This window comes from Myotis daubentonii, chromosome 4 (assembly GCF_963259705.1).
Source record: "Myotis daubentonii chromosome 4, mMyoDau2.1, whole genome shotgun sequence".
Lineage (NCBI taxonomy): Eukaryota > Metazoa > Chordata > Mammalia > Chiroptera > Vespertilionidae > Myotis > Myotis daubentonii.
This window is the reverse complement of record NC_081843.1, coordinates 115,245,537-115,526,075: the sequence shown is the minus strand read 5'-3', so window position 1 is coordinate 115,526,075 and position 280,539 is coordinate 115,245,537. Positions and strand designations below refer to the sequence as shown.

At 57.1% G+C, this 280,539-nt stretch overlaps 3 protein-coding genes across 8 annotated transcripts in view; 1 reads left to right on the top strand and 2 right to left on the bottom strand.

The window, feature by feature from the left end:
* The window catches only part of SNX18 (sorting nexin 18), a 15,917-nt gene extending 6,523 nt beyond the window's left edge, over positions 1–9,394 (bottom strand). Inside the window, exons 1-2 of one of the 2 annotated variants that reach the window (XM_059695019.1) lie at positions 9,048–9,394; positions 7,741–9,011 (exon numbers count right to left, since the gene is read on the bottom strand). In XM_059695019.1, the coding sequence (XP_059551002.1) occupies positions 7,741–9,011; positions 9,048–9,394 (1,618 nt within the window). Of the gene's footprint in view, positions 1–7,740 lie in introns of both variants that reach the window. The other variant, XM_059695018.1, reaches the window with a different exon arrangement.
* A 13,309-nt stretch (positions 9,395–22,703) lies between these two features.
* On the bottom strand, positions 22,704–23,855 carry HSPB3 (heat shock protein family B (small) member 3). Its single transcript, XM_059695016.1, has one exon. It carries the CDS (start codon positions 23,644–23,646, stop codon positions 23,194–23,196), a length of 453 nt encoding a protein of 150 aa, XP_059550999.1. The 5' UTR covers positions 23,647–23,855; the 3' UTR covers positions 22,704–23,193.
* A 31,367-nt stretch (positions 23,856–55,222) lies between these two features.
* On the top strand, positions 55,223–266,788 carry ARL15 (ADP ribosylation factor like GTPase 15). 5 transcript variants are annotated; one of them, XM_059695021.1, is made up of 6 exons: positions 55,224–55,399; positions 70,502–70,558; positions 117,472–117,616; positions 130,497–130,556; positions 144,086–144,294; positions 203,368–204,176. In XM_059695021.1, exons 1-6 carry the CDS (start codon positions 55,388–55,390, stop codon positions 203,467–203,469), a joined length of 585 nt encoding a protein of 194 aa, XP_059551004.1. In that variant the 5' UTR covers positions 55,224–55,387; the 3' UTR covers positions 203,470–204,176. The 5 variants fall into 5 exon arrangements, with proteins under 5 accessions (XP_059551007.1, XP_059551004.1, XP_059551008.1 ...); XM_059695025.1 differs by lacking the exon at positions 203,368–204,176 and adding an exon at positions 148,545–148,649; XM_059695020.1 differs by lacking the exon at positions 203,368–204,176 and adding an exon at positions 265,106–266,788 and having other exon boundaries at positions 55,228–55,399.
* The last annotated feature ends 13,751 nt before the right edge of the window (positions 266,789–280,539 follow it).

The window sequence follows — 280,539 nt, the reverse complement described above, 5'->3', positions numbered from 1 at the left end:
AGCTCCTTCATATCATAATCTCCACGGGCTCAGGCTCCAAGAGACTCACTTTATAGGTCCAGGACGTCGGCACCCTTTTCGAAAGCGTCACAGCCTGCGGCAGATCACCTCCCAGCAGGCCTCCCCGGAAGCAGGCCCAGGTCATTGTTGCTCTAAGATGAGTGGGCAGAGCGTGGTGTCACGTGGCCCATCGGCACCTGTAGGACCCCACCACCGGCCGACAGCAAACAGTCACCGACATTAACTGAGCTGTGTCCCTCCTCCTGATTGGCAGAGAAATCAATTTCCTGGGAACTTCTGCCCCAGCAAAATGTACTGCCCCGGGCATCCAGGCACTGAGCCACCCAGGCATCCAGGCACTGAGCCGCCCGGGGAACCCAGGCACTGAGCCGCCCGGGCATCCAGGCACTGAGCCGCTCGGGGAACCCAGGCACTGAGCCGCCCGGGCATCCAGGCACTGAGCCGCTCGGGGAACCCAGGCACTGAGCCGCCCGGGGAACCCAGGCACTGAGCCGCCCGGGCATCTAAAAGTCAGTTGAAGCTGACAGACCTCCCTTCAGGCCCCCTCTGTGCCCTCTCTTCCCGCTGCTCAGGACCCCAAGGGCTGGCTAGCTGCTCCAAACGCTCCAAGTCCCACCAGGCCTGGTTTCTGCTCCTGAACGTGTGTCCTCTCCTCAAGCAAATCTCGTGTTCCGGTGAGTCCTGTCCTCCTAGGACCAGCGACGCAAAGGCCCCGTCGCTAGGCAACAGGGATCCAAAGCTACATTTTCCCCTTAAAGATGACGTTTTCAGAAAAGCAAGCACCTGACTGAATTTTGAAATCATGAATGTGCCAACAGTATGCACTGGATTTCCTGTCTGCCCAGGGCCTTGCCCCAGAAACCCAGCCGGTGCGACGGGGGCAGGAGGCAGGCTGAGGGGAGCCGCCAAGACCGGACCAGGCGCTTCTTCTCACTCGCTGGCACATGGACATGTCGAAAGAAAATGCTAATGTGGCCCAGTGGCCTACTTCGCTCTCCTTCACCAGGGCCGCAGCCCGAGTCCGCTCACACCCACCACTGCGCCCTCCCTCCCTCCCCACCCACCCGCCCAGTCCTTACTCTCCCGTCTCTGCTCCAATAGTTACTTTCATTCTTTTTTGAGAAAACATCTCAAAAGCCTTAGTTTCTTTTTTCTAGGAAGAGAAAGAACGACCGAAGCTGAAATAAGTCCGTGAGAAGCCGCCCAACAGCGAGCTCCTCCCCAGGGGCAGGAGGGGGCAGGAGGGAGCGAAGGGACTCTCTGCTTGGAGGGAGGGAGCTGAGACCGCCACGCCCAGGGGGAGCGGACGGAGCTGCCTCTCAGAGCGCAGTCACAAGGACACTTTCAAAGGACACGTCGCTGGCTCTCAAGTTCTCTTCCCAGAGGATGTCCGTCTTTACCAGTAGAACTGTAGCTGCAGGCCCCTGCTTGCAAACTGCTGCATAAGCAATGCTGGCGCTAACCGCTGGGCAGCACGGCCTGTTAACTCCTGCACCCACGGTGCCCTCTGTGCCTGGCACTTCCCATGGCTTCATGATCGCTACGCTGTGGGGACAATCTCTCCGTGAGCTGTTTACCCTGAGGGGCACCCTGACCCTGGGCTCCCCTGGAGTTCCAGGACCTTGGCCTTCCCGTACCCACTGGAGACGAAGCGCCCAGAAACACAGGTCTGAAGACAGACAGGAGACAGCCTCCAACAGGAGCACGCCCACCCCACGCTGCCACGAGCGGGCCAAGGCGCCTCTGCGGGCAGCAGGCGGCTTTCCCGAAGGTCCAAGGTGGCCAACCCAACATAACTACGGGCAGGAAGTGGGTCTCTAAGCTCCTCCAGGCCCAGGCCTGACCTTGCCCACCATCCCCAGCCTCTCCGAACCCGCCTTCTCCCTGCAGGCCTCACTCCTGCCCCCCACGGAGCCCCAAAGGGAACTCTAGACCCGGAGAGCCAGGCCCTCAGCCGGCCCCCCGGACACGTGTCTGCGTCCACCTGCCCTTCCCAGGCCGCCTGGTGCCCGGTCACCGGGACAGCCCCTCCTGTCTGTGCTCGGCCGACAGGAGCTTCCGGGAGCCTGGGCCAGGCTGCCCGTGAGGGATGCCTCGGGGCTCAGTCACTTTCTGGGGTTCACCTCCTGCCTGCAAGTCGGGAAAGTGAGAGGATTTACCTCCAAGCCCCCAATATCTATCCATCTCCCTCCCTCCCTTCCTCACTCACTGAAACCAAAAGAAAAAAACATTTTTTTAAGTGAAAGCCATCCTCAGCTCGGCGCTGTGAACAGCCCGCCCTGCTCCCTCTCCAAGCACCTCCGCTGGTGGCTCCACGGCCCCGGTCCGGTCCGCAGGTCCTTTCTGCCCCTCCTGTAGGCACAGCCCCTCTGCCTCCCCTCCCACCCCCACAGACACCCCGTCGGTTTAGGATTTCATCATGTCTTGCCTCACCCCACCCGAGCCACCCTTTACTCTGCCACCAGGACCTGTCCCTCAAAGGTGTGGCCCACCCGGTCACTCCCTGCCTGGCCACTCCCTGCCTGGCCGGTGAGGCGCCCTCCCTCCCCTCTCCCCAGCTGACCGCAGATCACCTGAGGGCTTTTCTAAGGGCCCCAGGCCTGCACTGACTCAGCAGAGCCAGGCGGCCAGCCTATTGCCGTGGCCACTCCCAGGCTGCCCAGGCTGCTCCAGGGGCCACATCTGGCCTGGCCACATCTCCCCTTCCTCCCCGCCACCCCTGGCCCTGAGGAAAGCCTGTCCACTCTACTCCGCTGATGTCCAGAGTGGCCTCTCCCCTCTCTGCTGCGCCTCCCCGGTCCCTGGCCCAGCCTCCAGGTCTCTCGCCTGGATCAGTGGGCAGCTTCCTGCTGGCTCCCTGCTCCCGCCTGTGGCACCTGCCCCTCCCCACTCGATCCTCACACAGCAGCCACAGGAAGCCTGGGTCGGACCAGCTGTCCATCAGGCCGCGGCTCCATCCCTGCTCCGGCCCCATCTCACCCGGCTTTCCTGCAAATCCGACCACGACCCACAGCCCTGCAGCTCGGCCTCCCGGGCCCTCAGCCCCCACCGAATCCTCTTAGGGGGTCACCTGGCCTCCTCGCCGCCTCAGCCTGCCCAGCACTCGGCCCTGCCAGCGCCCTGGCTCCCGGGACCCCTGGTGGCTCACTCCTTTAAACTTCCTTCTGCCTCCCGAGGCTCACTTCCTGCCCCATTCTATGTTCCCCGCACGCCCCACTCCAGCGCACGTTACATTAGCATGTGTCACTGCGTGTGCTTTTCATGTTTCTCCATCTGCTAGCCTGCACCCTCCACAGGGGCAGGCATCTCTGCTTTGGTCACTGAGACAACCCTAGCATCTTTTCTCAAAATATTTTTTATTGATTTTTAGAGCGAGAGGAAGGGAGAGGGAGAGAGAGAAAGAAACATCAATATGAGAGCAAAACATCAATGGGCTGCCTTCTGCACACACCCCACTGGGCATGTGCCCTGGCCAGGAATCAAACAGCAACCTTTCCGTACCCGGGGCAACGCCCACCCACTGACCCACACAGGCAGGCACAGCCCTAGCACTAGCAGTGCCTGGTCCGCGGTGGGCACTGAGCTAGCTGCTGAATAAACCAGGGTTCTCTCCCAGAGGCTCTGAATAAACCCAACGACTGAGCAGCTCCCCCCTTAGCCACCGTCTTCCCACCTGCTAAGTAACAAACCTCTCTCGGGAGAGGAAAGGCAAGTCCCGGGGCGATGGAGGGCTCTAAGGCACAGGAATCCTCCTTCACGGGGAGTTCAGCCTGGGCCCACCGGGAAGGCTGGCCGCCTCCCACAGGCGCGTGGGCTGGCAGTGGGGGCAGATGAGTGACTCAGTTTCTACCCAGACCTTCAAGCAGAGGCGGAGTGTGAGAGCCTCTGAGACCTTCTCCCTGGCTCCGCCCCAGGACTATTTTTAGCTCAGGAGGCCGAAGACAGGGAAGGTAGCCGAAGACAGGGAAGGTAGCCGGCCTCACCCCACGTGTCCTGAGGGCCTGGCCATCTTTAATTCATGTGGGAGGGAGCCCTCCCTGCACGTGGGGAGGGAGCACAATGGCGAAACTCTAGACCGGAGGGCGGGGCCAGGGCGGGGTGCCACTCCCGGCCACTTGGGTGGAACAGAAGGCCGCATGGGGAGCGCTCAGAGGGCCCCATTCAAGAGCACAGACCCTGGAGGCCTGTGTCCTCGTCACACCCTCAGACGGACAAGCCGCCCGGCGGGCCTCACACCTTCCTCGGGATGAAGAATGACCCCTGGAGGGCCCGCCAGCTCCCGGCCCACACGCAGGAGCAGAGGTAAAACCCCGCTTCTCATCACCAAAGGCTCAGTCTTCCCTCCGGCAGCGTTCCCCTGGAGGTGAGCCTGCAGCCTGCAGCCTTCAGCCGTGACTCACGGCCATGCACTGAGCGTTATTATCTACGAGAGATTAGTCATATCTTTGGAAATAGAATGAAATAAGCTAAGAAACTCTCTGCTGTACCTCAAACTCACCAACGTCTGCATCCCTGTGGGCAGGGATGGCCTCCTCGCAGGAATCAGTGAGCAGAGAACTAAAGGGACTCCTCTTTTTTTAAATGTTTTTATTAATTTTAGAGAGAGGAGGGGATAGAGAGATAAACATCCATGATGAGAGAGGACCATGGATCGGCTGCCTCCTGCACGCCCCACACTGGGGATCGAGCCCACAACCCGGGCCTGTGCCCTGACCGTGACCTCCTGGTTCATAGGTCGGTGCTCAACCACTGAGCCACACCAGCTGGGTGGGACTCCTCCAAAGACAAAGCAAATAGTGAGTAAAATCGCAGCAGATTCTGAATTTCCATCCACTGCCCTGCAGGCTGGAAGCTGCCCCCCTCACTCAGCCCATTCACCGGGCAGGTCTGTTTGCCCGAGCCTCCATTAGCTGATGAAAAAAAATCGCCACCCTAGAATGCTCCCTCAGCTAGAGGAGCCATATGGCGCTCTTCAGCTCTGCAGGAAGCACGCACATGAAACGGTTACGTGTCAGCCCGGCCTCGGCACTGAGCACGGGCAGCAGGGCCAGCCCACGCGTGAGGCGCCGCGCGTCCCAGCTCATCAGACGCCCCTCCTGAGGCGGCCGTGTTCTGAATGGGCTGCGAGGCGGCTGCCGAGCACATGGGCGTCCCCACGTGCAGACACCTTCCCCACGGGAAGAGCGTCCACCGGCCTCTTCCCCTGCGAGTCTCCTCCTGAGCCCACGGGGCGGGAGGGGCGGCTGGGAGGGGCCAAGTGAGCAGGAAGCCCGTGGGAAGACCACTCGAGGCCGGAGAGGCCCGACAGGGACAGCTGTCCAGCACGGGCTGGGTCAGCCTTCAGCGGAGGGAAGGGCCAGCGACATCCCTGCGTCCCATGTGGTGGCCACCTGCTACAAAGCACTTAAGGGTACCGAGTGTGGCTGAGAACCGAGTCGTTCCGTTTTATTTCACTTTAATTAAATGTAAAGAGCCACACGTGGCTCACACAGCCAGCACAGAGCAGCCCTGGCCCAACACAGAAAAGCAGTCTCCTGGGCCAGAGATGAGTTCAGAGGGCCAAGTGGTCCTACCCTGTCCCCCAGAAGGGGGGGGGGGGCACCTCATTAACGGCGTCGCCACGGCATTCGTCATTAAGAAGCACTTTCCAATCACCTATCAGAACAGTACAAGGCAGGAGTGAAGCGGTTTGTCTTGCTGTAAGAACAAGAACTTAAGAGATGAAGTAACGCTTCTGAATTGGTAACATTCTCCCTGAGTTGAAACAAACTTGTTACATGAATAAACAGCCAGGAGCTGCCGATGGCCGGGGCACATTCCCTGTGCGTCACCTGGTGTGACGCTCTCTCACCTGCACCCGAGCCGCCCTGGTCACCAGCCTGGCAGCCCGTGCCCTGGCCTGCGCGCTGCAGCCTCAGGTGGCAGCACATCCTAAACACATCACCTAGAGACCCGGTCCCCGTGCGACACACGGAGGCTGCGACACACACGGAGGCTGCGACACACACGACCGTCGTTCTTTCCCAGGCGCCTGGAGGTTATGGTCGGTGCCCCTGACTGTTTAAACGACGTCAAACGGTACTGGTGTTAATAAAGGAAGTTTCTCAAATCCCAAGTCATAGGAGACAATTTTAGCTTTAGGATTAAAAAATAAACAAGCCCCATGGTTCACTAGACTCCACAAGCACGGCTGTAAACGCCCAACAGCTCTGAGCGCACAGGACACACGCCCTTTCTCACAAGCAGCTCCCAGAGCAGGCGCTTGGTGGAGCGTGGTCCGAGCGACCCGAGACCCAGACCGAGACGGGGCGGGCAGGACCAGTCACCGGGCAGGACCAGTCACCTGGGTCAAGGCCACAGGTGTGGGCACTTGGCCCCACCCTCCCAACTACTCACCAGCAATCTGCATAAGTTACATGAATAAACAAAGAGGCAGCCAGCCTGGGTCCCCATGGGTGTAACACAAGTGGAATTTCAATGTCAGGTCCTGCACTCAAGGCCCAAGCGTGAGACCCACCAGGACCAGCCGGGGTCAAGGATTCAAACCAATTTACGCAAAAAGAGGCGCAGGGGTGGAGGGCAGGCTGGCAGGGCCGGCAGGGCTGTGGCTGCCTTCACAGCACCCTGCGAGGTCCGGCCTCCACGGCACCAGCACACCCAGGTGTCTGCAGGCGCCACCCCGTGAGTCAGGACTGGCACTGGAGGGGGAGGAGGGAGACTGCGGCCTCGGGTCTGAGGGCTGACATGGAGGAGGGGCCGACAGGTTTTGTGTGGCTCTCGGGAGCAGAACAGGGACCAAGAGGCAGATTTTAGTTCAATGCAAGTCAGACCGTGTCCAAGGCCGGGGGTGTCCTGCTCGGGCTTGGCCCCTGGAAAGGCCGCGACCCCTCACTGCGGAAGGCCAGGCTGTTACCCAGGAGGTTTCCCGGGAGGGGTTAGACGGCGCCCCCCTCCTCCCCACCCCACCCTCTCGGAGGACACTCACAGGGAGCCCTCCCCAGCCCTCCCCCAGGCACAGCCGGGATGCGCACGGGGAGGGCTGTCTCCAGAGGCCACACTGCCCTCATTTACGCTGGGAAGGAACAAAGGGCCCGTTTAGCTTCACCGAGTGTCAGGCAGCCACTATCACTAGTAAACCCTGGGCGGCCGGCAGTTCCTGGTTCTCGCTGAGATGCCAGGACGGGCCCTCAGACCGACGGCCAGACTCCACACATTCCACGGCGTCCCACGCCCTGGTCTGAAGACCGCTCTTCACTTCAGTCTCACGGGCTCCACAATCACAAGGACTGGGCTGAAACAGATTTCTCAAAACTTCCTCAAAGTCTACCAAGGCCGCAAGCCAGAGGCCGGCAGGAAGCGGAGGGCTTCCGCTGCCCCGCCAGGCCCTGGGAGCACTGACCCCAACTCCTCCACCGGGGCGGGGCGGGGCGGGGGGCGGGGAGCGAGGGCAGACTCACCTGCGACTGCAGGCAGGCCTCCCCGGGACCTCTAAGCCTCCTGACCCCCAGCCCTAAGCCACCCCGGGTGCTCACAGAGGCCTATGATGTTTGCGTCCCCTTCCGAGGGGGCCCGGACACAGGTCCCAGCAGCGCCTGGCCCAACGTTCAAATTCCGGAAGGATGCCTGGACACCCCCAGGCCCAGGGGAGAGCAGCCTGTCTGTCCAGGCCGCCCCCACCCCCTCCCAGCCCACCCCACCCGCCCCTGCCCCCGGCCTCACCTTTCTGCACGTGGATGATGTCGGGGAAGTTGGCCAGGTGGCCCTGGTACAGCGCCAGCAGGTCCATGACCGGGTCCAGGTCCTGCCGGGGCTGCTCGGCGAAGAGCTCGCCGATGGCGTCGTAGGCGTCCCCGGTGAAGGCGATGGCCTGGTTGAGGCCGGCCGAGAAGGCCTGCTGGTCCAGCTCGAAGGCCTGGCTGAGGCCGCGCAGGGACTGGCCCACCTTCTGGTACTCCTTGCGGAAGCCCGTCACCTGCTTGCGCGCGAACTCCGTGGCCGTGTGGTTGAGCTGCAGCGCGCTGTCGTCCATCTTCTTGGTGAAGCTCTTGAAGCCGTCGATGCGGCTCTCCACCTCCTGCAGGTCCAGCGCGGCGGCGGGCGGCGTGCTGAGCGTCAGGAAGAAGTTGGCGCCCACCATCTCGTCGCGCTCGGCCTTGCGCTTGCCCTGCTTCCAGGCTTTCTCGTCCGTGCCGCTGGGGCAGGTGAGGAAGTGCTGGAAGACGTCGCACTGCGCCAGCACCGGGTGGCTGGCCATGTGGTTCATCCACCAGACCAGGCCCTTGCGGCGCTTGGAGATGAAGTCCTCCTCGAAGCGGCCCGTGGCCTGCTTCTCGGGCAGGTGCGGCACCGAGATGACCGGGAACTTCTCGGCCAGGCGCGCGTACAGCCAGTCGAAGTGCTTGTAGCGCCGGTACACGGGCGCGCGCGTGTGCGTGGGCACCAGCTTGTAGGAGATGTAGCTCTTCATGCCCTTGAACTTGGTCTGCTTGGTGGGGTCGTCGATGGTGCACTGGAACGGGTAGGGGTTCTCCTGCCACTCGGGGCCGTGCGGGCCCAGCACCACGCACAGCTTGTCGCCGTCCTTGACGAAGCCCGCCGCCTCGCCCAGCACGAAGGCCTCGCCGCCCGACTTGACGAAGGTGGAGAAGCGGTTCAGGTTGCGGCTCACCGTGGCCGAGCTCTTGGCGCCCGACGGCGGGTGCGGCGCGGGCAGCGGGCCGCCCCGGGGGCCCAGCGACGGGTCGCCGCGCGTGGACAGGCGGTAGCGGCCGGGGCCCCCCGCGGAGGCGCCGTCCAGGTCCGGGTACGCGCCGCCGCCCAGCGCGCCCGGCTCGTCCGCCACCGTGGAGCTGTCGTCCCACTCGTCATCCCAGTCGTCGTCGCTGCCCTGGCTCGCCTGGTAGCCGCCGCCGCCGCCGTAGAGCTGCTGGGGCGACGGCTGCAGGGCGCCCCCGGCGTACGGGGGCTGGAAGGCGCCTGGCGGCTGGAAGGTGCCCTGCGGCTGGAAGCTGCTCGGCTGCTGGAAGGTGCTCGGCGGCTGGAAGGTGCTTGAAGGCTGGAAGGTGCTCGGCGGCTGGAAGGCAGCGGGCGGCGGGGCGGGCAGGGGCTCCAGGCCGCCGGGAGGCAGGTTGGCGTAGCGGGCCGGGCCGCCGGGGCCGGGGCCGGCGTCGGGCGCGGGGCCGGGCTCGGGCGCGCGGATCACCTGCACGTAGGACGCCGGGAAGAGGCCGCGGTCGCCGCGGCTGTTGACGCCCTCCAGCCAGCCCTCGATGTCCTGCTCGCTGCACAGGCTCAGCACCTCGTGCTCGCGCAGCGAGATCTCGCCCGGGTTCTCCGACCTGAAGTCGTACAGCGCGCGGGCGCGCAGCGCCATGGTCCCCGCCGAGCCCGCGGCCGCCGAGGGCCGCGGAGGAGCCCACGCCGCGCGCCGCGCCCCGCGCCCCGCCCGCCGGTCGCGCCCTCCGCCCGCGCCGCGCGCCGCCGACTGAGCCGAGCCGCCGCCGGGGGGCGGGGCCGCGGCGCCCACGTCCCCAGCCGCGCGCGTCGAGCGCCGAGCGCCGAGGGCCGAGGGCCAGGCCGGAGCAAGCGACGCCCGAGCCGCCGAGCGCCGAGCCCGCGCCGCCGCTGCCCCCTGGTGGCCGGCGCGTGCAGCCGCCGCCGCAGCGCCCGGCAGGTGGAGGTGGTTGTGCAGGCTGGTCGGCGCGATGTCCTCAGGCTTTTAAGTGAGAAAAGGTGCCCGAGAGTCCGTCCGCGCAGCGTTTGCGTCCCGGATACACGCTGTGCCTGTGCCGAGCTGCGGCCTGCGGGCCTCGAGGGGCGCGGAGGGCAGGAGCAAAGCCCGGGGCGCTGTGTGTGACCGTGCGTGACAGCCCGGGCTGCGGAGCAGGGCTGGGCTCCATCCACCTTCTGACCACACCCCCTGCCTGACCGTGAGTGCGTCCCCTAGCGCCCCTGCCTCCTGGGCAGTGCGGTGTACCCCATTTTACCGATGAGGCCACGAAACAGGGGCGTTGACACATGGCCGTCTGCGTGGTGCGCCCGGTTCAGGTGCTGGCTGCCACTGTTGCTGCTGTGACTGCTCTTTGGACAGCAAACACCCTGTCCCCTCCTGAGGAACAGCTGGGTCCCCAAGCCCAGCCAGGCGGTGCACAGGGCGGTCGGAGCTCGCCCCTGCCCCTGGCTGAGGTCAGTGGCCCCAGCTCTCTCTGTCGCTGTCATTTTAAGCGAGGAGACAGCGGGCACGTCCTGCCATGCTGAGCGGCTCCCATGGCTGCAGCTGCGGCGCCACGTCTCCCCCCCTCAGGGTGGCCCGGGCCCGAGGCCCTTCCTTCTCGCTCTCTTCGCCTGTTCAGTCGCCTCATTGTCCCTGTGCAGACGCCTCTCTTTGGGGTTCAGCCCGTCCCCCACCCCTGTCCAGCCAACCGGGGAAGCAGGCCAGAGAGCACGGTGCTGGGCATGGCCCTGGCATTCCGAGCATCCGCAAGGCCACGCCCACCGGCCAGGACTGCCCACCGCGTGCGTTCACATCCCGACACCTGAGTTCCACTCCGTGAGCACGTTCCAGGTGACAGCGTTTCAGGGAGCATTCCGGGTGGGGACTCTTCTCGGAGCCCCCACCGAGGTCACCCACCGAGGTCACCCACCGAGGTCAGCGCGTCTCGGGGCAGCGGCGTGTGTGGGCGGAAGCAGGCAGCCGGCTTTCACACACATGGAGGAGACACTGTGTTATTGACCCTAGAGCAGCGGTTCTCAACCTGTGGGTCCGACCCCTTTGGCGGTCGAACGACCCTTTCACAGGGGTCACCTAAGACCATCCTGCATATCAGATATTTACATGACGATTCATAACAGTAGCAACATGACAGTTATGAAGTAGCCACGATAATAATTTTATGGTTGGGTCCCAACATGAGGAACCGTATTTAAAGGGCCAGAAGGTTGAGAACCACTGCCCTAGAGCCGTGGTCGGCAAACTGCGGCTCGCGAGCCACACGCGGCTCTTTGGCCCCTGAGTGTGGCTCTTCCTAAGCCTTAGGAGTACCCCGATTAAGTTAATAACAATGTACCTGCCTATATAGTTTAAGTTTAAAAAATGTGGCTCTCAAAAGAAATTTCCATCGTTGTCCTGTTGGTATTTGGCTCTGTTGACTGATGAGTTTGCCGACCACTGGCTAGAGGCGAAGATGTTTCGGATAAATGCATGTAGACTCAGCCTGGCTTCTCCTGACTTCTTAGGTGAAAGGGCTACGGGAACCTAAAATGCACAACATGTGGGCTTTGAAACAAGGAGCCCCCACATCTGCTCCAGGGGCCAGCACCCCGCAGCCAGAGGCGACGCATTCACGGACGGCTGGCTGCTCCGCAGAAGCAGGAGCAGGTGCTAGTGGGTGACGGGCCGGGGTCGGCTCTGCCGCCTGGTAGGAGGCCCAGCGCCGGCTCCGTGATGGGAGGGGCAGGCGGTCGCAGGCACCTGGCCCTGCGGCACCACGTGCAGGGAAACCTCACCCCGTCGGGATTTGTACCTGGTATATCTATGCCATGTCTTCCCGTTAGAAGCTGACCGCTATCCACTCAGGGCGTAGATACAGTCAAACGTTGTTAAAGTTTTCTCTAGAAAACGGAGCGTATTATTCACTTAGAAGATGACGCAGTCGCCATTATAACGGCTCGCTCTTTCTATTTGTGGCGCTTTTGTGAAAACGAGTCTTCAGGAGACACTCAATGGCCCCCAAATATCAGCACCTTCCCCCCTCGTCCCTCTGCCTGGAGGCGTCCGGCCTCTGCCCCTCGCCTCCACTCGGAGAAACCCGCCGGTCTCGTGCTGCCCTGGAGCGAGCCGAGCGCGTCTGCCCGGCCGTGGATTCCTTTTTAATAAGCTGTTTTTAAAGAGAAGTTTTAGGTTCTCAGCAAAATCGAGGCGAAGGTACCGAGATGTTCACACACACCTGCCCCTAAGCACACAGGCCTCCTGCGCCACCAGCGTTCCCGCAGCGCGTGCCGCGAGTGACGATGGCCACACGGGCACGGCACCCAGAGGCGGCATTCGGCCCCGCTGTGTGTGGGAGCCCGTGCGTTGGGACAGATGTATCGCGACAAGCACCCATCCTGATAGTGTCACACAGCGCGTGGTCAGTCCCTCGGGGTTCTCCTGTCCGCCCCTCCCCACCCCCAGCCTCTGGCCACCCCTGACCTTTTCACTGGCTCCATAGTTTTGCCTTTTCCAGAAAGTCATGGAGCTGGAAACCTCCAGGAGGCAGCCCTCTCGGCTTGGCTTCCTTCTCTCAGTCATACGCATTTAAGGTTCCTCCTGGCTTGTTAGCTCACTGCTATTTAGCACCGAGTAGTATTCCATTGGCTGGCTATTCCACCGTTTACCCCTGGCCCACGGAAGGACCTCTTGGTCACTTCCGTGTCTTGGTGGTTACAAATAGCAACATCCGCCTGCGGGTTTTTCAGCTCTTTTGAGTAAATACCGAGGAGGCAGTGACTGGGTAGGAGCAGTGCATGGTGAGGTTGGTAAGAAGCTGCCAACCGTCCGCCTCAGTGGCTGCCCCGCCTTGCGCTCCCGCCAGCGATGAATGCGCGCCCCTGTCGCTCCACACCCCCACCCGCATGCGGTGGGCAGTGGCCCCGATGGAGGCCGGGCGTGCGGGGGCGCCTGGCTGTCCTTTAGCTTGCATTTCCCTGATGACAGAGGGTGAGGGCATCTTCCCATGGGCGCGTTTGCCGTCTACGTATCTTCTGTGCTGCGGTCTCTGCCAAGGTCCTTGGCTCATTTTGAACTGGGTTCTTTGTTCTCTTACTGACTTTTGTGATATTTTGTATATTTCGGACAGATGTGTCATTTGCAAATATCACTCCCAGCCCGGGGCCTGTCCTCGCATCCTTTTGACGCTGTCTTTCCCAGAGCAGAAGTTTGTTTGTTTCTTTGCTTGTTTTAATACATCTTTATTGATCTCAGAGAGGAAAGGAGAGGAAGAGAGAGACAGAAACATCAATGCTGAGAGAGACCCATTGATCGGCTGCCTCCTGCACGGCCCACACTGGGGGTTGAGCCCACAACCAGGGCATGTGCCCTTGACTGGAATCAAACCCAGGACCCTCAGCCCACAGGCCGACGCTCAATCCACTGAGCCAAACCAGCTAGAGCTGTTTGTTTGTTTGTTTGTTTGAGGCGTTGGAGCCGTATTTATTTATTTTTGATAATCCTCACCTGAGGATATTTTTTCATTGATTTTTAGAGAGGGTGCAAGGGAGGGGGAGAGACAGAGAGAGAAACATCAGTGTGAGAGAGACACAGCGACTGGTTGCCTTCTGCACTCGCCCGACCAGGGCTGAGGGTCGAGCTTGCAACCAAGGCACGTGTCCTTGACAGGAATCAAACCCAGGACCCTTGTGTCTATGGGCTGACGCTCCAACCACTGAGCCAAACCGGCCAGGGCAAGAAGTTTTTAATTGTAACCAAGTCCAACTTATCAGTTAGATCTTCCATGGATACTGTCTTTGGAATTGTATCTAAAAAGTCATTGCCATACCCCAGGTCATGTAGGTTTTCTCCTATGCTATCTTCTAGGAGTTTTTTTTATAGTTTTATATTTTACATTTAGGTCTCTGATCCATTTTGAGTTCATGTCTGTGGTCCATCTTTCCATGGATCCAGTTGTTAAGGTCTGTGTCTAGAATCATTTTTTTTTTTTTCTCGCATGTCCGGGGTTCCAGCACCATTTGTCAAGGGGATTCCTTCGTCAAAGACCAGTTGGCTATTTTATGTAAATCTACTTCTGGGCTCTCTGTTCTTCCACCAATACCACCCTGTCTTGATGGCTACAGCTTGAGATCGAGGCTTGGCGTTGAGTAGGGTCAGCCCTCGAACTTTGTTTTTCTCCTTCGAAGTTGTGTCGGCCATCCTAGGTCTTTGCCAACTTCAGAACCAGTGTGTGAACACCGACAGCATCACTTCCTGGGGTTTCTACTGGGTTTGCGTGGAATCTCCAGATCACGTTGAGGAGAACGGACATCTGGGCAGTATTGAGCCTTCCCGTCCATGAACACGAACCACCTTTCCACGGATGCAGTTGTTCACTCAGTCCTCTCACCCGGGTGTTGTCGATCTCGCACAGATGTTGTTAGCTTTAAGCTTAAGTATTTAATTTGGAGGCCGGGCTCACCAGCGTGAGTGATGTTGTGCTTTTCACTTCAGTTCCATCTGTTCATCGCTCATGTGCACGGGAGAGCAGCGGCTTTTGTGAGCCAACCTTGCCTCCCCCAGCCTTGTTTTATTTTTATTATTTTTTTTTCGAGGATATTTTTCCCAATGATCTTTTTTTAAAAAAATATTTTTATTGATTTCAGAGAGGGAGAGATAGAAACATCAATGATGAGAGTCATAGATAAGCTGTACTGCATGCCCCCTACTGGGGATCGAGCCCAAACCCCAGCATATGCCCTTGACTGGAATCGAACCCGGGACACCCCCCCAGTCTGCAGGCCAACGCTCTGTCCACTGAGCCAGGGCCCATTGATCTTTTAGAACGGTGGTTCTCAACCTGTGGGTCGCGACCCCTTTGGGGGTCGAACGACCCTTTCACAGAGGTCGCCTAAGACCATCGGAAAACACATATATAATTACATATTGTTTTTGTGATTCATCACTATGCTTTAATTATGTTCGATTTGTAACAAAGAAAATACATCCTGCATATCAGATATTTACATGACGATTCATCACAGTAGCAAAATTACAGTTATGAAGTAGCAACGGAAATAATTTTATGGTTGGGGGTCATCACAACATGAGGAACTGTATTAAAGGGTCGTGGCATCAGGAAGGTTGAGAACCACTGTAGAAAGTGGAAGAGATAGGGAAAGACAGAGGGAAATATTGATGTCCCCCAGCCTTGTTTTAATCTCCACTTCCAGGAATGCCGGGGTCCAGCCCCAGCGGTCCAGGGGTTCCCAAAGGTGTGGATGGCGTTGGCCAAGAATGAAGAACATGGAGACAGCGTTCAGATCATCAGCATAGTTGGGTTCTATTTTTTTTTGTCCTGTTACAGCTGTATTTATACTACTTGATTCTATAAGCATGCCTCTATATCATGGTATGTTTTGGGTCCTCCCTTGACCTTCTACAGTTCCTTGTTTTATGTTTATAGTTTCTTATCTGATCTTTGCTAAAAATCTTATCTCTATCTAGCTCTGTTGATTTTAATCCTATCCATTCTATTCCAAAGGTTAGGGCTAGCTTGTTATCTCCATTCCAAGGTCACTACTCTACTGCTCTATTGTTAAGCTACAAGGAAGTAACTGAAGGAGATTTTCCTATTCTGTGGCCCAAGTAAAGGTTATGTCCCTTTAGCCTTGCTGGTGGTCTTCCTTGGGACGGCCCTGCGTCGGCGGGTTTTCAGGGGCATAGGCTTTGGTACTTTCTCTGGTGGGTAGACCCCTGGGGATGTGGGCCTAGCAAGTCCCAAATTTATTGCCAACAGTCTTAGTCTAAGTTCTTCATAAGTAGTACATGGTATTTCTGTAACACTAGGGGGTTTTACTGATTTATTCCCTTCCTTAGTCCCGTTAATCCCTAACTCCAGGGAAACATCCCCACCGGGGGAAACAACCTTTCTCTGGGAGGTGGCCCTGGTTAGAACACATAGCGCTAAGAAGGGGAGCAAACATATGAAGAACAGTATGTCATACGCCAGGTCCCTTGGAACATATGCTGTGCGGATGTTTCTTCCCTGCAGCGACTGTGTCAGCAGCAAGGACGGACCGGCTGCCGGCACAGGAAGGTTGTGTTTGCTTGCTTGTTTGTTTTGTTGTTGATTCTTTTGCGTTTTCTACATGGACAATCATGTCCTCTACAAACAAAAACAGTTTTCTTTCTTTCTTTCTCTTTCTTTCTCTTTCTTTCCCTCCCTCTCTTTCTTTCTTTCTTTCTTTCTTTCTTTCTTTCTTTCTTTCTTTCTTTCTTTCTTTCTTTCTTCTTTCTTTCTTTCTTTCTTTCTTTCTTTCTTTCTTTCTTTCTTTCTTTCTTTCTTTCTTTCTTTCTTTCTTTCTTTCTTTCCAATCTGTGTGCCTGTTATTTCTTCTTCTTTATTGTAGCAGCTGTCTGGTTTGGGGCTTAGGATAATGCTCACCTGACAGGATGAGGTAGGACGTATTTCCTCTGCGTCTATCTTCTGGCCTCAAAAAATTAGAAACGGGACTACCAGGTGACCCAGCCATTCCTGTTCTGGGTATTTACCCAAAGAAATCCAAAACGCTATTTTGAAAAGGTACATGCAGCCCTACGTCCGTTGCAGCAGTATTGACAATAGCGAAGCTATAGAAACAGCCCCCGTGTTCCCTGACGGACAAATGGATAAAGAAGAGGTGGTGCATATATACAATGGAATGTTACTCAGCCATAAAAAATGAAATCTTGTCATTTGTAACAATAATGTGGACGGACCTAGAGGGCATTATGCCACATGAAATAAGTCAGACAGAGAGAGCTAAGTGCTGTATGATGCCACTTATATGTGGAAGCTAAAAAAATAACCCTTCCCGTCCCTTCCCTTCACTCCCCATCCAACCTGCTGGGCCTGGATTCTTAAACCTCCCTCGACCGGCCCCACCTACCTCTCCGCCTCCTGGTGCCGCCTCTGGAGGCCACGCCCTCGCTGGGGCCAGGCTGGTCTCTCCGCTAACCCTGCACGAGAGAAGACCCCTCGGCTCAGAGGTCACAGAGCAGAATGACGTGCGAGGGTGGGGTCCACTTGTCCCTTGTGCCAACGTCGGACGAACCCCCACTCTCTGGGCTCTGGACCCTCGGGGTGCCACGGCGGCAGTGGTAACATCCGTGTCCCGGGGCTGGTGCCGGGGGCCCGTGACTGAGATGTGCAAGGGGCTTAGAAGGTGCCCGGCCGCAGCACAGGTGTGGAAACGCGGGCGGTGAGGACCACGCCACCTGTCTCCGCGGAGCTTGGCTGGGTCGCTCTGTAGCCCCCAAACGGGAAATGACTGTAAGTTTAACCCAACCGCTTGTGCTTATTCTGGTTGGGGGGGCAGTGCGAGCTGCTGTGAGTCTTGGGGGGCAAGTGCTCTGCCTACAGAGGGATCTTTCTCTCCTCCCACGGTGATGGCACAGGGACAAGGCCCGGAGCGGTCTGCCTCGGGGCGGCCGGCAGCGTGTGAGGTTCTGACTGTGCGGGAAAGCGCTCACAGCGCGGGTCCAGGCGATCCTGAGAGCGCGTTCATTAGGGTCCAGGCGATCCTGAGAGCGGTTAATGAAGGCTGGGGACAGAGGGGCGAGGAAGGGCTCGGGGCAGAAGAACCAGGAGAGCCCAGCGGGGCTGTTTGGCTGCATAGAAATGTGATAGGAGAGCGGTGAGCCAGGGAGGCTGCGTGAATTCACTGAGACGTGGAACTCACTGCAAAGTCGGAGGAAAGGGGCCTTGGAGACAGGATGAGCTGCCACTGCCCGCTGCTCCCTGGCTGCAGGTCTCGTGGGGACCCTGGAGTTTAGGAGTTTAGGAGCTCCGGCCTGAGGGGAGGCGGGGGGTGGACCAGAGAGAACCAGGGAGAGGCCTGGGGCGGCCTCCTTAGAAGCTCAGCAGCTTCCAGGCTGTGCCCTTTCATGTGCTGCTGGACCACCGGGTGCGGAGCGGGCCGGGCCGCTTGCTGGCCGGCTTTGGGTCTCCTTGGATTTGTCCGGCTCTGACTGGGGGTTCTTGTTGTTTATTCCCTGACTTCATCCATCGGGGTTCGTCCTGCACTGAGGCACTGGCTGGTCTCTGTCATCTCTCTCCCTGGCCAGGGGATTTAAGCTCTTTACTCTCTGGTTGGGGGCAGAGGGGTAAACCGTTTGCTCTCACGTGACCTGGGTTAGGGGAGATGAGGGCTTGTGACTTACTGGCCGGCTGTAAATTGCTGGACTTGTTTGGCCCTATCTTCTAACCACCTGCCTCAGTTTCCCTTTTCCCACTCCTCAGAAATTCTCCTAACATCGAACTGTCCTGCCTCCCCACCATCCAGATTCCGTCCCATCTTCGGAGCCAGCGTGAGCCCCACTCCCAGGCACCCCCTCCCGCTGCCTCGGCCGCACCTGCTCTCCTTCCTGGAAACCTCGCGGGGCAGGGTCACACCCGCACGTGGGCCCCGAGTGGTGTCTGTGGGCAGCGTGTTCTGTTGGGGTCTGCGGGGTCCCCTCAGTAAGCACTTCCTGCTCCGCAGGCTGAGCTCTGAGCAGGGAGAACACCACCCAGGGGTTGGCAGGCGGGAGCCCAGGTACCAGGTTGAGTGCTGACCTGCTAACCCAGTGGTTCTCAACCTTCCTAACGCTGCGACCCTTTAATGCAGTTCCTCATGTTGTGGGGACCCCCAACCATAAAATTATCTTCGTTGCTACTTCATCACTGTAATGTTGCTACTGTGATGAATCGTCATGTAAATATCTGATATGCAGGATGTATTTTCATTGTTACAAACTGAACATAATTAAAGCATAGTGATGAATCACAAAAACAATATGTAATTATATATGTGTTTTCCGGTGGTCTTAGGCGACCCCTGGGAAAGGGTCGTTCGGCCCCCAAAGGGGTCGCGACCCACAGGTTGAGAACCGCTGTGCTAACTGGTAGGAGGTGCTGCAGAGCGAGGGGAGGGTCACATGAGCCTGGAGCTGCACTGGGAGGATCGTCCCAGCCGCTCTGCTCCGCGCCAGCCTCCCCTTCTCCTGGCGGAAGGAGAATAGACACAGAGCCAGGGGCGTGTCTAAGGAAAAGCCCTCCCCCTGCAAACCCGCAGTGGGGTCCACGCGAGATCTCCGGGGGGGGGGGGGGGGGAGGGGGCTCTCCGGTAAGCTCCGGGCGCGCTCTGTAATCCCGGAAGGGTGGGCACGGGCCAGCTGCTCATCATGCCCTTTCCAGCACAACGCGGCTCAAAGCTGCAGAACGTTAGGTGTCAGCGTCTTTATTCTGCTCACGGACACTGCGGAGAAATTGTTCTTCGTCGCTGCTCAGCAAAACCATATATGCTCCACGCTTAAGCACCACTTGTATTCTTTCCTTTTCCTTTTTCCAGTTTCCTTGCCTTATTATAGTGTCTGTCACTGGTTTTTAAGAGCTCCTTTATGACTAAAGATGTGAACCATTTCTCATGCATTGCAAATGAAATACCATGTTTTTTGTTACTATTTTACTCTGGTGTTTTCCTTTTTGGTTGTATCAAACTTGTGTATTAAATATAATCATGGCCCTGGCCGGTGCGGCTCAGTGGATAGAGCGTTGGCCTGTGGACCAAAGGGTCCCGGGTTCGATTCCGGTCAAGGGCTCATGCCCAGGTCACGGGCTCGATCCCCACTAGGGGGCATGCAGGAGGTGGCCGATCCACGATTCTCTCTCATCGATGATGTTTCTAGCTCTCTCCCTTCCTCTCTGAAATCAATAAAAATATATTAAAAAAAAGAAGTATGTGTCTATCATTAAAAATAAATAAATAAATAAATAAAATCATGTTCTGTTTAAAAAACAACAACAACAACACCCTTCCCAGGCTCTCCTGTAATCACTGTCCGCGTGTGAGCTTCACCCGTCCTGGTCACACACCCACGAAGCAGCTGGTGTCCACGCCGCTGCTCCACCGACGGGGCACAAAGCCCCCGTGGCCAGTGAGTGGTGGCCTGAGGGTTAAGCCCTCTGGGCCACGGCCCTGGCGGAACCTGAAGGACGGGCGTGTCGGTCAGAGGGAGGTTGTGAGGGCCCGGAGCTGGCGGGGCCAGCCCTGTCAGTGTCCAGTCCATGGGGGCTCTGTGTGTGGCAGCTCAGGCTTCGAGAAAACCTCTGGGGAAGGTTCGCTTCCTTTTTTCTGAAACCAGAAACCCCGTGAATGGTCAGACCTGCCGGCTCCGAACCCGGAGGGAGGCCTGTCCGTCCACCCCACGGGGCTGCTGACGTCGCTTCCTGACCTAGTGCTGGTCACGAGGGCAGCAGGGAGGCAAAGTGACTCACATTTGAGTGAAAAAGAAGTGGTTTCTGGCTCGGATTATCTTGTTGCTCACATGATTGCACTGCAATTTGTTTTATGATCGGCAGGGACGTTTTCCTTTATTTTGCGGCTTTACAAGATGGCGCGAAAGTTAAGATCCTGTGTGATTATTACTGAATGTTTCACCCCTATAGCTTTGCACTGTATTTCTGTGATAATTTCAGTCTGAATCCTAAATCAAAGAAAAAAGACAAAAAGGCTTCCAGGCGCTTTGCCCGTTTACCACTAGGGGGCACTCTCTAGTCTTGTATCTGCTCAAAGCCCTGTGCTGTTAGAGCAGCGATTTTCAACCCTTTTTGTCTTAAATTACTAACATTCTGACAAAACGTAGGTCTAATTCGCTCGCCCCGGACGGGCCTTGCTGTGCGGGCTGTTGTCATGTGTTAACGTGACATGGAAGGGACAGAGGTCCGTGCCCCGACTAGCAGTCAGGTGCACAGGCGCGTAGTTTCAATGCGGCCTGGTCCAGTTTGCTGCGCCCTGTCCACCTGGATGTGGCCGGTGGGGCCGGTGAGGGGCGGGTGCCACAGGCTGTGTGTTTCGGGCGGGAGCCTGCTTCTGCCTGGACGGGTGGCCTTCATTCCTCCTCTCCTGGGAGACCGGGTGTCAGGGTGCGTGCCCAGGAAAGCAGCGCCGTTACACGCCAGGCCTATGGGTCCTGACAGTAAGTTTCTGGTGTGGAATTGGGCTATGACAGTGATGGCAAACCTATGACACGCATGTCAGACGTGACACGCGAACTCATTTTTTTGGTTAATTTTTCTTTGTTAAATGGTATTTAAATATATAAAATAAATATCAAAAACATAAATCTTTGTTTTACTATGGTTGCAAATATCAAAAAACTTCTATATGTGACACGGCACCAGAGTTAAGTTAGGGTTTTTCAAAATGCTGACACGCCAAGCCCAAAAGGTTCGCCATCACTGGGCTATGATAACCCCCTCTTTCCACACGCGTGCCTGCAGTCGGCAGTGATGAGCACCAGGTTACCGCACGTGCTCGGTAACGCCGCCTTTGGCATGTGCCCTGACCGGGAATCGAACCGTGACCGATGGGAGTAGGGATGGCGGGATGCGCAGTGAATGCGTGTCAGCCAGCGCTGCCTGGAGCTGAGCCGTTCGCTGAGACGTGGAGAGCTGACGGCCGTTCACTGTGACGCCCCGTAGTCCCACCCGGGGCTGTGCGATGCTGCTTCCGTGATGTCCGCATGGGAGACGGGAACCAGCATTTCAGTGCTGACTGTGCCCACGATGCGGAGAAAAGGACCGGGTTCGCCCTGGGCAAGCACACCGGCCCCGCGATGAGACTGCCAAACCGTCATCTCCCCGTGTGACCGAGACCGCAGGCGGCACGCGGGACGTCGGCGTTCTCTGTTCTGTAACCGCCGCAAAGAAACGACTGCACCCTTTTCCCAAAATGTCGCAGGGTGACCCCGGGGCAAGTCGTTTCTTTGTCTGTGAAATACATAGTCACAGAGCTGGCCCGGCCGGCGTGGCTCAGCGGCTGGGCATCCACCTAGGAACCAGGAGGTCACGGTTCGATTCCCGGTCAGGGCACAGGCCCGGGTTGTGGGCTGGATCCCCAGTGCGGGGCGTGCAGTAGGCAGCCCATCAGGGATTCTCCTCATCATCGATGTTTCTCTCTCTCCCTTCCTCCCTGAAGTATATATTTAAACGTGACGCTCCAAGACAGAAAAGGGAAAACCGAACGATCGATAGTGAAGTCGGCGCGGCAGGCAGTGCAGGCGCTGGGGTGGGGCCCGGAGACTTGGCCTCACGCCCCTTCCCGTGGCTCCGGGGCCAGCGCCGCGTTGGACACAAGGCCCGTGGACCTTCTCGCCACCTCCTTTGTCCTGGGGACGTCCCTGCTCCCCAGACTGTGCGGCCTTGGCCAGAGCCTTCACTCTGTCTCCCATGTCTCCCAGTGGGAGCCCGAGCCCGCCCTCCTCACCCCAGTGAGCCCCCCACCCCCCCGCCTGGCGCCCTCCCCCAGTGCCCTGCTCCCCCTCCCCCCCGCGCGGAGGCCTGGATGAAATGTCACACCAGGCACCTGGTTTGCTGAGCAGCCGCGCGGGTTGGATGACACATCACAGAACAGGAGCGTGTTCTGTGCCAGCTGGGCCTGGTGGTGGGGAGGGAACTCGGCAGCGGCTGGCAGGCCGGTCCCCTCCCCCTCCCCCCACGGCTCTGAGATCTGCTTCCTTCCGAAGGCGCCAGCAGCACCCAGCACGGTGGGCGGTGCCACACGGGTGGGGCCTTAGGAATGTCACTGACCAGCTGTCCAGGCCAGCATTCCCGAAGCGGATCCCTCACCCCACCTCCCACCTGCCTGGGGCGTTGCCTGGGGCCGGAGCAGGGAGAGAAGCAGCCCGAGCCCCCGGCCCTGCACCCAGCGCCTGGCGTCCTCGCCGCGGCCGCTAAAGCCCCGTGTGCAGGGCAGTGCCGGCCGTTGGCCCTGGAGCCTGGGCTGCTCACGGGCATCTGAAGGCCAGAGTGAAGCTCTTTGACTCGTGACTGTGCTTTAAGAGTGGCTTCCGACGCTTAATATTAGCTCAGAGAGCGTGACTCAGCATCTCTTATCAACAGCTCGAAAGCACCCACAGAACAGTCGCTGTGAAAATCAGGTCGCTTCAGTGTGAAGAGGAACAAGGCACATACTTGGGACATTTAAAAGGAAGATTTATATCTTAGATGCCACAGGAGAGTCAGGAGTGACAGGCGCAGCGAATCAGACGTACATCCCAGCCCGTCTCCCAGCCCGTGTCCTCCCCGTCGGCCCGCGCCGCCCTGAAGCCAACACGCACGGCGAGAACGGCCGGCCAGGCGCGGGCCCGCTCCACCATGCAGTGTCCTCGCGGGACGCGCACTCCCGCGTCCGGGGGCTCTGGCGCCCACGCTGCCGGCTGCGGGGAGAGGAAGTCAGTCCCAGTCCCTCCGGGACCAACTCGGCTCCAAAGCCTCAGCTCTCGCTGTGAGCAGAGCGTCGCCTTCAGCCACGGGAACACGCGTGACGGCACCTCTCTGCGTGAGAGCAGACACGCCACCGACCAGCGCCACGTCACATCCACACGTTCGATCTGCACCCCAACCGCTGCCCACGGAGTCCCGCACCCACTCCTGCGCCGGGATCCCCCGCGTGGCGCGGACCTCACTGGGCCCCGGCCCCACGCCTCGCCTCCACCACGAGGATGCCGTCGTGGCCGAGCGCGGCCGACAGGTCCCCGGCGCCCAGGCCGTGCGGCAGGCGGTACTGGCGGGTGAAGCTGCGGGAGACGAAGCCGTGCTCGTCCATGCGGGCGCCGTGCCGCGCCCCGACCAGCAGCCAGCCCTCGCAGGTCTGGATGAGTATGTCCTCCGGCAGGAACTGCACCACGTCCAGCAGCACCTGGAAGCGCGCCGGGCCTTCGGGGGGTGGCGTCTCCGCCGCGGGGTCCCCGGGAGGCGCGCGGGCCGCCCCGGCTCGGCCCAGGTCCACGGTGGTCGGCCCGGGCAGCGCATACAGAGCGTGGTCCAGCCGGCAGTCCTCCAGCCCCCGCGCCTCGAACTGCTCCTGGTAGCGCACCGGCGTGTGGATGGGGTGCCTCAGGATGACCTGCGCCATCGTGGGCGGGGACGGCTGGGCAGTGTCCCCTCCGGGCCCCTCGCTGGCCAGGCCCCTCACTGCCCAGGCCCCTTGCTGCCCAGGCCCCTCGCTGTCCAGCCTGCAGCCGCTTCTGCCGGATGAGCAGGGGCCGCTCTTTGCTATGACCTGCGCAGACACCCCCACCGCCGCCTGCCCGTCACAGCTGAGGGCGAGCGCTATTTATAGGGCTGCTGGGCCTGCCCTGTCCCAGAGGCTGCCCCTCCTCCGCTGTCCCGGGCAGCCTGTCGGCCTGGCTTATCTCAGGACAAAAAGAGACTTAGCATCAGAAGCGGCATTTGAGAAATGTCAGGACACGGCCCTTGTGAGGGACAGCGGCCGGGGCCACTGTGACTCCTTAGAGCAGCTGGGGAGGCGGGCTCAGCTCTGTGAGCGAAGCTGCAGGGCCCCCGCTGACCGTGACGAGGAGTTAAGACACACACAGCCCGGCGGCCTGGCTCCGCCGCTGAGCATTGACCTATGAACCAGGAGGTCACGGTTTGATTCCTGGTCAGGCCACAGGCCCGGGTTGTGGGCTCGATCCCCAGGGAGGGGTGTGCAGGAGGCAGCTGATCAATGGTTTTCTCTTATCATTGATGTTTCTATCTCCCCCTCTCCCTTCCTCTCTGAAATCAAAAAAATACATATTTTAAAACACACACACACACACTCAAATCCCAGGTTTGTCCCTACGCAACATCCGAGCCACGTCATCCGGGGTTGCTCCGTTGGGATCAGGTGAGCTTGGGAGGAGTCGAACCTCCGGGCTGGAGGGCACGGAACGGGGAACCTTGGTTATGGAAGCAGAGCCTCCGGGGACAGGAGAGGTGAAAGCTTAGGACCGTTTGCATCCAAAGCCCAGAAACCTGGGGCCTCTGTTCGCTCACGGGGACCATACACGCACCCCCTTTCCCAGCTGCAGCGTCCTCGGGAGGAGGCCAGTCTGCATCAGGGCTGTGGGCGGGACTCCCAGACACACTCAGTCCAAGTCGAGCCCCGCCACAGGCGGTGCTGTCTGTCCTCTGGTACAGGAGGTATTTGCTGTATAAATAGAATCTCCCGAAAGCACTGCCTGGGAACGCAGTGCCGGGGGGTGGGGTGGGGTGGGGTGGGGGCGCGCACAGGTGATGGGGGCAGGGGCTGGAGGGGGACTGGTACGTGTGCTTTCCATGCTACAGTGTGCGTGCGGGCAGCACAGGACACACGGGAGGCCACGGAGAGAAAGCCTCCTTGTCCTGGGCCGGTAGATGAGGGGAGGCAGGAACACAGTCCCTGGATGAACATCCGCATTTTCTCAGAATGAACAAATGCCTATAAAATACTCAGCACCCGGAAAACCGGGGACCAGCTCCCTTAGCGCCTTCCCGAGCCCTGAGACCTCACGGACATGTCGGCCCATGACTCAGAACACACTGCTCGCGCTCAGTGCGCGGCCTGCACTTTGCAGGGTGGTGGCCTTCGGGGGAATGTTCACTTCTTCATGTTTCAATGTCTCCTGGCCCAGGAAATACTGCGAGGGCCTCCTGGGTGCCGCTCTGAGTCGATAGAGCTCACTGCCCGCAGCACAGCAAGAATTTGATTTTAAAACTAGAGCCCTAACCGGTTTGGCTCAGTGGATAGAGCGTCAGCCTGCGGACTGAAAGGTCCCGGGTTCGATTCCGGTCAAGGGCATGTACCTGGGTTGGCCACATCCCCAGTAGGAGGTGTGCAGGAGGCAGCTGATCGATGTTTCAGAATGGTTGAGATGACAAAGAATGCCTGGACCCTTTTCCCCAGGCCCAGAATCTTCAATCCTGACTGGCTTTGGCTTGCTAGTTCCAGAAAGAACCTTTTCCTCTCTCATGTTTCCGGATGCCCTCACGTGATCACAGTACATTCCCAGTGTTGCCTGGCTCCTCTCTCAGTGGTGACCTTACTGCCACTTACATCTCTCTCCTCTAACACCCACAAAAGTGGGGGACAACAAGAGTCTAACTGCTGCCGAAACCGGTTTGGCTCAGTGGATGGAGCATCAGCCTGTGGACTGAGGGGTCCCGGGTTCGATTCCGGTCAAGGGCATGTACCTGGGTTGGCCACATCCCCAGGAGGAGGTGTGCAGGAGGCAGCTGATCGATGTTTCTCTCTCATCGATGTTTCTGACTCTATCCCTCTCCCTTCCTCTCTGTAAAAAATCAATAAAATATATTTCAAAAAAACAAAAAAAACTAGAGGCCAATGCACGAAATTCACACAAGGGGCTCAGCCCTCCCAGCCACAGTGGCTTCGTCTGGGCGGTTGTCCAGAAGGTCGTCTGGTCTAATTAGCATATTATGCTTTTATTATCCTACCTAATAATAGATGAACATGGTAATTGACTGTACCTTCGCTATGCCTCCCATTGGCTAATCAGTGTGATATGCAAATTAACTGCCAACAAAGATGGCAGCTGATTTGCATACTGCAGGCAGGGCGGGCCAGCACGAGCCACCATCCGGGCCCCCGTGTGCCGCCTAAGCCCCGCCACCAGCTGGGAGCCCCGTGTGCAGCCCTGGGCAGTGGGCCTTGGTGGTGTGATCGACCCGAGGAAGCCCTATTCTTGCACCCCAACCCCCTGATCGGCCCTGCCCTGTGTGCAACCCGGGGAGGCAGGGCAGGCACCTAGGGATCGGGCCTGCCATCTGCCACCTGGGGAGCGGGCCTAAGCCAGCAGGTGGTTATCTCCCGAGGGGTCCCAGACTGTGAGAGGGCACAAGTGGGGCTGAGGGACACCCCCCTCCCACCCTGGCCAGTGCACAAATTTTTGTGCACCGGGCCTCTAGTTATAGATAGTAGAAAAAGTCACAGCAAAATTGAGGGGAGATACGGGGATTTCCCATCTCCTCCTGCCCCATGCGTGCACACCTCCCCCACTGTCAACCCCCCCACCCCCACCCAGAGGTGCACCTGCTACAACTGAGACCCTTCACTGACACGTCCTCGCCACCCAGAGGCCAGAGCGGACATCAGGCTCACTCTGTGCTGACCACTCTGTGGGTTTGTCCTGAGCGTCCGTGTGTCCCACACATCCCCCCCTCCTGACTCCCAGCCCTGTTCTAAACCTGCTCTAGAGAACTACAACCACAGCTGCCCTAGAAGATAAACTGATTAAAGTGAGCGACACTGTTAGGGGCAGAGGAGGGGCCAGGGTGAGTCCTGCGGCTCCTGCCTCCAGGACCCGCCGAGGAGGGCACAGATGATGGCATGAGTCGTGGGGGTTAAACATGAGCCTCCACGTCTGCCATGTAAAACCCAGAACGTCCACTTCTGCCCGTTTCCTGCGGACATGGACCCTCGGCTGCCCTGCCCCTCCTCCTCAGCACCTGGGCCTGTCCTTGTGGGGACACCACCCGGCTTCCAGCCGGTCTCCTGCCCGCCCCCCACCCCTGCCCTGCTACCCATCCCCCACATAACCCAGTGGCTATGGCCAGGGTTAGGGTTAGGGTTAGGGCTAGGGTTAGGGCTAGGGCTAGGGTTAGGGTTATGGTTAGGGTGAGGGTGAGGGTGAGGGTTAGGGTGAGGGTTAGGGTTAGGGTTAGGGCTAGGGCTAGGGTTAGGGTTATGGTTAGGGTGAGGGTGAGGGTTAGGGTTAGGGTTATGATAAGGGTTAGGGTTAGGCTTATGATAAGGTTTAGGGTTAGGGTTATGGTTAAGGCAGTGATGGCGAAACTATGACACGCGTGTCTGAGGTGACACGGGAACTCATTTTTTTGGTTGATTTTTCTTTGTTAAATGGCATTTAAATATATAAAATAAATATTAAAAATATAAGTCTTTGTTTTACTGTGGTTGCAAATATCAAAAATTTCTCTATGTGACACGGCGCCAGAGTTAAGATAGGGTTTTTCAAAATGCTGACATGCCGAGCTCGAAAGGTTCGCCATCACTGGGTTTGGGTGAAGGTTAGGGTTAGGGTTAGGGCTAGGGCTAGGGTTAGGGTTATGATAAGGGTTAGGGTGAATGACGGTCGGTATCCACTGCTCAGCAGGGATGCTCTTTGCCTTATGGGGCCTGCAGTGCAATGGGTTGGGCAGCCAGGTACCTTTTACCTGCCCCTCCTCATCTCCCTTTTCCCTACCCTGATTTCCTGACCCCGGAGACCTCCCTCCTGAGCCTGCCCAGTGTGTGTACCTGGGCCCTGCTCATCGCCAAGCAACCCACCACCTCCTGGTGAAGGACGGGGGCAAGGGTGCGACCTTTGACCTGCTTCTTCGCCTGTGTTTCACCCTCTCCATCTCTAAAACGGGTGTAATAACAGAGCAGACCTCCCAGGCACGCTGGGAAGTGGGCCTTGGTTCTGGCTGGAAACACTGTCTCTGCAATCATCGTGTGACGCGATCGATGGCTATGCGCTCGATACACAGCCGCGCGCCTGCTGGGCTCTGCGTTGACACCGGCTGGGCACTGGAAAACGACTCGCTGTCATCCGCATCTCCAACCCTTTTCTCAGCCAATCATGCGATTCCTCACGACAGCAAACAGCCTCATTTCCTGGGGCCATCCGGGCGCCGCAGCCCAGGGGGCATGTAAACGGAATAAGTTATAAAATGCTGGACACGGGAGAGGGTTCGGCACAAGGTTTCTGCCTCCGAACCAGGACCAGCACACGCCTGTCTTTGGCCACGTTAACCCTCCCTCCGAAGAGATGGTGTGCAAGACGTCACAGCTGCTCTCAGTGACCAGGCAGCAAGGCACAGCGTGACGTATTCGTCTTGGGCTTAAAAGACGCCGAGATCTCCTCCGGGTCTGCCCTGAGCTGTATGTAACACTAACGCCAGATGTGACAGGATGCGGGGTTCTGAAAGCCAAGCCAGGAGGCGGTTCATATTTTCCTGTGAGACTGCCCCCTGGTGGGAGAGCCTGGAATTACACCGATAACAGACTACTAAATTCTAAGTGAGCAATTCTTATTCCTCTTGCCTTTTATCTATTTTATTTAATTGGGGCGGGGGGAGGGACATCGATGTGAGAGAGGAACATGGATCAGCTGCCTCCTGTGTGCACACTGAGTGGGTATCGAACCCACAACCTCGATGTGTGTCCTGACCAAGAATTGAACCCGTCACCCAGTGCATGGGAGGACGCTCCCACCAACGGAGCCGCCCAGCCTGGCCCTCTTGCCTTTTGACTTCATCTCCAAAGGAAGGCCTCCCACCCTGAGCCCCTCTCACTAGTTGGTCCAGACACCCTGCAGCTCCAGGGCCCCGTGTGGGAGTGGGCGGGGCAGCGGGTGGGCGGGGAACTTTTGAAGAATAAACTTTGCACCCTTGCATCTGAGTGGAAACTCCCAAGAACAAACTATGATGGTTCTACGTAAACAGACCTGACCAGCACCCTCGGGTGTGAGTCGGGGAAGCACCTGGGGAAAGACCGAAGTCTGAGTCCTCAGCCTGCCCTTCGCTGTCTGCCCGACCCAGGACAATGGCAACCTCAGGCGGCGTTTCTTTCTCGCCAGGAAAAGGGGGAAAGGCATGCAGCGCGTAGGGTTGGGTGGAGGATGGGAGAAAGGGATGAAACACTGAGAACAGGATCTGGCACGTGGGAGGTGCTTGTAAACGCTAGATTCTGTCATTGGCAACAGACGCAGCACTGAGGTTCTGTGGGGAAGAGGCGGCCCACTGTGTCCTGGTGGCCGTCCTCAGAAGACCGGCCTGTCGCATCGCCCGTTTCCTTAAGGGGGAACCGAGGCCTCGGCGACTGGAGACGCGCTGGGAACGGTACCAGCACTGACTTCGGCTGTGACCGAGCGGTGGTTGCTGTCTGTCCCCACGTTTCCCAGGCCCGGGGCGGCAGGAACAGTACGTTTCCGTGGCTGAGCGGGGAGCTTGAGGAAGTCACAATGCTTCTGTGACCCGAGGGCAATTCCAAGGAAACGCTGACCGCAGCCGCTCGGGACTGGTCCCTCCTGCTTCCTTCTCCACGACCTTGTGTGGCTACAAGGTCAGGCAAGACCAAAAAGGCCAAGAAAACTAGGGTTGGAGCTGGGGGAAGGGGAGGGACTTTAAGATTGCCCCCCCATCTTTACAACTTCACTGCCTACTTGCCCCTTCCCTGCAAACACACACGTACACACACACGCACACGCATGCACACGCATGCACACACGTGCACACACACGCACGCACACCCCTTGGCCGTGGCCGCTGACCCTCCTCCCCTGGCGCCAGGGCCGCCCGCACTGCACCGCGTGTGGATCTGCAGGTGCGGGAGGAGCCGCAGGGGAGAGGAGTGGAGGGGAGAGGAAAGCCACAGAGGGGAGGCGGGCGGGAGGAGGGGCTGATGACACCCCAGGAGGGGCTTTGCTGGGCATCCCGCTGAGGGAGCCGCCCTCCCTGGAGGAGGAGGAGGAGTGCCCACCCGAGGGCGGGCAGCGCGGGTCGCCGGGGAGGCCGGGGGAGCCCCCAGCGGGGGCCAGGGCTGGGCTCTTGATGCGGCTCCTTAGGGCCCACAGCACGGCACTCCCGCAGGTGTGCTCCTCGCGGGGAGGAGCCGGAGGGGAGGAGTCAGGGGGGAGGTGCCCGAGGGGAGGGGTCCGAGGGGATGAGCCCGAGGGGAGGAGTCAGGGGGGAGGAATCAGAGCGGAGGAGCCCGAGGGGAGGAGTCGGGGGGAGGAGTCAGAGGGGAGGAGTCAGGGGGGAGGAGTCAGAGAGGAGGAGTCGGGGGGAGGAGTCAGAGGGGAGGAGTCAGGGGGAGGAGTCAGAGAGGAGGAGCCCGAGGGGAGGAGTCGGGGGGAGGAGCCCGAGGGGAGGAGTCGGGGGGAGGAGTCAGAGAGGAGGAGTTGGGGGGAGGAGTCAGAGGGGAGGAGTCAGGGGGAGGAGTCAGAGAGGAGGAGCCCGAGGGGAGGAGTCGGGGGGAGGAGCCCGAGGGGAGGAGTCGGGGGGAGGAGTCAGAGAGGAGGAGTCGGGGGGAGGAGTCAGAGGGGAGGAGTCAGGGGGAGGAGTCAGAGAGGAGGAGCCCGAGGGGAGGAGTCGGGGGGAGGAGTCAGAGGGGAGGAGTCAGGGGGAGGAGCCCGAGGGGAGGAGTTAGGGGGGAGGAGTCAGAGGGGATGAGCTGAGGGGAGGAGTCAGAGGGGAGGACTCAGAGGGGATGAGCTGAGGGGAGGAGTCAGAGGGGAGGACTCAGAGGGGATGAGCTGAGGGGAGGAGTCGGGGGGAGGAGTCAGAGGGGAGGAGTCAGGGGGAGGAGTCAGGGGGGAGGAACGTGGGACGGTGTTTCCGGGCACGGAGAGGCCTGGGCTCCGTGTGCACCTGGTGCCCGGCCAGGGCCACGGCCGCGTGACCTCCCGGGGACAGCGGTGGCCCATGTGCTCTGGCCGGACGGGCCGCTTCCCACGCAGCCTGGACGGCCCTGCGGCCGGAAGCTCCGCGCCGGGCAGGAGGTGGGACCATCTGGGAGCCGCAGTGAGAGGGCGGGAGCCGCCCTGCGACCCCATCGACCCGTGAACAGAAGTGACTCCTAAGGAGATGCCCGCGGGGGAGGCTGCGTCCAGGCCCGTCCAGGCCCGTCCAGGCCCGTCCAGTCTGGGGCTGTGGCTCCGTGTCTGCGGGCCTCTGTGGGAGCAGGTGAGGGACCAGGTGCTTCCGGGGCTCAAACCACACGGCAGTAACAGTAATAGTAGCTGCAGTGCCTGCTGGGCGGAAGTTCATTAGCATTCATTAACATCTCATTAGCATCTCATTCCGTCTTCACCACCCCAAGGCCCAGGGCCAGGCAAGCCCATTGCCCAGCCTAGAAAACTGAGGAACCCGCACCTCCTGTGCGAGGAGAAGACTCGCCTGGAGGTGAGGAGCCTGGGGGTGCCCGCGGGGAGGGCCCACGGTCAGCAGGAGGTCGGGAGCTAACGGGCGGGATGGGTTCAGACGCTCACCCAGAGCTGAGGGACCCTAACAAGGGCCGGTTCAGTCTTACAGAGAGCCCGCGGCCAGGTCCCCGGCCCAGCAGGTGAGGGGGGGGGGGAGGGGGGCGGGGGGGGGGGAGCCAAGCTGATGCACGTACTAGAACCCTCCTCCTCTGTACCCGCGTCCAGGTGCAGGTTGTGTCGTGAACAAGATGCAATGACACCGCAGAGTGTAGCCACAGCGGGAGCGCTGAGCAGGGGATTACAGCGTGACCCACGGAGCACTGGACCGGGAGCAGCAGGTGGGAGTGCTTGAGGCTGTGGCCTGGCTGAGGGGCAGGGAACCTGTCAAAACCTAGAGCAGTGATGGCGAACCTATGACACGCGTGTCAGAGGTGACACGCGAACTCATTTTTTGGTTGATTTTTCTTTGTTAAATGGCATTTAAATATATAAAATAAATATCAAAAATAGAAGTCTTTGTTTTACTTTGGTTGCAAAGATCAAAAAAATTTCTCTATGTGACACGGCACCAGAGTTAAGTGAGGGTTTTTCAAAATGCTGACACGCCGAGCTCAAAAGGTTCACCATCACTGACCTAGTGTGACCGGGTTTCTCAGTTCTCCTTTGTGAATCTCAGAGAAAATAGTGAAAAGGATAAAAATAAACGAATGGAAGGTGATTGGTACATAAGTACAGACGGCCCCACGCGTGGCTGTGCGAGTGACACACATCTTCAAGGCAGCGCTGCTGTCTCCCGGCACTGAGGGTGGAACCAGCATTTCCCCTCCGTGGGCTGTGGCGGTGGGAGGAGGGCGTGGGTGCTGCCCGGGTCCCCATCACTGTCCTGAAACCCAGCCCAGCCTCTGACTCGTCTCCCTCCTGCCCCTCCTCTGTCCTCCCTCCTGCCTCAGCCCCACCCCCGCTGGAAGGGGGCAATTAACCTATTAAAACCTAAAGATTGCATTTTACTCATTTTGAATAGAGACTGAAGAACTTCTCTAATAAATGATTTATAAAGAACTAGAACCCGGCCGGCGTGGCTCAGTGGTTGAGCGTCAACCTATGAACCAGGTGGTCAGGGTTCGATTCCGGTCAAGGGCACAGGCCCGGGCTGCAGGCTCGATCCCCAGTGTGGGGCGTGCAGGAGGCAGCTGATCCATGATTCGCTTTCCTCATTGATGTTCCTCTCTCTCCCTCTCCCTTCCTCTCTGAAATGAAAGGAAGAAAGAAAGAGAAAGAAAGAAAGAAAGAGAAAATGGAGTCACTTATCTTTAAAAACAATCAGGGACAACAGCTGTGGTGGAGGCATTCCCGACCATTTGAAAGTGAAAGGCCTGTTCACAAGAGCATTGCCACTGAAAAGGAAATGTGGTTGTTTCTCTGGCCTGCGAGATAAAGAGAGTAAAGCCATTTCAAAGACGTTTTAGGTAAAATATAGATAAGGACAACGATTAGCCGATTTTCAAAGTCAGTGCACGTTTCATCTCATTCATAAAAATGGATACACATCATTTGTACATGCAGTACTGTGAGACAGTGTGTGCATGATATGCCATGTGTATGGCAAACGTTTACTAAGACTTGACCGAGACTATCGAGTAAAGGGAGCCAGGAAGGGTGGGGTAAGTCCGAAGCGTCTATGCTTTAATAAATCTTCATAGGTTAAGCCCAGTATGCATCCCAATGAAAAAACACCGGGCAGCAAGCCGCTAGCTTCAAAGGAAAGAAGTACGGGTGTGGCCGAGTTTTTAATAATAAATGAAATTATAGCTGATAACCCTACAATGCTGTTGACTAATAATGTCAGAAAGAGAGCCGCCTCAACTCTAACAAACATAGAAACCTCATCAGAACGATTTCCTCTGATTGGTTTTCCCTGAGGTTCAGACATATTATTGAAAATGAGGGCATGGACGTATCTCCCAAGACTTCCCATGAAGTACATAATTTCTAAAGTATTATATCGGTAACAGTTTACCTAAAATTTAAACACAAGTTAAATTTAAACACAAATTTAACAGAATTAACCTATTTAAAAAGAAAAGTGATTTTTTTTCACTCGAGGAGATGAATAATTAATACGAGTAAAAAGCCACTCACTCCGGAATTGCTCATAATTGCTTAATGGTAAAAACAAGATCCAGTGCACCCTTTGTTACTGTGTTGGAAAATAGATAGAAAATTACCTTCAATGCAGGAAAAAGCAGCTCCGCCTTAGACGAGGGCGCTGGGCTGCCGCTAGAGGGCACTGCACGCGGACCCTGCGGAGCAGCCCAGCGCCTCCTGCCCAGGCACCTTTTGCCTTCAGTCTCAAGCCCTTAGTGACAAAGTAGGAAGGTCTCTCTCTCCCCCTCTCTCCCACCCCTCTCTCCCACCCCTCTCTCCCTCTCTCTCCCCCTCTATCCCCCTCTCTCTCCCTCTCTCCCACCTCTCTCTCTCTCCCCCTCTCTCTCCCTCTCTCCCACCTCTCTCTCTCTCTCCCTCTCTCTCTCTCTCCACTTTGCAGTTCGCCGGCAACATCCCTTTGTATTGGCCTCAGGTGCACACTCACAGAAGGGGTGAGTGTCCAGCTTCCCGGGGGTTCTTTGGGGACGCCTTCCCAGGGGTGGAGGTGCTGGAAGTCACATTAAAAGGTCCTCTTGTCCAGTGTTAAGCTGGACCCTTCGCCTCAGAAGTCACTTACTTGAGTCGCTTCTTAAATACTTTATTCTGCACCGTCAGATTGAGGATGAAGGCACACGCATGCTCTCTCCGGTGGGAAGGGAGGTCTGGGACCTGCTCCACGTAACCCACAGCCGTTCCCGGGAGCTGGGCCCTCCCTGAGCCTCTCCTGTGGCTCCCTCCCCGTATTCACAGTCCCGGACTCACTGCCGTCCCCGAGTGGGTACCTGTCCGTCCGCCCTGTGTGCGCAGGGACATCGGACACAGGGAGTCCCACTCCCGTCACCTCCAGTGCCGGGCCTGAGGCACAGCCCTGCCTCTGCCTGGACCGTCCTTTAGCCCTGACGCCTCCTGGGTTGGAAAATAGGGTTTCCTCTCCTTCCCGCTCCGCACTCTCACCCGCAGCGGCTGTAGCCACGGACCTCGGCCCTCCCGTCGGACCCTCCGGTCCAGCCTCTCGGGCCTACAGGGCTGTCTCCCCATCACTGCCCATCACCGGCCTCTGAGTGTGGGGTGGGAGGGGCAGGGCCGGCATCAGCTCAGTCTGTCCGGCTGGAAGCCCACAGGTCACCTCCCACTTGCCTTCCTGCCAGCATCCAGGCCCGCGGCACTGCCCAGCTCAGGGCTCCCCGATAATGCGTGGAACCAGCCAACGTGCCCCAGGATCTTCTCCCTCTGTTTCCCACCATCGCGTGTGCCCTGGGCTAGGCACGGCCCTCCCACTGGCCCCCCTCCTGCGTCCATGGCCACACCTGGTGTCTGATTAAACCACCTGCCTCCTGCTGCAGCTCTGAGGACTAAACCCTACCCCACAGCTGCCCGTGACCCCGTGCTCCTGAGAGCCTCCGGGAGGGTGACTCCTGGTTGGAAAATCGGGTGTTTGCTGGCTCTTTTACGTAAGTGGCAGCGCGATCGCCTTTATTCAGTTGAATTCCGCCTCGGGACACCTGGGTGACAAAACGCAGAGCGGAGATCGGCTGAGCTGGTTCGCAGGTTTCTGATGAGGGCGGTGCCCTCCTCGCTGGCATTTCAGCTCGAGAAGGTGCGCCTGGGGCACAGGAGCCACGCGGAGGGCAGTGTGGTGTGTCAGCACAGAAGGTGGACAGGGAGTGCTTGCACCGAGAAAGGGACAAATGGGCCAGAACCCCCTGTGCCTCCTCCCAGGTCCCAGGTCCTGGGGCAGGAGGGAAAGGAGAAGGGCTGTCTCTTCAGCTGGGCACTTGGTCCCTGTCAGCTGGCTTCCATGTTTGCTTCAATATCTGTTCTTTCTGTCTGCCTGCCTACCTGTCTATCATCTATCTATCTATCTATCTATCTATCTATCTATCTATCTATCATCTATCCATCTATCCATCCACCCATCTATCCATCTATATTGCTGAACTATTTCAAAATAAATGAGACATCATGACATTTCATCCTTTACTACTTCAAACAAAAAATGAGGACCTTCTTTGACATAATCAGCTCCATGATCACATGATCCCATGACATAACCAGCTCCATGACCACCCCTGACGGTGAGCAAGCATTCTTTTTAATACACACACACACACACACACACACACTCTGGAGGCTTGGTGCACAAAATTCGTGCATTCCGGGGGGGTCCCTCAGCCTGGTCTGCACCCTCTTGCAGTCTGGGAGCCCTCAGGGGATGTCTGACTGACGGCTTTGGGAGCGGGCCTAAGCCAGAGGCTCCCACCACCCCTGCTGTGTTCACCAGCCATGAGCCTGGCTTCTGGCTGAGCGGTGCTCTCCCTGTGAGAGCGCACTGACCACCAGGGAGCAGCTCCTGCATTGAGTGTCTGCCCCCTGGTGGCCAATGCACATCATAGCGACCAGTCATTCTGCCATTCGGTAGATTTGCATATTAGCCTTTTATTATATAGGATATATACAATATATATACATATGTGTGTGTGTGTGTGTGTGTGTATGTGTATATATATATACATAATATATATAATTGATTTCAGAGAGAATAAGGGAGAGGGAGAGAGAGTTAGAAACATCAATGATGAGAGAGAATCATTAGTAGTTGCCTCCTGCACACCCCCTACTGGGGATCGAGCAGGCAACCCAGGCATGTACCCTTTACTGGAATCAAACCCAGGACCCTTCAGTCCACAGGCCGACACTCTACCCACTGAGCCAACCCAGCCAGGGCTGAGCGAGCATTCTTGACTCAACTCTCCCACCCCCTGGGGCAGGAGCCCACCCGCTTCCACAGTGCCTCACTCACTGTCACAGGAGTTGCCACGGGGCCGCTGTCGGGTTATTGATCTGCTTTTCCCACTAGAGCCCGAGCTCCCGGTGGGCAGGGATCAAAGCTGACTCACTGTCGTCTCTCATCGGGACGCACAGTAGGTCACTGGTGTTTCATCCGTCACTCCACAGTATCACAAGCTGCCAAGTGCAATCCTGTTCCTACACTCTTCCCCCTCCCTTCCCGGGCAGCCTGGGAGGGGAGCACCTGGAGCCGGGGTCACACTGGGCACCATCGGGGTGGTTTCCAGGCCTCCCGCCCCCCGCCCCCTGGACCCCACCTCCAATTCCACTGTAGCCGGAGGGGAAAGCTCTGTTGCTAGTCGTCCTGTGAGGGCTCGGCTTACACAGTGACTCTCACTTCCAGCGCTGGGCCTGCCTCCAGGTCTAGTTCAGGAGGTGAAGGGGCGGCAGGAATCTGCCTTTCAAACAGGCCCCTGGTGATGCGACGTGATGCAGAAGCTGCCGCCTGGGGACCATGTTCTGAGCATCCCAGGCTGAGAAGCTCCGCCACTGGGGCCCACACCAGATCTTTGAAGACAGCCCCACTTTGTTTTTAATTGTCTAAAGTTTCACATAGGTCTCCTTTTCCCCGCTTGACCCCCACTCCCCAGCCATTCCCACCCCGGGCAACCCCCACCGCCCCAGTGTCTGTGTCCATGGGTTATGCTGATATGTATGCAAGTCCTTTGGTTGCTCTCTAAACCCCCCCTCCCCTGCCATTTATCTCTGGGTCTATTCTTGTTCATCAGATTATGTTGATCCTTATACCCCACATATGAGTGAGATCATGTGGTATTTACCTTTCTCTGACTGGCTTATTTCGCTTAGCATAATGCTCTCCAGCTCCATCCATGCTGTTGCAAATGATAAAAGTTCCTTCTTTTTTATAGCGGCATAGTATTCCATTGTGTAGATCAGGGGTCCTCAAACTACGGCCCGCGGGCCACATGCAAATACAAATATTGTATTTGTTCCCGTTTTGTTTTTTTACTTCAAAATAAGATATGTGCCATGTGCATAGGACTTTGTTCATATTTTTTTTTTAAACTATAGTCCGGCCTTCCAACGGTCTGAGAGACAGTGAACTGGCCCCCCGTTTAAAAAGTTTGAGGACCCCTGGTGTAGATGTACCACAGTTTTCTAATCCATTCATCTGCTGATGGGCACTTAGGCTGTTTCCAGATCTTAGCTATGGTGAATTGTGCTGCTATGAACATAGGGGTGCATATATCCTTTCTAATTGGTGTTTCTGGTTTCTTGGGATATATTCCTAGAAGTGGGATCACAGGGTCAAATGGGAGTTCCATTTTCAGTTTTTTAAGGAAACTCCATACTGTCTTCCATAGTGGCTGCACCAGTCTGCATTCCCACCAGCAGTGCAGGAGGGTTCCTTTTTCTCCACATCCTCTCCAGCACTTGTCGTTTGTTGATTTGTTGATGATAGCCATTCTGACAGGTGTGAGATGGTACCTCATTGTCGTTTTAATTTGCATCTCTCGGATGATTAGTGACTTTGAGCATGTTTTCATATGTCTCTTGGCCTTCTGGATGTCCTCTTTTGAAAAGTGTCTGTGTAGGTCCTTTGCCCATTTTTTGATTGGATTGTTTATCTTTCTTTTGTTAAGTTGTATGAGTTCTCTGTAAATTTTGGAGATTAAACCCTTATCTGAAATAGCACTGGCAAACATGTTCTCCCATGCAGGGGGCTCTCTTGTTGTTTCGTGGATGGTTCCTTGCTGATGTGGTCCCATTGGTTTATTTTCTCCTTAGTCTCCATTGCCCTGGGATCTGTGTCTGTAAAGATATTGCTACAACATATGTCTGCAATTTTGCTGCCTGTGTAGTCTTGTACGGTTTTTATGGTTTCCCGTCTTACATTTAAGTCCTTTAGCCATTTTGGGTTTGTTTTTGTATATGGTGAAGTTGGTGATTAGTTTTATTTTATTTTTGCATGTATCTGACCAAATTTTCCAGCACAGCCCCACTTTTAAATTTAAGAAATGTGCCCCATGTTGTAAGAGAGTCAGAGCTACCAGCACACAGGTGAGAGGGCACATGACCCACAGGCACACGGGTGAGAGGGCACATGTGACCCACAGGCAGGCGGGTGAGAGGGCACGTGACCCACAGGCAGGTGGGTGAGAGGGCACGTGACCCACAGGCAGGCGGGTGAGAGGGCACGTGTGACCCACAGGCACGCGGGTGAGAGGGCACATGACCCACAGGCACACGGGTGAGAGGGCACGTGTGACCCCACAGGCAGGCGGGTGAGAGGGTACGTGTGACCCCACAGGCAGGCGGGTGAGAGGGCACGTGACCCACAGGCAGGCGGGTGAGAGGGCACGTGTGACCCACAGGCAGGTGGGTGAGAGGGCACGTGTGACCCACAGGCAGGCGGGTGAGAGGGCACGTGTGACCCACAGGCACGTGGGTGAGAGGGCACGTGACCCACAGGCAGGCGGGTGAGAGGGCACGTGACCCACAGGCAGGCGGGTGAGAGGGCACGTGTGACCCACAGGCAGGCGGGTGAGAGGGCACGTGTGACCCACAGGCAGGCGGGTGAGAGGGCACGTGTGACCCACAGGCACGTGGGTGAGAGGGCACGTGACCCACAGGCAGGCGGGTGAGAGGGCACGTGTGACCCACAGGCAGGCGGGTGAGAGGGCACGTGTGACCCACAGGCACCTGGGTGAGAGGGCATGTGACCCACAGGCTCCTGCACACACGCCAGCTCCTCCCGAGGAGGCGTCTGGCCTGGCTTAGGCTGGAGAATGAGAGAATCCAGAAGCCCCGAAGGCGCCCCCCCCCTCCCCCCCGTGGCAGCCACGCTGAGGCCTGGCAGAGAGAGGGAGGGGATCAGGAACCTTCTGGGACCTGAGGCCGCATGTGCATGTGGCTCTGCCCCAGCAGCCCCTCTCCCTCGGCCTGAGCAGGGCTGGCGATGCTGGCAGCCGTCCCGCGTCGGACAGTGGGCCGGCTCTTACCCTCTCCGGCTGCTGGAACCCGGGACCGCAGGCTGAGAGGGTCACACAGCAGGCGTGTACCTCGCAGCTCCGGAGGCTGGGGAGCCCCAGGTCACCGGGGCACCTGGTGCGGACCTGCCTCCTGCTCCTGATGGCATGTCCCGGTGCACTGACGTGGCAGAGGACCCTCCTGTGTGCCCTCCTGTGCGTGTGCCGGGTCCTCCTCATGACCTCTGACCCCCGAGGGCCCCCTCCTACCATCTTCACATGGGTGTTAGGGTTTAATATGTGAAATGTGGGAGGAGGGGACACACAAATATTCAATCTAGTTTCCAAAACATGTTATTTATGCAAATTGAATAGTTAATGCTTGTTGCCTGTTACCTGAGGGAACAGCGTTTCCGACAGGATGTGGAGGTGAGATGTGGCGTGGTCTCAGGTCCTGGCGATATGTGTGTTTCTCTTGAATAGGGGAGCTCTGAAGTGACCGGTCAGAGGCTCTGTAACTCTTGCCCTTTTTGCCTGAGCAGCTGCTTTTTCCTTCCTTTTCCGCGTGGCCTTTTCCTGGTGGAGAAGAGACAGCTTTCTCCTGGCACGCGTGTGCATGGCGTTCTCTGGGATGCGTGTTCATTGCAGGACCACAGGGCGCACTCACCTCCACGCCTCCAGGCCCTGCCAACCCGCTTCCCACGCGCTGTGCCCACCCACGCCCATGGCAGGGGGGTGGTCCCCATAGTTCTCTGCGACTGTCGGGCTTTCTGCTCTTCCCCAGTCTCGTGAATGGATGTGACTTCACGATCCGATTTACCTGGTCGTGGGGGGCTGAGCGTCTCTCCCATGTTCGCTGGCCACGTGACACCTTCGTTGGGAATCCCTTGCATGGACGTTCGCCCACTTCCTTTTGGTCTCCTCGCTACATAAGACCTTCAACTTTATCGACTCTGTGTTACACATCCGTTTTCCCAGTCTAAGGTTCTGGTTTTCTTCTCTGTAAATGTTGTTCCTGCTATCGGAGCTGCGGAAGTTTCCCATTGGTGTTTTTGTCTGACCTTCATGATGTAAGGGCTGGGGCATAATGCACGTCCACAGTTTTCCTACCAGTTCTGCGCTTCACATTCAGGGTTTCCATCTTCCTGGAATGGGCGTGTGTATGGTGTGAGGGAGGGATCTAACGCGTTTTACTGTTTTACGCATAGTAAGTCTTTGCTGGCAGCTTTATCAGGACGTCCTTCCCACTGACCTGTGACACCCTGTCTGGCACATGGTTTGGGCCAAAATGTGTGGAGACTGGAGCCAGGCTGTCCTCTTCCAATTCAGGCTCTTGCCTCTTACTTCACAACGACGGTGACTAACGCTGTCTCGTGAGTGATCCTCCACCACCCTTACCTTCTCGTTGCCCTCGAACATTCTGACTACATGTGGTGCTTCGTTCTCCTGAATAATACAACACCAGCTAGTGAAGTGCCACCAACAACAGTGTGAGGAGTCAAGGCGTCTTTGAACGCTGAGTAGTTTTTGGAAACCGAATACTTGTGCCCCCCTTGCTCACTGCGTGAGGCAGTCATTAGTGGGAAGAAATGCCGGTTTGTGTAAGGGCCCCACAGTCCTGGAAACAACTGTCCGACACCTTCCGGAACCATTCCAGATGGTAGCTTTGGGGGAACGGCTTGGCCCCAAACTCTGTTTGTGCAATCCCAGGGAAGATGCAACTCAGCATTGTTGTGTGGTCTCCAAGCGATTTGCCCAGGACCTCCCGCCGCGATCTCCGCGAACTGGCAGCTTGGTCCTCGGTGAGGTCACCCCAGCAGGTCCCCGGGCAGATGGCCAAACCCGACACGAGGCTGAGTCAGAGCCCAGACACCCACGTGCACAGAGCTCCCTGCTTGTCTGCAGCTTGAGTCGTGGTCTGGACCAATTAGGAGAACTCCCAGGATGGACAGCAAGTCCACCCGGCTCCTGTTGCTCAAGTTCGGTTCAGACACGTTTTAGGACAGGCCGCCTGGCAGGAAGCTTACCCATAGCGTTGTCTGCGCAGCAGGCGGTGATGCGCGTCCGTTTGCCTCATGGAAGGAATTCCAAGGCCAGTGATTGTGGTCTGCAGCTCCGTCTGGAATTAAAGGCAGCGCGGCTCGCGGCTCCCAGCCGGGCCTGTGCTTGGGGATGTCCTGGCGGCTCCGCAGGTGCTCGGGCCCAGCCTGTGACACGGGGATCACAGACACAGGCGTCGGCGTCTTTCAGAAGCTGCTTGCGTGGTTTCAGCGTGTGGCCCCTGTGAGAACCTTGGCTTAGTGCAAACCTTCAGTAGCTGAGAGAGTGAGCTGGCCCTGGCCGCTGTTCAGTGGTCACAGCAGTGGCCCGAGGACTGAAGGCTCTCGGGTTCAATTCCTGGTCAAGGGCACATACCTTGGCTGCAGGCCGGATCCGGCCAGGGTACAAACTGGAGGCAGCCAATTGATGTCTCTCTCTCTCTCTCTCTTTCTCTCTCTCTCTCTCTCGCCTCCTTCCTTCTACTCTCTGTAAAAATCAATGGAAACATATCCTCAGGTGAGGATGAAAAAACAAAACAAAAAGCAACAGCTTCTCGGCTAAGGAGCAGAGTGACTCAGACCCAAGAGGCGCCCCATGTTACTTCTACTCCACGTCAACGGACAGTGGCCAGGGAGCCCGCGGTCTCCCTTGATTGGCAGGTAGTGCATGGGGGCGGGGCAGGGAGAGGTGCATTTCAGTGACAGGAACGTCAGACTCGAGTCACCTTGGAACTCACCTCGGTCCTGCCTTGGCCCCAAGAGAGGCACCGAGTGGGGGAGAGCCAGCACCTTCTCCCTGTGGCCGGAGCACAAGGCGCGGCCGTAACTAAGCCCGAGCAGGTCCACCCACCTCTGGACAGCATGTGCTCCCAGGGCTGTCTTTTAAAAATCATAGGCCAGTGCGAGCTGGTGTGGCTCAGTGACGGAGCGTCGGCCTGCGGACTGAAGGGTCCCCGTTTCGATTCCGGTCAGGGGCACATGCCTGGGTTGCAGGCTCGATCCCCAGTAGGAGGCATGCAGGAGGCAGCCGATCCATGATTCTCTCTCATCATTGATGTTTCTATCTCCTTCTCCCTTCCTCTCTGAAATCAATACAAATATATTTTTAAAAATTATAGGACCAATTGCATCACTGACAGTCCTTGACCTCTGGCAGTAAGCACGCCAAGTCCAGGTTCGTAAGGCAGCCTGCGCTGAGGAGCCGCCGGCGTGGGCTCTGTTCTTGTCACTGAGCGTCTAGAGCAGCGGTTCTCAACCTTCCGGATGCCGCGACCCTTTAATGCAGTTCCTCCTGTTGTGGTGACCCCCAATTTCATTGTTACAAATTGAACATAATTAAAGCATAGTGATTAATCACAAAAACAATATGTAATTATATATGTGTTTTCTGATGGTCTTAGGCGACCCCTGTGAAAGGGTCGTTCGACCCCCAAAGGGGTCGTGACCCACAGGTTGAGAACCGCTGGTAGAGAAATATGACGTTTTATGGACGTTGTTATGAAAGGGAAACCTGAAACCACTCTCCCAGGATGCATTGTTCCTGGCCTCGTGGCTGAGCTTTGTATTCCCAGGGGCGCTCCGTCCAGCAGCGACAGCCTGGCCTCACCCCGCAGAGGGGAGGCCGGAAGCCGGCGTTTCAACAATGAGCCGCGTGAGCACGGCCGCTGCGGTGCGGTCTGAGCGGTTCGCAGGGTGGCCTCCCTTATCCTCAGCTCACAGTGAGGCAGTGCGGTCCTCCTCCTCCTCCGTTTACAAGCAAAGACGCCAAGGAACCAAGAAGTCGAGTCCCGGGCACCAGGCCACGCAGCCAGCAGGTGTAGTGGCCGTGCACTCCCAGACCTGGCCGTGCGCCCCCGGCACCGGGTCCTATTGCTCTGCTCTGATGAACATGTCCGTGCTTCACAGAAAGTCATGCCTTTGGCCTGCCAAGGTCAAGATCAAAATCAGAGACCCTGGAGGGCACTGTCCATTGGTGGGGAAAAGGACCCCAGGTAGCGAGGTGTGGTGTGAGCATGTGCGACCTTCCCCCCAGCGTTGCTTCATTGGGGGACCCCTCCCCCCACTTTGACACTCAGCTCCTCCATTCCCGGCAACACCCCACTCGCTTTGCAAGGACAACAGTAGTAGCTGCTGCAAAACCTCCGACAAACAAACAAACAAACAAACAAAAACCGTCGTGGGGGGTGCTCCTGGTGTGGCCCATGGGGCCGGCCGTCAGATGAAGGAGAGCCTGGGGTCTGGGCAGCCCAGCAGCCCCCTCATTCAGACAGCCCGTCCTCTGGTGTCCGGGACAAAGCATAAGACGCCAGGCGGATCTGAGGCTCTTTCTCCGTCCCCCGGCGCAGGCTGCCAGGCCCTGGCACAGCGAGGGAGGGCGTCCGAGGCTCCAGGTGCCGTGACACAGGCCTCGCTGCGCTGAGTGAGCACCCGGGAAAGGCCGTCACTCCAGCCCGGGCTGCACGCTGGCCGCGTCAGCGCCTGATCCGCGATAAGGAGACTCGCTTCTGTTAGCTCCCGGGCTTCCCAGGTAACAGATCCTGGAGAGGCACGGCCACGCCACGAGGGACCCTGCCGAGACCACCTGGCCCTGAGGTGATGGCGGCACAGCTGCCTCCCAGCGCGCACACCGCGACGGAGCGCTGGCAGCAGGCTACCGGAAGGGCTCGCCTGAGAGGCAGGAGAGCCTCGCGGCGTGAGCCAGGGTGCGCCTGCAGACACCCGCACTCTCGCCTGTGTCATTAGCCACCGTCCTGAGTGGCCCCTTTCCGCCCGCGGGCCTCTCCGTCTATTGGCACAAAGCTGCAAAAACAGCTCGCCACCAAAGACAGCTACTGCCAGCGTGTGTCATTCCAAATGGCATAAGATTGGATTTTACCATCGGAATACAACTTCTAAATTTGTGCTTTTGACACTAATTCCGTCTCAATAAAATATCCTTTTGTATTTGTGGAAAACATGTTCATGTATAACATTAAAATATGCCCTAACCGGTTTGGCTCAGTGGATAGAGCGTCAGCCTGTGGACTCAAGGGTACCAGGTTCGATTCCGGTCAAGGGCATGTACCTTGGTTGCGGGCACATCCCCAGTAGGGAGTGTGCAGGAGGCAGCTGATCGATGTTTCTCTCTCATCGATGTTGCTAACTCTCTATCCCTCTCCCTTCCTCTCTGTAAAAAATAAATAAAATAAAAAATTAAAAAAAAGTAAATATTAAAATATACTCTTTGTTGTCATTCTTTATCGCAGCCGTCTTGGCACCATTATCCCTTTCTATTTTAGTCGCTCTTGGGATCAATGCCAACTTTCCAATACTCAGTCCTACATGCGAACTTCTTTATATTTTTAAGTATCTGGCCAGATTTTCTGCAAATGAATTCTTGGAAGCGGGGATGCACGTTCTAGGAGGGTGTGCGTGATGTACAGGCTCCAGATACTCTCCGAGGCGCGCTCCGGAACACGGCTGGTCAGTTTATACTCTTCATAGCAACAGGGGAAGGGGCTCCCCGTCCCCAGCTGGACGCCTGGCCGACGCCGAGCGTTCGAGGGAAAGAAGCGGCAATTCATCGTAAGCGAGCGCTTCTGCAGTTACAGCCCAGAGCAAACATCCCCATGTGGTGGGTAATTGCGAGTCTCCGCCGGTATAAGCCAGTCTTTGCCGTTTCCGCATTTTGCTGTTAGAGAATGCTTACACTCCCTGCGTGCTAACACTGGAGTGCTTTCGTTGGCCTAGCTCCTGGCATGGACTACCTCTTGTCAGATCCCCTGCCACCCTGTGGCCCTGACACTTTTTCTCTTGATAAATGAAGACATGAAAGCTTCAGAAAGCCGAGTGACTTAACGGGAGGGTGGAGTTATTACAGACGATGCCACGAGTTGATCCCCCGACGCCCTGTCCGCACGCGCGTCCTCAGGTGTCTAGCAGCTCAGCGCGGCACCCTCTGCCGGAGAACTATCCTCAGTGGGCGCGGGCGTGTCCCAGGGCCTGGGCGGCCCTAGACCAGCCACTGAGGGAGGGACACAGGGCCAGCCCTGACCCAGGCCAGCAGCCTCCTGGGCACCCTGTTTGCCCTGATCTGGTGGGGCAGCCGGGGCGAGCCTTCGTCTGAACCTCACCTTTTCCTAGATTCCTCCCCTCTGATCCCGCCCCCTCATTCCTCAGGGGAAGGGCATGCACTGTCAGTTACTCACCCAGAACCCTCCTCTCGGCCCCGGCTTCCCGGGAACCCGACCCGAGACAGCTGGGAAGTGAGACACTTCATGTTCACACCCCAGCAACCCGACCCCGAGCCCACACGCGCTCAGCACAGCTCACGGGGCCGTCAGACGCCAGCCAGGCGTCATAAGCGTAGCAAACACGCTCTCCTGACTGGTGGCCTGCCTTTTAACATGACATTCACCCCAGAGAGGCGTTAACTGTACGCAGACAAATCATTTTCAACGTGATGCTCGTCCACCTACGTTTTAAGCGATACATTATTCGACATCTTTTCTGGCTTTATTTATTTGTATTTATGTTTAAATGTATGTATTAAGTTGGATACTTGTATCACAATTATTTTAGCACCAGCAACGGTTCCATCATTAACTCACCATTTTGAAGTGTGACACTGATCACATTTATATACATCCCCATGAGCTTTTTTGTTGTTGTTGTTAGAATTCCTTTCTGCCAATTTCTATAGTAACGTTTCAGCTCCAACATTTTAAAGTTTTTTTCTTATTAAAGTTTTACAGAATATTTTTGCTTTATTTTTATGTCAGGTGAACCTTAAACTTAGGCCAGTTTTAAAATAGTTTAAAATTCATTGAACTGTATACTTGTTAATGTATGTTATTATTCGAAAAAACATTATCCCAAAAAATTACTTGGCATTTTTTTGGGGAATTTCACTGCTTATAAAAACAATTTGGGGAGAACGGGCATCTTATAATATTAAGGAGTTCTTTTAAAGTTCATGCTATTTCTCTATTCAAGTGTTTTTATGATTCTCAGTAAAGTTGCATAGTTTTATATGCTTCATAAGCCTTGAATAAATTCTGAGGTTTTATTATGACGTAAATCAGAGGTTCTCAACCGGTGGGTTGCGAACAATGAAAATACATCCTGCATATCAGATATTTACATGACGATTCATAACAGTAGCAAAATGACAGTTATGAGTAGCAACGAAAATAATTTTATGGTTGGGGGTCACCACAACATGAGGAACTGTATTAAAGGGCCGCGGCGTTAGGAAGGTTGAGAACCGCTGGAAATGGTTATTGCTAACATATAGAAAAGTTATTCATGATTGGTTTTACAAGTAAGATCTTATCAGTACAAGGAGTGTCAGTGCAGCTGCTCGGGTTGTAGGGAAAAATGTTGTTAGTAGGTAGTTTTCGGGCTTAATGCCAGTGCTGCATAGACATGTTTGCCACATGTTCAGTAAATAAGTGAATTTCTGCTGCTTTGGGGCAAGGCCAGGACTCTCTCTACGACGAAGGCCAGGCGCTGCTGTCTGGTGGATCGGCATCTGCTCTGATGGTTGGTTGTTGAGGGCCGTTAGCAAACACTCGGTTTAAATATGTCGGCTGAAACGCAGAGCAAAGGCAGAGCCACGCCCTGGGGGCGGACCTGGTCAACAGACCAGGACGCCACTCAGTTTGACCTTCCGGCCCAGTTTAAGGGGGTGGATCTCATGATGTCGCCAGGAACTCAAGGCCCACCCAGATGTGATGTAACTTCCTGTTATTCTAGTATTTATTAAATCTGCAAGCAGTGCTGACTCTCTCTGTGTCTGTCCCTCCATCAGAGGGCAGACGCCACACCCGGCCCAAGCTTTTATTCTGTTTTTGTGTGTGTCTTTTCATTTTCCCAAATCCCAAAAGCGCCTCCTACTTCAAAGAACCGGTTCACGTCTCTCTGTGCTGGACGCGGAGAAGAGACCCAGCCTGACATAGTCGGTCAAGGTGTTGCATTTTCACATGAGCCCTGCTTCCACCCACATGGCCCGCAGCCTGCTGTGCAGGCCCCCGGTTCTAGGTTATCCTGTGATCACAGAACACTGACCCAACATGGATTGATCGGTTGTGTGCCAAATACCTGGCATTGGTATTCATAATAACTTATCATTCATTCAAAACTTTTTATTAAACACCTGTGTGCCCAGCTCTTCGCTTAGAGCAGTGATGGCGAACCTTCTGAGCTCAGCGTGTCAGCATTTTGAAAAACCCTAACTTAACTCTGGTGCCGTGTCACATATAGAAATTTTTTGATATTTGCAACCATAGTAAAACAAAGACTTATATTTTTTATATTTATTTTATATAAATGCCATTTAACAAATAAAAATCAACCAAAAAAATGAGTTCGCGTGTCACCTCTGACACGCGTGTCATAGGTTCGCCATCACTGGCTTAGAGTTTAGGGGTAAAGAAAGACAAGAGGACAGTTGTCATACTAGGCGACAGCAGGAACACAGTGTTACAAGAATCGACAGAGGGGGGCCCCCAATCCAGAGCCGAATTCTCAGCAAAGAGTCAGGATGGAAGCTCAAACCTGAGAGGTGCGGAGAGCTGAGCTATGACCGAGTTAGCGAAGGACGGATCTCCCCCAGCAGAGCAGCGCGCCAGGCGGACAGACCAGCCTGGCACCAGATGGGGAGGCAGCCACACGGGGGAAGGGGAGTCCTGAGGTGTCAGTGTCCCCGAGTTTCCAAGTGAGTGCCCTGGCCTGAGCATGCTGTGAAGGGGTTGACTGTCCTGGACTGTGTGGCTCAGTGGTTGAGCGTTGTACCAGGCACCACAAAGGTCACGGGTTTGATTCCCGGTCAGGGCACATGCTCAGTTGCAGTCCTGGTCCCTGGTGAGGGTGTGCAGGAGGGGCTGGGGGCTGGGAGCTGGGTATAGAGGCAGGGGCTGGGGGGGAGGGGTTGCATGTACAGCTGAGGAGCAGACACCACACCGCACTGAGCAGCTGCTTACAGAACCAGGTTCTGCCACTTGAAACCTTTAAGATTCGCCTCCAACAATTCCTGGACCAAAATGACACCGCTTGGCGGCAGGCTGTGTCCTGGAGGCTTCAGTTAAAACGCGGGGCCTCTTGCTTCTCTGGCGTCACGTGCACCCTCCCCCATCCCCACCGGGCACTGCCACATTCCCATCACCCCAGCGACAGCCAGGGGACTGGGAGGTACCCTCGCTCTGTCGTACGTACCTGCCCCCCAGGTCTCGTGTGGCTCCCTGGGGCTCCAAGGCCACCTTAGAGCGCCCTTCTAATGACAGGCGGAAGGAGCCCCACCCTATGATTGTCCCAATCGCCCTGGTCCCTGTGTGAGAACTCTGGCACGTTTGTTTCCTTGTTCTCCGTAACCCGCGGTGAGTGGTAGGGGACCCGCAAAACACGGCATGACCCCGCTTACTCGTCCCCCGGTGCCAGCGTGTGGAGGCGGGCTCCATGGCCGGTCACTAGGTCAGCAGTGTCACCGCTGGCCTGAGCCGGGTCTCTCTGCTCTGCCCCCACAGGCATCGTCCACGCGGCCTCTCCCGGCTTTGGCACGCCTGCGTCGTGTTTGGCCGTAACCCGCCCGCACAGGGGTTTTCCCATGAGCGATAGAACTAGACGTGACCACCGGCAGCCATGCTCACCGGTAAGCTGTTGTGATCGCCTCAGCGTCCGGCTCGGCTCTGGCCCCTCGTGTCTCGGGTATTTTGTTCCGCGTGGGGGAGACCCTGGTCCCTGGTCACATGGTGGACTGGGCCGGAATGACGCGGAGCCTGGCCCGCCTGTCCTGTTGTGCTACTTAGGCTGGGCCTCATTTGCTTTTAGAGTCACCTCGGTGCTGAGACTTCCATGGGTGACAGGACCTGGCAGAATAATACCCCCCCCAGGGTCCCGGGAGGAAGGGAGCTGGGAGCCCGGGAGCAGGAACGCGGGGGGCCTTCTCCTCTTCTCCAGGCGGTAACCTGGCAGCCGATCCATGATTCTCTCTCATCATTGATGTTTCTCTCTCTCCCTCTCCCTTCCTCTCTGAAATCAATAAAAACCTGACTCCAAAGCTCAGCAACAAAAGCCAAAGTCAAGGTGGGGGTCATCAGACTCAGAAGCTTCTGCTCGCGAAGGGGCGGGCGGCAGAGCGAAAGGCCTCTGAATGGGGAGACATTTGCAAATCACACACCCGACAAGCGATGAACATTCAAAATATATCAGCAGCTCATACAACGTAATACCAGGAACACCTGCTTTAAAAGGGCCGCGGACCTAAATAGACATTCCAGAGAGGACACACCCACGGCCAGCGCGTCCACGCACAGGCGCTCAAGGTCGCCGAGCTCAGGGAAGTGCCCATCGCAGCCACGGAGGCACCGCCGCAGCCACGGAGGCACCGCCGCAGCCACGGAGGCACCGCCGCAGCCCTGCCGGCGTGGCCACTGGCTGGACGAGAGGAAGCAAGTGCCCCTGCGGACGTGGGGGCAGGGAGCCCGTGCGCACCGGTGCCGGGACTGTAACCGCGCAGAGCAGAGCTCCGAGGCTCAGCAGGTGCCGCGCTGGTCTCGCCTGTGTCGCCCTCAGTATTAACCTCCGGGGCTCCGATGGCAGCCACGGGACTGACCAGAGCTCCGTGCCCGGGACACCGCCTCGCAGCAGGCCGGGCTGGACCCCTCCTGTCCGACTCGCAGCCTCGTGCTGTCGTGCGTGTGACCTGGGTCCACATGATTCTTCAGACACTTTGAGAGTCACTCATCAGGTGTTGGGACCGCGGTATGTGAAGTCACTTTCATGAAACGCGCTGTGATCCCCTGAGAACTGACCACTTTCTGTTTTGTGCTGCGAAGTTCCCGCGAACACCGTCACTCAGACCCTCGACTGACACCCCCCTACACCCAGGACTCAGGGCCCTTTCCTGAGAGATCTGAGCAAAGACACGGAGCCCCGCCCTGCCTGGTAACAGCCGAGCGAGCGAGCGAGGGAGCGAGACCTCAGCTTAGCCACACGCGCAGGAGAGACGATCCCAAATGGATAAAAGACACACAGGTGCTCAGTAATGCCAGAAAGTTACTGAACACGTAGACTGGTGACCTTGCGGCAGAAAAGACCTTTTTTTTTTTTTTTTAGCTTCGAAAGCCCCAGCCGTAAGGCCCAAAGTTGATGGATCTGGTGACAACAAGTGTAGAGTTTTTGTTCCACCAGGGACATCGTGGACTAAGGTGACAGCGGAGGAGACGCGAGTTGGAAGCGTGAGGATGATGGCCTGTTATGGGACATGGTTGTGGGGAGAACAGAAATTAAGCAAATCCAGAGCAGGGCCCTGAATGGACGCGATGACAGCACAGGCTGCCGCGAGCTGAGGACTGGCCCCCAGCCCCCGGGGCCGGAGCCCACGCAGTGCTGTGCTGGGGGTCCCAGGCCCGTGGGGAACAGAGGCTTCTAAAGGGCTGCGGGGTGAGCGAGACCACTGGCGGGTGTTTCCACAAGCATCCCCGCGGATCGTGCTTTGGGCAGCTAGTGTGGGGACACCGTGGAGAACGGGCTCGCGGTTCAAACACAGGCCGTTGGCCAGCTTCTCCCAACCTGGACCGTCCTCAGCCCCCCCCCCCCCCCACCCCTCTCCTGTGCCAGGTAACAGGACAGCGAACACAGCGCAGGCGCCAGGCACTGAGCTAGGCTCGGAGGCGGCCCCATCCAATGACACGTGTGTCCTCCTTCACGGAGCTCAGCCTCGGGGACGAGAGAGCAGAGGCAGGAGCGCCCGGCTGGCTGCACACCGCTCAGGGGGCCAGGCGCGGCTCCCGGCCGCGGCATTCACCATCAACCCCAATACCTCGGCCAGGGGGGCACTTGCCTCCTTACCATTAAAATGGGGTAAATAAGTTACAGAGAGTTAAGTAACAAGCCCGAGGTCACGGAACTAGAGAGGCGAAGCCAAGAGGAGATGCAGACCGGGCCAGACTGGCTGCAGCCGCTGCGCTGTTCCCAGCTCCCCAGCCGGCGTCGGCCATCCATGCACACAGGCACCGAGTGAGAGCTTCGCTCTAAGTTTTTAATTTATCTCAAACTCTTAAGAGTTGTAAGAATTATTCTTAGGTGCTTTTAAAATTTCTATCTTTTAAAAATATATATTTTTATTGATTTTAGAGAGGAAAGGAGAGGGAGAGAGGGATAGGAACATGAATGACGAGAGAGCATCACTGATCGGCTGCCTCCTGCACACCCCCTACTGGGGATCAAGCTTGCAACCCAGGCCTGTGCCCTGACTGGGAATCGAACGGTGACCTCCTGGTTCACAGGTCAATGCTCAACCACTGAGCCACGCCAACTGGGCTAAAATTTGTATCTTAAAGATCATTTTAAAACACATTTCCTGTCTTTGTTGCTAAGTAGCTAGAAATACAATTAATTTTGTATTGATTTTTAGGGAGTAAGGAGATTTCATTTCACTCAAATGATTGATATATAGATTCGTGTTTTCTGCACACAACCACTTCCTGAAGACGAGTGGTTTCTTCCCCCATCCTCACTGTGTATATGTGTGTCTGATCGCCCAGGGCCTTCCGTGTAACGTGGACCAGAGGCAGGGGTAGCTGGCACCCCGGTCTGGTTTCTGGCTCTGAGTTGTTTGCAGATATTCCTCATCAATCTGAATCATGTCCCTTTTGTCCTTACACTGCCGACCTCGACTGCTGTTCTTCCATCTGCAAACTCCAAATTCGGTGTTCGAGCCCGAAGGCCCAGTGCGTCAGAAGGTGATGGTGGGTGGAGACGGGCCTTTGAGGAGGAAGGTGTGTCAAAAGGAGGCTGTGAGGTGGGCTCTGACCCAAGCTGACTGGGGCCCTGATACGAGGAGGAGGTTGGACGTGAGCAGAGGAAAGAGCACTCGGTGCTCGAGGACAGGGAGGAGGCAGCGCTGCCTCTGCAGTAGGTTAAGGTTGGAGTTTTTGTTTCTGGAATGTTTGGTGGGGCCATTGACGGTAAACCTACCTGCGTGGAGCCCCTGCGGGGAGCATTTACGTCGCTGTTCCTTTCATCATTAGGCATCTTTTTCACTCACTGTCCTGGCCACTGTGGTCCTTCTGTCTGGCCGTGCACCCTCGGGCTGGGGGCGCTGGCTGGCATCCTCTGATGTGCTTCCCACTGCCCGTGTTTGTCTTCGTCTTGAATCATCTACATGGGCCTTAGACCTCCAGGTCCCTATTCTAATTGTCTTTGTTCAACTGCTTCTCATGGATTTGTTTGGCTGGTTTCCTCAGCTTTCTTCCAGCTCCACGAAATTCACGCTCGGCCTTGACCCTGTACCTGGTGTCCCTGGCCACGCCCGCTCCGGTCTGACCCCGGGAGTTAACGTTCCGGATCTTCCTGCAGCGCCAGTGGGGTGCTGACTGGCCGGGAGGGGGCAGCTCGGTGGGCTCACATGTGCCTTTGGAAGTCTCACAGCTGGTTTGTTCTCCCACAAACAGTCTCTCCCAGTTCAGAGGGCGGGCCTCCTGTTCCTGTGCTGATGGAGCTGCAGCAGGAATCAGCTTGCTTTTTTTTTAAAAATTAAATTCTCACTCAAGGACTTTCTTTCTTTCTTCCTTTCTCTTTCTTTCTTTCTTTCTTTCTTTCTTTCTTTCTTTCTTTCTTTCTTTCTTTCTTTCTCTCTCTCTCTCTCTCTCTCTCTCTCTCTCTCTCTCTCTCTCTTTCTTCTTCCTTCCTTCCTTCCTTCCTTCCTTCCTTCCTTCCTTCCTTCCTTCCTTCCTTCCTTCCTTCCTTTCTTCCCGCCCTCCCTCCCTCCCTCCCTTCCTCCTCTCCTCTCCCCTTCCCCCCCTTCCCTTCCTTCCAAGGGGGGAGGGAGAGAGGCAGAGACTAGGTTGCCCACGCTTTGTGTGTGGCACAGTGCCTAGCATAAAGTAGGTATCAATACACATTCATCAAATAAAAGAAGAATTGAGCCATTAAAAAAAAAAGAGAGACAAAATGTAGAAAAGCAAGCAAGACTTTGACTGCGGCAGAAGTTACTGAGGACAACGAAATATGAAGAGCCTAGAAGAAGCCACAGGAGAGCCCAGGCCGGCTGCTGGCTCACTGGGAAGTTGAGAGCAGGGGCCTGGGGGACAGGGTCAGGGGTCAGCCAGGACGAGCTGCCGCTGCCCACGGCTCCGCCGGTGGCAAGTCTCCTGGAGGTTAGCAGATGCCTGCCTGCAGGGGAGGAGAGGGAGGGATGGCACTGAGTGCTTCCTGGAGGGGGAGCACCTGCCACCTGCCTTTTCAGGGGTTTAAAAGGCTGGGCGTTTAGGGGCGGTCTTAGGGGTGAATCAGTAGACTATTTTTTCATCAGTTTTTTGCTGATGTGCCAAAATGAGATTTATTCTCTTACTTTGCCTATCCCAGGGTGTGGCTGGCAAATGGCACTGAATGGATTTCTGTTATCGTTTGCCTAAATTGGGTGATTTAAGCGATCTGCTCTCTGGTTGGGAGAAATACAAACCATTTACTCCAGTCTGCTTGGCCTAGGGCAGGGGTGGGCAACCCCTGGCACGCATGCCAGACATGGCACGCCAGTAACTTTTGCTGGCAAGCGAAACCCTCTCTTATAACCTTCCATTTACAATCTTTTTCTTAATATCGACTTTTTTATTTTTCAGATAAATTCAGTGTAGGTGCATCTTAGATAAATAAGTAATTTTACATAACAAGTTATCTTAAAGACCATAGCCATGGATTGATGAGAGAGGGGAAGAGCAATTTCTATGCCTCTGCCTTAACTCTCCCTGCCTTCCTAGATCCGACCAGTGTTTTGGTTTCACCCACATATGCTTGTGAGTCTTTGTTCTCAGTGATGAATTTTGTTAAGTCTCATAATAGGACTAGCCTGACGGATGAAAGTAGTAGCTCGTGCATATCTCTGAAGGTCACGAAATAGAAACCTGGTGTAAAATCTCTGTCATCAGTGATGCAGCAGCAAAAGTCCCACTGATAATATCAAACGGAGTCATAAAGTTTTCTGTCGGACTATCAGTGTACATGTATACATTAAAAAATAAATGTATTTTTCATCATCATATACTGCTTTTGTTGCTCGAATGAATTTTATTATTTTTTCAAGGTTCTTCACAGACGTACACCTTAAGAGATATCAAATAGGCGTAACATGTTCTCAAAAAATTAGGGTTGGCACGCAGAAGAGTTTTGAGTCAAGAGATTTTGCTGGTTTTGGCACGCACTCACAAAAAGGTTGCCCACCCCTGGCCTAGGGAGATAGGATTTACTAGGTGGCTGCAGACTGCTGTTCCCCTCGTCCTGGAATCTTCCTGGCTCTTTCTGTTCTATAACAATCTGACCGGAGGGGGCCTCCCTGCACCCCCAGACACATCAGCTGGCGCCCCTGCCTGGGCAACCTCCCACCCAGGAGGCGGCGTCCCCAGGAGGGCTCCTGCGGACAGTCCCAGCCGGGCTCAGCCAGATCTGGCGGGAATCGCTGGGACGAGGGGCTCCCCGGGAGCTGGCTCCCCGAGGGGGTGGCAGGGGACACCAGCAGCGCGGCCTGGAGCCCAGCTGGCGCCCGTCTCCGCCAGGAGGAAGCTATGGAAGCGCGCAGCCCCGTGGCCGATTTTCCGCCTGCACCGCCCGCCCTTCCGCCTGCACCGCCCCAGCTCCCGCCCCGCCCCGCCCCTCGCCCCTCGCCCCGCCCCGCGCCCCGCCCTCCCACGGGAACCTGGGCCGGCCTCTCCCGCGCTTCCCAACAGAGGCCTGCCTTTTATAGGCGCCGCAGCCAATCAGCGCGCGGCGTCCCCGAGGCCCGCCCCCCGCCCCCCGGCCAATCGCCGTGCCCCGGGTGCCTCGGCTGCTCGGCGGCGCTCGGCACTTTCCGCGTCGCTGGCTTTGCAGGGGCTGCTCCTCGCAGCCCAGTCGCTCTTTTTTCCGGGTTTGGAGCCGATCCGGATGCTGAGGGCGCCGGTGCCTGGTCTCCGCGGACCTGAGGGCTTCTGTACATGGATTATCTGGTAGGTGCGGGGCGGGGGCGGGGGCGGGGGGCGGGGGCGCCTCGCGGACCGGCGCGCGGGGTCCCCGCCTGGGACAGCCCCGCTCGTTCCCGGGGCGCGCTGCCGGGGGGCCCTCTCGCGCCGCGGCCCGGCCCGGCCCGGGGGCTGCGCGGGGCTGGCGCTCGGGGCGGAGCTGACAGGTGAGGCCGCGGGGCGGGGGCGCAGGGCCGCCGCGTCCCCTCGGCGCTCCGGCGGCGCGACTCCAGGTCCCATTAAACAGCCATCACCCGAATGGCTCCCTAAGTGCCCGGCGGCCGCTCATTTGCTGCGATTAGATCTCCAAAGCGGTGACCCGGGTCGCGGCGAGGCTTTAAAAGCGCATAAAGCCGCCGGGCCGGCCCTCCCGCCGGTGCGCGCCGCTCACCTGTGCGCCCCGCCGAGCGCCTAGGCCGGCTGCGCCCCGAAGCGCAGGTGGGAGGGGGCCGCGCCGCGCCGGCGTAACAATGGACCCGGGTGTGTGTGCGGGGTCCTGCGGGCACCTCGCACGGTTCCAGAACCCAGACCTCCCCGAGCTGCAGGTTTGGGCTCCAGCGTTCGGATGGCCCGCGGCCGGGTTTGGTCCTCTGAGGTCGCCAGGCGTTTGCCCTGGTAGCGGAACCCGGTGGCCCTGCGAGTTAACGAAGGTGGGCGGACGCCGTGACCTCCTGTCACCGGTGGGACGAGTGCAGTCGCCTGTGCATCGCCGATGGGCCTGGCAGAGGCCGGCCGCGCCTTCCGGGAACGAGGCTGGTGCCGCGCTGACAAAGGCCGGGAGGGATGCTGTCCTGACCCGGGGACGCTGGGCGCCGGGGGCTGGTGATGGCGCCTTGGCTGTGGCTCCGTCTAGGGAAGGAGATGGATGCGTCCCGCCAGCCTCACGCCTCCAGAGCTGTGGGAAGCCGGCAGTTCGTGGAGAGAGGAAAACATTCTGGATTCAGATTCTGTTTGTTGTTCCTGTGCTGGTGCCAGCAGCTCCCTCTGTCTTGGTGCTAAAGGGATTTTTGCCGCCTGCCCCCGGAGCTGGTGAAGGGGTTTATCTGACTGTGCCCTGCTCTTCATTGCTGGGTGAGTTACAGTTCCAAATTGCACGACGAACCTGTCTTGGAGGTGTCCAACCCACCAAAGCATTTGCTGAGCAAAGAAAGAGAAAACTTTGGTTGTCCGGCCGGGGTGACTCGGTGGTTGAGCGTCTACCTGTGAACCAGGTTGCGGGCTTGATCCCCGATGTGAGGGATGCAGGAGGCGGCCGGTCAGTGATTCTCTCTCATCATTGATGTTTCCCTCTCTCTCCCTTCCTCTCTGAAATCAATAAAAATATATTTAAAAAAAGATTTCAGTCTTTAAAAAACACACAAAAACATGAAGGCCGCCGAAACTACCGAAAAAGCAAAACCAGCCTTTGGGACTGGTGCTTGTGTTTACGTCCTCAGAGAAAGGGTGTGCCCGCTCCTTCCTTTCTTCCTGCCTCAGTGACTGTCTCACAGACGGAATTTATATGGCGTCCAGTTACAAGCCAGCTCCCGAAGAATGAAAGCCGGTGTTGTTGACTGTGTCGGGGATCTTGTTTTCCAAATTCATCGGGTCCCAGGTTCCTTTACCATCTTCCAGGGAAACATTGCTTCTCTCATCCCGAGTCCGAGCCTTGAGGGTTTGCTGAGCGCGTGGGCCAGCGCCAGCGCGCTGTCTGCACGCAGACACGAATAATGTGTGTGCCATCTTCACTTTTCTTTTTAGTAGATGTTTGATTTTCTTTTAAAAAAAAGCCTATTTTCTTAAATGATTTTTTTTTTTTTTTTTTCAGAGAGAGAGGAAGGGAGAGGGGGAGGGAGAGAGAGAACCATCAGTTGGCTGCCTGCTGCTGGGATGGAGCCTGCAGCCCCGACCGGGAATCGAACCAGCGACCTTTCAGGGCCTGGGATGATGCTCCAACCACGGAGCTTCCAGCCAGAGTGTGCAAGTGACTTCCTGCTTCTGCTGGAAGCTGGAGGGGGAGCTGTGTGTGTGCCGCCATGGTGTGTGGGACTGGATGTCACCGCTTAACCTTTCGTATCTGGAGGAGAGTGGGAAGGAGGAGAAATGAGAGGAAGATAGAAGTGCTATTTTTAATCGTTTTTAATAAGATCGTGGATGTGAAAACAGGATGACGCGCTCTGATTTTAGAAGTTGCTTTTGATTTCCTAACTTCAAGGAATGTTCTGAGTTAGAGGGACAGGGCTAGTGCCTTAATATTTAGGACCTGGTTTTTGTTGGTTTCAGTGCCAGGGAACAGCGGGGGTTTGCGGGTCCCAGGTAAAGTGTGTCCCCCAGTGCCCTGTTCGGTTGCTGGGTGAACGAGTGCGAGGCACGGGCACCTTCCTCGCCAGCTGCTCGCGGGAGGCGCGATAGCATCTGTTTGGATTCGGTGTTTTGTTCCGGGGAATGCGGCATGTAGCCTTTTCTCTCCACTGACGATGATCAAGATAGGATTTGCGTAGCCCGGGCGGCGATGTAAACAGGAAGATCTCCGTTTTCCAGGTGATGAGGGCTCAGCCCGGGAGGCCAGGCACCTGCCTCCCGTGTTCACGACGGGCTTTGAGGCCGGGGCGTTCGAACCTGTCGCGTCTGCGGGTAAAGATGTTGCCGCTGTTCCCACAGGTGGTACCAGCCTCCTTCTCTCCTGACAAGCAGGCCCAGTGAGGCGATGTGCGAATGAGGCGCGAGAAGACAGCGCGTCACCGAGAGAGAGAGAGAGAGAGAGAGAGAGAGAGAGAGAGAGAGAGAGAGAGAGAGAGAGAGAGAGAAACACGCCCGCCTATTTCCCCCGGGGGCTGGATGGGGCCAACAGCCAGATCCCTCTCCTTTCGAGTTTTCCTTTGTCGTGGCTCACGCATGTGATTGGTCTGGATGTCACCTGTTTCCCCGTCTGCCCTCAGAACAGCAGCAAGGAAAGGTGTCGGGGTTTCGGATGCCTGTCGTGATTAGATGGGGTGATGGAGGGAAAGGAACGTAGACACAGCACGCTGCTTTTCAGATGTGAGACGGGATGCGCCCCCCGTGAGGGCATTGCTGACGCTGTCCCCTGCTACTGCTCGGGGTGAACACTGGGCCGCCTTTCACACCAGAGGCAGGCGCTCATCAGTAAGCAGGAAGTCGCAGGGCTCCTGCGGACTGTGTACTGCCTACGGAGATAAAGCCGCATTCTGATCTTATTAATCCACTCAGCAAGTCTTCATGGGACCCCTGCTTCGTGCGTGGCCCTGACAGTCACGAGGGATGAGCGCCCGACGGGGTGACCGTGGCTGTGGGGCTGTGGGGCGTGCTCTCCGGGGACAGGTTGGATAAGGCAGGGGTGGGGGTGGGGGGCAGTGAGCCCGCTTGTGCTGCCCCTGGGCCTTCTGGTGGGGTTCTCTCTACTTCATCGGTCCCTTTGTCTTACTGTGAACTTGGATGCAGAGGGAGACTTGAAAATGTGACCGCTCACTGCGTGGTTCGTCTCGGACGCTCGTTGTCAGTGAGTGGTCACTGCACTTGGACGTCGTGCCTGGGATCAGTGGGGTCTGGGTTCTAGCGTTCTTCCTGGTGTCTATTGGCGAGCCCGGCCTAGGTTCTCGGTCACAGGCAGGACCTGGCATCACATAGAAAAACTGACGTGTGAGGGGGAAGTTCAGCTGCCAGAAGGTGGTTCAAATCCATCACCACTTGCAGGATGAAAACCAACCAACCAGCCAGCCACCAATCAGCCCAGAGGAGAGCTCGGTGATGGTCCCACAGAGGGACCGGGCGCAGAGGACAGGCTGTCCGTCAGCCCGCCCGCAAGGACCTGGGGAGGCGCACGTGTGACTCCTCTGCTGTTCACCCGTCTTAAACGTGTGCTGTTGTTAGCTCCGAGGGACTGTGAACGTGCCTGGGTGTGTGTTCCCACTGTGGTCACCTTGACTGTAAGATAACAGCCCAGGCCAAACACGTGTTAGTTTTAACCGGATTAGTCAGAGTCACTTAAATATTCTTCTGTTAATAAATAATAAGGTAAAAACAATGGGAACGCCGTCAGCAGACCTCCCACCGGCGGTTCTCATAGTGAAAGGCTTTCGGAGCATCCACACCATTGGGCAGGGGCCTGGATGAAAGGTGTTAGCTCGGTTCTCTGGCTTGGGTCCCTCCAGTCTTTTTTTTTATTACAAAAATTTTTTTTAAATTGATTTTTTGATTTTTTTGAGAGAGGAAGGGAGCGAGAGAAAGAGAAATATCACTTTGTTGTTTCACTTTTTAAAAAACCTCACCCGAGGCTATGTCTTTATTGATTTTACAGAGAGAGAAGAAAGAGAGAGAGAGAGAGAGAGAGAGAGAGAGAGAGAGAGAAACATCGAATGGTTGCCTCCCTTACGCACCCTAACCAGAGAGAGAGAGAGAGAGAGAGAGAGAGAGAGAGAGAGAGAGAGAGAAACATCGAATGGTTGCCTCCCTTACGCACCCTAACCAGGGCTGGAAACCACTACCTGGGCGTGTGCCCTGCCTGGGAATCGAACGCGAGACCCTTCAGTTTACAGGATGACGCTCTAACCAGCCGAGCCACATAGACCACGGCGGCCACTCATTCCTGCACTCACTGGTGGTTTCTTGTACGTGCCCTGACCCTGGATGGAGCCCGCAACCTTGACATACCCTGGAGTGTGAGTCAGGCGAGGACACGCAGGACATGGTTCGTGCCTCTGGGAGCCTGCGTGGTGAAGGGCGCCCAGCCAGGTGCGGGCTGCCTGCGGGTGGGGTGCGGAGCGTAGAGCTTTGGGGGTGAAATCAGTGAAATCAGTGTGTGCCGGACACCGTGGCGTTCTCCAAGGCCCCGGGAGGCCTGTCACCCCCAGGCTCACAGGGCTGACAGGTGGCACTGGGCTTGTGGCCCCAGCCTCCCTCTCCCCCTCCCCCTACTGGTGTTCAAGCCGGTGGGATGCGGGTGAAATGGACAGTCAATTCACGTAAATACTGTGCCACTTCCTAGGCACAGGGTGAGGAGCCAGGTCCCCGAACCGCCCACCGGTGTTCCTGCGTGTCCAGGCCTTGGCCCCGCCGCGTGGCTGCAGGACGAGGCTGCATGGAAACACTGCTGCGCCCCAGCCTCCCCCCCCCCATGTCCACCGGTCACTGCACTGACCTTCAGCATCTGATGTCTCATCCCGTGGCCACAGATGGTTTCCAGGCAGCCCGTTAGTCCCTGGTGTGACCTCAGGGCCAGGCTCCGGCCTCCCGCGGCGCCCGTTTCCTTGGAGACGCCGCCGAGACCGGGGTCTGTCCCTCAGCTCCTTCCCCAGCTGCTGGCAAGCGGCCGCCCACAGGCCCTGCCCCGTCGCCTTTCGCTGCTGCTGTCGGTAGGCAAAGGCCTGTGACGACCGAACTAGAAAGGGCCGCGCCCGAGGTAGAGGGGGAAGGAGCGTCTAGGGAAGGCGTGGTGCCTACGTGGTGGGTACCTGGGCTCTGGTGGGCTTTGGCTCTGCCCCTCACCTGCACCTCCTGGATACTTCTGCTTGGGGGAGCCCCAGGCCGTTTCTCGGGGACCCTCATTTCCGCGTGTCTGGGAAGTGCTGACACCCACACTTCCCACGAGGCCGGTGCCCGGGGCTGCGCGTCCTTGAGTGCTCTGCAGTGGCCGTCTGACATTTTCCGTTTTTGGTCCTTTGCAAAGATTTTCGCTTTGCACTGGGCTCCACACCTTACGTGGCCGGTTCTGACTGGTAGAGCTCAAGTGCAGACTCCAGCGTCACCCGGCCGGCGTGGCTCAGGGGTTGAGCAGCGACCTAGGAGCCAGGAGGCGATGGTTCGATTCCCACGCAGGGCACATGCCCGGGTTGTGGGCTCGATCCCCATTGGGGGCTGTGCAGGAGGTGGCTGATCTATGTTTCTTTCTTTCTTTTTTAAAAATATATTTTTTATTTATTTCAGAGACGAAGGGAGAGGGAGCGAGAGATGAAACATCCATGATGAGAGAGAATCATTGATCGGCTGCTCAGTGACCTCCTGGTGTGTAGATCGATGCTCAGCGGCTGAGCCACACTGGCTGGGCCAAAGTCTGATTTTTAATAAATGCGAATGTTCTGAATGCTCGTGTTTAGAAAAGTAAAGAAAATAGTAAAACGCACTTCTGTGTACCTGCCTGCCTGATCCAGCGGTTGTTAACATTTTCCCGTTTTTACTTCAAAACTGATGTTCTTGACAAAGAAAAAGAAGGTTGGGGCTGTGGCTGAAGCCTGACACACCCCCCCCCACCCCCACCCCCCGTGGGGACGACTGCCCCCGTTCGTGGCTGCCGCTTCACGCGTGTGCTGTGTTGTTCTTGCATGTGCGTGCTGGGTAAGCAGCATGCAGTATTGCTTTGTGTGTCGCTGGCCGCCCGCCTCGCCTGTTGGAAACTGGCTTTCTGTCCCCGGCTGTGGCGATGAAGGTGTGGCTCTGTGTGTCCAGGCACCTGCTGGGTGTCCGGGTTCCCTGTGGAGCTCGCCTGGGTGCTGGGAGAGCTCACAGTGGGGAATAGGTGTTGGCTTTGAGGCGTGGTTGTGTGTGTTTACTTGTTTTCAGTTCTCGACGAGGAAGCACGTACATTGTTTAAGGAGATTTTATTATGTGCATTTTAGTCTTATGATTCATCAGCTTGTTTTTCAGTTTATAGCAGTCATTTTGTAATCACATTAACACAGGTATACGCTCTTATATTCTTGCCCATGTAAGGCCTAAGATTATTTTGGTAACAGGTTTATTATTATTACAGCAAAAACTTACGCGGAATCTCAGAGGGAAGGCAGGGGAGGGTAGGTGAGTGGGAGGTGATCCACCAAAGAACTTATATACATACTAGAGGCCCGGTGCACGAAATATGTGCATGGGTAGGGTCCCTAGGCCTGGCCGGCGATCAGGGCCGATGGGTGCCTTCCGGCTGCCGGCCAGGGCCTCCCTTCGTTCCACGCTGCCCCCTGGTGGTCAGCGCACGTCATAGCGAGCGATCGAACTCCCGAGGGGGCACTTTGCATATTAGCCTTTTATATATATAGATAGAAGATATGCATCACCCGTGGACACAAACAGTAGGGTGGTGAAGGCCTGGGGTGGGGACGGGCTGGAAGGGGTCAATGGGGGGAAAAAAGGGGATACGTAATACTTTCAACGATAAAGTTTAAAAAAAAAGTCAAAGCTTAGTGAAGGAAATTTGGAAAGCATAGCAAAGCACCCTGGGACAGCTACCCGCAATCCAGCAGCCCGCAGAGAGCCGCCGAACATTCGTAACCTGGCATCGCAGTGAGGCTGTGCTTCTGTGACCCCTTTACACTGACGAATTAACAGTGTCTCTGCCACAGCATTCACCTTCTGCACTGTACGGGTAAACAGGCTTTTCCTAACGAATCGCCCGGTTGACTGTCTGTGTTTGCTGCGCTGTGGGCTGTTACAGAGAGCTCTGCTGTGACCCCCCTCCCCGTCCTTCCCCAAGCTCTTTGGGGTGCTTTGGCCAGGGTGTAAGGCGCCTGCGTCCTCTGGTGCTGTCGTCTCTACAGAAAGTGGTGCCAACGCCGAGGAAATTTGGAAATGGGGTCAAAGTTCGACGTGCTTTTATGACCCAGCCTTTACTCTGCGTCGGCAGGGTGGCGACTCTGGGAGGGGTTGTCGCAGGCGGGGTGTTAATCCTTGGGAGTATTCTTGCTGTATGATCAGGTTCTAGAAGTGGATTTGGAGAGTCAGGCGGTGCTATGTTTTAAAGCCCTTGGTATTGCTTAAACGAGTTGGTATTTGTGGGGGCTCAGGACAGTGCCTGCCTGTGAGTGTGCATGTGGAACGCACTTCCTTCTGAACCCCAAGTCCTGGAGCCTGGTCTAAGGGGAGTCCCCTGAGCCACAGCTTCCTCCTCATCAAAATCCAGGTGGCGTCCGCGCTCTGCGAGGACTGGTTCTAGGAGCAAACTGTGAAGTGCTTTGAATCATAACCACACAGCTGGCCGGGTCGCTCAGGCGGTTAAAGCGTGGTCCCGACACGCCAAGGTTGCGGGTTCGACCCCTCGTAGGGCACGTGCAGGAGTCAGCGAATGGATGCATGAGTAAGCGGGACCACACGCCGATGTTTCTCTCTGTCTCTCCCTCTCTCTCAAGCCAATCAATTAAAAAGCAGCACAATAACAAATGCCATTTCTGTAGGCTCTGTGAGCGCTGCCCCGTGACTGATGGCTCCGTAGAGCGGCCTCGGCAGAGGGTGAGTGGAGAGGAAGCGTCTCTCTCGTCCTTCCTTTCCTTTCCCTCCCGTCAGCCACGCTTTGGGGATTTTGCTTCTTCCCAGAAATGGCCGCGTACAATCTCCGTGAAGTAATTTAACGAAACACTCTGTAGGAGCAGATTCTTTCTCGTGCGTTTTAAGAGCTGGGCGTCTAACAGTTGTCCCTGACCTTGGACACGAGAATTCCCCCTTTGTGTGTTCTGCCGTTTACCGGTATTTTCTGGTCTCAAGCTGGATGTCAAAGTTAACTTTACTATTAATTTTCATTTCCCCCTTTTTTCCTGGTCTGATTCAGAGACTTTTTTTTTTTTTATCCTCACCAGAGGGTATTTTTTTATTGATTTCTAGAGAGAGTGGGAAGCAGGGAGGCAGGGGGAGAGAGAGAGATGCCAATTGCTTGCCTCCCGCACCTGCCCCTGCCAGGCCTGGGAAACCTGCGACGGAGGCGCCTGCCCTTGACGGGGAATCAAGCCCACGACCCTCTAACCACTGAGCCACACCGGCCAGGCCAAAGACATTTTTTTAGGTGGCAAATGATCTGGTAATCTTATAAAAAAAAACTTTAACATGCGTTTTAAAAAATGTTTTTATTAATTTATTATTATTTTTAAATATATCTTTATTGATTTCAGAGAGGAAGGGAGAGGGAGAGAGAGAGAGAAACATCAATGATGAGAGAGCATCATGGATCAGCTGCCTCCTGCACGCCCCACACTGGAGATCAAGCCCACAACCTGGGCACGTGCCCTGACTGGGAATCGAACCGTGACCACCTGGTTCACAGGTCAATGCTCAACCCCTGAGCCACGCTGGCTGTGCAGTTTGTTCTTTTTTGTTGCAGTGTAATAGTTAAGTATTGTGCTTCTTTTTTTATTGACTTTTTTAGAGAGAGAGGAAGGGAGAGGGAGAGGAAGAAGCAGAGAGAGAGACGTTGATGTGAGAGAGAGACATCAGTCGGCTGCCTCCTGTACGTGCCCTGACCGGGGACCGAACCCATAGCCTGGGCACGTGTCCTGACCAAGAATCAAACCTGTGACCCTCCAGTGCGTGGACGATGTCCAGCCTGTCCCGCCGGCCAGGGCCGCCACGTCATACGGTGTGAATACCCCGGGACTAGTCTTCCTGTTCGGTGGTTGGCGGGTGTGGGAATAAAGCCGCTGCAGACGTTCTTGTCCATGATTTCGGTGGGAAAGCACCCCCTCCTGTTGGGGGTGTGGGACCTGGCTCCCAGCGTGTGCGCACGTGCGGGCGTGTTCCACACCGTGCGCGACGCGTGTTTCTACAGCGGTGGCACCAGTGAGACCGCCCCCAATGTGTCGACGGGTTCCGAACTTCACACCCTCGGCACTGCTTTGTACGTGGTGGGGCTTTAACGGGACCCTCCTGAGTCCAGAACACCCGAAGCTGCCGGGGCTGCCTCCCGATGCCCGTGCATGAGAGCAAAGAGGGTTTTGGGGTTTTTTGAGAAATCACTTGACTGCGTTCTGAAATTCCTACCTTGTCCAGTTGTGGGCTTCGTTTGGCAACTCCGACAAGCTCGGAGGTTCCGGGGACTCACGTGGCTCGACTGTGTTTCTGGCCCCGCCACCGACGAGGGGGAGTGTGTGGGCAGCCCAGTCCAGGCCTCTGAGGATTAATGCCGTCTGTGGGGAAGATGGGAGTGATTAGATGACTGCAGACTTCCTACATTTTTTCTCCATCGTCTTCCTTCCTGGCGCGCTGTCTTCCGTTCTTCTCTAGCTCCGTGAAATCGGCGCTCGTAATGCTCCTTCACATGATCTCCATTCATTCGCGCAGACAACCGTCTCCTAGGAGCCTCGGGCACGGGACACACCGGTGACCTCGACACCAGCTCAGGGTGAAGCACAGACTCTTACCAGGTGGTGGAAGTGTTTCCTCTGATTGGATTGGGACTCGGATGGAAACGGGGCCGAGGGCACTCTTGTTGCCACAGAGCTTCCCGGTTCCGTTCATTCTTCCAGCGCCCACCCTCACCCCTTCCTGCCCCGCTGCCTGCACCGCTGGGAACCGGGGTAAAGGTCGTGGCCGCCCTGGGTGTGCAGTGGGGTGACAGGGCCTGGCCCGTGGCCCCGGGTGCCTGAGTGCCCGTGGCCCCGGGTGCCTGAGTCCCCGTGGCCAGGCTGCCCGGCCCTGTGGCCGTGACAGTGGGCAGGCTCTCCAGGTCCTGCCCAGGATCAAATGGGGTTGGGAAGGCTCAGTGTCTGTTCTGTTGGAACCGAACAGCTTGAAAGTCAAGTTTGTGCCTCTGAGCACTTCCCCGGCTGGTGATTGATGGCCGGCTCCCTGGCCCTCTGGCTGCTTCCCGCCTGGCCACGTGCTGGGGAGCACGGAGCGCTGAGCTGGGGAGCGCGGAGCGCTGAGCTGTGGGGCGCGGGGCGCTGAGCTGGGGAGCACGGAGTGCTGAGCTGTGGGGCACGGAGCGCTGAGCTGGGGAGCACGGAGCGCTGAGCTGGGGAGCACGGGGCGCTGAGCTGAGGGGCGCGGCTGTGTGTCGCTTGCACGCTGGCTGCACGTGCGTGCTGGCTCGGAGCCTCCTGCGATGATGGGTTTCCTTTCTCCCGTCGTGCGCGGGAGTGCTGTGCGTCTGCATTACTCACCGTATTCCTCTCTGTGCAGCACAGCCCTCCCGTGATGTTGGGTTCCAAGCCCTGGTATTCAAGCAGGACAAGCTGGTCCGTCCTGGGCTTCCTTTGCGTTTCCTGCTGGTTTCAGGGCCCCTGCCACCTGCCCCGGCCGGGCAGCTCCTGCTCCAGCCCGCAGCGGCGCTGTGCCGCGTTTCTCTGGGCTCAGGCCGCGGTCTCTGCAGCCGCGTGGGAAGGACCTGGATTCCCGCGCCAGCGACGCGTCAGCCTCTCCCCGTGTGTCTTCCTTCGGGGATGGGCCTGGCCGGACTGGCCGCCTTGGGAAGCAGCGCCCACAGGGGATCCGTCTCCAGTTCCTCCGTGCTGAGCGCCTCACGCTTAGACCTCATGGAGTGTGTGAGCCTCATGCTCACTTTCAGCCGTTTCGTGGAGCAGGCTGGGTCAGAGTGTTCTCTTGATGCCCTGCTCAGAACAGATACTCAGTTGCTGGTTTTAAACTCTTTAGACCTGGCCTTTTTGCAGAGCAGAGCACAGTGGGCGGGAAGAAGCTGAGGGGACACGGCTGTGTGAGGAGGCGTGCGCAGCTCAGTCCTCATGGAAGCCTGGCCTCCGTGAGCCGACATGAACGCATGACGGTGAAGAGACAGCGGAGAGAGGAGGCAGGTGTGACGGCTCATGGGTGGCTGCTGAGAGCAGTTCTGCTCCCCGAGCCCAGCGTGCCTGCGGCGACCGTGTCCCCACTGCTGCTGCCATCGCTGGAGGGGTCGGAGCGGCAGCAGGGGCAGCAGGCCTCTTCCGGGGGGGGCCTGGGGGGCACTTCTGGGGACTGACAGCTCACAGGACACGGTTTAGAAGCAGCCTTTTCATCGTGTTCATTTGCTTGAAATGAACCTAGTGACTTTAGGCCCTTGGCTTTCATTCTGGGGGTGCCCAGTGTTCAGCTACCCAGCTGCCGCAAGAAAGGAACCTGGGGCTTTGAGAACATCCCCCGAAGGGCGCCTGTCCGACGGGTTCGGGGAGGAGACAGCCCTCCTCCCCTCTCCCTCCCAGCCCCTCCCTCCTCCTGTCCCGCTCCTGCACTCAGCAGGCCCGTCCTGAGCCCCGTGTTGGGTGGGCACGTGGGCGCCCTGGACAGTGCAGAGGCAGCTCTGTCTGCCGGCCTGGCGCCCGTGGCCTTGAAACAGCTCTGCTGTGGGGACTCCAGGTGCCGGGCTGCAGCGGGGGTGGGGGTGGGGGTCGGGGGGGGCAGCTCTTGTGAAGGGTCGCGGGGGAGTGTTTCGGGCTTTGCAGGCCGCACAGGCTCTGTCTCAGCCGCCCCAAAAGCGGGCCTGGGTGACATGTAAACCGAGGCATGTGGCCGTGTTCCAATAAAGCTTTATTCACAACAGCAGGCTGGGGGCCGCATGTCACTGGCCAGACACTGTTGGAAGTGCGTCTGCTCTCAAAGGTGGCCATACCCCAGGTTTCCTCTCCCCGGCACATTCTGTTCTGTTCTTTTCTCTTTCTCCGTAGCATTTGTCCTCATCCACTTGGTTTCTTTGTTGCTTTTGTCCCGCCCCCTTCTCTCCCCCCCCCCCCCCCACCCGCCCCCGCTCCCTGAGAACCGGGCTTGTGCACCGGAGGTCTCTGCAGGGACCGGCCCGCACACAGTCAGCGCTCAGGTTATGCAACAGGGGATTCACGCCAAGTACACGCGCCTTCAGCTTGGCGTCGGACGTCCTGAGCCGCTCCGGCCACCCTTACACCCGGGGCCGGGAGACTTCGGGGAGTCAGTGCCGGGGGCGGCAACGCTAAGGCTGATACTTCAGCTGTCACGGTGGACGGAACATTCTTTTGCTTCCAGCTCATGAGAAAGATCTCTTACCGCCCAAGAAAAAGGCCTCTTCCACCTTAAAAAACAAAGCCACACGCGCAGGCCTCCCGTGTCCCCTGCCCCACTCCCTACGGGGCGGAAGGTGGCAGGCAGGCTTCTCCGCGCTCGCCAGGGGCCGGCGCCCGTGCCAGCGCCCAGTGCCCTTCCCGGCTCGGGGTCGGACCCTGTCTGGATCGGCCAGGCACTGCCTGTGACGTTTCCTGTCCTCCCCGCGCGGCGCTCTGAGGCGGGCCTGGACTGTGTTCACCTGTCATCGCATCACCCCGACTACAGGCGGGCAGACGCCGAAGCGCAGCCGTGACCTCGCTGTGGTCAGGACGAGGCGTGTGCAGCGCGTGGGGACATCTGGGTCTTAGCGGCAGCTGTCTAGAAGAGAAGCTGTTTCTTACCCTCCGGGGGCCAGCTGCCAGCAGCATCTCCGCTGGCGCTTTCATCAGGTGAAGCAGCACAGGAGGGGGCTAGGCCTGCAGCTCCCGCCGGCCGCCTCGTGGGCTGTGAGTGCGGCTCAGGCTCCGGCCGGGTCGCCAGGGCAGAGAGTCACTCTTTAACTGGGGACAGCCAGCGACTCATCTTTCACCCCAGGCTGTGCGTTAGGGCCGCAGTGAGGCGGGTGCTGGCAACAGGGCATCTCGGGGAGACTGTGAACTGACCCTTGAGATGCATTACCAGCTCCTGTCCCAGGACCAGAGCAGCTCAGCTGTGCTCTCAGATACCTTTTTTAAAAATATATTTTATTGGTTTCAGAGAGGAAGGGAGAGGGGGAGAGAGAGAAACATCAATGATGAGAGAATCATGGATCGGCTGCCTCCTGCGCGCCCCACACTGGGGATCGAGCCTGCAACTGGACATGTGCCCTGACTGGGCATCGAGCCGTGACCTCCTGGCTCATAGGTCAGGAGGTGGACGCTCAACCACTAAGCCACACGGCTGGGCTCAGATGCCTCTTTATACCTGACTCCCCTCATTAGAGAGCAGGGCCGCTCCGCTCCCAGATCCTCAGGCTTAGGGTGAAGCTGGAGGTGGGACGGCTGAGGGCTGCACCCGAGGCAGGGTGGCGGGGATTAGGCTGAGTTTGTGAGGATCAGAGTTTAGAGGGGGAGGTGGGAGGCCCCGCAGGCACTCGCACAGAAGCAGGTGAGGGTTTGCAGGGTAGTGATGGTAGCCGTCCCAGTATCGGTGCCTGAACATTTGGGGACTGTGAGGAGAAAAGAGAGTTTTAGTAACTTAGAGTAAACACGGCTTCTCTTTATTGTATTTTTTTTTTTTCACTTGATGAATTCGCTTTGTTGCCATACTTTTTTAAAAAAAATATATTTATTGATTTCAGAGAGGAAGGGAGAAGTGGGAGAGAGAGAGAAACATCAATGATGAGAGAGAGTCATGGATCGGCGGCCTCCTGTGCGCCCTACACTGGGGATCGAGCGGGCAACCTGGGCATGTGCCCCGACCGGGCATCGAACCCTGACCTCTTGGTTCATAGGTTGATGCTCAACTCTGAGCCACGCCGCCGGGCTCACCAGTTGCCTTGATCATACAGATTTCAGTTTCTTCCGGATTCTGAGGAGGCAGGCCTTTTGCAGAGTTAGTCAGATACGCTTCCTGGCCCGGGAGCCTTGGGGCCGCTGTGGGAATCGGGGTGCTGTGCCCCAGCCTCCGGGCACCGTGGGTGCAGCCACGGAGGCCGAGATGGTGGCGGAGGCGTCGTGGGGCCCCCTGGACCGCAGGAAGCCGCAGGCGCAGTGCGGGACTGAGCCACGTTAGGGTACCTGCCGCTCAGCCTACTGGCATAGCCCCCCAGTTAACAGAGAGCCGTCAGCATCAGGTTGGGGGAGAATGGCTTGGTGAGCGAACATGAGTTTCAGGAACCCGAACTTGCTTTGCGAGTGAGGAGTTGGGAATTCTGAACCCGGTGCTGCCGTTTATATTCTGAGAGCAGGGCCTCAGTCCGCTCTAACTCAGCCCATTTAGACTTTGAGTGTAGAACTGTGATAACTTCTCCCGTTTACAAAGCTTACTTTCCCATGAGCGTTGTGGATATTTATAACCTGTTATGAATGGAGCGAGGGATGCTCATAAAACTAATTTCTAGCAATCAAAGAATTTATCGTTGAAAATTGGCTATTTGAACAGGATTTAAAGCAAACAAAATCCAGCCCGCCCAGAGGCCCATCTCTGCGTGGTGCTGTGGAATCGCAGGGCCCGTGGCGGTCCCCCTTCCCGTCCAGGGGCGCTGGCCTGCCACGGCGAGGGAAGGAGAGCGCGGCCGCCTGCTCACAGGCCGGGGTCAGAGGGCAGCTGCTTTTCTTCCAAGAGAGAAGCGCGACGAGGGGGCAGGCGGACGGTGGGACGCTCGGTTGTAACCTCTCGCTCTCGTTTTAATCTCAGAGGATGTCTGAGTGTCTCCAGATCTCACTTGCTGTTTGTAGACTTGGCATCTGCACGGTAAGCGTGCGACGCACATGGGTGCGGTCCCCATGCCGGGCGGTGCTGCGCGAGGAGCGCTCAGCCGGGGACTGTCCCCACTGGCCGGGACCGGGGCTCCTGCTCGCCCGGGGGGAACAGGAAGCTCAACGCTGCGTGACCAGGACCCGGGCGCCTGTGTGGTTGTGGGAGGACCTAGGCAGGGGGTGTTCTCGCAGAAGGATTTGTAAATATCAGAAATAATGCAGTGCCCATCAGTAACAGCTTGGATTAGTGAATCGTGGAATTTAATTTCATAGGGTACCACACAGCAGCGAACATACAGGAACTAAAAGTAAGATCCATGAGCTCCCGCTCCGCAGTACACACCATCCATTCCACAGACACAGCACGGAGTGGACAAAGTTACAGGAAATACACGCGTGTGATTTCATTTCCACAGACTTCCAGAACTCGGCCACCTTCGCTGTGGGGTCATAGGTCTGGGTAGATGACGTAGAAGAAGAGTTCAGTGTGGTCGCCCCAGGCAGCAGCTCTTGGCAGGGGAGATCCTGGCGGGCTGCCTGGGGGTGGTGGTGGAATCCGCTCGCACCTGTGGGCTGACGCCAGGGGTGCTGCCAAGCCCCCAGCAGTGCTGGTCAGCCCTGAGCCGCCTGCCCAGGGGCCGGCCGGGCTGGGTGGAGCCCCTGCTCAGGCGGTGGGGGAGCGGAGGCTTTGGGGGCCGTGTGGTGTTGGGCCTCTCGCCTGGCACGGGGGCGCCGGGAGTTGGCTGTATCCTTGGTCTTTGATCGCCCCGCCTTGCTCGATGGCTGTATCGTGTGTGGGATGTGCTTGCCTGCACCACAGAAAGAATGTGTCCAAGTGTTTTGGGATTTTTTTTCTCATGAGTCCTTGTCGATTCACTGAGACGCCCTGAGCCCCTTTCTTACTTAAAAAGTAAGGGAGGAAAGGCTGCCGGTTTTATGTGTTCGGACTCTGCAACTGAAATGAGCAAGAGGAAGGGGATTATAAGCCTGTGGCAGACACGCTGGGGACACCGCGTCTAAGGTGGGTGAGCGTGTGCAGGTGCAGGGCTGAGGACTGAGCATGTGGAGGCGGATGGAGCCGCCGCCGGAGCCAGGAGACGCCAGTCCGTCCCCCGCCTTCCTCCCCCCCCCTCCGCCCACCGGGAGACAGCCCTCTCTCCAGACGCTGAGGGGAGATGATGTGTATTTAGCCTTAGCCCCGGAAGCGGTTCCCAGGGCTCCAGGGCTCCGGGGGAGAAAGGTCCCACAGTCTGGGCTGGACTTGCCCTCCCGCCGACCCGGGCAGGTGGAGGCGCGAGGTGGAGAGAAAGGCTCCTAAACCAGGCGTCCCTCCCAGGAGGACGCTCCTCCCGGCGTGTGGCCCCGTGCTCCCCCCGCAAGGCCAGCGGGCACAGGGGTGATCTCGTCCGCGAGACAGAGGCGCCCTGTGTGGGTCTGGACGAGCTTGGCCTGAGCAGAGCTCACGGGGCTTCGGTCGGGGGGAAGGAGGAGCGAGTCCAGCCAGGAGTCCGCAGGACAGTGGCGGGTCTGTGCGTCCATGGACCTGGCAATGGGACCGGCCACACGTGACATGGACCTTCTGTGCCTTCTGCGGCCAGGTCAGCTGGGCTGAACTGTGGGTCAGAGGGCACCTCCCTTCTGGTGACAGGGTGAGGGCAGGTGGGGTGAACTGGGTCAGAGGGCACGAGGGGCACAGGGGCCTCCCTAGGAGCGTCAGAGCCGTGGCCCCCCACTTCTCTCAGGGGGACAGGACGGTCAGGGGCAGTGCGTGGCCTTGGACCTGGCGTGTCTGGAAGCAGGATGAGGGCTGGGGTGGGACTTGAGTGTCTAGGGCAGGGGTGGGCAAACTTTTTGACTCGAGGGCCACAATGGGTTCTTAAACTGGACCGGAGGCCGGAACAAAAGCATGGATGGAGTGTTTGTGTGGACTAATATAAATTCAAAGTAAACACCATTACATAAGAGGGTACGGTCTTTTTTTTCAATAGTTTTATTCATTTCAAACGGGCCGGATTCGGCCCGCGGGCCGTAGTTTGGCCACGGCTGGTCTAGGGCCTTCCTGACCCCTGTGACCAGAACTCGAAGCTCAGAGGTCTGGATGGAGGGAGCACAGGGCCCACGGCCTCATGGTTCACCCCCCCCACACACACACCTGCATGCACTAAAGTCCCATTAGTGATGAGTGAGATTTGAACACATGGTACCAGCAAGATACTGTGTGTGGAGAGTGATGTGGCTTCGTGTAAACCGGCTTTTGAAACTGGAGCTCGGCTGGGACAGTCTGCTTGGTCCGGGCGTGTTCCTCCGGGGATGCAGGATGCGTCCCTTCTCTCGGGTCAGGACCGGGCCCGGCAGACCTTTGCCGGCAGCCCTGAGGGGCCCCTCCCGTCTTGGCGCTCTCTCTCTCTCTCTCTCTCTCTCTCTCTCTCTCTCTCTCCCTCCCCTGACCTGCAGGGGCCGGGCCTCCTTCCTCGGTGACCGGCACAGCAGCCCATCCGGGTCCTACACGGTCCTGGTCTCAGCCCCCAGCTGCCCCACCTACTGTCCCACCTCGTGTCCGGCCCCAGGCCTGACCGCCCCATCCAGCCTCTCCTCCCTGCTGCCCTGAGCTGGTCAGCAGCCCCAGGCTGAGTGCAGGTCTGACAGTGAAAGCCCGACCTCCAGGCGGTCTGTAAGGCGCCCTGCGGAGCCAGCCGAACCTGCTCGCCTTCTCGCGGCCTGCTGCCCTGCCTCTGCCCTCTGCCCTCTGCCCTGCCTGCTGCCCACTGCCCTGCCCGGTGTCGTGTGCTCCGGGCACACATGGCTGTTTTCGGCGCCGTCTGAGCTGTTGTCCCCAGCAGCCTTTGCGTGTGCAGATCTCACATCCTGGAGGGATTGCTGTCTCCTCTCCCGGGAAGCCGGCGGTGACTGCGACCCTGGTCAGTGCTCCTCCGGTGTCCCTTTCCTGCACCCTGGAGCCCCTGGCAGCCTCTTCGTGTCTCACCCTTCGCCGCCCTTTCGTCCTCCGACTGGACGGGCAGCAGAGGCCGTCTCTGTTTCCTCTCCTCAGCCTCTGAGGGCTGTGACCGTGGTCACTGGGCACCCCGACTGGTACTGAGAACTTGCTGAGCGTGCTAAGGCCGCTGTAGGTGATGTCGCCAGCTCACAGCCTCGCAGAGAAGGTGCCGTTATCCCCGTGTCACGGTGCGGGCGTGGGGTCGAATGTCGTCGCCCCGCGGCGGGGACAGGCGTGGAGCCAGGTCTGGGCTGGCTGGAAGCCCTTCACCAGCACACGGCTCCTCCCCGATGGTGACCTTCAGGTGAACCTGTGGGACTTACTGGAGAACCGTTCTCGACAGTCCTTGTCTTTTATCCAGTGACACGTCTGCAAGGCCAGGCCGGCTGTTTTGCAGCACATGTGTCCGCTTCGCGCCGTGTGATGGTTTCTTCATGTTGAGCTTCGTGCTGAACACTTTTGCCCAGAGTTTTGTGTCGGCGACGTCGTGTCCGCAGTGCATGTCACCAGGGGCGGGTGTTGCTGATGTATCTCACCGTGTGACCGACAGATGCTCTTTAAGTTCATAAGTAACCCCCAGGTCTGAGGCTGACACGTGCTGGCTTCACCAGATTCACAGACTACCCCACTGAGAGCCTCAGGGTCCCTCATGCATTTACTAGTCATCTGTATTTCTCTCTTTTTTCAGTCCTCACCTGGGGATATTTTTTCCCATTGATTTCTAGAGAGAGTGGAAGGGAGGGAGGAAGGAAGAGAGAGAAAGACATTGACACAGAGAGACACTGATTGGTTGCCCCCCACATGGACCCCGACCAGGGCTGGGGGTCGAACCTGCAACTGAGGTACATGCCCTTGACCGGGAATTGACCCTGGGACCCTTCATCCATGGCTGATGGTCTAACCACTGAGCACCCGGCCAGGGCCATCTGTATTGCCTCCTGACAGCTCGGTGGCACGCTTCGAGGTAAGACACTAAGCCCGTGTCGTGTGGCTTGCTGAAGCCTCGGGGTGTTTTCAGACCTGCGGTGTCTTGATCTGGATGGAACCTAGAGGCTTTTCCTTCCCTGGACCTCGGTGCTAACACGCAGCGCACCTCTCCAGGCAGGCTTGGGGTGGGCCGCGTGCGGCTGGAGGCGGAGCTGAGCTGGGCCCCGGGTGTGTTCTGTCGCGGGAGGTGAAGGCCTCCGGCCTATGCTGCCGCCTTCATGCTCAGGGCCAGGGGCGTGGGGTCGTGGCCCCAGCGAATGCATCTCCAGTGGAGAGGAGTTCTAACGGTATCGTCTCTACTAACTGGACTTCATGGGTGGAGAGGGGTTTGACTGTAGGTAGCCTATTTATTTATTTATTTTTTATTTATTTATTTTTTATATTTTATTGATTTTTTACAGAGAGGAAGGGAGAGGGATAGAGAGTTAGAAACATCGATGAGAGAGAAACATCGACCAGCTGCCTCCTGCACACCCCCTACCGGGGATGTGCCCGCAACCAAGGTACATACCCTTGGCCGGAATCGAACCTGGGACCTTTCAGTCCGCAGGCCGACGCTCTATCCTCTGAGCCAAACCGGTTAGGGCTAGCCTATTTATTTTAAGGCAAAACAAAGAAGAGCGCGGAGGAAATCGGCCGAGTTACAGTGGCCGTTCCCCACAAAGGGCCTTTGTGCGCGGTCTCGCTCCTGGTTATCAATTGTAGCTTCGAGGTTGGGTGGGGAGGCTTTTTCTTGATAAGAAACATGGGGAGTTATTAATTCAGGAACTCACAGTATTTTTAATTTTCCTTTTGAAGTGACGTGGTCCCCCTGACAAGGGTGTATCCCGTGGATGGAAATTTCCACCCGGGGAAACGGCATTTGTGTGTTGCCTTTCCCGGATGGCGGAGTTTGTTTTCCTTTATCCTCGCCCGAGGATATTTTTTCCCATTGGTTTTTTTAGAGAGAGTGGAGGGGGAGAGGCAGAGAGAGAGAGAGAGAGAGAAATATTGATGTGAGAGAGACATATCGATTGGTTGCCTCCCCGCTCGGGGCCGGGGATCGAACCTGTAACCGTGTAAATGCCCTTCACTGGGAATCATACCCGAGACCTGGCAGTCCTGGGGCCAGCGCTCTAACCACTGAGGGAACCGATCGGGGCTGGAGCTGTTTTCTTGACAGATGTGCAGTGGTTAGTCCTGGGGCCTAGCCTTTGTCTGGACGGGTAGGGTCACTTGTTTTGTCGATGATGGAAAGTTACTCTTGAACACAGCGGCTGCCAGGCCGTGGTGCACTCGCCCCATCGTGCGGGGACACAGGATTAGTCCTGTGCGTGCAGAGGGAAACGCTGACCGTGCAGGGGCTGGCCTTGGCGGTGGAGAGCTCAGCGATTCCCACAGCCGCGTGACTCGTCCATCACACACGTGACTGCACGCGAGACGCGCTGTACCTGGTGCTGGTGTGGACTGGGTAGGGCAGCGGTTCTCAACTTGTGGATCACGACCCCTTTGGCGGTCCAATGACCCTTTCACAGGGGTCGCCTAAGACCATCCTGCATATCAGATATTTACATGACGATTCATAACAGTAGCAACATGACAGTTATGAAGTATTGACAAGCTACAGTGTGATAATGCCCTAGAATTAGGAGGAAGAGGAACATTTCCATAAAGACTTACTTTCTATGTTACCGTGGGTCTGTCAACATTTGTTGCCTATTTGTGTTGATCAATTGTTGACCAATAATTTCATAAACTCATAAGGACAATTTAAAAAAAAATATTTAAAATTTAAAATGTAAGATGCCAATTTCATTTGCAGGGAAGCACGATAGAGTGATCAGTAAACAATTTTCAAGACATTCCGCCGGCAACGTGGAGGTGACCTATGACTTCAAGAAAAATGATAAAAGCAAAATGATAAGAGACTGCACAGGAGCTTTCTTTTTAAAAAGTAATGTTTTTCTTTTCCTTTTTAAAAAATATATTCTGATTGATTTCGGAGAGGAAGAGAGAGGGAGAGAGAGATAGAGACATCAGTGATGAGAGAGAATCATTGATCAGCTGTACGCCCCTACTGGGGATCAAGGCTACGACCCAGGCATGTGCCCTTGACTGGAATGGACCCGGGGACCCTTCAGTCCACAGGCCAACGCTCTGTCCACTGAGCCAAGCCGGCCAGGGCTAAAAAGTAATGTTTTCCAGATTCTGTGTTATTTAGAGAGCCCTTGTTCATGGAAGAGATTGAGTTTGTGTCCAATGTGGGCATTCACAGGTCAGCGTGTAGACGTGCCGTGACGGCCAGGGGTTAGGAGCGGTGAGCGGTGCTGCGCCTGCGATGCAGAAGGCACGGTGTGGTGCGGGCGCAGAGCAGACGACCTGGGCTTCAGCGTGGGGGTGGGAGGCCCTGCTGGGTGGTGGTCGGAGGGAGGTTTGCAGAGCGGGGCTTGTCCGGCTCAGCGGCACCGTTGTCCGATCACTCCTGACCCAGAGGTGCGCCCTCATTACGCGTCTCGGGTGGACGGTGTGACTGGCAGTCTCCCCAGTGGGGAGCATGGCCCTTTGCCCTGAGGCCCAGTGGTCACTGGGTTCCTGCTTCTTTTCTCCCTGGGCCCTGGGTGTAGACAGTGGCCGGGAAGCACAGGCCTACATCTTCCTTATGATCTTACATTTATGACTCAGTCCTCATCTTTCCAGGTGGTGACCCCTGCCCCTGCCCGCACTGTGGGGTAGAGCGATGTCAAGCGGCATTTGCGTCTGCGTGTTGATGCCCTCGTCTCCTGTTTGTCAGCGAGAGGATAGGCTCACGGGAAGGCCATTCTGCAGCTTTATCTGCACATCATGCTGGGTGGGGTGTCACAAAGCCACTCATAACATGAGACTTTTCCAATCTATTCTTTATGAATGTGCGCTGCGCGTCAGCCTGTGATTAATGTGCTTTAAACCCCATAGCGCTTTGCTGTTGGCCCTGTAATCGCTGCCTTAACATTTCCCGACCATTGTGGCCGCGACGGGGAAATTCGCAGCCCCTCATCCTGCCCGAGTCCACCTGGCCGCGGAGATAAGCGCCGGCCGCGCTGGCTCCCGTCATCCCGTTACTCCCAAAGCCCGTGCCTGGCGGGAGGAGTCAGAGTGCCTCTCATTAGCCAATTTCCTGCCGACACTTTTAATGTGGAAGGAACATAAACTGGATTTTTTTTTTTTGGGGGGGGAGGGGTGAGCTAATGGTGGAATGAGCTGGAACCTTTCACCGGTTTGGAACTGGGAAAAGGCTCCCTCTGATGAGGTCACACGAGGATCCCGGCGCGGCTCCCGTGGTGCTGGCCGGGAAGGAGAGAGCAGTGCACCTGCCCGACACCTGATCTGTTGGAGGAGGAAGAAGCTGTTTGCTGTCTAGGAAGAGGGAACAAGCCCTCCAAACTGCAGGCGTGGGATCCACAATAATAAAAGCTAATGTGCTGATTAGACCGAACGTCCTTCTGGACGACCTTCCGGACGATCTTCCGGACGACCTTCCAGTCGAAGCCGGGGCTGCGGTCCCTGCCGAGTGCTGTGCTGGGGTTGGAGGAGGGACTAGACTAGCTGTTCTCAGGTCGCTCGGGGCACATGCCACACGGTGACACACGGAGAGAAGCCAGACTCCTCGGGGCCTCGGTGGATGGCAGATCTAGTCCCAGGATTCCCATGCCCTCCTTCTGCCCAGTCCAGCTTGACCAGGGCCCATTGCACTTCTCCTCTATGCCCAGCGAGGCTCCAGGGGGGACCCACCTCCTGACCCCGAGGAGCCACCGATGGCCCCAGAGGCTCGCCGAGTCCCTTTGTAAAGCTGAGCTGAGCACGTGGGCCCGTTATCAGAACCCGTCCTGCTGACTCCAGCCGGCGGGATCGCGGAGGACAGACCCGGTGCTGCAGGCAGGAGCGGGGCTGCTCCGGCTGTGGCTGCAGGAAGCGTGATCCCGACTGGATGCTGGTCCAGCACTGCCCCGGGCTCCGGCCGCCAGGCTGGGATGTGGACTGTCCAGTCCGTCCACATTCTCCTGGGATACGGCCCAGAGAAAAGTCACGAGTTCCCTTCGGGCCTGAAACAGGAAGCCTGAGCGTCGCCCAGAGCTTGGGAGCCACCTCCTTCCGTCCCACCTTCAGCTGCAGAGGACAGATTTTGGGGGTGAGGGTCGGCCATGGGAGGCGCCCGGTGAGGGGGGACCAGGCGGTGAGCGGGGCCAGGCGGTGAGCAGGGCCAGGTGTGGCTGTGCCTCCTGCATGGACAGGGGGAGGTTTCCGTCCAATGTACGTGTCCTCTCACACGGGATCTTCTGCGTGGCTCCAGGGCTTCTCCCAGGGCTGCTGCTGCTCACCGTGCACCAGCCTGAGGGAATCGGGGTCCTAGAGAGGGGTGGCCTCCATCCTCTCCCCAACACCCCGTTTTCTCCTGAGTTGTCTGCTGCTTCAGAGCCACACTTTAAGGTGGAGCTAGTTAGAAATGACACGGGAATAAAGTGAAAACGTGCCAGCCGGCACGGCTCGGTGGTTGAGCATGACCTATGAACCTGGAGGGCACCTGCCTAACTTGCCGGCTCCATCCCCGGGAGGGGGCGTACAGCAGGCGGCTGATCAGTGTTTCCCTCTCGTCGATGTTTCTCTCTCTCCCTCTCCCTCTCTCCCTAAAATCAATAAAAACATTGAAAAATAAAATAAAAATGCACCGCCCCTTCGTGTGTGCCCACCCGGTAGGTGGTCGGTTTCGGACGCTCGGAGCCCCGCCTCCTGGTGGCCAGTGCGGCCCCCGCACAGCTCTGTGCCCACAGCACCCGCCTCCACCCAAGTGTGTTTTGCAAACACAAGGTGTTACTGTTTTGGCAGCAAGTAACGTAAGTCAATACCCGGTTGTTTCTCTGCGGCTCTGAAAGGAAACCTGAGGGAGAGAAACCAGTGATTGTGGTCTGAGCAGGGGCCTGCTGGCGCGGAGGCACTGCCCCGCGTGGGCTCAGGACGCTCCTGCCCACCGCCCAGGTTATTCCTTACCCAGAACGTTTGCATTTCTTTTACAATTATTATTACAATAAAAATTCATCAAACAGCCCTAACCGGTTTGGCTCAGTGGATAGAGCGTCGGCCTGAGGACTGAAAGGTCCCAGGTTCGATTCTGGTCAAGGGCATGTACCTTGATTGCGGGCACATCCCCAGTGGTGAGTGTGTAGGAGGCAGCTGATCGATGTTTCTCTCTCATCGATGTTTCTAACTATCCCTCTCCCTTCCTCTCTGTAAAAAATCAATAAAATATATTTAAAAAAAATTTCATTGAACAGCTCACTTGCTGATGTGTAGTTGAGCTTGGTCCCGCATGGCCACTGGCCCTGGCGTGGTTGCCACTTACCTCGGCGGCTTAATATGATCCCGTTTCTAGATGGGAGTTCCCGGAGGAGAGGAGCTCGGCCCCTTCTGTCGCCAGCTCATCGCAGGCCGGTGTGGGCTGCTGTGTGAGCCGCTGGGATGGAGGGCTGTTGCCGAGTCAGGGCTGGGCCAGGCTTGGGGGCGATGCCTTAGTGGGGGGCGTGGGCAGCGTGAGCTTCTAATGTAAACATCTATGATTATTTCTTCAAGTTGAGGCCCTCGGTGTGAAACTGTCGAGTCCAAGGTATGGACCATTCATTCATTCATTCATTCTTCACCCAAGACATTCTTCCATTGATCTTTAGAGCGAGTGGGAGGGTGGGAGAGAGACAGAAACATCGATGTGAGAGAAACACATCGGTTGGTTGCCTCCCGCACGCGTTCCAACCAGGGTCGGGGATCGAGCCTGCAACTGAGGCACGTGCCCTTGACCAGAACCAAACCCGGGACCCTGCGGTTTGCGGGCCGACACTGAGCGACACCGGCCCGGGCGCTGCAGGCGTTTCAAACAGGAAGCGCAGTCGCTTGGAGGAACTGGAGATAAAGGTACTTGCTCCATGCACCTGGGACTCGGAGCCTGTGGGCCTGCGGCTTTCGGGAAAGCTCACGGGTGACCTGACCACACCCCTTTATAACAGGCCCCAGCTGCGCCCCAAACTCAGCCTTAGGAACAGCGAGGGGCAGGCTGGGTGCCCTGGGACCCCCACACGGGAGGGTGCTGCAGCGAGATCTGCTCAGGCTGTGTCCCCCAGTTGACAGTCAGTCGTGTGTCCTTAAACCAGTGGCTCTAATCTTCCTAACGCCGCAACCATTTAATGCAGTTCCTCATATTGTGGTGACCCCCAACCATAAAATTATTCTCGTGGCTACTTCATAACTGTCATTTTGCTACTGTGATGAATCGTCATGTAAATATCTGATATGCAGGATGTATTTTCATTGTTACAAATTGAACATAAAGCATAGTGATGAATCACAAAAACAATATGTGATTATTTATGTGTTTCCGATGGTCTCAGGCGACCCCTGTGAATGGGTCGTTCGGCCCCCAAAGGGGTGGCGACCCGCAGGTTGAGAACTGCTGCTCTGAAGTCTTGTCTTGCTGAGTGTGATGATCGTGTGGAGCGTCCTCTGCCCGGACAGGGACAATCACATGCAAATGAGCACTTAGCACCGCGGAGCCGAGAGCGGCTCCTTGGCTTCAGTTCGGAGCATGCCTGCGTGTTCTCGGCCACCGTGGTCTTTAAAATATATGTTTCATTGATTTCAGAGAGGAAGGGAGAGGGAGAGAGAGAAACATCCATGATGAGAGAGAATTACTGACCGGCTGCCCCCTGCAGGCCCCCCACTGGGGATCCAGCCCGCCACCCGGGCCTGTGCCCTGACCAGAATCGAACCCTGACCTCCTGGGTCATATAGGTCGACGCTCAACCACGGAGCCACACTGGCCGGGCCCTGCTGAGCTTCTGCAGTGTGTGTTTTCATCATGAAAAGTGCGAGGCACGAATTAAGGCTCACGTCATTGTTTGCCTGGCTTCCTGCCTCTGGGGGAGGGGTCCGTGAATCACTTCCTGGCTGCGTGCGGTGGATGGTGTGTGGTCGCCAGCTCGTCCAAGGCTGAGGACCAGGGAAGGGGAAAGGGACTTCCGTTCGCGGCAGCGCCCCGGGAGACAGGTCTGCAGTGAACTTTTCTGTTTCATTGTCTGTTCCCTCCCGGGCGTGCACTGTGTTTCAGCGAGACCGGCCCCGTGGCCTGGCGACCCGCACTGCGTCCACCTGAAATTCCAGAGCCGGCGGGTCCCGGGACCAGATGCCCATAGACTCCATCCTCTGCGCTGCCCGCGGGGCCCTCTCCCCAGACCCTCCATCTCCAACGCCCTGCGCCCATGCAGCCAGCTCTTCGCGGCCGCCTCGGTGACCCCCGCCCACGGCCCGTGTCCCAGCATCTCTTCTTTCCACGGTCACAGTCACGGTCACGGTCTCGTCCAGACCCAGGGCTGCAGGTCCTTCTCTGTGTGACGACTTCATGTCCCCTCAGAGGTCCCTGCACCTGTTCTTCCTCCCACCCCTGAGCCAGCAAGGGCTCCACAGCCGGGCAAGATCCCTCTCCTTAACCATGAGCTTCAGCAGCCTTCCTTCCCTCCTTCACGTGCTTCTGTATTGTCTGTGTTTCCTCCACGGCCCCTCCCAGGCGGTCAGCCCACGGGGCACGTCCTGTCCCCTCTTGAACTTTTCCTGTTGTCCCCACACCCTTTTCTATCTCCTGGAGTCTGACTCTCTCCGTCCACTCCATTCTCTGCTCTATAAAGATGTTCCTGCCCGTCCGGCGGGGCTCAGCACTGACCCATGAACCAGGAGGTCACGGTTTGATTCCCGGTCAGGCCACCTGCCCAGGTCATTGGCTCGATCCCCAGTGTGGGGCGTGCAGGAGGCAGCCAAGGGGTGTTTTTCTCTCTCAGCCACATTTCTTTTCCTCCCTTCCTCTTTCTGAAACCAATTAAAAAAAAATGAGAGTAATTGTAGGAGTTGATTGAAAGGTAGAATTGTAGAATTGGTAGCTTTTTTTGTTGTTGGTAATCCTCACCTGAGGATATTTTTCCATTGATTTTTAGAGAGAGTGGAAGGGAGGGGGAGTGACACAGAGAGAGAAACATCGATGTGGGAGACACATCGATTATCTATTGGTTGCCTCCCGCAGGAGCCCCAACCAGGCTCGAGGATCGAGCCTGCAACCAAGGTACGTGCCCTTGGCCAGAATCGAACCCGGGACCCTTCAGTCCACAGGGCCGACACTCTATCCACTGAGCCAAACCAGCTAGGGCTGTAGCTTTTTAAAAAATGTTTTCTAAAAGGACTGTTTCAGCATTTTTAAAAACAGAACATTTAAGTATCTTTCTTGAAGCAGGCTCAGCCATCTTAGTGTTGTCTACATGCAAGCAGCGAGTGTGAGACTGAACCTAGAATCTGGCGTGTGAGTCGGGGAGGGACCACGGTGCCTGGACCTGGCGGAGCGTGCTGTGGGGACGCCAGGCCACCGCTCCGGGCAGCAGTTCTCACGTGCCATGAAGAGAGGCCAGTGCGGAGCTTTCCCGCGGGTGTGTCATGGGCACGTGTGTCCATGGGGCTGACTGTCCCTGAGCGGCTGGGCATGGCCCCTCCTGTTTCTTTATCAATTTGTTTCGACGGACGTAGCTTGAACATCGGTCATGGGAGGCGCTGGTCCCTTGGGAGGGCGTCCCCTGGGGATGGGATGTGCAGATGGCAGGCGACGCCCCTGAGATGTGCGGTGCGTGTGCTGATTGGAGGTGTCGTGTGCAGACGGCACGGTGCGCGGTGCGGGGGGCGGGCAGCGGGGTTTCTCCCCGAGGCCGTCCCGTCCTGTAACGGGGATTCAGGGCCCTGTGGCTGTTGGGGTTCCGTCCCACCCATCCTGGAGCGTGTTCCGTGTCTCAGGAGCTGCCACGTTTTCTGGGGTGAGTGAGAAATGGTTTCTGGAAGCAACAGGTGTGTTAACAGACATTTCAAGGTCATGTCATAAATGCTAAGACAGAGCGATGGGTGGGGGGCCAGCTGGGGTGCTGGTGGGGGAGGGAGGCCGAGGCCCAGGGGAGGCGATGGGCCTCGGGGTGGGAGCGGGTCCGCGTCAGCCTGGGGACCACGGGCGTTCCTCCCTCCTGAGGAGCCGCGTCCAGAGCCAGGCCGCGGCTGTCCACCCTCTCACCCGCCACCTTCGTCTCTTCTCTTTCACGTTTACCAACTCCCACGCGCGTTCGGGCCGGTTCTTCTGCTGTTGTTCGGTTTCCTTTCCTTTCACTTATTTTGCTGTACGTTTTGTCTCTGATCTGAGGTCTCGGCTTTCATGGCGCCCAAGCTGGCCCATTAGCCCAGTGACCAGCGGGTGGGTGTTGGGCAGAAGGGCCAGGTGGACACCCAGCACCTGGCGAGTGTGGCTCGTGTCCCAGCTCACGCAGTCCCCTTCCCAGACGCAGAGGAACGCAGGGCTGATTACACAGACGGGACTGTTCATGCCCTGCTGCCTGCCTTTGTGTCCGGACGCCTCGTGTTTTCTTCCCTCCCGTCCTTGGGGGCGTTTGGAAACGGTTTGGCAGAGGAAGTGTGCTTTGTTTTGAAGTTGCCGGTTCCCGCCGGCGTTCCCAGGGCGCCCGTGTTCCCAGCGTGTGAATTGCAGGATGTGTCCGGGGTCCTCCCTCCCGCAGACCCCCGTGCGTGGGCTGTTCTGGGAAATGTCATCCAGGGCCTCTGAAATCCCAGCTGAACGCTGTCACCGGCTGAACAGGAAACAGGTATAAATAACTATTCAGCTTTAATTCGGTCCCGCCACTTTCCCACACGTAGTTTACAATGTATTAAAACACACACATTTTTATCTAAAAACACACACACCCTTTAATTCCTCAACTTCCAGGCCACCTTTGGTAGGCGACTCTTTTCACGCTGATGTCTTTCCAGGGTAGTCTACCCTCCCTTTCGCAGGGCATGTGCCCTTGACAGATCCCTGAGTGGACGGACAAATGAAAAACTGGCCACAGATAGTTTTGCTCAGTGGTTAGAGCGTCGGCCTGTGGACTGAAGGGCCCCGGGTTCGATTCCGGTCAAGGGCACATGCCTGGGTTGCGGGCTTGATCCCCAGTAGGGGCCGTGCAGGAGGCAGCCGATCCATGATTCTCTCTCATCATTGATGTTTCTCTCTCTCTCTCCTTCTCCCTTCCTCTCTGAAATTAATAAAAAGATGTTAAAAAAAGAAAAGAAAAATGAAGAACCACAAAGGACTGCAGTGGCCACATCCCCCCGCCTGACCTGCTTTGAATCCCATGGGAATTGGCCTCGATAGCATCAGAAAGGCCCATCGTAGACGCGGGAGAGCCGTCCCCGGCGGCTCAGGAACCCGGACCCTCTTCTTGGCCCCGGTGCTCAGGCCCTGGGCCGTGCAGTCCCGCTGAGGCCGCAGCCCCTCAGCCCAGACCCGGCCCCTGTCTGGTCCGTCCACACATCACCTGCCTCTTGGAAAAGATTAAGCACTTCTGGATTTTGTTTGTCCAGAGAGGCTCTGTGCTTATTGAATCGGAGGGAGGACGTGAAAAGTTTTCTTATTTAGTCCGATTTCTGGCCAGTTTAACAGCAGCGAGAGGGACGTGACTGCCTGACCACGCACTGTTCCAGACTGCCTTCATGTCAGGCCCTCGAGGCGCAGTGGCTGCCAGGTACTCGTGTGAAGTCGCTAATTTCTTCCGCATATCAGAGGACGGGCTTGGCAAGTGCTTGCAGAGCTTCCCTGAGAGCCCGGGGGACAGGACGGGCACTGCCCTGGGTTATATTTAGAGGAACTGGTGGGAGGGAAGATTGATGGTGAGGAAACGCGCCCTGGATAGAACCATCTGGGGGCAGACGGAATCCGCTCCAAAGGCAGGTGTCCTTGGGGTTGCTATAGGCCAGTGATGGTGAACCTATGACACGCGAACTCATTTTTTTGGTTGATTTTTCTTTGTTAAATGGCATTTAAATATATAAAATAAATATCAAAAATAGAAGTCTTTGTTTTACTATGGTTGCAAAGATCAAAAAATTTCTATATGTGACACGGCACCAGAGTTAAGTTAGGGTTTTTCAAAATGCTGACACGCCGAGCTCAAAAGGCTCGCCATCACTGCTATAGGCTGTTCGTCATACATTTCAGAAATACAGCGCATTGAAAATGCACATTGAGATTAATAAGAGCATTGATTGAAATGTCATCTCTGCCTGGCCGGCATGGCTCAGTGGTTAAGCGTTGAACCAGGAGGTCACGGTTCGATTTCTGGTCAGGGCACATGCCCAGGTTGCAGGCTTGATCTGCTGGGTTCGGGTTTGGGGGGGCAGGGGGGGCGGACAGTGGTCGTGCAGGAGGCAGCCGGTCAATGATTCCCTCTCATCACTGATGCGTCTATCTCTCTTTCCCTCTCCCTTCCTCTCTCGAAAGTCAATAAAAATATATTAAAAATAAAAAAGAAATGACATCTTTCATTTCAAAAGTTAACATGTTGAAGACACTGGGAGCACTGGCAGGGCTGGGATTTTTAGCTCCTGCGGATGGTTCATCGTTAATGGTGCCTCTCGGCTGCCCTTTCCCTGGTCCCTGATGTGGGAATTAGGGAAAGGGCTCATGGGGAAATGACGGGAGGGGCCGGGCTGGGCGAGGCGGCCGCCCTGGCCTGAGTTTCCAGGGCCCGGTGCAGGGGTTTCTCTCCGGTTGAATTTCTGATGGGAAAGCCCATCACCCTGTACTGACAACAGGAAGCCATGGTGCTGTGGCCGGTCTAGGTTATGTCTTCGCTTGACCTTCATTGTGTTTGATTTTGTGATCAGCTCTTTCCAACGCTTGGGTGCAGATGGGAGAGCCTGTCTCCCTGTTGCAGGGAGTGGTAGGAAAACGCGCTTGTATTGAGCGGTAGCTCTCCCACCGTCCACAGGCAAAGACTCTTCCCGAGTGGCTCTGGCACTATTGCGCATGGGTGTGCCTTGCTCTCATATTTCGACACAAAAAACTTCATAAAAAACTAGAGGCCTGGTGCACGGATTCGCGCACATTGAAAGGAAATTAATTAGAAGGTGGCTGGTGGGACTGGGTGAGACAGGCCGGACACGCCCTGGAGTCAGCCTCCTGCAGTCCCTCCCCAGCCGGCTGCACCTGGGGCGGCGCCAGGGCTCAACGGGCATCTGCGGAGTGAGCGGGGTCCCTTCGGCAGGTGGGGTCCCTCGGTCTGGCCTGCGGGGATCGGGCAGAAACCGGCAGTCCCACATCCCCCTCGGGGTCCCAGAGTGCGAGAGGGCACTCCGCAAAGCTGCTGTTGCTCTGTAGCTCCTACATTGAGCGTCTGCCCCCTGGTGGTCATTGTTTGGGCAACAAGGATGTTAATCTTCCAGTGATAATAGGCAGTTCTCCAGTGAGAATGGGCCGCATTCCAAGGCTGACTTCAGGTCCAAGGTTGACTCCCAGGTCCAGGCTGACTCCCAGGTCCAAGGCTGGCTCCCAGGTCCAAGGCTGACTCCCAGGTCCAGGCTGACTCCCAGGTCCAGGCTGACTCCCAGGTCCAGGCTGACTCCCAGGTCCAAGGTTGACTCCCAGGTCCAGGCTGACTCCCAGGTCCAGGCTGACTCCCAGGTCCAGGCTGACTCCCAGGTCCAAGGTTGACTCCCAGGTCCAAGGTTGACTCCCAGGTCCAGGCTGACTCCCAGGTCCAGGCTGACTCCCAGGTCCAAGGTTGACTCCCAGGTCCAAGGTTGACTCCCAGGTCCAAGGCTGGCTCCCAGGTCCAAGGTTGACTCCCAGGTCCAGGCTGACTCCCAGGTCCAGGCTGACTCCCAGGTCCAGGCTGACTCCCAGGTCCAAGATTGACTCCCAGGTCCAGGCTGACTCCCAGGTCCAGGCTGACTCCCAGGTCCAGGTTGACTCCCAGGTCCAAGGTTGACTCCCAGGTCCAAGGTTGACTCCCAGGTCCAAGGCTGACTCCCAGGTCCAAGGCTGGCTCCCAGGTCCAAGGCTGGCTCCCAGGTCCAAGGCTGACTCCCAGGTCCAAGGTTGACTCCCAGGTCCAAGGTTGACTCCCAGGTCCAAGGTTGACTCCCAGGTCCAGGCTGACTCCCAGGTCCAAGGTTGACTCCCAGGTCCAAGGTTGACTCCCAGGTCCAAGGTTGACTCCCAGGTCCAGGCTGACTCCCAGGTCCAGGCTGACTCCCAGGTCCAAGGTTGACTCCCAGGTCCAAGGTTGACTCCCAGGTCCAGGCTGACTCCCAGGTCCAGGCTGACTCCCAGGTCAAAGGTTGACTCCCAGGTCCAGGCTGACTCCCAGGTCCAGGCTGACTCCCAGGTCCAAGGTTGACTCCCAGGTCCAGGCTGACTCCCAGGTCCAGGCTGACTCCCAGGTCCAAGGCTGACTCCCAGGTCCAGGCTGACTCCCAGGTCCAAGGTTGACTCCCAGGTCCAGGCTGACTCCCAGGTCCAGGCTGACTCCCAGGTCCAAGGCTGACTCCCAGGTCCAGGCTGACTCCCAGGTCCAGGCTGACTCCCAGGTCCAAGGTTGACTCCCAGGTCCAAGGCTGACTCCCAGGTCCAGGCTGACTCCCAGGTCCAGGCTGACTCCCAGGTCCAAGGTTGACTCCCAGGTCCAAGGTTGACTCCCAGGTCCAAGGTTGACTCCCAGGTCCAGGCTGACTCCCAGGTCCAAGGTTGACTCCCAGGTCCAGGCTGACTCCCAGGTCCAAGGTTGACTCCCAGGTCCAGGCTGACTCCCAGGTCCAGGCTGACTCCCAGGTCCAAGGTTGACTCCCAGGTCCAGGCTGACTCCCAGGTCAAAGGTTGACTCCCAGGTCAAAGGTTGACTCCGAGGTCAAAGGTTGACTCCCAGGTCCAGGCTGACTCCCAGGTCAAAGGTTGACTCCCAGGTCCAGGCTGACTCCCAGGTCCAAGGTTGACTCCCAGGTCCAGGCTGACTCCCAGGTCCAAGGTTGACTCCCAGGTCCAGGCTGACTCCCAGGTCCAAGGTTGACTCCCAGGTCCAAGGTTGACTCCCAGGTCCAGGCTGACTCCCAGGTCCAGGCTGACTCCCAGGTCCAAGGTTGACTCCCAGGTCCAGGCTGACTCCCAGGTCAAAGGTTGACTCCCAGGTCCAGGCTGACTCCCAGGTCAAAGGTTGACTCCCAGGTCCAGGCTGACTCCCAGGTCCAAGGTTGACTCCCAGGTCCAGGCTGACTCCCAGGTCCAGGCTGACTCCCAGGTCCAAGGTTGACTCCCAGGTCCAGGCTGACTCCCAGGTCAAAGGTTGACTCCCAGGTCAAAGGTTGACTCCCAGGTCCAGGCTGACTCCCAGGTCAAAGGTTGACTCCCAGGTCCAGGCTGACTCCCAGGTCAAAGGTTGACTCCCAGGTCCAGGCTGACTCCCAGGTCCAAGGTTGACTCCCAGGTCCAGGCTGACTCCCAGGTCAAAGGTTGACTCCCAGGTCCAAGGTTGACTCCCAGGTCCAGGCTGACTCCCAGGTCCAGGCTGACTCCCAGGTCCAAGGTTGACTCCCAGGTCCAGGCTGACTCCCAGGTCCAAGGTTGACTCCCAGGTCCAAGGTTGACTCCCAGGTCCAGGCTGACTCCCAGGTCCAGGCTGACTCCCAGGTCCAAGGCTGACTCCCAGGTCCAGGCTGACTCCCAGGTCCAAGGTTGACTCCCAGGTCCAAGGCTGACTCCCAGGTCCAGGCTGACTTCAGGTCCAAGGTTGACTCCCAGGTCCAGGCTGACTCCCAGGTCCAGGCTGACTTCAGGTCCAGGCTGACTCCCAGGTCCAAGGCTGACTCCCAGGTCCAGGCTGACTCCCAGGTCCAGGCTGACTCCCAGGTCCAGGTTGACTCCCAGGTCCAGGCTGACTCCCAGGTCCTGGGGGTCTTACCCTCCCAGTCAGGTTAGTGTCTTTAATCGGAACGAGGCGATCATGGTGCACAGAACATGACTGAATTTCTTATAACCACAGCTGGTCCCCAATACTGTATTTTTGCAAAATGACGGAACTACCTGTGCAGCTGTTTTGCTGGCGGATGGTTTCCTCGTGGGAGGAGCGCTCTGGTCTCTCAGTTCGTGGGGCGGCAGCTCTAGAGGTTTCGACCCAGAACTTCGCTGGAGAATCAGTGCAGGGAAAGGTGTGGGCAAATCGTGCTTTTGGGGGCGGGGGGCTCTTCACTGGAAACCGAGGGAGCGGATTAGAGTTTCGGTTGCAGCCCCGACTGCAGACCGGCCCAAGCAGAGGGGCAGCTGGGACAGGGCATCCCTGGGGTCAGAGCTGGTGCAGGTGTGACGGGGCGCTCACCCTGCGCTCCGCTGTGCTCTGTGGGCGCCTTTCCCATGCAGGTGACAGGTGACGGGGCTGTCAGCTCTCGTCTGCATTCTGGCCTCAGCAGCCCTTCCGGCAGCTCCTGCAAAAGCCCCGTGTTAGGGCCTCATTCCCTCAGACTGTCCCAGCGGAGGCCGTGTGTCCATCAGGAGCCTGACTCTGTGGCCAGGAAGGTGGGAGCTGCGATTGGCCAGGCCTGCAGCTCTGCCCACCTCTGGTGCGAAAGGTGGGCTCATCCCCCCAACCATAGGGACCCGGGGTCGGGGGGGGGGAGTGGGGCGGAGTGGTGCCCACGGCGAATCCAGTGCTGTGGACGGAGGGACCCGCCAAGCCTGGAGGGGGTTTTATGAGGTTATTGGAGCCAAACGGATGACCTGCCAGGGCGCAAGGCTCCGGTGCTCCGGGAGGGCAGGCCACAGCCCTTCCGCGAGCTGGTGAGGAGGGAACGCGGCCGCTTACAGGAGGCGGGGGGCCAGGTGGGCTGGGACTGCAGGAGTGACCAGCGGACGTGCTTCCTCAGGGCGGTCACAGCTTATCCCTGGGCGTGTGGGCCTGCGGGACAGAACAATGGACAGAAGACAAACTTCCTGCTGAAAAGTTCGGGGCCTGGGGTGTCATACCCACTGCGACCCGCCCAGTAGGGATCTCTCACCGGATCAGCCTGTGGGGTTCCTTTCCCTGGGACCCCTGTTTCGTCCACAGGCTTGCGACCAGAGGAGGGTGTGTGGGCGGCCTTGCCCAGGGCCGGGTGTCAAAGCATCGCCCTGTGTCTTCTGCAAGGTCTTGCGTGCCGCGAGTGCGGCTGTTACTGTACCACCCGGCCCCTCTGGATTTACCGAGTCCTGTAGAACTCACCCATGTGGTGTCTTCCTTACGATCAGCTCTCCCCTGCTGCCTGCTTTCCTCCCACTGGCTGCGAAGCGGGGCTCAGTACTAGACTCACAGGACCTAGAACTGGAAGAAACCTCGTGGTGTTGGGGGGAGGTTGGGGGGGGAGATGGGGCACACAGAGGGCTTTACCGGGCGTCGTGCTGAGCTGGGCAGGTGAGGACACTCGGGTTGGGTGTTGCCCTGGTCTGGGTAGGGTTGGGCTGTGCCCCTCAGCCAGCCCCTTTCCCACAGGGTCGGAGGGCACCCTGCCGCTGTGACCCCGGCCAGGCCTTCGCCCCAGGAAGTCCTCTGTGACCTCGATGTTCACAGGAGCCACCAGCTGCAGACCCTCCGTTATGCTGCACTCGCCCTCAGACTCATTCACTGGTGACAGAGCCCCCACAGACACCCTGAAGTCGCCACAGAGGAAGTGTTCAATAAGTTACTGTCCGTCCCAAGGTGCTCACCTCTCTGAAAGCCTCGCAGGCTTGCAGGGTAGCTTGTCTACACTCGCCTCTGCTCCCTGGGGGATCGCACTTAACACGGAGCTGAGTAATTAGGCTGCTCCCAGCTGACCCACTCATAGGTCTGAGTCATGTCGAAAAGCTGAATTGTGTTCAGGGAGCTCTTAAGGAGGCAGCAAATTGCATAATAACACCACCATTGTCCTGCCGCTCACGGAGGCATCATTTGAGATGCATGTTAAAAAGCCGTGTGGTCTGTGAGGTAAGTGTAATTACCTCTCATCTATAGATGAGGAAATCACAGGCAGAAAGCCAAGTATGGCACCTAGAAAGGGTATTTAACATCTTATCTAGAGTGGCTCATTCCCTGCGGTTCTGAAGAAGAATGCAGACTGCTTTTCCCAACACAGCCACTGGGTGAATTATATTTAGACTAGAGGCCCGGTGCACGGAATTCGTGCAGGGGTTGGGGGGTCACGCAGCAGCCCTTAGCCCGGCCTGCGCCCTCTCGCAACCCGGAACCCCTCAGGTAGGGTCCCTGGGCCTGGTCGGCGATCAGGGCCTATCGGGGCTTTCTGTTCCCCGGCTGCCGGCAGCTGGCTCCGCCCCCTCCGCTGCCACTGCTTGCCATCTCTGCGGCACCGCCCCCACCCCCCCTCCACCACTGATCGCCTCCCTCTGTGGGTGACAGGCGTGGGGTGTGATTGCTTGAGTGGCCTGGGACCCCCTCTGTGGGGCGATCGCTGTCCGGCCCCGCACACCCTCTACAGTGTCCCTGGCCTCCATCTGTGCAGCGATCAATCTCAGGGCCCCCAGATCCATTGCCCCACAGAGGGAGGCCCCGCCCACCCGCTGTAGCGCCACCAGCCGGGTAGCCTGGGCCTCCCTCTGCGGGCGATCATGGGGCAATGGTGGGCCCCCCAACCAATCCCATCGAGCCCGCCCTGGATGGCCTGGCGCCAGTGCGTGCCACAGCGGGGTCGTCCGGAAGGCCAGCTACTCAGCCTGCTGTTCCCAATGCCTTATTGTAGGTTAGGCTCCCACCAGGGATGGCGCTCTAAGGGGGGGACTCTCCTTAGAGAAGATCTTTCAGACGCTGCCCCGCTTTCTGGGTCTGCCTGAGGCTAACAGGAAGCTGGGTGACGTCCGCAGCCTTGAAGAAGGACCTTCTAGTCGGGCGTGAAGTAAAATACGGAAGGCGCTTCCAAGAGAATAGTCCCTGAAAGCTGGCAGCTACTCTTCCTCCACCGACTGCCCAGCGCAGGGCTCTCTGGTGCCATTTAATTTTGCAACAGAGTCCCCAGCTCTACACACACGTGTGGTCACACAGGTGCTTATGGAAAATACTTCAAGTTAAAGATTTGAGAATTCAGCGGCGTCCTTTCAGGTAACTGAGGTGCTTGGAGATGTTGCGAAGCAGGGACCGTCACGCGTGCGGGCCAGGTGGAGTCGGGTCTGCTCTCCCCTGCACAGCAGCTGGGAAGAGAGAAGGCCGTTTCTGCACACAGATTGGGGGCAGGTGATCTGGGGCTGATGCCGTGGCCCCCGATCTTCCAGGATCCCGACTCCTCATCCGCCGCAGCACGACTTAAACCTCGTGGTCCAAAGCGGCTGCCGGAGCGCAGCCCTCGGGCTCCCATCCCAGGCCCGAGGGAAGAAGCCTCCCAGACCGTCACCCGGGCTGGCTTCCTGCCCGCATTTCAGAACTTGGTCCCATGGTCAGACTGGACTGCGAGCGAGGCTGGGAGACCGTCCTTCCCCACAGCGCCGGGACCCGCTCTGCTGAGGAAGGAGAGCAGGTGTGTGCTGGGCCCTGGCCGCTCTGCTGGGGGGAGACGCGCCCCGCACCCCACGCCCCAGAGAAGCCCAGGGCTGCCGGAGCGGTGGGTTCAGGTCAGGGGTGGGCAACCTTTTCGTGAGTGCGTGCCAAAACCAGCAAAATCTCTGACTCAAAACTCTTCTGCGTGCCAACCCTAATTTTTTGAGAACAATGTTACGCCTACTTGGTATCTCTTAAGGTGTACGTATGTGAAGAACCTTGAAGAAATAATAAAATTCATTCGAGCGACAAAAACACAGTCTATGACGATGAAAAATACATTTATTTTTAATGTGTACATGTCAGGTAAAATTATTTATCTAAGATGCACCTACACTGAATTTATCTGAAAAATAAAAAAGTCAATATTAAGAAAAAAAATTGTAAATGGAAGATTGTAAGAGAGGGTTTCGCGTGCCAGCAAAAGTTACCGGCGTGCCATGTCTGGCACGCGTGCCAGGGGTTGCCCACCCGTGGTTTAGGTCATTCTTTACCCAAATAAGCACATGTCCCCGTCTCTGCACCGTCACCTGGACGGGAAAGAGGGTTTTCCGTGAGTCCCTCCCCACGTTTTCCTGTGGACGGGGTGTGCCCTGTACTCCCAGATGCCACTTTCTGTCACGAAGCTTCTGTCATGGGTAAGCGTCTGGTGGCTTCCGGACGGTGGTGCCCGAGGGAACGCTCAGGGGATGTGGCATCAAGAAGGCCCTTTCCCCCGTTACCGCCCAAGGTAACTCCGTTCCCTGCCCAGTGACCGTCGCGTCGTTAGTGCTGCTGCGGGTTGCCAGACGTGACCTTCGGGGAGGGGGCTGCAGGCTAGAGCACTGGGGGCGGGAAGTGCTGGTGTGACTGACTCTGGAATTTGACCTTGGGGTCACTCTGGGCCTTGGGCCTCTGGAAGGATCCCTGGCCGCCTGCCCTGCCTCTGCAGCAGGAGCCCCAGGTCCTGCCTCCAGGTGTCGCTGTGGAGCCGGTTAGAGCTGGAACAGGGCCCTTTGCAGTCCCTTTGTCTCTGTCCTCTCCCAGCTGCCCCTGCCCGTGGACAGTTGTGGTCAGTCTGACCTGGGCCTCTAAGGACGCCTTTTTGGCTCATGAAACGTGTTGATTGCTTTATTCTTTAACTTTGTTCTTTTTAAAATATACTTGTATTGATTTCAGAGAGGAAAGGAGAGGGAGAGAGAGAGAAACATCACTGATGAGGGAGAATCATGGATCAGCCACCGCCTGCAGGCCCCCCACTGGGGATCGAGCCCGCAACCCGGGCGTGCGCCCCGACCGGGAATCGAGCCCTGACCTCCTGGCTCCTAGGTCGACGCCCAGCCCCTGAGTCCCGCGGGCCGGGCTGCTTTATTCCTCATTGCAGGGACCTGACCCTCGAGGGCTTTCCTTTGAGGGCGAGTTGGGAACTGCCTTGCATTTCATCTCTACTCAGTGTTTCTTGTCCTTTGAAATGACCACTGGCCCGTGACGCTGGCTTGATGTCAGGGTCACATTCTGGAGCCAGCGTTGCTGAAGCAGTGAACGTGAGCTGACGTTAGAGATAGCCACGGCCAGCGCCCCTCCGGGAGGGCGCTCTGGGGACGGGCGCTCTGGGTCCGAGCCCCGGGCCCTGTCCGTGTCACAGGCCGGTGTAGACGGCAGGAAGGGCCGGTCACGGCCTCCTCCGTGTCCAGCAGTTGCGGCTCTTGGCGATGCTACTGGTCCCTGTTGATGTTTGTTTAGGACCACAGTTGGGGCAAAACGTATTTCAGGCTGGGAATGTGCAGCTGGCGGAGCGGGCACTGGGAAAGGGTCGCACAGCGTCCAGGCCACAAAGGCCACCCCCCCCTCCCCCCCACTCTGGCTTACCTGTGACTGTGAACGATGGAGTGGCCGGTGGCTCTCTTTTCTTGAATTTCCATTTTGGTTTTCAACTTTATTTTTATTTATTTTAAATATCTATTTGTTGATTTCAGGGAGGAAGGGAGAGGGAGAGAGAGAGAGAGAGAAACACCAATGATGAGAGAGAACCACTGATCGGCTGCCTCCTGCACGCCCCCTACTGGGGATCGAGCCCACAACCCAGGCATGTGCCCCTTGACCTGGAATAGAACGCGGGACCCTTCAGGTAGCAGGCTGACGCTCTACCTACTGAGCCACACCGGCCAGGGCGGTTTTCAACTTTATTAAGCTTTGGGGCCGGGTGACCTCGTGACAGGAAGGACGTCTGTCGGGAGTGAGCGACGCGGAATGGCTGGCCGGTGCTTCCTTCCGCACCTCGAGTGCGGAGAGAGCATCACCATTATCCTTCATGGCCTCTGGCCCTCATACAGTTTCATTTTTTACATTTAAAATGTGATTTCAGTTGGGCCTGGCTGGCGTGGCTCAGTGGTTAAGCATCGGCCTATGAACCAGGAGGTCACAGTTTGGTTCCCACTCAGGGCACATGCCTGGATTGCGGGCTCGATCCCCAGTGGGGGGCAGCCGATCCGTGATTCTCTCTCATCATGGATGTTTCGCTCTCTCCCTTCCTCTCTGAAATCAATGCAAATATATTAAAAACAATAGAATAAGATTGGACTTTAACTGGGGTTTGCTGGAGGCGGGCATGTCAGGTGGCTTCTTCCCCTGGATGGTTAGCTGGTTGCTCAGCCTGTCTGCTGACTGATTGGTTTCTCTGTCTGAGAAGCCCCATTGGCCACAGGTGGGAGGAGGTGCTGTTGGCTTACACAGGGTTTTGGGGGAGAACTTACAGATTCTGCGGAGGCTTTGTCCTCCTAGTCAGGGGGTACCAGCGGCCGCCTTCCAGGTGACCTCGGGAGCTGGGCGTCAGACGGCGGTGTCCGCGATGGGTTTACTTTGAGGCGTGTGTTCTGGAAGCTGGGGGTGTGCGGGCTTTATTATAACGCTCCCCTCTCCCGCGTGTCCTATCCTGCTGTGTGCGCCCGTGCCCCCGGCGCAGCTGCGTCCCTGCTGCGAAGCGTGTTCTGTTGACACTGATCTCCCCGGGACCCTGCCTCCCGCCCTGTCTGAATCCTCACAACTGCCTGGCTCTAATGTCTCGGGTGTGTTCCCACCAGGAGGGGGAGTGGGAAGAGGGGGGAAGGAGGCAGGGGGCGGAAGGTACCGTCACCTTTACCCCCCACTCCCTGGGCGGCCTGTGGCGTGGCCACCTGGGGCCGCAGGAGGCTGGAGCCGCGTTCTCGGGTGGAGCGGCCGTGTGTCCAGCCAAATGTCACCAAGTACTTAGAGCTTCCTCTGCTCGGATGGTGTCTGGGTTTTCTGGGACGAGGCCAGAGCCCCCCTGTCCATCCCCCGGGCACCTCTTCTTCCCAGGTCTGCGCTTACGTGTCCGCCCACTAGAGGGCGCAGTGGACTCTCTTTTGACACAAGAGGGCCCTGCAGTCTGTGATTTGTTTGGGGTTTCAGGGGGCTGGCTGGGAATGACTGTCAGAATGCGAATTCCCCAAAAGTCTGGAGCAAGGGGCTGACCTTGTAGAAACCTCTTTCATACACAGCAGCTCTGTGACTGACAACACCGGGGCTCTGACGGAGAAGGTGAGCAAGGAGCCCCCGTGAGCTACGTGGAGGGGAGGGGGAGGGGGGGAGGAGGGGGAGAGGGCTCGGGGCATGTCCTGGGCCGACAGGACCAGCTGGGACCCTGGAGACCAGTGGAGCCCCCCAGGGAGCGCAGCGCTCCCAAGCATCTTGGCCTCAGGATTGAAGTTGTAATATTACATATTAATACATGTTACGTATTCACGCTATATTATTATTATAAAACGACTACGAATTATCAAGGCTCCAGAGAGCTTTGTTTTAGGTGGGTTACCGCCATCAGTATCTAATAGAGCAGCAATGGACGCAGACACTGAAAATACTTACTGATCCATGTAAAAATAGCAGGGATACACCATTGCTCATTAATATGAATACTATTTTTTCAACGAAAAATAACTGTCATTTTCCAAAACAAAACGAGCGAGAAGGGTCGCGCTGCTGCGTGTGTGCCGACCCCTGTGCTGCCTCGCGGGCTCAGGGCGGGGTCTCCGACGGCCCGGCTGCGGAGGGCGCTGGGACGGGCCGAGCCCCTTCGCGGCTGAGCGCCCGGCGAAGGGGAAACCTGCCTTCCGGGTGGACCCGTTCAGGGGCTCCCGGGGGTCCCAGCCTCCGGTGGCTACAACTCGCCTTTACGGCTCACTTTGTTGGTGCTTCTGGGGCACAAGGCGTGTGTTCACAGCCCTGACGCCCTCCTGCCTTTTTCCTGCGGGACGTGTCTGACCTCCCCCAGGGAAAAGCCTTGCTGAGGAGCAGGTGTGTGATTTACATACAAACCCTTCTCCGGCCCCAGGACTTTTTCAGAGGTCCTGCTGTGAGCTTGGCAGAGGGTTTACTTCTTCTTATTAAATGTGGTTTGTTTATATCGAGCTCTCTGTGTGGAATTCATGCTTGGGAAGAGTGGGGCTGTGGGTATATTTATTAACCCTCATTTGAAGGTGTGTGTGTGTGCACGCGTGTGTGCGCATGTACATGTGTGTGCATGTTTGTGTGCGTGCAGGGGGCACGTGTGTGTGCACACATCGCTGCTTACTGGAGTGGTTTTCAAGTGTGAGCTCTGAAAGAAAGCAGAGAAGGGAAGAGGTCCCTTCAGGAGGAGGACGAGGAGCCGCGGCCTGGCCGGACGTGCGTCGTGTTTCGTTTGAAATGACACATCGGACCCCCTCGGCTCCCTGCATCGGGGTGCGGCCCCTCGGGCTGGCTCGGCCCGTGAGCCTGGACGCCTGCCCAGAAGGCCCCTGTGTCAACCCCGTTCGAGCAAAGCTGCCGCCGTGGCCCCGCGTCCTTCATGCTCGTCTCTGCTCCTCAGAGCTGCACACGCGGGCGAGGTGCACGCTCAGGTCTCAGCGCTGCTGCTGGACAAGGGCCTGTCGTGAGCCAGCATCCCCGTGTGCCCGCGCCAGGCCGGGAAGGCACAGGGGGAGAGGGCCGCTCTGGCAGGCGGGCCCGGGGGGGAGGAAAGCCAGCGTCCGGCAGGAAGGACATGCCAGACTTGGGGAGGTGGGTGGGGAGTGCTCTGTGCTGCCCTACATTCTGGAATTTTTTTCGGAATGAAGGAGAAAAAGGAGAAATAAAACACCGCGTCCTGATTCCCCTCCTGGACCGTCGGGGCCTCGTCCAAGCCTGCAGCCCGAGCCCGGACTCCAGTGACCGGCGTCTCAGGCAGCCGCGTTCCCTAGCGAGTTCCAGAACGAAAGCAAGGATGGTGCGCAGTGTGACGGCCTCGCCTCTTCTCTTCTCCAGGCCATCGGCGCTTCAGAGAAATCCCCGGCCTCTCTCGGGGTAGTGACAGAGCGCGCCCCTTTATCGCCAGCACCGAGCACGGCCAGCAGGGCTCTCGCCGGCCCAGCCTCCTCTGCGCCTTGAAATTGGGGGTGGGGGCTGAAGGCGCCTTGAAATCGGGGTGGGGGGGGGGGAGGCTGAAGGCGCCGATCGCTGTATTAAAACGCCCGCCAGGAGGAAGTTGCTACCTGAGGCCGCTCCCAGCTGAACTGCGCGCCAGGACACGTCAAGGTAATGAAACCCGTCAAACAGAAGCCTCCGGGAGGACCATGCGCTCGGGGACTCGTCCGTACCCGGTGCCCCTTCGATGACCCCTGGCCTCTGCGTCGCAGCGTGTGTCCCCGAGCAGCGCCTCTATTGCTCCCTCTTCCAGCCACAGCAACAGCTGACGAGGCGGAGGAGATGGGAGATGGAGAAGCCGTGCTCAGACGCCGGGCCGGCTTCTAAGCCGATTTTCCCCTTATAGTCAACGCTTCCCCACATCTGCTTCCCCACCCCTGCCGGCCGCAGCGTCTACGTCCCGGGCAGGTCCCCGGCTGCGGCGCCGTGATGACATGGCCGCTGCCGGGCCGTGGAAGGGCCCGCGTGGCTGTTCGGCCCCATCAGACAGGGTGATACTCTGTTATAGGCATGTATTCCTCCCGTACTTTTAAAGATCATAAGTAATCGTGGTCTTTATGCAAAACAATTAGAAAGGTGGCCATTCCTCCAGGACACCTGGCGAGTGCCTCTCAGACGTGAGGCTGGAGGCTGACTCTGTGTTCGGTCCTTGGTTTTGCTGGCTGGGCCTGCAGAGCTGGGAAAGAAAATGCATGTTTTTGGCCATAATATGTCTAATGTGATTTTGGGAAATTATTAAAAATCACGGGATCAAATATTAGTCGTTGCTGTTGTCATTCCTTTTCTTCTTTCTCTTTGGCGCTCCTTCGTCTTTCTCCCTTCCTTCCCCAACCCCCTTCTCTTTGTGACTTGCCTTTCTTGTTCAGACAACCCGCACGATGCACATGGTATTGGTTTAAAAACGAAACCCAGACGTAGAAGAGTCCCCGCATAACTCGCGCTGGGCTGACTCGGAATTTAATAAACGCGCCGCCCTCCTCCTCTGTCGGCGGTGACGGTCCGGCTCCTGGCCCCGGTTCTGGAACTGGCTCCAGGGCCGGTTTTGGGCCTTCCAGCCCGGCTCGAGCTGTCGGCCGCCCCTCGCCCTGTACCACAGCGACGAGCACTGAATCTGAGATTCCAGGCGATGGAGCCGGCCCCGGCCCCCGACTCTGATCTCCCGGACTCTGATCTCCGGTCCCTCTGCAGGGCGGTGCGGTGAGGCAGACGCGACTTAACTCCGCGCCCTCCCCGGAGCCATTCAGCCGCGCTGCTGTGAGCTCTGAATGACGCCGCCTGCGAGACTGACGGCGATCGCGCACGCATGGCCACCCTCCTTCCATGGCGGGAGCGCGGCCTCCGTTAATAAGGGGTCTCTTGATGTCTGGGCCGGCCGTGTGCTTGCGGTTCTTTGCTGTGCTGCAATTATGTGGCCGAAAAGGGCTGTGTGAGTGGGGGCCGGACCCTTTTAGAAATCTGTCATTTGCATGTTTTGTGTCTATAATCTGTGTTTTCAGATGACTATGTTTAAAAGAAGTGGGGGGAGACGGGAAGCACTAGCAGTTTTGCTCTAAAACATGGAAGTCCCGCCCGTGATTGACATATTTTAGCCGTCGGCATGGAGCACGCACAGGAGACAGCTGTGTCCTGGGTCTGCGTGACTCCAAGGAGTGTCCGATGGCCCTGGCCGGTGTGCTCAGCGGCTAGAGCGTCGGCCTGTGGACCAAAGGGTCCCAGGTTCGATTCCGGTCAAGGAATCGTACGTTGGTTGTCAGCTCCCTGGTCCAGGCCCTGATCGGGGAGGCAACCAACCAATGTATTTCTCTCACATCCCCGTGTCTCCCTCCTCCCCTCTCTTCCACTCTCCCTGAAAGCCATGGAAAATATCCTCGGGTGAGGATTAGCACCACCACCTCTGCCCTACTTTGAGCTGCCCTACACTCTGGAATTTTTTTCGGAATCAAGGAGAAAAAGGAGAAATAAAAAGCCGAGTCCTGATTTCCCTCCGGGGCCGTCGGGGCCTCGTCCGAGCCTGGATCCCGGCAGCTCGGGGTGTGTATTTCCCCCGCGACACCTGCTTTTAGGTGACGCACCGCCAGTGGCACGGTGTGAGCGCCGGCGGTGCTGGCGTGGGAGGGTGTGGGAAGGCCCTTCCTTCTCCCGGGGCTGCCGTGGAGTCCTGTCCGAGAGGCGGGGGCGTTGAGGCGGTTCAGGCCCATCCAGGAGCCCGTGAGCGGCGCGCTGCCTCCCTGCGGGGTTCTATGTCACAGCAGGGGTCCCCAACCAGCGGGGCCCGTGGACCCCAGCCGAAGTGGTTCCTCGGGATCCCGTGGTTTTCTGATGGCCGGGGACCCCTCTTCTGCAGCAGCAGCGCCCCGTCCTCCCTCTGCGTGGGGGACGCGAGAGGCGGGGACGCGTGGGGGCGGGGAGGGAGGGAGCGCGAGCCTTCCCCAGACAGGGGCACGGCCGCCTCCCCGCTCACCGCGTGTTAGTTACTTGCTCCTTCTCTGGTCAGTGTGTTTTAAAACGTCAAAAAGCCAAACACACAGAAAACCCACTCCTCTTCACACATTGAAAGGAAAAAGCGAAGGGACTCCGTACTTATTGTGTAAATCCTCCCCTGAGGATATTTGAACATTGATTTTTAGAAAGGGTGGAAGAGAGGGAGAGACAGAGAGAAACAGCGATGGGAGAGAAACACATCGATGGGTTGCCACCTGCACACGCCCTGACCAGGGCCGGGGCCCGGGAGGATCCTGCAACCTAGGCATGTGCCCTTGACCGGAATCGAACCCGGGACCCTTTGGTCTGCAGTTGGCACTCTACCCGCGGAGCCACACCAGCCGGGGCCAGATCCTGCCTTTTTAAAGGCTCCGGGAAAACTGGATGATCTGGCTTTTCAGGCTTCTCGTCGGCCCCCTGGGCAGTGGTCAGCTGTAGGGAAGGCAGCTGCTGGGGACATTGCGGGCAGTGCCCCGCAGCTGCCAGTAGATGGCAGTACTGTTCCACTGCAGCATCCTGCATCCCTTCAAAGGCTGCCTCCCGCCCCTCCCATCCCCAGCCTCATTGCGAAAATGCTTGATTAGCTGCATTAGGCAATGTTTGGGGTCCCCCCCCTTAATCTTACAGAATTATACCACAGCCTGAAAGACAGCCATGGCTGCTAGACGCGGCTTTCAGGGGTAGGTTAGTGCCTGCAGCACGGGAGTGGCATGCGGGCTCTTCGTCCTGTTTGTAGAAACAGTTAATGTAAATGTACGAGGCGGCTAGCACGGACAGTCATGGTTCCCTCATTTGTCTCAGTGTCACCCCCCCCCTTATTTAGTCGGGGTAAGAGCACAGCGTGCGCCTGGCGCTGAAGCCCGCGTCGGTCTTGCTGAGGTCCGCGGCGTGTCCTGCCCACGGTAGACCCGGCCAGTGGATGGCCTCACGGCTGTGACTGATTTGGGAGCCCGGACGAGGCTGGCTGTGGGGAGGGATGGGTCCTGCTCACCTTAGGTTTCCTCCCGTTTCCGACGCGAACGTGCGCCCCGGAGGGCGGGCTGCGCTCCTGTTCCCGGCAGCCGGGTTGGGCTGCGATCCGGGCTCGCCTCACACTCACCCCGAAGTGACGGCTGCGCTCACCGTGTAGCGCGGAGGCCTGTGCCCTCGATTGGCGGTTAACATGGTTCCTGGGCGTTCCTTATTCTAAGATATTTCTAGGGAAGGTTTGTTATACTTTGAGAGGGCGAAATTAGTAATTTCCCCCTTTTTAAAAGAAACAAGCACTATGTTACTAATACTCCATTTGAGAAGAAAAATATATTTTCTTTCGTGAACTAGTTCTGGAGAAGTCTTCAAATTGAACTGAATTTTAAGAAAACAATGGCTTTAACTTTTTACCTTACATTTTCTCATTTTTAAAGATATAGAATATATATTTTTATTGATTTCAGAGGAGAAGGGAGAGGGAGAGAGAGATAGAAACCTCAATGATGAGAGAGAATCATGGGCCAGCTGCCTCCTGCACGCCCCGCTAATCTGGGCATGTGCCCCATTTGGGAATTGACCTGTGACCTCCTGCTTCATAGGTCGATGCTCAACCCTGAGCCACGCCGGCCGGGCACATGCTCTCATTTTTAAACGGCAGTTGTATCTGGAGTTGTAAAGTGGTTGAATTTACAGTTAATCTGTTTTTTTTTTTTTTTGACTTCAAGGCACTCGAAAAACTGGACGATAATGTTTTATTCTCTCTTACTTTTAAAGCATTAGCAGGTAGAGTGGAGAGAGAGACCCCATCTGGGTAGGAGGCTCTGTTCCAGCTGTGTTATGCTCAGCTGTGGGGACCCGCCAGCAGCCCCCGGACCGCAGGGACTTGGGGTTCACGGCAGACGCCCAGCCTGTGGCCGCTGGAGCACCAGGGAGCATGGGGCTCTCGACAGGCTTTGTGACCGTGTTGACCCGTGTTGAGTGCACGTTAAAGGTCCACTGATGTGTGAGTTGTGTGAGTGTGTGTGTGTGAGTGTGTGTGTGAGTGTGTGTGTGAGTGTGTGAGTGTGAGTGTGTGTGTGTGTGTGTGTGTGAGTGTGTGTGAGTGTGTGTGTGTGTGAGTGTGTGTGTGTGTGAGTGTGTGTGTGAGTGTGTGTGTGAGTGTGAGTGTGTGTGTGTGAGTGTGTGTGTGTGAGTGTGTGTGTGTGAGAGTGTGTGTGTGTGTGTGAGTGTGTGTGTGTGTGTGTGTGAGTGTGTGTCTGTGTGTGAGTGTGTGTGAGTGTGTGTGAGAGTGTGTGTGTGTGTGTGAGTGTGAGAGAGTGTGTGTGTGAGTGTGTGTGTGAGTGTGAGTGTGTGTGTGTGAGTGTGTGTGTGTGTGTGAGTGTGTGTGTGTGAGAGTGTGTGTGTGTGTGAGTGTGTGAGAGTGTGTGTGTGAGTGTGTGAGTGTGTGTGAGTGTGAGTGTGTGTGTGTGAGTGTGTGTGTGTGTGAGTGTGTGTGTGTGAGAGTGTGTGTGTGAGTGTGTGTGTGAGTGTGTGAGTGTGTGTGTGTGTGAGTGTGTGTGTGTGAGAGTGTGTGTGTGTGTGTGTGTGTGTGAGTGTGTGTCTGTGTGTGTGTGTGAGTGTGTGTGAGTGTGTGTGAGAGTGTGTGTGTGTGTGTGAGTGTGTGAGAGTGTGTGTGTGAGTGTGTGTGTGAGTGTGTGTGTGTGAGAGTGTGTGTGTGTGTGAGTGTGTGTGTGTGAGAGTGTGTGTGTGTGTGAGTGTGTGAGAGTGTGTGTGTGAGTGTGTGAGGGTGTGTCTGTGTGTGTCTGAGTGTGCGTGTGAGTGTGTGTGTGTGTGAGTGTGTCTGAGTGTGTGTGTGAGTGTGTGAGTGTGTGTGTGTGTGTGTCTGAGTGTGTGTGTGAGTCTGAGTGTGTGTGTGTGTGTGTGTGAGTCTGAGTGAGTGTGTGAGTGTGTGAGTGTGTGTGTGTGTGTGTGAGTGTGTGTGTGTACATTCACAGACACACACATAGAAACGGCTGTTAGAACCCTGTAAGATGAGCTGTGGCGGTGGGAATTTGTGACACAGCTGCGACAGAACGTATTTCGCGTCTCAGCAAACAGGTGAATGTCTAATGACAAGTTCATCAGCTGGTTTTAGGATGTCCTCCCATCGGAGACCAGCTGAGAAGCCAATAAATCCAGGTTTCTCGCAGAAGCGCGCACCGGTGGGGGGAGGCCCTGGGGGGAGGACCCGGCTCCTGGACGCTGGGCTCCGGGGTGTGGCCTGAGCGCAGCCCCAGGGGGTTTTGCCGGCGCTGCTGATAACGTTCACAGGCGGAGCTTCTGGGTTTGGGTTTTTAAAATATCTTTATTGCCGAAACCGGTGTGGCTCAGTGGATAGAGCGTCGGCCTGCGGACTGAAGGGTCCCAGGTTCGATTCCGGTCAGGGGCATGTACCTGGGTTGCGGGCACATCCCCAGCAGGAGATGTGCAGGAGGCGGCTGATGGATGTTTCTCTCTCATCGATGTTTCTAACTCTCTATCCCTCTCCCTTCCTCTCTGTAAAAAATCAATAAAATATATTTAAAAAAAATAAAACATTTTTATTGATTTCAGAGGGGAAGGGAGAGGGAGAGAGAGAGAGAGACATCAGCGATGAGAGAATCACCCATGGGCTGCTCCTGCACGCCCCGCACTGAGAATCGAGTCCACACCCGGGCATGCGCCCTGACCCGGAGTCAAACCATCACCTCCCGGTTCACAGATTGATGCTCAACCCCTGAGCCAGGCGGCGGGCAGCTTCTGGGCTTGAAGGAGCAGCGTGTTGATGGCAAACTCGCCGTCAGCGTGACTTCCCGGGACCCTGTTCCTGGGCTGCTGTGTCCTGGGGACTCAGGGTTCTCCCTGGACTCGCACAGGGGCCCTCCTTCCCGTCTCTCCGCCCGGGACAGGGCAGAGAGGGCCTTGTTTCTGCTCTGCGCCCGCCGGCTGCTCTGCTGCTTGATGCACTTGCAGGTAGGGGCCCTCCTGGATGGGAGCCCCGCGCCGGGAGTGAGGAAGGTGCTCCATGTCTGGTGCCAGGGCCACCTCTCTGCCTGCGGGGCTGCACCTGGGGCCTCCTTCCCTGTCGCCTCCTGCGCCCCCGGGCGCCCCGCCCCGCCCCTGCCCGGCTGGGACAGGTAATGACCAAGGTCACCCCACCGGCACCTGGCCTAGTGCGGCAGGAGCCTCCCCAGCACCCGGCCTCCTGCCCCTGCCAGCCCAGCGCCTGAGCAGCTCGCCCTGCCCCCTCCCCGCCCCTCCCGCACGTCGCCCGCGCGGGCCTGTGTGTGTGACTGGGGCGCATTAGCATGCGCTTTGATCCGCTCCCGCCGCATCCAGATGGCCGCCCGGCCCAGCAGACAGCCGCCCGGCTCAATAGCCTGTCTAGACTGCGCGCAGCAGACAGATACCGCCACCCATCAAATTAGCGTTTGTCAGGTTTATGGTAATGGCCCGCCGGCGGGAGATTTACGCAGGTCTGTCCTCCCGCACCTCCTCCGCGTGCGCCGCCAGAAAGGGAGCTGAGACGCAGGGCCGGGCTGAATGGGGCCGTTTCTGAATGAAAAGGGAAATGAAAGGCACCAGCGGGCGGCCCGGAGCGTATTGATCAGGGAGGCTCTTGCCCGGTGCAGCGCAGCCCGAGCCAGGGCGGCGGCTCCCCTTGCCCGAGAGGAGAGCCACGCAGTGGGCGCTGCCTCTGCCTTTCATGTCGCCCCGGGGTGATGCGATCTGTCCGGCTGGGTGACCTCTGCCAGCAGGTGGCCGCGCTCCGGGCTGTGTTCCCCCGGCCTCGCCTTTGATCCGCCTCCTGCCCCAAGGGGTCAGCTCCTCTGAGGCCAGGTCGGCCTGCCCATGTGGAGGGGGCAGGAGGGGGGTGAGGAGGGGGCTGGAGGGGGGCAGGAGGGGGCAGGAGCGCATAGAATAAACAAGCCGACCCCAGCCCCGCATTCCCAGTCGCTTCAGTTAGGGCGTCCTTGGCCTGATGGGTCTAGCAGGCCTTTCCTGGTTCCCTGCGGAGCCCTGTGTGTGGGGGACGCGGGGCGGGGGGCGCCGCCCACGCAGGACTATGAGGCGCATGTGAAGTTGCTCCTTGGTGAGGGCGGGAAGCGACCTGCTGGCGGGCCCAGGCACATTGCGGCCAAGGAGGCAGCAGAGGGAGGGCCTTTTGGGTACCCACTGCACCCCCCTTGGTGTGTCAGCATGGAGAGCTCTCCTGGTCTATTGCAGGCAAAGTCCTGCAGGACGGTCCCTCGCAGGCCATCTTCCTGCTCCGGTGGGCACACGCAGGGGTGGGCACATGCAGGGGTGGGCACATGCAGGGGTGGGCACACGCAGGGGTGGGCACACGCAGGGGTGGGCAGACCCAGGGGTGTCTGTCACTGAGTGACGCTCTATGACAGGCACACTGGACCTAGGGCCTCCTGCCACCCCACAGCCCCTGCATCTCCGCCTGCTGCCCTTGCTGCCGCCCCTCCCCCTCCTCACCACCCCCTCCCCCTCCCTCCCACCCCTCCCCCTCCCTGCCGCCTCTACCCACTTGTGCTCTGGCCAGAACAGCAATCCTTGAATAGCCTCTTCTTTGGGCCCCTTTTATTTTTATTATTTTTTAATATTTTTATTGATTTCAGAGAGGAAGGGAGAGGGAGAGAGAGAAACATCAAGAATGAGAGAGAATCATGGATCGGCTGCCTCCTGCACACCCCCCCACACTGGGGATGGAGCCCACAACCCGGGCCTGTGCCCTGACCGGAATCGAACCCTGACCTGGTTCATAGGTGGACGCCCAGCCCCCGAGCCACGCCTGCCGGGCTGGGCCCTTTTAAAGGCCCCTCGCTCACACGCAGGGTGGTTGGTTGGAAAATAATGCACCAATCACTAAACAATACAGCGAGAAGGAACCGTTCCCTGCACTCACAGCTGTGAGCCCACGCCTGCCCACCCTCGCGTGTGTTCACGTTTAGTGACAGGTGCACTTTACCAGTCGTAACAAAAATGATGGGATTTGTGCTCAGCTAATTAGATTAAATATCAACAAATGATCTTTACAATACAGTAAAGCAGTGGATGTTCAGCTTTGCCCTTGTTGGAGTCCGAGTACCGACTGAACTGCGCCAGATTAGACCAAGTTTTCTGCACGAATTTCTTCGATGTCAGAGCATTCAGGTAGTGGGGGAGGGGGGTCTCTCTTACATGGACGCTGACCAGCTCGTGGACGAGAACGTGACGAGCTCGGGACGGGGACACAGAACCAGCAGGTGTCCCAGGACAGGCACGTTCTCGCTCTCCAGTGTCCCGGCCGCCTCGCCTTCCCAGCGGCCCCAGGATCGCGGCGGGGAGCACCCCACGTTAGCGTCCAGCTGCAGCACTTACCATTTTGACTTGAGAACTATTTTCAGTTCGTTGTAAGAAACAGTATAATTTTTACAAGACACGTTTATAGTGCTTTAAAAAGTTAACTGCCCTCCTCACACGTGTGCTCTCGTGGCGGTGGGGCGGGTGGGGTGGCGTGCGGTGTCTTAGCAGCGCGCTCTGCCCCAGTTCAGGACTCTGCGCGGGGAGCCGGCGCCCCTGGCGTGGGTGACACCCGCACCCGCTGCTGTGGGCGCCGCTCCGTCAGACGGCGGGCCGAGCGGAAGCGCAGGAAGTCAGAGCTGGAGACCTTAGGCCTCACGGAGCGTCTCATTGGGCAGCCTCCCTTCCCAGCGGGGGAAACCGAGGCGCGGAGAGGGTGCCCTGGCCCCGTCAGAGTCGGGCCGAGGACCACGTGCGCCTTCCCGACTCCCGTGACAGCCCTGCCTTCCAGGAGCTGCAGGTGGACACCGATTTGGTCATTTCCCCTCGCCGCTCTCTCGTCCTCAGGCGCCGTGTGCCTGTGCGCTGGGAGCTAACAGCACATTTCATTTCCTGTGAGCAGTGAAGTCCAGTGCGACCGACCGGCAGCCTTCACTGCGTCCCGAGCAGCCAGGGCCCCGGGGCCGCGGGGAGGCGGGTCTGATCGGGCCGCCCGGGCCGTCCCTGCACGGGGACACACGACTGGACGCGCGCCTGGCCGCGTGGCTCCGTTCCGGGCTCGCCTCGCCCAGGACATTGTCTTTCCCGGGAGACCGAGCGTCCCCTGATGGGGGCTTGACCACGGTGCCCGTGCCCCAGAGCCGGCCCCGGTTCGGCAGGGGGTGCCCTCCGACAGCCCTGCTTTCAGCCGGAGCCCGGCAGCAGAGGAAGCGCGTTTCCCGAACTGGCCGGCCCTGCTCCCCTCCCGGCTCCGTGGTGCGCAGCCGGGCGTGAAGGAGCGAGCGTGGCCCTGTGCTCAGGCTGAGCGTTGAGGTGCCAAAAGCAAATCATCTTGTTTTTACTCCCTTTCTTCTCTTTCAAAGAGCCCCCTCAGCTGTTCTGGAAAGGACGTTCCGATCAGCGTCCTCTCGCGCTTGCTCACCGTGTCCTTCCGTTTCTCCGAGGAGGTTGTCATGTAAGGGAAGGAGAGCTGCTTCACTGCGAGGGAAAAGGCAGGTTGTGATTAGATAAAAGATGGAAAGAAGCCCTGGCCAGTTTCTCAGTGGTTAGCGGGTCAGCGGCCCGAGGGCCAAAGGGTCTGGGTTCGATTCCCGGTCAGAGGCGTGTACCTGGGTTGCAGGCCTGACCCCAGGTCGGGTTGAGGCATGTGCAGGAGGCAACAGATTGATGTGCTTCTCTCACATCGATTCTCTCTCTCTCTCTCTCTCTCTCTCCCCCCCCTCCCCCCTCCTCTCGCCCTCTCTCCCCCCCTCCCTTCCTTCTCTCTCTAAAAATCCACAGCCCTCCTCCAATCGTCTACGGAGGGCACTCGGTGGTTTCCTGTCTTGGTCACCATGAACATAGGGGTGCACAAACCTTTGCGAATCAATGTTTGCAGGGACCCCCCTCCCTCTCCTCCTGCGGCCCCTGCGGCCCTGCCTTCCCTGTCTTCCCTACGCCAGGGCCAGGGGGCACCCGGGGGCAGCCCTGGGGCAGCGAGGGCAGCGGGCAGCGTTTGACACGTTGCTTCTCCGCCGCGGGGTGGATGGTCCGGCCGGGGTGGAGCTCTGGGTGGAAGTGATTGGGTGTCCCGTCCTGTGAGGGCTGCTGCGTCTGCTTTCGGCCCTGGGCCGTGCCCCCCGGAGAAGCAGGTCTGTGTGGGCCTGAGCTTGTATCAGGGCTTTTATGGCGGCGATGACGCTTTGCTGTTTGTTTGTGTTTAATCCTGTTTGGAACCTCCAGTCTCTGAAATGTCACAGCTCCCTTGCTGTGAGACTATTTTTGTAGCTAAATGTGCTAGACCAGTGGTCGGCAAACTCATTAGTCAACAGAGCCAAATACCAACAGTACTTCTTCAAAATGGACTCGCCCAGGCCGAAGACCGACTTCTGCGCATGGGCCGCGAAGTTCCAATCGCACTGTACGTGCGCCCGCACGTGGTATTGTGTGGAAGAGCCACACTCAAGGGGCCAAAGAGCCGCGTGTGGCTCGCGAGCCGCAGTTTGCCGCCCACGGTGCTAGCCCCTGTCAGCTTGAAAGCTCAGATCCCTAAGTTCTGTGACGCTCCCTGCGTTTTTCTCTCCTCGCAGTCGGCTGCCCTGGAGTGAGCCTCTGACTTTTGTCACTGTCCATCTCTTTGCCCCTTGGTCCTGTTTTCTGGGATTTGTTCTTAAATGTACCTTCCTAGTCTTTTATTGAGTCTTAAAATTCTGTGCACTAGCTTTCCGCTCTATCTCAAGAGCGGTCTTTGTGTTGTGGCTGTTACTTCTCTTCTCATGAGGGTGGTATCTCCTTTTAACTGGGCTCTGTCACCCCAGGAACGCCTGATGTAGGTTTCCACCTGCCGGCCGTGGTCCCGGCTGCTGTCCTGTTGGGCCCTCGACTGGCCTCTTCCTCGGTGCCGGCCGCCCCGTCTGCCTCCTCGCGTCCGACGGCAGCATGGCGGGATTCCGTGCTCGCTGTGTGCGGCGGGCCGTGTCTGCAGGCTCTCCCGCGGCATTGGGCTGCTCCTTGGAGAGCCCATCGCAGCCTTAGGTTTTCTGTCGGCTGGTCAGGGGCTCCCACGGTGACACTCTGCAGCCGCCCGTGGGGGTGTGAGCACGACCCTCTGCGTGGGGACCCGGGGGAGCGGGACCGGCTCTCGGTGTCACTGCGCACAGGGTATTAGCTCCTCTTCCCGCACATGGCGGGGGTTGGGGGGCCCAGCACGTGTGCCCGGCGACTGCAGTGCAGTGCGGTGCCTGCCCGCCCAGGGAGAGGGGACAGCCTCCACCAGGGACGGCAGCTGGACGGGGTGGGGAAGGGAGGGAGGGGCTCGGACCCCAAGTCGTCCTCTCAGGGGCTCTGAACCGATCCTCCTGGGTTTCTCCCCAGCTTCACCCCCTTTGGAAGGGACCTCGGCTGCCGCCACCCTGGAGCTTCTCGGGGCCGGTGGGCGCTGCCTCCCTCCCTCCGGTGCTCGGCTCAGCTTGGTCTGCTGACCAGCGGCCACTCGGCGCTGCTGTCGGGTTCTAATGTCGTGGACGTTTTTTCCTCAAAGAATGAAAATCAGGGGCAGGGGAGGGCGACGGGTAAATGGTGATGGGGGGAGACTTGGGTGGTTAACACACGGCACCATATACGGACGATGTGTTACAGAATCGCACACTTAAACCTATGTCATCTCACTAGCCAGTGTCACCTCAATCCTATATAGTAAAAGGCTAATATGCAAATTGTCCCCTCAACCAGGAGTTCGACTGGGGTGGGGCTGGCCAGCCAACTGCCCACGGCCCCTCCCCTGGCTGGCCCCCTGTCCCCGGTCAGCCCTGCCCCTCCCCCCATCGGGGTGGGCTGGTTGGACCTGTGCACGAATTTGTGCACCAGGCCTCTAGTACATTCGATAAAAATGAAAATAGTTTTAAAAACATACGAAAGGAGATCCTTTTAGTAAGAAAAAAACGCAAAAAGGTTTGTTTCTAAGAATCTTCAAATATTCCAGACAACATCCACTTAAATAAAAATAATATCCCAACTGAAAAGAAAATAAAATAAAATAAAATAAAAGCCCTCTCTTCTTAGTGCCGTTTTAGAAGGTGGGCCTAAACAAGGGTCCCTTGTTCAGCGTCTTCTCTCGCTTTTCGGACTGGGCCGCCCTCTGTAGGCGGCGGGGTCAGCCAGCGTGTGCGCGTCCCTCCCCGTCCCTTTCCCGGACCCGGGGGCGGTGCCCGCAGGGCTCTGTGGGAATCCGTGGGGGGGGAGCCCGGCGTCCATCGCCGTCCTCTGACTTGCTCCTGGCACCGGTGCTCATGGCTGTGAAGGGAGCTTCCGTCTGCCGGGTTTTCCTCGTCACCCTCACTGTGGCTCATGCAATGATCTCAGTGACCCGCGTCGCACGTGGTGGGCTCTGGACGGACACAGACATGGACCTGATTTCCAGAATGGAAGCCGTGTGTGCCTCGCAGGACAGCCTTTCCCACTCCACGCCCCGCAGGTGCTGGGGCGGCGTCTAGGTTTTCGGATTCCACAGAACCGTCGTGTTAAACACACACGACCTCCCTGGGGAGAGGGAGGGTGGACGAGCGCGTTACAGCAGCAGCTCTGTGGCTGGTCACGGCACCCGTTGCCCGGCAGAAAGACCCCCCCGGTACCCCGAAGCAGGATGATAGTCTTGGAATAAATCAAATCTTTCCAAAGGGAATAAAGGTGGTGTGACGAGCAAAACAAAAGCCCCTCTTGTTCTTTTCCTCAGTTCGCTGTGGGCCACTGGAGATTTCTTTATTGACCCGTGGTCCACAGACCAGTCCTGGGGCACGCCCCCTCGTGTGTCGCGTGGTCGTGGTTGGTGGTCACGCCTGCATACGTGGACGCGCCACGATGAAGAGGATCTCCCAGAGTCTCAGGCGGTGGGACTGAGCCGCAGCGGAAGCTGGTGTGTGACAAGGAGATCACCCCAGGACGCCACTTCCTAGAGCTGACGCCGCGCGCTCAGGCTTGCCCAGGCCACACCAGGCAGGAGGGACTCGATGTTCTTGACGTGAAGAGAAATGACCTGTGCTGAGTAGGCAAGTCGTCCGGGATCTGTTGGAACGCACAGAGCGGGCAGTGCGATGCTCGGGGAGGCCATCGCCGACCGGCCCCCTCGCCTCATCACCGATCAAGGACCACGCTGTCCATTCCCTGTAGCAACGCGTGGCTCCCGCTGCGCTGGGAAAGCCAGGTCTCCAGGGCTGAGGTCCATAGGCGACCAGCGCGGGACGGGCTGACCGGTGTTTAAGCACTTTGTGAGCCCAGGAGGCTGGAGCCAGGGCCGTTAGCAGTGACCGCGCGGGGCTGCCCCGGGGGCGGGAGAAAATGTGGACTCCTTCGCAACGAACAGGGGAGAAGACTTGGCCCTGAATCGGTGCTCGCCCCTCTGGGGGTTGTTCTGTGACCATAGACGGTCTTCCTGCAATGGAGTGAGCTAGGGAAGAGCAAATGTTAGCCTGAAAGTCATAAAGTTCACCTGTGAGCTTTTTTTAGTTTGTTTCGAATCTTCAGCCATGTCCCCAATATATTTACGGCTGCAAACCCGTGGGCTGCGCAGCGGAGACCCGCGCTGCTCAGGGTCAGCTGTGTGGGCTGTTTTCTGGACGGGCCCCCGATCGACGGGAGAGTGAGGTTAGAGCAGCGGTTCTCAACCTGTGGGTCGCGATCCCTTTGGCGGTCGAACGACCCTTTCACAGGGGTCGCCTAAGACCATCCTGCATATCAGATATTTACATGACGATTCATAACAGTAGCAACATGACAGTTAGGAAGTAGCCACGGAAATAATTTTATGGTTGGGTCACCACATGAGGAACTGTATTGAAAGGGCCAGAAGGTTGAGAACCACCGGGTTAGAGGCAGGCTTCTCATCTGTGTGGCTGGGGCGGACACCCAGCTGAACCCGTCAGCCGCGCGGCTCTCATGCTGCGTCTGAGCCGGCTTGCCGGATGCAAGTCAAGCATGACAAGTGTGAGTTTCCTAACTCCCTCCCGCTCGCATCAGACATGCTTTGGGGCTAAAATACTTGTGAGGTCTTTTCTGTCCTCTTCTGGGGAGGCCCGTGGAGGCGACCCCCCTCCTGCGTTATCCGGAAGGTGCGGAGGGAGGAGGAGCCCCGAGGCTCGGGCCGCATCGCCTCTCCTTCCTGCCTCTGTTCCCAGGCGTGACCTCTCGCCGCCTGTGCAGGGCGACCCCTCCCCGCGCGTGCCTCTCCCAGGAGGAGCTGACCGTGTCGGCCGCGTGTTCTGTCGGCTTCAGCAGCGCTCGGGGTCTGTCCCTGGAGCCCCGGCCGCTACCCGAAGTGGAGTCGGTGACGAGGGGAGCTGTGCAGACAGGAGGGCTGCAGGCGGGAGTAGAATCAGGCAGCGAGTGGCAGGTGGGACTCCGCAGTGTTCACTGCCTCGTCTCCCGGGGACGCACACCCAGAGGGTGTGGCATATACCTCGGCCCCCGCTCGTTCAGCTTGTTTTTTAATTCAGTCATGGCTTTTTAAATTAAAAAATCGATCCGATAACCGGAAGTCTGGACAGTTCATCACGGAGCCCGGGGAGCTACTTCGGCGAATCAGCAAATACTCGCTTGGGCACCTGTGATGGGGGAGGGGGGGGCGGTACCTACGCTGAAGTCGTTGAAGTCAGAGGTGATGGGGCGTTATTGTGGGGCAGCGTGGCCGGCGTAGTGTGCGACCCGAGAGACACGCCGGCGAGAGGGTCGGCACAAGCAGGGCGAGAGCGGAGCGGGAGGGTCGCGGTGCTGTGAAGGGCTCCCCGCGGGCGACTGGCTGGATGAAATGGGCCAGAGATTGACACTGCAGCCGGGTTTGTGAGGCCTGAGGGCTGGCTGGGTGCAGGTTGACAGGGAGTTTAACACCCTGGGTGGCTCCTGAGAAGGAGGTGGGAGCTGGACACGGGGCTGGAAATCATGTCGTTGAAGCAGTGCTCGCGGGGGAATGGCCCGGGGAGAGCAGGTCACGTGAAGAGGGCTGGTGGGCGCACAGGCACCCCTGGATCTCCGCCTCCACCGCCTCAGGAAGGTGGCCAGGATCGCCAGCCTCTCCAAATACAGCACTGCCTGTGCTCCGATCGCAGTGACCAGGCCTTGGTCTCGTTGGTACCTCCTCCCTCGTGCAGCACTTACCTTTTATTTGTCCTCAAAACGGACTTTAGTGGGGTGCCAGGGCTGCCTCGCACGCACCGCCGCCCGCCTCCCCACTTGGTTCCCTAGTCCCGATCTCCGTGCTCCATCTGCCCTCCCTCCCTCCCTGCAGCGGCAATGCCCGGATCCCAAGTCTCAACTTGAAAAACAAATATATATATTGCTTTCAGAGAGGAAGGGAGAGGGAGAGAGAGAGAGAAGCATCAATGATGAGAGAGACTCATCGATCGGCTCCCTCCTGCACGCCCCCCACTGGGGATCAAGCCCACCACCAGGCACGTGCCTGACTGGGAATCAAAGGGTGACCCTCTTGGTTCTTGGGTCGACGCTCACCGGTAAGCTGCACTGGCCCGGCTGTCTGGGGATTTTAACCTGGAGATTCTTCAAACTAACCAGTAAACTTTCCAAGATTTCACGTGCTTTTGCTGGGGGCCACCCCCAGCCAATCCCTTGTTCCCCAGGCTAGACTGACAGGCAGGCCCCTCCCCGTGTCCCCAGGACTTCTGTGCATCTGCCCCCCCTCCGTCCCCCAACAATCCAGCACTGGGGGGCGGTGCTCACCCCTGGAGCCCAATGCTGTGTGAGGCTGAGCTTCCCAGGGAACCAAGCCCACAGGTCTGGCTTCCCTCTGCCCTCCTTCCTGCCGTAACATTAACTAGCTCATTGGAGGACAACTCAGTGTCAGGCCCTGGCACCCCCACCCCCCCACCCACCCGTTCAGGTGCCTGCGTTGTCTCTGTAGTTTGCCTAGGAGCACAGCCTAAGCCAGTGATGGCGAACCTATGACACGCGTGTCAGAGGTGACACGCGAACTCATTTCTTTGGTTGATTTTTCTTTGTTAAATGGCATTTAAATATATAAAATAAATATCAAAAATATAAGTCTTTGTTTTACTTTGGTTGCAAAGATCAAGAAATTTCTCGATGTGACACGGCACCAGAGTTAAGTTAGGGTTTTTCAAAATGCTGGCACGCCGAGCTCAGAAGGTTCGCCATCACTGGGCTAGGCCCTGGTGCCTGTGTGAGTCCCGGGAAGAGAATAAAGCCACAGGAAAGGCATTCACAGCACGAGTTGGACCCCCGTGCCCTTTTCGAGCCGTGTCGGGAGCTGATAGGGTGAGTCGGGGCCTCAGAGGACCCCGAGAGCGCGCGTCTGCGTTGGCCTTCGCTCTGCACTTGGCCTTGGGGGCGGGTGCGTCTCCATGAGCCTCACCTGACCCCTCACGTTGCCGCAGCCAGGGAGCGAGGAGCAGGCTGGCCGGCAGCTGCCCGTGCAGCACAGCGGTGGCTCCGGCCCCAGCTGCCCGCTCTGCCTTCCTCGCCGCTGGGGACAGGCTCTGCCGTGGGGGTCTGTCTGGCAGGTGCGCGGATGTGCGAGGCGAGTTGGGGTGTCATCCCAGCGGGCTCGGGCTCCGTGCTCCGGGCGCAGCCTGGCACACATTCGTCCTTGTCAGCTCTGTCAGCAGGTAGAGCCCCGGGACTTGGGGACGCACCTTGTGGTGCGAGGAAGGGACTGGGTCAGGGACTGGGTCAGGGACTGCACACGCGATGGGCGTGGGGCCACGGGTCCGGCGGGAAAGTCATCACAACTATCACGAGTTGCGTTTTATGCGCCCGAGGCTGTTTTCGGTGCTTTCCCAGATGGCAGGCGTTATCTCCTGTGATCCCTGGGCCAGCCAGGGAGGCCAGAGAGACCGGGAAAGGCCGGCCATGAAGAGGGCGTCTGCCTAGATAAGGAGCCGGCCGCGGGCAGACCCTCCGTCCAGGGAGGGCCTGGACGGGCAGTGGGAAGGTCATGTTGGCATTTGGGAGGTGGTTGGAGTCGGATGAGACCCTCCGAGGCCACGGGTAGCCGACAGACAGTGTCCCCCAGAGGCAGTGGCTGAGCGGAGGCCCTCGGTGGGAGGGGGCGGGAGAGGGTGGGAGAGGGTGGGAGGGGGCGGGAGTGGGGAGTGGCCGAGGCCGGCCTGCAGGGTTACAGGAGTCGGGGGCTGATGGATGTGCAGACCGAGCACCGTTTCTTCGGAGCCTGGAGTTGAAGTGAGAGGATCTCTGCTGTCTCCCAGAACAGGCAGTGGGGTTTCCAGGGAGAGACCAGAGGAGCCAGTTTCGTTCGATGAGCTTGTTTTCCTCTGGGCTGTTTCGAGGCTCCCCACCCAGTTCCCAAGGCACTGAGAGCAGGGAACCTGCGGGGGACCCTCCCGGGGGTCAGGTGACACCTACACCTCCTCAAGGTCTGCCCGGGCCCGCTCTTAGAGGGCCCTGTTCCCGGACTCTCAGCGCACGGAGCGCGGAAAGGCCTGGTTAAGGAGTATGAACCGTGCTGACATTTTAATGCCCTGCTTTCTGCTTGGGGCGCTCTGTTCAGATAGTGAACAAAAAAGAGGTTTAATGAGAAATGGATTAATGTCTCGTTCGCTCTCACCTCCATTCGTCTCCCTTCGCTCGTTGGAGAAGAGCCGTGCGCGGCTGAGACGAGCAGGGGGCCTGGTCCGTGTGCTCATGAATGTGCGGAGGAGGCGTGGCTCCCATTACAGTCGGTCATGCCTGGGGGGCGCACTGCGTTTTAGTGGGTGATTCTGTCCTTATGAAAGTTGGAATTTACACTAGATATTCCACTCGGGCACGATGAGAGAAGAATTACATCTCACAAACAGGCAGTGACTTCCTGCGTAGCTTCCTTTCTGAGCTTCTTACTTAAAAAGAAAACACACAAAAACCCAAGCTCACCCCGGGGCCTAGTTCCAGGATGAGAAGCCCGGACGGTCTCGGCCGCCAGGAATAGAGGGTCTTGGGTTCGAGTCTCTTGAACTCTAAGACCAGGACGTGAGCGCCTCTGGCCGGGATGGCCGCGGGCAGGCTGGGGTCATGTGGGCCCTGGCGGCTCAGCTCCGCGCGCTCTCCCCTTCAGCCTCAGAGGCTGCCCCTCTGTGGCCCGGCCCTGTCTCTGCTGCTGAGCATGAAATCCCTGTCCCCGCCGCCAGGGGTGCTGTTTGGGGGAATACATACATCGTGCACCTGTGCACACACACATACATCATCATGCACGCACACATCTCACACACAGCATGCGTGCACCCACAGCAGACATATGCACATGGATCGTGTGCCTTCATCTGTAAGCAGAACAGGCGTAGCCGCTGTTGGACCTGGAGACGCTGGGGGCAGAGGCCAGACGGGGCCAGGCGTCTCCCGGCCAGATGTCCGCGCGGGCAGGTGCAGGGTGCGGTCCTGGGGGAGCCAGGGGCGGTGCCGCGCCCTTCAGTGCACCGACTGCTCGGGAGGGAGCAGGAGGGCGCGTCTGCGTGGCTCCTGGGGTGGAAACGGGTCTGTGGTCATGGTGCTGTCCTCTGGGTCTCCACTCTGGAGTCCCCTCTCCTCGTCAGTAGCAGGTCCTCGAATGGCTCCTTGGAGCCACTTGCTGCTGCGGGGCGCTGTCCGCGCTCCCCTAACGAGCTGCCGCTTCCTCCGCAGTGTTTCCGAGCGCTGTGCTGCAAGGGACCCCCGCCCGCGCGCCCCGAGTATGACCTCGTCTGCATAGGCCTCACGGGCTCCGGCAAGACCAGCCTGCTGTCCCAGCTCTGCAGCGAGAGCCCCGAGCACGTCGTGTCCACCACCGGTGAGTGCTGCCCCCCCCTCCCCCCCCGACGGTGGCCCGTGGGGGGCCAGATGGTTCCGTTTATCTGTGTTCTTTTCAGCTGCTCCCTCTGGCGCTCAGCGCAGATGTGAGGGCGTCAGGGACCTGGCACTGCGCCCTCTGTCCCTCTCGGTGGTCATTCCAGTGCCACGAGGAGGTCTCGCTCGGGGAAGCATCTGCAGGGTGACCCTGAACCTGGTCCGGCCCAGGTGTCCGGGCTGACCTGGCGCTGTCATCCTCCCAGATGCCTCCTCTCCCACTCTGACCGAAGTGGGAAAGGGGAGGTGAGGGAGAGAGGACAGGGGGCACCCGGGCGGGAGGGGAGCACAGAGCTGTCGGGAGGAGCTGACGGACGAGGCGTTGCCGGGGGAGGTGGGAGGTTGTCTGTTCGTTCTCTGCATTTATCAGGTGCCTGTTGTGTGGCTGCCCCTGGTGCGGGCGCTGAGGATGTGCCAGTGAACAACACGGGCCATGTCACCGCCCTTGGCAGCACCCACGCTGGCGCCTGAGTTGGACGGGAGTGTAACCGGGCAGGCTGGACGGCTGGGCACGTCAGTACGAACAGGAGGCTCAGGGCCAGAGGTGCACGTACAGACAGTCTGGGGGTGAGAGGCCGTTGCACGTGGGGACGGTGTGGCCATGAGTGACGGAGGGTAGACGTGTCAGGAGACGGTCAGCGTGGGAGTGAGCCTGAGGCAGGATGGGTGGTGAGCAAGCGGCGGGGACGAGGCAGGGCTGTCCTCACTCTCCGGCCCCTTGGCCAACATCGCACCTAGATTCCCCTTCGAGAAGGTGGGCAGCAGCAGAGAAGGTGGTGCTAAGGGCCTTGTTTCTGTGGGGAGAGGTGCCCCATCAGCGTGCAGGTGGACGGAGGTGTGCGGGGGGACGGGGGGTGTCGGGAGAAGGAGGCACTGAAATGCGTGAGGAAGCAGTGAGAGTGAGGAATCTGATTCTGCGAACCGGATTTCCCTCCACCTGCAGTCGCTGCACACACAACACAAACACACAGCAGAAACACAACGGACAACCCGTTTTCAAGAGAGTGAGTGTCAGTCAGCAAGGTTATTCTCCTTGAAAACGGATTCTAGGGGGAAGAGGGGGCGGGGAGAAGAGGGTGGCGAGGAGATACATGGTGGGGGGAGGAGACGAGACTTGGGTGGTGAGCACACCATACCCTATACCAGTGGTCGGCAAACTCATTAGTTAACAGAGCCAAATATCAACAGTACTCCTTCAAAATAGACTCGCCCAGGCCGAAAACCGACTTCTGCGCATGGGCCACGAAGTTTCAGTTGACTGTATGTGCGCGCCCACACGTGGTATTTTGTGGAAGAGCCACACTCAAGGGGCCAAAGAACCTCATGTAGCTCGCTAACTGCAGTTTGCCGACCATGGCACTATACCTATGATGTCGTATGGAATTGAACACTTGAAACTTCTGCAATTTCATTAACCAATAGAGACCCAATAAATCCAATAAGGAAGTATTTTTTAAAAAATGGTGAGTCGCCCTGGCCAGTTTGGCTCAGTGGATAGAGTGTCGGCCTGTGGACCGAAGGGTCCTGGGTTCGATTCTGGTCAAGGGCACGTACCTCGGTTGAAGGCTCCTCCCCGGTCCTGGCCCTGGTCAGGGCATGTGCAGGAGGCAACCATTTGATGTGTTTCTCTCACATCGATGTTTCTCTCTGTTTTTCCCTCTCTCTTCCACTCTCTCTAAAAAAACAAAACAAAACAAAAATAAATAAAATAAAAAATGGCGAGTCGTCCCTGAGAGATGAGAAACAAACTAGACGGTCCCACGTCTGCCCAGCTCATTGCCCTGGGGAGTCCTGGCTGCGGCGTAGGTCTAGCGGGAGCTGAGGTGGGCTCGGGGGGCTCCCCGCACGGGCCAGGGGAGCTGGGAGGGGAGGCCAGGGCAGCCCGAGGTCACAGGACACAGCACAGGAGAGGAGAGATCGGCAGAGGCCTCCCTGGAGTATCCAGAGGTCTTCCACCCTGGCTGTGTGGCTCAGTGGGTTGGAGCATCGTCTCTTACACGGGAAGGTGGCCGGTTCAGTTCCTGGTCAGGGCCCAGGCCCAGGTTGCGGGTTTGATCCCCTGTTGGGGCAGGTGCAGGAAGCAGCCAGAGTTTCTCTCTCACATTGATGTTTCTCCCTCCCTTCCTCTCTCTAAAATCAATTTAAAAGAAAAGGTATTCAGTGCATGCACGTGAGGAAACTCAGAGCTCGGGGAAGAGCCGTCTGGCAGGCCGGAGGGAGCAGGGCCGGTCTCACTCGGGGCTGGGCTCTGCCTGTCTCCACGGCTGGACTGGAAACGTCGGTGTTTGCGAGGGACGGGGTAGGGGATGCAGGACGGTCTTGCCTTGGGGGTCAGCCCTGAGCTGAGCACTGCTCTGGACCCACCTCTTAGTCCAGTGATGGCGAACCTTCTGAGCTCGGCGTGTCAGCGTTTTGAAAAACCCTAACTTAACTCTGGTGCCGTGTCACATATAGAAATTTTTTGATATTTGCAACTATAGTAAAACAAAGACTACTATTTTTGATATTTATTTTATATATTTAAATGCCATTTAACAAAGAAAAATCAATCAAAAAAATGAGTTCGCGTGTCACCTCTGACACGCGTGTCATAGGTTCGCCATCACTGTCTTAGTCGTACTAAGACGGAAGTCTGAAAGTTTCCTGGTAACTGTGATGCATCCCATAACAGAGCTGGGTCAGAGTCCCAGAAAGAACACTTAACAAGGTAAATCCACAATGTCTGACATTCAGTCAGAAGTTACCAGGATAGCCTGGCCGGGTGTGGCTCGGTGGTTGAGTGATGACCCAGGAAATAAGAGGCCACCAGTTTGCATGCCCGGGTTGTGTGCTAATCCCCAGTGGGGGGCGTGCAGGAGGCAGCCGATCTGTGACTCTCTCTCATCATTGATGTTTCTGTCTCTCTCTCCCTAACCATTCCTCTCTGAATTTAAAAAAATGTACAAACAGGCAGGAAAACATGACTCATGAGAAGAATAATCAATCAATCAATTGAAACTTAGAACTGACACAGATATTAGAATTGGCAAAGAAGGACATTAAAACTGTTATAGTTGAATCCTATTCTTAAAGTTAAGTAGAGATACAGAAGCTATTGAGAAAAAAAGGTATAAAACACTATAATATCTGAGATGGATTATGCACCAAGTAGAATGAATGATTAGACATTGTGGAAGATTTTATTCTGCAGAGAGGAATTCTGAGGATAAGGAAGTTTATCTGAAATGATGAAGAGACCATTTAATCAAGAGGGCATGGCAAGGCTGAACATTTGCCTATCCGATAGCAGCTTCACGTAGACGAAGAAAAACACAGCTGTCAAGAGGGAAATGGACCGACCCACAGATACAGTCAGAGGTCTCACGCGTTCGCTGAAGCTTGGGTGGAACATGTGGGAAGCAGACCAGCCAGGTGGCCCACACTCAGAGCATCCGCCAGCGGCAGCGGAGACCTGCCTGAGGTGCACACGGAACACGCGCTTGGACATCCAGCAGGTCTCACGCTGTTTAAAGGGATGCGGATCGCACTGAACATGCCCGCAGGCCACAGCGGAATGGAACCAGAAGGAAGAACCCAGGAGATCTCTGGGAAAATCCTCAAATATTTGGACATGAAGTCACTTCTGAATAAGCCAGGGATCAAAGGAGGCGCCAAAAGGCAGATGATCAAGCATTTTGCACGGAACGAAAATACCATTTACCCGACTGTGGGCTGCCTCTGCGCACGAGACTCCTGCAGAGGAAAAGCAGGGCCTCAGGTCGGGACCCCACTTCTGCCTTAAGGGATGGGAAGAGAAGAACGGGTTAAACCTAGAGAAAGAAGGACAGAAATCATTCAGATCAAAGTGGAAATCGGCCAAGTAGGAAAACAGAAGAGAGAAGTCATTGGGACTAAAAGCTGCTTCTTTGAGGAGATCAGTAGACTCATAGAACCAGCCAAATGGATCAGGAAAAGGGATCGAAGAAGACGCTCATTAACAATGTCGGAATGAAGAGAGGTCACATTAAGTCGGATTCCATAAATATTAAAAGAGATATAGAATATAATGAACAACTTTATGCCAATGCATTTGATGACGTAAGTGTATGTGTGTTAAGGGGTCAGGAGGGGGTTGGTTTGTAGGACCAAGTAAAATACTCATGAGTTCCACACACAGAATGAAAAGGAGCCCTAGCCGGTGTGGCTCAGTGGATAGAGCATCGGCCTGCAGACTGAGGGGTCCCGGGTTCGATTCCGGTCAAGGGCACATGCCTGGGTTGTGGGCTCGATCCCCGGTCGGGGGCGTGCAGGAAGCAGCTGATCAATGATTCTCTCTCATCATTGATGTTTCTATCTTCCTCTCCCTTCCTCTCTGAAATCAATAAAAATATATATAAAAAGTGGAGTGGCCTCTCTCCCCAGACCCATTCCTGGAGGACACACCGTTCATTCTGTGGGAGACCGAGGGCAGGGATGGGGTGAGAGGGGACAGAGGGAGGAAGGGGGTGCATGCTTGCCGGCTGGCTCTGTGTATGTTGTGGCTGCGGCAGGCGGGCCGGGGGTTGGAGAAACACCCGGGACGGCCCAGAGGGTGGAGGTGGAGGTGGCAGCCGCGCAGGACCCAGCGGCTGATTTCAGCCGTCGGCGGCCCCCCAGAGCCCGGCAGCGCTAGCGTTCCAGGCGGCGCCGCTGGCGTGCTCCAGCGGAGTCCCCGGTTCCTGCCGTGCTCACGGCCGGCGTGTGGAACTGAGGAACGGAGGAGGTGCGTGACCAAGCCCAGCGGCCGGAGAGGAGCCCGGAGGGGGCGCAGGATGTCGGGCAGCCACGCGGGAGCCTTCAGGGCGGAGGACGGAGAGGAGCCCGGAGGGGGCGCAGGATGTCGGGCAGCCACGCGGGAGCCTTCAGGGCGGAGGACGGAGGGGAGCTGCAGGGGCCTCGGGAGGGTAATTGGGAAGGAAAAGGTCGGTCAGGAACTCAGGGCGCACAGCTCAGAATTACTGCTGAACTTCAGGCACACGCGGCTGAGAGATCCGTGCCTCACAGGAGTGCATGGGCGCCCCTGGGAATCCAGTCACGTGTACACTGTGTCCAGGATCTAACTGATCAATTACGCTAAGTCACAAAAAGATCACTCACAAAAAGAATTAGTGGCAGACAAATAAGTGGGAAAGGTTTAACTTGACCCAGAGCTCAACTTTACTAGAGGATAAATAAGAACATGTCAGTCTTATACCCAAATTTACCAACTTTGTTTCTTCATGACCCCGTGCAGCGCGGGTTGGGCCGTGGCGGTGGCACACGCTGGTGGCTGGTGGCGGTGGCATTGGCCGTGGTGTCCCTGTCCCTTTTCTTGGGAAGCAGTTACTCATGTCAGTCAAAGGCTACCGAAGCATTCACATTTCTTGACGTAGTCGCAGGGCCACTGAGAACTTACTTTGAGTGTGTAATCTCAAAAAGCCATATGCACGACGCGATTCTTTGCAGCGTTTTATGTAACAGAAGCTTTGAAGTAATTTAAATGTCCCACTGCACGGGAGTTTGTTAATTAAAATGTGGAACCTGATTGAGTATGTTTCCCAATCTATAACCTTTCCAGTCAGAGGAAAATTGAACGGACATTGATTGCTCAAATGAAAGCGTGCAAAACTAGTGTCGAATAGAAAACTACGAATGAACGTAACAACAGCCTGCCTTGTCAGCATGGCCGGTCGCGTGGCGCTTTGCTCTTCAAGGTGATTCCTCTGTGCTGTTTGGATGGTACCACGCCAGTCAGAAGGGAAGCCTTTGCAGCCGCTGGAAAGAGAATCCACCTTAAGAGCCGGTTTCTTAAAATGAAAGCACGGCCCCTCCCATCTTGGGAAGGCGAGAGCGAGAGCGCCTGTGTTTTCTTCAGAGGAAAGGGAATCTGAACTTTATTGGATGGTTCACTTCAGCAATCATTTACCTTTGACATCATTTAAAAAAGGTACTTAAATTGTCAAAACTCAAAGAGCCAAGAATCCCTCCAGAGAGCAGGCCCTGGGGGTGGAGGGGGAAGTTGGGCAGCTCGCACGTTGGTCTGGAAGCGAAAGGGAGGCCGGCCAGCGCATTCCCTGGCTGCAGCGCCGGCCTTTGTTGACACAAGGCCTTGCGAACCTGTGGTTACAAAAATAGCTGCTTTTTTTAAAACCCCGAGGCACGGACTCTGCAGGCCTCGGATACTAGATCGATGTGACAGGAACACGTACAGAGCAGTCACACTGGGAGCGGAAAGGAATTGAAAATGTCTTCTTGGGGAGTAGGTTACTGCACCCCAGAAGCTGTCAAGCAGCATGTCATTCAGTCAGAACGGAAGAAGATCATTGGAAAGAGAGAAAGATTTAGTAGACATTTGAATGGGGCGTTCTAATAGCGTTCGTGTTAACGGCATGTGTGTGAGGTCAAATGAGAGAAGCGTTAGGAAGTGAAAGTTGGTATCTGCGAGCGGATTGGGTTTTATAAACGCCGGGGGAGCAGGTTTCCGTTTGTGACGTTGAAATCATAGTTAGATGGACTTCACTGGCCCCTCGTCCAGCACCGCGAGCTGCCGGCGGCGTGGGGAGGCCGGCCGCGGGTGGGGGGAGGCCTGCAGGCGGGTCGGCGGAAGTCCTCGCTGAGCGCTCGCCTGATGGCTGCGGGGCAGGTCTGGCTTCACCGCCGCTTTTCCGACCGCGTGGGCTGGGATGAGGGCGTCCACGAGCCACTTGCTGAGCACTGGCTTCTGGATTTGCTGTTTAAACTCTCACGCCCATGGCACTGAGTGCGTCCACGCTCGCTCACCGACGGGAGACTGAGGCACAGGGAGTCCAGTCAGTTGCTCCGAGTCAGTGAGTCAAACGCCGAACTTGAGCCTGGGCGTTTGCCGGGAGCCAGAGCTGTAGTGTGTCTCCGCTCAGCTCCCGCCAGCATGTGTCTGGGGGCTGGGCCTTTGCTTCCCTGGGACTATTCACCCCCTTGCTGACCTCACCCTCCCAGGAAACACCCCCACCTGAGGCCGTCACTCCGGACTGCCCTGCTGGGACCACACGTGGGACCTAACCTTTCACTCTACCTGCACACGTGGGGAGGGACCGCAGTGCAAGAGCCGCTTCTTCTCCGTGAGCAGTGCCTTTCCTTCCTCCCCGGGCTCCGCCCGGAACATTAGTGACTGCGCATGGCTGTAGGCGTCCCGCGGGGGGTGTGTCCACACTCTCTCCTGTACCCAGGCCACCTGGGGGGGTGTTCCACACTCACTCCTGTCCCCAGGCTGCCTGGGAGGGTCCCAGTCCCTCCTGTACCCAGGCTACCTGGGAGGGTCCCAGTCCCTCCTGTCCCCAGGCCACCTGGGAGGGTCCCAGTCCCTCCTGTACCCAGGCTACCTGGGAGGGTCCCAGTCCCTCCTGTACCCAGGCCATCTGGGGGGGTCCCAGTCCCTCCTGTACCCAGGCCACCTGGGGGGGGGGTTCCACACTCACTCCTGTCCCCAGGCCACCTGGGAGGGTCCCAGTCCCTCCTGTACCCAGGCCACCTGGGGGGGAGGGGCACCTGGCATCAGGTCCTGGCAGGTGAGGTTCGTGCCCACAGGACTATGATGGGCGCTGGCTTTCCTTCCTGAACTGGAGAGGCTTCCTGCTGCCCTGGCTGTGCCCTCGTGTCTGCGCCCACCATGGACTACCCACTGCCCCAGTGCCCGTGCAGTGACCACGGAGGGGTGTTCTGGAAGGTTCCTAGCGAGCCCAGTGCTCGCTGAGGGTCTGTGCAGCGGCGTCAGCTCTTCACCCCTTCCCTCGGCAGAGGTGTTTTTCCCGCGTGGGGATCTGGGGGCTCCAGCCAAGGACGCGCCAGGGCTCCAGCCTAGAGCCTGCGATCAGGGCTGCGAAGGCACCCCAGGGGGAGGCCAGCAGCCAGACAGGTGGGTGGGGGTCATGCCGGCGGTTGTGGCTCGCAGGCCCGTCTGTGCCAGGCACTGTGATGGAGACAGTGCCACCGGGAGGGACCGGTCATCCGTCTGCAGACCTGAGAGCCCGGCTGGAAGTCTCCCTTGGCACAGAGCTCATCCACCCGGCTCCTCTGACTCCACAGCCACTGACCACAGCGGGATCCCCCCCACCTCACCTCACCTCACCTCACATACAGAGTGGAATCCCCCCACCTCACCTCACCTAACATACACAGTGGCCCCCCCCCCCCCTTACCTTCTTACCTAACGTACAGAGTCTTGAGGTGCTGGAAGAGTAAACAGCAAAAAGAAGGCAGGGCGGGTGGGACATGAGAAAGCAGGATTGTCCTCCTCTCCTACAGTGAAGCTCAGCCGCTCAGGACGGGCTCTGCACCCCCCTGCCTCTCTGCACACCCGTGCCTCTCCTCACCCTTCCCCGCACTCCCTGCCCTTCCGCCTCTCTGCACCCTTCCGCCTCTCTGCACCCTTCCCTGCACTCCCTGCCCTTCTGCCTCTCTGCACCCTTCCCTGCACTCTGCATCCCCCTGCCTCTCTGCACACCCATGCCTCTCCGCACCCTTCCCCGCACTCTGCACCCTTTCCTGCACTCTGCACCCTTCCCCGCATTCTGCACCCTTCCCTGCACTCTGCACCCCCCTGCCTCTCTGCACACCCGTGCCTCTCCGCACCCTTCCCCGCACTCCCCGGAATGGCTTCGGGTAGAGGCAGCTCGTTTTCACTCTGGACAGTGCCCTCGAGCAAGGAGCTGTGCTCACTCTGTCTTGTAATTGCACGTCTATCTATCTATATAAAAAGCCTGTGTCTGTGACGATCAGGACGACCAAATGACCGGTCACCATGAGGTGCTAGCATAAAAACCGACCAATCAGAACCTAATCTGGGTGAGCTGTGAAGGCAGTTTCTTCACAGAGCTTGTAAGAAGGTTAGGTCAGGGATGAGAACTAAAACTTGCCACCAGCACAGACCTGAGGTGCCGCTTCTCAGAGCAGCCAGAGATACACCCGGTAGCAGACTGGGGGCGTGATTGAAGGGCTGGCACCAATGTGAAGGCGGGGCCGTTCTGGATTTCCCAGGGGAGCCAATGGCTGCCTAGGAGGCGGAGCTTTTGACACTGACTGGCATAGAAACAGACCAATCAGAACTTAATCTGGGTGAACTGCGAAGGCAGAACCTAAGGTGGGGGCTGAGGAGGAGTTTTAGGGCAACAGCTGTTTGGTGTAAGGTGTAAGAAAGCAGTTCAGTTTTTTAATAACCAGTTTGGCAGTATAGTGCATATGGCTGGCTATCAGTCCAGATATAGGGGTTATGTATTTTTGTCTGCCAAGAGCATCTCCGCCTTCTGAAAAAGGCTTTCCCCCCCATTTAAGCCATCCTCTCCTATATAATCTATCTATACTAATAAAAGGGTAATGTGCTCATTAGACTGGGTTGACCGGCCATCTTCCGGATGTCCGACTTCCTTCCTGACAAAGCCACGGTGGTAGGGGTCAATCGGCTGGCAGGGGAGGGCAGTTAGGGGCGAGATCAGGCTGGCAGGGGAGAGCAGTTAGGGGCGAGATCAGGCTGGCAGGGGAGAGCAGTTGGGGGCGATCAGGCTGGCAGGGGGTTAGGGGCAATCAGGCTGGCAGGGGGTTAGGGGCAATCAGGCTGGCAGGGGGTTAGGGGCAATCAGGCTGGCAGGGGGTTAGGGGCAATCAGGCTGGCAGGGGGTTAGGGGCAATCAGGCTGGCAGGGGGTTAGGGGCAATCAGGCTGGCAGGGGAGAGCAGTTAGGGGCGAGATCAGGCTGGCAGGGGGTTAGGGGCAATCAGGCTGGCAGGGGAGGGCAGTTAGGGGCGAGATCAGGCTGGCAGGGGGTTAGGGTCAATCGGCTGGCAGGGGAGAGCAGTTAGGGGCGAGATCAGGCTGGCAGGGGGTTAGGGGCAATCAGGCTGGCAGGGGAGGGCAGTTAGGGGCGAGATCAGGCTGGCAGGGGGTTAGGGTCAATCGGCTGGCAGGGGAGAGCAGTTAGGGGCGAGATCAGGCTGGCAGGGGGTTAGGGGCAATCAGGCTGGCAGGGGAGGGCAGTTAGGGGCGAGATCAGGCTGGCAGGGGGTTAGGGGCGAGATCAGGCTGGCAGGGGAGGGCAGTTAGGGGCGAGATCAGGCTGGCAGGGGAGGGCAGTTAGGGGCGAGATCAGGCTGGCAGGGGAGGGCAGTTAGGGGCGAGATCAGGCTGGCAGGGGAGGGCAGTTAGGGGCGAGATCAGGCTGGCAGGGGAGGGCAGTTAGGGGCGAGATCAGGCTGGCAGGGGGTTAGGGGCAATCAGGCTGGCAGGGGGTTAGGGGCAATCAGGCTGGCAGGGGGTTAGGGGCAATCAGGCTGGCAGGGGAGAGCAGTTAGGGGCGAGATCAGGCTGGCAGGGGAGGGCAGTTAGGGGCGAGATCAGGCTGGCAGGGGAGGGCAGTTAGGGGCGAGATCAGGCTGGCAGGGGGTTAGGGGCAATCAGGCTGGCAGGGGGTTAGGGGCAATCAGGCTGGCAGGGGGTTAGGGGCAATCAGGCTGGCAGGGGAGAGCAGTTAGGGGCGAGATCAGGCTGGCAGGGGGTTAGGGGCAATCAGGCTGGCAGGGGGTTAGGGGCAATCAGGCTGGCAGGGGAGAGCAGTTAGGGGCGAGATCAGGCTGGCAGGGGGTTAGGGGCAATCAGGCTGGCAGGGGAGAGCAGTTAGGGGCGAGATCAGGCTGGCAGGGGGTTAGGGGCAATCAGGCTGGCAGGGGAGGGCAGTTAGGGGCGAGATCAGGCTGGCAGGGGGTTAGGGGCAATCAGGCTGGCAGGGGAGGGCAGTTGGGGGCGACCAGGCCGGCAGGGGAGGGCAGTTGGGGGCATTAGGCAAGCAGGCAGTTGAGTGTTTAGGAGCCAGTGGTCCTGGATTGTGAGAGGGATGTCCCCGGGATTGGGCCTAAACCGGCAGTCAGACATCCCCCAAGGGGTCCCAGATTGGAGAGTGTGCAGGCTGGGCTGAGGGCCCCCCCCCTCCCCCATGCACGGATTTTGTGCACTGGGCCTCTAGTCCTATATAATAAAGAGGTAATAAGCAAATTAACCCTCACGCCCTCACAAGATGGCTGCCTACGACCAGGCCAGCAGGGGGGTTAGTGAGGGACGACCAAACGACTGAACAAGCAGGTTGCATGGGGCAACCAGGCCGGCAAGGGGGTTAGTGAGGGATGACCAAATGACCGAACAGCAGGCTGTGTGGGGCGACCAGGCCGGCAAGGGGGTTAGTGAGGGATGACCAAATGACCGAACAGCAGGCTGTGTGGGGCGACCAGGCTGGCAGGGAGGGGCAGTTGGGGGCGACCTGGCTGGCAGGGGAGGACAGTTAGGGGTGACCAGGCCAGCAGGGGAGGGCAGTTAGGGGCAATCGGGCAGGCACACAGAGGCAATGAGGGGTGATCAGGCCAGCACGGGGGTGCAGTTAGGGGCAACCAGGCAGGCAGGCAGGTGAGCGATTAGGAGCCAGCAGTCTAGGATTGTGAGAGGGATGTCCAACTGCCAGTTGGGGCCTAAACCGGCAGTCGGACATCCCCTGAGGGGTCCCGGATTGGAGAGGGTGTAGGTTGGGCTGAGGGGACCCCTCCCCCCATGCACAAATTTCATGCATCGGGCCTCTAGTCCTATTTAATAAAAGGCTAATATGTAAATCAACAGAACGACCGAATGACCAGCAGGATGACTGGTCGCTGTGGTGTGCACTGACCACCAGGGGGAAGACACAATGCAGGAGCTTCCCCCTGGTGGTCAGTGCACTCCCACAGGGGGAGCACCGCTCATCCAGTAGCCGGGCTCACGCTGGTGAGTGCAGCGGTGGTGGCGGGAGCCTCTCCCACCTCTGCAGCAGCACTAAGGATCCCTGAGGGCTCCTGGACTGCGAGAAGGCGCAGGCCAGGGTGAGGGACCCCCCCCCGAGTGCACGAATTTTGTGCACTGGGCCTCTAGTGTTCAATAACAGTTGAAATCGTAAATGGATTGGGTGCTCAGGAAATGGGAGTCCGTTAACTTTGAAAAATTAGTGGGGCTGTTCATCGGAAAAGGGGGACTTGTATATGATGAGAAATTCAACTGAGACTGAAGCATCTTGTTCTGGTTATAATTTAAACACCCCAGTTTTTCCAGAATCCAGCTTCGTGTGGGTCCTTTCAGAAATGTTTTGTGTGTACACTTGTTTATGTGTGTGTATGTCAGTGTGTAAGTATGTGCACATATGTTACATATGTTACAACTGAATGGACTTACATGGTGATAGCTAAGTCTTAAATATGTAGTTAATCCTAAAGCCACACTCTGAATATAAACGACAGAAATCCTTTATTATATGCATTATAAAATAATTGTCTTGCATATATAATTGATTCTAATTTTAAGAGAAATATATGTATGACATCAACCACATCCATAAAAGAACACTAGCATACATGCTCTGAAATTCTAATATAAGAAGACTATACCTTAGACACCCTAATCTCTAGGGTTGCTGAGTTACACGTGAGAGAAACTTTAGGAATTAGTTCGATGGCAAAGGTCCCAGTAGGTTTAATATTTTCTTTGAGGTTTCTCTATATTTCCAAATGTCTTCTTCATAATTAATAAAATCTTCAAAGTGACATTATATATTAAAAATACGACAATATTTTGAAGAAAAAGGTTGCATTTTGCTGTAACACACAGCTATGTTTTGAAAAACAGTTGCCGGTAATAGCAGATTATCGGTGTATCTTAGAAATTGTGTTTCTAGTGTAACTGTGAGCTCAGAAAAGCAGCTTAATCTGACTGGAGAAGAGGATGGGGCATCAGTGCACTGTAAGACGCTGTCACTAACTCTCGTTTTATGTCTTGTTTTCTAATCGTAGGTTTTAGTATAAAGGCAGTGCCCTTCCAGAACGCCGTCTTGAACGTGAAGGAGCTCGGAGGTACAGCGTTTCCAGTGTTTCTGTCTCCCCATCTCCCCTCACGGGTGTTCCTGTGGCCCCTGTGGCTAAAACCTGGTGGTTCCTTCTGCTCATAGGTGGTCCTTTTTACCTTTGCCCCTGAGAATGCGTTTCCCAGAAACATCTCCTCTCTGTGTGTGTCTGCAAGGCTGTCATGCGTCCTAAAGAATATAAACTCTGTTTCCCTTCGTATGAATTCAAGAACTGGACCGCGAGTGCCATTTCGGAAACTGCACTCTTTCTTTTTACTCATTAAAAAGTGTATTGTTGAGTGAAAACGAGGAGAATGTAACGCCGTGTCGTAGAGAAGGGCGCCGTAGCCCCGCAGGGAGGGGCGCTCGGAGGCGGCCGTGTTTATGCTGCAGGTGTCCCGGGTCCGGGCTTGTCTGTCCGGTGAGGACTGTGCCGCTGGGCTCGCTGCTCTCAGGCGCCGTCACCGGCGAGGCTGTACCCCAGACCGCACCGCGCTCGGCCGATCGTTACCCTCGCTCTGGGGGTTTGGGCCGTGGTTTATGTCAGTCGGGGTCTTAACCGTGTAAATAGGTTAACGGCGTCACTCGTCAGTGAGGCCGCTGCGTCCCCTGGCGGCGCAGGGGGACACAGGGGGACGCAGGGCCGCGGGCACCTCAGTGAGGCCGCTACGTCCCCTGGCAGCACAGGGGGACACAGGGACGCAGGACCGCGGGCACATCAGTGAGGCTGCTACGTCCCCTGGTGGCGCAGGGGGCCGCAGGGCCGCGGGCAGCAGGTGCGGCGAGCTGGATGGCTCAGAAGGAGGTTCTCTTCCAGCTCTTCTTTAACTGCTCAGTGCCGTGTCCTGCCCCTGCTCTTTGGTAAAGCTCATTCGAACCATGCCCTGTTTTTGGTAAAATTGAAAGTCAAACGTATGCCATTTAATAGTGTTTGATGGCCTCCCTATTTTTTTAAAATATATATTTTTATTGATTTCAGAGAGGAAGGAGAGGGAGAGAGAGGTAGAAACAAGCATCAACATGAGAGAGAGTCATTGATCGGCTGCCTCCTGCATCCTCCCCCCCGCCCCCAATGGGTATGGAGCCGGCACCCCTGGCATGTGCCCTTGACCGGAATCAAACCCGGGACCCTTCAGTCCACAGGCCGATGCTCTAGCCACTGAGCCAAACCGGCTAAGGCTGCCTCCTTATTTTTAACTCGTAAAGCACGAGCTGGTCTTTTCTGAGGCTTCAGAGAGCCGTGCCATGGACGGGTGTACTTGGTCAGTCCCTCGTCCAGCCACCTTGCACTGTGTGGTGTCAATATTCCCAGTCAGGCCCGGCTGATGACTTCCGACTTCCCTTTCACATATTTGGGTTTGTTGTTTTGACCATAAACATCATAAAACATGAATGTCCTTGTAATGAACTGTGTGCTTGTACACGTAACTGTTAGATGACTGTATATACGTGTGTATCTGATTGATATGGATAACGTGTAACGGTGCCTGTGTAATTCGACGTTATCAGTTTTTTCTTGGACGAGGGTGTTTCTGACATCTCTCCCCTGAACCTTCCTGTAATCCTCATTCATGTGAAAGCTTCGCACGGGTCTTTTCCAGGGTCATCCCAGCCCAGTTCCATGTCGGCATGATTCCAGGGGTGGGGCCAAAAGATCTTCAGGACGCACCTATCCTTAAAGACCTCGTGGTTCAGTGATGGACACGATCTTGAAAACAATGCTTGAAATTAATGCAGTTTTTTAAAAAACTGAAATTAAGGGGGAGAATCCGTACATGGTTAGGGACGACTCAGACATGGAAGGAGGGGGTCAGCCCAGCCTGGTGTCCGAGGGGCGAGTTCCGTCCTCGCTACTCAGAGGATGGCTTGCTCTCTCAGCCTGCCGTCCCCCCCAACATCCCCCCACCCTACCCCCCGCCCGCCAGGCATCGGCCAATAATCTTCAGTGAAACTGGAGCTCGGGATTGTTTGCCTGTCTTCCTTGTTCCCAGGTCTCTCCTCCACCTTCGCATTCACTCTTTGCAGCGTCCTGCCGGGGAGCTGTGCGTCTCAGGGAGAGGCGCAGGGCACTGGGACAGAAATCGGAGGACTTGCTGGGGGTCACTTGGAGCCGGGAGGGAGTGACCTGAGCTGGCGCTTCCCCGGTGGGCTCCGCGCCCGGAGTGTGCCCAGCGCCTGCACAGGACGGCGCTTCGCGGGGGACCTGCCGCCTCCGGCCCGGCGCGGTGGTCCTCACCGGGGCCTTCTCGCTAGCGCTGTCGGTAAAACACGGCCGCCTGGCTTCCGGCTCAGACACGTCCACCTCCGATGCTGCAGCCGCCTTCCCCATTCGTTCTGCCTCCCGGCTCTTCATTTAGTCCGGTCCTGACGGTGCTGCGGGCTCCTTTCCTCCCCTCTGTCTGGGGGACAGCCTCTGCGTCAGTCTTACCTCCACGTGCAAACGACCTGGGGTCTTCCGCAGGCACGTCCTGCTCCCCCTCGTCTCTTCTTCGATTCGCTCAGCGAGTGTGTGCTGAGCACAGGCGTGTGCGGGCCGAGTTCTGGGACGAGATGGTGGACCCCGCTTCGGAACCAGCACCGGCCTGGGCAGACGGGGGCCTCTGTGCGCCTCCCCTCCCTCCCCGATGAGAGCCGGACAGCTCTCCCCGAGGCTGGGGCAGATTCTGGGGCGGCCCTTCTGTCCTTGAAGGGCTGTCAGTGCCGCCCTGGCTGGTGGGAGCGGGGAGGCACCTCCTGTAGTGAATTGCTCAGGGAGCCTTTTGTTCCTGCAAGTCAGGCTCTGTTCCTCGGGTTCTGGTGGTGCCGCTTTCCTTTGGGAAGTTTTTGTTCAAACCGATCTAAATTCTTTCTCTTTCAGCCCTGGCTGGTGTGGCTCAGTGGATAGAGCGTCAGCCTGCGGACTGAAGGGTCCTGGCTTTGATTCCGGCCAAGGGCACGTGCCCGGTTGTGGGCTCCATCCCCAGTGGACGGCGTGCGGGAGGCAGCCGATCAATGGTTCTCTCTCATCATTGATGTTTCTATCTCTCTCTCCCTCTCCCTTCCTCTCGACATCAATAATATATATATATGTTAAATTCTTTCTCTCCCAGTTATCATTAATCACCCGCCTGTCTTGCTCTGTTGTTTGTTTGGGGGTTTGGGCCGGACAGCAGGCTCCTGGGTAGACAGGTTCCTCTTTCAAAGGATCGTCCTTCCTGCCGTGGCTCGTGCCGAAGCCCAGCGTTCTGTGTGGTGCAGTCCACGCTCCCGGTCCGTTTCCTCACCTGTGAGCCGAGTCAGAGTCGCCCCTGCATCGTATGGCCCTGGTGAGGCTCAGTAACTCACGTCAGTGAGGCGTTAGCATTTTTTGAAGATTTACTTTTAAAAAAATATATTTTATTGATTTCACAGAAGGGAAAGGGAGAGAGAAACATCCGTGATGAGATAGAGTCATTGATCTGCTGCCTCCTGCACGCCCCACGCTGGGGACCGCGCCCGCAACCCGGGCCTGTGCCCTGACCAGGAACTGAACCCCAACCTCCTGGTTGATAGGTGGATGCTTAACCACTGGGCACACTGGCCGGGCTGGAAGGTTTACTTTTATTATAGTTATTCCCGTTCTCCCTCATCCTCCAAAAACACCTTTCAGTAAAGTGTTCTTTAGAAATCACCCTAGTCTCGCACTGACGGGGCTTTCTCTTTGTGGTCACGCCTTTCTCCCTGGGAGACAAGGTGACCTTCTCTTCCGGCCTCCACCTGTGTAGGCTGAGGAGCGCTTCCCCGCAGCCTGCGTGCATCCATGCTGAAGGTTCTGTCCCTCTCCCCGCACCGCCTCCTCTTTCTGGTCCCCCCTGGCAGACCTCTGTCTGTCTCAGTCTGTGTGTCTGGGAGCCCCCGCACAGCTCCCCTGTGCCTGGCGGGTGGGCCCAGCCGCCTGGCTAAGGTGGCCGCGCTGAAAGCAGTGGTCACACTGTGTGACCTCGCAGCGCGGACAGGGTCCACGTGGAGACTCCAGCTCCCACACCGGCACACAGGCTTCTGCACGCACAGGGCTTCCCTCTTGGCCGTGCACGCTGGTCGTCGAGGGGAATGTCGTTTCTGGACGCGGTGGGTTTGTTCCTGTTTGTGGGTGCGGATCCAGGCGTCCTCACATTCCTCCTCTTTCCCCACGGGATCCTGCAGCCGCAGTGGTGGCGGCAGCTACCTCCCCTCTGATCGCCTCCTGGCTGTCTGTCCGTCCGCCCCTCCCGCCCCAGCCCTCCCAGCCCCCCAGCCCCTCAGTGTTCCCTGCTGCTGTCGGACAGAAGGCAAGTTCCTGACTTCCTTTGCACTGATTCCGCTTTCTTCTCTGAAGACACGTCTGCTCGTGTGCGGAGGCGGCGAGGGGCTGTGGCGAGTGCGGGCTGCGCGGTTCCCGGCGCTCGGGCCCAGGCGTGGGGCTGAGCGGCTGTTGGGTTGTCAGCTAAGCACCGTGTAGAGGCGCTTCTCCCGCGCCCACGGTTATCGGAAACAGATGTGGACGCCGTCCCTTTGTCCGCCTGGAGGGCCGCTGGCCAGGAAGGTGCTGGGCCCTGGGCCCTGCTCGCACCTCGGGGCCGCTCACCTGCCAGGTCCTTTGCGCTCGGTTCTCGGTTTCTCCAGGAACCGCTCAGGCGCCCCCGCCACAGGCTCCCCGAGAGGGAGGCAGCTCTTGGTGCGCTCCTGCTGCTTTCACAGTCCTGTGGAGGCGGCGGTTTCTCCACGCACCCCTCCCCCTCCTCCTGCTCCTGCTCAGCGGGATCCCGGGGTGCAGCTCTCAGAATGTGTCTGCAGGCGTGCTGTTCTAAGGACTGTACCCCCCCCCCCCCGTCCCCCATCAAATAAACAAGGACAGTCACGATGCATGGGGACGCTCCAGACTCACGGACGCCCTGGCTGTGCAGCAACGGCAGAGGGGGGTCCAGCCAGTGTGAGCCCGGGGGTAGGCCGCTGCCTAAGAGGACGTGTGGCCGTGGCCGGCAGACGGAGAGGTTACTGTGGCCGCATTTCAGGGGCAAGCGGAGGCACCCGCATTGCTTGCCGGTCAGGAGAAGGCTCTTGCCACAGGAAACTGTCTTTATTATTATTATTTTTAATGTTTTTATTGACTTTAGAGAGAGAGGAAGGGAGAGGGAGAGAAAGAGAAACATTGATGAGAGCAAAACATTGATCGCTGCCTCCTGCACGCCCCCTGCTGGGGATCGAGCCCAGGACCTGGGCATGTGCCCTGACCGGGAATCGACCCCGGGGTCTGGGCGCCGGAGGATGCTTGCCACCCAGCCAGGCCAGCCGGGGATGACGCTGCCTTGGCCATGGGCACACATGGGCCTCTGTGGGAGGGTTGGCCAGGAACGGTGACCCTGGCCAAGGGATGTGGCAGCCCCGGCCTGGCCCAGGGCAGGGCCGGTCCCGGGGGGGCCTGTGCCCGCTCTGCCCGAAGCCGCCCGGGAAATGCCTCGTCTGCGTCCCCCGAGGAATTGGGAGGCCGACACACGACTCCCGGGGCGAGCACCTCAAGATGCCCTGTGCCTCTGCACTCGGCCTTCTCGTGCTGTTGTCTTATCTGTAACTGTGAGTGTCACAGACCGTCACTGCTCCCTCCCCAGGGAGTGGGCTGGAGAACGCTGAGCACCCGAGCACCCCGAGGCTGCTGGGGAGAGAGGCTCGGGGAGGACCGGCTGGTCTCCAGCGCTCGCTCCAGTGGGTCAGTGCGACTCGCATGTGCAGGGACGCCCCTCCGGGTGGAGCCTCACCGGGGAGGGCCCGCTGGCTGGGAAGGGGGGACCCGCCCGGCCTGGGCTGTGCTCTCACGCGGGCCGAGCGGGGAAGCGCTGGTGGGGAGCCAGGCCCCGCGGGGGGGGGGGGGGGGGGGAGCGGAGAGGCCCAGCCCGCCCTCGGTTGCGCGGACCCCGGGGGTGCTCAGCGTTTGCATTTGCTCGGGGAGCCGGCCAAGGGCACGCGGAGCCAGAGCGGTGACGGCCAGCGGCCTGTCCCTGGCCGTGCAGCCTGACCTGGGCTTGTGTTCTCCTGCAGGAGGCCCTGGGAGGTTTTTCAACGTCTTCCCATCTCAGCTCAGCGCAGCCCTTAGTCATCGCTTCTTCTGAGACTGTGCGCATACGGAACGTTCCAGACACTGGTTTCCTGGCCTGTGGGCTCCGCTGGGCAGCAGGGCTCCCCTGGCCTGTGGGGTCGCCGCCTCGCCCCCATTCCTCTTTAGGGCAATGAGATCATTTCATGTCGTCCAACTCGCCCGAACTCCCTCGGAACATTCGTGTGGGTTCTGGGCTGGGCTGCCTTCCCCTCGAGGGGGAGGCTCTCTGTCCCCGGCGCACCCTCCGCTCCTCGTCACCATGTGCGGCCCCGCGTGCCGTGGCAGCAGCGCCCGGGGGCTCACCAGCGTTTCCGCTGACAGGACGGCGTGTCCAGGCGCTTCCTCCTCCAGCCGCCGAGGAGGCTGCGGGGGCTCTGCTGTTTGCTGTGAACATATCAGCTTATGGATTTATTTTTAAATATGTTCTTATTGATGTCAGAGAGGAAGGGAGAGGGAGAGAGAGAGAGAGAGAGAGAGAGAGAGAGAGAGAGAAAACATTACTGAGGGAGAGAATCAGGGATCGGCTGCCTGCACGCCCCCCACTGGGATGGAGCCCGCAACCCGGGCCTGTGCCCTGACCAGGAATGGAACCCTGACCTCCTGGCTCATAGGTCGAGGCTCAGCCACGGAGCCAGGCCGGCCGGGCGTAACGAATGTATTTTTTATCTGCAAAGTCATAGCACCTGCTTGGCTCTGTCCCCAGGACCCGAGGGCCACCCCTGGCACCGGTGTAGGATTCTGACGCTTTATGATGTCCATTTCCTCTAACCCCGACTTCCCCGTCTTCATCTTTATTCCTGTGCGGTTGACGTTGTGGCGGATGTAACGTCTTCTTCCTCAGACGTGAACAGAGCGAATGCCCTGCACAGCGTGGCTGCCGCTGCCTGACCCGCGGGAGGCGGAGCCGTCGGGTGGGGCCGCGCTGCGACAGGACTGAGCACAGGGTCCTGTAGGAAGGATGAGGGCGTCACCCTGGGCACCGGCCGCCGTCCCTGTGGCTTCTCTCAGCTGCTCCTTCCCGAGGCGGCCTTTCCCCGTGACCCCCCCCCCCCCGTCTTTGCTGCGTGACCCCACCTGCATCTTGCGCTCAACCCCTTACTCAGTCCCGCACCAGCCTGTGCCGTCTGAGGAGTTGAAACACACGCCATCATCTGCAGGGTTCCTTGTACTGAAGTAGGTCTGCGGGGGGGGGGGGGGGGGGAGGGGGGAGGGACTTGCTAGGTTAGACCCTCACATCACTAGAGTGATTAGCTCAGTGGTTCTCAACCTGTGGGTCGCGACCCCTTTGGCGGCCGAACGACCCTTTCACAGGGGTCGCCTAAGATCATCCTGCATATCAGATATTTACATGACGATTCATCACAGTAGCAACATGACAGTTATGAAGTAGCAACGAAAATAATTTTATGGTTGGGTCACAACATGAGGAGCTGTATTTAAAGGGCCAGAAGGTTGGGAACCACCAGGTTAGAGTGATGCTGGGCACTTCGACGCGAAATGCTGTTGTGTTCATTTCTGTGAATATTTAATGAATACCTACTGCATGCTGGGCCCCGAGGGTGCACACCGCACACCACCCCCTCCATCCCCCCCCCGCCCACCACACACACCCTGAGCCTGTGTCTGAGGAGGATGTTGTGATGGGAGAGTGACGCTGGTGACCACGATGATGGGCGTTGTCCGGAGAAATTAAACCGCTGCACTGGGTTCTTACAATTGAACTGACAGGCGAGGAGGGGATCTAGCCCCTCCTGACTCCCCAGGCTCAGCCGGTCCTCGGACGGCTCCTCGAGCGGAACAAGCAGACAGGTTTGCTTTGAGGCGTCACGTGTGGTTGCTTTTACTCCGTGAGTCCCAGGTGCTGCCTGTGCGTGGCTGCGTTGAGTGGCCTGGATCGCCGTCCCCTCGAAACGCACCCACACCAGTGGCATCGTGTGGGAGGCAATCACGGGAGGAATCTGCCCGAGAAAGTTCATTACTGCTTTTCACCTAAGTATGTGCCTCCCTTATGGCTGGGAATTGAAAGTTGACTTTTAAAATAGGCTTATTCTCCCTCCCTTGCCAAAATCTGGTAAACGTGGCAAAGTAGATCAGAAAACAAACAAACAAAAGTGAGTTAAATCTGTAACAGACAGATTTCCGTCTGTGATACAGGAAGACAAGACGGAGCTTGAGGTACAGACGGTGGAAACGTGAACCGGGAGGGGACTGCATCCGATGGTCCGTCGGGGCACTTGCCGGAATGTTCCCTCACTGGGGCTTTCCATGGGGAGCTCTGCCTTTGTTTTCCTTCCCTCCTGTGCTGCGTAGTGGGTGGCAGCTGTGTTCGCCCACAAAGTGCATCGTGGAGTGTGGTGCCAGCCTCCGGGGTGGGCAGCGCCCGGCAGTGCACGATGCCCGGCGGGCGAGGAGGCCCCCGCAGGAGCAGCCCTGGTCTGTCCCTGTTCATGGCCAGAGGCAGGCAGCTATGAACGGAGGAGGAGCCAGCGCAGCCTCTCAGACAGAAGGCGCAGATGATCCCAGCACAGCCCGCGGGAGGGAGTCCCCCAGCGGAAAGTCAGAAGGAGAAGACCCCGGGCCTGGAGGCAGCAGAGGGGTCAGAAGAAGACGATCGGAGAGACGTGGGAGGGTTTTCATTCAAGAAAAATCACCCGGCGCAGGACGCAGGGAATGCAAGTTGGCTTTGAGATTGTAAATGGAAGTGTCGGCTGAGGCTCAGGTGTAAATTGGTGAGGGGAAGGGCCGAGCGAGGGCGTGTCCTCCGGGGCCTTGGGAAAGGAAGCCCGCGGACGTGGCGAGAACGTCGAAGAGACGGGCAGTCGTTACACAGACTCCAGCGTCCGTCTGAGAAGAGCTCTGAAAGGCGAGTGAAGAGGAACCAGAGAGAATAAAATAATCAAAGAAATAAAAGGAAAAGAGCCTCCAACATGGAAGAGGAGTGCTCAGACCTACGGAGCCCTCTGGTGCCCGGGGCAGAGGCATCCCAGAGGGACTGCGGAGAAAGCGTTCGCTGTGGTCACAGAAACACACGCAAACTGCAGTCAGGCCGGAGAGAGAGCCAGGAAAGGCAGGCTCTGCTCAGTCAGTGCAGGCTGTAACTAACCAGAGAACACAAAGTTAGTGCACGTCTTTAAGTAGGAAGGGTGAACACTGCAACCATGATGTAGGCGACGTACATACATTTAAAAAACCATCAGAAAGGCTTATTCAGTTAACGTAACATTCAGTTAATACAGTGGTTCTCAACCTTCCTAACGCCGCGACCCTTTCATACGGTTCCTCATGTTGTGGTGACCCCCAACCATAAAATTATTTTTGTTGCTACTTCATCACTGTCATGTTGCTACTGTGATGAATCGTCATGTAACTATCTGATATGCAGGATGTATTTTCATTGTTACAAATTGAACATAATTAAAGCATAGTGATGAATCACAAAAACAGTATGTAATTATATATGTGTTTTCCGATGGTCTTAGGCGACCCCTGTGAAAGGGTCATTCGACCCCCAAAGGGGTCGCGACCCACAGGTTGAGAACCGCTGAGTTAATGTAATGAATCATCTTAGAGGATCAAGTGAGATTTTATGAGATCAAATACAACTTTTGCTTTTTTTGTATCGATGCCAAGCGTCGTCAGTCACGAGGGGAATAGGAATTAAAATCCCCGCCCACGGTGAGACATCTACCATAGAGCAGCCCGAGCACAGCGCGTGTTGGCGAGGACGTGGAGGGACTGGCACGCCCGGGGTGAGAGGGGAAGTGGAAGATGCTGCCACCACTTCGGAGAACAGTTTGGTGGCTCTTGAGGCAAATGCCAACGGATCTTATAATTGAGCCCGTCCCCTCTCAGGAGAAATGAAAACTCAGGCTGATGCACCATCCTGAACACAGGTGTTGGTAGTCACTTTGTTTGTAACTAGAGGCCCAGTGCACGAATTCGTGCACAGGTGGGGTCTCTCAGCCTGGCCAATGATTGGGGCCGATCAGGGCCGTCTCGCCCAGTCCCGAGGGTGGGGGAGGGACCGTGGGAGGTTGGCCGACCAGGGGAGGTTGGCTGTGGGAGCACACTGACCACCAGGGGGCAGCACCTGCATTGGTGGTCAGTGCACGTCATAGTGACCGGTCATTCTGCTGTTTGGCCCATTTGCATATTAGCCTTTGATTATATAGGACAGGACGCAGCTCGACTACAGCCCGTCTGCTACCAGTTGGCGCGCAGGTGAGCAGATCGCGGTATGTCCATACATTGAAGTAGGATGCAGCAATAGAGAAGACCGGCCCGTTGGTACATGCCACAGCACGGTACATGCCACAGCACGGGCGAATCTCAGAATAGTTATGCCCAATGGAAGGAGCCAGACAAAACGGAGGGCACGGCCTAGGGTTCCCACACGGGGGTACGTTTATATCCCATTTCTATAAAGTTCTAGAAAAATGCAAACTAGTATTCAGTGACAAAGAACTTTAGTGGTTGCCTGCAGGGTGGGGACAGGGACAAAGGGAGGGTAGACTGGAGGGCTGACAGGGTCATAAGAAAATTTGGGGAGGGTACACTTACTGTCATGATCGTCCCCACGGTTTCACAGCTGCACACACAAGTCGAGACAAACTGTGTACTTTAAATATGTGCAGTTTATATGTCAGTGATATCACCGTAAAGCTATGAAGGCAGTCTATCCCCTTAGACCAGCGGTTCGCAACCTGTGGGTCGCGACCCTTTGGCGGTCGAATGACCCTTCCACAGGGGTCGCCTAAGACCATCGGAAAACACATCTATAATTACATATTGTTTTTGTGATTAATCACTATGCTTTAATTATGTTCAATTTATAACAATGAAATTGGGGGTCACCACAACATGAGGAACCATATTAAAGGGTCGCAGCGTTAGGAAGGTTGAGAACCACTGCCTTAGACAGTAAAACCTCTTTCAATCACCTCAGGCTACAACTCATTGGAAATGAGTTTTGTGGAGCACTCACACCATTTCCTGGGTGGCTGTCCAGTGAGGAGTTATTTTAAATAAATAGGCGAAGTTAACGTTTGTGGCTTTAAAAAAATCACGAATGGGGGAAGGCTCAGAAAGAAAAAGACCCATTTCTGGAGGATTATATATTGCTGAATTATTCAGATTAAATATGTAAGCCCTTGAAGCTCTAAGATCGCGATGTTATCAAATCCATCAATTTACTGTGTAGATTTGAAAAAATCTCCGTGCTAATTACAGAGGACGGGTTCATCTGTCTGGGCACACAGCACTCGATTAATCAGAGGCACACGCGTGACCGTTCATTATGCAGTGAGCGGGCGGCAGCTCCAGACAATCCCGCCACGGGCAGGCCAGGGGGCCTCAGCCGTGGGCTCGGCGTTCCCTGCGCAGCCCGAGCAGCTCCACCGACAGGCAGGTGTTGGCGCTGTCATCCTGCGTCGGCCTCACAGGGCAGGAGGCCGAGGGGGACGTCATGGTGAACACCCCCAGGTGGCAACATACGTGACAAAGCACCTGCTGCCAAACACTCAGCAGTCACTGGTGTTTAACCCGCTTCCTGTGCGTGTCAGGCGCCTTTTTGTGATTGTCAGGAGTCTTCACAGCTTCCTGCGTGGATCCCACACTCTCAGACGACACCTCTGGCTCAGGCGCCCGGCCGGGCCGAGCTCAGGCTACAATCTGTTCTCTTTTTTCATCTGCCTTTTCCGAGTTTCGTTTTGGTAGTGTCAGCGATCGCTGGGGTCAGTGTGCTCCGACCCACCCCCTTTCCCGATGCCGCGGTGGGTGGGTCCTTCCCTCCGCGCCGGCTCCTCCTGCTCCGCGGTCCTTCTGTTCCAGTCTCGTTGGACCCAGATGTGCGTTAATTAGTTAATTAATTTATATTGATGTCAGAGAGGAAGGGAGAGGGAGAGAGAGGTAGAAACGTGATGAGAATCATGGATCGGCCGCCTCCTGCACGCCCCCTACCGGGGTCGAGCCTGCAGCCGGGGCCTGTGCCCCGACCGGGATCGACCGTGACCTCCTGGTTCCTAGGTCCACGCATGAGCTCTTCTTTCCAAGGCCCGTGGCGCTGCCTGGGCCGTGGAAGCGCTCACACTCCGTAGCTGTCTGGTTACTGATGCTGCTTCCTTAAGAGACTCGTCCCCGTGGGTAAGACCCGTGGTCTTGCCCCCCAGCGCCAGTGGGGAGGGACCCAGGCTCCGCACTTTACTGGGCCGTGTGATAGTCTGAGGTTCTCTCCTGCTTTTCCCAGAAAGCCTTGAGCTGCTCAGTGTCATCAGGGAGGGGGCGCGGGGGGAGGGTGTCGGTCCTTCGCTGGAGGACAAGACCTGATGTATAGTGTTGGCTGGTGTCCGCAGTGAGCCCACCCTCCCTGCCCCAGGGCCAGCTCCGACACGACGTCCCTGCACACAGAGCTGCACCCCACTCTCACGCCCCAGCCCCCCTACCCCCCCCCCCCCCCCCCGGTGCCTACTGCAGCTGCCTCATGTGGAAGACGGGATCATGTGCACTCATCGGGGAAATACCTAACTTTTGTTATATAACCAGCAAAGCCCTCACCCCCACCCAAACACGTAAACTGCAAATCTCAACGTTTGTGGTTTACGTACATGAAAGCGGTTAGCTCCCCTCTCCTGGCCTCAGTTTCCCCAGTTACCTGGACTGGGTCCGCTCCAGCATCCCCTCCAGCCGCCTCCTCCTGCTCCGTGGTCCTTCTGTTCCAGTCTCGTTGGACCCAGATGTGCGTTAATTAGTTAATTAATTTATATTGATGGAAGCCTGATTCGAGCGTCACTCCTTTCCTCGTCCTCCACGCTCCTCGTTCCCGCATCGCGCTGGATCCCGGACTTAGAGCGAGGCGCGGGGCGCCGCCCCCCGCGGGTGAGAACCTCTGTCTTTTTTATCAGCGCCCCATCCTGTGTGGACCCCGAGTGCGCTCACTGCCGACGGGGTCATGCACTGTCCCGGAGGCCAAGCTTTCGGGTTGTCACAGACGTCGGCACTTAGACCCGCGTTGCTCCTCGTTCCCAGGTTCTAGCGGGGGTGACACCAGCCTGCCCTGGTGGCGGTCAGTTCTCCTGGGAAATGTCCCCGAGCTGCTCTCCGTGGCGGCTGGCCCACCGCTCCGCAGCCCGGCTGCCTTAACCGAGGGTGTGGGTGTCATTAGGTGGGACTCGGGCAAGGTCTGAACACATCCTTCCGACGTCAAGTCCGCGAAGTCCTCCTGTTCTCTCACCCGTTTTGGTAAGAGGTGCAGAGAGCCACCCTTGAGCTTGTGTGTTCTCCCCGAAGGTCACGTGCGCCTGCCCACCTGCCGGCCCGAATGCCTTCTCTGTCCCGTCAGCCGTGATCCCTGCAGCTGATGTTGAAGAGCTGCCGGGGTCCCGCAGCTGGGAGGTCGCGGGGGAGCGTGGTCGGGGCGGAGAGCCGGGCCTGAGAGGGTGTGTTTGTGTCTGCAGGGGCCGACCACATCCGCAAGTACTGGAGCCGCTACTACCAGGGCTCCCAGGGCGTGATCTTCGTGCTGGACAGCGCGTCCTCCGAGGGCGACCTGGAGACGGCCCGCAGCGAGCTGCACTCGGCCCTGCAGCACCCGCAGCTCTGCACGCTGCCCTTCCTCATCCTCGCCAGCCACCAGGACAAGCCGGCCGCCCGCTCCGCCCAGGAGGTACGTCCCGGGGACCCCGGGCTCTGTCGGTCGGGCGTCTCGGTCCACGCTCGCTGTCCAGGTGCCGTCGCTAGGGCCGTGCGGCGGTGCTGCCTGCCAGCCCGATGTGGCTTCTCCATGGCGGGGTCCGTGCTGCTGGTCAGTCCAGTGTCTTCCCCGCCTGAGCCCACTGAGCGCGGGGCTGCCCTGTCTGAGGGTTGGCGGCGTCCGAGGACTCACCTGGGTGTTCTCACCTGTGTAAGGGCTGCTGCCAGTTATTCGATGCTCCCCCCCCACCCCCCCACCCCCCCCCCGAGTCTGCGTTCTGAAGCCTCGCCCTCCGTCGGGTGGCGCCCTGGTCCCTCTGGGACACGCAGCGCCTGCACGCAGTGGGCCCGTTCGGTAACCAGCCAGGCTGCGCACTGACATCGGCCTCGCAGGTTCAGAGCCAGCAAATCGGTTTCACTCGGGACGCGTTCCCCATCTTCCGCGTTCAGTTCAGTGTCCTGTCTCAGCCTGTGTCTCTCCCGCGAAACCAGAGGCGAATTTGGGCAAATGATCGTGTCTCGCTCAGCAGACCCCGTACTAAGATGTGTGAACAGTTTCAAAGCTTCAGTTGCAGTGAGTTTTACTCTAAGCGCAGGGACACGAAGCAGGTGGTGTGTTCCTTCACACGGGTGGGGAACGTCCGGCCCGCGGGCCCAGCAAGGCCAGCCAAGGCCTTAGGGTGAGTTAACTAAGTGCCTGACCACACAGAGCAGCTGGTGGTTAGGCGATAATGGTGTGTGGTGTCATAGATCCCCACCTGGCCTCCCGTCCCTCTCAGTTCGTGCGCCCTCCCTCTGAGCCTGCGCTTCCCTTACCGACGCGGTGGCTGGTAGGAGCGACTCTGCGCTTTAGTGTGGAACACGGACGAGAAGCCGAGGGCGCCCACGTTCCACATCTGGCCCCCTCCCCCCCCCCCCCCGCCCCCTCACCCGCGAGGCGGGAGCCAGGCGGTGTTTCTGCCGTAAGTGGGCTGCACGGATTGGGGCGTTCACTCTGGAGGGTAAAGTGCTGGGTGCCGGTGATGACGCACAGACAAGTTTCGGTTTCAGAAAGCCGCTCCGTGAGGCAGGCTTCTGCGCTGCCGTGTGCAGCAGTGGGGAGCCCTTCCCTTCCCTTCCCTTCCCAGGCTGCGTGCGATGCCCGTGGGGAGCCTGAAGCCATTAAGATAAAAAATAAAAATAGCCTTCAGGGCTATCCCGAGGGCCCTCGAGGTGCAGGTCTCCCCGTTCTGTCCCGCGACCAAGGGGGCCTTTCAGCGGCTCGGCCGTGTTTCCCTCTGGCTCTGGCGCGGGAGGAGCGCGGTGGTGGCGGGCGTCCCGAGGGGGAGCTTGGTTTCTGATTAGCCGGTGCGTTGCTGAAAGTGTTAGGACGAGGTCATCTGGGAAGCACGTAATGCAGTACATGTGTGCATCACAGCGTGCTCGGACAGCATAACATGTGCGAACACACACACACTCTGAAACATGTCGCTGTCACACAGACGGCGCTGGAACTGCAAGTCACTGGATTCAGGTTAGGAGCAGTAGCGCGGGTACTTCTTTTCTCTTAACACATTTCGTACCGCTCAGGAGTTTTCTCGTGTTTCACGCACCATCTGTTAAGGACCGCTCACGAGTGTTCTCGTTTTCACGCCCATGGGAAAAGGAGCACATCTAGATACTTACGTAAACTTTGGTCCCTCTTCGTAGAGGAAAACGTTTTACGCAGCACCATACGTTAAAAAAGTACTAGGAACTTTAATTGTTTAATTGTTTTTGTAAATAAAGCTGTTATAATTATTGAAAAGCAACACCTAAAGTGCATTCTGATGATTTAAATAACGTGCAGTTTGCCCCAAAACGTGCGGTCCCTGGCGTATGTCTTAGAGATTTCTATGCGGTACGCAATGTGTTAAGTATAAACGCTGTTGATCTGTTTTGCTTGGACAGCGTAGGATTGGAGCTGACGTGCTCTTTACACCTGCGTGTGGTCAGGTGGACCTCACAGGCACTCGCCTGGCGCGGACCGAGGGGGCGTTCAGCAGTCGATGGTTCCGGGGTGCCCGGTGCCCGGTCCGGCCGGCTCTCCGAGGAAAAGGGCAAGTGTCCCTGGGGCCCATCCTATATAATAAAAGGCTCATATGCAAATAGACTGAACCAGCCGGACAACCAAACAACCGAACAACTGGTCGCTATGACATGCGCTGACCACCAGGGGGCGTGCGCAAAACATGGTGGGCGTCAGCCGAGGTGGGATGGTGGAGCAGCTGAGCAGGGGCGCCAGACCAAGGCGGGGCGCCGGCCACTGTCATTGGGGAGAGTCTCTGGTGGTTACTGAAAATTCTTTGCTCCCGTGCACCGCAGTCCTGCCCGGTGCTCGCACCCACTGCCGGCGCCTGGTGCTGGCCCCGATTGCTGGGGCCATCAGTGGGTCTGAGCAGTGGCTGCCAGCCCTGATCGCCCCTGAGGGCTTCTCCGCCACCCCCTGCTCCTGAGGGGCGATCGGGGCAGCAGCTGCCGCTTGTACCGGCTGCTGGCACTGGCCCCAGTGGCTCCATGCCGTCAGCCGGTGCGAACTGGGCCGGCACTGTCAGTGCATGGGAGTGGCAAAGGTGGGAGCGGGGCTGCTGGCAGAAAGGGAACTGAGGGCCAGACTGGGGCGCGGAGGATGGGCCAAGACTTGCCCCTGTGCCTACTGCAGCCTCGCGGCCCACAGTTCCTTTCAAGGTGCACGAATTCGTGCACTGGGCCCCTAGTCTTTTCAGAAGAGAGACTCCAAGTGTAGGAGGAGCACAGGCTCGACTTGAACGTCGACACGTGCACACACTGCAGCACGGGACCTGGACTTTGCACGTCCATCGAAATGAATCTTCCTCAGAGCTTGGCTTGGCACGGCCTTGCAGCTGCCATGCTGAGACTGCCTGGCCTGCACGCTCCCTGTCTGTGCACAGGCGTCACCCCACAGGCAGGTTAGCGCTTCATCCCGCCCACAGCTGCTCCCTCCGGACCCCCGCCCGTCAGAGCCAAGGAGCGGGCACACCTGGGTTTGGGAGGAAGCGATTGGGCAGCCTCCTCCTCTGTCCGTGGCTGGGGTGTCCGCGGCTCCTCAGCGTCCTCTGTGATGTCCTGTTGAAACTCCCAGGACTGTGTCAGGAGTTAAATCACTCCCTCACGGTCGGCACACAGCAGTCTGTGAATCTGATGCTACACCTTCTATCGACAGTGACCTGGGGGTGGCTGGGCGTAGCTTGCCGGGGAGTGGGGAGGGGATGGAAGGTGAGCGAGTCCCACGTGGCTTGAACTGTGTTTAGACGTGGTCATCTGCTTATCACTCCGCCTCTCCTTATCGGGAAGGTGTTACATGCCCTGGGCTCTGTGGCTTATAAACACGTTTATGCATTTGTACCTGCTCATTTGGGTGCACTTTGTAGAATCTCCAAGTGCTAAAGAGATGGTGTTCTACTCTGCACAATCCCTGTGAATTTGGGGCAAAATCCCAGTCTTTCAGAATCAAGGAAAATGCATTGAGTTCCCCAAAACGCACCGAGCAAGTCTCGGATGCCGCTGAGCAGAGGCGGGTCACGGCTCGCCGATCCTCCCCTCCTCCCGGCGGGATCCTCCCCTCTGGAGCTCAGTGCCTTATGCAAACCGGTCGCAGTCATTTATCCTGACGCCCGAGTGGAACGTCAAGAATTCGCTAGTGGTTCCTGAATACTGAGTTTCGAAGGCGGTGGGAGCCAGCGCACGCAGCGGGCAGAGAGCCGAGCCATCGCTGGGCTCCCGCGGGCGGAGGCCTCGGGAAGTTGGATCTGTGTTTAGTCCCGGCCTCTGTGCTGGGAGCTCGGCTCTGTCTGGGTGGAGAGCCGGGTTTAGACAGGAAGACAATGGTTAAAATTACCCGTGAGCCGCGGACAGGGCAGCGAGCCGATCCCTCCATGGCCCTTTTAGAACAAGCAGGGCCTTGGTGGCGGCCGGCCTCCCGCTGGAGCGCACCCGGCAGCCGCCTGGCTCACCTCGCAGAATTGCGAGATTGAACGTCTGGAGAATTCATAGTAGGAACTTCCCCCCACAAATCAGCTTTTTGTTTATTTTTTCGATAGCAAAACACGGGGAAAAAGAACCCCTTTACACCCTGTCTGGAAGCCAAGCAGTTCTTGCTACAGATGTTTCTCGTATCCACTTTGGGGAGGTGGAGTGAGCATAGTTTTCCAGAATTTACTCATAATCAACTCGTTTTCTCTATAGAAAGCATGCGATGACCATCGCAGACTTCTGTCCCGCGGCCCACTTCACTCATTAGGGAAATCCGGCCTGACTTCAGCGATAAAGCTTTGAAATGAGAATCATCTGAAGGTTAATTAGGTTGTTTTTACACGTCGTGCGTCGTAATTGTGTCTAATTTGTTTTACAGCCCCCACGGGAGAGCATACTTCAGCTGTGAAGTGATAGGCTCGATCGGGAGGCAGTTATGGGGGTGAGGTTACTATAGAAGCCGGTAAATGTAGCCCTGTCTCCCCGCCCGCCGGCGGCCGGGAGGCCATTACCGCCAGCTTTTCAGGGGCCGACCGTCCTTCCCTTGGCATTGCTGCGTCTTCTGAAAGGACCCGTGCTGTCCACATGAGGGAGGGAGCTCATCCTCCCAGCAGTGTCATCTCGTGTGGTAGGTGCCCGTATCCCTCGCCCAGACCTACTTAACGTTCTCAGAAGCGCCGTGTTCACTGGGGCCTGTGTTTCCATTAGAGCGGGTGTGAGATGTGGAAACTGCAGCATAGATCTTGGAAGTGGGTCTGAGTTCGGGTGACGGGGCTGCTCCCCCGGCTTCTGGGAACCCAGCCTCGAATCGAACGTCCGCGTGGAGGTGCGGATTTGTGGTCCCGCGCCTCCCGGTTTTCATGCGGCTGTGACTCGGTTTGCCATGGGATGGACGTGGAGAAGAGAACTTGCAGGTATTTCTGTCATGCTATCAACATTCCTTTTGTAGAGCGTGTTTTGTTTTGATTATGAACATTCACCTCTTTGAACAGTGCTTCCAATCGATGCTCAGTGCATTGTGAGTAGTTCATGTAGTTCTCACTTCTTCGTCTGTTCTCACTTTTTCACCTGTCAGCGACTCTGGAGAGAGTGCCGGCGTGGATGTATGTTATTTAACCACTACACTTCATGATAATTACCTGTTTACCGATAAGTAATTCTACACTGTGTACTTTTCCCCCTTCCTGCAAAGGGTCAGGGAGAGGTTCGAAGGATTAGGAACGTGGGACAGTGTTGTCGGTAAATACTAAGCCTCTCGTTTAATTTTTCTTTTTTTATATCCTGCTTGGCAGTGAGCAGGTCTTTTGTGGTAGCTCTAGAAGCGCCAAGTGTCTGATTTCACATGACAGAGTTTTGATTAGAAAATGCGAGGCAGTGTGTAGATCACACAGAGCACGCAGCTTCACGTAACGCGGCTTTCTGCCGATGGCGCGGGACCTGTGTGTATGTTTGCAGGACGATCATCGTCAAGCCTCATGCACTTCGACCTCCACGTCTTCCACGGACCGTGACCGCCTCTTGGCGGCGGCTGGGGCCTCTGGCTGGAGCTCACAGGGAGCAGCGTGCATACCTATCGCGTGAGCAGTGTGCCGACTCCCTTCTGGGACACGCACTTACTCCAGACCGACAGGAGATACAAATCACTTCTGTCCGTTCCCCACAGATGGACTGCACTCTGCTCCAGTGCAGTGGAATCTTGGGGGAGACAATTAGGGGCATGGAAGTCAGCTTCCCGCTGAGCGGCTGGGCACGGGGATGGAAAGGTTCACTCGCTCGCTGGGGAAGCTGAGGGAGGGGTCGTGTCTGTCCTCAGTGACAGAAGCGTCGCTATTCTACGTACGTTTCACAGCGCAACTTGTAGCCGAGAAAAGAATCCTTCAGAAAAGAGTAAATGTTGGAAGAGAATTTGCGAGTGTTCACGGCACACGCGGGATTGTTTACAGGCGTTCCTAGGGAAAGTTCATTGTATGTTTGGTTTCATTGATGCCAAACCCAGCCACTGGGATCCCGCCATCCGAGGGGCCTCTATGCCGGGCGCTGTTCTGAGAAGGCGCCGCGCCCACGGAAGGCAGACACGGTTCCCGCAGACAAACGCGTTACATGAGACGGTCCGTCTCTCGGGAACATGTAGGTGGGGTGACAAAGCGACACATTGGCAAACATAGTACTGTGTGCCCCCCAGAGTCCATTGCGTTCTCTTCTGAGACCCCCCTTGCTGCCCACCTTCTTCACGCAGGCCCGTGCATGTCTTCTTTTACGTAGAGCTGGCAGACTTGGGGATCTCTTGCAGTAATACTCCTGCTCGCTTTCCCTGCCCAGAAGGTTCTGTGCCCGCTCTCCAGCGCTGCCCCCTCCTCTGCCCGCAGTTCTCCTCCGGGCTGCCACCGTCCCATTCCCCGAGCTCGCCTTCTGCTACCTTCCTCTGCTCGGACCAGAGAGCCGGTGTTCATGATGCCACCTCAGAAGCCAGGATGCCCTTCACAGCCCGCCAGGCCCCCGCGCAGGCCCAGAGCGCGTGTGTTAGTGCGCCTGGTGCTGGCTCTTGCCCTGGGAAAATCCCTGAGAGAGTGTGTCGTTCTGTCCCCGGGGCTGGGCCAGGGCCCGCCTGACTTCCCGGGGCTCCCGGGGCTTGTCCTGGTCGCAGTAGGAGACTTCGTTGCCTGTCCCTTCTCTGCCTAAGAGATGGCAAGCTCTCTGAAGGACAGCAATTCTGCTCATTCAGTGGATGTTCTGCTGCTTCCCTCTGGCGTCACATCACCCACCACCTTCCCGGGATTTCCGATCCCTCTCCCCTCCCGCCTCCCTGTCTGCATGCCTGAATGTAAATGTTTTCCTTTCCTCCGCACCAGCCTGAGCTTGGGCTCTGCACGAAGCCTCCCCACTCTCGCCGGACCCCTCGTTTAACCAACTTGAATCTGTTCCGCCCCACGTTTACACGTGTTTGTTTTCACCTGCGTTTATACGTTTGCGGTTGTGTTTGTGCACGTGAGGGCCTGGATGACAACGGTGGCCGTTTTCCTCCCCCCGCCCCTGAGAGAACGTGGTGGGACAGCGGCTAATAGGTGTTGGTGAATCGCCTGTATTTAACGACATGGAGCTGATTGCACCGCCGGCACCCCGAGCTTGTAGCGCTTCTGTTTCCCAGGCGGAGGGGCTGGTTACAGTGAGACTCCAGGGGAGAGGAGGGAGGTGGTTTGAAAGCAGTGGATTCCATGGAAGAAAAACAAACTGTGCTTTGTAATGACAGGCATTGCTTATGACATCTGTGAAACTCGGAAGGATTTTAAAACTTCTTACATTTACCACTTTTTCTCCCTGCACATATCGAGGTAAAATAGGATTTTACTTCTTCCCGGGCCTTTTTGGCACACTACGCATTCGAGTGAAATGCTGGTGCGTTTCACCAGCTGTGTCCGTATTTCAGTTTTTGTTTTGTAAGAAGTTGGCGTTTCATTAACCCTCACTCACCAAGGCAGCGAGCGATCCTGCAGAAGCTCGCAGACCATTTTCTCCGCCCTTCACTCCTTTCATTATTTATTTATTTAGCAACAGAAAACTCTTTAGTTTAACCGCACATTCCCCCGCTTTCCAAGTTAATAGAACATTTGTCGATTTAAATTAATTGGAGGATAGACACATAGTTAACGTCAGTAAAGTGCTTTGAAGATAAAAAGCGCAATAAGCGTTAGTTATTATCATTATGATAATTATTATCATTATTGTTATTACATAGTGTCTGCTTGGAAGTACCTCTGGTTACTCCGGGATGGCTGGGACTAACGAGGGGTTAATCCGCTGGGTTTTACCCGGAACGGAGGATCTGAGACATACTACACGGAAGGCAGTTTTTCTGTTTTTCTTAGTAGATCAAGGAGTGTGCTTGTGGATTCTCTTCCCTAAAGAAAAATAAACGTCGGCTTGTGTAGAAGCATCGGGACTCGTTTTGAATAGTTTGGATATTTGTTACATGATTTCTAAAGCGAGGTCTGAGGACTAAGGGTAGGAATTCTGAAAAGGTTCTAAAAGCGTAGGCGGTAGTTTCCACGTAGACAGCACCCTTTACTAGTTCATTATTTCTGAGTTGCATGGAGCTGAACTTAATGGTCTACATATACCAAAAGCAATACAGCGCGGTTATGGAAAGAAGATAGGAAAACTTAACTTTTATTGCAAAGATGAAAAGTTATCACTGGGGAGTAAATAGAATTGAATTACATAAATGACCTCCTACGAGACGATTTTAGGGGAGGTTCTTTAGATTACTCCGTAGAAAGGAGATGTCCAGACTAAGCCAGAGTCCTCCCAGGAAGCTGCAAAGGTTGTCAACACTGGTCGTAGATTAAGGGATACTGACATTAAAAACAAACACACACACATATATATAAATTGATTTCAGAGAAGAAGGGAGAGGGAGAGAGAGAGAAACATCAATGATGAGAGAGAATCACTGATTGACTGCCTCCTGCACGCCCCCTACTGGGGATTGAGCCTGCAACCCAGACATGTGCCCTTGACCGGGATTCGAACCTGGGACCCTTCAGTCTGCAGGCCGTCGCTCTATCCACTGAGCAACACCAAAGAAATGGTGAGATAAGAGCCGGGCAGGGGCCCCCCAGAGCAGCTGGCTGGAGAATCGGGCTTGGTGGGTGCTGGGAGGGACACGCACTGTGTTGGCGAGCAGACTGATCGTTAGAGGGACCCGGCGAAGCGAGCCGGAAAGATCCGTTGTGTCACGTCCCCGCTCCGAGTGGCGGCCTTGTGACTGGTTTTGTTACTAGTGATACGCAAAGCAAATCCCTGGGCCCAGACAGATGCCCTCGTTTTCCAAAACATTATTGTTAAGAACATCCGTTTTTTGTTGCATATAAAGATTCGCGTTTTCCTGGGATCTAGAATAGCTTCATGTGAAATGGTGCTTGTCAGACTGATTGGAAAACCCAGTCTAAATACTTGCAGTATTGAAGTGTGTGGGTAGAGTCCCGTCAGTGTAAAGACGCACGTTTCTGCCCGTTCGGGGCAATAAAAAAAAACCAATTTCCCCTGTTTTTACATTGACTTTGATGTTGTCCTTTAATGAAAGCTCAAGTTTAGACATCTTTCTGTTCTCCCTTAATTAATAATGGCTTTTTAATAACTTCTGTGCTAATAAGCAAGTTGAGCTCACTTTTTTTCGGTTAATAAGGGAAATGAGACGGTGCGGTAAAACCCGAGATCAGCGGTTGGCCGGAGCTCCGGTCGGCAGGGCCTCCGTGCTGACGGAGCCATCTCCTCTACACGTACCCGCAGCTTTTCCGTTCTTACGAAGTCAAACTCCAGCACCTCCCTGCTCGGGGACAGTGTGTCTGTACGGTCAGGGCGTGCGCCCCCCCCCCTCCCCCCCCCCCCCCCCCCCCGCTGTAGTTACCGAGAGGTCAGCTCCAGCAGCCGATGCCGGAAGTAGAGAGAGTCTCCTTTGATCGGTGCTGACTCCATCGGAGACGCTAGACATCGCTTTCGTGGTGAGACACTCGCCGCGTTCATAGTTGCATCCGTGAAGGCGGAACATGGGAACCGTCCTTCCCTTGAACTCGTTCTAACTCGGACTCCGGTGAGTCCCAGGGCTGCCGTCCGGCTCTTCGGCCAGGGCAGCTGGAGTGGAACGGATGTTACTAAAAGTGTCCGAGTCCCAGGTGTGGGAGCGGGAGGTGCGGCCTGCATTCCGGGGGTTACTGTCACTGAGAGAGTGTGTTTATTATTTAAATATATGTTTATTGATTTCAGAGAGGAAGGGAGATGGGGGAGAGAGAGAGAGACCCATCAATGATGAGAGAGGATCATGGACCGGCTGCCTCCTGCACGCCCCTCACTGGGGATCGAGCCCGCAACCGGGCAAGTGCCCTGACCAGGAATCAAACCCTGACCTCCTGGTTCATGGGTCGACACTCAACCACTGAGCCAGGCCGGCCGGGCTCACTGAGATGGTTTTTAGAGGCACCATCTTCTCCAGGGATCTGTCCATGGAGCGGCACATGGTTGTCACGAGGTGCGTGGAGATCCTTGGTCCCGGCCCATGACGATTGCCCGGCTGGCACCCTGCAGAACCCATCGTCCTCTCCCTCGGATCCGTGGAGTGTGGCGTCGTCTTTAGCAACCCGCTCAGGCTCATTCTGGCTGGTCATGGGGACGGTTAGTCACACCGCAGGCACCTCTGTAAGAAGGGACAGGCCTGCAGTGACAGGTGCGCCCTTCTCTCCTCCTGTACCCCGTTCCTTCCCGCGCCGCACCCCAGCCTTCAGCCCGGCTTCAGTGTGAGAAAACTCGGAGTGTTCAGAGGTAAAAACACCACTTTAATGAATTTTCCTTATCAACATAATGAAATACGGACTATATATTAATGAGCGCATTTATCTTAAAGGTAGTACTTCTAAGATTCTTGCAATAGGAAACTATATCCATTTCAAGAAAACCGATTTTGGTAATTCAGTCTCTAGGCTGTTATCGGGAGTTTTAAGCAGTTTATTGAGTCACTTGAAGGAAGGGGGTTTATGGGAACCTTCTGATTTCACAAGGATTCATTTAATTGTGTGGAGACACGCATCTACGGAGTCATACTTGAATCATGGAAAATTTCAAACATGCAGATAAGTACAGAAAATAATGCACAGAGAACCCATCCACCCATTCCCCAGGTTTTAGCAAGTATTAACATGTTTACCATATTTGTTTCAGGTCTTTATTTTCTTAAAGAAATAAATTATTAAAGCTGCATTTACAGCCCCTTTCCCAGGCTTCTCCAGTAGCTTGAGGTCGGTGTGTAACTTTCCCAGTGCACCCTGCTACCCTTTCAGTACCAGTGCACGTATCTCCACATAATACAGAGCAGTGCTTCCGGTGGTGTCTGACAGCGGGTGCTTGTTGTGCTGTCATCACTTTATTTCTGACGTGTTGATACTCCATAATGAGGTCCAGCTTACTCGTTTTCTGTGGCCTGATTTTATTTGTCTCAGGCATGAAGTCCGAGGTTGTTCCTAGATTTCTGAGATTACAAACAATGTGAGTGAGTCTCTTCGTACGTGTGTCCGTGTATATGCAGGCAAGCCTCCCTCAGGCGGGCCCGTGCAAAAGTGAAATTCCTGGGTCACAGGAGGCACACGTGTAACCTGGCGGGGATTTGACTTGGCACGTAGGGCTTGGAGAGGACAAATGATAAGACGTTGAGGTGAGAAGGCAGATTTGACTCCTTCTTAGGTGACCAGCAACGGGGATACTTCTAGAACCCGCCTCACAGCAAATAGGTTGAGTGAGGACTCGAGGGGGTGGGGCTCTGTCCATGTTGATGTTGCCTCTCACCGCCCCCCCACCCCCCAGGGGTGCTCTCGTGACCGTGTCTGGTCCTGTGTCATGTGCTTGTTAAATACTCAAAAATGAAACTGGAAAGTCCTGGGTAGCCCCGCATACTTCTGAGGTGCTTAAAGAGTAAATTGCAAGTACGAGAAAAATGAGAAGGAAAGCGAGGAGCCCTGAAGACCACGCACCACCCCTAAGCATCTGTGAACTCACACAGCTATTTATCTCACTGTCCTTTGTATCGCAGAGTTCTCATCAGGAACTTTTAGAAATCATTAGCCGATAAAATGCGCTTCCTTTTAGAAACCAGGAGAAGCAGACCTCTGGGCGATTTTCATTTCCGAAATTTGACGCTAAAGCTTGTCCCATACGATGATGCCCCACGCCCGTCACTCTGCCTTCACTTTAACAGGCCAGCTCTGCAGTGCTGCTAAGTTAGTCGCTTTATCTTTTTAAAAAAGTACGGAAGCAGGTGTGCAGTGTGCTTCTCCGCATAAAAGCGAGGGCGATGCTTGGACCAGCCGAGGCCCTGCCTGCAGATCTCTGAGTTCCGTGACCCCCCAGGAGCCCCGAGATCTGGGGCACGGCCTGTCGCCGGCTCTCTCCCGCATGACCTCCGCTGTCCCCCCTCGGAAGGCCCCTGGGTGACTCCGGGCTGCTCCTCACAGCCATGCTTGCTTTCGGATTCCAGCAGCGTCTCCTCGAGCCTTCAGAGTGGCTGCCTTGCGCTCCTGTTACTGTTTTTCCAGTGTTTGGGGGAAATATTCAGGGGTCCCCTGAAGACTGGATTTCCTGGACTGTGTTTTCTTTGGGGGAGAATTTTAAGGCTTAGTGGTAGATTTTCCGAAAGCCCCAAACTTAACAACCAAGAGGACCGTTACTGAAACAAATTACTTAATCACAAAACGAACACGGGGCGTAAGAGGAGAGAAGGCCCAGTGTCCGCTGGATTCCTGCTGTAAATCAGACCGTGCTCCTGACAAGGGGGAGGGGGGGCCTTCTCCCCTCCATGCGCAGTTCCTTTTGCTCACTGATCTGGGTGGCCCCATGCCCGGGGTTTTCGTCACTGACAAGGACAGGGTTTGAAGTCGAGCTGTCCTTCGGGGACGGCGGTTCCCCTGGACCGGCCCGTGTGGAGGGTTCGGGGACCATTTCCCTGCTTGGAGGGGTGCGAGACAGTGGCCGAGAGGCGGTGTCTGCGGGCAGAGCCGCAGGTGGGGCGGGTGTCAGGAAGGCTTGTTCGCGCTGCCCCATGGGCTTCCCAGCAGGTCAGCCAGGCCAGCTGCAGGCGCGTCCTTACAGCTGAGGGAAGTCCTGGCCTCAGGTCTCCAGGCCACTCGCTCCCAGTGGGTTTAACTCCCTGTGAACAGCGGCCCACAGGGCAGCGTGGACTGCCCACAGCCTTACAGGCACTCATGAATAATCATGGGCCCTGGATCCTTCCATAGATTTTTTTATTGAGCTTATTGGGGTGAACGATTGATAAAATGATATGGTTTCAGGTGTAGAGTTCTATGATGCATCATCTGTGCAATGTATTGTGTGCTCACTGCCCCAAGTCAAGCCTCCTCCGTCATCTTTCACCCCCCTGTACCCTCTGCATTTTTGCTGCTGTGAGTTCTAAACCTCCGTCAGGGTATAGTGAGCTCCGTGCGAAAGAGACGCTAAATGCTGCACAGGCCTGTGCAGTTCTTAAGCCCTGGTTCCAACCTTTGGTGTGGTGAGAGCCCTCTGGTCCATGGAGATGTGGGTGCATGGCTTTGCGGAGGGCGTGGCTTTGCAGAGAGTGATGCCATGTGGAGGGCATGGCGTTGGAGAGGGCGTGGTTTTGCGGAGGGCGTGGCTTTGCAGAGAGTATTGCTATGCGGAGGGCGTGGCTTTGCCAAGGGCGTGGCTTTGCAGAGGTTGCTATGCGGAGGGCTTTGCGGGGTCCAGCCCTGAGAACTGGAGGGGGCGCTTTGGCTTGGTCCTGGGGCTCTGCTGCGTGTCTGCGGGGCCATGTGCTCACTGCGGTGTCCCTGCGTCCCTCCCTCGCGGTGCAGTCAGTGTCACTCGCAAAAACCGTGTGCGGTTCCACCGTCCTTTCCTCCCCATCAGCTGAATCTGGTGTATTTTACATTTCACTACTATGTACGTCTTTCAGGTGGAAGACAATAGATCCCAGCTGACAAAGTGGTCCCCCTGGCAGCATGCTGCACTTCACATCCCGTGACTGTCCCGTAACTGGCAATGTGTACATCCTAATGAACTCAAATCTGTAATATTGTCAGGTCAATATACGACTCAGGTGCGCCTAGCAACACGCATTTGGGAGGATCGTCCTTTCTTGTCTGCACTCTGGGAGGCGCAAGTGCCTGTACGTATTGGCGACAGGCGGCCGTTTTTAAGGAGAGCTCACTGTGAGCCTTGCGAAGGCTGGCCCGGGTGGCGGGGCGTTTGGTGAGTGTCACGGTGAGCGGGTGTGACCGTGCCGTGCGGTGGGGAACGTCAGGCCGCATCGACATGCTCAGGGGGCCCCGCGTCTCGGGGAACCGTCTGGAACACCTGCCATGTGCTCCCCTCATGGTTCCACAGACACCCTGCCCAGGACCCTTCACTCCGAGACCACACGAGAAGCACACGTGCACGTCAGGTGCAGACGTGTCAGGTCGTGTGTGTGTCCATGTCAACCCACAGGGAGACGAGCTGTCACACAGCACAGCCTGCACAGTCACAGGCAGCCTAAGCCCCCTCCCACCGACTCGCGCGGACCTCCTCCTGTGGACACCTAGAGAGAGAAGAGTGAGTTAACATCATTTCTGCACATTTTCCAGAAATCACCCTTTTATTTCAAGAGAGATTTGGTCACTCGTCTCTGAGTGGGGAGGAGAGGTGTGGGCAGCACGGTGGCCGGCGGGCCTCCCGCACCTGCTGCTGTGGGGACAATGAGAACCCGAATGTCCGTGGCAGGAAGCCCTGCTCTTCCTTTAGGGGAGACGGGGACCCAGGGGAGCTGCTGGGTGAGGCCCGAGTGAGGGGTTCAGACCCATGGCCTCCCTGCCCCGGGCCCACTGCTGCCTGTGTGTTCAGTCCCCGCCGGGCCAGGTGGGTGCTGTTTGGTCTCAGCGGGCGTCTGGATGCAGCGAATACCCGTAGCGTGTGTCCCCGGCGTGCGTGCGTCCCCCGGCGTGCGTGCGTCCCCGGCGTGCGTGCGTCCCCGGCGTGCGTGCGTCCCCGGCGTGCGTGCGTCCCCGGCGTGCGTGCGTCCCCGGCGTGCGTGCGTCCCCGGCGTGCGTGCGTCCCCCGGCGTGCGTGCGGCCCCGGCGGGCGTGCGTCCCCCGGCGGGCGTGCGTCCCCCGGCGGGCGTGCGTCCCCCAGCGGGCGTGCGGCCCCCGGCGTGCGTGCGGCCCCCGGCGTGCGGCCCCGGCGGGCGTGCGTCCCCCGGCGTGCGTGCGGCCCCCGGCGTGCGTGCGGCCCCGGCGAGGCCACTGAGCGCGCGTCTCTAACGTGGAGGCCGGCCCTGGGGTGCCCGGGCTCATCCTGGCGGAACCCTCCTGCAGTGGCTGCGCGTGGTGTGGCCTGGACAGGTGTGTATGTGGAGGGAGAGGAGGGAATGATGACGCCTGGCCGGTGCTGCTCCCGACGCCCGCGCTTTCTTCTTCTGCTTCCTCATCTCCATCTCAGGTCTCGCTCAGCCTTTCAGGTAAAGACGCTCCCGGGCCGGCGCCACGGCGTCTCCGCCGCCTTCTCCGTGGCTCTTGTCGGCTCGCTCCCGAGCAGATGGCGGCTGCGCGGAGGCCACGCGGGGATGGGAGCGGCTCTGCCGGCATCCCGGAGCCAGTGTGCTCTCGTCCCTTCTGCACGGGGGTGGGAGGGTCCCAGCTGCGTTTCCAGGCGTTCGGCACAGAGGAAAGTCTTCCCCCAAAGGCAGGTGTAGCTGTGGGGTTGGCACAGTGACCGTGAGAACACTGGCGAGGCACTGTAAGCGTCTGTGCGTGACCCAGGGCCACAGACAATAGGGTGGGGGCCTGGGTGGGGGCGGGCTGGAGAGGGTCAGCGTGGGGAGGGGGACATATGTAATATTTTCAATAGTAAAGATTCCTTTTTAAGAAACACAGGTTATGCAGACATTTCTGTGAGCATCTGCCAGGCTGTGGGCTGATGGTGGCGGGGCCGGCGCAGGCGGGGGCACCGTGGGGACTGGAGCTGGTGGTGGTGGTGGCGGGGCCGGCGCAGGCGGGGGCACCGTGGGGACTGGAGCTGGTGGTGGTGGGTGCTCGTGTGGAGAAGCGGGGCCTTTCCATCCTGAGCGCGGGGGAAGCAGTGCTCTGTGGCCTGTCCATTTCCTGGTCTGACTGTGAATGATGGAGGAAATGGAGTGGGTTTGCCTGGTTCCAAGTCCTGAAACCCGGCAGAGGGGCTTTCCGCCAGTGAACCTGTTTTCACATGAGAAAGCGCCAGTGTCTGCAGTCCGCCTGCCGGCCACAGGCTCTGTGTGTGACGAGTGGCCCATGTGTTTCCATAAAAGGGTCTAAGGCACCTTCGGGCTGGCCTCCCGCCGGGTGACAGGGGAGCCCGCAGCGTCAGACCCTCCTGCGAAGGGTTGCCTCGGCCCCTGCTCTTCCTCAGCAGGTCGGGGCTGATGGCGACCCCCTTCTCTCCCCCTTCCTCCCTCCCTCACATGAGATGCACGGACCACGTGAAAGTGTAGAGCATGATATGTGTTGTTTAAAGAGTGATGATGAAGTCCAGTGCCCTCCTGCCCACACCGGGCACATGGACCTGCAGGGCCCCGTTCGCCTCTGACCCCTCATCCAGGCGCCTGCCCCGCCTCCCAGCCCGCTGGAACCGCCGTCTTGAGTTGTGTGTTGCCGTTCCTTTGCCTTTCATACTCTGCCACGTGTGTAAGTATTTCCCGGTACCTATTGCGGCGATGTCAGCCGGGGCCGCAGAAGGCTACAACATGCCATGAGTACCTGGGTCTTCAGCCAGGGGCCCGACCTCTGCCCCCCGAGGTTGCCAAACGAAAAGCTGACAACAGCCCACACAACCATGGCCGCCGCTGTGAATGAATCAAAAGCATACCTGTTTTTTTTTTTGTCAGATCGGCAAAAAACGTATTTTCCGGTGTGCCGCAGAATTGTAGTATGTACTTAGTTCACGGGCCACGAGACGGACAAGCTCTGTGGTGTGGTTGTGCCTGTGTTTTGAACTCCGTGTGGATCGGGGATCGCGCTACATGTCTTCTTCTTCTTCCGAGTTTTTTCTGTTTTTGCTCTTGGCCATCTTGTTGAGACTCAGCCGCGTTCGTCCCGGAGGCTGTGATTCACGTCTCTTCGCTGCATCGTACTGTCCTGTGCGGGTGTCCCTGTCTGCCCTGCTGGGGACATTCCCACTGTTCACATTCACAGAGCCCCTGCTGTGAACCCTCCGCACGTGTCTTTCCTGTGTGGGTGCACAACCATGTCCCCAGCGTCAATACCGAGGGATGCAGTTCCCAGGTAACTACACCCTCCACCTCCTTCGGAGCTGCCAGGAGCCCGTCCAGCGGGGATAGAACGTCCCCCTCGCTGCATCCGGTCTGGCTTGTTACGTGTCGCCAGTGGTGACGTGTTCTGACTGTTGCTGTTGGATAGGAGACATTTGGACTTGTGTGTTGATCTCTGTGGCTGGCGAAGCCGGCAGCGCATTAACAGTTCTGATTTCTTGTATCATCTGATTTTTCTGCGTGTGTCACTCTCAGCACAACGGCCCGTGTCCCTCCTCTCCCTGTCCTGTTGCCTCCTCCTGTCTGCCTGCGTGGACTCAGCCTCTGGCCGTAAGGGAGAGCCTGAGACTTGTGCCCTTTGGCGCCAGCACGTCAAACTCGCTGCCGGGGGGTGTTGGCGCTGGCGCCTGCTTTCTGAATGTGCTCACGGAGATAAAGGCTGGACCCAGTGGAGGGTGAAGGGCGTGCGTGTGGAAGGTGTCCTTTTCTGTGGGGAGGCGGGTTTACTCTGCCATCAGACGCTTTCTGATAGCGATGGAGCGGAGGATGTGGTTTCCCCCCTATTAATAGTAATCTATTAATGTGGCGGATTGCCTGGCTTTATTATCTAACACTTCATCGCCCTTGCGTCCTATTGGATGGGGCGGCTGCAGCAGGGATGTCAGAAGTTCCTGCCCTAATTAACCTCCAGTCTCACTGTGGAGACAAAACGTGATGAAAGGAAAGCTAATGGACGCCGCGAGGGGAGATGTAATTATTTGCCGCATTAATGGGGCTCTGCGTGCAGCCAGCGAGAACCGTTGTGTCTGCAGAGGCCGGGCCAGCGCCTCGGGGCCGGGCTGACGGCCGCTCCTCCTCTCGGCGCCGCCGCCAACGCCGCGGCTTCCACTTCCCAGCGCCCGGTCCCAGCCGCATCCCCGTGACTGCCGCCGTGTCGTGGGACGTCCTGCCCGCTCTCGGACAGAGCCGCCTCAGAGTCTGCTGGTCCCAGCCAGTCCTTGCTGCTCCCGGTTCTCAGGTCCTTGGTCTCCTCTGCCACAGCGAGCTCCATGAGCACCCGGACTGCCTCTTCCTTCAGCAGCCACCCGAGCTCAGGCTGGTCGGGAAAGAGGACTCATGGGGACGGTGTGGTTCACTCGCCCAAGGCACCTGGGCCATGACCGGCACCGCTGGCTCACACCTGCCCGCAGGCGCTCCCCCTCCTGGGAGCTGAGAACCCAGGGGCTGGCCGGGCCCGAGGCCCTGGGCCGGAAGGAGTAAGAAGCCTCGTTCTTCTCTCACTGGCCACGCGCTTTGCCGCGTGGTTTGGTCCTTGCGCTTCAAGCAGGCCGAGAAAACCGTGTTCATGCTGCCTGAGGGGCAGGAGCCAGACGCGGCCTTTCCAGGGGCCAGAGCAGGTTATCTTTTGTGATTGTTGCTTGAAAGTCCCATGTGTGCTCAGGCCTGTCCTGTTTGACTTGCCGCGGTCCTGCCTTTCCTCTGACAATCCCTCACCCGGGTTTTCCCGTGTCGGACGCGTGCGCCCACCGCAGATCTGGCAGCCCCTGGTCCTGGTGGCTCCTGGGCTGGAAAGTGAGGGTCTTTTCCTTGTCCTCTGTGCTTCGCCCTGTCACCTACGCTCAGCCAGGGTCACTCTCCGAAGGCCTCTGGAGCAGCCACGTCACAGCCGCGCATCTCGCCATGTTCCCGTGAAGATTGTCATGGGCGGTGCCCGGGTGACGACCTGTTTCTGTGACTGTATAGTTGGCCAGTATTTAGAGGACAGTGTCCTGGCTGTGCCCGTGACCTCGGGGCCATCTGGCTCGTTCTTCTGGCTGTGGTCACCATGTGTGTGGCTTCCTCCCCCGTGGGCACTGTGACTGGGGCACCCGCCCATGGGACCGAGTCCGGGCTCTGCAGACGAGTGTCTGTGGCAGTGCAGCTGCGGCCGGGTCTGCCACTCCAGGAGCTGCTTCCTGAAGGTGGGGGTTCAGGGAACCCACCGTTGGGGCTGGAGCTTTGGGTGTCGCTGCAGGGAGATTGCTCAGGTAGCGGGATGTCAGCATGGACACTGGAGGTCGCCACACATCATGAGCAGTGCCTTCTGGGGTCACATGGCTGAATTCCACCACGGCTCTGCTGACCAAATTTAAAATGAAGGTAACCTATGACTCCAGCTTTGAGCAAAGTTTGAAAAGGATTATCTATATATATAAAAGCCTAATACGCAAAGTGTTCCCTTGGGAGTTTGACCAGGAGACCAGGAGTGATCACTCGCTATGACATGTGCTGACCACCAGGCGGCGGCGTGAAATGAAGGAAGGCCCCGGCTGGCAGCCAGAAGGCCCTGATTGGCTCTGATCACCGGCCAGGCCTAGGGACCCTACCCGTGCATGAATTTCGTGCACCAGGCCTCTAGTTTTAAGTATGGAAGTATTTGGCCGTATAGTACGTCTTCACTCTGCCTGTGTAGTCCCTCCTTCCTCCCTTACATCACGCTGGTCCCTCTGTTTTCAAAGCAGGAAGCCATCCTGTGGGGACTCCATTCCATCTGTTGTGAAAGGCGAGCCCAAAGCCCAGAATCTGAAGGCCTGACTCATCGCACTCACCACTAGGCCCATTGCCTTATTTCTCTTTCCCATTCTGATTCTTTTGTTCCTAGTTTAGGAAACGAATGTGTATGTTATGCTAATTACCATACCTCTTTCCTAGAGGGTCAGGATGAGCTTGTGATGAGTGGCAGAGTGGGGGTGATATTCTGTGCTTCCCCATCCTGTTGGCAGAGGTCACAAAATGCAGCTGGTCAAGGTCAACAGTTACCACTGTCGGGCATCCCTTCAGTCGAAAGCCAGAGGACATTTCCAGGCGATGAGTGTGCATTGGAGCTACCACAGCCTGCATGTGCATGAACTGCGTCTGTTTCATAGCCCCTTCACCGTCCGTGTGTCTTGGCGGTCTCTCTTAGGTCAGGTGGGGCTGTGTTTACAGAATTCTAGAACTAAAGAGCTCTAGACAGGATTATTTTAAGCCTGTAAGTTCCAGAGTGATAATGTGTCCACGTAGTCGTTAGACCTGACCCAGGCGGGTCTGAAGTGTCCCAATGATGAGGCTCTTGTGTGGTACCCAGAGCCTCTGGCCACTCGGGGTGTGGACAGCTATGCCCCGAGACCCACCAGCCTCTTCTCAGGTCTTTAAAGTCGTGGTTACTGTACCAGCTACAGGGGTGGGCAAACTTTTTGACTCGAGGGCCACAATGGGTTCTTAAACTGGACCGGAGGGCCGGAACAAAAGCATGGATGGAGTGTTGGTGTGAACTAATATAAATTCAAAGTAAACATCATTACATAAAAGGGTACGGTCTTTTTTTCTTTTAGTTTTATTCATTTCAAACGGGCGGATCCGGCCCGCGGGCTGTAGTTTGCCCACGGCTGTCCTAGCGAAAACCTTCTAAGAGAATGGAGGCCACCAGAGGTCTCAATGGTCGAGGGCATCTTTATTCCTACCCAAGAGTAGACGTGTTGGAACGTGTGTGTCTGATATATCGTGCAGAGATTTCCCAGTGGCTAAGTGGAGGGGATTTTTAAATATAATTTCTAAATTTTTTAAAAATATATTTTTATTGTTTTCAGTGAGGAAGAGAGAGGGAATGAGAGAAAGATGGAAACATCAGTGATGAGAGAGAACCATCAATTGGCTGCCTCCTGCATGCCCCTCACTGGGGATCAAGCCCACAACCTGGGCATGTGCCTGGCCAGAAATCTAACTATGACCTTCTGGTCATAGGTTGCTGCTCAACCACTGAGCTACATGGCCTGAGCACCAAATGTTTTAAATCGATACTGATCCAGGCCCTGGCCAGGGAGCTCGGTTAATTAGCAGTGGTTCTCAACCTGTGGGTCGCGACCCCTTTGGGGGTCGAACGACCCTTTCACAGGGGTCGCCTAAGACCATCGGAAAACACATATATAATCACATATTGTTTTTGTGATTAATCACTATGCTTTAATTATGTTCAATTTGTAACAATGAAAATACATCCTGCATATCAGATATTTACATGACGCTTTATAATAGTAGCAAAATTACAGTTATGAAGTAGCAACGGAAATAATTTTATGGTTGGGGGTCCCCACAACATGAGGAACTGTATGAAAGGGCCGTGGCATTAGGAAGGTTGAGAACCACTGGATTAGAGCATCGTACCTGTAGGCCAAGTTTATGGGTTTGATCCCTGGTCAGAATCAACCAATGAATGCACAGATACGTGGAACCACTCATCTCTCTCAACTCAGTCACTAAAGATAAAATGAAATGCAATAGTCCAAGGCGAATCAGGCTGTTTGTGGTGAAGGACTGACTCCCATTCCCCAGCCCCACCTGCATCATCGCTGAGCTGTACTCCCGGTCCGTGTGCTCGGGGAGATGAGACTCTGGAAGCTGTGGCGGGTCCGGTCAGAAGCGTCTCCACGCCTGCCCCGCGTCTGTGCCACCACGTCTGTGGGCCGGCCCTGTGCTCCAGGCACAGCGTGAGCAGCCTCGCTCCAGGCTACAGGGAAGACGAAGGAAACAGGTCGGTTGGAGTAATGTGCAGGAATAATATCGTGATGAATGGAATTGCTGGGGTCCAACCCCAGCAGGTCCAGGGGTCCCCAAAGGTGTGGACGGAGTCGGCGAAGAAGGAATGACACGGAGACAGCGTTCAGTTGATCAGCAGCCTAGCCAGGATCTCTAGCTAGGTTCTGTGTCCATGTTCTCTTGCTAGGTATTCCAGCCAGGTTCTCCAGGTTCTCCAGCCAGGTTCTGTCCAGGTTCTCCAGCCGGGTTCAGTTTCCAGGTTCTAGTCAGGTTCTCTTGCCATGTACTATCCAGGTTCTGTAGCCAGGTTCTGTCTCTCTAGGTTCTTCAGTCAGGTTCTCTTGCTAGGTTCTGTCTCTAGGTTCTGTGGCCAGTTTCTGTCCAGGATCTTTTGCCATGGTCTCTCCAGCGAAGTTCTTCTGTCTCTAGGTTCTGTGTCTAGGTTCTGTGTCTAGGTTCTGTGTGTGTTCTGTTGTCTTGTTACATCTGTATTTATACCAGTTGATTCAATCCTATCAATCTCTATTCCAAAGGTTAGGGTGTTTCTTATCTCCATTCCAGGGAGTAAAGATTATGTAGCTTAAGCATGATTGTTTGTAGTTAAAGTGATTAATTACCCGCCTGGCACTTAGTTAAGGGCTTTTATTCCCTCCCTAACTTCAGGGGAAAATCCCTACCTGGGGAAACAACCTTTCTCCGAGAGGTGACCTTGGTTAAAACACATAGTGCCAAGAAGGTGAGCAAACATATTAAGAACAGTATGCCATATATGCCAGGTCCCTTGAAACAGCAAGGATGGACTGGCTCCCCGCATGGAATGATGAGGCTGGTTAAATGCGATGAAGCGAAACCGAAGGCCGTCCTGTGACGCTGTGACCCTGATGTTCCCGAAGCCTCTGAGGAGCCGTGAAACCGCCCTCCTGCTGGCGTCCGTGCGCTGCAACAGCAAGTGAGCGCAGCTTGGCCCGAGCACGGTCCCACGATATACGGTTCCATCACGTCACTGAGGTGGCTCCTCACATTTCACGGTTTTTATTAAAATCGGAGGACACGTACGCTCAGACCTTCGCCAAAGCAATAATATCTGAACCATCGCCGGCCTCACTAGGATTCGGAAAGATGACCTCTCCCGCCCGATTGTTTTCCACGCCCGTTCGGCCCCTCAGCAGCTTCCAAGATGATGTTTTGCAACTCCCATTGCACCCTGAGCTCGGCCTGCAGGAGTGAACTCAGCGCAGCCCCTGCCAGAGCAGCCCGCGCCCTTGGCAGGTGGGTGGCCTGGCCGTGCTTGCGGAGTCACTGAGCATCAGCGCTCTGGCCCCGGGGGCCAGCCCTGCCCCTGCCTGCAGAGCGGCGCTGTCGCCGATGACTACGGCCAGGGCCAGGCCCCCGGTTCTGTGCACGAGGGGAGTTGGGCTTGTTGAGATGGAAGGGCGGACACGGGGATCATTCCTTCTGTTGCACTTTCCTCCTAAGAGAAGAGAGAAAGAGTGAATTGGAACAGACCACTGTCCCTCCCAGCCTCTGGGTCTTTTCCAGAGAAAGTCAGCACCGCAGTGCTGGCCCGGAGCGATCCTGCTCCCACCCTCCGGGAGAGTCGGATCCCAGGACCGGCTGAGCCAGGAGGCGCCTGCCCCGCCCAGCAGCCCCATCTGTGCAGGCGCTCGGCCCCAGGCTGACTGTCCTGCGGCCTCTGGCCCTGAGGGTGGGGTCTCAGGGGGTGCCAGGCCACTCGCTGAGGTGATGGTGTGGGAGCCTGCAGCCCGCAGTGCCTCCCCCGGCCTGGCCAGTCGCCCGTCGCCCTCCTGACCCCTCTGAGACGCGGCTTCTCCCCGTTGGGACACTCAGCCCCGGCTCCGCTGGTGCCCTGGCTGTGGGGTGGACAGTGTGAGTGTGGGGACGGCCACCCTACACCCACCCCCGGTCATCTCTCGCCTGCGGGATCGAGTCCCAGAACACCCACCTGCTCCTTCAGGCCGCAGCGCGTTTGGGAATCTTGTTGAATGACGAGCGGCTGACACGTGACAGCCTTCCTGAAATGCTGTCCCTTAGAGCAGGAAGCCCCCACTGCGGGCGGGGCTCAGAGATGGTGAGATGCGACGCAGAACAGCTCTCGCTGCCTCAGTCGTGCATGACAGTTACAGCCACGGATGGACAGTCCCAGGTTTCTGAGCCCAAAGCTTGGCTGCTTGGAGATCCATTGTGTCCTGTGCCTGTGAATGCAGCTAACCATTTCTAAAAGCTTAAATGAGGAGGGACGGTCGCTCACTTTAGCCATAACTGGAGATTTTTTCTTGTGGGAAAGCTTTGACCTGAAGCAGCAAAATGTGTCGCATTTAAGTCTGTCCAGGTTCGTTTCACGGCATTGTCCATCTCCAAGGCCTTGCCCCCCGCGGCAGGTGGGCGCCTGCGGACTGTCCACACAGCACAGGCTGTTCCAGAAAAGCTCTTAAAAACAGATGCCATCCGGTCTCGTGAGGAGCTCTCCCTGGCTCCTGTCCCCACGGTCCGAGCAGCCACGTGGCCCTGTGCTTGCTCCACCGACACCCCCAGAGCACGCGCGCCCCTTTCATTTCTCCTCCTTGTTCAGGTGCGAACACAGCGTGGCCGCTGCGTCCCGGACACGCCGAGTCCCGCCGTAAAGCTCAGCACGGAGGAGAGGGAAGTCCTCACTTTCCCACGCTCTGCATTTGCTCCCGTGGCCTCTGCGTCCCCTGACGCTGTCACTCTCAGACACGAAGCTGTGTGGCCTTCGTCGGCTCTTCCGGTTCCCCTTCTCTCCAGGGAGGGCGCCCCTCCGAGTCGGAAATGAAATGGCAGTTACTTGGCGTCTAGGTCTCCGGCGGCCCCTTCCTCTGCAGCGCCTGTGCCCACAGACATGTTCCGTGGAAGGCGGGGCTGGCTTTGCCCCCGAGGGGAGGCGGGTGTTTGCACGTGGCCCTCTCTCCCTTCTCCATGTCAGCGTGAGCAGGAAGGACTGGCCCACGGAGCCTGCCTCCCTCTCAGGGCCCGTGGGGCGCGAGAGCCGCGCTCTGACTTGGAGTTTGAATAGTTTACGTCCTTGCCGGCGCCCTTTGCCTGACTGACTGCAGACTCCCCATCTGTCTCCGTCCCTCCGACTCATTTAGGAAGAGCACCTGCAAAGGGGGATTGGTGACATGGCTGTCTTACCAGCGTTTCTGAATTTCCCGGCATCTAAACATAAAGACAGGCCGTTCAGAGTGCGATGGAGACAGTGCTGATGTTTTCAGGTTTGCCGGTGAGAAGAGTCATTTCCAGGCTGGATTTGGGGGCCTCTTTGCCTGGTGCTTGGTTCCCTTGTAAGACTCCTGGCTGCGGTCCACTGTCTTTCAGTTCTTTACTCTGTGGTGACAGGGTCGGAGGGCGTGGGTTCTGCTCCACAGTGGGCGCTCTGAGGAGCGAACCCCAGGGCGTAATTATCCAGTGAACTCCCAGCGAAGTGACAAGATGACAGGAAGCCAGCTCGTTGTCAGTAAGAAACAATGCAGTGATATAGGCATGAGCCCACACCTGGACAGTAGCATCGGACTTTCTCCCGATCGTCTTATTTCTATAAACTATCATTTAAAATTACGATTGTTGCAGTACTACTTGCTATTTATCTTCGAACATCATTTATTTTTACAAAAGTAATAAATTAACATTTTCATGAAATCCAAAACCTACTGAGTTTTTTAAAAAAAATTTTTTCTTTATTGATTAAGGTATTACATATATGTCCTTATCCCCCCATTGCCCTCCCCCCCCGCCCCCGCTCGTGCCCTCACCCCGCTAGTGTCTGTGTCCACTGGTTAGGCTTATATGCATGCATACAAGTCCTTTGGTTGATCTCTCCCCCTTCCTCCCACCCTCCTCTGCCTTCCCGCTGAGGTTTGATGTTCTGCTTGATGCTTCTCTGTCTCTGGATCTGTTTTTGTTCATCAGTTTATGTTCTTTTGAATTTAAAGGATTGATAGCGATTCATTTAAAAAACCCATTTCCCCTTCTTCGTCACTCTAGTTAAGCGATACTATATAATAGCACTTGATCATAATACAAATTCAAAATTGTTAAGCGCATTTTCATGCTATTTCACTCTGGTAGTAAGTTAGCATATATGGAATCATTTCTCTTTATGATTTAATTCCTTGGAGCATTTCTAGTGCTCGGAAATCATACTTATTCTAATTGTTTTGTTTAGAAAATGTGCAGTCGATCTTCCTTTAGTGCAGTGGTTCTCAACCTGTGGGTCACGAACAATGAAAATACATCCTGCATATCAGATATTTACATTATGATTCATAACAGTAGCAAAATTACAGTTGTGAAGTAGCAACGAACATAATTTTATGGTTGGGGGTCACCGAAACATGAGGAACTACACTAAAGGGTCGCGGCATTAGGAAGGTTGAGAACCACTGCTTTAGTGAGACCCAGTCTACGTATTAGAGTCAAGGAGGTCAGTCATTGTGGAGGGATCTCAGTTTTTTTGTGTGTTTTTTTAAAATATATTTTGATTGATTTCCGAGAGGAAGGGAGAGGAAGAGAGAGATAGAAACATCAGTGATGAGAGAAAATCATTGATCATCTGCCTCCTGCACAGCCCACACTAGAGATGGCGCCCGCAACCCGGACATGTGCCCTAACTGGGAATCAAACCGTAACCTCCTGGTTCATAGGTGGACGCTCAACCATTGACCCACACCGGCCGAGCAGGAACCTCTATTTTACCTCATCTTGTGAGCAAGGGATAAGGGAAGGGTTCAATATGTAGCGTCGTCCAATGCTTTTAAAACTAACGGGTGGGGTATTACTATCCCTTCTCAGATGCATCAAAGTAGACGTTGAAAATTAAAGTCACTCACACAGGAGAGCCACTGTGCTTGGAGTGGGTGTCATTTGTCGGTGTGAAGGTGTATGCGCGTCTTTCCTCGTGGGTGTACTTCCTTCCTCGTGGGTGTTCACACCTGAGTCGCACTCGGCAAGTGGTGAGGGCAGCGCTCTTGCTTCCCGGCTCGTCCTACACGGAGCCTCGCTGTGACTCCCGCCGGCCTGTGGTGTCCGAGCGAAAGCCTTTCTGAGGACTTGGAGTGGTTGTGGCACATGGCTGCCTAGGAACAGCTTGGGTTCAGCATCGAGAGAAAGCTCAGCAGTCTGGCTTTCTGAGAACTCACTGGGCTTGTTTGATGTAACCTAAGGGGGCACTCTACTAATAGAGAAAATTAAATTCAAAAGACTCTGACGTGGGCAATCCCTTTAAATGCTTTTAGTCCTATTGTTTGCAAGAATTCATTAGTCTAGAACTGATTTAGATTTGTTGTAATCGAATTTGCATAATCCAAGAAGACATTGTCATCGTGTATGTTTCCCATAATGCTTTATTAATTGCATCTTTTGAAAGGAACTGTCTCTCAGATTCCAGAATTCACCGAAATGTTCACAACTGTTGTAAAATATCCTTTGAACTGTAGTTAAAAATCTGAGGTTGAGATAGACCCTCCCCTACCCATCCCCCGCCCCGTGCCCAGCGGTGGAAACTTCACCGTTGTCAGTCCCCCCGGATGGAGGTGCACAACACGACCCGAAAGTTGGAAACAGCCTGAAGCTAGGGGCCATCGGTGGGGCCGGCCGTTTCATTCACTGTGTTTACAGCCCCGAGACCTCATTTATGCGTGTAACCGCGTGATGAGGGCCACAGGAACGCTGAGTGGGGAGCCCCTACCCCACAGGCTTTGACACGGACACCCCATTTCTTCAGTCCTTTTCCATACAACACGCCTGGTGGTCTGGAGCGTGGGTCGCTTGGCTCTGAGCTCTTTGCGTTCACTCAGGCTCTGAGTTCATTTTGCAGGGGCCGACCTTCCAGGGCATCAGTGGCCGCCACTTCCATCTGACTGACCTTTGCGAGGTTTGATGAACCAACAGGGCGAATTTCTGATCTGGCCTGAGAACCCGAGAAGACATTTTCTAAGTTGCTTCTTTGCAGACAGGCTTTCTGGGTCATTTTCAAGATATTCCTACCACATGGTTTTTTTCCTCTGCGTTAGAGGAAATATCACTTTATTCTTTGCATTCCGTCCCAAGGAAGGGTCAGCGAAGGAAGGGTCAGCGAAGGAAGGGTCAGCGTTGGTAGAACTCGAGTCAACGAATGACAGTGAATTAACAGGCAGAAGAGAGTCTGTCAGGACTCCGCATTCCTCCTGTTGAGTTTGTGTGATGACGATGAGTATCACTCAGTGTCCCCGGGCTACTGGAAACCTCCCCCATGTAGAGAGCACGTGAGTGTCAGGGCAGCTCATGGGGACGCGCACCCCCTGGCAGCTGCTGGGCCGGGAGCGTCTGGCCAGTGGGTGGCGCTGGACCGGCCGGGTCAGCCTCTGTGCAGAGTGCAGGACCTTCCTCGGGGCTGCAGTGTGCGGCTCCCAGGCGGTGGGTTCCTGTCCGGAGGGTTTACGAGGCCACGCACTCCCACGTGGGCCCCCGGCACCAGCCCCATCTTCCTGTTCATTCAGTCTCATCTTCCGTGTGTTGCCGTTGCAGACCTGCAGGATCTATTAGGATGTTCTGTCTTAACAAAGATGTCAGCTGAAAACGTAATGTCTTGGCCTTGGGGAAGATCTTTGCAGGGTTCCTCCTTTCACTGCGGCTGGATTCTGTGGCGCCTTTTCAGAGATAGTTTATAATCTGTTCTTTGTCACTGTGTCAAAGCGTTGATCCAAACGGCTTTCATGTTCATATAAATTGTGATATGCATCAGCACATTTCCATCACATTACCCTCTAGACCAGTGGTTCTCAACCTTCCTAATGCCACGGCCCTTTAATACAGCTCCTCATGTTGTGACCCAACCATAAAATGATTTTCATGGTCACTTCGTAACTGTCATGTTGCTACTGTTATGAATTGTCATGTAAATACCTGATATGCAGGATGTATTTTCATTGTTACAAATTGAACATCATTAAAGCATAGTGATGAATCACAAGAACAATATGTAATTATATATGTGTTTTCCGATGGTCTTAGGCGACTCCTGTGAAAGGGTCGTTCGGCCCCCAAAGGGGTCGCGACCCACAGGTGGAGAACCGCTGTTCTAGACCATCTTGTTTTCTTGGTTTGCTGTTGAATATCTGCTCAGCGTTGTGTGAGGTCTTAATTTAATCCTCACACCAACCCTGTGGTGTGCCTGTGCACACACGTGTGTAAATAATGCACACGCACATTCATCCAGATACAGGAGTTACTATGGATAGGCGTCAGAAAGCTAATGTAATGTATTGAAAGACATACTGCAGCCCGGCTGGCGTGGCTCAGTGGTTGCGTGTTGACCTATGAACCAAGAGGTCCCTGGTCCGATTCCCGGTCAGGGCACATGTGCGGGTTGCAGGCTCCATTCCAAGTGGGGGGCGTGCAGGAGGCAGCCGATCGATGTTTCTCTCTCATCAATGTTTCTGTCTCTCTACCCCTTACTCTCTTTCTAAAATTCAATAAAGACATATTTTTTTAAAAAGACAAAACTACAGCCAGGCCCTTACTTAGTCTGTTCTCATCACGCACCACATTTTATATGTGCTTAAGTTTATAATTTAATATAACTTAATGTACTATCATAATATAAAATAATAAAGTTAAGCTTATAATCTAAATACGAGGTTAAATAATTATGGCTTTAAAGCCTCACATAAAACATATCGTAGCTTAAAAGTAAATACGTTTTGTGAACCCACACAGTATTTTGTTCTGGGCGCCTTGGGAATGAAAGCCTAAGTGGCCGACATGGGAGCATCGGGAAGGCGTGCTAATTACACCCCGTGTGCTTCCACGTGAGGGGGCTCCGTCTTCTCGGGGCCTTCCTGTCCTCCGGTGCCTTGTTTGGTGGCGACGGTGACAGCGTCCGGGGGCCGGGAGAACCGTCCGTGTGGCTCTGCGTGACGAGGCAAAGATCCTGAGCCCTGATGTTTACCCTCTGAGTGGTCAGTTCTCACGGCTCCTTTGGGCCTAGACTGACTCACCCACAGCAGGAGGGCCCTGTGGCCACCCGGCTTTTCTCGGCCCTGTCGTCAGTGCCGAGTCGTCCTGTCCGGCTGCTGGGGGTTTCCCGAAGGTGTTTCTCCCGCGCTTGCGAGGGTCCGCTCCCCGTGCCAGGACTCTCGAGTCGACATGCTAGACCTTTGTGCCCCAGGAGGTCATAAACCCGACAGGACGTAAGAAATAGGCTAAAAACACGCCACCGGGAACTGTATTATTCCCAGTCTGTCGCTTTAAGAAGGAGAGAAGGAATAATAATGATCTTAGCCAACATTTTCGAATGTGCATGAAGCATTAGTCCGCTCATTCTCCCAGCTCCCCGGCGAGGTAGGTGCTGTCAACGTCTCCATCCTGTGGCTGAGGCTCAGGTCACCAGCCGGGATGCTGATCCGTGTGACCTGGAGACCAGATTCCCCCACGCCACTTGAGAAGGTTACGATCTAGGTCGGGAGTGAAGACGCTGATTGATGATCGCATTGCCGATTGGCAGCTGAAGGAGAGGCTGACTCAGCGTGCATGTTCACAGCATCGCCCTGGGGGACTGGAGGCAACACCTGGAAAGGGGCCCCACCCAGCCCCCCAGGTAGATCCTGGCATTCCCGCCGAGCTCTGCTGGGGCCTGGGTGGCAGCGGAGCCAGCGTGCAGGAGGCCAGGTGAGCCCTGCGCCTGCAGGTCGGGCCGCATTCCCACCTGCTGACGGCACCTCCCGGCGAAGGGGCTTGTTACTGCGAGTTCGGGCCACCTTCCCGCCTCCTGGCTTTTCCTTTAATCAAGGGGACTAGAAGCAAGAAAACATTTCTGTAGGGTTTAGATGATGTCAGGCATTGGCAGCAGGAAAAAGGAAATTAAATCTGGTCTTTTCCTTTTATAAGCAGACACCGTCGGACTATTTCCAAGCGCCTCGCCCAGCATGTGACACCGTTTACCGCTCTGTGTGGGGCCGGCCGTATCGGTAGATAGGAAAGCATCTTTTCCAACCGCCTTCTAAAGTGAAATGGGAACATGCAGCTGAGCTCTGGACCCGGGGTCCCCTGGTGTGTGGGGCCGCCCACGTCCCCCTGGTGTGCACAGCCCCGCGGTCTGGGCAGCGTGTTCCCTCGCCGGCGCATCTGTGACCGCTGCGGGCCGCTGCTCTGTCCCCATCCTTCAGACAGCGCCGCCCTGGCACCGGCTTTCCTGCCACAGCCTCGCAGCAGAGCGTGCGCACAGCCTGGCTCTCAGCGGTGGACGTGCTGAGCACCCAGAGGACGCGGACGGACGGCGGCTTCGCTGGGCCCGTGTGTTCGGGGAAGTGGGGATCCGCTGTGCTGAGCTGCGGAGGAGGATGGAACGAGAGAGACACACCCAGTTAGGTGGTCACCACGACGACAAACGAGTGACCTGCTCAGGAAATGCCTTTTTTCGGAAGGAAGTGGAAAGGGAGCATGACCCAGGAAGAGAGGAGCACCGGCCGGACCCGGGCCCTGTGCTGAGCTGGCTGCGGCCGCCACCTGCACGTGGGGGAGGGGGTGGAGCTGTACCGGTCGCCAAGTGTCTCTTTTCATTGAAGAATGGCCTTTTCCATTTCCTGAGATTCCTCCAGGAAAGGCACCGTGGTGAAGTGCTGCGATTCCATTGCTAGTGGACACGCACGGCTGGTGAAATGGAGGCCCAGCACGGCCTCCCTCCCTCTCCAGGGACCGTCCCCGCGAGACGGTCACCGGAGACCAGGGCCTTGGCTTTGTGTCGGTGACATCGAGTCACCGTCCAGTCTCGATGGGTGCCGTCCACCGCGTGTCCTTGTCTGTGTGTGCCCACGGCTGCCTGGGGGCTCCACACGGGCTGCGCGCTGGCCTTGGCCGGGCCTGCTCTGCTTGCGCCCACGCGTGGGGCGAACAGGGGGGGCTGGTGGCGGGCCGAGATGGGGGCCGCTCAGTCAGAGACTGTGGCTGGTGGAGCCAGCCTCCCTGTCCTCCGCGTGCTTTTGTTCTTTATTGTTATTTTTTTTAATCCTCACCGGAGGACATTTTTCCATTGATTTTTAGAGAGAGTGGAAGAGAGAGGGAAAGACAGAAACATCAATGTGAGAAACACACCGATTGGTTGCCTCCTGCAGGTGCCCTGACAAGGGCCCGGGCCGGGGAGGAGCCTGCAACCGAAGTATGTGCCCTTGGCCAGAATCAAACCCGGGACCCTTCAGTCCACAGGCCACGGCTCTATCCACTGAGCCAAACTGGCCAGGGCGAATTCCTAATCTTAAAGCTTGCGCGCCTCAGAGCCATCGCTAATGGCTGCATAAATATTAATCAGGCTTCACACACCTCTCAGATTAGCTTTATTTTTAAACCAAAAGTGCAAGACATGCAAGTGACAATCTGTGTGTGAGTCCGGCAGACACCGCCTAACTGAGAGAAACACAGGAAGTAGCGGGTGCCCCTGTGGGGGAAGAGATGCTGAGTCCCACCCGCTCACCCAGAAGCCTTGAGGGCCCGGCCTGAGGTGGGAGCTGGCCGGGTGCCAATGCCCCTGCAGTGTAGCCCCAGCCTGACAGCAGCCAAGTCCAGGTTCTGAGGCTCCTCACCCACCCTGGCCCCAGGGCCGCCCCTCCAGCCACGCTCGGCCTCACCTCTCAGGTCACTGTCAGGCACCACTCTGTGTGATATCCCTCGACGTCAGGGTGGTGGGCTGGTGTGGCCAGGAGGACCCAGGGAGGCCCAGGGGTGCAGGGCTCCATGGCACCCCCACGTCTGGCACTTCCAGACAATAGGGGGACATACCAAGCGCCGAGGAAGGAGGAGAACCTGATGGACGGACGTCCTTTTTAAACGGCGGCGGCGTTCCCTGTGAAACCTGCAGGCGGTGGCCAGGCGGCAGGTTTTCATTTTTCGAGGCGAACTGTTGAGCGTCTTGTAGACCTTGGAAGAGAACATGCGTTTCATGGAATCCGCTCCCGACACCCGAGGCACGTACTGGGAAGTTTAAGGGGGGCGAGGAGAGGGCAAGGCGGCGATAATTTCCAGTTGCATAAACACCTTTCATCCCGAAAGACTGCACGTTATTTCACCCACTGGTATTTTCAAGGTTCTGTTTCTCCTTTGGGCTGAGCGTAAATCACTTTCCCTAAAATTCCGTCTCTCTTTTAAATGATTTCTAGCCTCTCTCTGTGTGTGAAGCTATACATTTCTGTTTTCCAGAACTTTCTTTCTGCCAATTTGTTAAGTTGTCGTTGCATCATTCAGCGTGTGTGCTCACCCCCAGAACCCATGTTTGTGCTCCCCCCCAGACCCGTGTGTGTGTTCACCCCCAGACCCGTGTGTGTGCTCACCCCAGACCCGTGTGTGTGCTCACCCCCAGACCCGTGTGTGTGCTCACCCCCAGACCCGTGTGTGCTCACCCCAGACCCGTGTGTGCTCACCCCAGACCCGTGTGTGCTCACCCCCAGAACCCGTGTGTGTGCTCACCCCCAGAACCCGTGTGTGTGCTCACCCCCAGACCCGTGTGTGTGCTCACCCCCAGAACCCGTGTGTGTGCTCACCCCAGACCCGTGTGTGTGCTCACCCCCAGACCTGTGTGTGTGCTCACCCCCAGAACCCGTGCGTGTGCTCACCCCCAGACCCGTGTGTGTGCTCACCCCCAGACCTGTGTGTGTGCTCACCCCCAGAACCTGTGTGTGTGCTCACCCCCAGAACCCGTGTGTGTGCTCACCCCCAGACCCGTGTGTGTGCTCACCCCCAGAACCCGTGTGTGTGCTCACCCCCAGAACCCGTGTGTGTGCTCACCCCCAGACCCGTGTGTGTGCTCACCCCCAGAACCTGTGCGTGTGCTCACCCCCAGAACCCGTGCGTGTGCTCACCCCCAGACCCGTGCGTGTGCTCACCCCCAACCCGTGCGTGTGCTCACCCCCAGACCCGTGCGTGTGCTCACCCCAGACCCGTGTGTGTGCTCACCCCCAGAACCCGTGTATGTGCTCACCCCCAGAACCCGTGTGTGTGCTCACCCCCAGAACCCGTGTGTGTGCTCACCCCCAGACCCGTGTGTGTGCTCACCCCCAGACCCGTGTGTGTGCTCACCCCCAGACCCGTGTGTGTGCTCACCCCAGACCCGTGTGTGTGCTCACCCCCAGACCCGTGTGTGCTCACCCCCAGACCCGTGCGTGTGCTCACCCCAGACCCGTGCGTGTGCTCACCCCAGAACCCGTGTGTGTGCTCACCCCCAGAACCCGTGTGTGTGCTCACCCCCAGAACCCGTGTATGTGCTCACCCCCAGACCCGTGTGTGTGCTCACCCCCAGACCTGTGTGTGTGCTCACCCCCAGACCCGTGTGTGTGCTCACCCCCAGAACCTACTACGTAACCGCAGTTTTCTATCCAAGCCTCAGCCTGATCTGCGAGCAGGTACTCATGTCCTCTCACCGTCAGAGCAGGTGATTGCTAGGAAATGAATAGCCCACAGCAGGCGTGCTGGCTGTGGCACAGGCCCCCCAGCACACACTCCCCCGGCCAGGTGGCCTCTGGTCTCCCAGGATCTCCGGGTGTCGGTTTGTTTCTGCACCTGCAGATTGAGGGATTTGAGTCAGATGTCCTTTAGGTCCCTCCCCCTCCTGCACCCTCTGCTTGTGGCTTTATTATTGGTAACGGTCATGGCCACGCCTGGGTTCCATTCTTCATAAACGTAACAACTGAAGTCACTGACTAGGACTGTGGCCCCATCCATCCCCAGTCTCCGGTGGTGCTAGAGGTCGCACCAAGTCTCCAAGGCACCAAGGTTTCAAACGCAGCGTCCATGGCTTATTAATCTCATTTCCACACCCCACCGCCTCCTTGTAACAAGCATGACCGTGACCGGTGCGGGGGCACCTGCCTGCCCACTGACCCGGCCAGTGTTCGTTGGCCAGACTCCGCTGTGTGCGCCAGATCCTGAGGTGGACGAAGCTTTGGCCCTGCTCCCGGGGCCCCAGTTCATTGGTGGGGGCAGGAGGGCAGGCGCCTGTGGGCCCTGGTAATCTGGTGTGACCGGTACGATGGCGGGGCTGGGCCGGTCATGGGAACGAGGGCAGGGATCGCAGATCGAGCTCCGGGGTGGAGAGAGGAGGGTGACCGCGGAGAACGGCGTAGCCAGGGGGCCGGGGACGCTGGCTGTGAGAGGCAGGGAGCTTGTCCATGCGGCCGAGTGTCGTCAGAGCACACACGGAGTGAAATACGGAGACACCTGCCCCGGCTCGGCCAGGCCTTGCAAACATCATGCGAGGGAGGGAACCAGACGCGACGCCCACGTGGCGGGGGGGTGTTTACATGAACTGTCCCGGCTGGAGAAATCCAGAAAGACAAGGAAAATCCCTGCTCAGGGGTGCGGTTTCCTGTGATGGGATTAAAAATATTCTAGCCCCGCCGGCGTGGCTCAGTGGTTGAGCGTCGATGTGTGAACCCGGAGGTCACGGTTGGATTCCTGGTCAGGGCACGTGCCCTGGTTGCAGGCTCGACCCCAGTAGGGGGCCTGCAGGAGGCAGCCCATCCATGATTCTCTCTCAACATGAGCGTTTCTCTCTCTCCTTCTCCCTTCTTCTCAGAAATTAATAAAAATATATTAAAAAGCATTCTAAAACTGGTTATGGTGATTGATGGTTGCACAGACTCTGTGAATATACTAATAGCCATTAAATGGCATACTTTAAACGGGCGAGTTCTGTGCTCCGTGAATTACAGCTCAGACAGCTTCTATAAGAAACGGCGAGTGGGTGTCCCAGTGTGTGTGTGTGTTGAGGGGGGGGGGGGGCGGCGGGGGCGGGAGGTTGGTGGGAGGTGACGGGAGGTGGGTCGCGGCCGCGGCAGGAACCTCCTGGGTTTGCTGACAGCCTCACCCCCTTCGACACCCACATTCCGTCTGAGCTCCCCTCAAGGCTGTGGGCGGTTCGCAGGTCTCCCTTTCGTGTAACGTCTCCCTGTGTGACTGTGAATGCACCACGACTGTCCTTGTTCACGCATCTGTCCTGGCCTTGGTTTCCAGATCTTGCTCTTATAAACAGAACTGTAATAAACTCTCTTATAAATTACTGGTGCGCGTCTCAGATGACAGCATAAAGAACGGCGCTATTTTTATAAAGCTCGGAAACGAGCAGCACTTTTAAAGTGTTTATCTTAGCATCATGTGTGATAAGACTTTCCCAGAACAAGGGGAGAAGTAATAAACACACTGCTCAGCACAGTGACTTTGTCAGCTTCGGCCGGGGGGTTGGGGGGGGGGGCCGCATAGGGAGGAGCACAGTGGAGGGACGAAAGTTTAAGGTGATGTGCTAGGGCTGTGTGTGTGTGTGTGTGTGTGTTGTGTGTGTGTGTTGTGTGTGTGTGTTTAATCGATTTCAGATAGAGGAAGGGAGAGAGAGAGAAACGTCAATGATGAGAGAGAATTATTGATCTGCTGCCTCCTGCACGCCCCCTACTGGGGATCGAGCACACAACCAAGGCACCTGCCCTGACTGGGCATCGAACCATGACCACCTTGTTCATGGGTTGACGTTCAACCACTGAGCTACACAGGCCGGGCCTATTGCCCATTTTTAAAAATTGCATCGTTTCTTTTTTCTTAGACTGTTATTCATATATGTCACGTGTATTCTTTTGTGTCTATCCAACAATGTGATAACCATCTTAAAGCCCGGAGCAGGAAGAGACGAGTTTGATGACAGATGTGAGGGATGTACCCTTAGAGTTCGGACTTGCTGTCGACTCAACACCTTGTGACTGAGAAAGTTACTCATTTCTCTGGGCTGCAATGACTTGGTAGTTAGAGTGAGAATATTAATATCTTCCTCACTGTGTTCTGTGAGAAGTTAGTGCAAACAGTGGGGTTTGAAGGTGCTAGAGGCTTTACATGTCTACAACAAAGGAGACGCTCAGTGGGGGTGGCTTCCCGGACCCCCGACAGTGGAGAGCTCACGCATCCACCCCACAAATCTCTCCCACACGCTCCTCTGTGCCGGAACCATGTGTACCCGGGGGTGCCCACGAGTCTGTGTACTGGGGATACTTCCTAAGGGCCGACTCCCTCGCAGAAACACCCGAAGGGGAAGCAGAGTCTCGGGTCCCCCTGGAGCCTCCCAGACCCACTTGCGGGCTCATTCGCTCGAGAAGCGGGGGCTGTAAGGACCGGTCGCCGGGCGAGAGGCTGCCCGTGCTGTTGCTTGTCTGGAAGTTGGAGGTGAGTGTGTGCTCCGTGCCGGCTGGGCTCTGCAGCCCCGGAACCGCACAACTTCACCCCAACCGCATCCCGCCGCACCCTCCCTGTGTGTGCGGGGAGAGCTCAGCCCAGCGTGCGGGGACGCCAGGCGGTGGTTTCAGCCAGACGCCGCGCCCGGGCGGAGGAAGCCTTGCTGCCGTGCGGGGATGGGGGGCGGCCGCGTGCCGGTGCCCGGGCCCCTGCTGTCACCTCCTGGGAGGCCCCAGCCGAGGAAGCCTGTCACCCCCCGCCCCCCCCCCCTCCCCCCGGTGCGGACCTGCCGGCGCTCGTGGGAGCCTCCTAGTCACCACCTGGGACATGAGCACGAACCAGCGACTGGCCTGCCCTTCAGAGTCCCACCTCTGCAGGGGCCACAGGCGTGCTGGCCTCTGGGAATCAGTGTTGGTGTCAGAGCCCCGTCCAGTCAAGTCTGAGGGTCCCGTGTTCCCTCCCCCCATGGCTCCGCCGCCTGTAGCAAGCCGCGGCGGGGGCGGGGGGTGGGGAATACGCACAGGACACAGTGTGGGATTTAATGGAGAGGTAACAGAATGCGGGCGGCACGCTTGACACCCTGCGGGGGACACCCCCTGAAATGACCTTTTCCAAAATAAACCTCGGAATAAGACACAGGAGCCCGTGGAGACAGATGTAGGTACATGTGGACATCGTCTCGGCATACAATGATAAACAGCGCTCACATATGTTAACATCCTTGCGGATAAACACAGAGACGCAGTTGAGTGAGCACGCGGGAACTCCGAGGGGCAGAGTTAATTCAATGCGTTAACCCTGCAGACATCCAGGTGCAGCAGGGACAGAGGCCGGGCTGCCTCTTCCAGCCAGAGGGAGGCCGGGCCGCCCAGGGACGGAAGGACAGAGACCTGCAGACCAGGGTGGGGGCGGAGTGTCACAGACGGGCTGGGCCCTGTCCTCCGAGGACCTGGGAGTTACTGAGTCTATAGGAGGCCCCAGGCCCTCCGTCGGGGGTTTAGGAGCGCAGAGTAGAGGCCGGGTCCCTGGGTCCCCGAGTCCAGGCCTTCACGGAACACAGCACCGAGGATCTGAAGGGTCCTCTGTGGGCGCCGACTCCACCACCTTCCCAGGCAGGTGTCCCGCTGGCGAGGCAGGTGGTCAGTGAGCACCATGGCTGACTCAGGACACGTATGGGACGAGGCTCACCGTTTGGGAGGAGCCGTATTCCTCCGTGGCCCTGCTGGCGTTTAAACCAACACACGCAGCCACTCCTCCTCTGCCTGCCACCTCAGCGCCCTTCCTGGGGAGCTCTCGGGCAGCTTTGGTATTTATACCAGCCCTGCCTCCTCCAGGAAAACCTTTGTACATATTGATCTCAGAGAGGAAGGGAGAGGGAGAGAGAGAGAGACATCAGTGATGAGAGAGAATCATGGATCTGCTGCCCCCTGCACGCCCCCCACTGGGTATGGAGCCCTCAACCCGGGCCTGTGCCCTGACCAGGGATCGAACCGTGACCTCCTGGTTCATAGGCCGAGGCTCAACCACTGAGCCACGCTGGCCGGGCCGGGAAAACCTTTCTGAGCGCCCTGACAGCTCATGGCGTGGAGGTCGGACGCCCGCTCTCTCCGTGGTGTCTGGGGAGCTGTGTCTGGGGAACAGCTGGGAGATGGGAGCCGCGCTGAGCACCGCCCAGTGAGCGGGCTGCGCCTCTCCCATCGGAAGTCCTGCTCCTGAACGAAGCGTGTGATTGCGATAATATTTGAACAGCCCGGCCGCACTGGCTCACGGGGGGCTGTGTGAACTGGGACCCCGTGGCCTCGGGCCTCGCCCCGCAGAGTGAGCACCTGCCTCCTGCTCATGCTCGTTATGGATAATGTGACGTGAAATTAAATTTCCAGGCGATGTTGTGCTTGAAACTCAAGGTCACCTCGTCGTGGTGCAGGTGTGCTGAGGAAGGACAAGGGGACCATTGACAGGGAGATACCTGTGTGGAAAGCATCCCTAACAGCCGCTGGAGAAAAGCAAAACTGTGTTCCCGGGATCTTGCATCCCATGGCCCTCCCTGCTCGGGTTTAGCGTGAAACATTTCACCTGCGTGCTCTGTAAGTAGACGTTCAGTTCATTTTTTTATTTTTTAAATATATTTTTATTGGCCTCAGAGAGGAAGGGAGAGGGAGAGGAACACCAATGATGGGAGTGAATCATGGATCGGCAGCCTCCTGCACGCCCCACACTGGGGATCGAGCCCGCAACCCGGGCCTGTGTCCTGACCCGGAATCGAACCCTGACCTCCTGGGTCATAGGTCGTCACTCAGCCCCAGCCATGCCGGCCGGGCCGGACCTTCAGTTTGGGTTGCCAGGCAGCGCACAGCGTGCCGGGAGCGAGGATGGCTGTCCTGCGCGGCCAAGTCCATGGGTGTGTGTGTTGCGGCCTTGCCTGGGTCTCAGTTCTCCCCTCGGCTTCCAAGCCTTTGAGACAAAGCTGCTTTCCCGACGGTCTCCCCGCTGACGTCAGCCAAGGGGCAGCCGAGTCCTCGCTGCGCTGCACGTGAGGTGGCGGTCATCGGATGAGACGAGGGCCCGGGGAGACGGGCTTGGACAGTAGGTCACGAAGCAAATAGACGTGACCCTCACCTTGGCCTCTGCGTGCGGGAGGTGAACCTGATGTGGCCACCACTGAGCGCTCTCCCTGCCGCCGGGCACTCTCCTGGGGCTTCCGACGGCCCTGCCCCCGCACCGCGGTGTCCGGGCACCCAGAGCGGCACAGGTGGACTGAGGCAGTGGCTGACCTTCGCCGTGACCCTGACACGGGGGTGAGGAGCGGCGCTTGGCTTGGGACTGACAGCACCGCGCAGACGAAGCCACCTGCTGAGATGCGTCTTATTAACACACAGTTTCTCCTCCGTCGGGGACAGTGGAGGGCAAGCCGGGCTTTTAGCTGCACCCTCTCCATCATGAGACAGAGGGAAAGGCGGTGCCCGGGTAAGACGGTCGGTGCTTGGAAACCTGTCGCTGGATCCTCAGGTCCCATTGTCGATGGGCCTGGTCCTCGGTCTCTCATGTCACTGGAATTCAGGTGTCTTCCCCTGCTCAGGCGTGGACTTCCTTCCATTACGAAAGCGACAGAGGGTGGCACCATGTGCCTTCAGCCACTCTTCAGTGATTGGCATTGGGGCCATGCCATGAGTGAGGAAAATGCGCCGCCAGCGCCAGACTCACCTAAACGAGACCTTTCTCCGAAGGGAGAGTTAGTGTGTGATGACAGGTAAAGATGTGAAGTAGCGAAAAACAAGTAAGCATTTCGACAAAACCCTTCTGTGACTCGCAGGAGAACAAGCAGAGAGAGGATGACGTCGGTGGGAAGGGTTGACCACAAATGCTGTTTCTTGGTGGAACTGGGATGAGCAGGTGACCGTACCACCAGAGTCCTAGGATTTAACTGGCTTTCTCCTCGATGATGATTTCTCTCCAGTGAAATGCAAAAGTTAGAAAAGGAAATATTTTCCAAAACACATGCCCACCCATTCCTAGCTGGATCTGCTAAGTGACTTACCTCTTAGAGAAGTTCCCAGTTCTCCTATGGGGACCCTGTCCTTTGTTGCACACGCCATTTCCTCCCGTGTCCACTAGGAGGCGCACACACCAGTGGAGCCAGTGGCGGGCACTGCAGGCATGAGTATGCTGCCCTCCGGACGGTGCAGGCTCCCTCTCTGAGGCCTTCTCTCCAGGGTTCCATGTTCTCTCTTTTCTTTGTCTCAGTCTGGTTTTCACCTGCTGACTGTTCAGGTCTTTGTTCCTGCTCAACAGCGTGGTCCTAGAAACGAGGCCTGTCTTACTGTCCCCATCAGACACCAGGACCCAGGAGGGGTTGGGTGTGCTTGGCTAGGTGGGCGGTGCCTGGGAGGGGGTGGAGCTGGGGTGAGAGGCGGACAGATAGGCGGAGAGATGGGTGGGTGGAAGGGCACACAAGGGCATCTCCCCCTGCCCACATCACAGACACCTAACGGTAGGTCTACCCTCTGGCAGTTAGAAACTTCAGGGTTGGCCCAAAGGCGTTTATTGCATCTAGACATATTTGAAACTGCAAGTCTTTGATGAAGAATTTGGAGTATCTAACATCTTAGGTTATAAAAGCCTTCGACCCGCACTGTCAACTTTGCATCAATAGGAAGCCTTGATTTTTCCCAGAGGAAGCGCTAAGTTAGAAATGGGGTGTGACTTTATGGCGATGACAGCACCTGCCTCGGCACCGGTGGTGACAATCACAAGTCCCGCTTTGTCCCTGATCTCGCACGTGAGTTCTCAGAGCGAGACAGGAATGGAAGGCATGTGTGTCGTCTCCATGTACATCTCCATGTTCGCCTGATCCCCTGTCCAGTGATGCGATCGCCGGCACGTATTGTGCTTTCGTCCAATGACCCGATGCTGGTATTGGCCCGCGGGGGGGGGGGGGGGTTGGTGGCCCCCCAGTGGACTTGGAGGGTGTTGGTGGGAATTCTACGTGTGTTCTCACAGCGCATTGTCATCGTCAAGTAAATGTCAGTCCCGCTCGGGGCACTTGAGTCGTCCATTTGGAAACCCTTTGCCAAGCCTCGTGTTGGCAAAGACACGCTTCACAATCCATCTCCCCCTGATGTGTCTGGACGACGGTGGAGGAACTGCGTCTGCTCGGCGGGAATCGGATTAGGCTGCGCGGCTCCGGCTGCATTAGCCATTAGTGCAGGGCAGTGTTGGCAAAATAGAATTCTCCGGTGTCTCTCCGCCAGACGTAAACAAGCACAAACTGCAGAAATGATAGCAGTTTCATTACGCTCCCACGGAGACCCCGACGCCCTCGTAGAAGCCGCCATGCACGGCTGGACATGAAGTTAATTCCATAGACAGCATGGATTCAGCCGGCTACTAAAGTATGATTGATCTGCATGGTAGACATTGATGAAACAATTAAAATAGACTATTAAAAAGTTATTTCGAAGAGATGTGATAGTTTGAGGTGTGGGGTGGATGATTGAATCTCCCCATGAGAGGCCTGTAATGCTTCAGGGTTTGGACATCCTCTAATGAAACGTGTGCCTGCTGCCAAAGCAGCGGGAAGAGGTGGTAGGCCTGCTTTCCTTTGTTAGCGGACCCGCGTTCCCTTGGATCGCAGATGAGTGACAGCCATCCGTCTCCGAGTGCACTTGGGCTTCTTGGTAGTGAATCCCGTGCTTTCCCTGAGGGTCACGGGGGGGGCCAGGGTTCCCGTCAGGTGTGTGGGAATCTATGTTCCGTCCGGAGTGCCGCCTTCTTACTTGCCAGGCAACACCTAAGCGAGTGGCGGTCGGGGCACAGACTCCTCCTGGGAGTCCAGCTGTTCGTCTTTCTGTTCAGCAGTCAGTGGTGTTTCATGTCCAGAGAGAGACCAGCTTCACCTGCATTATTGCTTCTCTACATTTCATGCTTATTTACTAAATTTCCCTTATTGGTCATCATTCTTCATAAAAAATACGCTTTTTTAAAAAAAAATTGGGGGAGATATTTCTAAGTTCAGTGTATTCTAAATAGAAACGTAAACAGTAAGGATAAGGATAAAATGTTTTCTGAAACCTCATAAACGTGTACGTTAACATTAATTTTATTACTTTCCTTACGGCGATTGAGAACTGCATTTAGCGCTTGGAGAGAGTGCTTTTTTGTAGTTGAAAAAGTAGTATTTAATTTTAAGGATAAAAACTTTAAATATTGTGTTCACATTTTATTTTTATTGCTAAGTAGGTGCAATGTCACTTAAGATATTAGAAAATGACTACCCTAGCCTGGCCGGCGTGGCTCAGTGGCTGAGCATCAACCTATGAACCAGGAGGTCACGGTTCGATTCCCGGTCAGGGCACAGTCCCCAGTAGGGGGTCTGCAGGAGGCAGCCGATCAATGATTCTCATCATTGATGTCTCATCATTCTCTCTCCCTGGCCCTTCCTGTCTGAAATCAATAAAAATACATTTTAAAAACAAACAAGAAAATGACTGCCCTAAAAGTAGAGCATTTTCTGCCCCCTCCCCCCAAAAAAGTTGCTTGTAAGACATTTACATTCCCTATGGTTTTAATTCCAGTTTTTATTTTAAAATGGAAAGCAAGCAAATATATTCTTGGCTATAGATGATGAATCCTTTGTATAAATTTCCATTTAAAAAGAGAATCGGCACCTTGAACTTCGTGTCTTTGAATCTATTGGGATGCGCTACGATCACTTATTTTTCAAACCCCACCTAAAATCATTTTTCATGTGTGATTTGCTCTGTGAAATCAAACACTAAATTTATTTAACTTTGGAGCTGAAATGTGTAACGGCACAACGCCATTACGGTTTTTGGACTACTTTAAAAATTAGTCAGACATTCTGATTCTTAAATAATTAGGTTTTTATTAGCCTGAAAAGAGAGCGCACCCCGCCCTCTCCCCACCTGCCTCGCTCATCACAGCCCCCACGCGGCTGCCCACAGCTTCCACAGACAGCCTGTCTCGGGCGGCCCGGAGCCCTCCCAGCGGTGAACAGCCCCAGGGACTCGGGGCTGTGGGAACTGGACGGAGTTTGTCTTGTAAGGGTTTTTTAAAAAATAAAAAGCGTTCTGACATCATCACTTGTGCCAGATAGAAGACTATAAAGGGACTTACTGGCTGAACTTCATTTGTAATTTTGAAAACGTTGCAAATGTGAAGTCCCTTTAAAACATGTCATTCTCACAAGGCCTGCTGATCTGGGAAAATCTGATGTTGTGCTTTGATTTCCAGACTCTCTCTTATGCAGGGTCAGTATTGTCTGTATTATTTTCTCTATAAATAAGTGGGGGAGACTGCAGGTTTTTTTAAGCAGTTTTAGCCTCAGTATTTAATGGACTTGCATTTCCTTTCTTTTTTTTTCCTTTCTTAATTAAAACAAATTTTTTTGTTAATCCTCACCTAAGGATATTTTTTCTATTGTTTTTTGTTTGTTTGTTTGTTTTCTTAGCAAGAGTAGAAAGGAGGGAAGGAGGAATGGAGGGAGGGAGGGAGAGAAGCATTGATGTGAGAGAGACACATCGATTGGTTACCTCCCACACGACCCCGACTGGGCCTGGGGATCAACCCAGATATGTTGTGCCCTTGACTGGGAATCGAACCTTTGACCCTTCAGTGCGTGACCGATGCTCTAACCACTGAGCAAATGGCCAGGGCCCTTTTTTAAATATTAAAATTATCTAGGCAGAAAACACATTTTGAATATGACGTTGCTGAAAACAAGAAGATGGGGACTATAGACCTTTGCCTCTGAAATGTTTTGAAGTGGGCGTTACCACCCTCTTGTCCTCAGCGGTTTCTCAGGGGCCCCGCACTCGCCCTGTGCTCCGCCGTGTGCTCCTCCCGGGAGGGAAAGCGAGGTCCTCTGCCTCCTGGTGTGGAGGAAGTCGGGCACCTGTGCTCCCAGACAGCCGTGTTTACCGCCTGCTCGCTTTGATGACCAAATATGTCATAGTTACATGTAATTAATGTTGCGATTGCCTAAGGAAACCTGCTAGGAGGAGAGGTAATTCATTCTAAAATAATCAAGGACTTTTGTAATTAATTTTAAAATGAAGTGAATCACCTCTTGGCTCACTCGTCAGCCATTAGTCCTGGTTGGGGATTTGATTACCGTGTCTGCACAGCTTTCCCCAGACAGTTTGATATCATAACTGCCCGTCTGGGACCGCGCGTGGTGCCTTATTACCACCGTGAGGAGCAGAGCCGTGAGCTGATCTTATAAAGCCGTCCGGCCTCTCGCTCGCATGATGCGGTCCGTCTCGGAGCCTCAACTAGGTTTCTTAAAATTAACTGACAACTTTTTAGCTTTTGTCCTCTTCCATCGGGTGTACATGTCGGACCTATGTTTTCGGGCTAGAAGTTGTTTTCTTTTAATGAATGCATGTTTTGATTTGTTAGTTTCCAGATTAAAACATTCAAAAAATGTATCTCTTTATAAGTTGATGATTATAAAGTTGTGTCTTTGCAGACCCACCACAATAGGTTTTGCTTCAGCAATCTGTTAGGCCCGCCTGCGGAGTAGTGACATTTTCAGGAGTGTTTATATTCATTAAGCAGCGTGGTAGACTCCCACCGTGTAACAAATAGTTCTGGTTTGAATATACAGGGTGTGGCGGAAGTAGGCTCACAACTATGATTTCACGAAACACGGGTTTATTACATTGTCATTTATTAATGATTGTGTCATTTTCCACACGAACAACTGTAAACCCACTTTTGCTCACCCTGTCTGATTCGTGGGAGTGGAAGAAAGTGACGTAGGAGTTTGTATTTGATCTCTCTTGGCCAGTGTCCATCGGAAGATGCGTGCAGTCGGGGCGTGGAGAGTACGGTGTGTGGTCCTCACGTGGGTACAGGTTCTGTGATCTAGTCACGGACTTCAGCAGGCGGCCTGTCCCACTCGGCCTGGGGTCAGGCTGACCCGCCGTGCATGGGCGCACCTCCGGCCCCAGTGAAAACAACAGGACATCCTTACCGTTCACGAAACACAGACCTTGCCTCCCCCTCCCCTTTTTCCGAAACATTCTGGGATAGCAATGGCAGGACAACCGAAAACACGCCTCAAAGCTACTGTTACTCAGGAAAGTTAGAATAACGTTTTACAATGGTCTGAACCGTTGTTTCTAAGGTGTTTCCTTAGTAAGATATTCAGCAACTCCTAATACTGTTTTAAGGTCATTATTTTAATGGTTAAGCGATGGTGTTCTGAGCGCTGTTGGCAGTTTGTTGCCTGATGAAGCTGTAGAGTCCAACTTCAACACGCATGGAAAACGCATGCGTGTGTGCACGGGGGCAGGCACTGCTCCGAGTCCACAGAAGGCCTCGGACTGAAACGCTAACCGGAATCTGCAGTTCAGACTGGCCAGTTGACCAAGGAACTCGCGTGCAGCTAGAAGCCACATGCAAGCGGAGCTGCTGGCCGCCCAGCATGCCGGAGTGCCCTGCAGTTCCTCCTGTTGACTCTGGGTCCGGAGTTTGACAGCTCACTGTGTGTGATTCAAGTACCAGGAACGAACGTCCTTAAGTTTAGTTTTTGTGAAACATTCATTATTCCCAAATTGAAGTCATTTCGTCTTTCATCCTTGTCACTGTCCCTGGCGCTTAGTATGCCCTCAGTATAGATGTGCCCAAGGAAGTAAGTTATCAGCATGTGTTCCTTAGGTCCTGAGAACAATGCAGAAGCCAGAAGGCATCCTGTGCGTTTCTCTGGCTCTGAGGATGAAACCCCACACCCTCCGTCCGCAGACTCTCAAGGGAGAGGGCAGGGGCCTCACTCAGTGGGACCTGGGAGGGGCCTCCCCTGGGAGGGCAGGGAGCCCGCTCACCCGGGACGCAGCTCCGTGTCCAGAGCCACACGTGCCGCCGGCTGGGATGGTGACGCATCTGTTTTTCTTAGAAAGGGGGTGTTTCACAGATTTCCAGGCTTCTCTCTCCCTGCCAGTGTGACGGCCCGATGCTGCGACCTGACGTGTCTGTGCTGCAGGTTGGGGTCGGGGGATGCCTGTGTCAGGGAAATGGCCTGGGGTCTGCGTTTGCCAAGCCCATCGGGAAGGACGCTGCTTAGACAAGAGAGGTGACAAGGGCACCCGTCCCGTCGCGCTCGTGGCAGCGTGGTGACCGTGGAGTTGGTGCCTGGAGGGAGGGGTGTGCAGATGGGCTCCTGAGGCTGCAGCGCTGAATGAACGCCCACCCAGTCACCGTTTGTCTGGATGAATCATCCCACCACAGCCCAGTCCCCGTGCGTGCCCGGGGTGTCGCTCGGGGCCTGGCAGGCGCCTGGGGGACAGTCCTCTCGCCCGCCAGGAGATAAACCCTGACGCTCCTTCAGGACCCTCCCCGGCCCTCCTCACCGGATAGAATGTCGCCTCTTCATCTGCTGAGCGGGCGGCGGGTGACATCCGAGCCGCCGGGGTTACCGCCCCGCGGTGCGAGGGGCGGCTGGTGAGCCCGATCGGCTGAAGGAGCTGCTTTGGCGAGTGGCCACGGTTATTCAAGATTCCTGTGAGCACAAAGCCTTTTTCTTGCTGTGAGTGCCGCCGTGATGAAGGGTGAGCCTCCGTGAGCATCAGCTGGGTCGTGCCCGGACCCCAGTCCCAGGCTCTCGGGACCCACGCTGGGCCTCCGTCCAGGGTTCACAGGGGTCCCCAGAGTCCCGCCCTGTAGGCTCCGCGTGTCTCTGTGCCCACCGTTGGCATTGGTGCTGTCGGCAGGCGGCTCCCCTGTCGGCCTCTGATGAGGTTTCTCACGTCCCAGCCGTCGCACTCGCTTTCATGGCGTCACTTCCCAGCGTTCCCGTGACCCCGTGGGAGGCGCTTCCAACTGCTCCATGCGGTTCAGACGTTAGAACGGCTTTGGCTTGTTTGGGGCTCTTTACCGCGCATCCAGGGAGGAGGTGATCCTTCTGCCTAAGAAATTACAGTCATAGTACGTGGTGATATGTCTGTCTCTGGGTCGGTCCATAACCTTCTCTTTTTATTTCTCTTTGCAAAGTGTTACGCCCTTCACTAAAAACACCGTGTTGCCCAGCCAGCGTGGCTCAGTGGTTGAGCACCATCCCATGTACCAGGAGGTCACAGGTTCGATTCCGGTCAGGGCACATGCCCGGGTTGTGGGCTCCATCCCAGTGGGGGGCGTTCAGGAGGCAGCCGGTCCATGATTCTCATCATTGATGTTTCTCTCTTCCTCTCTGAAGTCAATAAGAACATCTATGTATATAACAGCCTAAGCAACCGGCCAACCAGCTGGTAGCTATGATGCACACTGACCACCAGGGGGCAGACGCTCAATGCAGGAGCGAAAATCACAGGCAGGGAAACATGGAACAGACTGATGAATCTCAGAGGGAAGCGGGAGAGGGGAGAGCGGGAAGAGATTAACCAAAGATCTTAGATGCACACTAGAGGGCACTGGTGGGACCCCTTGGCCTGGCCAGGGGGATCAGGCTGAAATGGGCTTTCCGACATCCCCTGAGGGGTCCCGGATTGCGAGAGGGCGCAGGCCAGGCCAAGAGACCCGACCAGGGCACGAATCAGTGCGCTGGGCCTCTCGTAATTAAAAATAAGGCAAACCACACACGCGTGGAAGCCCTCATGCCTGACGCCTGCCCGCCTGCTCTCCTGGCTGCGAGGTGCTTCCCAGTCCCTCCTGGACTTTCCAGGTCCTACGTGTGCCCATCCACCCCTCCTGTCCCCTCACTGAGTGTGCGACGTCAGAACCCCGTGGGTGTTTATGACACAGCGCTATGAGCTCAACACCCACCTTGCTGTCCTGGAGATGGGGCTCCCAGGAGTTGGTCGGCTCTGAGGGAGCTGGCGCAGACTGTGGCCTAGCGTTTCCCTGGCATGTGATGGCCGTGGTGGCGGTGGAGGTGGTGGCTGCAGTGGTGATGGTGATGGTGGCCGTGGCGGAGGTGGTGTCTACAGTGGTATTGGTGATGGCCATGGCCGTGGCCGCGGTGGTGTTGGTGATGGTGGCCATGGTGGTGATGGTGATGGTGGCCGTGGCAGCAGCTGTGGTGGTGATGGTGGGGCGACTGTTGGTATCAGTGAGTGCCGGGGTCCAACCCCAGCGGGTCCAGGGGTCCCCAAAGGTTTGGACGGAGTCGGCGAAGAAGGAATGACACGGAGACAGCGTTCAGTTGATCAGCAGCCTAGCCAGGATCTCTAGCCACAATCTCCAGCCAAGTTCTGTGTCCATGTTCCCTTGCTTGGTTCTCCAGCCAGGTTCTGTCTGAGATCTCTAGCCAGGTTCGGTCACCAGGTTCTAGTCAGGTTCTCTTGCCAATTTCTGTAGTCAGGTTCAGTCCAGGATCTTTTGCCATGTTCTCTCCAGCGAAGTTCTTCTGTCTCTAGAGAACGTTCTGTGTAGGTTCTGTGTTCTGAGTTCTGTCTCTCTTGGTCTTGTCTTCTGAGTTCTGTGTTCTAAATTCTGTCTTTTGCTGTCTTGTTACATCTGTATTTATACCAGTTGATTCAATCCTATCAATCTGTATTACAAAGGTTAGGGCGTTTCTTATCTCCATTCCAGGGAGTAAAGATTATGTAGCTTAAGCATGATTGTTCGTAGTTAAAGTGATTAATTACCCGCCTGGCACTTAGTTGAGGGGTTTTATTCCCTCCCTAACTTCAGGGGAAAATCCCTACCTGGGGAAACAACCTTTCTCAGAGAGGAGACCTTGGTTAAAACACATAGTGCCAAGAAGGTGAGCAAACATTTTAAGAACCGTATGCCATATATGCCAGGTCCTTTGAAACAGCAAGGATGGACTGGCTCCCGGCAAGTGAGCTATCTTCCAGGCTCTGGATAAGCATGGTCTCATTCCATCCTGACAACCCAGGAGCCAGGCCCTCCTCTTACCCCCTTGCATCCGAGGAAGCAGTGAGGACGCTGCCGGGGTGACAGGCCCCAGGAAGGAGCCGGGGGCCTGGCTCGAGCCTGCGTGTGGTGGGCACGTAGCCTCTCCTTGCGTCACCGAGTCCCCTCTGGCAGACGACCTGCGGCTCCTGACCTGGCTGGGCCGGGCCTCAGGGCTGCACTTGACCTTCACTAAGGAGGGCGGAGAACAAGGAAGGATGTGCCCTTCACAGCCCTGCGACTGCAGACAGGACGAGATCCCGCTCACAAACCACGCCCCTCCCAGGACCACAGTTTCCTCGCTGTTCTTCTGTGCGAAGTATTGGGTCGCATTGATTCCCAACACCATCCGCCGTCTGTGAGCACTGGGTGCCTCGTCTTCATTTGTTTCTTTCTTATATGTTTTTATTGATCTCAGAGAGGAAGGGAGAGGGAGAAAGAGATAGAATCATCAATGATGTAGAGAAACATGGATTGGTTGCCTCTTGCACACTCTGCTGGGGATCGAGCCCACAACCCATGCATGTGCCCCGACCGGGAATCGAACCATGACCTCCCGGTTCATAGGTTGATGCTCAGCCACTGAGCCATGCTGGCCGGGTGTCTTGGCAATTATTTATTGAGTACTTACAATGTGCCAGCCAAAGTTGGAGCAATCTAAAAATGTCATATAACTCAGTAACTACTGAAAAGTGTAAGGCAACGATTTAACATGAAATTATGAGAAATGGCCGTCACCCTGGTTCTGAAAACTTGTTTCTTTCTTTGTTTTTGGAGCGGGTCCCGTCGAGCCCTCTGCTTCTTGGTAGGCGTGGAGACATCCTCGGAAGATGGTATTTCCAGTCTCCCTGCCAAAGACGGGCGTTAGATACCAGGAGGCCTACAGTTTGCAGAGTTCTCTAAATATTTCTAAGAAACCGTGCCAAGAAGATTCACACCATCCTGATGTTTATCACCAGAAACCTGTCACTCTTGAGAGCGACGCGAGGTGGCTGAGAATACTCAAGTGCATCCTCGTCCGTGTTCCCGTGGGAAACGCCTTCTCCCACGGGGCGGGGGTCTGTGTTACGGAAGGACACTGAGACCCAGCCGGTGCGGGACGCCCCGCTGCGCGGGGAGAGCGCGTGTGCGCGGCCTCGCCCCCAGCCCCGCGTGGGAGGAGGCGGCAGGGCGCTTCCCGTTCTGAAGTCTTTGTTCATGAAAATGTGACCGTGATACGTTAGAAACTGCCTCAGGGCCCTTATCAGCGTAGCATCTTGTGTTCAAGGTTCCAATTAATTTTAAGGAATCGAATTAAGTTCTGTTTCCTCACAGCCTCCGTCCCCGGGAGCCAGGTGTCGTGTTTGCTGTTCTTGGCACGGGGAAGCCCTCGGTGCGTGACTCCGCTCGCCTCCCCCCTGTCTCCGGCCTGTGATCCTATCCCGCGTGTGTGCGGCGGCGGGGAGACGGGAGCGCAGGTGAAGGGGCACCGACTGCGCTGCCGCCCTCGCCTTCCACCTGCCTCACAAAGAGGGGTGCTCCCCCCATGGCCAGCTCCGCTCGGAGGCCTCCCGGCTCCTGTGGACATCAGATCCGCCTGGGAGTCAGGCCTGCTTTCTTTTTATCTGTATTGGTTTTAAGTTAAAAAAAAAAAAAGTAGAGCATTTATTTAAGAAGAATATGTATAGTAACATAAGCACACAGGCTGTGAGTACACACATGTGACCTCCCTTTTCCCATCTTTGCGTTACTTCCTGTTGAACCTTCTATGACGTTTCCTCTGTCAGGGTAGTTGGTGAACACACTCCTGGAGGCTTTTCCGTCTCAGAGGCCCTTTCTGAGCTCTGGTTCGATGTGTGGTTGATAACTTTCTCTCGAGAATCTGTACTCGCTCTCATGTGCATGTGTGTGCGCCTCCTCCCTGACCCACAGCCTCTAACTCCAGGTGACCGAGTGTTGTGCTTAGCTGTTCTGGTTCCGTGTGGGTGACAGTGTATCGTTCAGTTGTGGGAAAAGAGGGTTACATGTTTCAATGAGCATAAAGACATTTCTCTTGACTATTTGCGAAGTCACTCATAGACTTTGCCAGGAATCCCCATTACACACATTATTATATTCCTGGAAACGTAATAATTACATGAATTAATACCATACCGGTCCTAAAGTGACAAGTAAAATTACATCAGATACCAATTTTCAAAACTTATTTTCCTATGTCTTACAGGGTTCGAAGTGTTAAACTCCGGGTCAGTCCAGCCTTACAGCACACACGATTTACGCATTGGCGTTCCCTACTTGCCGCTGGTTTATTGCAGATCTGCCACTCATTTTTATTTCAGAATAACTGGACTCGCAGGAAGTGGCAGAGACAAGAGACATGTGTCCCCTGTACCCAGTTCCCCCAGAAGCTGCGTTTTATAAAACGATTATAAATGTCAGAACCAGGGAGCTCACCTGGGCCTGTGCCTTGTCCATGCCATTCCGCTCACCAGGTAACTGTAACCACGCCGCCGCCCGGCCCAGAGCCGCGTCTCTCGAGGCCCCCTGCCCCCGCTGCCCGCTCTGGCCCCATCGGCAGCTGCCTCATGCTCTGCTTTCTCCTACATCCTCTGGGTACACTTCGCTGTCCTGGCTTTCCTGCCTGCTGTGCATTCCCTGGGCATTGCTCAGCTCCATTGACTTACCTGCAAGGCTTTTGCGTGTGTCTGTCTGCACGGCTTCTTGGTTGTTACTCTAAATGTTACTCTTCCCATCTGGAACCTATCCCTGCCACTGCTGTCAACATTTTACTAAGGTATTTACTTATTTTTTTAAAATATATTTTTGTTGATTTCAGAGAGGAAGGGAGAGGGGAGAGAGAGAGAAACACGCATGATGAGAGAGAATCATGGATCTGCTGCCTCCTGCACGCCCTCCACTGGGGATGGCGCCTGAAACGCGGGCATGTGTCCCGACCGTGACCCCTGGCTCATAGGTGAGGCTCAGCCACTAAGCCACGCGGCTGAGCGACACGTTACTCATTGAAATGAAGTGTAGACATTGTTTCCCTGTATCCCTCTCCCCTTCCCCTGGGAATACAGTTGTCTTCACTATTCCCCCCTCTTTTTCAGGCTGATTTCTTCCTGTTGTTCTGATTGGGTGGTTCCTGCGGCTCAGTCTGCGGACCCTCCTCGTTTCCCGTGTCGCTCTCCCCTTCCCTGAAGGACGGCTTTGCGGGCCACAGAGCTCCCCTTCCTTCACTGGAGACGCGGAGCGCTGCCCTCTGGCTCCTGCCGTCTGGCGAGGACTTGCCTTCGCCCGCGGGGAGGCCCTTCTCGCTGCATCAGGTCCCTCGTCTGTGTCTCAGGAGCTCAGTCACCTTGCGCTGAGGCAGGGTTCCTGCGGGGGTGTGAGCTCGTCGGGGTTCCCTTGGCTCCTTGAATGGGTGGGTGGGTGTGTCTTTTGTCGCATGTGGAGGTTCCGCCTTTAGTTCTAGGGGTCCCCATGGCTCTTGTGGTTTCAGCCGCCGCTTTCTGGCTGTCAGACGGGAAGTGCGGTGCTCTGTCTTCACGGCTCCTGAGTCCTTCTCCCATTCTCTCCATTCTGCGGGGAGCCTGCTCCCTTGTTTGTTTGTTTGTTCGCTTTCTGTCCTTTTAAATGCGCTGCACTTTCCGTTCTGAAATCGTGCTGGTTCTCCCCTGCCTGTGTGCCACACTTGCTATTTTTCCGTTGGTTCCGGCATCTCCGTAGTTGATCTGGACGCACGGCGATGGGGCTGATTGAACCCCTGTCCGGTGATCCTGGCATCCGAGCCGCCCTGGGGGGAGGGACACCCAGCTGTCTTTTCACTCCAGGTGAGATTTTCCTGGTTCTTGGTGGGACACGTGCTTTTGTGTGGAATCCTCGACATGTCAGCTCTTATTTAGTGAGGCCCTGGCTTGTCCTTAACCCTTCTGTTCAGTCCCCTCATCTTAGCCCCCACCCCCGGGCCCCCCACCTTTTTTCCTCTGGCAGCCACCACCCCGCGGTTTGTGTGCACGAGTTTCGGTTTTACATCCCAATCTGAGTGAGATCACACGGGTCTTAGCTTTTCTGTCGGGCTTATTCCCTCGGCGTCACGTGCTCGAGGTCCGTCCGTGTGGTTGCACAGGGCGCGCTTCTTGCATCCTTTCTTATGACGTGAACAAGGTACCTTTTCAGCTCTGTTTCCTTTCGATCTAAAGCTCAGTATAGACTTAGCTTTTGTCAGACAAGGTTTTTAACAGAGGCCCGCAGCCCACGTGGGAGCTGCTCGCTCGCTCTTCCGACACGAGAAGAAAATAATTGCAGGGTGAGCTTCCTACTGGCCTAGGATTTTGTGAGAAACAGGGACATTCTGAGTCTGTCTGTTTTTAAAAGGAGGTAGACGGTGCTTACATTCTTACTTGAGTCTTCCATTCGTAACCACCCAGTTAGAAATGCTGGCTTCTGTTTAAAGTTATGACAGAAGCAAGTGTGTGGGTCTGCATAGGGCCGTGTGGGCAGGAGCGGCGGGCTGTCACACTGCTTTGCCTTTCTCGCCTGTGAGGTTCCGTGTACCACCCGTGTGGCCTCTGTCTGCACAGAGAACCTCAATAGAAAATGTGTGGGTTTGGCAGCACAGCCCGAGATGGAGGCAGGTCAGTGGTTTTCATGGCCCCGATAGACTCAGTCCAACAGGAAATTGAGGGCCGGGAACCCTCCCCCGATGGCAGCTGTGGAGGTGAGGCAGCCTGCGGACTCTGAGCGCGGCTTCTCGTGGCCGCCAAGCTTCTCCGGTCATTTGCTGAGATCAGACTCCCCCGAGTGACCCGCGAAGCCCTTAGAAACGGGGAGCCCGAGGTTCCTGCGGCAGACTCATCGCTGAGCAGATGCGAGCCTCTCCACCCCGCACTCACACGCAGCTCACTCACCCCGACACGGGACCGAGGGCACCAGTGAGACTCGTCACATGTCAAACCCCTGGGAGACGCAGGCTGACGCATGCTTCTCCTGTGAAGGAGTTAGCGGGTGCGTTACACTTACAAGTCGTCAGCTTGATCGGTCAAACCAATACACTTTTTAAAATTAAGTTTGTAGTGACGATGCCAGAAGCATTTCATGGATCAGGAGCTGAAAGGATGCCATCGTCCCGAGTGAGCAGAGGGCTGCGTTCCCTCCGCCTGCAGCCGACATGCGTTCACTGAGAGGCGGGCAGGTCCTCGGAAACGCAGCTCAGGAACCAGCACAGAGCCCCTCTGGGGGTCGGGTCTGTTTTGTTGAAAATAACAGAGACTTTCTTGCCGTTTGCTGCTTCTCTCCCAGCCCCGGCTGGACTTTACGGTTTGTTTAGCCGTGAGGGGCGACAGGCTGGGGGTGGCAGGCAGCTTGGTTTTGGAATGTAAATACACGGAGAGCCTGCCTCCCTTTGTTTAGCATCTCTTCAAACCCAGACAAAAACACCAGCGCCTGAATGCCGCAGCGTGGCGGAGGCCGCGGTGTTTGGGTGGCGGTTTGGGGTGTTTGAAATCCCATTTGGCTCCCTTTCCCAGCGCGGGGCGCATTCAGCCGGCCCAGCGGGGCTCTTCACGGAGACGCACACGCGGGCAGAGGTCTTGGAGGGCCTTTCTCTTAACTTGTGCCTTTTCTTCTTTAGAAAAAAGTAATGGCCTCCGTCTGGCCGGAGAACAGCCCTCTTTGTGTTCCCGCCAAGCAGTTACTTATGGTTCACAGCTCTGCCCACCGTCCCTGTCTGCGCCCCGGGTTTAAAGTCACACGCATCCCGCTGCCGGCGCCGGGAAACGCCACGGCCAGGACCTAGGGGCCTGGTGCTGCCGACAACTTACCATCAGCCCCAACCGCAGAGGGGGACTCCCGGGCGGAGGGCGTGCGTTGAGCTGTGTGTGTGTGTGTGTGTGTGTGTGGACACGTATTTCCCCTCAGCATGTTGTTGCTCACATGACGGGCACGCTTCGCGGCACCTCGGGCTTGAGTCCCGACACTTCCAAAAGCGACGGTGTCCAGGAGAAGCGTGCGTCTCGGTGGGCAGCGAGCTCGTAAAGCTGGGGCATTCCAGCGCGTGCGCGTTCTGCCCACTCACACACACGTGCCCCTGTTGTCGTGGAGTTACTCTGTGGACGTGGCCCGCCGTTGACCTCCTCCCGCGATTGCTCGGCCACACCGAGCCCGCCCAGCTCCCTCCCCTGCTGGGGGTCCTCCGCCCTGCTGGGCTCTGGGAAGGAGCAGCCAGGGCTGGTTACGGAGGGGAGGGAGCGGGGGTCGCCCGGGAAGGACGGGGGCCTTGTCCACGTGGCTCTCCAGCCGCAGTGGCACCTCTGGCTCCTTTCCCAGCCTCCCCTCGGGGGGGGGGGTTCTGTAAAAGGCACGGTGCCGCTGAGCCCGCTCGCAGGGGCCGTTGCTCCAGCCTCCGGGGCGTGTGCCGTGACTTGGCCCTTCTCACCTTCTCCGGGACTTTCCCGTCTCGATCACAGACTTCGTTCAAGTTGGTTTTTATTGTTTTACTGACTCTGTGGAGTCGTCATGACCAATAAGACAGCATTTGCGACGGTGCCTCCCGAGCCCGTGTCTTCTCTGGGCGTCCCTGGCGTCGGACCGTCTTGGGCTTCCTTAGCAGGTTGTCGCGTGTCACTCGCCAGCGGTTGTTCGGAGCCACGTGCGGCGAGTAGATGTGATCGAGCCACGTCCCCTCCAGGGCGAGGCAGGCGTGGTCGCCTGGAGGCCGGCGCTCCGCCGTGTCCTGTTGGCTGACCCTGTAGGTACGTCCGGTGCAGGACTGTGTCAAGTGGAAAATCAGCATATGTCACCATGAGCGCGCCCATGGGCATGTGCCCTGTGCTGAGGATTTTTGAGGCAGTATTTTTGAAGTCTTAAATGTGTAGCCCATTTGTTGAAAAATCTGTTATCCTGTGGAACCTTTGACACGCAAAGTAACGAATCGCTGTAAGTGACCGGTCGGTGGAAGGCGATGATGGTTTATTATGAATGGATTGCTCCGCGGCCACCTTTTCTACGGGCTGGTGTCACCCTGGGCCGCCCACCCGTCAGGGAGGAGGCGGGGCGGGCTTTGGCTTTCCTTCCCCGGGTCTCGAACGCCACCCTCTCCCAGACGTGTGGCCACCGCGCTCCCAGATGTGTGGCCTTGCTCGTTCACCCTGATCTCCCCTCCTGTTTTTCTTGTTTTGTTTTGTTTTTCTCTGTAAGGAATCTGCAGGCTGCCCCCCCCCACCTTTCTCTCCCCAGCGTGGAGGGTGGGCTGGGGCAGGAGGAGGAGGCGCGGCCCTGAGGCTGAAGCGGGTGGGAAGTTGCTGAGATGAGAGAGACGTGGAGCCTGGCCTCGCTCCTGCCGGCCTCCCACAGGGGACGGAGGCTGCGCTGCTGCCAACAGGCCCGGCCCTGGGCCCCGTGCTGACCGCAGGCTCCGCTCCCTAGAGCAGCTGCAGTGTGAGTGCCAGTGCGGGCGCGAGTGCGAGTGCAGGCGGGGCCCTGCCTCGGGCGGAGGGCAGAGCGTTTGTGCGGAAGGTCCATAGCCGGATGGTTGGCAGCGGGGACCCCGCAGCAGCCAGAAGGCTCGGGGCCTTCCCACCTGAAACGTCAGTCGCCCAGCGAAGGGGACGCCGGCCCGAAGGTGGCTTCCTTCAGAGCGAGGGCCGTGCCAGAGCTGGGGTCTTCAGGTGGGGCCGGTGCTTTCTCACCTGCACGGGGGAAAGTGACAGCTTCTTGCCGAGCCGATGGCGGGACCTCGGCTGCTTCGGAGCAGGAGGGGCCGGTGCGTTGGCTGGTTGGCCTGGAGCTCCCGCCGGCGCCGCGGCTTCTGCTGTCTGAGGGGCGGACAGCAGCGTGGGGATCGGCGGGTAACTGGCTCAGGTTGTCATCTCAGGGGTGACAGCATTCTGAGCCGAAGCGCCCAGAGCATCCGTCGAAAGACTCTAAGGTGGGCGCGTGCAGGCCGGAAGTCCTCGTCCCACGTCTCGGGCAGGAAGGGAGCTGGCCCCGTGCGGATGCGCCCTGGCGACTGGGTCTGGCAACGGCAGGGGGTTCCCGACAGGCACGGGGCTGGACAGGAGCCCACGGCGGGCCGGTGTGTCCACGGAGAGTCGTGACCCGGAATTCACAGGCCGGAAGTGCAGCTTCTCTTCCTGAAAAAGCGATTTGTAAGAAATCGGCCTTAACACGCTCAGAGAAAAATGACATCGAGCATCAAGAGCCCTCGTGAGACATGTGACCATCACCGGAGGGGGACTTACTTCACTTAACCCCAAAGGGACGGTGATGCTCTTCCCTGGGACAGTCCGCAGGGGGCGCCCGCGAGAAGGACCCGCCCACCTCGTGGGCAGTGAGGGAGGCTCGCTGGAGGGCGATTCGGCAAAATGATTTCATTTGTGAAATCGGTGAATGTCATTCATTTTGTCTGAGCCATCCTTTTTGAATGTGTTCGGCATCAGTAATTAAAATCGGAACAGTATGTTCTCAATCTCTGCTATTCAAGCTGTTGGCTGCGCCACAATTGGGGAGTCATGTAAAGACTTTGGTGATTTTTGTGTTAAAAAAAAAGAAAACCGAATTGAGTGGGAAACATCGGCTGGGTTGTGGTGAGGGAGAGGGAAGGCGTTTTGTAAAAGGTTCCCTTAACAGCTGATAACTCACTCAATTTTCATTCCTCTTCAGGTTTGACAGGTTGGAAATAATAGGTGGAGCCAGACTAAACTCAGAACAAAGAAAATTTGCTGCCAGCCTTTATTATGAGGATACATAAAAGATAAAGTTGACGTACAAAACCGGCAGCAGTTAATGAACTGAGGGCGAACGGATACTGAGCAAAACGGTTCTTGGTGTTTGTGGTTCCATTGCTTTGTGTTATCAGCAGCACCGGAACCAGAACCCTCGGTCATCAGTGTGAAAACAGGGGTTGACAAAAAATTACTCATTTCTGTAGATTCTTTCAGATTTTGAAAATGAGCCGTATGTTAACAAACACCGACTTTATAATCATTCGAAGTGCGTAGACATTTTGGGGGGACACCGTATATGTTCTTCGGCTACTCTCTTCCAGTTCTTTCATCCGGCCCCCCTCGCCCCCCACCCCGTCAGCCTGTCCGTGTGTCCACGCCTCTGGATTTAAAGGGGAGGGGATGCGAGAAAGAATTTTTCAAGCTCAGTTCCAGGCCAAAGGCAGGACCTGTGTCCTGACTGACGTCCAGGTCTCTTTAGATAGAACACCACTCCCGGAGGCGAGGCCTCTGGCAGTGCCGTCTCCATCGTCTCCATCGCTCAGGCATCGTGTGGGGAAGCAGTTTGCTTTTAAAGGGAATTTCCCAAGTGCCGCGAGGATCTCCATGGCGTGTCTCTTTACGAGTCTTTCCTATGAAAGTCCACGCCGTGGAGAAAGGCATCGCTGGTGAACACAACCGTGGGAGGTCGGGCTGAGGCGTGCGGCTGCGCGGAGTTCCCGTCTCGCCCGGGGTTCTCGCTGCGTGTGAAGCGGAGGTCATGTGTCACCCCTACTGTGCGCCGTTATCCCTCCGTCCCCTCTCGCCGGCTCCCGTAGGCACGGCTTCGGTGTGCGCATCGCACGCCTCCCCCCTCCGGGTTGTCACTTCCACAGATCTGCCAAGTTACCCCTTCAGGCCACGCGTTCTCCCCTGAGGACTTAGGCCAGTCCATTTGCTCCATTTACATGGAACCCAGAGAAATGACCGCTGAGGCCCATGGACAATGAGAGGGTCATGGATCGGCTGCCTCCTGCACGCCCCACACTGCGGATCGAGCCCACAACCCGGGCCTGTGCCCTGGCCTCCTGGTTCATAGGTCAACACTCAACCACTGAGCCACGCCGGCCGGGTGGGCTTTCATACAGAGCAGGGTCTGACTGGTCAGGGGCACGGACAGCGGTGGCCGAGTCCTGGGGGAGGAGCGCAGTGGAGGTCAGGGACGCACCGGGTTGGCGAGGCCCGAGGCTGAGGGTCGGCTCCCCTGCGGACGTTTGCAGATAAACGCATCTGTTAGCCATCAGCGCCCTGACCTAATAGCGAGTTTGAAATTACTGATTACGCTGCTGGGCTTCTGATTCCTTTTTGCAAAACAGATGAGCACTTTTTCTTCCAAAATCCGTTCCAAATCCTCCGTTTTTGGCAGCACGCGCGGGTCAGTCACAGTGTGAGTCCAGTGCGCGCCCCTCTCGCTCTGCCTACAGCATCTCGCCCAGCACATGGCGTCCTGCGGGGCTGGTGCAGCTGAGGTGAAGCAACAGCAGCTCCTTCCGGGCTAATGAAGACGTGTCGCCGAGACCGGCCACCGTGGGACTCCCCCATCTCCACTGCATCTGGTCCAGTCCCCACTGTCTGGCACCCAGTGCCGCGCCCCTGCCCTCCGAGCCCGCCCCGGGCCCTCAGTCATCGCCTGCTGGGTGTGTGTGACGTGTGGAGGTCGGCCGGTCCCTCGCTTCACCCGGGATCAAGGACATCTTACTCCATGGGCTCCTCTTCATGCCCGTGTGTCTGGGCCCCCGCCCCTCCTGGTAGCCAAGGACACACTTCTGAGTCCTGTGCCCTGTGCTTGCCAAAGCGGGAAAGGGGCGTGGTGAGCCCAGTCTGGTTGAGATACTTCACCAGTTTAATCCCTGTTTTTCATACAATCAACTTCTGATCATCCAGTGCCTCCCGCCTGGATACGGCGGACTCCACGAAAACGTTGGCTCCTTGCGGCGTGTATCTCGGCGAGTTCCCTGCCATGAACTGGCATCTCAGGGTATGAATCCTCGTTTTATGAGGAGCCATCAGGGCCCCGCATGAGAACCAGCAGCCCTACCAGGTGTGCGGCCTGGAACCTGAGGGAAACTTAACCTTAGAGCAGGGGTGGGCAACCCCTGGCACACGTGCCAAACATGGCACGCCAGTAACTTTTTCTGGCATGCAAAACCCTCTCTTATAATCTTCCATTTAGTTTTTTTCTTAATATCGACTTTTTTATTTTTCAGATAAATTCAGTGTAGGTGCATCTTAGATAAATAAATAATTTTACATAACATGTATACATTAAAAAGTTAATGTATTTTTCATCATCGTAGACTGTGTTTTTGTCGCTCGAATGAATTTTATTATTTCTTCAAGGTTCTTCACATACGTACACCTTAAGAGATATGAAGTAGGCGTAACATGTTCTCAAAAAATTAGGGTTGGCACGCAGAAGAATTTTGAGTCAGAGATTTTGCCGGTTTTGGCACGCACTCACAAAAAGGTTGCCCACCCCTGCCTTAGAGTCTCGCCGTGGGAGTGTGAGAAGCTGCCAGTCACACTCGCTCCCCAGAGACGCGCGTGGGGACATCCCTCGGCTGACGGTTGACGCAGAGTCAGCCTCGCGTGGAGCGGCCTGACCGTAGGAGAGTCGTTCCCTGCTCTGGAATCGTAGATGCTGCCACAGGAAACTTTCAGAAAACGCTTTGATGCTCAGAACAAGAAGTGAAAAGGAAATGAACCCCTTACAAAGCAAACCGAGGACCTGCCACTCGTCACTGCCTTATCCACACGAAGGGCTTCCCTTCTCCTTGGAGCGGCTCCCACGGGGAGGGCAGGGGCCTCTACGCGGTCTGGGACCCGACCGTCTCCTGACGTAGCCACGGCGCTGCCGGGGCGAGGGCCGCGCGGGACTGTCTAACCCGGGCATCTCCCCCCGGACGCTCCCCGCCGGTGCGGCCCTGCGCTGTGCTTGTCGGGCCCTGGGACTGTCAGGGCCCTGATACAGAGGGGAGAGGGGGGAGGGGGGACTCTCCCCGAAGGGTGTGTGGAACCCACTGAGGCCCACACACGGAGATGAGGGTGGGGAACGCGGTGGAGCAGGGAGCGGCACACGCGGCCTACCTGGGGGTGACGCAGGGCTGGTGTATCGCTCCCAAGGCCCCAGGAAAGGAAAATCCCGTCGCCAACGTGCAAGCAAAAAGCTCTGTGCGGAGGCCACCATGTAAGCTCGTTCCCTCCCCACGGCCGCCTCCGCCCACCCCGTGCCCCGTGCCCGAGACCGCACACAGTCACATGCACAGACAGGACTGAGAGCTCCAGGCGGGACAGTGATGCGTGGCACCCGCACGGCCTGCCCAGCCCGGGCCCTCTGGAGAGCGCATGCCCAGGAAGCAACATAGCCCAAGAAGACGGCCATGAGACGTAGCGCCGGCCCGGCCCCTTTCCAAGGACGGGAGGACTGAACGCGCCAAGCGGCCCAGTTGGCTGTTCGGTGAGCCCTGTGCTTTCTGCTCCCTGGGGAGGAGTGGGCGGGAGTCTTTCCTGTTGGGAGGAGCGAGAGGAGGGAAGGACAGAGGACGTGCCCTCGGGAGCTCCGGGCCTGCGTGTGTCGGGGGAGGCAGGGCCAGGTTAAAGCCCAGCGGCACTCGGCCCGCAGAGCGGGAGGCCTGGCGGCCGCGCGGAGGCTTCTCCTGCATGGACGGGCTGGTGTTTAAAATGGGAAGCGTGTCGCTCTGCTCCTGCTGTGGGAGAGCAGGCGGGGGAGGCCACACGGTTGGCCCCAGCGTGGAGGCCGTGGGCGTGTCTGGGCTGCCCGCCTGGCCTGGCCTGGGCAGGGCTGGTTCTAGCACCTGCTGGCCCCGCGTTGGCTGCTGCAAGGCCTGTGGAGTTATTTGACTCCCCTGGGTCTCTGACGTTCTAGGTAAAAAAAGATGCTCATTGGATGGGAGGCTTAAATGAATTGACGTGTGAAACGAGCTAGTGCATGTGAAGTGAACTCATACATAGCTTTATGTGTGTGTGTACCTGTATGCACACGCACAGATCATGTCTCTCCACATGTATTGCAGATTTGGAAAGAACAGGGTCTCCGTTCTTACTGTGGCTGCGCTTTCTGCTGCCTTCCGACGTCACTTAGGAGGCCACAGTCACCTCGGAATAAATGAACCCCTCCATGTGTGCGCCTCCAGCCCCTGCCCTCTCACTCGCGGGGGCACTGTCACCGCTCACCTGTACGGGAGACTGGGATGAGAGCACCTGGGCAGCCCATCCTTTTGGTTTTCTCTACCCCGGTGCCCTCGGATGTTTGCACATCTTTCCACACAAGTGGTCAGGTCGCCCCCTCCCTCAGCGTCAGCTCTTCTGGATGGCAGCCATCCGTCTTCCCGTCACAGCTGACCGGCCTCCCTGCGTGCCCGTGGCGGTGCAGTCCCTGCAGGGCCTGCTGCGGCAGCTCGTGTCGCGTCCTTTACCTGGGTGACCACACCTCCCTGTGGGGCTAGGTGACGGGAGAAGCATTTTGGAAAACTCATACCCTAGAGTTGGAGCCTGAGATTTTATTTTTGTTTTTATTATGCAGAGCATGACTGTTTACACATTTTATTTTGTACTAGAGACCCGGTGCACGAAATTCGTGCACGGAGGGGGGCTTCTCTCAGCCCAGCCTGCACCCTCTCCAAATGGGGACATCCCTCTCGCAATCTGGGACTGCTGGCTTCTAACTGCTCACCTGCCTGCCTGCCTGATTGCCCCTAACTGCTCTCCCCTGCCGGCCTGGTTACCCCTAACTGCCTCTGCCTGCCTGCTTGATCACCCCTAATTGCCCTCCCCTGCTGACCTGATTGCCCCCAACTGCCCTCCTCTGCTGGCCAATTTGGTTCTGATTGGTTGGTTTCAATGCCAGTCAGCGTCAAAAGCTCCGCCTGCTAGGCAGCCATTGGCTCCCCACACCACCCACATTTGGTTCTGATTGGTCAGTTCCTATGCCAGTCAGCATCTCTGGGCCTATCAACGGGGCCTGATCAGAAAGGTGGGGCTGATCAGCAGCCCCAGTGGAGGCCTGGAGAGAAATGGAGGCGTGGCTGCTGGCCAGACTGGGAGAGAAAGAGAGGCAAGTGCTGATCAAAAGTTGCCACAGAGGCAACGGATCAGTCCCTGCTTCTCTCTTCATGCCTCTCTGGCCCTGATTCGCAGCCCCCTCAGCAGTCAGTGCTGGGGCACCGCGCCTGCAGCGGAAACAGTCAGTGCCGACTGCAGGACTGACTTCAGTTGGTCGAGCCTTGGTAGTTACTGGTCGTTACAACTCAGGGTTTTTATGTATTAGGATATTTTTATTGATTCCAGAGAGGAAGGGAGAGGGAGAGAGAGATAGAAACTTCAATGATGAGAGAGAATCATTGATTGGCTGCCTCCTGCATGCCCCCTACTGAGGATCGAGACAAGCTGGGCATGTGCCCTTGACCAGAATCGAACCTGGGATCCTTCATTCTGCAGGCCGACGCTCTATCCACTGAGCCACACCTGAGTTTTTGTTGGGGACGGACAAGATAAGAGTTGTGGCAGGCTCGTTTCCTTTCCTTGGCCGGTGAGCCTACCCCAGCCTCCTCCAAACTCAAAAAGAAAAGAACGAACAGGTGTTTGAGTCTATAGGGTGTCCCCAAAAATGTATGTGCACTTTGAATGATGCTACAGTCAGTGTTTGTTAACATACAGCTCATTTTCAAAATTTGAAAGAACCTACAGAAATGAATAATTTTTTGTCAACGCCTATTTGCACACTGATGACCGTTCTGGTCCAGGCGCTGTGATAACGCAAAGCCGTGGAACCACAAACATCAAGAATCATTTTGTTCAGTATCCGTTTGCCCTCAATTCTTTAATTGTTGCCGGTTTTGTATGTAAACTTTATCTTTTATGTATCCTCATAAAAAAGGCTAGCAGCAAATTTTCTTTGTTCTGAGTTTAGTCTGGCTCCACCCATTATTTCAAATCCGTCAAACCTGAAGAGGAATGAAAATTAACTGAGTTATCAGCTGTAAATTGTGTAGACATGTTTTGGGGGATACTTTGCACATATGTCCGCCAAAATTCTGAAAAATATGAATAGCGAGGCAACAAATACTTAAGGCAAATGTTGTTGTGTACATAAGCAGTGTAATCTTTGTAAAAACCATTTATTATACCCCCTAATGTACGCAGGGGTTTATAAATACCATTTGAATTAAATTCAATGGAATGCTCTCATGTAAAAATTTTTCCGGTTACTTTTAAAGAATGGTATCGATCTAATAACGTTTTAAGTAGATAATTCTAAAAATTTTTTCCGCAAAGCCACTGCTCTGTGGTCTCCATTTAAATGTGGAGTTTTTAAATGCATCCTATTGGTGGTCTCCGCGAAGTCACTTCAGGCAGGGCTGGGGTGGGTGTGTGTGTGGGGGAGGGGGGAACAAACATTGCATCTTCTTTCGGTGAAACACACGCTATCAAGGTTCCCATGTCAACGTGCCTGACATAATTGGGGCCCCTGGGAGGCACTTCGCAGAGCAGCTAATCCAGCCCATCTTCCTAGAGAGGGTAATTGTTGTTAAAACACAAAAGTGAGATGTGTTGTTTTCTCATGTAATTACGTAACTGACATCTTTATATAATAAGGCATTTGGGTGGTCTGTCCCTGAAACACTCGGCTTGTTGGGAACGCTCAGTTTCCACCAGCAATCACTCACTCCTAAATGTTAGGAAAGAATTCACTGTTGTTGCATTGCATCACTGCATTAGGCAGAAGCTAAACCTTCTGAATGAGCTTGGCACTGGAGGAGGCTTCTAGGCTTTTTGCTGTTTTTTCCTGGAAATGCCATTATATGAGCTAAAATGTCCTGGGATAGAATACTATATGACAGAGCCTTAAAAAGTAGCCAAGTACAAACCTGGTTGAAGACGAGAACAAGGGCCCGCGCTGCCGTCTCTTCAGTGATTACAGTGTGATCCCCAACAGTGTGACCCCCAACGGTGTAACCCCCAACGGTGTGACCCCCCCAACGGTGTGACCCCCAACAGTGTGACCGCCCCAACAGTGTGACCCCCAACGGTGTGACCCCCAATGGTGTGACCCCCAATGGTGTGACCCCCCTCAACGGTGTGACCCCCCAACGGTGTGACCCCCAACGGTGTGACCCCCCAACGGTGTGACCCCCCCAATGGTGTGACCCCCAATGGTGTGACCCCCCCAACGGTGTGACCCCCCCAATGGTGTGACCCCCCAACGGTGTGATCCCCAACAGTGTGACCCCCAACGGTGTGACCCCCAACGGTGTGACCCCCCCAACGGTGTGACCCCCCAACGGTGTGACCCCCAACGGTGTGACCCCCCAATGGTGTGACCCCTAACGGTGTGACCCCCTAACTGCTTATGGGTCTCGTGCATTTGGGTCCCCCACTGGGCCGGGGGAGGACCCAGGAGCTTCCCAGCTGCCGCGAACCACAAGCATCCCGACTATGAACATTCTGCCCTTAGAACCGAGTTCATCTTAATCCGAGTTGGTCACAGGCTCTGAGCTGCTGATTAAAGCAGCCCACTGAGCGGCACCCAGTGCGTTTTTCTGATTCTCTCCTCTGGGCTGGGGCTGTTTCGGTCCCGGGACCCCCATCCCTAGTCCCAGGTTCAGCCAGGACCAGACTCCACCTAATCAGATGGCTGATTATCCGCCCCAGGCACTCTGTAAATTTACCCAGAATCGGGGGGGGGGGGGGGGAGGCCTGCAGAGTCAGAGAGAGGAGAGCCGGGCACACAGGCAGCACTCAGCACGCGGGGGCGGGAGGGCAGGCAGAGCCCTGGCAGGAGGGCAGCGGCTCATGGGTGGCGGGGTCGACTGCAAAGGTTGGGAAGGAAACAGATGGAGGCAGGCCTGTGTTAGGTGACGTGGTCGGCGGCTGGTCCTCTCAGTGATGGGCGTCAAGGGGCTGCGAGCAGAGGGAGGAGGAGGCCGAGTTAGCCCCAAGAGGGAAGACAGCAGTGGTCATTCTAGCAACGGCTGAGCAGGAAGGTTTCTGCTTGACATCATCCCCAGTTCATGCCTCATAGACTGTTCCCCAGAGAAGGTGGCACGTCTGTTGTGCAGTGTCTCCATTCCCCTCAGCCGTGTGCCCCGAAGCATCATCACGCACCACATGTTGGGAGAGGCTGGGCCCGCGTCTTGGCGGATGGTGGGACGTGTTGGCCATCCACCTTAATTACACGACAGCACAGAACTTTAGTTACGTGAGCAAATAGCATCTCCCCGCACCCACACCCTGATCGAATCACTGGTCAGGGGCAGGCCATGAAGGAAAGCGATGTGAGGGTGTGTGGGTTTCAGTGCGTGTCAGTCGACACTATGGTAAGAATGCGACTCCGGGTGGCAGGGCTCGGCACTGGGGTTGGAGGTGGCAGGGCTCCAGCTCTGGGCAGGTGCGTGGGCACAGGGACGGTGCCAGCATCTGACGATGTGGGTTAGTTACTGCAGGGAAAGGACAGAGTCTCCTTGTCGCTTCTGAACATATGGTTCCCAAACTGTGTGCCAAGGCACCCCAGGGTGCCACGGCCCGTTCACATGGAATGTTTTTCATTTGTGAGGAAAACGTTAGGATTTGGTATGTGCCAGGCACCCCATGAACTACGGCCTGGAGCAGTTCATAGTTTCAACGTTAGATGGCGCTACATTCCTTTTGATGATGTCACTTGTCTAAAGCTGGGTCTTGGGCGATGGAAGTAACAAACAGTAAACACTGTGTGGCCTGGAGTGTCCGTGCGCCGAGGGAAGTATCGGGGTGCAGTGTGACTCCGAGCTTAGGGAGTCGTGCAGTCCCCGGTCTGATAGTCGCTGGAAGTCACGTGATGGTCAGGTCTTTGAATTCATCTGTTCTTCGTAGGAAGGTGGGCCCCGTGAGGGCAGAGGCCAGGGGCGGACGTGGGTCTCTGCTGCCTGAGGGTCGATTTGCCGTAAGCAAGCCCACGAGTGACAAAACAAACCCAGAGAGGCCCCATCAGAGCGGAGATTTCAGTTCCTAAGCTCGTTCCTCACCCGCAGGACACGCGTCCCGCTCCCGTGAGGGCAGCCCCTGGGCATTGGAAATGGGATTCCGTCTCTTACGATTCTGTTTGCGCCCCGTGTTTTCAGAAACGGAACTCTGGCTGTGAAGGAGGAGACTTGTGTGCTCAGGCGCTTTCCTGGAGCCGATGCGAGGGCCAGCCGCCTGCACCCCCAGCGCCTGCGCCTCCACCGAGACCCGCAGGCCCGAGAGCCGCCCCCTTAGCGCTGGGCTGGCCTCGCTGGGTCCTGGCGGGGCTGGGGCTGATGGTTGGGGAGCCTGCGTCCTGGCGAGGCTGTTAGCACTTACATGGACCCAGCATTTTGAACAACTTCCTTAGCACTTACCTCTGCCTAGCAACTTGGCTGCCACCAGCTAGAAGCTGTGCATGTCCCATCTCACCTGGCTTATGATCTGCAAGAAAATGCACTTCAAGTTTCCGTGCGGCTGCGGCGGTTCCAGCAGGTCCCCTGGGTCCGAGGCGGCGCCGCTCAAGACCTGTCCTGCCTCCTGCTCGCTGCGGGGCTGCCGTGCTGCTGGGACACTCAAGGGACGTCTGCCAAGCAGGTTTCAAGGCCCCTCAGAGGCATGATGAACAAGCACAGGACACGAGGTGACCTTCACAGACCGCTGTCTCCGCCCACAAGGTCGAGGGGCGCCCGGGTTCTGGAAGGACACAGACCCGAGAGCCTGGTCTGGTCTCAGGAGACAGGGCCCTTAGGAAGGTCTCCGCTCAGAGGGCCTTTTGCACAAGCGTGTGGAGCCTCTACAGACATGAGCTGCCTCACAGAATTCTCTGGAAGGGGCCACTGACTTTTCCTTCTCAGAGTCCTGCTTTCCATCCTTTGAGGGGTTGGGCATCCGTTTTCCGACTCGGACAGACACTGCTGGTGTTGGGGGGGCGGGGAATCGCGCGGGCCCCCAGGGCTCGGTGAACCGGCGGCCCCAGCCCGCAGTCAGGGGCGGACGCGCCGCCCCCTCGGTGAGGGTGTTCGGTGGCCACGTCACACTCCCATCCTCGGGAAGACGGGGATCCGAATGTCCCGGAAGCCTGCCGGGGCTCACGGTGAACTCGAACCCACACTCTCAGAGGCGCCACGGAAGAGAACTTTTGTAAAAGCAGAAAGTGTTTGGGAACCTGAGTCTCCTTAGTCGGTCGTGGCCGAATGACACCTTAAATGAGGCACGAGGCGCGTTAACCCCCGGCCGTGGGTCATGAGAGAGCGTGCGTTCACTGAGTGTGACGTGCCAGCGACCGGGAAGCCGTGGCCTCCACCCTTGAGCGCTCTCGTGGCGTTCAGGTCCTGCTTCACGCCCAGAGGAAGGAGAGCCGGGACTTGGTGCTGGCCTGGGGGGCTGACTCCTGTGTCTGGGCTCGGGCCTGTGCATCCGGAACGCGGGGCGCCCCGGGGCCTGTCGGCTTATCTAGCCCATCGACCTTGCAGGCGGAGACAGCGGCTTGTGAAGGTCACCTGTGTTCTGTGTTGTTCATGCCTCTGAATGACCTTGAAACGTGCTCGGCAGACATCCCATACGTGTCTCAGCTGAGCGAGCCTCCCAGGAGCCCCGGAGGCTGAGACGCGGACGCCGACCGTGCTGCTCGGAGCGTGTCTGGGCTTCCAGGACGCGCCTGCGAGAGCTCCCGGGCTGGCGCTGAGGTTCCTCCTCTCCTCCGCGGCCTTTCTTCTTCAGGTGACTGTTCCTTAGTGTCCCTGCTGTAGTCTGTCATCAAGGCCAGCAGCACGGGGGCCCTGGCCGTGGCCTGTCTGTGGAGAGCATCCTGCTCGCGTGGAGCACGCAGACACGCCCCTGCACGCAGCGACCGCTTTGGGTCAGTGCTGAGAGCGAGTTTCCACGAAGTGACCAAAGCGGTCGGCTCGCTCTTCCTCTTTCCTGTCCGTGAGGAGGTGCACGCCCAACCCTGCAGCAGCGAACAGTTCCCGAGCGACGGCCGGTCTCAGGCGCTGCAGGGAGCAGCTTAGCCTCAGCTCAGTTCGCTGTTTAAGAGCCTGTGGTGGCAGCTAGTGCGTCTTCAGGGTCATGGTTGAAAGAACGTCTTTCTTCTGTTAAAGAGTCATCAGCCAGAGTCTTCTCCTGTCCTCCCACTCCCTTTCAAGGCGCCAAGATGCTCCCGAAGATCCGAAGGTCTGAGTGGTTCTCGAAAGACGGGAACGCCTGGGGCTGGGGACCCAGAGCCTGGGCAGACTGGCTCTGGGAGGAAGACGATGGCGATGACCATGATGTGTGTGCGTGTGCATGTGTGTGTAGATGTGCGTGTGTGCATACGCGTGTATGGGTGTGCACATGTGCATGCGCGTGTGCACACATGTGTATGTGCGCGTATGTGCATGTGTGCGTGTGTGTGCATGTGTCTGTGCGTGCGTGAACGCATGTCCACGCCTTCTTCATCAGATCGGATGGGAGAGGAGGCCTGTCTAGAGGAGGGGAGACAGGGTTGCATGGAGCTCGCCCCAGGTGGACTAATTACAAGTTCATCAGCCGGGGACGTGGTTCTGGAAGCGCTTCGATGTGCGCGTCGGCACTCACAGTTTACACGCAGGCTCCCGGCGGCGTCCCTTCCTGTCCACGCTGCTCCCTCATGTGCCGGGCTCCTGCCGCGGGGGGACCCCCAGCCTGGTGGGGAGGGGGGAGGCAGGCTCCGTGCAGCTCGTGCGCTGTGGCTCAGGCCTCCAAACACAGCTGGCCGCATAGTCGATGCCTGAAGGTTTCTCAGTGGCCAAACGCTCGAATGGAAATGACAAAGTCCAGATCCCACCCATCCCTGCGAAGCTGCCCCTCGCTTCTCCAAGTGAAAACAGCCGCGCTCTCTGTGGGACTCCCAGGAGGCTTTGCGCTTCTCAGGGCACAGAGCCATGGGGCGAACGCGGGAATGCAGGTTCCCAGGCCGCTCCCCACCGGGCGGGTCGCAGCGCTTGTGGGGCCTGGCGGCCACAGTCTGAGCACGTTCACATTCAGAGGCCTGGGTTGAGCTTTGGCTCTGTTGCAAGTGCTGATGAGAAGCAAATAACAAAGGTGGTCACAATAGAAAGAAAAGCAAATGCTCTTCCCCAAACAACCGCCAGCCCTGCTTTGGCTTATCTTCGCGTTTCCACGGTCTCCCTCATTTCCACGGTCTCCCTCGTTTCCACGATCTCCCTCGTTTCCACGGTCTCCCTCGCAGGGGCTTGTTTGTTTGTCCCAAAGTCCTCCTGGAGCTGGTGAGAACTGGGAACATGGGCAAAAACATCGCCCCGGGTGGACTGCATGCTTGGGGGTAGGTGGGGGCGGGGGTTGGAAGGAGCTAGTCCTCCACTGTTTTGTGTTTTTTTAAAACTTCTGGCAGGATTTGAAGGGAGACAGCACTGGCAGGGTGAGTGCGGACACGTGTCCTGTGAGCTCCGGGGTCAGGGGTTAGTGGTGATGACATCCCAGCCTGGACCCGGGCGGCCATCCCTGACCCCGGGAAATTCCAAAGGGGGACCCAGGGCTGCCTGTGGGCCTGTGAGGAAGAGGGTTGGAATCTGGCGCCCTTGGCTCCTGGAGTATACGGGAGGGGTCCCCTGTATCAATTCGTCCACGTCTCGTGTGTGTGTGTGTGTGACAGTCCCTAGGAAGGAATGATGGAGCCCGCCCAGCCTGCCGAGGGGGGCGGGTGGAGGGAGACTGGGGGGCCCGCTCTCAGAGGACGGGTGACTCGTGCAGTGTCCGGAGCACCTGGGTGTGGGGAGGGGATGTCGGCTGTGGAGACCTCCGGGCTGAAACCTGGCAGCTTTGCACCTAGATCAGCACAGAGCCTCCATCCGGAAGGAGGCTCCTGGGCCAGGCCCTGCTCAGAGGGAGCCGGGGCCCCAGGCGCAGGGAAGGTGGGAGGTGAGGGGCCCGGCCGGGCAAGGTCAGGGGAAGTGGCCCAGCTTCGAGCCCCGCCCTCTCCAGTCATGAATGGCACAGAGATGCGCACCCCGCCTTAAGATGGAGAAGTGGGGGTTTGGGGAGCTTAGGGAGAAGGTCTAGATTAGTCTCTCCGTGAATTGAGGGCAGAGCGACCCCGCTCCGCAGGGAGAAAACAGTTGGGAATGACAGCCTGCTGAGAGGTCGGCAAGGCAGGAGATGCGGCCGGGAGTGGAAAGGGCCCATCCGCCTGGGAGTCACAGGAGTGATCACGGAGAGGACGTGACCTTAGAGGGGGTGGCGGTGCCGCTGCCGGTGACGGTCACGTCGCCTGTAAAACAGGAAGAGGGAAAGGCTTCACCATGGCCACGAAACATCAACCAATGGGCCTGGGGCTCCCTGAGGCTCCTGCCACGCGGGTTCTTGGCCCCGGCTCGGCTGGCGTTGAGACCCCTCCCCAGAGCATAACGCCCAGCGAGGAGTTGCAGAGCCAGGGAGAAGGGCAGGGAAGGAAAGGCCAGCAGGTGAGGGATGAGGAAAAGGCCCAGCGACCGCTCTGTCAAGGGCCCTCACCAGGAGCAGTCTGCTCAGTGCGAGCAGCTCGGTTCCAGATGGGGCGCCGCTGCAGGGAGCGCGAGGAGCTGCGAGGAGGGCGCACGAGGACTGGGAGGCACAGGAGAGCAGCAGCCTGTGAGCAGGAGGCCCGCCTGGGAGTCCTTCTCTGACGCCCGTGGCCAGGACGGGACGTGTCAGAGTTCTTCCGGGGGTGGAGTCGTCCCTTGCCGGCTCTGCAGTCGCTCCCTGGTATGCGAGTGCGTGCAGACGGACCTGGGAGACGGACCTGGGCTCGGGCCTGGGGGTGTGAACGAAGCAGCAGGGAGACAGCTGTGGGCCCCAATTCCGGAGCCGCCCACCGCTGGCACCAGAGTTAGCAGTTCCGTCCCGGGAGGCAAAGAGTACATCTGCTGAGCCGTCCTGGGGTTTGGGTGCTGGGAGCCACCCCAGGTCTGGCAGGGAGGGGTCACCCCACCCCCACCCCCCAGCCTACGGCAGGACATGGTTGAGTCCCTGCCGCATGCAGGTATCTCATTAACGGGAATTACAGGCTATTAAGCATGATTTGCTGCTAGTCCCAGATGAAAGAAGGTAAACCGATCTACAATTACAGCTGCCCTGGTCCCAAATAATATGCAAATTGTGGAAACAGGCAGCTGTGGGGGCTGGGATGAGGCCGGGCACACTCCTGGCTTCCTCTGGGGGGAGGGTCTCTGAGGTTGGTCTGATCGGCTCCCTCACGCTTGGAGCAGAACGCGCCCTGCCCATTTGAGCCATAAACGCGGGCAGGGATCAGACATGCCCTCTCTGTATTCCTTTCTGATGAAAAGAATTGAGTCAATTAATGATCTTTTTAAAAGGAAATTTATGTTTAAAATATACTTGTGGAACCTAACCAGTTCGGCTCAGTGGACAGCATTATCGTTCCTGGGACTGAAGGGTCCCAGGTTCTATTCCAGCCACAGGCATGTACCTTGGTTGCGGGCACATCCTCAGTAGGGGCTGTGCAGGAGGCAGCTGATCGATGTTTCCCTCTCATCGATGTTTCTAACTCTCTGTCCCTCTCCCTTCCTCTCTGTGAAAGTCATTAAAGTATATTAAAATAAAAAAGTAAAATGCATGTAGGGTACAAGGCACCCTGGTTCACAAATTCCTCTGGTCAGAGCCTGAAAACGGCGTCCACAGCGCCGAGTGGCCGGGGATTGGAGAAACCTGCCTGGCCTGTGTGGCATGCCACCCTGTGCCCCCCCCACCCCCGGTCACCCCGTGCCACCTGAGGTCAGAGCCAGGGCTCCTCCTGGCACTTACAGAGAATGCGGGAACGCTGACGAGGTCTCCTGGAGGGACCACTCCATCACTGAGTGGGGTCCTTCACTGTGAGCCGTGGCCACACCTCCCAGCCAGCCTGCATGTGAGGCCGCATTTGCAGAGCAGCGCCCCGCACATCCCTTAGACACCCCGCAATAGCCCAGCTCATTAAAGCGCTCTGCCACTGGCCATTGTCCCATGGGAATGACGCAGGGGTGATTGCGATGGGGGGCACGGCACTGGGTAGCTCCTAGGGGGGTCCACTGGGAGCCCTTGCCGGCCCTGCAGCCTCCAAGACGTGCCCGTGTCCTGCTCCCCTCCTCACAGCTCCTCCTCCACGACTCCCTCAAACCCCATCTGCACGGGGACCCCAGGCGGCTTCCTCTTCCCGCAGGGCAGGGCCGGCTCCAGCCTGGCTCTGAAAGCGCCGTTCTTTCTTGAACCGACTACGAATCCCCGTCTGTGTTGCGTGTTCACACCAGGACGGAGCTCGGAGGCTGTGTGATTTCACTGGCTGTGAAGCAGACATGCCACTCTCCGGAGGGTCTGTGCCCGGGAAGTGTTATCAGAGCCTCGAGATGTGACCAGGGGCCTCAGGGGAGGCTGCCCCTCGGTCCCTCACCCCCCGCTGCAGGCCTGCTGGCGCCTACCTCCCGCCGGCACCGGGTCAGAAACACCCAAAACGAGTAAAACCATCCGAAGGCAGACCGTCCGAAGGCCACAGCAGATTCCTTCTTGTGTGCTCTCCAATCCGTGTTCATATGGTTGAACAGCATATTTAAAGTTGTTAGAAACCGATATGGTGGAGAGATTCTGTGATTTCTTTTTTTTAACTGGATCAAGCCGTAGCAGCCAGGAGGCTGTTCTCTGTGTCTGTGACCCAGCCGGGGTCCCCTGGAAGGAGCCGGGGTCCCCGTGAATCTAGACGAGCCCCCTGAGCAGGCACAGTCCCTTGGGGTCCCCGTGAATCTAGACAGGCCCCTGAGCAGGCGCATCCCCTCTGGACAAGGTGCAGGGGGAGCATTGCTTGCATAGCGGGAGGAGGGGGAAATGACTCTGACCCAAATACAGTGGTTGGAGTTGTCCTTCCCTTAAACTGAGTGACAGTTTCTTTGTCTGAGGAAGGGATTTTATTGCTCGTGCTTCTCCCCTCGAGCTGAAGGCTCTCCCATCACAATCCTGAATTCCTGGGGCTCCCCTCAGAGGCCTGTCCTCATCTGTGAGATGGAAACCCAGCAGCAACATAGGGCTTCGTCATCCATATCTATAAAAGGCTAACATGCCAAGTGTCCCCTCGGGACTTCGACCAGGAGACCGGGAGCTCACTCACTCACTATGACGTGCACTGACCACCAGGGGGTGGCGTGGGATGAAGGGAGGCCCCAGTCGGCAGCCGGTAGCTGGAATGAAGGCCCCAGCCAGCAGCTGGAGGCCTCGATCGGCCCTGATCACAGGCCAGGCCGAGGGACCCTACCGGTGCATGAATTTCATGCACTGGGCCTCTAGTCAGGAACAAATGCAAACAGGACAAAGTGCGTGCTTTTTTTAAAAAAAAATATATATTTTATTGATTTTTCACAGAGAGGAAGGGAGAGAGATAGAGAGTCAGAAACATCGATGAGAGAGAAACATCGATCAGCTACCTCCTGCACATCCCCCACTGGGGATGTGCCCGCAACCCAGGTACATGCCCTTGACCGGAATCGAACCTGGGACCTTTCAGTCCGCAGGCTGACGCTCTATCCACTGAGCCAAACCGGTTTCAGCAAAGTGCGTGCTTTGAGGAAGTGGGGTATGGGCGGTGGCGACAGCATGGCTGTGAGTGAGCATCGCTGGGGAGAAGGGGAGCGAGCGGGGTGCAGAGGAGGCTAATGTAGGGGTCCTGTGCTTGCTCGCCGGGGACAGCGGGGCTGCCAGGGCTGGACCGTGTGTTCTCAGTCGTGGTTGAAGAACGCAACTTGAATCTAGACCTCAAAACTGCCACGGGCCGAGCTGCCCCGCTCCCAGGGCTGGGAGAGGAGGCAGGTCTGGCAGTGGTGAACGCACTGGTGAACGCACTTGTGCATTTGCCGGAACCCACAGAATGCCCACGCGGGAGCCCTGGACTTGGGGTGATGACGTGTGGGTGGGGTCAGGGGCTGTCACAACGGCACCCCCCTGGTCATGCAGGGTCAGGGCTCTGGGAGGTTGGTCCCTTCCCTCTGTTTTAAGCGCACTCCTGCGTAGGCAGTGCCTTTGCGGACTCTTGTTTCCCAGGTGACACACTGAACCCAGGTGACTTAGGCTGGATTACTCCTCAGGCGCCTCTTGGCACTGAGATGTTTGGGGCTGGTGGCCTGGGATCAGCCGGGAGGGAACCCCGGGGGGGTTGTCACTGGGGGTGATGTGCTCGCCTTTCCTCCGCTTCTGAGCGAACTGCCGGCTCCCACTAAGTGGCTCACTATCTTTCATCTCAGGCTCAGAGTGCTTTCGAAAGCTGCTCGGGTGATGGGGGGGGGGGGGAGCCGCGGGTGGACGTGCCGAGGTCAGGCACCTGTGGCCGCCCTGGAGGGAGCAGACTGCCGGGACCTCACTGTCCCCAGGCCCCCCCTCTGCCCCCCGGCTCCAGAGGCCCCATTAGGCTCCTCTGCCCCCATCTCGCCATCAGGGAGCTCGGGCTGAAATACTTACATTCCGTGCTGGTATCTCTCAGAATACGATACTTTCTATCAGCCGGGCCCATCGCGTGGGCGTTTATTTTGGCAAGATGGTGTGGGCTGGAGGTCCGAGGTGGCAGTGATCTCTATCCCATGAAAGCCAGACCAGTATTGGTGACACGGATTTGTGGGGAGACTTTCTGGTCAGGGGGCTGAGCTCTGGGGTGAAGTCACTGGAGACAGCCTTCTAGCTCCGGGGTGGACGCCACTGCGGGCTGGAGGGCGTGTGCACTCAGCAGCTGTGGGCGGGGGTTCTCCTGCCTCGGGCTCCCGTCCCCCGTCCGTAGTTTAATTTGCAGGTAAGAGAATAGCAGGGCTCTCGCACAGACATCTCGGTAACGAGTTTGTGTTTGTTACAAAGCGGCTCCTCACCCTCGAGCCCCAGTCCCCCGTGCGAATGGCGCTCCCTGCTCCTGGGGCCGCCTCTTCCCGGCGTCCCCACCGTGAAGGCCCCTCCACCTACAGACTGGCGTCTGGGACAGTCCCCCGTCGGCCCCGCGGCTGCTCTAGCCTCCCCCCCCCCCCACACCTGCCCAAGCCATTCTCTGTGGAAACGCGACCGTGTCAGTCCCTGCTCCACCCTGCTCGTGGCTCCCACGCCTGTCGGCACCCTGTCCTGGCCATTCTGCCTCGCAGCACGACAGCCGGCGGCCATTTCCTAGGTGGGCAGGGCCCTCTCCGCTCTTCTCTCCCTGGTGCCCCGCCCTTGTGCTCTCGGTTTGGCGTGGGGCCTTCACAGGCTCCTGCCCAGCTGCCTGGGAGCCCGCAGGCCTGTCCGGCTCCGCTGTGGCCACCATCAGCCCCTGGCGCAGGGGGAGGTGGTGTTTGTGTCTGCACTGCTGCCGGCAGCCCCGCCCCTGCGCGTGGAGGTGCCCAGCGCTGCCTCTCGGTGGGAGAGCCCCAGAGGCCAGGAGAGCGAGCTTTCCTCTCTCTAAACAGGACACTGGCGCTGCCTCTGGCTCCGTGGCTGGGGAGTCAGGGCGTCGGGGGAGCTTCCTGGTGGGAGGTGTGGCCCCCCTTCCCCTGGGGCTGTTTTTGCTGTGACCTACTCCCTCAGATGATCTGTGGGCACGTCCTCTCGCCCCACCTGCGGGCCCTGGGGGGGCCTTCCCCAGAGTCTGAACGCACTTCCGTCAGTTCCCTCGACTTCCAGACGATCTGATGGGACCCTTCCCCTCGCCACCCCGCGAGCCGAGGTGCCCGGCATCTTCTGTTCAGTGTCCCTTGCAAAGTCCCTGCGTGCGGCCGTGGGAGTGAGAGTCAGACGCATCTCAGCACGTTTATTTAGACGGCCCTGGGATGTGCCGGTCAGCCCTAACCAGGGACTTAGGGTGTCCCTACGGGACAAGAGGGACAAACCCTTGAGAGCTTCTTAGAGACGCAGTGTAGCCAGAGCAACCCTGGGCAGCACCCCGTGGGCAGCTCTCAGAGCGCGTGAGACCGGGAGCTGCTCCTTGCAGCGCGCAAACAGCTCGCTGCTGCCCAACAGCCCGGCTTCTGCCCCGGCTTCTGCCCCGTTTCCTCTCCTCTGTGTGTGGAGGCAGGTGCCCCGAGGGCCTTTGCCCTGAGGGTGCATGTTTTCAGACTCGGCCATTTGCCCGCAGATACAAGAGGGAGAAGTCACGAGAAAAAGCTCGGAGTCACTGACTCCTGTTACAAAGGCCTGTCCCGCTGCCGGTGGCGACGCCTGAACAGAGCCCCTCCCAGACGCCAGGATGCTGCTCACCGTCCGTCAGCGTCGGTCGGTGTGTGGTTTTTGAGACGAACATTTCCCAGAGCCGGTTTCCGTCCCCTGTACGTTCTGAGCTCCGATGATCCCCCGGGCCCTGGTGCTGAGCGGGGGTCCTGCCCCGGCCGTGCTGCCAGGCGCGTCCCTTCGCAGCCTCTGTGGTCTCTCCTCGGAAGTCGGAACTTTTCAGGCCCCTCGCCCCCCACTTCTCTCGGGCTGTTTCTGCAGTCACGTCACGTGCACAAGCCAGCTGAGTGGGACAGTAAACAGAAGACCGACCCCCACATGGGACCCCCGAGTAGGACCCCCGCTGGGTGTGGCCAGGGCACCCGGGAGACTTGTCACTGAGCTGCCGAGACATGCGGTGCGCCCAGCACCACGCGACACCGTCCCGCTCAGGAACGCAGGCTCGTCTCTGTGCGTGTGTATGTGTCACTTCATGTGGTGTTTGTGTGTGGATGCATTTTAAAGAAAAAAGTTGTGTGTAAATGCATTAGGGCGTTTCTCAGTAACTTCTGGACACGTGACATAAGGTATTGCTACGGAGATAGTATTTGTCAATTAGTGTTTTTTTTGGAATTGTCCTTTTTTTGGTCTAATTGGAAAACTGGTGAAACACTAACACTATCATTTTCCAGATAAAGTTCTTGGCGAGCTCTCTCTCTGTCAAACCCCCCAGGACTGTGCAGAGCACCGTGGAAGCATGCGTCAAACGCGTTACAATCATGGGGGAGAATCACGGCGTCCCAGCTGCTGGGACTCGCCTGTCTGACCTCTGACCGAGCGCTTCTCCCAGCCGCGTTCTGGCTCTGAGGCTAGACTTGCTCAGTGTTATAATTTGAAAACCGAGCCCGGAGTGAGTGTGTCTTCACTTTTTCCTTTAAGACTCTTAACTCTTCTCACTTACACAGATAGCAGTCATAGAAACATAAAACGTGCCAGGCACAGAAGTTAGTGTCTTCCACAGTATTCCTCCTTGACGGCGCAAAATCGCTTCCTCATGCCACGCCTCTCCCTCTCCCCTCCCTGGGTGGTTTCCCTATCATATAGAGAGTCCGGTGTCACCCGACTCTAACATCAAAGAAAACAAACCTGCCGGCATCGACCTATGAACCAGGCGGTCACAGTGGATTCCCGGTCAGGGCACATGCGCGTGTGCGGGCTCCATCCCCACCCAGTGTGGGGCGTGCTGGAGGCAGCGGATCCATCATTCTCTCTCATCATTGATGTTTCTCTCCCTCCCTCTCTCTCTCCCTCTCTCTCTCCCTCCCTCCCTCTCCCTCTCCCTCTCCCTCTCCCTCTCCCTCTCCCTCTCCCTCTCCCTCTCCCTCTCCCTCTCCCTCTCCCTCTCCCTCTCCCTCTCCCTCTCCCTCTCCCTCTCCCTCTCCCTCTCCCTCTCCCTCTCCCTTCCTCTCTGAAATCAATAAAAAATGTATTTTTAAAAAAGCTATCAAGAATCTAATCTTTAAAAAAAAAAGGAACGGATCTGGGTTTTGGTTGACCCATCAGGCTCTCCGTCCGGAGAAGGTGTTTCTGTTATTCGGAGAGGTGACTGTGACCGTCCGGCTAACCCCGGCCCGTTCCACCTGCATTCACGTGGCACCAGCTACCATACCTCCAGGTGGGGCGTCTCCTGCCCCAGGTGGGAGGGGAAATGGTCAGGGACCGAGGAACCGAACCGAGCTGCCCGCCCGCCATCTCCGAGTGGCGGTTGCCCGGCGTTGTCTTCATAACTGTCAGTAACGTTCGATGAGCCGTCGGGGCAGGAGGGAGAAACAGCAGGTCGGTGAGAACCCATTCCGGAGTTGACCGAATTTCAGCAAATTAGTGTAAAGTGACCCCCCCCCCATAAAGTTGGGGAGCAGAAGTACCTGGGTAAGCTATGGAAAACCTAGGACTTTGTCCAAGCCAGTATCCACAGAGACAGTGATTTTTGTCCTAAACCTACCTGTGTCCCCACCTGAAGGTCCAGGCCCTCACCCCAGGGTACCCCTCAGCATGTCCTAGAACCGCCATGGCTGTCATCAGAACTCTCCGTGACGTTTAATACTTCTTCATTTTCTGTTACCGCCGACTACCTGTATCTTTTCCTTCTTAACTGAGAAATGGAATTGACAGGCACCTCTGATGTCCTCTTGGGGGAGTTTGCCTCCGACCTCCTCTGCGCGGCCTGTGGGAGGGGAAACGAGACCCCCCTGGAACGGGTCCCCCCGCGGGCTCCCTCCCCAAGCCCCTCTCTAGGTGCAGCCTCCCTTGAGGATGTGAGACACAGCGGGTTCGGGCCTCAGACCTCATCTTCATGCAGATGTGCTGTGTGAGGCAGGCGGGCTCATCTTCATGACGGCATTTTCAGCGCCTCGGCCTCCGTCACCACACGGTGTCTGGAATAAAGATGAATGATGTTTTCTTTTAACAATGAAGTGTTTTAAGTGTTCACATTCTTTATTCCCAAAACCAAGAAATCTTGCATTTCTTTTTGTTTTCAAACATTCTAGGCACGAGAGGAAAATTGTGGACTCACAAAATTCAGAGACCATTCTCCACTGCATGTTTCCGAGTGGGTGTTGCTAAGATGATGACACTCGGTGCAGCAGTAGGTGTGTGTTTAGTTCAGCGTCCCGGCGGTGGCTGGGGCGAGGCGGCCTGCTAACCTCTCCCCGTGCCCGTGCCCATGCCCGCTGCGCCGGCTGCTGGCCCATGTGCCCGCGCCACTCCTGTGACAGGTTCTGATTTTTGAAAGCCCGTCTTTCTCAGGCCGACGCAGGGAGAAAGCCGAGAGCACACAGCACATGTTGGGCGGATCGCTGGAGGGCTGCCAGGAAGAGTCACACACAAGAAAGCAGCGCTCTGGCCTGGGCCTCGCTGGGGATTCACATAGTTCAGGGCCTGATAGTGCTTGGTGAGTGTCTTGGCTTTTAAAAAACGGTGCTGCGCTGGACAGAGCATGCCTGTTATGTAAACATACAGTTACTACAGACACTGGACACATGCGAGCATTTAAAAGATAGGAAATGTGCTCGGATAAAAAAAAAAAAAACACGCGCATTTTAATGTTCTGTACCAGGGAGCGAGCCCCTTTGCAAACAGACCCCTCAGTCGGCGGGGCACGGCGCCGCGCGGAACACGGACTCCCGGCCGCTTCCTCACTGAAGGTGAGCGATACCTCGTTGGTCAGGATGATGCGTGTGTCTGACCCGCCTGTGACGTCGCACTGTCACGTTCTAAGACGCCCGAGTGGCACCAGGTCTGTGAAGATGATGCTGCTTGTGGGGGTTTGTTTGTGTCTTGCTCCCCTGCCTTCCCCAGATGTTCACAGCTAGCTGGATGCCCTAAAGGTCTAGGGCAGCCGTGGGCAAACTACGGCCCGCGGGCCGGATCCGGCCCGTTTGAAATGAATAAAACTATTAAAAAAGAAGACCGTACCCTTTTATGGAATGATGTTTACTTTGAATTTATATTAGTTCACACAAACACTCCATCCATGCTTTTGTTCCGGCCCTCCGGTCCAGTTTAAGAACCCATTGTGGCCCTCGAGTCAAAACGTTTGCCCACCCCTGGGCTAGGCCTTCACGTGTGAGATTTTCGGTCTTAGGAAGCAGGAAAAACGAGCAGCAGAAGCTGGAGAAGGCCAGGTAGGCTGTGATTTTGTTGAGGAAGATCTGAAGCAGTGACTCAGAGCTGTAGTGACTTATTCAGGCGGCTTGATTTCCTGTAGCCCAACCGGTCACCTGCTCCGGGTAATGTCACCTCGGCTGCTTAGCTCCGTTTTACGTGAAAAAGACAGAATCAAAACCCCAGCCTCCATCTCATGGCCCCACCTGCACACTCGCTTGTTCTGCTGGCGGCCAAGCTTCTTGCGGACCCTGCCATGTGCGGCCTGCACCCCAACTCTCCGCTCCTGCGCCCCGAACCTCTCTGCACAGGGCTTCTCTCCGGATGCAGGGCCACACCAGGCCGCTACTGTTCACCTTCTGTGCCTTTGTTGTCACTGTTCAGTGCTCACCCCTCCTGGCTCTGTGACCCAGGCTTGTGCTCTGGCCACTTGTGTGGGGTCTTGTCCAAGGACTGCTGCTCCTCTGGGCTCACTGCCTGCTCCCCGCGTGCCCACGTGCCTGCCCGCTGTCGGCCCCGCTACACAGGGGGCCCCACCTCTGTCACCGAATGGCAGGTGTATGTCAGAGTCCCTCCGAGTCAGACTCAGACCCGGGTCCTTTCCGGTTGCTCTACCCGCTCCTTTCGTTTTCCCAGCCCCAGTGACCAGCCCCCCAGCCCCAATTCCCTGGCCCCCCATGCCCAGGCCCCCGTCTCCTCCAGCCCCTGCGGCCTCAGCACCTTATCTCCCGCCCGCCCTGACATCGCTCATCTGCTCAGCACTTCCTGTTAGTGCGACCTTAGCCCTTCATCTCCGCACGTCTTCATTGTCGTTTCACTGTCATGTTTGGAGAGGGGAGACATCAGGCTTGTGCGATGGATTCGCTGTGTGTGAGCGGCACTTCAAACCAGCCTTTCAGTTAAACGGTTAATACTTTACAAGGCTAGAAATACAGGTAAACACAAAAGTTTAAACGAAGTCAAAATTGTATACACTGGAGAGAGATTGTTAAAATATTGTCCGTAACTCTGCAGACCCTTTCATTCAGATAGTCTCACCTTCTCGTAGACCCTGGGACTGTGGTGCGCGCACGGATTTGTGTGACTTGGTAATTACCGAGTATGACCTGATGGGTGTGAGTTGGTAGTTACAGGTCTGTAACACCTTCCTACGACTTGCTTGCGTGGCGGCAGCATAGCCGACTGGACCAGTGCCCCACTGGCGACTATAGGATATTTCCAATTTTTTATCGTTCCCACGAGTGGCATTTGTCATGAAGGGGATGCCCTGTTCGGGGCTTTAAGAACCCGTAGCCAGGCAGCAGCGGGAGTGTGTCTGTGTCGCCCACACCCACAGTAGCGCCGTTCTCTCCTGTTCTTGAGCCAGCTGGGCGAGTGGAACCTGCATCTCAGTCTGTTTGCTCCTTTAGACGGTTTCTAACCTGTTTGGGTCTCTGGTGGCCAAAGGTCACGGAGCAGCAGCAGGAGCAGCAGAAACCTGGGGGAGGGAGGCGAGCTGCTAGTCGGTCGTGGGCCGCCGTGGGGAGTCACAGCAGGCGGGCTGCGGGGGGATGGAGCGAGGAGACCGCGAAGCCAGGCTAGAACCCGGGCTCAGGTGCGAGGCCTCCGAGCTCGAGGCCCCAGCCCTGAACAAGGGTCTCACCGCATGTCAACAGCGGCCGCCGTCTCAGCAGCTCGTCCTCCAGGGACGGCAGGCAGCATGGGCGAGTGTCGCCTGCTGTCAGTCCTGCAGATGGCTAACAAGATTCTCCGTTTCCCTCTTAAAGCCTTTCAAACACAGGCTGCTGGTTACAACTTCCAACCCTGAACTGACCCCCTTCCACTCAGCACCCTCCTCAGTTCTGTCCTGTGTGCCGATGGGCCCCGTGCTGAGACCCTGGGCACCGTCCGTGAGCGCTCGGCGAGAACCCGCCCCGGGAGCCGCGGCCCCGAGAGGGGAGCCCGGCAGGCGCGACGCCGCTCTCGGTGTGGGACCGACTTTATGAAAACAGACTCTCTCTCTCCACTCGTGTGGGCAGGAGTTAAAAGAAGGTGGATTTCTACGAATCAGTACCTTCTCGCTCTGCCAGGGCTTTTTCCTGCACAACGTTTTGCAAACTGTTAGACCTCAGGGGGATCTCAGTGACCCGTACATGCCAGCTGCCCTGGGTGGATGCGCAAACCCAGCTGGAGCATGGCGGCCGCTCCCCTTGGGGTGGGGGGCCCAGCCTCCCCAGCTGATCCGGTTCTTGTGCCATGAGGTACCCCTCACGGCAGGTCTGCACTGAGAGCTCCTGGGTGTCGGGGTGCAGAGAGAAGTCAGAACGCGGTTCCTGGGTATTGGGGTGCAGAGAACTCAGAACACGGTTCCTGGGTGTCGGGGTGCAGAGAAGTCAGAACTCGGTTCCTGGGTGTCGGGGTGCAGAGAAGTCAGAACGCGGTTCCTGGGTGTCAGGGTGCAGAGAGAAGTCAGAACGCGGTTCCTGGGTGTCAGGGTGCAGAGAGAAGTCAGAACACGGTTCCTGGGTGTCGGGGTGCAGAGAACTCAGAACACGGTTCCTGGGTGTCGGGATGCAGAGAAGTCAGAACGCGGTTCCTGGGTGTTGGGGTGCAGAGAAGTCAGAACTCGGTTCCTGGGTGTTGGGGTGCAGAGAAGTCAGAACGCGGTTCCTGGGTGTTGGGGTGCAGAGAAGTCAGAACGCGGTTCCTGGGTGTCGGGGTGCAGAGAACTCAGAACACGGTTCCTGGGTGTCGGGATGCAGAGAAGTCAGAACGCGGTTCCTGGGTGTCGGGGTGCAGAGAAGTCAGAACACGGTTCCTGGGTGTCAGGGTGCAGAGAGAAGTCAGAACGCGGTTCCTGGGTATTGGGGTGCAGAGAGAAGTCAGAACACGGTTCCTGGGTGTCAGGGTGCAGAGAGAAGTCAGAACGCGGTTCCTGGGTGTCAGGGTGCAGAGAGAAGTCAGAACACGGTTCCTGGGTGTCGGGGTGCAGAGAACTCAGAACACGGTTCCTGGGTGTCGGGATGCAGAGAAGTCAGAACGCGGTTCCTGGGTGTTGGGGTGCAGAGAAGTCAGAACGCGGTTCCTGGGTGTTGGGGTGCAGAGAAGTCAGAACGCGGTTCCTGGGTGTCGGGGTGCAGAGAAGTCAGAACGCGGTTCCTGGGTGTCGGGGTGCAGAGAACTAAGAACGCGGTTCCTGGGTGTCGGGGTGCAGAGAACTCAGAACGCGGTTCCTGGGTGTCGGGATGCAGAGAACTCAGAACGCGGTTCCTGGGTGTCGGGATGCAGAGAAGTCAGAACGCGGTTCCTGGGTGTCGGGGTGCAGAGAACTAAGAACGCGGTTCCTGGGTGTCGGGGTGCAGAGAACTCAGAACACGGTTCCTGGGTGTCGGGATGCAGAGAACTCAGAACACGGTTCCTGGGTGTCGGGATGCAGAGAAGTCAGAACGCGGTTCCTGGGTGTCGGGGTGCAGAGAAGTCAGAACGTGGTTCCTGGGTGTCGGGGTGCAGAGAACTCAGAACACGGTTCCTGGGTGTCGGGATGCAGAGAAGTCAGAACGCGGTTCCTAGGTGTTGGGGTGCAGAGAAGTCAGAACTCGGTTCCTGGGTGTCGGGGTGCAGAGAGAATTTGCTTCGGGGAGGATGGGGGGCGGCTGTGGCAATCCCTGCTGGTTAAAGATCCCCTGGATGTGAAGAGACTGTTTAAAACCAGAATAGAAACACCTTTAGGCATCTTTCTCAAGGGGAAACCCAAAAAGTTTTTTTAAAAAATAAGTGAACTGCCTTTCCCCGACGGTCACAGTGCACTGATTGTGGAAGAGGCCGTCCGGTCAGTGACCGTCTGTGAAGGGGAAGGGGCACGGCTGGGGGCCTGACCCCTGACCCAGCCGCTGTGGTGACCCACCTCCAACCTCCGTCCTCAGCCAGGTATGCAGCTCCGTAACTTTCATCTGGAATCTTCCGCGAAGATGGGAGCTTTCACACCGTCCGGCCCGCTGAGGCTGGCCGGCGGGAATGGTCAAGTCAGGCAGGTCCGCGCCGAAAACTGACTCAGCGTCTAGAATTCACACAGCAGCAGCCATCGGCTCCGAGAAATCCCAGCGGCCTTTTAGAATCAATTTTACACTCTTCAGTTTTCATTTCCTAACGAATTTCCCCCCACGGAACGGACAAAAAGGGGGAGAAGTGGAGCGGCCTTGCCTCTGCCGGAAGCCCCGCGCGTCTCCGTGCTGCTGCGAGGGGGAAGCCCCACGCCCAGGGCCCGGCGCAGACCTTCAGGTCTAGAATAAGGCTTCAGGACGCAGCTGGCCCGCCAGGCTGCGCGGCCAGGGAGCCAGGACGCCCTCTGGGAGCCTGCGAGCCGCCCTGTGACCTGCTCCTGGGAGACAGCGCTGCTTTCCGCGGGAGGGGGGGCCGCGTGCGGGAGGGGGGCCGCGTGCGCCGGGTAGTAGGTTTCGGGTCAGGTTCTTCCCCTTTTCTCCGGCCTTTCCTCGCGGCCTTAGGGAACATCCCCGTCTGTCAGATGCACCTCAGTGCAGGATGCGGCTGTGGGTTCACAGGCCACGTGGAGGGAGCGCCAAGCCGGGCCCTGGCCAAGCGCCTTATTTACATTCCCTTGTTTACAACGGAGAGGCAGCCCTGGGTCTCAAGTCGCACAGCTTGTGTGGAAAGAAGCCAGGCGGTAGCCCCACAGGCCTTGCCGTTTCTTAAATTATTTCGATCGCTCTTTTTTGTCTCCGACCTTCTCTTTGCTCTCTCTTCCGATATTGCAGGACAATCGGATTCATAATTTACAGTTTACCCTGAAACTTTTGTATCTCGTTTTGACCTCTGGTTCCATTTAAAGGAACCAAAGACAAGTAATGAAGTCTTTTCACGTTCCTTATCCTGGACAAGAACTATTTCTCATCACCGTTGAGGGGAACGGAATACGTTCTTTAAGATATATTTCCGATCCACCCTTGCCTGGAGACGATAACTGGATGTCTTGATTTTGACGTTTTTACAAGCTGATTCAGAGATATTTCAAAATGAAACTTACTGTTCGAAAACGAACACACACCACACACTCCTGTATGGTTCCAATTAGGGAGGCTGGGCTGGCCTCCAGCTCCGGGTCCTTCTGGAAGGGTCTGTAGCAGAGAGTGTGAGCTGTTCTCTCCGTGCATGGATGTTCAGTAACATGCAGTCCCAGATACGTTGTGTTCATGGTAATCATTTATGTGGGTCACAGCGGTCCCAGCGGCGGGGTGCACAGCGGGAATACCCAGTAAGTATAGTTGGTGTTGACACCATCGCTTTCATTTTCCTGCCTTCGGATGAAAAGTGTTATGAAATCATGGCCCCCAGCTGTTTGCCACAACACAGATGATGCCAGCATTTTAGGGGGCGCTTGGGAATGCCCAGCGAAGTTGTAAATGCATAGTCCCTTTGGCCTGATGCCCTTCCCAGTAATTTTCCCCGAGAGATGGACTTACTTATTAAAAAGTACAGCAGCCATGTCTACAAAGACGTTGCCTGAAGCACCCCTGAAATAGCAACCAACTGTGAACAGTCTCGATGCCCATAGGAGGGTCCCTACCATGGTGTGCCCAGTAGGTGGGCGCTGCTGTTGGAAGAGCTTCAGCACAAATCGGATGAAGGAAGCAAGGCTCCGACGTGTACGCAGTACGTGTCAGGCTGTTTTCTGGACATGTGGACACATTAACACCCAAACGCCGCCTCCTACAACATAAAAGATATAGTTTTTCTGGAACAATACACAGAATTAGAATAAACTAGAGGCCTGATGCATGAAGATTCATGCAAGAGTGGGCCTTCCTTCCCCTGGCTGCCGGCACCGCCTTCACCCCAGCCGGAGCCGCCTTTCCACCTTCCCATGCTGCCCAGAGGCCCAGAGCGGCTGGGGTGGGGCAGACGCTTGTGTTGTCGCCATGGCGACAGTGCAAGCGTCCCACTCCGGCCACTTGGCGCCTGTGCTTGCAAATTAACCCGCCATCTTTGTTGGGTTAATTTGTATACTCACTCCTGATTGGGTGGTGGGCATCATGAAGGTATGGTCAATTTGCATCTTTCTCTTTTATTAGCGTGGATACAGTGAAGAGTAATTGATTTTGCAGAGTGGGGTGGGGATGGCCAACAGTACTGAGGTTTTGTACCTTTTTCTCATGCCTTTCTCGGCGGTTGGGGTTTTATAAGCCTGTGCCTGCATCCCCATATTTTTAAAAATTGGATATTTACTTTGACCATTTGGATAATGGGATTAGTCATAATATTTTCCTCTTCTAAACTTTTGTGCATTACATGGAACTAGTGTTATTTATAATAAAACCAATGGCAAGGATCTTTAGTAGTTTTTAAGATCACACTCGACCCTGGAAGATAAATGATTTCTGAAGTCTAGAACTCTACTTATTACTGTTTTCTCCAGCCAGAACAGTTGAGGAACTTCAAGCCTGTACAAGCCATGTTGTCTTACAGGATGGAGCAAACATAGGTTTATAGTTTGTATGGAAAAAATAATACAATAATCCTATATAATAAAAGCCTAATATGCTAATCCATTCAGCCAATCAAAGTGTAATATGATATTCTAAGGCTGCTCAACCGCTCACTATGATGTGCACTGACCACCAGGGGACAGACAGTCGACTGGTTGACCAGTTGCTATGACGTGCACTGACCACCAGTAGGCAGAGACTCCGACCGGTAGGTTAGCTTGCTGCTGGGGTCTGGCTGATCAAGACTGAGTGAGATGGGCTGGACACACCCTGGAGCCACCCCGGCTGGCCAACCTTCTGTGTCCCTTCCCAGCCCGTATCGTGCACCGGTGGGGTCCCTCGGTCTGGCCTGTGCCCTCTCGCAATCTGGGACCCCTTGGGGGATGTCAGAGAGCTGGTTTCGGCCCAATCCCACAGGCCAGGCCGAGGGACCCCACTGGTGCACAAATTCATACACCAGGCCTCTAGTTAGTAAATAATAAATAATACTGTAAGAATAAACTCTGTTTCATAGACGCAAACTGTAAACCTACTTTTGCCCTCCTAGTAGAAGCAACGAACTTCCTGCCTTTGTATCTTTGGTGCCCCCAGTCCTTGGCTCCATGTATGTAGAGAGCGGGTGTAAGGACAGCTGCCTAATGCCTGCCATTGGGACACAGGGTGCAAGACAAGATGCAAGGGCCCCTAACAAGAACCAGCCTCTTCTAGCTCCTGAGAGGGTGCGTGCTCTGGGGGAGTTCAGAAAGACAGACAGCCAAGGTCCTACCCACAGCTCCAGGACTGTGGTTCTCCGCCTTCCGTTAGGTGCATACAACAGGCACGGAGGACTGAGGGTGGTGGGATGCTCGCTGAGCTGCACGTGGAGGCCTGGAGCCCTGCTCTGTCACTAGCCCTGTGACTAGCCGCCCTCGCCTCCACGGAGAGGCAGCGTGGCCACTGACCTTGGCAACAAAGCAAGTCAGGCGGACGGTACTAACGACAAACGTGAAGCTTTGTCCATGGCCAGCTGGCACACGGCACCTTGCTCCCGCCACGCAGCAGCCCGCACTGGCTGCGGGAGCGTCACCTGGAGTGGGTGCCCCGTCCACACCGCATGGAGCGAGGCCACACCCGGGCTCCATCAGGGATTCTAAGTCCAGTCCCGGTGGAGTCCAGCCTGAGAAGTCCTGGGGCCCCCTCCTCACTGCTTTCCCTGCAAAATGCTCTCTGCAGCCCGTGGACTTTGTGTCGACCCTGAGCTGCCTCCGGGGCCACAGGCAGAAAATCACTGGTGAGGATACGCTGGTCCGTGTGCTCCTCAGTGAGTTTTTAAAAATGTCCAGATGTTAAGTTCCCTTTAGAATTTGCGCAGGAAAACATTTCTCTCTTCTGCCAGCTGGGCTTACTGTGAGGTCACGTGAAGTGGTGCCGTCGGGATGGAGACAGGCACATCTCTCATCTCTTGGGCCTTTCAGTGCCGTAAAGGAGAGAGCTGGTCAACAAGTTAATGTGAAATGGGCCATCTTTCCTGTTGTGTATGTTTCTTAGGTATTTTCTTCGTGGTTACTATGGGGACCATAATTAACATCTTAAATTTATGGCAAACTGAATAACATAAAAACTGAGCCTCGGTAACAGAAAAACTGCTCCTATGCAACTCTGTCCTCCCTGTTTTTGTCGTTGTTCTTACAGATTACAGTTACACATTGTGTGCCCATTAACATAGATTTTAAACTATCATTCTTTTATGCACTTGTCTGTTAAATCATGTATAATAATAAAAGCGTGATATGCTAATTAGACCAGACATCCTTCCGGACGGATTTCCAGATGAAGCCAGGTCTGTGAGGGAAGCCTGGGTCCCGGGTGCCAGAGGGTAGCTGGTGCCGGCAGCCAGGGGAAGGAAGGCCTACTCTTGCATGAATTTTGTGTGTCAGGCCTCTAGTATAGGAGATAAAGAGAGGAGTTACCAAAAGTACAATATTGACTTTTATATTTACCTATCTAGTTACTTTTATCAGAATTTTTCATTGCCCTGTTGGAAGGACTGGAAGGACTTCCTTTGGCATTTCTGTAGGCAAATCTATTGACTGTGAACCTCCTCAGCGTGTGTTACTCTGGGGATGTCTTGCTTTCCTCTTTATTATGGGAGTAGGTTTACCAGGTATAGAATTCTCGGTTGACAGTTTTCTTTCAGCAGTCTAAAGATGTCATGCCACTCCTTTCTGGCTTTTGTGGTTTCTGGTAAGAAATTTTCTGTGACTCTTATTGAAGATCTCCTGTATGTGATGAGTTGCTTCTCTCTGGCTGCCTTTAAGGTTTTCTCTGTGTCACTTACTTCCAATAACTTGATTATTACGTGTCTTGGTGTGGATCTCTTTGCATTGATCCTTCCTGGAGTTTGTTGAGCTTCTAGACTGTCTGGATTCATGTCTTTTATCATATTCTGGAAAATTTAAGCCATTGTTGTTTTCACAGTGTTCTTTCTTCTCCCTTCTGTCTCCCCTCTTCCTCTTGGATTCCCACTGGAAATGCTCGCACACTGGTATGGTGCCCCCCAGGTCTCTTAGGCTCTGTTCGTTGTTCATAATCCTTTTTTCCTTTCGTTTCTCAGGCTGGGTAATTTCAGGTGATCTCACTTCAAGTTCACTGTTTCTTTATTCTTCCTGCTCAAATCTGCCATTGCAACTCCCTTGTGTGTGTTTCATTTCCGTTATTTTACTTTTCAAACCCCAAATTCTCCTTGGTTCCTTCCTGTAATTTTTATTTCTTTATCGATATTACCTATTTGTTCGTATATCGTTCTCCTGGTTTCCGTGAGCATTTTGACCATGGTTTCCTACAGCTCTGTGAGTATACTTAAGACAGTCTGAAGTCTTTGTCAAGCAAGTTCAATGCCTGTACCTCATGGTACATTTGTGAACATCTGCGAATGGGCCATGCTTTCTTATTTCTTCACCTGCCTTGTCGTCTTTTTGTTTGGTTGAAAACTGAACATTTTGGATGTTATATTATGGTAACTTTGGGAACCAGGATCTCCCCTCTTCCAAGAGTTTGTTGTTTGCTGTGGGCTGTAGCTGTTTGCTAGGTGATTTTTCTAAACTATTTTTATAAAGCCTGTGTTCTTAGCCATGTGAGGTCTCTGAATTACCTGGGTTTTTTTTTTAGCTTGTATTCAGTTAGTGTTTTGACAGAGATTTCCTTAAATCTTAAATGCTGTGAGCCAAATGAGAACGAGGAGGGGGGAGAGAGAGAGAGAGAGAGAGAGAGAGAGAGAGAGAGAGAGAGGGAGGGAGAGAAAGAGAGAGAAAGGAGAAAGGGAGAGTAGGAGGGGGGGCCCTCAGGTCTGCCCTGGGCATGTGCAGGACTTTCTAATCCCCCGTATGTGCAAATGCTCTTGAAGTCCCTCATTTCTCAAATACGTGCGGTCTAGCTTTTCATCTCGGAGTCCTGACAATGTGTCGGGGCCTCAACTTCATCTTTGGCTCCATGCGGCTAAGACTGTTTTTCCCTATAAGGATCCCACCCTGAGTGAGTCCCGAATTAGGTGAAACAAAGACCAGCACCTTGATCCGGCCGTGGGGCGGCCCCGGGGGTGGAACGGACAAACCATTGTTTACACATGGTCTGTGCTGCTCCCTCCGGAACCAGAGCCCCGGACCCGTGCTGGGAGCACGGGCGGTCACGGTCGGGGCCGGCAGGAGCGTGGGCCACGCCACGTAGAACCACGCACGCCCCTGCCTTTTCCAGTGGCCTTTCGGCTCACTCGGCACCATATGTGGCTGGAGCCTTTGTTTCCAGTTCTGGCCGAGTGGATGCTGACGTGTTTGGCGCGATGTGTCGATGTCTCCTTGGGGGACAGGGCCCTGGAGCCGCCTGCTGTGCTGGTTTTCTGATGTCATTTCCTGCTCTTTAAAATCTAACCGTTAGATGTGTTTTCTTCGTCGGAATATTGCTTCTCAAACTATGCAGCATTTCCCGGTTTTAGAGTTTGTGATTGCAGTTGTAGCATTTCCCGGTTTTAGAGTTTGTGATTGCAGTTGTAACATTTCCCGGTTTTAGAGTTTGTGATTGCAGTTGTAACCGTAATAACAAGTTAACACTGTCGGCCCACAAGGGGTGCCTTGCAAAGTGTTTACCTGTTTCTAAAAGCGTGAAAGAGGAAAAGTAAGCCACGTTGCATTAGGTCGTCACAGAAATGATTAGATAGAGATTGTTGAGTGAAGGAAATTATTGGGATATCAGGACTGGGTGGAAGGATGTCCAGTCTTCCCACACGTTGCTGCCGTCTCAGTTTGTATTTTTTCTCATTTTAAAAAAACGTTTATATTGATTTCAGAGAGGAAAGGAGAGGGAGAGGGAGAGGGAGAGGGAGAGGGAGAGGGAGAGGGAGAGGGAGAGAGAGAGAGAGAGAAACATAAATGATGAGAGAAAATCACGAATCAGCTGCCTCCTGCACGCCCGCTACTGCCCTGACCAGGAATTGAACTGTGACCTCCTGGTTCATAGGTCGACGCTCAACCGCTGAGCCACAACGGCCGGGCTCACTTTGTATTTTAACACTTGGCTGAGGTCAGTTCTTCGCGGCTGTCATCCAGGGAGCCCTGGGGGCTGACCGTGTGTCCTGTGACGGGGGCTCAGGGACTGTCCGGTGAGGAACACCACGTTAACCAGACGGTGCGGCTTCGAGCAAAGGCAGGAGGCGAGCACTCTTCTGGGGAAAGACGTGTAGAGATTTCCAGCCAGTTTAAGTCGGGCTCCGGAGGTCTGAGTGTCGGGGGCTGGCGCCGGGGCTCCCCAGAGCAGGTGCTGTGTGGACACGCGTGAGGGGGGGTCAGGGACTAGAATGGCGGTCCTGCCGTGACACAGTCTCCCCGGCACAGCCGAAGCCTCTAAAAGTCAACCTGACTTCCCAGCCAGGAGCCATGTGGCCGGCAAGCAGGAGGCTGGAGGCGACGGGGTGATCACGCCTCGGCCGCATCTCTTGGGAGCGGCTTGTCCGGCATCCGTGTAAACACGTGTAAACACGGTCGCTGTCTGAGCCAGTGCCCTCCCCTGGCTGCTTCGTGGCCGTGGCGCCGTGGGGCCCGGTGGACGTTGCAGGAGGCCAGTGGGCAGCGCTTTCCTTCTCCCTCTGCACCGACATCGCATCCTTCGGGCAGCAGCATGCTGCCCGGTGAGAAGTGGAGAGAACGTTCCGCGGCCGCCTGGATGCTCCCGCCTGCCCCGCGCACCTGGGTGCTTCCCGGCCTCCCTCCTCCCACAGGGAGCGCAGCGCGGCTTCTTATCGGAGAGCTTGATCAGCTGACACCTCATAATGAACATGCATCGCCCTGTAATGGAGTTTCGTCTCTTTAATGTTTGAAAATGTTTAGACATCATTTCGTTTCTTAAACCGAGATCACAGTAGGATGAAATAAGCGTTCTGCTTGGGAGATAAGGATGGGGGTTTGAAAGGAAATCAGGACGCACCGTAGGCCAATAAAGAGGTTGTGTGGGGACGATTGCTTCACCCCGTGTTTTAAGACGCAGAGCGAAGCCAGAGTGTCCTCTCCCACAGCCCGCAGCACACTCTGTCCCTCCGCTGAGAAATGGCTGGCGTGGCCTTTGACCTGCCGGGGAATTCGCTATTAAAACGCAGCAGCAGGAGAAATCTGCTTGGCGTGTGGGGACAGGCAGCTTCACTCACAGCTTCTAAAATCACAGCACAGATTGTCTGAACAGCATTTGGACTCATCGTTTTATTTATGAAACTGGAGTTACCATTCCCCAAAGCATGACATCTAAGTGAACTTTTTGTTTTAATCCAAAGCCTAGGAGAAGAGTAAAGTTTTTATATCCTGGGCCAGTGGTTGGGGAGGAACAGCTGTTATCATCTCAAAGCGTCACCCTCGAGGACACCGCCACGGGGGAAAGGGGACCCAGGACGCGGGGGCACTGGCTTACGCCGATGTCTTCAGTGAGCGCGGCACCCAGAGCTTCGGGCGTCTGTGGGACGGTCGTGGGAGGGGTTCTGGGTTCTGGATCCCTACTTTTTAAAAGGCAGCCTGTGGCCCTAACTTGTTTGGCTCAGTGGATAGAGCGTCGGCCTACGGACTGGGGGGTCCCGGGTTCGATTCCGGTCAAGGGCATGTACCTGGGTTGTGGGCACATCCCCAGTGGGAGGTGTGCAGGAGGCAGCTGATCGATGTTTCTCTCTCATCGATGTTTCTAACTCTCTATCCCTCTCCCTTCCTCTCTGTAAAAATCAATTAAAAAAATATATTAAAAGGCGGCCTGTGGACGGGGCTGGGCCGCGATGCGTGTGTGCCGTCTGCGGCACGATGGGGACGGAAATTGAGAGCAGGCACCGGGAAACGGGTGACGTCCGACATCGCTGCAGCCCCGGACGCATCGTTTTGTTTCCGGCAGAAGCAGAGCTTGATCCAGGATGGATTAGAAAAAGTAAACAAATTAGCCCGCGTCGCATGTGGCATTAGAAGCTTCGAGGGAGTGGGGGGCCCACCAACTTTTCTGTGGAGTCGGGTAGTTAATATGTTAGCCTTTGCGGGTTGCGCTCAAAGTTCCAGCTGCCCGGCTCTGGGACCCAGGTGCCACACACGTTACCAGGCAGAGCGGCTGCGTGCCAGCCAGTCCACTGCGTGTGCACAGGGAGGCGTGAATGTCATCTGATGGCCACACATCACAAAAAGCTATGATTTTGAATTTTTTCTCAACCATTTAAAAGTGTGAAAAAGAAAGAACGCTTACCCTTTGCAGCAGCAGGGAGGGGCCTGGACAGTGTCCTGCTGAGCGAAGCCCATCAGAGCAAGACCAGGACCACATGACCTCACTCACAGGACCACATGACCTCACTCATAGGATCACATGACCTCACTCACAGGACCACATGACCTCACTCATAGGTGGGACCTTATGAACCAAATTGTCAAAAATAGACCCAGAGACACAGAAGCAGGAACAGACTGTTGAACCTCAGAGGGAAGGCGGGGTGGGGGTGGGGGGCCGGGAAGAGACCAGGCATTGAACTTGTATGCGTACGTGCAGCATCACCCAGGGACACAGACGATGGGGTGGTGAGGGCCTGGGGACGGGGGGACGGAAGTGGGCTGGAAGCCATTCATGGGAGGGAAAGGAGGACGTATAAATACTTTCAGCAATGAAGATTTTCAAAATAAAAGTGTAAGAGCCATTCCTAGCTCTGGCAGCTGTGCAGGGTCGGGCAGTGGGCTGGCCTTGGACCTTGCTCGGCCGGCCTGCGACCCTGAGCGAGTGCCGGGGCCTGGCAGCGTCAGTAACAGTCTCAGGGTCCCCTGGTCCCCGCGATTTTACCTGCCAGTTCCTCTCACTCCCCAGCTGGGCGGGTGCAGGAACACCTTAGGGCAGTGGTCGGCAAACTCATTAGTCAACAGAGCCAAATATCAACAGTACAACGATTGAAATTTCTTTTGAGAGCCAAATTTTTTAAACTTAAACTATATAGGTAGGTACATTGTTATTAACTTAATTAGGGTACTCCTAAGGCTTAGGAAGGGCCACACTCAAGGGGCCAAAGAGCCGCATGTGGCTCGCGAGCCGCAGTTTGCCGACCACAGCCGTAGGGCACGCTCAACGCCTAGGACATTCTGTTCAAGAAAGCCCAGGGGAGACTCCCAAGGAAGGCGGTGGGAACACAGAGGGTTCCTAGGACCTACCCACGTGCAGGGGCTTTGCTAAGAAAGAGGATGAACCCAAGCAGCGTGGGTGGGCCTCTCGGGCACACAGGAAGGGTGGTGGCCGTTTCCATTGGCCGCCCACAGTGGGTTCTGATAGAGCCCCATTTAAAACCCTGCTCCATCCTTGACGCAGAGGAGTCATCGGTATGGATGGCCATCAGGCACCCAAAGCTGTGCAGAGACTGAACTTAGTGTCCAAAATAGAGGCTCACTCCAAACCCTGGGCCGCCCACCCCCATCCCACCGCACCCCACCCCCAGCGCCGACCCCAGGAGACCACATGCTGACGGGTGAGCAGCGGCTCTCCCCCACTGGCTCAGGCTCTGTGTCCTTGGATGGACTGAGGGCTGCAGGATCGGTCACATGGTTGGCTTGTCACACAGTCACACCATCGTCACATTATAGCAGCCCTGTCACAGGTGAGGTGGTTCACGTGTTAAGTTTTCCCATCGCCCTGGCCAGTTGGCTCAGTGGATAGAGCATCGGCCTGTGGACTCCAGGGTCCCGGGTTTGATTCCCACTCAGGGAAGGAGAAAAGGGGAGGCCTGTGCTTGGGCGGCGTGTTCTATCCACAGACGGAGGGGACATCACGGGGTCCCTCTCCCTCGTTCCCACTCTCTCCCACCCTCAGCTCACACACTCACACTCACACACTCACTCTGAACTCACACACACTCATTCACTCACACACCCTCAACTCTCTCACACACACACACACACACACACACCCTCAACTCACACTCACTCTTACATACACTCACCCACAGTCGCTCACACACACTCTCACACACATTCACACTCAAACTTTCCACTCACACGCAGACACCCACAGTCACTCCCACACACACTCACCCCACACACAGGCACACTCCCACTCAGTCAGTCCTCACTTTTTAGTTAATGGCGATGACAGGTTCCTGCAACTGGAGAAGTGACACACACCAGAGCCAACTTTGCTGTCAGCCAGTTGATAGAACCAAGGGCTCCTGCAGCATCTCATCCACGTTACAGTGAAAAGGACACTGAGTGAAATGAGTTATTCGAGGACCGACTCTACTCAGAGCTTTATTTAGTTTAGTTTTTAAATGTGTTTTTATTGATTTTTAGAAAGAGGGGAAGGGAGAGGGAGCAGAGATAGAAATATCAGCGATGAGAGAGCATCATGGATCGGCTGCCTCCTGCAGGCCCCCACCGGGGACCAAGTCCCCAACCAGGGCCTGTGCCCTGACGGGGAGTCAAGCCGGTGACCTCTCGGTTCCAGGGTTGCCGCTCAACCCCTGAGCCACGCCGGCCGGGCCGGAGCGTGTTTTTCCGTCTCTTGGGCTACACGGGTGGTTACTGCTGAAGACGGGGCAGACGCTGACGTAGCGAGTTTAACAAAGCCCAGACTTAGCACGATGGGCCATTGGCTTCCTCTGCCTCCGTCCCAGCCCGGCCCTTACGCATATCACATTCACCTCACGCTAATGGGGTCCCCCTGCGCGGCTGGGTTCGTGCACCCCTCTCCGTGCAGCCTGCAGGGGTCGGCTGTCAGGGTGAGCCCCGCCTGAGTGTGATAGGCCCCATCCTTCCTCGTGCTCCCTCCCGGGCGTGAAGAGCGCACACGGGCAGCTGCGGTGGCTCCTCTGTCAGGACCCGGGACGGGGCGGGGCGGCTCTCCCCCGTTGTCTACACGGGACTTCAGGCCTGTTTTTCCAAAGCGAGCGGCTGTTAGTGATAGTTTTCAGGATCCTGTCCACAGCGTCCCCGTCGCCAACCGAGCCTTGCCTTTTCCTGGAACCCTGCACGCCGGGCCCCCCTAGAGAAGCCGGGCTGGGGTCCCCCCGTCCTGTGGGATTCTGTTAACATGTTTTATAGGCTGTCCCAAAATTCACGCAAGAAGTAATTTTGATAGAAAACACATGTTTATAATTAAAAATTGTAAATTTTTTATTGATTCATAAAGCATACAGTATAGGGTTATGTATGGAATAGCACATCGGTAAATGGCCTCCATGGCTTTGCTGGCACAGACGCAAAGCCGTGGTCTTCATTATCCCTGCTCCTGGGCCATCATTGGTACTTGGTGATGCTTATCAAATTGAAGGGATTGAAATCAGAGGGCAACAGATACTAGAATCTGATTCAATAAACCAAGTAAAATTAGGCTTTTATTTTTTGTTGTTGTTGTTAATGCTCACACAAAATTCAAATCTTGCATGAATTTTGGGACACCCTATACTTTTCAAATTAGGGCTTTTAAGCATACGCCACTGCGCTGCCGGGCAAAGACGCTATCCCTGACCTTCCTGCCCATTTCGCCCGGAGCCCGGTGCCAGGCCCTCCTCGTTCAGGGTCCCGTTTCATCCTCACATCACACATCCCAGTGCTGCCTCCTCCAGGCCTCACGCTGACATCGCCTCTGGCTCACACGGGAGGACCCCGAGCGTGGAAGGGGTGGGCCTCCCGACGGCACGCAGCTCGGGGTGCAGGTCGGGGTCACCCAGGCGGGCCTGTCTCCGCCGCAGCGGCTCCGTCCGCAAAGCGAGGGCTGCTCGCGGGCCCTGCCCACGCGGAGCGCCTGTGTTTATGGTTAGTGGGACGCGGAGCCTACATTTTACTTCAACGTAAATCTATTTGACTTTACGTTTAATAGGAGCGGCCATATATTTCAGGCTTAAGTATACATTTATGTGTTTCTGCCGTCGGGACCTTAGCTTGTATAAACCTCTTTGTTTTCCCAGCTCATTCGTCAGGTGCCCTGGAATGTCGCTGCTGCTCTTTCTCACGTGGCGTTTGCAGGAGAGCTGGGGTTTTTACTCGCGTGACTTTCCCCCTATGTCCCGTCCCTGCTTCGCACTTCGCAGTGTGTAGCGAGGGCCTGCGTGGGGAGAGCTTGAGCCAGCAAAGCCAAGCAAGTGAAATCATCTGTTTGGAGGTTAAACCCTCAGCCTTGACCTGAACACACGGCGTTGACTCCCTGGAGATCACGCTGCGGAGAGGCAAACCCTCTCTGAGGGCGTGTAATCTGGGCGAGAAACTGACCGGACCGAGGTCGGGGCACGGCTGAGGCCCGTGGGCAGGCTCGGTGACCGCAAGCGGGGCTGTGCCCACTGCAGACGACAGGTGCAGGGCTGGGTGCCGCGGTGGGCTGTGAGACCGCGGGTGAGAGCGGGCGGCCAAGGGCACGGAGCCGGCTTGCGTGGGGCCCAGGCCCCGTGGGTGCGCAGGGGGCAGGGCTGAGAGGATGGGTGGAGAAGAGAGAGCTGGCCTTGTGTGGGGGCTGAGCCTGGGCCATGGTCTGGCAGCCCCTGAGCTGCACCTCGAGCCCAGCCATTCCCTCCCCACCTCCTCGAAGAGCGGCAGTCACACCCGCGAACCCACAGAGGGCTGACCCACCGCGGCCTCCGCTGGGCACCAGAACCCGGCTGCTTCTGACCGTCCTCTTCTCACCGTTTTGTTCCGGTTGGTCCCAGGCACCTGCTGTGCGCTGGGAAGAGTTTCATGTCTTTTTGCTTTTGTTGCTGGTGATAATTATTGTTAAATTTCCATGTTTTACTGTACATTTCCTTTCCTTTTTGTTAAATTTTCACTGACATTTCATGTCCTTTTTCAAAAAAAGTGTTTGTTTATAGATTAAATGGTACAATAGACGTGTGGTGTGTCAGGTTGAAGGGGGATCATTTGGGGGCTGAACGGATTATTCACTCCGCATTACGTCTAATGGGAGAAAGTGACTCGGTTCTCCAACAGCCTCTGGGCTCTGCTTGTTTCATGTGTCCCCTCCTCGCCTCGCGGAGGCAGCTGCTGCTGCGAAGGTAGGGTCCTGCCTTGCAGAGCTGTTAACTTCTGCAGCTGGGTGTCACTGCGCATTTTTAAAACCCAAGTCCCTCTGTGTGAAAGGCCAGCTCCTCCTCGGTAAGTGGCCTCATTACCCAGCTGCCTCTGGGCTCCCGGGATGTCCCACCCTCCGCACTCACTCACCTGCTCAGGGATGTCCCCCCTCCACTCACTCACCTGCTCAGGGATGTCCCCCCTCCACTCACTCACCTGCTCAGGGATGTGCCCCCTCCACACTCACCTGCTCAGGGATGTCCCCCCTCCACTCACCTGCTCAGGGATGTCCCCCCTCCACACTCACCTGCTCAGGGATGTCCCCCCTCCACTCACTCACCTGCTCAGGGATGTCCCCCCTCCACTCACTCACCTGCTCAGGGGTGTCCCCCCTCCACTCGCTCACCTGCTCAGGGATGTCCCCCCTCCACTCACCTGCTCAGGGATGTCCCCCCTCCACACTCACTCACCTGCTCAGGGATGTCCCCCCTCCTCTCACTCACCTGCTCAGGGATGTCCCCCCCTCCACACTCACTCACCTTCTCAGGGATGTCCCCCCTCCACACTCACTCACCTGCTCAGGGATGTCCCCCCCTCCACACTCACTCACCTTCTCAGGGATATACCCCCTCAGCACTCGCTCACCTGCTCAGGGGTGTCCCCCCTCCACTCACTCACCTGCTCAGGGATGTCCCCCCTCCACTCACTCACCTGCTCAGGGATGTCCCCCCTCCACTCACTCACCTGCTCAGGGATGTCCCCCCTCCACTCACTCACCTGCTCAGGGGTCTCCCCCCTCCACTCGCTCACCTGCTCAGGGATGTCCCCCCTCCACTCACTCACCTGCTCAGGGATGTCCCCCCCTCCACACTCACTCACCTTCTCAGGGATGTCCCCCCTCCACACTCACTCACCTGCTCAGGGATGTCCCCCCCTCCACACTCACTCACCTTCTCAGGGATGTCCCCCCTCCACACTCACTCACCTTCTCAGGGATGTCCCCCCCTCCACACTCACTCACCTTCTCAGGGATATACCCCCTCCGCACTCACTCACCTTCTCAGGGATGTCCCCCCCTCCACACTCACTCACCTTCTCAGGGATGTCCCCCCTCCACACTCACTCACCTTCTCAGGGATGTCCCCCCCTCCACACTCACTCACCTGCTCAGGGATGTCCCCCCCTCCACACTCACTCACCTTCTCAGGGATGTCCCCCCTCCACACTCACTCACCTTCTCAGGGATGTCCCCCCCTCCACACTCACTCACCTTCTCAGGGATATACCCCCTCCGCACTCACTCACCTTCTCAGGGATGTCCCCCCCTCCACACTCACTCACCTTCTCAGGGATGTCCCCCCTCCACACTCACTCACCTTCTCAGGGATGTCCCCCCCTCCACACTCACTCACCTTCTCAGGGATATACCCCCTCCGCACTCGCTCACCTGCTCAGGGGTGTCCCCCCTCCACACTCACTCACCTGCTCAGGGATGTCCCCCCATCCACTCGCTCACCTGCTCAGGGATGTCCCCCCTCCACTCACTCACCTGCTCAGGGATATCCCCCCTCCGCACTCGCTCACCTGCTTCAGTCCTTCTGCACCTCACGCACCTGCACAGATCTCTCTCTGCCTGTAGTCACTGCCTACCTCTACAGTGGTTCTCAACCTTCTGTCCCTTTAAGAGTCTCATGCTCTACTGACTGAGCTAGCCGGGCACCCATAACCTTCTGGCCCTTTAAATGCAGTTCCTCATGTTGTGACCCAACCATAAAATTATTTTCGTTGCTACTTCATAACTGTAATGCTGCTGTTATGAATTGTCATGTAAATGTCTGATATGCAGGATGGTCTTAGGTGACCCCTGTGAAAGGGTCTTTCGACCGCCAAAGGGGTCGCGACCCACAGGTTGAGAACCCCTGCTCTAAGCTATCCTGGTCCCATCCAGGCCATCACTAGTATTTGCCTCTACGATGGCGAGATGTTTCCTGGTCCAAGTCTGGAGATCCTGGACCTGCTGTCTCAGAGCTCAGGCTCCCCGCGGTGCACCTGCCATCTCTCCCGTATCAGGCACCAGTGGAGGCTGGAGGCTGGAGGCTCAGAGGTGCGCACCCTGTAGCACCCCACGGAGCAGCCCCCCTGGGGTGGGAGCTGAGGGCAGGGCGGGAGGAAGAAAGGGAGAAACCACCCACAGCTCAGAGCAGGACCCCGACGTGCAACGCCTCCTCGTGGGGACATGCGGCTGCCCACCGCTCTGTCCAACGTCCCCACGAGAGCACCCGCCGCTTTCGTCTGCCAGTCCCCTTTGGGGAATCGGCCGGGGCAGCTTCGTCCTGCCCGCCCTGCGCTGGCCGTGCTCATCCTGCCCGCCCTCGGTGAGCCACATGGAAACCGTTGCTGACGCATAAGACAGTTTGGACCCAGTCCTCCTGGCCTCGTTTATTTTTAATTACAACCCCACGCCGGGCGTTTCTGCAGACTGACCCACCCTCCTTGAAGCAGGAGGCAGCCTCGGGGGTCGCAGGCACTGTGTCTGTTTCGTCCTGTCCTCGAAGAACAGCCAGTCTCCGTGTGTCTGTAACACTGCGTTTCTAAGCACCGTGGCACATTTTACTGCGGATCGGGCCATGGCTTTATGGGTGTGAGGGCAGATCTTGCATCCTACGTATCCTCTCTTTCAAAATCATGCAGAAATGACGGAAAAGGAGAAGGGGAAAGAATAGTGAGTGCTTTGGTGTCACTAATAAATGAGATGGTGAAATAAGCCATGGAGGTTTTATAAGGTAAAAATCTGCCAAATCTCATCACTATGAAAATAAGTCATAAAATATTCATCTCCCAGGCATTTCAAAGGACCCCTGTGGATGGACCATGTAATTAATCAGTCAGCTTTAATGAGCACCACAATAAACACTTTTCCTTCTACAGCCTGACCCGTTCGGTTTTCAGTGACACGGTTCGTTTTTGCAGAAAATAAAACTATCGTGGCACCTTGACGCGGGCCAGCTGTGCAAGGGTTTCTAAGTGATGTTTGCTGTGGCTGGACGTCATGTTAGAGATGCTCTTTCTATTTTCCGTGTTATACATGAAAGTTCCAGAAGTCAGGCACGTTTCCTTTTTTAAAACCCACAATCGCGCTCCGTTAAATGGAAGCCCCGCGTCTCGCTCCTGCGTCCATAGAAGTTGAGAAGTAGCTGGGCCGGCCTGGCTCAGCGGGTGAGTGTGGACCTGTGACCCAGGAGGTCAGGGCACAGGCCCAGGTTGCGGGCTCGATCCCCAGGAGGGGGCGTGCAGGGGGCAGCGATTCATGACTCTCTCTCATCATTGATATATCTCTCCCTCTCCCTTCCTCTCTGAGATCAATAAAAGTATGTATTCTTTAAAGTGTGTGCAAGGACCCCCCCGCCCAGGGCCGCCCGCGTCTCCTCGGCCGTCTCTGCCCTTTGAGTTCTGCTCTCGATCTCCTTCAAAGTTCCGTTTTGCTGAATTGCTCACAGGCAGAGAGAAAACCGGGCGACCTTCTCTGAACAGATTGAGACAGTGGGACGTGCTCGGTCCCTCCCTGTAAGACAGCGCAGCCGGCGGGGCTGGCCGGCCTGGGTCTTTAAATGACGGCCTTTGTTTAGTTTTAAAGCAAACATAACAGTGTTTTTCCTCTTTGTGGATAAATCTCTGGGTGGCACAGCCACATTACCGATTCTGCGCATTCATGTGAGAACCCTAGAGCGCTCAATTGTAGTCTCCTATGGCTATGAATCCACAAGACTTGGAATGTACGGAGCATGGGGAGTGAGCAATACAGTGTCCGGCTTCCCGTGTGCAAAAGGGAAACACTGGCTGACGGTCCTCCGCTGCCCAAGGCTGGCTGCCGCCGGTGACAGTGCTGGCGTCCTCCGTCCTCCGTCCTCCGTCCTCCGTCCTCCGAGCACGCAGCACGCAGCACGCGGGAGGGAGCCCCAGGAGTCAGGGCGATGGGCTGCCTTCCCTGACGTCTGGGAGGCGACTGGAAGCTTAGGGGCCGGGTGCCTTGTCCCAGGTGAGCTTCGTGTCCCAAACTCTGCCTGCCTTTGTTCACACGGCTGAGCGACAGGTATTTGTGGGAAGGAAACGCACTTGAGCGATTGATTCTTAACGACTTTCAAACAGAACGTTTCCTCGTACAGAAAAGCTGCAGGGACCTGCCGGCTTCTAGACTGGAGGAGGCCGCTGCGCTGACCGCCCAGCACACCGCGGGGAGGCGGGCGGGGGCGCTTTCCGGGGAAGCTTCCAGGACAAGGCTTCTCTGCGGGGGGAGGGGTGGGGGCAGGGCAGCCTGGGGAGCAGCAGCCGCCTTTTCATTCCCAGGACAGCGGACAGCGGGGCGTTGCAGCTCTTTCGAGATCAGCCAGGTTTGGTGTTTGAAAGAGGCTGAGTTTGGGTGGTTGAGGGAAGTGTCTTCTAGAAACATGTACAATCAAGGCATCGTCCGGCTGAGCCCAGGGCCTTGGTGCGTAGGGCCCAGCGGAGGGAACCTCGGATACCTCCCGCATGCATCTCCCACGTGCACCTCCTACGTGCCTGCCATGAATCCGGGGGGAAGGGGAGGGAGTGGGCGCGGCTCACAGCCGCACAAATGATTTTGTTCGTCCGAGGAATCTAAACACAGAAACGAGAACAGAGGCTCCTGAGGGCAGACGACAGGGCGATGGCACACAGACCCCAAGAAGAAGAATTTATGAAAACGTCCCCACGGCCGGCACAGAGGCCCGAGAGGCGGCAGCAGGCCCCGCAGTGGCGCTCCCTCTCGGGGATGCCAGTGGGACTGGGACCGACCTCCTCGTTTCTGGACCTTAAATAGAGCATTTGCAGGCAGGTGTGGGGAGGCCCCTAGGGAAGGGTGTCACAGGTGGGATGAGCCAGGTTAAGATTTCGACTTTTTGAAACAATGTTAACCAAGAAGAGAGTTGGATCGGCCACATTTTATAACTAAAACAACAACAAAAGAAAAAATAGAAAGAGCTGCGCGTGAGAGCCAGTGAGACTCCGCGTACTTGTGGCCTCCTCGGTTCTGGCCTCCGCGCTACCTGAGGGGGGGGGGGGTTTGAACTGCTGTCGCAGCCAAGAGAGAGCCGTCAGCTTCGTGCCCTGGGTCTGGTCGTGTGAGCGACGTTTTCCTGCTTGCTGGGGTCCAACCCCAGCAGGTCCAGGGGTTCCCAAAGGTGTGGACGGAGTCGGCGAAGAAGGAATGACACGGAGACAGCGTTCAGTTGATCAGCAGCCTAGCCAGGATCTCTAGCCAAGTTCTGGTCAGGATCTCCAGCTAGGTTCTGTGTCCATGTTCTCTTGCTAGGATCTCCAGCCAGGTTCCCCAGGTTCCCCAGCCAGGTTCTGTAGCCATGTTCCCTCGCTAGGTTCTCCAACCAGGTTCGGTCACCAGATTCTGTAGCCAGGTTCTTCAGCCAGGTTCTGGCTAGGTTCTCCAGCCAATTTCTGTAGCCAGGTCCTGTCCAGGATCTCTTGCCAGGTTCAGTCACCAGGTTCTAGTCAGGTTCTCTTGCCATGTTCTATCCAGGTTCTGTAGCCTGGTTCTGTCTCTAGGATCTTCAGCCAGGTTCTGTCCAGGATCTTTTGCCATGTTCTCTCCAGCGAAGTTCTTCTGTCTCTAGGTTCTGTGTCTAGGTTCTGTGTCCTGTTGTCTTGTTACATCTGTATTTATACCAGTTGATTCCAATCCTATCAATCTCTATTCCAAAGGTTAGGGCGTTTCTTATCTCCATTCCAGGGAGTAAAGATTATGTAGCTTAAGCATGATTGTTCGTAGTTAAAGTGATTAATTACCCGCCTGGCACTTAGTTAAGGGGTTTTATTCCCTCCCTAACTTCAGGGGAAAATCCCTGCCTGGGGAAACAACCTTTCTCAGAGAGGTGACCTTGGTTAAAACACATAGTGCCAAGAGGTGAGCAAACATATTAAGAACAGTATGCCATATACACCAGGTCCCTTGAAACAGCAAGGATGGACCGGCTCCCGGCACCTGCTCTCGCAGCATGGGCGGGAGCGCCACTGACCCGGGCACGGCCCTGGGGTTGACTCGGTGGTGACACTTTCTGCTCCGCGGCTGGGACGTGCCCTCTAGAGCTGGCTCACTGCTTGCACTTCCCTCATCACTGCCACTGTCATTGCTGTTTTAGAAAGAGAAACATCAGTGATGAGAGAATCATGGATCGGCTGCCTCCTGCACACCCCACACTGGGGATGGAGCCTGCAACCCAGGCCTGTGCCCTGACTGGGAATCGAACCGTGACCTCCTGGTTCTGAGGTCGGCCAGGCTGTCACTGCTATTTTGATGCCTAGTGAGCACTTCCATGCAGGTCTTTGCTCTGAAGTATTCAAAGCTGTTTCAACTACTAACAGAAAAGTTATCCTAGGAGAGAAAACGCAGTGTAGATGGGCTGAGAGCCAAATGAGCCCTTTTGTAGCCCATGTCAGGCCGTGCAAGTGTGTGTGTGTGTGTATGTGTGAGTGTGCGCATGTGTGTGCACGTGTGTGAGCATTTGTGTGTGTGTGATCGCACATGTGTGGGCATGTGTGTGAGCATGTGTGTGTGTGTCTGTTGAATTGACTCCTGTGTAACTTTTTATCTCCTGGATACTTAGTTTGTCAGCAAGGACATCTGTGGATGGGAGCTGAAGGCCCACTTTCGATTGGTCCCTGTGCCAGAGGTGCAGGCCATGGCGCTCAGCCGCGGGGACACGGGGGCGGGGTGAGGGGGCTCTTGGCCGGGCACCGTGCAGCAGGTTCTGGGTTCCCTCCGGGATATTTGTACCCAAAGAGGATTGAGCTCTTTCTGTTGATTTGTTTCCAGAAGCGTGTTTTCTGCATTCCTTCCTGTTTCACGGTTCTCTGCAAAGAGGGACAGTTCTTTCCTTATTTGGTTTGAGTTTGATTAGCAATCTCAGGGATTAGTTCAGTCTCTTTAAAGTAAAATCAGTGAGAGGTAGTGAGGGTGGTGGGGGCAGCCGGGCAGGAAGCAGAGTCCGGTCCTAGTGGTTCCTCACCCCACCCTGGGGCCCTCACTGCCCACCTGTCCATCACTGCCCACCTTCCCCATCGCTGCCCACCTTCCCCATCGCTGCCCACCTTCCCCATCGCTGCCCACCTTCTCCATCGCTGCCCACCTGTCCATCACTGCTCACCTGCCCGTCACTGGTCCTGTGCAAAGCAGATGTGCTGACAGTGGGAACATCAGGCAGCCTGGCTCTTAGGGACACACCCCGAGAGATAGGTGTGTCACACCTCAGGCGAGGATGGGAAGGTTGTTCAGGTCACACAGGCAGCACCTGGAAGGTTGGAACTCAGGTTGACCAGCAGCCTGGACCCTGGAGTGATCCCAGCACTGGTTTTCCAGGCGGGACCGGGGTGCCCCGCCATCCACGCGGCTCTCAAACAGCATCCCCACTTTCCAGCCCAGACCTTCCCCTGAGCACCATCCTCAGCTTGACGTGGGCAGAGTTACACCGACATCGTCAAATTCGGGATAAATGCGTGACACTGCGGGGAGCCCTGCGCGGGCAGGTGTGGCGCCCCGGTCGCTTTCCCCGCTGTTACCTGCATCACGTCTGAGGACTGGGGCCCGACGTGAGGTTGTTTACGAAGAGAAGCATGATTGTCTCGGGTCTCTGCATGCTTCTCTCTTACACGATGTCCTGTTGTCTGCTCTTTCTCTCTCCTCCGGGACTGCAGGTAAACGTCTGAGGGTGTCTAGTGCTCGTGCTGTCGCCGTTTGCTTTGGAGGAATGTGCTGTCAGGCCGAATCCATTCCCCCATTATCAGTTGGCCCCCAAACTCACCCAGGAGCCCAGAGAACAGTCCATCACCTGTGAAGGGACTTCTCTCCAGGACTCGCTGCGAGCCCACTGTGTGCGGCGCACAGTGGGTCTCCTGTAGGCACCTCACATCCAGCCGCGGGCCGGCACCCGGGGAGGGCGGGCTTGCCTCTGACCTCTGTCCACCGGCACCTGAATGGGATTCTGTGCGTGTTGGTTGTCCTTCTCGTCCATAACCTGAACCTGTGTGAGGCGGCCCCTTGCCCACCTCCGTCCCTCGCACGCGCAGCCCGCCCATCAGCAGCTGGCACTTTGGGGTGAGAGGCTGGAAGGGACCAGGGGCGGCGGCCGAGCCAGGGCTGGATGCGCGTGTCCGCCAGGAACCCAGCCACGCCGTGGGCCACTGTGACCTCACAGCTCCGTCCACCTCGTTCACTAAGTGGCTTCACTCTCCCCTCGGACGCTGCTCCGCCCAGTGGGGTGGGAGCCTGAGACTGAGACGCGCTGCCCCGGGGACGCGGCCATTCCCCGTCTTTATCAAGGACGTTTCTGGAAAATGCCACGTCTGCGAGAGGCCTTGGGCTCGCCCATAGCGCCCTTCTCTGCATAATCGGTCAGTGTTTTTAGGTGGATCACCGCCGCCGCTGCCATTGGACGTGAAGTCCGAGGGGCCAGCCGTCCCGGGAAAGGCGCGCCCCGGCTGGGGCCTCACTGGGCGGGCGCCTGGGGAGCGGTGAGCACTTCGTTTTTATTGGCATTTAGAGCCTCTCTGAGCGGACAGATAGGAAAGTAGGGCTGCGATTGGGCTGGAGGCCAGGCCAGAGGGAGGGCGGCTTTTACCGGCGGGGCTCTGGCTGCTGGGCTCCGCTATTAGCAGCGCCAGGCGGGGAGGCCGCCCTCCCCTCCACGGCCTCGCTCGGGAACCGCCTCTCGCGAGCTGTGGGGCAAGATGGATGTGTCACGTAGTAAAAGTTTAATGTCCGTTCCGTTAAATCGCCTGCTGCCAGCAGCTGTTGCGTTTAAGAGCTGTCTGTGGCCGGGCTTCCATTTCTCCCTCCATTTATTTGCTGTCCTCCCTGGAATTTCGGTTAAACAATAAAAAGTTACACTTTCAAGTTGGTGTGCAGTTGCGTACTTGAGATTGCTTGTGAGTGACATGGGGAGCCTTGAGCAGAATGGCCGCCCTCTGGCCTCCGGGAATCGAGTGTTGGTCTTTGTGGATCCTGCAGGCGGGTCCCCCCAGGCCAGTGCCCCCCCTCCGCCCCACAGGCGGGTCCCCCGGACACAGTGGCACGCCCAAGCAGCGCCTCTCACTGTCCCTGTTGTAGCGGTAACTGAAGGTGGGGTGAAGGGTGAGATGACACTCTAGAGCAGCGGTTCTCAACCTGTGGGTCACGACCCCTTTGGCGGTCGAACGACCCTTTCACAGGGGTCGCCTAAGACCAGCCTGCATAGCAGATATTTACATGACGATTCATAACAGCAGCAACATGACAGTTATGAAGTAGCAACAAAAATAATTTTATGGTTGGGGCACAACATGAGGAACTGTATTTAAAGGGCCAGAAGGTTGAGAACCACTACTCTAGAGGGAGCATTTTCATCAACCTTTCCACGGACACCTGTCCGAGAGCTCGGCCCGTGTCCGTGAGTGTCCCAGCGCGATCTCAGGCCGTCCTCTCCAGGAAAACTGCGGGAACCACAGGCGCCTTGAGTCTGGGTGTCACCTTTGGGCGTTGCTCCTCCCGCCAGATCGGGGGGCGCCTGCAGGTGCCATTGTGAGCAGATGGTCTCTCGGCCTCCATCACCTTCTAGGGCTGAGCCCGGCCACTTCGAGGGGCATCGGCTCTGGACTCAGGGTAGCAGAGGTCCTTGGCCGTGGCGTCTGTTTGGACAACCTGGAAGGTGTCGTCCGTTAGGTCTGGTCGCTTCCCCTCGTCCTTCCCTCCTGCGGGGTCCGGAGGAAGCGCTCACACTCTCCCTCCCCGAGCCTGCGTCCTTTCCCTCCTAGACTCCAGGTTCTGTGAGGCCTCTTCGCGGGGTACTTCCTCCCCCGCCTTTAGAAGGGTCTTGGGAAGGTGACGCAGAGGTGGGTCGGGGAGTTGCTTTTGGAAAAGGCTCTGAACTTGCGCCCGGAACACGGCCGCGACGCTCCGCCCGGTGTGGTGCCGGAGAAAAGGTTTGCATGTTTCTGTCGTAAACGCGGCACCGGCCCTGGGATGGCCGTGGCCTGGCGTTCTGCTGCTTCTGTAAACTCCTTTCAGTCCATCCGCACCCCCTGGATGCGGGCACCCCGGGAGCTGAGGGGTGGCGGCCGGGCCCGATTCCTGGAAGTGGGCCGACACGGAGGGGCGCTCCTGTCCTTCGCCCGGCTCCGGTGCACGCGACGTGCCGTTGCCTGAGCTCCCCGTCGTTGACAGGCTCACTTTTAGCCTCTATTTGCCAATCGCGGCTCCCTGCGGCCCGCTTCCTTATTGCCAGGCACTGGACGCAGCTCACGGGCGCCACTCCCGTCACAGGGGCCTGCGTCCAGCGCTACCTGCACCCCAGGCGACAGCGAGTGACAGCGGCCGCAGACCTGGCTGCATCCCCCTGCCCTCCCTCAGTGCCCGGGTTGGCTGCCGCCCGGGCCCGGGCCAGGCTCACGGCTCCCAGGGTGTTTATAGTGCGAAGCACAGCTTCATTGGAGTAAATTCATTGCTCAACCCAGACAGGGATCCGATTACCGATGTTTTTTCTTTTTTGCTTATTTGTTATTTAGAAGGCCTGGGCTGGGAATAGCAGGTCCGTTTTGTAACTGGTCTTTGTGCCAGAGGTAAGAGCCGTTGGCAAACTGTTCGCAGGAGGGAGCTGTGGGCAGGGCCGGCTGGCGGGCGGTGTCGGGTTCTGGTGGCTCACACCCCCCGGGGCAGCTGGTACGGAGCCTGTGAGGGTTGGCTCCTCGCTCCTCTCACCTCCCAGTGCATGTTTTCTGCATCTTTGCCCGGTTTTCTCTCAATAAACGCAAATTCCCCTCCTTATCGGCTGTACGTCGTTTGAAATGCTCTCAGCTGTGGTTTTCTGTAACATAGCAACGAGCGGGCGTGGGCCACGGCTGCCCTTCCGGGTGGGAATACAACCACCGACAGACAAAACTGAGCTCTGGGGGCAGCGAAGGGGGGCCTGGTCTCCCGCAGCCACGTGTGTCTGCGAGGCAGCCGCGCCGGTGGGCTCTGCGGAGTGCGCCTGCCCAGCCAGGAGCATCTCCCCAGCTGTGTGGAGGCCAGGTGTGCAGGGCGCGCCCACCCCCAGCCCCGCGCCCCCCTGGAAGCTGCCATGACCGGGACCCGCCACTGGAGCGCGTGTAGCTGGAGCCGGAGGCCCGGTCGCCCGGCCCGGTTGGTCCCGTTTTCCGGCTGCCGTCGAGTGTCGGTGCTGCGAGGACGCTGTGGGGACCGTGTGGGAAAGTGCATCGCTCTCTGTGGTACTCCTGGGGTGAGTGGCAGGAAAGGGCAGGGGCTATGGCTGTGCTGACCGTGGGCTGGCGTCCTGCTAGGGGAGCCTCGGGCTGCGTGCTCCTACCACCACCACCACCATCTCTCACGGGAGGGCCGGTAGGAGACACGCCAGGGTCACGTAGTCGGCAGAGGGCAGAGCCAGCATTTGAACTTGACCACCTTGAGCTGCCCCTGCCCGGGCCAGGCACGGGGGTCCTGCCTGGGGCTCCGTCCCCCCTCCCGGGCCTCGGCCTGCGGCCCCCGGGCCCCTGCTTTCAATGCTGAGCCTCCAGCTGCAGCCCCAGGCCCGGGGCCCCATGGCCGTGCTCGGCGTCAGGGGCAGGGCGTGGGCTCAGGTGCACAGCGCATGTGGTCCATGCCCGCGGGGGATGTCCAGTCCAGCGCGTCCCTTCCCTCCAGGGAGCCGGCTACGTGACGGGAATGATCTCCCGTCAGCAAGCACCATGGGAAACAGAATATTCCAGAAACACGCTGATGTCTTTTAGGGCACGTGGGTCCGTGAAGATGAAGTTAGCCGTCTTGAACACGTTGCTGGAGAGGAAGCGGGTTTTATCAAAGGCCGTGGGAGGAGGCATCCTGGGGACTGACGGTCATCCGTCCAGTCCTGTTAGGGAGCAGCTTCTTGGGTTGAATGGGTCGCTCACCTTCTCCGTGAGCTCAGGACACGGACTCGGGCATCGGGGCTTGCCCACTGCATTGCACTGGGTAGAACTGGCAGAAGGACGCCTGCACAGGAGGGAGGAGGGCCAGGAAGTGCAGACAGTGGTTGAGGGAGGGACCCGCAGCCCCCCCCCCCCCCCAGGCGCTGCCACTATCTGAGCTGCTCCTGTGCTGGGACGGGCAGGGGAGGTAGTCCTAGGGAGCAGCCGGGGGGGGGGGGGGTGCTGAGGTGGGGACGGGCAGTGTGGGGCTGGCCGTTGGCAGGAAGAAAGTGAGGCTGGGTGTTCGGAGGCTGGTTCACGCCAGGGTCTCCCTCCTCCCCTCCACCCCCCGCTGACCGGGGGTGGTCCACCCGGGCTCGGTCTCTTTATGTGTAAACGAGAGGCTGCACCGGGCCTCTGGCTCTAAAATCCTGACTCGAAGAATCTCTTTCCCATCAGCCATTTGGAATGAATCTTATTTCCGATTCGTCTGAACAGTTTAAAGTGCTGTTTGGAATCATTAAAGTCACACTAAGAACGGCTTGAAAAGGAACGAATAAGATTGTGACGGTCTCCCGTGACGTTGTGTGTGTGACAATCTGCTAAACATTGTTGAGCCAATAAAAGTGAGAGACACATGCCTCACGCGTGCTTCAGAGACGGCGAAGGGAGCCAGCACGGCAGCTCCCCAGAGGCCTCGCCTGCCCCTCCCGCTGGGCCCCGCGTCCCCGGTGCCTCTCCAGGTGCGTCTCCTGTGCGCATGGCTGCGGCAACCCCGCTGTGCGTCAGACAGGTGCCTTCTCTGACCTCTGTGACCTCCCTTTCCTGAGGGTCACCCTCCAACACCAACAAGAGGACCCGGAGTCACGGTCCATGTCATTCATCTCCGTGCCCACTGAACATTTCCACTCGCGTGACCTGTAGCTGGTCTCCCGTCCTCAGAGGTCGCGGCGCCGAGTAGCCTGTGCCGGGGGGGGGGGGGGGGGGGGAGCCTGCCCACAGGAGCAGCTGCATCGTGTTTTACGCATGTTTCATGGTCTCCAAGGTCTGCTCACAAGCACATCTGTGTGTCCAGTGGGGGACATGAAGATGCTCGGGGGGGGGGGGGGGGGGGACGTGTCTGTTTTGAGCTCAGCGTCTCCTCTGTCTGCCCTGGACGCGAGCCTGCCTGGTGCAGGGGGTGCCAGGCCTGCCCGAGTCTGAGGGCGCCCCCTGCCCAGGAGGGGGTCACGCGTACACGCTCCTCTCGGGAGGTGCCGTTCTCATCCATCATCCGAGGAACTCGGGCTGGTTGAGGCCGTGTAGCTCCTTCCAAATCTCCCAGGGCCTCTGTGCCCGGGCACCCGGGAGGTGTCGGTCACTCAGAGCGAGCCTTCCCAGGACCGCGGCTCGCAGACCATCTCCAGGGGTGCTGGGCCCGGGGTACAGGGACAGGGGTGCTGGGATGGGGTACTGGGCCCGGGGTGCCAGAGATGGGGGTGCTGGGCTCAGGGGTGCTGGGGACGGGGATTTGCTCGGCTCCCAGGTCAGCAGAGGTGGAAACGTGCTGTCCTTTGAGGCACTGGGTGGTCACACTGAGTGCCCAGCCCTTTCTCTGGGTGGGGCAGGGATCTGTCTGTGCCCCTCACTGCATGCAGGCCTGCAGCTGGAGCAGTGAAGTCTTGACCCACCCGTGAGCGCCCCGTCTATCTACCTGCCTCAGCCCCTCCCCAGGAGCCCCGGGCTGCCCCACAACTGAGGGGCAAGCCCTGACCTCCCCGGGCGCCTCTAGGAACAGCTCCGGCTCCTCCTCCGTGTCCGTCTGGTTGGTTGGTGCCCTCCTTGCAGGAGGCATTGCCTACGCAGACAGTTAGGGAACCTTCAAGAACAGGACAGGGGTGGGGGACACCTGTCATACCTTCAACAGTGAAGATAAAGTAAATAAAAAGGCACGATTCCTCCCAGTCACTATGGTCACTGTCACCAAGCGGCAAACATCCGGGGACTGTGCCCGAGCAGAGCGGGACCCTCCCTCACAGTGAAACGGCAGCGCTTCCCTGGCCCCGGCACAGGGTGGTCCCTCACCGGGCACACTGGCCGGGGGCGGGAGCAGCTACCTCACTGTGCGGCCCCGGGTTCGGGTCTCATTCACGAGGAGACCGTGGACATCGGAGAAGGCCCGGCCGGGGACTCACACTGGTGACGGCCAGAATTCCTCGTCTCCGTCACAGAGTGGCCGGCTGGCCGGCCGGGGGGGATCCGAGTCCCCAGCAAAACGCACGGTGCCGCCACAGGCTGGGGGGTGGGGCCGGATGGGCAGGCTGTCACCAGGTGCTCCTTGCTGGAAAGGTGCCCCCTGACGCCGATACGGCCACAGAACTGAACCAGACCTCACAGGAGGAGTGCGGCCGGGGGTGGTAGTTCTCAAACGGCAGGTGCCTGGGAACCCGCCCTCGCGTCATCAGCGCGTCCCGCTGTTCATGATTTATTTATTTATTATTCCTATTTTAAATACATTTTTATTGATTTCACAGAGGAAGGGAGAGGGAGAGAGATAAAAACGTCAATGATGAGAGAGAATCACTGATCGGCTGCCTCCTGCAGGATCAAGCCTGCAACCCAGGCATGTGCCCTGACCGGGAATCGAATCATGACCTCCTGGTCCATAGGTCAATGCCCAACCACGGAGCCAGGCCAGCGGGGCTGCTGTTCGTGATGTAGACACACTGTAGTCCCTCCCTGAGTGAAAGCACCTACAAAAATCAGTCCATGTTCGTTTTTACGGGTCTCCTGTAACGAATGGGAAATGTAAGATGCTCCTCTTATGGACGTAGGTCCAGGGTTAGAACTGGAAAGTCTTCACGTGGGGTGCCTGCCTCGCTGGCTTCCATGCGGGGAGATGGTGGGATGTCGGGGGGGGGGGGCGGAGTGGGGGGGGCATGGAAGGCAGGGGTCGCCTGTGTGAGACAGAGTGAGGCAGGGGTCACCTGTGTGAGGGGAGGCAGGTAGGGGTGGCCTGTGTGAGGGGAGGCAGGTAGGGGTCACCTGTGTGAGGGGAGGCAGGTAGGGGTCACCTGTGTGAGGGTGAGGCAGGTAGGGGTCACCTGTGTGAGGGTGAGGCAGGTAGGGGTCACCTGTGTGAGGGGAGGCAGGTAGGGGTGGCCTGTGTGAGGGGAGGCAGGTAGGGGTCACCTGTGTGAGGGGAGGCAGGTAGGGGTCACCTGTGTGAGGGGAGGCAGGTAGGGGTGGCCTGTGTGAGGGGAGGCAGGTAGGGGTCACCTGTGTGAGGGGAGGCAGGTAGGGGTCACCTGTGTGAGGGGAGGCAGGTAGGGGTCACCTGTGTGAGGGGAGGCAGGTAGGGGTGACCTGTGTGAGGGGAGGCAGGTAGGGGTCGCCTGTGTGAGGGGAGGCAGGTAGGGGTCGCCTGTGTGAGGGGAGGCAGGTAGGGGTGGCCTGTGTGAGGGGAGGCAGGTAGGGGTCACCTGTGTGAGGGGAGGCAGGTAGGGGTCACCTGTGTGAGGGGAGGCAGGTAGGGGTGACCGGTGTGAGGGGAGGCAGGTAGGGGTGACCGGTGTGAGGGGAGGCAGGTAGGGGTGACCTGTGTGAGGGGAGGCAGGTAGGGGTGACCTGTGTGAGGGGAGGCAGGTAGGGGTGGCCTGTGTGAGGGAGGCAGGTAGGGGTCACCTGTGTGAGGGGAGGCAGGTAGGGGTCGCCTGTGAGAGGGGAGGCAGGTAGGGGTGGCCTGTGTGAGGGGAGGCAGGTAGGGGTCGCCTGTGTGAGGGGAGGCAGGTAGGGGTGGCCTGTGTGAGGGGAGGCAGGTAGGGGTGGCCTGTGTGAGGGGAGGCAGGTAGAGGTCACCTGTGAGAGGGTGAGGCAGGTAGAGGTCACCTGTGAGAGGGGAGGCAGGTAGGGGTGGCCTGTGTGAGGGGAGGCAGGTAGGGGTCACCTGTGTGAGGGTGAGGCAGGTAGGGGTGGCCTGTGTGAGGGTGAGGCAGGTAGGGGTCACCTGTGTGAGGGTGAGGCAGGATAGGGGTCACCTGTGAGAGGGGAGGCAGGTAGGGGTGGCCTGTGAGAGGGGAGGCAGGTAGGGGTGGCCTGTGTGAGGGAGGCAGGTAGGGGTCACTTGTGAGAGGGGAGGCAGGTAGGGGTGCCTGTGTGAGGGGAGGCAGGTAGGGGTCACCTGTGTGAGGGGAGGCAGGTAGGGGTCACCTGTGAGAGGGGAGGCAGGTAGGGTCACCTGTGAGAGGGGAGGCAGGTAGGGGTCACCTGTGAGAGGGGAGGCAGGTAGGGGTCACCTGTGAGAGGGGAGGCAGGTAGGGTCACCTGTGAGAGGGGAGGCAGGTAGGGGTCACCTGTGAGAGGGGAGGCAGGTAGGGGTCACCTGTGAGAGGGGAGGCAGGTAGGGGTCACCTGTGAGAGGGGAGGCAGGTAGGGGTCACCTGTGAGAGGGTGAGGAAGGTAGGGGTCACCTGTGTGAGGGGAGGCAGGTAGGGGTCCCCTGTGTGAGGGTGAGGGGGCCCTGCTGGGGGCTGTGCTCTCTGCTCAGGACGCGGAGCAGCGCCGTCCGTCCCTCAGGGACGGGGACACGTAGGAACCTGGGGACAGAGGCTCCCGAGTCCGGTTGGTTAGCCCCGCCCCTGTCTGTCAGTCACTTGGGTACGAGCTGAATAGACACTAACCTCACATTTCTGGAGCCACATGGTCAAAACAGCGCTTTATATTCGGTGTGAAATTCTTACAATGAGGCCCAGCTGGCAGGGGGGGAGGGGACTGTTGGGGGCCAGGGGGCTCCCGCTCCCGGCGCTCAGCTTGTCCGTGCACGAGGGTCTGTGAGCCCCAGACGCAGCAGGACGGGTGTCCTGCGCCTGAACGCCAGGCGTCTGAGTCAACGTTTCCCGAAAGGATAGAAACCGCTCAGGTGGGCGGGAGGCCATTCCCGGCCTCGCCTGGTGAGTAATTTGCTCGTTTAGGGAACTCTTCAATCGCAGTTAATAAATTGTCTTTCGGCTCTTTCAAGGAAGTCCTTGGCTTAGTAGCCTAACTTAAGAGGGGGTGGGGGCGCGGTGCTGCAAGAGAGGGGGGTGGCCCTAGCCTGTTTGGCTCAGTGGATAGGGCGTCGGCCTGCAGACTGAAGGGTCCCGGGTTCGGTTCCGGTCAAGGGCACGTCCCTCGGTTGCAGGCTCCTCCCCAGCCCGGGCCCTGGTCGGGGCACGTGCAGGAGGCAACCCATCGGTGTGTTTCTCTCACATCGATGTCCCTCTCTCTCTCTCCCACGCTCTCTAAAATCAGTGGGAAAATGCCCTCGGGAGGAGGACAGAAGGAGTGGGTTACGCGAGTTCATCTGAGCAGAAGCTGGAGTCCAGCAGGCGGAGCTGGTCGGGTGCCTGTGGCCCTCGCCACCTCCTCTCCTTCCTGCGTGAAGACGAGCCGAGCCCTGGGGATGGGCACCTGCCGAGGGCTCTGCGCCACCCCTCCCGCCACGTGTGACGGAGGCCCGGCAGCAGGCAGTTCGTCGCTGAAACGAGCCCGGGTGAATGCCGTTTCCCTGCCGCTGTTTGAATTACCCTCTTACACTGGCGTTCGCCTCCTGGTCGTGTGTGGTTAGCACAAGCCATCGTCGGGCCGGCACCGGCGTTAGGTGATTTTGTTTTCAAATGCTGGCGTGAAATTGCCATCTCACTGCCCTGGCTGGTTTGGCTCGGTGCATAGAGCGTGGCCCGCAGACTGAAGGGCCACGGGTTCGATTTCCTCGGTTGTGGGTTCTGTCCCCGGCCCCGGTTGGTGTGCGCGGGAGGCAGCCAATCGATGCGTCTCGCTCACATCGGTGCTTCTCTCTGTCTCTCCCGGCCCTTCCACTCTCTCTCTAAAAAAAAAAAAAATCAATGAAAAATACCCTCAGGTGAGAACTAGCAAAGCAGTTTGCCATCTTATGGGAACACCGTGGGTGCGGGGGGCAGGAGCGTCATCGTCTGAAGGTGAGATGGGACTGTGTGTGGAGCCCGAGTTTGTTGCCCAGGAGAGTGGGGCGTGTGGAAGGCGTCGGGCGGCCGCCCGTGGGATGGCGTTCGTGGCGCGGAGACGCGTGTCAGGGAAAAAGCGAACGAGAAGGCATGACCAAAGCCCAGTGTTACCATCGACGGGAGCTTCTTGGGAAAATTCTGACTGTGGGCCCGTGTGATGACGGCGTCCCGTGTGAGCTGACGCCAAAGCCGCAGGGCGAGTGCATGGCGCTGAGGCAGGGGTCCTGTCCGCGCGGCGCCCACCTGCAGTCCCGGACCCGAAGCAGCCCTCACACTCGGGCCCGGCCACAGAGCCCAGGCCGGCCAGGCCCTGCGCAGGCGGCGGGGGACCGAGCTGCGACCCGTGGCCGCCCCTCAGGCAGACAGCTGTGGGTGAGTGATGCCCCCCCCCATGCCTCGTAACCTCGTAAGATAGAGTCCTGACCCCCCAGTGGGCACTCTGACGCCAGGACCCTCCCCGCCCGCCTGCCCAGCGAGGCAGTGCATATCAATGAGTATTAAGTTGAAAAAATGCTCCTAGAGTCAATTTCACGGTGAGTGCATCTAGTTAAGCGGCCACTTAACGCGCACTCGCTGGGCGGCAGACCGTTTTATATGCCGGCCGCGCCTGTCTCACACGAGCGTCTCTGATGTGCGGGGCGTCCGTGCGTTAATTCTCTGTCCTGTCTGGCCCGGACCCGCCTCCATCCCATACGTGCAGGGAGAATGTTCTCAACATCCACCTCTGATTGCCAGGAAAGGTGCTGCCTAGGCAGGTTTCTTCCTCATTACAGTATTTGATTTCTTGAAATAAAGTAAAATCATCACTGAGTGTCATCCCCAACGGGGGAGACACAGAATCCAGTGTAACCCCTCAGAGAGGCCAGGGCCCCCAAATGCTGCTCTTTGGAAAGAGTGGAACAGAAATGATCACAGACAAGAAGGGGAGAGGAGGGAAGGAGGGGTGTGTTGAGGGCCAGTGGGCTCTGGGGAGGGGGACCTGCTCCAGGTGGTGGTGGGACATCTCGCTCGCGCCTGCACCTGCGCGGAGGCCGGCCGGTGCTCCCCACACAGCAGTGCTTCCAGCCCCGGGACAGGACGGGCCGGTCAGAGCTGCGCCCGGGGGTGACTGGCCGCCATGGAGACGAGGACGGGCCGGTCAGAGCTGCGCCTGGGGGTGACCGGCCGCCATGGAGACAGGACGGGCCGGTCAGAGCTGCGCCCGGGGGTGACCGGCCGCCATGGAGACAGGACGGGCCGGTCAGAGCTGCGCCCGGGGGTGACCGGCCGCCATGGAGACGACGGGCCGGTCAGAGCTGCGCCCGGGGGTGACCGGCCGCCATGGAGACAGGACGGGCCGGTCAGAGCTGCGCCCGGGGGTGACCGGCCGCCATGGAGACGACGGGCTGGTCAGAGCTGCGCCCGGGGGTGACGGGCCGGCACGGGGCTGCCACTTCCTGGTCCCCGCTGCTCCGTGAGAGGAGCCCGTGCCACTCTGTGGTCGTATCCCTGGGACGCTCGACTTACGTTTATCTGTCAGTGACACACTCAGCACCTTTCGAGGGTTTCAACATCCCAGGGCCGTGGGCGAGGAGGGGCCGCTGGCACTTTGAAGTGGCCGCCAGGAATGCGCCGAGGAATCTTCATGCCCGGGCACTCAGCCTCCGGCCCGGCCTGGAGCTGCCACCGGGCCTGTGCACTCTGACAGGGGAAGGTCACCCAGCTCAGCTGGCCCTGAGCATGGCCGGTCAGACAGCCATGCTGGAGGCCCCTTGCCAACCCGCATTCAAGGCGTGCGCGCCCCGTGGGGCGCGGTGGGAGGTAGACAGCCGCTCCCCGGAAGGACAGGGTCCCAGCTGTTCACTTGCAGATGTCCGTGGCGAAACACCCCCTCGCGGCCAAGTTCAGGGCTGGCGGATGGACTCCCTGGGCCAGCGGTGGGAGAGAGGGCGGGCAATGAGCATTTCCCTGCAAATGTCTCCCCCAGGGGACACCCCAGGCTCCTGAGCGGGTGTAGATGAGCAAACCCCTCCCCTTGCACAGTCAGCGGCACCCTCGACGGACACGTGGGCTCCCAGGGGCCCGGCACCCTCTTCCCCAGCCCTGGCAGCTGTGTCACCCAGACCCTCCTCCCACCGTGGGGTTCAACCAGTGTGGCCTGTCTCCCAGACACATCACTCACTGCCTCCTCCTCCCCTGTCCCTAAAGCCCCCCTCTCCTCCCCCCTCTCCTCCCCCTCACCTGTCCCTAAAGCCCCCCTCTCCTCCCCCCTCTCCTCCCCCTCACCTGTCCCTAAAGCCCCCCTCTCCTCCCCCCTCCCCCCCTCTCCTCCCCCTCACCTGTCTGTAAAGCCCCCCATGCCCCCCTCTCCTCCCCCTCACCTGTCCCCAAAGCCCCCCTCTCCCCCTCACCTGTCCCCAAAGCCCCCCACGCCCCCTTGTTTTAAGTGGACAGCGGTGAGGAACCCCTGGCACCAGCAGTGCCCAGGGCAGGTCAGCACCTCTGACCGTAAACCCCTGGAGTGTGGCCTTGAGCACCTGCCCTCCTGCTGCTCCTCCCCCCACCCCCGCTCCTCTCCCCCCACCAGCCACCCTCGGCCGGGACAGGCAGGTCCTCCGGGCGGCGGGCCCTGGCGCTGGGGCCACACGGCGGTTTGCCATCCTCTTGGCTGGGAGGGTCCCAGGCCCCAAGGAAGAGAAATGAGAAGGACGGAGCTGACGCTCTCCCTGAGGGAGAGTCCTCGTGGGATTCTGACAAGCCCCCGGCGGCGTTTCCTGGGGCCGTGGGCCCACTTTCTGCCGCGAATGAGATTTTCGTTAACTCGGAACCCGCTCAGGAGCCTCCACCCCCAAGGCCTCGTTTCTTAGTGATGGCGACAGGAAGCAGGAACCGCAGGCGCCTGTGGGGACCTGGGGACGCGCTGGCACTGTGCACGCTCATGGACCTTCCTAAGTTGGCAGGAAACTCCGTGTGCTTCTACCTCCTTCTCACGGAACGTGCACATCTCCGCGCCACGAACGGCGTCTCTGCTGCCGACACCGGCCTGGTGCTCCCAGCGATCGAGGCAAAAGGAAGCCGTTTGGGAATGGCGTTGCGAGTGGGACACTCTGTGTGGTGCTGGGTCAAGACCCACGGCTGTGGGCGGGATTCTAGAAAGTTCCGGGCTGAGGGGAACCCTTGGCGTTTCCCATGACGCCTGGGATGGAAGGAATGTGTTGGCCAAGAAAGAGTTGGACATGCCTCGCTGAGGTGGTCACGACGGTGTGCTGTGTGAGGGACCCTCCTTGGCTGGCCATACAGAGGGTTGGCGTGGGGGTGTCGGGGGTCATGACCTTAGTACTGTATCGTGCCCTAGGAGGGAAGGCCATCGATGCTAGCGGTCATGACGATCTGAAATGTATTTGAAGCCAGGAGTTGGTGATCCTGGACGCTGCTCCTCGGTATCCCAGCCGGCACCCTAAGCAAGACCCGTGACGGGTCAGTGATCCAACCACATCCATTCTAGGTCTGGATTGTTCCCTGTGGCATCCGGGGCCAGGAGGGGGCGCTGGGAGCCCTCACTCGTGCAGGTGTATTTGTCCATGTTTGTCTGCACCTGCACGCCCTCGGCTCCCACCCTCTGTCCTGAGGCCACATTCCCCGTCTCAGAAACACATGCCAGATATGGAAGGAGCGAGAGAAGAGCAAAATTGTATTTTTGTTCTGTGTGTGTTTGATCCAAATAACTGTCTTGAGTAGAGGATCGAGTGCAGACAGTGCTGTAGGTTGTCGCCCGTTCAGGAGGTGACGGGCTGACAGGTGAGAGGTCGGCCCTGCGGGCATTCTGCATGGCCGGGGTCCTTTCTGGCATCTGCAGGGTACTTTGCCCTGTGCCGTCGAGCCTGTGGTTCTCTCTTCAGCTTCGCCAGACCCCCGGTAAGAGTATGGATGGCATTGCAAGTGGGCCATTTGCCCCCAAGAAACAGCCTGACCAGTGTGGCTCAGTGGTTGAGCGTTGACCAGTGAACCAGGAGGTCATGATTCAACTCCAGGTCAGGGCACATGCCTGGGTTGTGGGCTCGATCCCCAATGAGAGGCATGCAGGTGGCAGCCAATCCATGATTCTCTCTCATCATTGATGTTTCTGTCTCTCTCTCTCTCCTTTCCTTTCTGAAATGAATAAAAATGTATTTTAATAAAGAAAAAGGAAAAAAAGACATTCCTGGGTCACCCAACACATCCCTGCATTCTAACCACAGCCGTGATGGGATTCTAGAAAGTTCTAGGCATCAGAGTTCGGACAGGTTCTCCTCGAAGCCCCTACTTGGTCACTCTTCGCATGTCGGCATGAGAAAGGTCCCGGTGTCATTAACAAGGTGCTGGTCTTCTCTGTCCCCCTCAAGGTCAAAAAGTACTTTGAGCTGGAGCCGCTGGCGCGCGGACAGCGCTGGACCCTGCAGCCCTGCTCGCTGGGCGACGTGGCGGCGCTGAAGGACAGCTTCTCCCGGCTCATCCAGCTGCTGGAGGAGAAGGACCGGGAGGCCGCCAGGATGTGAGCCTGGCAGGGCGGTTCCCGGGCCTCGCGCCTTGTGCTCATCCTCATTTCCCGGCGTTTGGGTAAGGCGTCCTCGTAGATCGGCGTCTGCTTTCCTGTTATCTCAGACTCATCTCTCTGCCCCAGAGACTATTCGGCATGACCGTCAAGCACACACTACTGAGGGACTCGGTTCTCTGTTTACCGCTGCCCGTCTCCGCCGCGTCTCTCCTGCCCCACGCGCCCCCGGAACGGCCCGGGAGACTCGGAGCCCTGCCTCCGCCCCCCGGTTTGGGGCGCAGTGTTCTGTGACTGGGCTCCCCAGAGTATGTGTCTCATTTCACCATCTCTCGGGGGGTATGTTATGTTATTTTTTAGTTTTTTGTATACTGGCCTTACAGATTATGGGACGAAAATGAGCACCAGAAGCTTCAATTAACCCGAATCAAAATGGACCGTCCCGCCACGGGAAAGCGACTGAGGATTTAGGGACAAGACACATCGTTTCCGTCCCTGCGTCTGAAGTCCCCGCTCCCCGTTCCGAGACGCGTTCCAGGACACCGAGGCACAGCGCTCGCGTCCGATTCCTGCGTGAGCGAGTCCTCGGCGTTTTTTTAACGGAAAGGTTGCCCTGCACAAAGCCGAGCTGCAACTTACTATCGGGGTTTTTTTCTAAAAATCTTGTGTCTGATTAAAATAGAAAAAAATAATTTTTTAAAATAACAGGTAACGTTTTTAACAGCCACCCAACAGAGGCTTGTCTGTGCCGACCATGGTGTGAGCGGCGTGGATTTGACCGACGAGAATCACGTGTCCATCCAGCCGTCACGCGCCCCGTTCCGTGAAAAGGCGTGTCGTATTTCCCGTGTAAACCTCGATTTTCCGGGGTCTCCATGTGCCCCTAACAGTACGCGGGGGCTGCGGCAAGTACAGAACTCTAGCGCCCGGTCAGTCTTTGCAACGAACGTTTTGTTTCGTTCCCCTGACGTGGTAAGGTGGCATAGAGATGAAGGCACAGTTTTCCCGAAGCCTGGCCCTTGGGCCTTTTCTGAATCAGGAGCAGTCGGGGCTAGGGAGGTTTGTAGTTGAAATACGCTTGGGCACATTTTGTAGATTTTTGACCACTTGCGATTCTAAGCGGCCCAGTGACAGAAACTGCCCCTCCCCTGAGCACTGGAAGCATGTCCGGGGTTTTAGGGTCGTGGCTGAGCCCCAAACACCGCAGCCCGCGCTGTCACAGCCGCACTGCCACGGCGACGGGCCGCCGTCACGCCCTGGAAGGTGTGGCGTTAACCGCAGCTTGTGTGGTTTCACCTTGTGGGCGGGTTTTAATGAAATCATTACCTTTGAGACATCAAACATCATCTTGAAGCTTTTTATTTTTTTTTAATTGAACGGATCCAGAAGATTCATGTTCACGTCTGTCTGCGGCGACTTGGGTGTCTTGACACTGTAGCCGCGAGCAGCCCAGCACCATCACCCGATGCCCAGGCCCCGTCCCCGATTCTGTCCTGTGTGCTCATCCTCCGTGACAAATAAATGGTGATCCGGCGCCTCCTCGCAAGTTCATTCCATGCAGGGTGTCGTCTGTGGAGGCGCGCTGACTGCCCGCAGCCATCTGCTCGAAGGCTTCCCGTGTGCGCGCGCGTGTGTGTGTGCATGTGCGCTCGTGTGTGTGTGTGTGTGTGTGTGTGTGTGTGTGTGTGGTTGTTCACAGCACGCCTCCGCAGCCGCCACTGCCTGCCCGCCCGCCCGCCGGCGGGAAAACACAATCCATCAGTGCCCGCAGCAGCTGCCTTTGACAGGTTCCTGTCTGACGCCTACTGCTGTGCAACTGTCAGGAGGGCCCCTCGTCTAGCAGCTTCCTGTCCTCGTGACCCTGGAATGTGCCACGTTTCGGAAATCCGCGTGGGGGAGGGGGCCTCGGGGGGGGGGGGGGCGGGCGGCGGGCGCACGTCCTGTGCCCACTGTCCGTCACGGCCACAGGTGGCCTGGTGGGCGGTTCCGTAGTGCAGTCTGTTCTGTACTCCGTCCCTGCCTGCTGGTCACACTGACGGGAGTTACCGGTTTTGTGCTTTCTCGGCGGAAGCAGGTGCCTTTTGTAACGGCACCTCATTTCCACGGTGTGACTCTGTCCCTGTCGCCGGGAGTGTGGCTGCTGGCGAACGCCATGCCCTGCCTCTCTGTGGCCCGCGGTTGCCAGGCCGCAGGACTTGGTCATCCTGGTTTATAGTGACCGCCCCCCCCCCTTCCCCCCGCGCGCACACACACACATGAAAATAAACGCTGAGCAGAACCGGTGTCAGACTCGTCCTTTCGCTGAGAGCTGGGGTTCTGTTGACACCGGGGCCCGTGTGAACCTGCAGAACAGGTTCTGCTGCTCGTGGTCAATACCAGCGATGGACCGGCCTCCTAGGGAGCCGCCCGAGGACTGTGCCAGGCGAGGAAGATGGGCTTGTGGTTTGTCCCGGGCACCGTTCACGTGGCTGGAACCTCCCTCCACCTACCCCCCCCCCCCCACGTGAGGGGAGACGTGGGTGAAGCATCACCCTAGAGCAGCTGGGAGGGCCTTTCGTGCCCTTAGGAAATGGGTAACGTAAGCGACTCAGAAAATACTGCGCAGTGGCAGGTCCACCTCGAAGGATGAGCTAGCTGTGAAAGACAGAGAACAATGAAAAGACAGAAGGACGGAAGAAGCAAGAGAGAGAAAAAGGAGGAGCAGTGCATAATAGAAGCTGAGAAATGCAGGCCCGGCTCGGCCTGGCCCCGTGCCGCCGTCCTGCTCACTGGCCACGTCCCTCCCGAGCGGGCGGCCGCCGTTGGGTTTGTCCCGGGGGCGGGAGCCGTGTCGCGCCCTCAGCATCTCCCGTCCCTGGCTCCACGCACAGGGGGCAGGACGGGAGGTTTCGGAGCCGATGGGGTTTTCACGTTACCCCTGACCTCACGGTGCCCCAGACAGGAGGAGGGGGTGTGGATGGGAGGGAACGGGGTGGCCCTGGGGTCCCTCATTTTCCTGGGCTTGGAAGGGGGGTCTGTGTTATGCAGAAGCTTTAGGAGAACAGGATTCCCCAACTTCTCCCCCCTCAGCCTCGGAGATCAGATCGGAAGTTCCCGGGGGAGAGGCGCCCTCTCCTCTGGGGCATGCCTGGCTCCTGGCTCCCAGCTCTGTCCCCTGAGCCCGGGGGTTACATGATTTGCATCTCAGGGGTGACTGATGAGGCCATGGTCTGGCACCTGCTCCTCCCCCCACCCCCCTTTAGCCCTCCCCCATGACTTGGGAACGGAAAAGGGTCCCCCTGAGACCCAGAGCCTCGATGGGCCACGCCCCCTCCCTTTCCCCTGCTCTCTGAATGAAGCCTAAATGGAAAATGGGAAGCTTCCCACTGTTCCCTGGGAACTGGGGATTCTGGCTTCCGTCCTGGGGATCCGTCTGTCTGACCGACTCTGTACAGCGACTTTCTGAGGCCGGAGCCCACAAGCCCAGCACGGTCTCCAGCACACGGCCCCCGCCCTCCCCGCCACGGGGTGCAGAGAGCGCGCCACGTGTCTCGGGTTTTCTCCAGGTTCTCCTCTCGCTCCACCTGCTACGTGAGGCTGAGAAAGGTCACCACCCTGTTCCTAGGCTGAGCTTGTGCTCTGGGTCCCTCTGCTCAGGTCCCCGCCCGAGGGCCCCTGGGACGCCAGGTGTGCAGTCACCGCTGCAGGGCACAGTGCAGGCTGGGGGCGTGAGGCCCACCTGGTGTGAGGCCCAGCCTGAGCCCTGACCCCCACCACGCACATGCACGCACACGCGCGCGCTGCTCTAGTCCACATGCCGACACCTGGACAACGGAGCTGCCTTCAGGCTGCACTGGAGGAAATGACCTGCAAACTGTGGAAGAACGACGGGCCCTTTTTCCTTCTCTCCTGTTCAAAGGTCTCTCCCTCCGGTCCTGACACTCGGCATCCCCTGCACAGGCACCAGCCTGGCTCTGTCTAGAGCCGCCTCCAACCGCGGAGCCGAGAGGCAGCCTTTCCCCCCCCGAGCAGGAAGCCTGGCTCAGCGCCTGGGGACAGGCCACTGCGGCGATGAACACGGCCCAGGCCCTCAGGTCCCCTGGCCCTGGCCCTGCCCAGACTCTCAGGTCCCCTGGCTCTGTCCCTGGCCCTGCCCAGACCCTCAGGTCCCCTGGCTCTGTCCCTGGCCCTGCCCAGACCCTCAGGTCCCCTGGCTCTGTCCCTGGCCCTGCCCAGACCCTCAGGTCCCCTGGCTCTGTCCCTGGCCCTGCCCAGACCCTCAGGTCCCCTGGCTCTGTCCCCTGCTGCCTCACAGGCTGTGGGAAGGGGGAGAGCTGGAGGTTCAAACGAGCCTGAGGGCACCTCCCGCAGCCCACCTGTCGGGGGGTGAGCCCCAGCCTCCAGCCCCACGGCTTCCATTGACCAGCAATTCGTGGGGACGGCCTGGGCTCCAGCCTCAAATGTGTCACCCGGAGGCCAGGCCGGGCCTCCTGGGGCTCCCCGTCCCTGCAAGCTCAGCCCCCACATTCAGACCCCTGGGCCATGGTCCAAGATCGGCTAAGTCAGTGTCTGAGTGGGAGGCCCAGAATCTGTATTTCAGTTTTATTTTTTTAATATATTATTGATGTCAGAGAGGAAGAGAGAGAAACATCAGTGATGAGAGAGAATCATGGATCAGCTGCCTCCTGCACGCCCCACACCGGGGATGGAGCCCACCACCCGGGCATGTGCCCTGACCGGGAATCCAACCATGACCTGGTTCCTAGGTTGATGCTCAACCACTGAGCCATGCTGGCCAGGCAGAAACCTGTATTTAAAAGCTCCCTCGGTGACACTGACCACCTGCCTTTAAGGGTCTGAGGGCTGCAGCGGCCACAGCAGTGGTGAGTTAGCATCAAGGACCTGTGTGTCGGGCTATGACCTCCACCTGTGTGCCTGCAGGAGGCCCCCAGCTGTGCTGGCTGAGGCGCTGCAGTGTGAGCCGCGTGCCTGCCACGGAGCGGGGTGCTGGCTGCTGGCTGCCCGCCGGGTGCGGATCCCGGCTCCGCGCTGCTGTGCCCTCCCATGGAGTGGATGGGGCCTGGGCCTGGCCGGGAGCAGGAGCAGGAGCAGGTCACAGGTTGGGCGAGAGCACCGGAGCTGGAGCTGAAGGTGGGTCTGCTCCCCGCCAGCCGGCGGCCCAGCTGCACGTTCGCCTTGGGGAGCAGGGAGGTGGCCGGCGGGTACGAGGTGGCTCAGTGTGCGGGAGCTGATGGGTAGAGCTCCAGCGCACACAGGTCCGTAGGGCTGGTCTCCCCGAGGCTGGGCAGCCCTTTCCCAGCCCCCTCGCCCACCTCAGAACGGGGGCCTCCCGTCACCCCGTGGAGTTGGTTGGATTCCAGTGACGGGGCTAAAGCCGGGAGAGGGGGGAGGAGAGGAGAAGGAAAAGCCACTGCCCAGTGTCTCCTGGGACAGTCAGCGTTTTAACCAAACGCCATGCGTACCCCATAGCCCCCCACTGCTCTCCTCCCAGACACCCCTGAGAACTTGCCCTGCACCCACTCTGGCCAATGACCCCAGATGTCTGCATGTCAGATAAAAGCACAGAGCAAGGGACCCGAGCTTTGAGGGGCACCCCTCAGGTCGCCCCTCCCAGCCCTGCTGGCATCGCTCGCTGGGCCGCCCCTGCAGCGCCTGCAGCGGGGCTGGGAAAGCCATCACAGCAGGCGGCGTTGGGCTGTTGACTCCACATTCCTGTCTGTTTGCTGCCGATTAACATGATTTGCAGCTGAGAAAACAATGCCTGCTCGCTAGGCAGAGATGAATTGGTCCGAGCTGTGAGACGGAGGACCGTGCTGTTTACAGACCTTGTTGCAAACAAAGCACTTCAAACGGAGCTGCAGAGGGATGCTTTCCAGGGGCCGTCCTAGCTCCTCGGCCCGGGCCCTCCTCACCCTGTGCCGGGTGCTGGGGCGGCGCACCGGTGTGGTCCTGGTCCGGAAATCACTGTCCCACATGGGAGGTGCAGGTCCCGACTGAGGCGCTAAGTGTGACAGACACCCCAACGTCAAAGGCCTAGTCCCCCGAAGGTGAACTGTCTTCTCTTCTACGTGTACGTATGCATTTATTGGTTCCCTTTAACAAATCAGGAACCCAAGGACCCGTGTTGCTAAACTTCTCAGTGACAATATGAAGCATTTCCACTATTCTCTCCAATGGGAGACTTTTCTTTATTTTTGAAATTTACTTGTTGTCTAACTTTTCGATGACCGTTTCCTTACGGCCGTGCTCTGTGTCGGCCTCGGGGGCAGCAGTGGACGGACGGTCACAGCCTTTGCAGAGTGTCCCCGATGTGCCCTCCCCGCCCAGCGCCCTGCAATCACATGGTGCGGCTGAGGACAGCGTCCAGACCATCGTGGGCCTTCCTAGAAGCGACGGTGCCGTGGTGCAGGCAGACTCCCTGTCCTTCCCCGGGGACCCTCGTGTCAAATGCATCTCTGTCCTTAGATTTCACCGGAAATAGACAGTGGGGCTCAGGGCGTGTGGAACCGCGGGGATGGCCTAGGAGTCTGTGCCCAGCCTGTGAGAAAAGGAAGGTCCTGCCTTCCTGGCCTCTCTCCACGCTCCCTCTCTTAAGGTTAGGACTAGGGCCAGGGTTAGGATTAGGGCTAGGGTTAGGGTTAGGGTTAGGGCCAGGGTTAGGGTTAGGGTTAGGGCTAGGGTTAGGGTTAGGGTTAGGGTTAGCGTTAGGGTTAGGGTTGGGGTTAGGGTTAGGGCCAGGGTTAGGGTTAGGGTTAGGGTTAGGGCCAGGGCTAGGGTTAGGGTTAGGGTTAGGGCCAGGGTTAGGGTTAGGGTTAGGGTTAGGGCTAGGGTTAGGGTTAGGGTTAGCGTTAGGGTTAGGGTTAGGGTTAGGGCCAGGGTTAGGGTTAGGCTTAGGGTTAGGGCCAGGGCTAGGGTTAGGGTTAGGGCTAGGGTTAGGGTTAGGGTTAGCGTTAGGGTTAGGGTTAGGATTAGGGCTAGGGCCAGGGTTAGGGTTAGGGCTAGGGTTAGGGTTAGGGTTAGCGTTAGGGTTAGGGTTAGGGCCAGGGCTAGGGTTAGGGTTAGGGCTAGGGCCAGTGCCAGGGTTAGGGTTAGGGTTAGGGCCAGGGCTAGGGTTAGGGTTAGGGCCAGGGCCAGGGCCAGGGTTAGGGTTAGGGTTAGGGTTAGGGCCAGGGTTAGGGTTAGGGCCAGGGCCAGGGTTAGGGTTAGGGTTAGGGCCATGGCCAGGGCCAGGGCCAGGGTTAGGGTTAGGGTTAGGGCCAGAGTTAGGGTTAGGGTTAGGGCCATGGCCAGGGTTAGGGTTAGGGTTAGGTTTAGGGCCAGGGTTAGGGCTAGGGATAGGTCCAGTGCCAAAGCCAGGGTTGTGGTTAAGGTTAGGGTTAGGTTTAGGAATAGATTAGGCTTAGGGTTAGTTTAGGGCGCTGGTTTGAACTGCCAGTCCCTACATGCAATCTTCACCCCCAAAACAGCCCTATCCTTGTTCAGTGTGCAGTAGGCCCTTCTCTGCAGGAGGCACTTGGCAGCAGGGATGGGGGCCGGGGTTCAGGTGAGCTAGATGTTCAGGGTGGCCGCCCAGCTGGGAGCCATGCAGGGTCTGGAGGTGTAGCCTGCCCTTTGGTCCGAGCTCAGGCATTGTTTCCCCTCTTCCTCAGCCTCACAGCTCTGCACCCCTAGCCTCCGTGGAGAAGTGGGAATGTGTTTAATCTGTGTTTTCATAGGAAGCCGGTGTGGGTAGCTGGCGCTCAGGCCCTTTCAGAGGCGGTGGATTATGTGGCCTCAGGGAGGAGCGTGTGGGAGGCCGTGAGAGGAGCACAGGGCTTGTTCCTGCTGCCGCCCCCCAGGCCCGCGTCTCCTGCCGATTAGAGGAGGGCTCCTGTGAGGTGTCCCCCCCACCCCTCTGCCGTGGTCATGTGCTCACAGCCATCCGAGCTACAGCAACAGCACTTCAGCCTTAGACGTGGCTCCTGACGTGAGGCTGGGGGAGTTCTGACGTAGGAAATGGGAGCCCAGGGGCAGAGGGAGGGTCCTGCACGCGCTGCCCTGCAGCCGGCTCCCCATCCTCCCGGCCTCAGGCCCGGGCGGAGAGGCAGGGGCGTGTTGGGAGACCTTGGGCACGCGGGGCCCTCCACGTGCTCCCGGGCATCCCAGGACTGGTCCCTTCCTGTGGGCCTCACAGCCCGGGGGCCTCCACACCTGCTGTCGGCTGCCAGCCGCGCCGTCATGCGCACGTTCTCTCACTCACTGGACCTCGGAGCTCTGACCTTCCCGTCCGCAGGCCGTGCAGAGGGCAGGGGTCGGCCTCTGTCCGTGTCTGCATGCAGCATCTGCCCGCCTCTGCGCTCGCTGCGTTTTCCAGATGTGGCCGGGCGGCCGCTGGGAGGCAGAGGGATGGTCGGCCCCGCGGGCAGACGGGCGCACGTGCCTTTGATGTGAGGGCGACTCTTCTCATCTCTCGGCAGAAGGTAAAGCCATCATCGGTGCTGAGTCCCAGGCCATCCCCACCCGGGAGAGACCGTGTCATTAGCGCGTCGGTGCTCAGAGCGGGGGCTGGGCCCTCGTCCCCCACAGGCAGGCAGCTGGCAGCTCCCCGATCCTGGAGCCCACATCCCAGGCACCGCTGGCCTCGGCGGGCCTCCCTGGGCGTGCGCTGCACACAGGAAAGTGTCCTGTTGTCCTGTTGTCGTGCATCCTCCCCCGAAGATGTTTCCCACCGAGTTTGAGAGAGAGGGAAAGACAGAGAGAGCATCGATGTGAGAGAAACACATGGACTGATTGCCTCCTGCACGCGTCCCGACCAGGGCCTAGGCCGGGGAGGAGCCTGCAACCGAGGTACCTGCCCTTAACCCAGGACCCCTCAGTCCAAGAGACAACACTCTATCCACTGAGCAACACCGGCCAGGGTCCGTTGTCCTGTTTAATCACACTTTCACCCAAGCACACACGCTGGCCCCACGCTCCTCACCATCGATGGAGTTCATGTCCACAGTCTGCGCCTGGAGAGGCTGAGGGTGATGGCTCCCCAGGGAGATGAATACGGACAGAAACACGAAGGTGAGGAGGGGCCTTCGCCCCTGCCTTCCCGGCTGAGAGACGTCGGGTGATTGTCTCTGGGGGGATGGTCTTTGGAGGGATGGTCTCTGGGGGGATGGTCTCTGGGGGATGGTCTCTGGGAGGATGGTCTTTGGGGGGATGGTCTTTGGGGGGATGGTCTTTGGGGGGATGGTCTCTGGGGGGATGGTCTCTGGGGGATGGTCTCTGGGAGGATGGTCTTTGGGGGGATGGTCTTTGGGGGGATGGTCTTTGGGGGGATGGTCTCTGGGGGATGGTCTTTGGGGGGATGGTCTCTGGGGGATGGTCTTTGGGGGATGGTCTCTGGGGGATGGTCTTTGGGGGGATGGTCTTTGGGGGGATGGTCTTTGGGGGGATGGTCTCTGGGGGATGGTCTTTGGGGGGATGGTCTCTGGGGGGATGGTCTTTGGGGGATGGTCTCTGGGGGATGGTCTTTGGGGGGATGGTCTCTGGGGGATGGTCTTTGGGGGGATGGTCTCTGGGGGATGGACTTTGGGGGGTGGTCCCTGGGGGGGATGGTCTTTGGGTTTCCTCCCCAGTGGATGGATGGAGCGTTGCCCTCGGTGGTGCAGGTTTAAATCAGGCTCCACCATTTAAAACAGGCCAGTGAGCCTCATCCGGAAGCTGGGACGATGAATGCTCACCGTGCAGAGGTTGGCAAGGACCAAGGCCACAGAGCCCCGGCTCAGCGCCACGGAGCGGCCGGCACCGACAGCCACGTGCGGGAGGCAGTGGAGAGCGCCGCAGGCGCCAGGCAGGTAGCAGGAGCCTGTGGAGGCCGAGGCCAGGACTGATGGGTCCAGAGGCCAGTCCCTTCCTCTCACGCAGGGCCCCTCCCCCCACCCCGGCTCTTGGCCGGCGGCCCGTTCTCTCGGCCTCACGTGGGAAGGCCCTCGGCTGTAGCCCGGGTGGAGCCCGGTCCGTGTGTCCGCGCCCCCAAGGCACCCGCACTTCTGGCTGCGGCTCTTCCCCTTCCCAGGCCCGCGTTCCCCGGCCTCTGCTCTGGACGCTGGCGCGCAGGCCGCCCTGTGGACACGCGTCCTCTCTGGGGGGTGGGACCTGCGGGGACCGTGTGTCTCACTGCAGGGAAGTGCGGCCTGGGGTGGCGGGCCAGCCACCAGCACAGGGCTTCCCGCCCCGTGTCCAGCCGAGCTCGGTGCTGTGGCTCCTCCGGGGACCGGGCGCCTGGCGGCTTAGGGCGCGTTCCTCGCCGCAGACCAGGGCAGCGCTCGCGGGCTTGCGGGTGGTGTTTCCTCGCGGGTGAGGCGTCCAGATCTTTCACGCCTTTTGTAACCCTTGGTCTTCTCATTAAGGGGCATTATTGTACCCCAGTCTGTGGTTATTGTTTCATTTTCTCAGCAGCCTGTTCCAGCAGCTGACGTTGTAAACGCTGACGGAATACAATTTTCCAGTATTTTCTGACCAGGCTTTCCTTTTATTTATTCAAGAAAACGTTGCCTGCCCCATTGCCATCAGGATTTTTCTCCTACGTTTTCTTCTAGAAAGTTTATCACTTCCGCGCCGACATTTAGGTCTGTGATCTATTCCTGGTTCACTTTTTGCAGGAAACAATTTATTCGATGTGTAGCCACGTCACCCAGCATATATCCATCGAGGCTCTCACTCAGGAATAAAGATGCGTTTCATGGGACGCAGACGGGCCGGCCCGAGGCCTGGCCTCCTCCCGGGGGGAGCGTTTCCTTCGCCGTTTTTGAGTTTTTTAGCTCAGCTTTGCTGTTTAAAGGCCGCCTCTCGGCGCCTGTGCGAGCCCAGCTCCCAGGTGCCTCGGAGCGCAGTCCGCCTGCGCCTGGTGGACGGTGGACGGGAGCGCCTGCCGGCTGCTCTGCGTGAACCTGCTGGGCGTTCAGCAAACCGCGGCCCCACTTCCTGTCTGTGAAATGGGCACCTTGGAAGGCTGTGCAGACCGAGTGCGAAACCTTGTCCCGGGGCCACAGGGGTCCCAGATTCCACTGCGATCATTGCTGATGACACGAACTCTCCACGGAATCGCTGCTGGCCGGCCTGTGGGGACACGCCGTGAGCGGTCCGTGACGCGCGCGTGTCCTGAGCGTGTTCGCTGTAATTATTGCTTCGGCAGCGGCGACGTCCAGCCTCAGAAGCGCTGGTCCATTAGCGACTCATCGTGTCCGGCGGATTCGGGCCTCCTCTTCTCAGGGCCTCCCGCGATGGCCTGTCATTGCTGGGGTCTGCGACGCTTCTCCCGTGGGACACCCTCAGCTCCCGTGCCCGCGACACATGGCACATTTAGAACTAGGACGGGGTGGGGGGAGGATTTCAGTTCCCCCGCTGGTTTCTGTTGGTGTGTTTCCTCCCTGAGAGCAGGTGCCCTCCCGTAAGTCTCTTCCGGAAGTGGACGTTGCCATGGGAAGTGGGCGGGTGGTCTGGGGATCGGACCGGGGCCTGGCCGTCAAGGGTCCGGGTGGACCTTTGTGTCTGAGGGCCCAGGGCAGTGGCCCTGAGCCTGAGCTCCTCGAGGGCAAAGGGCACCGTCCCCGCTATTGTCACGCACTCTGTGCGCGTGACAGGCCTGGCGCCTCCCGCTCCTCCCGCCTTCTCAGCTGGTCTCTGGTAACATCGTGAACGGTAGCTTTTTAAGGGTCAGAGGCCCTAACGCTTTTGGTGACGTTTTGTCCCCCTTAACTTTTTAGTATGAAAAATATTTCAAAGTATAATGAGCTCTCGTGACCTCATCTTCAGCCATTATCCGGTCACAATCAGCCTATTGTATCCCTACCCGCCCCCCATTTCCCCTGCTCTACTGAAGTGATTAGAACAAACCGCAGGCCTGTCTGTCCATCTATAAAGAGTTCGATATGGATCTTTAAGACAGGATTTTCTCCTAAAACACAAATGATCACACCTTTAGAAATGATTGACAAATCCTTTGTATCTAGTCAAGTTCTCAAATGATCTCGGAAATATTTTCTCTCAGTCCATTAGGGTCAGGACTCAGGTCGAACCCCACACATTACAGTTGGTAGAGGCCCCCCCCCCCCCCCCGTTGTCTTGCTTTTGTTTTCCTTGCGATCGATTTGTCTAAGAAGCCAAATCGTTTCCTTGTAGGTTTTGTCTGCCCAGTGCTGGCTGCACCCTCTGGTATGTGTCAGTAAGTTCGTGTGCCCCTCCTGTCTTCCGCGTGTTGGCGGTTGGATGTAGAGACGTGGGCAGATAGGCGTGCGTGCCTCCTGGTGCTTGAACACCCACCACGGGGCTGGCGATGGTTCCCTCTTTATTAGGCACCACGGCGACGGCTGGCCGGACCAGTTCATTCACTGCACTTGAAAAAGGACGCTCTGCTGTCCACCCGCCGGGCCTGCTGGGATAGCTCTGTAAGGGACAGAGAGAAAGTCCCTGCAAAGGAAAGGCTGGGTCTGCATAGGAAAGGCAGAAGAGATGCCTGAGTGTTTTCCTTATAGGTCTGACGATCAGAAATGGAGTTATTCTCTTCGTAGCTTCTCAAATGATCCAGTTGTTTTCCCTAATTTTTAAAAATAACAATCTGATTGTAGGGGTTGTGTGTTTGTTTTATTTTATTGGAGCTATTATCAGTGTTGATGCTCAGATTGTCACCTAGGTGACCGGTGGTTGACTCCTAAGTCCTTCTGGTCTACCCCCGCCGTAGCTCCCTGTGGCCGCGGTCACCAAGGCCCGCTAACTGGTGGCTAACGCAGCAGACGTGTGTTGGTCTCCGTTCCGAAGGCCAGGGGTCTGAAGCCAGGCGTTGGCGGGGTTGGGTTCTCCTGCAGGCGGGCGAGGACCTGTCCCACCCACGCCTCTCCCGTGGCCCTGGCAGGTGCCCAGCCCTGGGGGGGCCTCGACTGGCGGGCCCGTCGCTCCAGTCTCTGCCCCCGCCGTCACATCCTGTTGCCTCCCTGTCTGAATCGATGTGTCCGTTTCCCTCCTCTTCTGCAGACACGAGCCATCGGGTCAGGGGTCACCCCCACCCAGTGTCACCTCCTTTTAACGTGGTTACATCTGCAAAGATCTTATCTTCAACGGGAACCTGCTCACAGCTACGGGGTCAACCCACAGAACACCAGTGGGCGCTGCTGACGGCGCTGCTTCCTGCGAGACAAAACCCGCAGACCCGGGATCAGCGCGCCTCTTAAAGGTGAAAGTGATGTTCAGAGACCGGACTCGGAGCACGGGGCCTGCTCAGCTCTCCTGGGGTGGTCATTACTTCGAAGTCATGACTGCTAAGCCTTTTCAAAGAACAGAAGTGTGAAGTGCTTTTTATATGTTTAAAGGTAAAATACAGTATAAATTCATTATAAATACATTATAAACTAGAAGTGATTCTTACTTCTAGATCAAATTCAAGACTCTAAGGCATCACCCATCAACCCTTCCGTTACTACCCTTTATTCCGTAAGAAAGTCTTGGTCCTCAATGCCACAATTACTCTTAATTTATCCCAGAATACGCGTAACTGTCAACATTACAAACCTAGCACGACCACCTACAGTATACTGAAATTATCCAGGGGAGTTTTCTTTAATTGCTGCAATCCTTTCTGTCCTAAGAGTACGTTTCACTCAGTGAAATAAGTCAGTCACAGAAAGACAGATTCCATCTGATTTCACTTACATGTGGAATCTGAAGAGCAAAATAAATGAACACACAAAATAGAAACAGACGCATAGACACACAGAACAGACAGATGGTTGCCAGAGGGGAAGGGGGTTGGGGGACTGGGTGAAAAAGGCAAAGGGATTAAGGAGTACAAGTTGGTAGTGACATCATCGTCACAGGGATGTGAAATGCAGCACAGGGAGAGTCGGTAATATTTTACTAACTACATACGGCGCCAGGTGGGTACTGGGAATATCGGGGGTACAGGTGAATATATGATTGTCTAACCACGGTACTGTACACCTGAAGCTAAAACAAAGTAATCCTGAATATAAACTGTAATTGAAAAGTCAAATTTAAAAAACAAATGTGTGTTATGGAGAAGCAGAGAAAAAAGGGATTATTGCGCCTCAATGTCTTGTGAAGTAATTTTTCTGTGTGTGCCATGGCACCGATGTGGTGCATAGTTCGATTTATTTGTTTCCATTCAATTTTCGGGGTTTTCTTTTAAATTAAATGTTGTCCTTATAAGTATGTGGAATGTTTTCAGAGCTTCAAAGTGCAATCCACAGTGCAAAGTGTAAGCCCTGGCTCCTCCCTCCGTGGGGTCCGAGTTTAAGCTGCTTTTATCCCTTAAGTTCTGCATGCTGGTCTTACATTCTGCGGCCTCGGTGAGCTCATCTGCTAGCGGAAACAGGTTTTAAGGCGGTTCCTTAGGGTTGACTGTGTATAGTGCAGGACCATGCCGTCCGAGCATGAGCTAGTTCTGCTCTCCCCTCATCCTGGATGTGTTCTGCCTAGTCATCCTGGCTGGAGTCTCTAGCATGATGTTGAGTAGAAATGGTGAGAACGAACATCCTTGTCTACTTTCGACTCAGGGGGAAATATTTTACTCTTTCGCTGTTAAGTACGATGCTACCTGAAGGTTTTCATCGGCGTCCTTCATCAGGTAGGGAAAGCGATCTTCTGTTTCTAGTGTACTGCATTTTTAAATTATGAAGCAACGTCAGGTTTTGTCAGATGCTTTTCTGTGCCTGTGGAGATGATAATATGGTTTTTAGTTTTTTAAATTCTATTCATATGGTGTATGACATTGATTGACTTTTGGATGTTAAACCACCCTTGCATTCCTGGGATAAATCCCGCTTGATCAGGGTGTTTAATTCTTACTAGATGTTGTGGGATTGGTTTACTGGGATTTTTGTGTCAATGTCTATATTGATATGCAGTTTTCTTGTGATGTCTTTGTCTGATTTCCATATTAAGGAAATATTGACCTCATAGAATGAGTTGGAAAGTTCTTTCTCTTCCTATATTTTTTAAAGATACTTACACATTTTACTATACAAAAATGTGTGTATGAGTGTAGGTGTGTGTGTGTGCATGTAGGTGTGTGCATGTGTGTATGCATCCGTGTGTGTGTAGGTGTGTGTGTGCATGTGCGTGTGTGTGTGTGTGTTCCATAGCGTTAAAGTTCTCCACTGAGTGCCTATAATGCTGTGTAACCAGCTCGTATGTATCCGTGTGTGTGTAGGTGTGTGTGTGCATGTGCGTGCGTGTGTGTGTGTGTGTTCCATAGTGTTACAGTTCTCCACTGAGTGCCTATAATGCTGTGTAACCAGCTTG

Excerpts from the sequence above, each read along its gene's own strand:
- HSPB3 (XM_059695016.1), bottom strand. The coding sequence starts at position 23,646 with ATGGCGCAGGTCATCCTGAGGCACCCCATCCACACGCCGGTGCGCTAC.
- ARL15 (XM_059695020.1), top strand. Across the intron at positions 70,559-117,471 it reads GTAGACTTGGCATCTGCACG|TGTTTCCGAGCGCTGTGCTG; the intron begins GTAAGCGTGCGA and ends CTTCCTCCGCAG. Across the intron at positions 117,617-130,496 it reads GCACGTCGTGTCCACCACCG|GTTTTAGTATAAAGGCAGTG; the intron begins GTGAGTGCTGCC and ends TTCTAATCGTAG.